We start from the raw sequence: 288,358 nt of genomic DNA, 5'->3' as shown, positions 1-288,358 counted from the left end.
TGGGATCTTTTTAAATTCGCGCTTACTTGTAAGTGCCTCTGATGATCTATTACACCGTATTGCAAAGTTTTTATCTCCTTTGTAGGGAGTATTTTTTGTTTGCCTTTTTTGAGGTCATAACTGATAGCTGTAAATGTGTTGGCTGTTGGATATTTAGGTTCTGGATTTGGTTTACAATATCATTCCCAGCAGTATCTGTCAATCAGGTTATTTCATCCTCTTAAAAAAAAACTCCAGTATACATATTTCACTTATATTTAATTTCTTAACATTTTTCCTCATCTTATTATCTTGAAGTTAATGTAATTTTATTTATTCTCCCCCTCTCCTCTTTTATATGAGAAATTAATTTTGAGCATATGAAAAATACTGCAAACCCCTAACTCACTGGACAAAAAGCAGTGACTTAAATTCTTCATATAGATTTGATATTATTATTATTATTGCCCATCACTAATTAATTGTTTATTAAATCATCTCATCATATCAATTTTACAATTAAAAAGTTGAAAGTTGAATTAGTGTTTAGTAGTTTTGTTATTAACTAATCCTCAGATACGATTAAGAATTGTGAAAGTTGTTTTGAATTAATTGTTTTGTAGTTAATATTAAATTTAAAAAAAATATAATTGGTTGAGTGAATATAAAAGTATTGGTTAATTTATAAATTTGGAAAATATTATGTTACATTTTTGTATTTTAATCTTTTATATTGTAACAAAAAAAAAACTGGTGTGTAATAATTGTAATATATTGGGGTAGGCACAATTTTGTTGCTTTTATAAGTATAATGACCATTGGGTGTGGCCCATCTGTAGTAGGCCATAACTTCTATATAGAATCAAATTATTCTGTTATTGTTAATGCCTTTTTTCTCTTTTTTTTTCCTGTTTAGCCTCCAGTAACTACCAATTAGATAATTCTTCAGAGGATGAATGAGGATGATATGTATGAGTGTAAATGAAGTGTAGTTTTGTACATTCTCAGTTCGACCATTCCTGAGATGTGTGGTTAATTGAAACCCAAGCACCAAAGAACACCGGTATCCACGATCTAGTATTCAAATCCATGTAAAAATAACTGGCTTTACTAGGACTTGAACGCTGTAACTCTTGACTTCCAAATCAACTGATTTGGGAAGACGCGTTAACCACTACACCAACCCGGTGGGTTTATTGTAATGCCTATTTCTCCTTTCCCTCACTTTCTATCAGAAAAAAATTGTCAAACATTGGTAACATAAATTTGAAGGGAATTGTATATACTTTTTGAAATAGTGATATTTAGCTTTATTAGGTTTGCAAATACTGTACATTAATGCAGGATTCTTCTGTAGAGATAATTTGCAATGAGGCAATTAAACAATTGGATATTATTTATGCAGTTTTTTAGATCAGTCTTGTTCATCCTTTATTAAATTAATTCCACTTTTGAAACAATTTATTCATTTTACATAATTTTTTTGTGGATGCATATTCATGAAATCACAACTACTTTACTATTTTTACCATAATTATAATTTTCCTGAATTATATGTAACTTTTTATGTTTACAGGTTGGACTGGCAGATCGTTCATTAATGCCTGGTGATGTTGTCCGACGAATGGTTAAAGGTAAAGATACACAACGAGGTTATTGCAGGAAAATTAAAGTTACCGCTTGTGTCCAAGTACTAGGAACTAAACATGTTATAATGAATATAAAGAGTGAAGATCTAATACCTTTAGAGGTATGTGGTGTAAATTATATGAATTTTTCTTATATCTATGTAATTTGATGAATAAGTATAAACTATCTTTCGAGTATTTTATTAATTTAACAGTGAAATTTCATAATGAATAAGCAAGGCAAAGCAGTTTAATGTTGGGAACTGGGTTTTTCATAGAAAAAATCTTTTCTAATATCGTCTTTTTGCATGTGTTTTTAACAACTCATGCTTTCATCTTGTATATGAGTGGTGATGAAAATTACTGGTTTGCTGTTAGCAGTTTCCTCAACCTCTGTGTACATTGGTGTTACTATTACTCTGACTCTAGCTCTATTTATCCTTTTTAATTTTTAAAAATCCTTTTTGGTATGTTATATTTACAAAAAATCTTTTACAAATAACCTAGTGTGTCTCACACTTTTGAGTATAATAAAAAGTATGAGTGTAACATTTTTAGTGAAGGAAACACTTAATGCAGGCAATTGAAACTTTTGTATGTGTTAATAGACAACCTTGCAAAGGGCGTTAGTCAGCCGTCATAGTTACAATGGCGTGTCTGCTTGAAGGAAGTACTTTTGAAGAACAACATTCTGTGATCTAATTTGTACTTTTGGAAAGTGTACAACTGTGAGAAATACTTTTTTGGATGAACAAACAATATGGCAATACAGTAATAGTTGCATAAACAGTTTGAGTTCTTGCACAAGGGTGGAAAAGTTTAAAAGTGGCCACAAAAGCATGACCGGTAAGCACCACTCCAGGCATCTGGTAACGGTGTCGACCTTGGTGTTAGTTTCTCGTATTGATTCACTTATTCAAGAAGACAGACGAATTATAGTCAAACAAATTGCTGAAAAATGTTGAGTAAGTGTTGGCACAATTCATTCTATCATTAAAAACAAACTGAACTAACGTTAAAGACTTGTGCAAGGTGGGTTCCCAAAGAGCTTACTGTTCATCACAAAGCCGAGAGATTTTGCATTTGCACTGAACTTGAAAATCATTTCAATAACAGGATTTTACCCTGTGATGAAACTTGGATACATCATTTTGAACCAGAGTCCAAGCGTCAATGCATGCAGTGTGGAAACATTCTGAATCACCTGTCTGTAAGAAATTCAAAACGCAACTATTGGCTGGTAAGGTCATGTTAACCATCTTTTGGAATGCCCATGGTCTGATTTTGTATGATTATTTGAAGGAGCAATGTACTATCAACAGCTTATACTACTCATCCATGATTGAGAACAGTCCAGCCCATGTTGAAGAGGAATGTTGTCCGGTATGGCAGAGGAAAGGTGTGCTTCTTCAAGACAATGCTTGACCTCATACGCCACAATTGACGCTGGAAACTATTGGCAAAGTGGGTTGGGAGCTCCTACTTCATCCTTCTTATAGCCCTGACCTTGCCCCTTCGGATTTTTATCTGTTTGATCTGATGAAAGAAGCTTTGCACAGCATCAAGTTCAATGACAACAAAGAGGTAAAGAAAAAAGTGTAAAACTGGCTTCGAGAACAAGGTAAAGAATTCTTTGCTGAAGGGATAAGAAGACTTAAAAAGGTGGGACAAGTGCAGAGAAGTTGGTGGGGATTATGTGTAAAAGTAGATAAAGAAATTGTATTTATTTAATAAACCATTTTTGTTGTGCAGCTATTTGTCTCTAATATTGAATGAGTCGTAAAAGTATAATAAAAAAGTTATTGATATCAAACTGTGTATTCAAACTCATGCAGTTTGAAATTTACGTGGAACTTATTTCAAGGTTATTATATTTAACAATTTTTAGGCTTTGGCAAACTGTGTAGGTAATTGAAAATACTGTTGTGGGAAGGCTTTATTGTGATTTAGTGTCTCCTTTTTTATAATATGGATTTTATGTACTTTTTGTGCAGGAATTTGGACCAGACATTGCAGTCTGTATGGATTCATGGGTTGGTGGCATTAAAATGGCTCATTCCAAACTTGTACTACAATTCTCAGATGGATCACGTTGTGTTGTCAATGATCCCGACACATTTGGATTAGATGTCTTCGATGAAAAGCGGGATATTGTATGTACACTCTCCAGAAATATTTTAAAAGTAATTAATTTATAATAATATTCATTTAATTAAGGTGATGAAAATTATTTTGTCTTTTCTTATTGTTACAATTACAGTACATTGTAGTGTGCAATGTACTTGTCAGCAACGTTTTTAGGGAACAATGTAATTAGGTATAATGAATTCAGATCGCTCTGATGAAAACTGATAAAATTTCCATTTAATATTTTGACAGCCTGGTGTTATTCCTCATCAGATTTTTCCACATGTCACTTCAAACGCACATTGCTTTCATGATTTGTCATAGAAGACAGATGACTGTTATAACAAACAGTAATTCAGTTAATCACAGAAATTCTTGTGTCTCTTAAAAGAGACACAAACTGAACTTGTGGTTTTTTTTGTTACTTTTCCATTTTGCGTAAGCTTTTTCAAAGAGTATTAATGGTAATACATTTTTGAAGCAAAACAAAACTTGTTATCGATTCATATTTGATGATTGACATTTTGAACTTAGATGTTTTGATGTTTCGCACACATTATACAAATACAGATGTTGTTATTGGAAACTAAGCAAGTTATCGATTCATATTTGATGATGGACATTTTGAACTTAGATGTTTTGATGTCTTGCACACATTATATAAATACAGATGTTGTTATTGGAAACTAAGCAAAAATACTTTTCCAGTAATATTGTGACATTATAACCTATGAAACCATAAATTTACTTCATTGCCTCAGTTACTATTTCAGATAGAAACCATCGATTCTAAGAACTTTCTGAAACTAAGTTGTATTAAAAAAAAAGGTATTTCATAAAGTCTCATTTCTTTATTGATTTTGCCTAAAATACTTATTTTTTTAATAAAAAAATTAAGTTTTAATTTTTTTTCATTACTAATTTTTGCTGCTTTTTGTTACAATTTTTAGGGTTGTGAGTTTCCACATAGAGGAGATTACTATCCAGGTCAGACACTATGGGGTCCATTACACCCTCTAGAAGAAGCACAGTGGCTTGTTTGTTCCAAAGAACTACGTGCTCAACTCAAGTCTCATAAGACTGTAAAGGTTAGTAAATTGTGGTGATTTTTATATTTTAATATTATTATTTTTTCATACTTATTTTTTGCGTGCGTGCCACTATTGGTTATGTATGTTACTATTTGTTGTAAACTGTTCAAAATTCAGTGCAGTATAGTTTCATTCTTTACAGTTGTGCTTTACAAAATGCTTAATTCGATCAAGAAAAGTTGCTATATGGAAACTTATGTGCGCTCTGAGTCCTTTGAAGATATTTAAGGAAAAATTTCTGAATGACAATCCCAGCAAAGAGTGATGTACATGATTTGGTAAAAATTGCTTTCTGCGGCGTTGATTTCAAACATAAAATGAAATATGCTAATTGCCATTAGGAATCCACAGGCCATAGCCCATATTCAAATAATTTATGCCACTGAAAAAATGTACCTGTAAATTATCACAACAATGAGATGTTCAATAACATTTTTCTGTAAGATTCCTCATAATTTAAATTTGAAATAATATTGTGTAATAGCTGTGCTACAAATTAAGGGAACAGACAAACCAAATTATCTTAATTGTTACAACTAACTTCTCAGAAACATCAATGGACATATAAACCTAATGCTGTGTTTCACGTCAAATAAAGCTTGGTTTAATTTATCTGGATGCATTAATTCTTATAACACCAAGCATCAGATGACTGAAAATCTTTACCAGATATTTTATGTCTACTTAACAATGAGAAAATTTGTGTACGGTGTACTGTTTCTGTTAATCATGGAGCAGGGACAATATCTTTTTAACAAGACTGTCAATATAGATGTGTATTGTATAATTTTTTGAAGAATTCCCTGTTACACTCATTTTTAAGAACGCTGTTAAATATTGTAAAAGAGTAAAGTTTTTTCCAACAAGCAAAACAACATGTTGCACATCAAACAATTCACTAGCACACATTCATTCGGCTTTTACAGAAAATGTCAGCAGAGAATCGTGTGGCCTCTTTGTTGCTGAAATTTTTCTAGGATATTTGAAGAATAGTTTTAAATATATATATTTTGCTTTTATGATTGTTGAAACAACCCTTACTCATTACTAAGTGGACTATTTCAGTGGTTCTCTTTTGTAAATTTTTTAGGAAATTTCTTTGATGGAATTTTAGTTTTCTAAATAAAAAAGTAGATAATTTGAAAAAAATATATATTTTGTAAAGATTTTTTCCTTTTTTATACACTTTTATTTTAATTTGTTTTGTCCACTGTGTCGCACAGCAGGATGGTCACAATGTTTTCAGCAACCTACTTCCAGATGAGATAGAAGGCTAAAATTTTGCACACATGTTTGTCGATGACAATGCATTTTGATAAAAAAACTCCATAAAAATTCAAATTTCATAGAAAATTTGTTGTCTGCAAATAAAGGAAATTCAAACCAACTGTGTATGTGTTCAAAAGACGACACAGATTGCCGGTCATCTGTGCTTTCTGCTATGCAAGAAAATGAAAGCCTTAATGTGAAGATGGGTTATTGTGGACAGCTAGCTATCAACTAGTGTCAATGAATCACTGCTCTTAGATTTATGCACAAACGTGTGGAGTCAGTTATTCATTTTGCTACATCATTATATTTTGGAAGAAGTTCATCTACGATTTTATACAATTGTGTAGAGTTATATAATCATTTATACATTATGTTTAAAAGTGATAAACAAATTTCCCTGAGATCGTGTCCAATAAGTGTCATTAATCAATAAATGTCCAATAATCATTCACTGTCAAATAAAATCGTGTCTGTAATTTTGTTTTGCCTTAACCTTTTCAGATCATGTAGCCTTGGAACTGGTTATGTACGACGTCAGTTTTAAAACGCTGTTACAAAATCATTTTATATGACATCTAAGTCGGTTATTTTTTTTATATTCACAAAGGAATCAATTGCCAAAGGAGGCAATCGGATACCAACATATTTTCGCGGAGCGCTAATCAACCGCAGATCATTTTGATGAGAAAAGGTTAATTGAAACAAAAAAGTATATGATAAAAAAAATGTAAAAATACACTTCCATTTAACTAATGAAAAAAGTATAGAACACTAATATTCAAAATAATATAATATAACAATATATAATGTATTACAATATAACATTAAGTATTCTATTTACTTAATGTTCAAATTATATTGATAATGATAATCTATAAATCTGTTTCCTTCTATTCATGGTAGAGTGAATCTACTTTTATTACATCTGTCTGCTACATTTAATTTTAATAATGCATATTGAATGAAATTTTTATTAATAAAATTCCTTTACATTTTATATCACGAATAATAAAAGTGTAGGATGTCCTTCATTGTATTATATTTCATAAAAATGTCTTTGACAGTTTGTTATGTATTAAATAGGATTGTATAGATAAAGATTATAGTATTCTTTTTGTTTTATTAACACTATCGTTTTTGTTTTTATTGAGATACAAAACATTAACCAAGTCTAGTTTATTTTCACACATTCTGGACAGCCCTTTAGTCACACTGGGTAGAAATCTCGTTATAGTTTTCTTTTATTCCTTGTAAATTTTTTATTTAGACGAAAGGTTTTTTGTTTTTTTTCTGCAAGCATAAATTTTTCATTCATCCAGCTGTTTTCGTGACAGCTATGAGAATAGAACAAGAAAGCAAAAGAAAAAGTTAACTTTTAAACTATAGACTTTTTTGAAGTCTATGGTAAATTTAAGTAAAGCATGTTATTGTTTTTGATTGATTTCTAAAAGTTGTAATTCAAAGAATTGATACAGTTTTTTCAGCTTTTCCTGGAGTTTTTTTTTTAATAGCCCGGTGTATTTTTTTTAAGTTTTTGTTATTTAGTTAAATTTCCGAAAGTTATTCTAAAAGAAGCAGCGTACTTTTGTAACCTCACGAAGGTTTTTACAGATTGAAAATCTACTGAGCGTCAGACATAATTCCTGAACCACATTAGTACAAATGTATAAATACTCAATGCATTAAAAAAAATTAAATTATATATAAATTCACTTGTCAACAGTCTAAAGCCTTAAATGAAAATTTGAATGAATAATTTTCTTGTTTTATTTTTAATATATTGAACAGCTGTTGTGCAGAAGTAAGTAAATGAGTTATAAAGATACAAGAAAAAGATAACAAATATTATAACTTTTTTTTTTTTTTTGCAAAAACTAAACTGTTTTCAGATAGTCAATTACACCAGTACTTAATTAAGAATTTTTTGTTTGGAATAGTATCAAACACATTTGTAATATAGGTCAATTTGAAACTTACCTTGTAGGTAATTTAATTAAAAATTATTTTTTATGTAAACTTAAATTTATAATAAATAATTACAGAAGTTAAGTATTTGTATTTCTTAGAAAAACCTCCTAAGTGATGTCCGAGTTAACCTCAGCATTGATAAAAATCATGCACTGTTGGAATCTTTGTCTATATGACATATTTCAGCAGATTATGTCACATCATCAAAGACAAGTTAAATTATTTTGTGTTACTATTATCTTTTTCATTCCATGATGATGACAAAATTTAAAAGCACCCTACTACAAAGCCTGTTAATAAACTAGAACGTTGATAATGTTCAATATCAATTAATAGTGAAATAGACAAGGGGACAGTAGTAGAAAAGTAAAAATATTTCTTAATAAACATGAATTTTTAGTTTCAAGTCCTGATGTGAGAGATCACTGAAATGATAGTATATTTACTTTTGCCTGAAGAATGATTGGTAAAACATGTTGACAATAATTTATTATTGATGATTGGTTAGTACAGTGATCCGTGTTTTAAACCATAATTCAGCTATAGCCATTGGTTTCGTTGACCCAATATTTTATTACATTATCATATCTTCCACAAAAAAGTGATGCTAGAAATGGTTTTCACTATTCTTACAATATCTATTAAGTTAAAATAAATTGATTTTAGTGTTTTTTTTTTTGTTGTTCCTAACATTTGTTGTTGACATATTTCGGAATAACTCCATTTTCAAAACTACTTTTAGCATTGTTACAAATAACAATGAAAGAAAATAATATTCAATTAAGATTACCCTAGCGAAAATAAAAAAAAAATTGTGAAAATTTTAAACTAAATTATTTTATCTGATTTCTGTAAGTAATGTCCATTCTATATTAAAAAAATTCATTTTCATATCCCTAATAAAGAAATTTGTAACTCATTTGCATATGTGCCAAAAAATTGTCTATATTTTTATTTAAAAAAAAAAAAATGGTTATTCTCATTTATTATTTGGTTAATCATGACAAGTTTTTAAAATTTCAACAAGAGGTATCAAAGTCACTGAAAAATTTTTGTTTTACAATTATTTTATAATAGTATTTTATCCATTATTAGTTTTACAAAAACATTTTTTTTATGTAAATATTTTGAGTAAGACTAAAATTTTAAAGATCAGATGCTTTTGTTTTTCTTATACATTTTTTGTTTTTATTTTAATGTTTTAGGTTGCTGTTGAATCTGTTGAAACAGAATCTGTGGCTGTTCGTTGGCAATGTAGAGCGTATTCTAAAGAAGGAGCTGGAAATGATAAAGAACAACCAAAACCATTGATACGTGGTGAAGACTTAAACAAACTTAAATTATTAAATGTTTTTGAACCGTGTACCCTGCAAGTTGGTGATAGAAATTTTTACATATTTAAAGAAGGTGATGTAGTTACTACAAAAGAACAGTGGAGAAAATCTCAGAAAGACATCATACTTAGTAATGCATCAGCTAATGGTTTCCAGCCACCACTCATTCCATATAATCCACCAAAGCGAAGGAACAAACGTCACTCATTTCGTGTTCCTTCATCTAATCTTATTATTACAGGTACATTAATTTAGTAAGACTAGTTTGTTTTTATTTTACATAATATTTAAAAAAAATTATTTGCTTTTAATTTTAGTTGAATTGTTAAAAAAAATTATTTAAATTGGAAAATGTGTTATTATAAAAACCCCTTGAATTAAAAATTTCATCAACGTTACTGGGAGAAAGGATTATCTTCTTGAGTTTTTGTGTTTAATCTTTCAGAAGAGAAAGAACTATTTTTCTAAGAAAACTGCCCATGTATTTTCACAAAGTAAGTTTTTTGTCATAAAATGTTTGTGCTGTGAAAATACTTAATTTGATACTATATTTCAGGTAAATGACTTTTGTAATTAATACTCAAATACTTTTATTGGCTGAGGACATGAGAAATGTTAAAAAAAATTATGCATTTAAATTAATTACTAACATGGTGAAATGAGGATCATTCAAATATGAACCAGAATTTTGCTACACAGATTGAGGAAGAGCACTGAATGTGATAATGTGTTGTGGATAGTTAGTTAATAGGGTGTGTGTGGAGAGGAACAACTGACCAGCCATTGCCCGTAGGTCATGATCCCATGTCAGTAGCAGACTGAGAGGGAGGTACTATCTTCTGTTGCACAATGAATTACAATAAATTTCTCGCCAACAAAAGTGTCAAATTTCTGAAATTTTGATTTGACTACAGGCATAGTTCAGAGATCCTGTCCTGTCAAAAACTTGTGTTGGATTAGGCCAAAAAATTCAAAGCGGCTGTGATTCAGAGAAGAATGAAAATCATGTCATTTGCAGACCAGCATAAATGATGACTATATTCAGGCCTTTTGCGTGAGCTTGTGGAAGGTGACTGCTGCATAACCATCATTGAAATTACATCAGCGGTGGGCATAAGCGATGGGAGTGTGCATAAGCGATGGGAGTGTGCATACAATGTTACCACACACTCTTGGATACAGCAAAGTGTCAACAAACTGGGGTTCCATGTCTTCTCACTGAGGCACAGAGAATTGCTGGAAAGACATCTATCATTGGCTTCTGAATTGCTTTGAGATAGAAGGAGAGGCATTTTTGTATTGTATTGTGATCTGTGATGAAACATGGGTCCACCACTACACCCAAAAAAAGCAAGTATGGTGTGGTGGAAAAATGAGGAGGGAGCACTGATCAATACCAAGAAATGCTTGTCAGCTTGAAAAGTTCCAGGTGTTATAGAACTCAGAAGGTGTGTGCTGATTGATTTTCTGCATGAATGAAGGAATATAAATATGGCATACTACTGCCAGTTGTTGGATGATGTCAGGGCTGCTTATCACAACAAATGACTTCGGCAACGGATTCTAAACACAACGCATGGCTGCACACACCAATTTCAGACTCGTGATAAACTTGCTAAAATTCATTGACACTTTTTGGACATCCACTGTACAGTCCAGCCTTTCCACTGTGATTTCCACATTTTGTTTTGCTGAAAGAAGCTTTAGCAGGAGAACGATATGAAGATGTTGCTGCAATCTAGCATTATATGCACGATTGGTCTTTGGGGCAGCCGTCTTGTTTTTTTTTTTTTATGAAGATGTAATTGAAAATGTATTTCTGTTAAAGGAAATTATGTACAAAAATAAGGTAATTTATTTTAATTTTATCCAATATAATAAAGATATGTAAAAAAATTCCAGTTTATTTTTTAATAACCCTCGTAATAGGGTTCCACAATTTATAATATTAATATGTATCCTGTGACAGAACCTATTATAAGAAATCTTTTGATAAGCAATGCAAAACTGTGGGGGTGTAGAGGATTAATATCAATAATATGATTTAGTCTGTAGTATTTCATGCATACAAATTATCATTATGCATATCTTTTATAAAAAAATTGTAAAATCTTTCATTACAAACAATTACATCTTACAATTACAATTAGTAAGTGTTTTCCTTGCTTCTCCTTTAACATTTTTTTAATATTTAGTGCAGTAATCTCAGTGCTGAAGCTAGTGTTGATTGTTGACTAGTGCAGTGTTTTGCTTAGTCTAAAAAGTCTGTGATTGCTTCCCAGACTTTTTTTAAAAACTATCCTGCACAACTTACTTACTAGTTGAAGATTTGAGTTAAAGATTTTTAGTCATTACTGACAAAAAGGGTAAGGCAAAGTGGGTTAAACGTATCAAGGTTAGGTCAGTTGACATTTATGTTATCTGCTACAATTTACATTTCCTTTACAAAGATGAATAAGTACGTGATCATAATTGCTGTTGTCTTTAACCATTGTTTCTCTTCTGTGCCTCTCAAAATATTGCAGTAGAACTTAGAATTCACTATCGTATAAACATCTTAATGTTCACAAAATAACATATTACTGTATTTATTCTTCATGAAAGAAAGTGCGACATTCCAAAGGTTAAATCTTATGAACCACCGTATGAAAAAATTAATTTTAAACCATATTAAATCTGGTTCTTTACTGCATTGTTCTTGAGTTTCAATTTATTTGATGAAATATGTGATGACTATAAGGGTATTTATATCTGAAATACATGACTATAATTGTTTATAATATATGAAATAGAATACTGTTATGGTACATTATCAGTTAACATAGGGTATAAAAACTGTTATGAAAGCAATAAGAATTTTAAAAGTACTGCTGGAAAGATTTGCTTTCTGTTAGATCAGAATACAATTACTTCATTCTGTGGCTCTTAATGAAACATCTATACAGACAAGTATAATGCTTGCCTTCTGCAGATGTGCTTGGTAAAAGCAACAATATCCTTTTCTTTTGTGGCAGAGGTAAATGCTCATTATTTTTGGTTTTATATTCCATCTGGCCTATATAATAACTATTTATCCAAACTGTTGATAATTGAAATTGTATATGTACTATATATAATATTGTTTTATAACAAACAATCTTTTACACAGAACTATTTTTATTGATGGCCAAAATTGTAATTTATTTTAAATATCTGTCACATTGCAACAACATTGAACATTTTTTTTTTAATACCTAAATTTGATACTAGATAACTGTTCTTCTATACATTTAAACATTAATTATTCTGTAATATGTTAGCATTGAAGTTCAGTTATTAGGATTGCCTAGCAGATTCTATCAAATCAGTAGTTGGATATTGTAAGAGGTGGTTTGTATAAACTTTTAAACGAGATTTTTTTTTCAACATTCAATTAGTTTGTGATGCTGGTATGTGTTGTCTGAATTCCTTGTATTCAGTTATCATTTGTCCTTCCTTGTACATATAAAATCCACATAAAATGTTTTGTTCAGTATATAAAAGTGCAGTAGACAAAGCAGGCTCAATGTTAAGTTTAAACAATTTTGAATTTTTTGGTAGGGTATTCCATTTTAATTCATCAAATGATCAGTGCATCACTATTTATGATTTTGATTATATGTGGTGTATGATAACTAGCCCACCTTGTAGTGGCCAAAAAATAAATTGTTTTCTTGAGTAATAGACTATTTTCTAAATTGCCAACAGGTAAAAAATGCCATTTTCGTCACTTTTCCCATGAGCTGTAGCATTCTTATTTTACATCATACAGAGGGTCAAAAATGGCTTTTTGGAAAGAGTAAAGATGGAACTTCATCTAAGTATATACAATATTCTTTTTGTTCATAACCAAATCTTGTAATGTTTACTGAAATTAGGTTTACAAATTGTTTTTTCAAATTTTGGGCCCAAAATAAATAATGAAGGGTTTAGGTAACAGGCCTGTTTTTCACCTTTTATTTCTTAGGTACTAGTCGTATTTACAAAAAAAATTGGATTGTTGCAGATTGTCCTTTATTAAAAAAAATGGCCACCAAATCGTAAGATTTTGAAAAATGTCTCATTTTTGGGGTCCAAAAACTACATGTGGGACAGGTGGCAAAAGTCTAAAATGTTTACAGCAGTAAAGTACTTTTTATGTACTTTAAAACCATATAAAATTTATTTTGTTACTCAAAGGGGTTGAGTAATGAAGCCAACAAAACTGCTTAAAACACTGTTCCTTCTAATCGTAAACAATGTATTAAAAAATACTGATGTTAATCTATTTTTTCTGATTACAAAAATAACTAAACTCATTAGGATGAATAAATTGATAAATAATAAGTAGTCTATTATAAAATGATAAATAGTCAATTACAGAATGATTAATAATAATAATAATTACAAAATGATAAACAAATGAAGTTATGAATAAATCTTGCACTTTTTGATAACAAACTTAACATAACACTTAACTTAACTTAGGAGCACTTAACTTAAGTGCTTCTGCCATTTTTTTTTGTTGAGTAGAAGTGATAAGTTCTCATTCATCTTTGGTGTAATGCTGTGTCCCCTTCGATTAGCTGATAGAAAAAGCTCTGAAGGCGTGAAAATCTAAAATATTTTTCAGTTGAACACACGTTTGATTATCTCAGTGATTTCTTGAATGAAGTACTAGGACCCGGCAGATGAAAAAGTGTATTCAATATTCCTCTTCATTTTTATGTATTTTGACTTCAGTGACTTCGCCTAACCACCACTTGCCATTGTATATGCAGCATACATAATTTTTACATTTTAGCTTTGGTAAAATTATAAAGCACTCAGAAACACTAATGTCCTTGCGTACCGATGCTAATGCAAATGTTTCTTTGTCAGAGGTCGCCCGGACTTTCAGAATACATTTCTGACTTGTTGGAACATAACTGTGAAAGGTTCTTGTTTCTGGGACTGTTGTGATTACCTGATAACGAGAACTGAGATATTCAGTCTCCATGAACATCTTTATTAGTGCAGAAAATAAATGTCCTTTTTACAGTTCCACCAATACCATCATATCCTATGATATGATATAAGGTCCTTTTCTATAGTATGAGTCAAAAAAATGTCATTCATCTGTGATTTCAAAATCTTGTTGATAGTAAAAATTTATAATTTTTTTGTTTTTATACTGGGCCATCAGAAGAATAAAAAAATTGTTTAACTTGTAATAACAGTGTTTTTACCTAATTATAACTTGCTTTTGGAAGCAGAAGAACGATGTTGTTGTATTGTGCTTCAAGTACTTACTAATCACACAGTAGCTTTAGCTTTGTAATTTTTCTTCTTTTTTAAAATATATGAGAAATGGATGTACTGTGGCATATGTTTTGGACCAGTGATATGACTGGACTTCATCCTATATTACAAAGGAAATTTTGAGAGAAGTCTCCCATTACAATATGTTTACCCTCCAACAAGTTTTCCTTTTTAATGTTGAGAAAATTGATTGTTTCTTTGCAACAAAATGATGCCTTTTTAGATTATTTAAATTTTCAATAAGTTTATCTGGAAATGGAAGAATTTAAATAGTTAGTTCATAATGGTCAACAGAAACCCACTGTTTGAAGATAATTTCAGAATTAAAATCATCCCAGCTCTCTTGCAGTAATCTGAGCACGTGATTAGTGCCTGGACATTTTACACTCTGTGACAGCATGCATGTTTCAGTTTCTATATCACTTACCATGGATGAAAGGAGAATTTTCTAATCAAATTTCAATTTTAGAACAGATAATATGAGTTTTACATTTTTGCGGGCGACACACACGCATGCACACACACATACACACACACAAACAAACAAACCAACCAACCAACCAACCAACATGACTCACCAGCCAGAACACAAAATTTAGGTTTAAAATTAACAAATTTTTAAAAAACAATTTTTAAATTAGGTTTTTTTTTGAAGGCTGTGTAAAATTCTTTTAAGTTACATAAGATAAGCCTTTTTTGAATATTAATTTTCTTCCTGTCAGCTTGTCTTACAGAGACACAATCCTTTTTGCCTGGCACCATTCGGCTGTGCTCATCATTGTGGTAAAAAGTTTTGACACATTTAATAACATATTTTCATCAATTATGTAACTGGGTATCTTTTTGCTGATTTGTGGTAAAATTCCACTTATAACTAATTGTTTGGATTGACAGGCTAAATACTGACTAACACTAAACTCAATTTGGCTTTTTTTTTAGTGCTCCAGCTGCTTGTTAATAAATTTAAAATATTAATTTTTTGCTGGGTTGATGTAACTGTTTTCATTTTATCCTTTATTTTAATGATTAATTCTTTATATTCCCTACCTTAATTAGCATAATTTTATGGTTCTAAACTAGTTTCTTCTGTAGAAATATTTAAATCAAAGGAATTGTTTAATTTACTGGCAACTGACAGCTATTTTTGTAACTATTTTTTAAAATTGCTTTCTTTGTGCTGCTTGATAATTTTTTAACCTTTAAGGAAAATGCTAAGTGCTGAACAAGCTCTATTCACAGACTCTATAACACATTTAGGCTCAAATATATGTTAATATTCCAGTTCGCTTTCTGTATCATCTTGTGGTTTTTGTATTTTGTTTAAGCATTTTGTACACAATGCTCAGCCTGGAAGTGCCAAATATATTTCTAGAAGAGATTTCTTAACCGGTTTAGTGTGACAGCTAAATGGGTCAGAGCAACTTTTCCCATTAATATGAAAATATTTATCTAAATATTCAGTTGAATGAAAAGTACAGATTTTTTTTTTAGTATATCCACTTAAATATATCAATGTTACTTGCAGTTCAGAAAACTGAACTGCAATACTGAAGATCTATTGTAAATCAATTTGTGACATACTCTTTCAGTGTAAATGTCAATTGAACACTTCACAATCCATTTTTATAAAATGCTAGGATTCTTATAATAACAATACAATAACAATCATACTTCAAGTAACAAACTATGTAGAATACAAGCTATCTCATTATAGACATACAAAATATTTTGTTTAGTAGGCCTACATTATTATTCAAAAAAATACATGCTGTGAACTTTTTGAATACATTATTTATGGTTAGAAGGAACAGTGTTTTTAGCAGTTTTGATGGCTTCTCTACTCATCAATCCCTTTGAGTAACAAAATAAATTTTATGTAGTTTTATACAAGTACATAAAAATTACTTACTGCTGTAAAAATTTCAGACTTTTGCCACCTGTCCCACATGTGGTTTTTGGGCCCCAAAAATAAGACATTTTCAAAATCTTATGATTTGGCAGCCACTTTTTTTTTAATAAAGGATACTGTAACAATTTTTTTTATAAGTACTACTAGTACTTAGAGTAAGAATGTAAAAAACAGGCCTGTTATTTATTTTTCATTAAGCTCTTCCTTTATTTTTGGCCCAAAATTTAAAAAAAAAAAAATTGTTAACATAACTTCAGTAAACAAGATTTGGTTATATAACAAAATGAATTTTGAATACACGTTAAAGTTCCATCTTTACTCTTTCCAGAAAGCCCTTTTTGATCTCTGTATGATGTAAAATAAGAATGCTACAGCTCATGGAAAAAGTAATGAAAACGGCTGTTTTTACTTTTAGCATGTTAGAAAATAGTCTGTTACTCAAGAAAACAATTTTTTTTTAAATATAAAAAAATATTTTTTGGCCACTACAAGGTTATCGTATACCAAATATCATCAAAATCAAAAACAGTGATGCAATAAAAACTTTTGAAAATTTGTGGAATTAAAATGGACTACTCCTGGTTTTTTGAGCTTCAAACCAAATTTGTTGTTTACATTTTTTTTCGTTTATAATAACTATAACTGGTTCACTCGATAGTTTGTTCTAGTAACAAAAATGCATATGCAGTAACAGTTAATTGTACACAGCATGCCTTACATTGTAATGTCTCTCACATTGTTATCCAAGGATATGCCTATTGTACTACAGGATATTTTTTATGGCATCATTTCTGGGTTAGTGATTTTATATCCTTTCAAATTTATAAAAGTCTGATTTGTTAGTGGATCTAAAAAATGATAAACAAACTCTTTTATTATTTCTGTATTATACTTCAGTAAAAATAACATTTTTTTCAGTAATTCCGCTTATATGACAAAATAATATTAATGAAATTGTCATAAATCTAAATGATTAGTACCTTGAAGTTTTAATGTAAATTATTGAATTTAGTTTTTTCTAATTTTGTTGTAGTTAAATCATCTATTGATGAGCATTCAGTCGAAAGTGCAACACAAACTAATATGCATTCAGTCGAAAGTGCAACACAAACTAATACTACTGAACTCACTGCCAATGTAAATAAAAAAGATAATAGACTGACAATTGATGGTGTATGTAATAATACATCATCCTCTACAGAATCTTTTGGTGGAGGTGCTGGTGCAGGTGCTGTTGGTGGGGGTCAATTAACTGTTAATTGTCAAGATACTAATGCAGTTGAACCACCTAAATTATCACCCAATGAGTCAGTAAAAGGTGTGTATGTTATTTTCCCTAATTATTTATTTATTGAGTTGTGACTTCAAGTTACATAAAGATTCTAATCGACTTAAAATAACACACTTTGAATATTATCCTGAAAACTATACATATTACTACCTACACTTTGCCATTTGCTTAACCACCAATCCATTTGACTATTTTGAATTGTAGTGCTACCAGTATAATGACATTACATATTTCTAACTTTCTGAAAGCTTTGATTTCCATCTTGATGTTATGGCTATGCTACCTTATGTGTATTTATTATGTCAGTTAAATCGTTTTTTTTAGGATGTTTTAATTTATTATATTCAGATAACTTAAACTATTTTCACATAATAGGTTTCATTATCAAATGCATGTGTTGTTTTAATATATGATTGTTTTAAGATTTTTTGTTTATCTGCATGCTATGTTAAGTTATAATAAAAAATTAACCATTGGAGACATTTGAAAATTATCTTCATTTTCTCTATTGATGATTCTGATGTAAAGGTAACCAACCTAATTGTGCGATAAAGCTGCTTGTACAATAAACCATTTTTGTGAAGTCAGTTTCTGTAAATTTGATCTGAAAAATGCATTGCCAGTTTTATATTGTAGTTCATTTTTGTTCAGAATATGGGGATGTATATGAAAGTGTTATTTATTTGTGATACTGTCATAGTAAACAGTAGTCATTTAACTCAATTGTTGAAAAAGAAAAGTATTTAGATTAATACAATATTACAGAATGAATTTACAAGTAGACTTTGATTTGAAGGTATTACAGATCTTTAAATTAAGAGTTTTAATATTTTGTAAGAGATTGATTTTGTCATACTTTGAATTATCCTATTTTTCTTTTCTCCTTCTCTTGGATCTTCTAAGAGATTTTCTTAAAGTTTTATTTCCATAGGGTTTTGTTTATGTAGTGGTTAGTTATTTCCAAATAAACTATATAATCTGTACATTTTAATGCACACATATTTATTCTTTTACCAAATAAAAAAAATAATTATACTGCTATGAACTAATTAACCTCAGTGGATGAAATTGTGTGTACAAGGAGTGTTTTTCAAGTAAGGTCGTTCTTGAATTTTCTGCATTTATACATGATGTAAACAGATAGAACTTGTTTAGCTCGGTTATTTCAATCAATTGTTACCTGTTAGCAACAATAGTTTTAGTCATACTGTAGTTAGTTGTTTATATTTATCCATTTATATTGGTTGTTACAATTTGTGATGCTGTAAAATATGAAGTAAGCGAAATAATCTGATTTATGATAGCAAAAAACAATTCTGCTGCTGAAATTAACAGGCAGATTTTTGACATTTACGAGCTGAATATTATGATTGAATACTGAGTGGCACTAAAGTTAGACAGTGGTGGTACTGTTCATTTCAAGAAGGGCAAATAAAAATTGATAATGAAGTACGTAGTGAAACTAGCAATTCACAGTTATCTGTGATCTATGAAGTTTTGATTAAAAAAATGGGCTAAAAAAAATTGTGTGCCAGATAAGTGCTGAAGATATTAACCAACACACAAGGAAAACGTCTTGCTGCAGCACATAAATTTTTGCAGTGTTATGAAAATAAAGGTGATGGATTGTTTAATTTCAATGTTACTGGAGGTAAACCTCGATTTCTTATTTGATTTGTATATTGAGGTAAAGGTGCAGTTGATGCAGTGGGCATTCATCATCTACTATACCGAAGAAGTTTAAAAAAGAACATTCAGCAAAAAAATTATTGCTACTGGTTTTTTAGAACAGAAAGAGCATCTTTCTTGCAGAATTTAGTGATTGTGGAACTACTGCTAATGATGATACATATTGTGAAACCTTAAAAAAATCTTAGAAGAGCTGTAAAAAACAAAAGTATGTGGGATGCTATGCTGCAGGATTTTGTTCTAGCTTGATATTGTCCAGCTACACATAACAAATTAGGCAGTGAGGTAATAGGAAAATTTTTGTAAATCTTCAAGAATCATCTACCCTACAAGCCTAACAAACAAAAGTTTGACAATGATGATGAATTGAAAAATGGCGTCACTGCACGGTCACTGGAGGCAGAATTTCTTGAAGAGGGAGTGAAGAAGCTAGTGAAACGGTATGAAAAATGTATTGGAAGTAGAAGGCAGCTATGTAGGAAAGTAGTAAATGTAATTTTTTTACCCATACATTATAAAGTTTGTGCATATTTTTCAGTTTGGTTTTTATCTCAAAAAACCAAATGTGTTATCTAATTCTTACAGTATTTACTCTAAAATATAAACAAATTTTCCATTTATTTTATTGCTTTTAACAGGTGATGAGTGGGATACTGATTCAGGATCAGAAGCTGATTATGGTTCTGATACTGGTAGCAATGCTAGTAGTACGGCTAGTTCAACTGGTTCTACAAGACGCAAAGGTCCTCTTGCCCTCATGACTAAAATGCTGAAAAAGAAGAAATTACGACGAGCACGCAAGAAGCCACCACCTCTTGTTCTTAAACCTGGTTCTAAGATAGTCGTAGAAGCTTTGTCTACTGCATCAAGTGCTGATGTTGTGTGGCAGGTGGGTAATACTAGATTTAATACATTTTACACTATTTATAAAATTGTTATTAGTAATCTTTAGGACTTATGGATCTTTAGGACTTTCTGGCTGTCAGTATGTCATTCTGTAATTATATGTTTAATGCATAAGTTCTATGACTCATCTAGAGAACTAAAGTTGAACTTGTGCTGTGGGTTTGTTGTAACTTTCTTTTGTGTCAACACTAGTAGAATAAACAAAGGTATAAATTTTTTTTTTCTTTATAACTTGCAAATGTTGTCATGCATAATTTTATTTTTAAAGATTTAGAGAACTAATCTTGTTTTCCTGAATTTTTAGTTTTTTCTGAAATTTAATATTATTTGTTTAATTTTTTATCAGTACATGCAATCTCACAAACACAGCCAAATAATAAAAGGTGTTAACTAATTTATTAGTGAGCTTTTACATTTAATTAATCATAATTTAATTAGTTAGTTTAATTTAATTAATTAGTCTGTTTATGAAAGTTGTTGATTGGAAATGAATTAGATCATAAACTAAATTCTGCCAAAATCTCTGTTCAATAATTTATTATCAATCAATGGTGAACCATTCAAGTTATTCAATGCTTATGAACATTTAAAAAAAAATTGCTTTAGTTAAATAAAATATTGTGTTTTAATAAACACAAAAATGTAATAATAGACATAAAAGAACCTTCTTTAAGCAACATCAGTTGCTCTTCAGTTTATTCTCAGACAAAACTGCAAGTTTTGTTAATATTACATACTGGTACATCAAATATCCTTTTTGGCTATCCTTTTGTCCAGTTTGTAATTTTGTGTAAATAAAGATTTACTTAATATTTTATTTTAAGCTTTATTAAGCTTTATTTTAAGTATAAATATTAATTTATTATTATTGTTGAATTTTGTTTTTATTCATTTGGGCCTAATTTTGTATCTTTTTCATTTATTATTGCTTGTAGATTCTATTGAAGATTCAAGAGAGCATTAAATACATTACTTTTCTTTTTTCTTGACTATTCAGAACTATTTGATATATTTTAAAAAGTTTTAATTTAATATAATTAAATTAAACTTGACGTTTATTTCTTAATTACTTCATTTTGTATTAAAACATACATTTGCCCTGATTGATATCAAATTTATCATTAAAGGCAAAAATATAAAAAACTTACTGCAGTTAAAAGGAAAAAACTAAGAATTTTTTTATGTTCTCATTTTATATTGCAATGGTAAATAATTTTTATTATGAAGTATAAATATGTAAAAATAAAATCCTCTGTGTTATGTGTTTGTCTTTCAACATATAAGGACTTCACTCTTCTAAAGATCATTTCTCAGTTCTTTTAAATTTGTAGATTTACTAATATCTGTCATTGAATCATTATGAATTTAATTGCTTTATTTCAGTGAATGTTAGAAAACATAATCTTGATAATTTAAACGTTTTAATTATGGTTTTAAAATAGAATGCTTTTGTTAGTGTGTTCAGTGCTGTGTAAATTAATTATAGAATTATATTTTTATTTTATAACAGGAAATATAATAATCTGAGTAATTATTTAACATTTATAAAGTATAAAACTTCACATAAATAATTAGTAATAAATAATAGAAATGGGTAAGCTCAGTCATTCATAATAATTTGAATGAAATTTGAAGAAGTTGCTGCAATTTAATGCACCTGTGTAGCTTTTTTGTGGAATTATTGCTGCCATTTAAATTTTGTTACCAACAGAGAAATATTGTGATCTTTTAAGAACAATTGGTTGCACATTTTCTATTATAAATTTTTCATTTGACTTTACTTATCTTACTTTTAAACAGGATGGTTCTGTGGAAAAAGATATTCCGTCAACCCAGTTGTATCCCATACACCATTTAGATGATCAAGAGTTTTTTCCTGGTGATTTTGTTATTGAAAATAGAGAGGATGGTTGCATGAGAGTGTATGGGGTTGTTCAGAGTGTTGATCATGCCGGTCGAACTGCTGATATAAAATGGTTCCGAACATATACATCAACTGATAATCCTCAGTGAGTTATTTTTATTATCTTCTCTTACTAAAATATTAGTAATTATTTATTTTTATTATTATGTGATTTTACTGTGTAATAAAATTGTTGAACACTCTTAGTTATAGATGCATTGATAAGAAAAAACTAACATTTCTAAATGTTACAATTTCAACTATGTAGAAGAGATGTTTGAATTTTGTCATTTTGATGAAGTAGTGGGTCAAGAGACTCCTGCCTGTTACCAAAATTTGTTTCACTGTCCTTGAATTAAACACTGTGTAGGCATAGATTGTTTACCAGGCTCCGGCTGAATAATTTCTATAATCTCTTAGTAACAAATGATGTCTTAAAGTCCATGTTTTACTTTTATACTCGTCTTTAAAATAACCAGAAGAAAGTTGCTTTATTGCAATCTTCTTTTGCAAGGAAAATTCAATACAATAAAGTACCCCTTGCTCCATTGCACTTTGAACCCTGACTCTCTACATAATATTACTATTACTTGCAGTGCATTATGCTTTTACTGCTAGTTTTATCGGCCTACTACTGAAGCATTGCTAAGAGGTGGCATATGTGGAATATTTTATATACTACGTTTACTTGGATAAAGTGTTAAGCTGTCGGTCCTACTATAATTACGAGGTCTGTTCAGAAAATAACCGAACATTTTTAATTATGCGCCAATAGAGATATTTATTGATGTGCAGTTGGCAGAGATATAAGTGGTTATCAGTCAACTAAAGTTTACCCTTGACCAGGTATGCCTTTTGACTTGATGACACCCACATTCAGAAAATCAACGATCTGGTGCGTGCAAATTGCCAATTGATTGTCAGAGAACTTGCAGAAGAGGTTAGAATCCCAATCGGATCATGATGGCATCGAATTGCAGCAAAGTTTGTTCCTGTTTTGATGACCGAACAGCAGAAAGAACATAGAGTTGATGTTTGTTGGCACCTTCTTGAACAAGCCAGTGACGATGAAACACTCATGCAAAGGATCATAATTGGAGATGAAAGCTGGGTTTACGCCTATGACATTGAGACAAAAATTCAATCATCAAAAAATTGCACATTACAAAATCACTGTTAACACTTAACATGTTGCACTCAAATAACAATAACACAAAAACTAAATGAGATATTAACAATCCTAGAACATGTGGTTACAGAGGAGATTATGCAGAACACAATGCTGCCAACTGCAAGTCACTAAATATCTCCATTGGCACGTAATTAAAAATGTTGGGTTATTTTCTGAGCAGACCTATTATATGCTAGAACTGAAAGACCATTATATTGTTTAAGACTATTATATGATAATTCTGTACCTATTAAAAATAAAGATAAAAATTATTGAAGTTAACCACACTTTAATTTTAGTAATACTTTTAAAATTGCATTATTAATCAAGTGATCAATCATTTTAACTCATGAATAAAGCTGACTTTAGAGTTACCTACATTGTGAAAATTTAAATTATTGCTCTTGTTAATCTACAAATCTTATATAGCATGTGGTTTTGGGTAGAACATAGGCCTATTATGTTATAACATTCAGTGTATTTTTATTGTACTTATTTTGGAGACAGTAAAAATAAATAATTATTACAGAATTGTTCAATATTAGAGATTATCAAACATGATACATTTCCACTTTTTTCAGGCCTTGTTTTCTACAAGAGAATGAAGTTAGTGTGTATGATTTAAAAGATCATCCAGATTTTCAATATCGTCCTGGAACAGTTGTAATAAGGGTCGCAAACTTTGAAGGTGAAGATGCTAATTGTACAGCTGGACAGGTTTTAGATAATTATCCTGAGGGAAAGGTCAGTCTAAAGTTATTAAATATATATATATATATATATATAATTGTATATTTAGACATGTTGAGATGACAGTCTAATCTTTACAAGTACACATTTCTTAATTTTATAATTTATTCTTGTAATACCTTTCCTACTAATTGCTATGTAAATGTGTCTGTATTTGGATAATGTATGCTTCCATGAATATCATGTTTGTGGGTTTTTTGTAATATAATTTTAATTGCTTTAATTACTTATATTTTACAATATTTTAAAGCATACTTGTCTTGATAGCTACAGTATTTTTCAGGCTTGTTTGTTAGATAAGGAACTATGATTTGGACCTTATACAATACTTATCATGACTGTAGTGTTAAATTTTTATCATGAGTTACTGTGCAAATAAGAAAAAGGAGCAATGTTTGAAAATTTTACAGCTACATAGGTGTAAGTCTGTTTTTTGTGAAGATGTTACGTTTATTAAAAGAAAACTATCCAAACAAAACTGCATTAGTAAAAGTAATAATTGTTTCAATTGCCATTTAAGAATAATTCATTAAAATACTTTTTTTATACCAGTATTGTGTGAGGTAATATTTTATAAAATAATATTTGTTCCAAAATTTTAATTATTGTCTTAAGTCCAAAAAAAAAACTTCTTAGTCTGATTCTTTACATTAGTTGTATTAGATCTTTGTATGTGCACTAATATCCCTGTCATGGCCAATTTTTTTTATTTTATGTTTTTTAGTCAAGTAACCTGAGGCAAGTGCAGCCAGTCACATTATAAATACAGTATCAGTGGCAGTGGCTGTGTTGTTGAGCCGCTGTGCTCACTGTACATCATTGTACCCATTAAAAAATCTAAATTCAAAAACCTGAAAATGATTTTTTATTTTGAAGAGTATTTGCAAGTCTAAATCAGAACATTTACAAATTGGTTGTTAGATATTCACATGAAGATTACATACACCTAAATCAAATAGATATCTTCATTTGTAACTAAAAAATTCACAAATTCATTTTAATCCTTTAATCTTGGAATTTCAAAAAATCTTTTCTTATTGTTCATCATCATAAGAATTTGTGAATACAAATTTTCATAGATTTGTCTAAAGTAGTTTTTGCTGGGAATTCACTACAAAAGACTCGTAACGTGTTAGCCTGACATCAGAAGTTTACATAGCTATTCTTAGAATGACAAATACCAGATACAGATTTCCTTCGGAAATGAGTAGTTAATTGGTTTCTTATTAACCTTTGTTACTACTGAGCTGAACATATTGTTTCATATAAATGCACCAAGTCTATCAGAATTTAGAAAATAGTTCAAATGATTGTTTACTTGGACAGTTCACAAGAACTGGTTGTATAGTAAATATTGCTCTCAGAGAAAGTTATAGCGATTTATTTCTCTTAAGGATGCTCAACATGTACCACAGCTATAAAGCAGCAAATTAATATATCCCTTTTTATCGAGAAACTTTCTATATTATATACATGTGCCTCTACTTACCAGAGAAATAGATGTGTATATGTATCTTTATATGTAACACTTTAAAGCACTTTTTTTAAAACTGCTGGAGAGAAATGTGTTTTGCAGTCATATTTAAATCTAATGAATTGCTTATGAAAATATACAGTGTAGTGGGGGAATGCTTTGTTAACCAATGGTAAGGGTTACTAGTGAATTTTATCAATTATGCTTTCTCTTAATTTTTTAAAAATACATTAAGTTATTTCTGAACTTAAGATATTATTTAGAGACTGTATAAACTATTAGGCATAAATGTATATTTTTTTCTTTTCTTTTAGTACTTTGTGTTTTTTTATTTTCAATTTTGGGAAAGTGTGTAGTCATGTCATTGAATTAATGTATGGTTGTTTTTGCTCGTGAGTATATTTAATTACCTAATTTTTGTACAGTGTTACTAACAATTATTAGCCTGATTATAATCATTAAAATGCTTTATTCTACTCACAGATAAATATTACCTATGCCAAACATTGTGATACATTGACAAAATTTGAAATATTTTCTCAGAACCTGAAATATATATATATATATATATTTCAGATCATGAAAAGATTTCAAATTTTCTCATATGTATAAAACTTATGAACTGTATGTTAACTATTTATTTTTTATACATACATCTATTTTTCTTTTAGCTAACCTTTTTTATTGGTGAATGAGTCAGGCTTAAAATGGCGTTGCATTTATTGGGTTGGTGAACTGTATAACATTTGTGTGAACCTATGCATTGTTTCTCTCTATAATATGAAAAGCTGATTTATTGTTTATAATTTAATAGAAGCAGTTTTGAGAAAGAGTAGTAGAAATGTTAAAAAAATTTCATATCATATGAATAATTATTTCAAATAAAAATCTGAATTTTACTACATTACTTCCAGGTATGCTGTTAAAAACGCATTAATAAAGACTCTTGAGAAAACTGAATCAAATCATTTATCAAAATTATCTTAGTTTTTTAATATTAATTATTAAAAATTTCTTTTTAGTAACAATTTTTTTAATCAATAGTATTAATATTATTTTATTTATTAATTTACTGTGTGGCAATGAATATCAGATGACAGTTTGTGATAGAAAAATCATTGCAGGTATTTGTCGTTCCATCATTCTCAAAACTAATTAATGGTACACTAGGTTAAACTTAAATGACAAAAAAACAATCTAATTTAATAAAAATCAGCCTTCATCAGTAGTAATGTAGGATTGAATATAATTTATTATTTTTTATTACTCCAGTGATAAAATGTATTTATTTATTTCAAGTACAATTTAATATTTCCTGTAGAGGTAAACGTGTTTCCTACACTTAGGACTTGAAACTACATTTAATAAAAAACAAAACAAAAAACAAAATGTAAAAAATTCTTACAAAACTAAATCTTAGTAACTGGAACTTATAAGCTATTTGTGTTGAAAAAAGAATAATTCATATAGCAGATCTGTAGTTTTAATCCATTTACTAATTTTGCATCCATTGGCATTTTTACAGTATCTAAATTTTTAGGTTATTTGACAATTTAAGTTAATTTTATTACTTTTTCAATATGCCGTTCTGTTTACTGTTGGAAGAACAGTATTCTTATTTCTAGTGCCATTGAACATATGATTTTTCAATTAATCATAGTGAAATTTAAGTGATTCTAATGGAAAGGTTTGCATAATATTTAATGGTAGTGGGAAATCATTCTTTTTTCCATAATGGTTTTCAATAATCTGTTTTGACTTTGTATGATATTTTTTATGCAATTATAAAAGCCCTATTCCATGTAACAAAACAATGTGTCGCTAGTGAATTGTTAATATCAGTTGCCAAGACAATATTCCATACAACTTTGGAAATATGTAAAGTAAATATTTTGTTTTCATAATTATGTATTCAGTATGGATGTCCCATTTCATGATAATCTAAAATCTATATCTACTTTAAGGAACTTATATGCTTCTGCTCTCTATTAGCAGCTTGTTAATATAAATGTTCAGTTCTGGCAGGTACACTACCTTTGTATACTTCCAAAAATCATAAAAATAGGACATATTTATTGGTAATCATTTTTAATTGTTCTGCTCTGGTTGCCATGAATGACTTTCAAATTACAGTTGAATATTGTTTTTAGTTGTAATCATGTAGTGATTACTACTAAAAACTACAGATAGGTTTTAGTAGTCTAACTACGGATCTAGTTTTTTAATTTCAGCTGTGTTAAATATATATATATATATAAATGTGTTTTATTATAAACGACTTGAGTGTGTCTTAAAAGATTAAGTAAGAAGATACATTTCATTATTTCTTTTTACAAATCATTAAAAAATTTAAAAAAATAATTATTGGTTGATGTTAAATTTTATTTGTAATTAAACTTAGTTATATTGTCATAGGTACTTGTATGGTGGGTTGATGGTCATATCTCTATGTGCTGGCCACAAGACCTATATAAGGTCGGAGAATATGACAGTGATGAAGGTGAACTGTGGGATGATGGAAGTAGTGAAGCATCATGGGAAACCGAAAGTGAGGACTACTGTATTGCAGAAGAAGAGTAAGAATAACTATGATAAATTTGTAATAAAATATGTAGTCGGATTGTTGACTTTTATAAATAATAATCAGATTGTGTAACTTTATTGGGAACTTTTTATGTAAACTGGTATAATAAACTTGGCATATGTGGTAAATCCTGATGTTACTCCTTGAGAAGTTGATAAACCATTAGGTGTTAAGGGATGTAAATAGTGGTAGGTGCAGTTTTGCTACATATATTGTGGTTTTAATATTTTTTCTTGTTGCTGATGATGCAGATATCGAAAGAGAATTTCAATGATTTTTATGAAGAGTATATCTGGTGGCTCAGGTGAGGATAAAACTTTAAAAATAACTGGTCTGAAACATTAATTTTTGGATGTAAGTTTCAAACTGAAGTTGAAGCAATTTTTAAAATTGTGACTTAATTTGTATGGAATTAGAATTTTATTAGTTTAGCAGTTGGTTTCTTCCAGAATCCCAGAATCAGTGCGGTTCATAGAACAGAGAAATAGTTTTACTGGACCAATTAACAGATAGCTGTATAGTGATGCAATTCAAGTACCACTTATATATATTATTTTTTTTTTATTATCAATTTTAAGTCGCATATACAATTTTATTCAACATATTCATCCTATAAAAAAGAAGCCTTGAGTTCTAGCTGTGAGTTTATATCATAATAACAGGATGATTATTAAAAATAAATAATTAAAAATACAAAATTTAACTGAGTATAAGTAGATGATTTTTGTAACATGATACATCAAAATAAAAATTTTAATTGAAAAATTAGGATAATTAAAATAGACTTAAAAGAAAAAATACATAGAACCAGAATGTAAAGTCATTTAAATCTATAAAATAAAATACAATAAAGTCATTATCTAAAAAATTATAGAAAAAATTTCATAATTAAGAAATAAAAACAAATACATCGTAACATATGATAAGACAACAAGAAATATTCATAAGATAAGACAACTGAATACTATTATGAATTTATACATCCTTAGCATTCATTAAAACATGTTTATATATATGTCGATTTTTTAATGTTAAGTAGTGTATTAATTTATTTTGTTAATGCTATTCATTATAATGTGTTAAATTTATTTTTATTGGTATGGATTATTTTTGTATTCTAAAAATTTGTTATTTCACAGAATCCTGCATACTCAGTCATGTTTGAAATAATTCCATTGTTGCATAATAAAAAAAGAAATAAAAAATAAAATAATGAAAATTACTTATTAATTAAATAAGTGCTGCTATCTCGTGCATTGTTATAAGGCAATCTCCCTAAACACTTTCTGATGGTTAATCAAATTGAAATTTTGTTTGTATTTATGTAAGTAATATTTTTCTAATATATTTAAATTTATATCATTTTTATTAATTTCTATATTTTAAATTTGTGTTAATATCAGTAATAGAATGTTTTTTGTTTATTGGTCTATTATATTAGATAAACCTCATTTATTATATTTAAATTTCTGTAATGCTCAAGAAATCTAATTTTAAAGGATTTAGTTTTCCTATATAAATACAATCACATTCATTACATTTAATTTTATAAATTCCACACAGATTGTTTATTTTATTATTAGTTTTGTTTTTAAATATTTTATTATGTGGTTACTGTGTCAGAATATATTTACAGTATTTTGAAAGTAGATTAGTGTATAGCATATGCATAAGGTTTTAATATGGACATGGTATATTGATGATATTCTCATTTAATAATATTAAAAAAAACTGAATTCTAGTAATGAAAATTTAAAATTCACATTTAAAATAGATGTTAAATTATTAGATGTCAATATAGAAATAAACAAGGGCAATCAAATTGAAACATCAGTATATAGAAAACATACATCTAACAATATAACAATTGATAAAAATTCAAATCTCCCTTGGTCTTATACAATTAACACCTATTTAAATATGATTAATAGAGTATTCAGGTATACACATTACTAAGAAAAGTTAAAAGAAATAAACATAAAAAAACATATCAGTTGAAGATCATAAGTAATGATTGTGATATATTTGTATAGAAAAAATAAATAGTTCCTTTGAAACTAGATTTCTTGAATTAGGTTTATCTATGTGGTAGAGCATCTAATCAACATTAAACACTCTGTTTGTGATATTATCCAAAATTTAGAAATTAATAAAGATGACAAAATTAAATATATTAGAGTAATATTATATATGTATATATATATATACAAATACAAATAAAAATTCAATTTTATAAACCATGAGACAGTGTTTGAGGGAGACTGTTTCATTAAAACTGCTACGAGTGTGATAGAGAAAAGAGATGACACGTGGACGTGTGAAATTAAATTTTTTTATTAATGTTTTAAAATTAATGTTCAAGAAAATGTAATTTTCAAAATTAATGTAATCAATCATTGAATCACATTTATGACTTTGTTTACATATTTAATTGTAATAAAAGCTATATTTAATTGAATAATAAAAACAAATTTTTGTAGAGTGTGATGCAAACTACAGTAGGTTTGAAAAGGAAATGATTTGAGTTTTGAGTTTGAAGGAAAAACAAAGAAGTGGTGCGAGAAGTACTGTACTATGTATGAACATTAATCTGAATTGCTATTCAACAAATCAAATCATAATGTTTAAATTCCTGATAACACATCGCTTATATCATCACTGCTAATGTTTAAATCACAGTCATCACTTAAATTTCTATCATCGTTATCATCATTTACGTTAACAACATTGTAAATGGCATTATCAATTAAAGGTTCCTGAGACATGCCTGCACCTTGATTCCCATTCAGCATTCATAATTGAATTTGCTTGTTCTACTATTATTGAATAGCCATCTAATTCAAAATTAACATTTTTTTTCATGACAATTGTTTAAAACTGCCCAAAATTTTCAGTTTGATTTAATTTTGGAGAATACTGACCTTTCTTAGCTAAAAAAATCGATTTTAAATATTGTAACATTATTAAATCTGCATAGTCCTGATTTCAACGTTGTACTCATAAATTACATTATTTTGTATAAGCCAATCAATCTTGTCTGCTTTCTGCATGTTGAAATTCAGAATGCAATTAAAATGCACATTATGGTAAAGCTTCTATGATGACTAATTTAGAATGAGATTTGAAATTAATTGTTGTGTTTTATCCTTCGCTCATAAGTGACAGAATTCATAATGTCATGACAATCTCTTGTTTGGTACCAGATTTAAATATAAAAAGTGCGCTTGTGATAAAATTATTTTTGGAATCAGTTAGCTACAAAGTTACAGTCAGAGCCATCACTTCAAAATATTGGTTTTTTATAACTGGCATGTACAAAGGATTTGTCCATTAAAATCATAGGTCTGTTTTGGTTTATGGTATTCTTCAATAAATCTTAAGTAATGTAGTCTCAGTTCCCAATTTTCTAATTTTTCTACAAAAATTTATTTTTTATCATTAGCTTTTCCATTTGAATCTCAGTCTTTAATGAGAGACTTTAAATCGATTTTCTCTTTTTTGACTGGTAGTAGTGGTGGAAGAGTAACGCGTTAACCTTTCAGTGTGAAAATTAAAAATCATATGAATAACACTCTTCTCAAAGTTTTCCACAGATGTTTTAGTTTTTTAATATAAAAATTGTTTTAGGATTGCTAAAGTCTTTATCAGGATTAGTTTTCATTTTGTTTAAAATTTTTGGAATACTTCTGAGTGAAATTCCTGTAGCTTGGTCAACACGTTTCTGAACTTGTTGAAGAGGGATCAGTCCACCTTGCCTTCTTTGTCATAAAGTTAAAATAATTACGACTTCTTTTGCCTGGGTATGGTTAAGTTTATCCCCCTCCCAATTTTTTTCTTGTATATCCAGCTAATTTCACCTTCTCATAAGTGGAATTGTAATACTGTCGTGTGTTAAACCTATTGTAATGTAAAGAAACAGAATTCGTTAACAACAGAAAATGTAAAACTTAAAAAATTTATAATAATGCTCATAATTTTAGTAAACAAAACACAATAAAATGTTTTCACAAAACTTGTGTAATATACAGACACAGTAACAAACACAATATGACAGCAAAGTAGTAACTTAACAGTTGCATTCCCCCACTGTTAAAGATGTGTTGTCTATGGAAAGGCTTCAAGGACAAACCTTTTGGTTTGCAACCAACTCTAAATGTAAAATATTTTTAAGATCTTTGTTGATGATGTCACAAATTTTTTCAACATCTTTGTCAATTTAAACATTTGTAGGATGCCCAGATTGCTGATGAACTTCAATCAATATTTCTCCTTGTTTGACGGTGAAAACCGCTTGTAAACTCATGTTTTGATTGCTGAAGATTAGTCTTTCTGAATCATTTCTGCTGCATTTTCCTAAAAGTGTTTCTGCTGCATTTTTTCCTAAAAGGAAACAAGCTTGATGGCTGCACGTTGCTCATGATTTTCAGCAATTATGTTTTTCACTAAAATTGGAAAATAACTGTTAAAAATGTTTGTGCTTCTGTAGTACTTTTCGGGATGGTGTTGCCTCACATACTGACTCGGAAGGGTTTCACCTACATTCTTTCAGCAGCAGAAGTGTGAATTAAGTCTTCTCACCTCCCTATCATAATACACTTTCCATTAGTTTTGGGTTCCCCTCATACAGTTTAAGTGAAACTATAAAGTTTGAGCTGTCAGTACAGCGGAAATTATATAAATTGTGCCAACTCAACTCAATTACAAAAATACTAAACTAAATATACAGTAACAAAATAGATTGTTACAATGAAAGAGAAAAAAAATAATAGAACTGCAAAAGTAATTATAAGAGAAAAATTAAATAGTGGTTTTAAATTTAATATAGTTATTTAAATATTTTAGAATGATTCATAGCAGTAATTTTGACTGTATTAACAGTTACTGTATGAAAACTTTTTGAATGTTATCAGCTACAGAAAATGAAGTTAACAATAGAATTAATACAATGTTAAAAAAATGAAAATGTAATTGATACATTTAATAAATTTTCAAAGCTTTGTCTTTCTACTTTAGTAATTTGGTTGCACCTTTCGAATTTCTAACATTGCTCTCTGCAATCTTGCACGGCTTTGCTTAATTTATGAGGCATCTATTATCAGCAACCAATTCTTCAAGCATATGAACTTTTCGCTTGTACATAATACTTTTCATCTAACTCCATATGCAAAAATTTGTTAGGTCAGGTGATCTTAGTGGCCATTCATTTCTTGAATTGTCTTTTATTAGGCTATTTTATGTCAGTTTTCTCAAAAATTAAATTATCAGCAAGTTTTGTTAATAAATTTTATGCATTTATGTAATCATTTAAGAAAGTTTTTGTATTACAGATGTAAAAAATGAGATTTTAGAAAAAAACATTTTTCTGTTTGGTGTCTGATATTATAAAAACTATGGGAGATAAGGGTCTGGAACCTGTTTTATTTAATTAGTCTGGTCAAAAACCATAAGAAACCATCATGTTTACCACGTAATTTGGATTCCTAGAATATCACTAAGGCTTTATTTATTTCACTCTGCCCAGGAATCAAGGTGAAATCTTTTGTTAGCTGTAATTTACAAACTGATCATTTCCAGATCCATGTTTGTATGTACTTTTTTCATTATTTTCACTAGTAGAATGAACTCATAAACTGATCATAACATTACGTGAATCAGTCTGTAGTAAGTTAAACATTATATCATTTTTAATGTCAGGTTGGAGAGAAAAAAAAGTATTTATGATGTGCTATTTATAAATTAATAAACTAAATTTAAATTTATTTGGTCAATTGGATTTGTTACAGAAATACTGTAGAAGGAACTGAAAGTTTGAAGCCTAAACTGGCTGCAAATATAGAAAAGGCTCGTGTTGCAATGTCCCGACTTGAAGAAATATTTACTCAGAATCCAGCTCTACAAACTACAGATGTAATGCGAAAACTTTTAGATGTATATAAAGATTGTAGGTAAGTTGTTAATTTTCAGTAAACAGCTTTAAAAAAAAGGTTAAGTTTAGTGCTATTGCTGTTTCTGTTTCTTATTTCTGAATAATGGTTCTTAACTGGACTTTGAGGATGAATTTGGTAATGAGTCTTCATATTTTTTTGGTGATAATTTTAATTTATAAAATGCAATTAAATGACTTTTGTCATAATTAATTTTTTTTTTTACTTTTCTCTATTAAATAAAAAGATAAAGAGGTTTTTTTGCATATGTTTGTTTAATTTTTGGATCATCACTTATTTTACAGTAGAGTACTTGAAATAAACGGAAATGTAGAAAAATGTAATTATCGCTATTACTTAATTTAGACCCAATTAATGAATTAAACTTAATGATTAGATATTGCCAAAAATTGTTTTATAGTAGAACTGGTCATGTTCCTGAGTAATTCACTTTCTATGGTAAAACAAAATTAAATCGTTCTTTCAAATTCTGTTAATGATATTGCATATGTTTTTTTTTTTTTTGATTTTATCAGTGAAACATCTGTCAGGAATAATTTTTGTTAGTGATGTTGACTATGGTTTCCTCCTGCCTGGCTGTCTTCTCCTGTCTTGTGTTTATTTGTAATTTTTGGAGCAGTCCCAATAACTCCTGGGTAGTTAGTTTCTTTAAACCAGTTCCATATGATTAAAATGTATAGTCCTATTAAGATGTGAAAAAAATTAAATTAATTTACTGTTCAAAATATTATACATTTCCATTCTGTTTTGATGTGTTTCTTATAATACTTTTGTTTTTTTATTGTTACTTTATAAATATATAAAACCTGTTTTTAAAGGTTGTCCTCTTAATCTGGACTAGTACTATATACAACTTGTATCTAGATTATTAAAGTTTTGCTGTGTTTAAGAAACTTATCTTTTTTCATTTTCTGCTTGGTTCTATTTTATCTAGAAGTTATTATAATTCTAAAAAAAAAGTGTGTGTATATATATTAAATTTCTGAATTCTTAGATTGATTCTTTGATTGAGTTGTCTGTCATCTTGTTTGTAATTCTCTGAATTCACAAGAAATTTCTGTTTCATTATGTAAGTGAACATAGCATTTATTTTTGAGGCGCTATATGACAAGTAAATAAACAAATACAAAAGTTAAAAAATGAAAATAATATTTGTATGATGATAATATTTTTAAGAAAAAAGGAAACTGTTCCAAGATAATAATTTTACATTTCTTATTTGTTAAGTAAAATATACAGATAATTTTATGTTATATGGAATTAAATTTGTATTTCCTGTTAGGAGGTGTTTCGTTTGTGTCTCTTATGCATGTGGCTTGATGTCATTTAAGAATTCTTCATTTTATGTTAGATTAACATTTTAAAAAAAATTAAAATTTTTATTGTGTGCTTTGAGTTGCATATTCTGTTTTTGATAATTTTTATTTAATGTCTTATTTGCATTCAAAATTCAAACTGTTTTGTTTAAAAAAATATTTTAACTTCTTTATTTAAAGAAGATTGAATTTTTGCATCTCTTTCTAAAGCCTAAAGTCATCAACTTTTATAGATTTAAGTTTTAAAAACTTATCCAGGATTGAAATTTATATTGTTGAATTTATTAGAGTTTTGGTCTGTTTAATGTTCATCAAACAAAAAAAAAAATTTACTGCACTTTTTTAGGTTAACTGAAATATATCTGTTAAATTTTAGATTATTTTACCAGATAATTTTTCTGTTAGCTCGATCACCTTTCATGTTTCAGTCAAGGAAGAATATAAGGAAAATTATCTTACTAAATCCAGAATTTAATGTAAATCTGTTATCTTAAAATTCATTCCATCGCTTCCTATCTTGACATATGATAAAATTTTGTCTCAGTTTCAGAACCTTTATATGTAACTTCCACAACTGCTAATCTGTTTAATCCACAATATTCATTTACTAACAACTTCATGTCAGCATTTCAGAATTGACTGCTAGGATATTCACCTTCACTATCCTGAATAAATTTCATCTTAGTTGCTCATATCTTATATTACAACCTGGTCATTGGATAATATATTAATAAAGAATTATTAAATAATTTCTGGTGATTGAATGTATTTGTTTGTTCATAACATTTGTATACATATTGTTTCACTATATAAGATTTAGCTTTGTTACTTTTTGTGAGGTGTATTGTTGAATTAGCTGACAAAATTTAATATAATTTTTTTCAAATAATATTAATTTATTAATTATTTGCAAATTATCATATTTCCAATTCAATCTGCCATTCAATTCAAAAGAATTATGTTTACAGTGAAATCAAATTATTTAATAAATGCTGTAATGTGATTGGTTATTTCAGAATAACATCAAAATACTTACATTGGTAGAGGAGCAGTTCAGTTGTACACAGATTGTTTTTTTTGGCTACAGGTATATAGTGTATTATTTCATTTTCACAAGATTTGGTTTTCAGCCTATTTTTACACAACAGTGCTAGCTCTTTCTGTTAATATTTATATGATTTCACTGCTGGTTATGTGTTTTGGAAAAGACTGCATCTTGTCATAGCTTAATTGTTTGATTACACGTATTATAACAGAATGTACCAATAACAATTGGGAATGTAGTAGAATTTTAAGCGAGTATAAAATGCTAGTGGAACAACAAATTTCTGAGTTGAAAAATGAATTTAGATCACTGAAATTAAACTTTTTGGATTGCTCTTAATATTTTATCTATATTGTGTTTCAAAGTGACCAAGAAAATAAAACCTTGAGCTTTATTATATTTGTGGTGGATTTTCATTATATTTTGATTTCTGAAGACCAGTTATATTTGGTTTTTTTTTATTAACTCCTGCTGGTTATAAAAATATATCAGATTTTTTGTACTTGTTTCATCGTATTTAATGAAAGTGATTCCCTTTTGCCTGTATGTTTTTCTAATGTTGTATAGTTTGAAGTTTGTCGTAATTTAGTAATGTATGTATGGATCCTTCTGCACTAATTTATTCAACATATTTTTGACAATACCGATTTGTTACTGCAAATGCTTTACATAACTAAGTGAACAATTATTGTTGTTGTATTTTCACTATTCTAGCAGTTATAGTTTAGCAAAAAGAAAGTTTTTGGGCCCTCATCATTATATTCAATTTTTAAATACATTTAAAAAGTTATTGAACATTTTGTTTTGATTAGTAGAAATGGGTGAATTTAAAATGATAATTTGTTAATGAAGAGGTTTTTTGTAAGTTAAGTCAATGAATGAATAAAAGGGTTTTATTAGATGAGAATGCTACTACTAATTTCATAAAGATTTGTTGGAGTCTGATTGATATTTAAATTGGATTATTATCGACTGGGAAAGTATTGTGGTTTATAAGCTATTAAAACAAATTGCAGCCTTGTAATAAACGTTAATCTGTTACCAATAAACTGCCAATTTTATTTTTGTGTTGTATTGTTTGAAGGCATTCTTGAATGAATGAGGGCTAAAGCTTGTTATGCTTTACTTTTCCCATGATTTATTTTTTTTCTTTATTTTTTTTTTTAATATGCCTCTGGCTATAGAATTTTTTTTAAACTAAAGTATCTAGCCACTTATAAATGTTGTGCAGTTGCATTTCATCATGTGCAGTGTTGTGCATTGGCCAGGTATCTCGATAAACTTATGGGCACAACATTCTTCCATGAAAGTCACTTCCAAGGCCTGTTGGAACGAGTGAGGGAACGTGGCCGAGCAAATGTGGCTCAACGTGTTGCGGACCAGGTCAGCCGTTTGTTCAACCAGCCGGAGCCTGGCTCAGATCTACATTTACAGAACAGTTTACATGTTACAGGTAGGTAACTCAACAGTTAAATACATTCATTTATTGCTGGCTTTTTATTTTATTTAGATGTTCTTTTGTATGATATTCCTTTACTATTTAAGTACAATTTTAATCAGTGATAAATCAAAAATGTCATTTTCTATATGATTTCTGATTTCTGTTAATTTTATTTTAAGTGCCTTTTCTAACAAGTCAACTCATAAGAAGATATTTGCAAGTGGTGTACAAAACGGAATGTCATTTTTGGATTTACATTTATTAATTTCAGATCAAAAATAAACATAGAAAATTAAAGGAACATATTTTTTTCACTTTTATACTTATCACTAGAATCATGCAAGCAAATTTTCCCAGCAGTAAACAGATATCAAATTTGTTTTAAGTTTCTGTTTAATTGCTATAAAACTGTTTGTTTCTTTCACTTCTTAATTGGCAAAAATATTCTTAAGAGATGTTTCTTTTACTTTCCAAATAAATGAAGTTGAAAGGGGTGGGGTCAGGGAAGATACGGTAAATGAATCGTAGTTTCCCACTGGTTTGATTTCAAGAGGCAATATTTTCTGAGCTATACAGAGATGCACCTCTCATGTTGAAGAATGTTTCCTCTTTAAAGTCTTTTTGAATGCTTGTTTGAGTGCTCGATAATGGTTCTTTTCAGAACCATTAAATTTCCTTAAAGTGATCAACATTGATAGTTGTTTCTTGTTAAAAAATAGTCAAGATAACTAATATCTGCACTAAACATTTTAGAATATGTAACTAGTTATCAGATTCCTGTTTCATCAAATATGGCTGATTGGCTGTATTACTGATGCTGATAATTTCTATTATATATCTTTGTAGAATAATTTTCAAAAATTTCCCAAGTTTTTTTTATGTTATGTACTAATGAATTTTAGAATGCCACCTGGTTTTTTTTATGTTTTAACAAGTCTGCTAAAGTGTTGTTTTAGTTTTCTGAGGCCAGTGCAAATGCCATTTTAGAAGGCTTAAGCAATATCTATTGTAGCAGATTTGAAATACATTTTTTTTTTTAACATTCATAATTAAATAGTAGTACAAGCAATCTGTTTAGAGTATAAAAACCCCTGCTACTAATTTAAAAATAATTTTACAAAATGTGGAACATATTATTTTACATATAAAAACATAAAGAAAACAAAAACACAGTGACTAACATGGTGTTAAAGTGTAAAAATGCTAGAATGTGTGGTTCTGAGTTAACAATGTTTGTCAACACCCTTTTGAAATATTCTGCAATAATCTCTTTTATTAAGTTTTATTATTTAAATATTTTTGTGTGTTCTCTTTGAAAATATGAGGGCTGTTTTTTAATACAAACAAAATTAATAAAGATATTGTCAAAAACTTTTTTTTATTTCATCCTTTACACTTTATGCTACTTTTCTATATAATTAACTTGTTTAAACATTTGTCATAGCAGTTTACTAAATTGTTTATGCTCACATCATAGAAATCATCTGCCTTTGAAGATAACCAGTCTTCAACCATTGTTTTTTCACTTTTTATTGGTATCAAACTACTGACCACTGAGAAACCTTTGGGTAGTGGAACCCATTTGGCACAAGGTCAGGGCTGTACAGTGGGTTGTCCATTTGCTCCATCCAAAAGATCCAATTAACTCCTGAATTTGAGCAGCAGAATGAGGTTGGCATTGTTATATAGCAACAAAATTCCAGATGACACTAGGCCACATCGCTTATTCTGTGTAGCACGCCAAAGCTTTGTCAAGGTTTCACAGTGTGTAGTTGAGTTTATTCTTGTCCCTTTGGGCATAAAATTAACTAACAGAACACCATGCTATCCCAAAACACAGTTGCCATAATCTTGCGTGTTGAAATTGTCTGTTTGATTTTTACTTTTGACTAGATATGTGTCGCCATTCCATTGACTGCCGCTTTGATGCTGGAGTGATGAGATACCCTTGTCTTGTCCCCTTTGACAGTGTGGTCCAAAAGTTCATCTTTTTTCTTACAGTATCAGGTCAAAAATTTTAAAGCACCAGCTATTCTCCTTTTTTAGTATTCTTCAGAAAGCAGTCTGGGAACCCATCCTGAGCACAGTTTTTTGAATTTCAAGCTTTCAAAAACGATTTTGTACAGCAGTGACCTTGAAACTTGTGGGAATATCAGTGACAAAGTGGAAATTAAGAATTGCTGGTCTTCACAAATTTTTGTGTTAACTTTGTCCACCAAATCATTTTTTTTTCTCTTATTACAGAAGCTTGCTTGGCTTGTTCATCATGGACATTGTCCTGCCTATCCTTGAACAGCCTTACCCATTTACATACTTTGCTGTCCCTCATTGAATTAGGCCTGCAAATCTCACATATCTGACGATGATGTCTGCTGCTGATATGTTCCTTGTGGTCAAAAATTGAATTGCAGATCTTATTTCACAATTGGCTGGCTGCTCAATTATTTGAAACATTTCAACTTAACAATATAAACTGTACAGTGACACTACAACTGTAAATGGTGTCTGGATTTGTGCAAGGCATGTCAGGAACCAGGGCGCACTTGGCTTGTTCATCATGGACATTGTCCTGCCTATCCTTGAACAGCCTTACCCATTTACATACTTTGCTGTCCCTCATTGAATTAGGCCTGCAAATCTCACATATCTGACGATGATGTCTGCTGCTGATATGTTCCTTGTGGTCAAAAATTGAATTGCAGATCTTATTTCACAATTGGCTGGCTGCTCAATTATTTGAAACATTTCAACTTAACAATATAAACTGTACAGTGACACTACAACTGTAAATGGTGTCTGGATGTGTGCAAGGCATGTCAGGAACCAGGGCGCACTTGCGTTTTGACAGCCATGCAAAATTTACATAGCTACAGCCGATTGGATCGTATTTAAAAAATAGCCCTTGTATATTCAAAAAACATTAAAAATTAATCAGAAACTCACAAAACTATTGGAATTGCAAAAAGAATCTTAAAAAACATATAAATTTTTAAATTACAGATGTAGACATCAAATTTTTTCTACTTTTAAATGTTGCAAGGTTTGTACCTTTTGGTATATATGAAGGAGTCAACTGATGACCATCTATTTCTCTCAAATTATCTTATTTGATTTGCAACAAATATTTGTTTTACTATTTTGTATCATTACATCATCTAAATTTGTATTAGGTTATTTGCCTCACTCCTTTACAAACATATTTTTTGATTAAAATATTAATTTTATCATTTCCTTAAAGTTTTCTTTTAGGAAAAGATCTTTCCATCTTTAACAGATGGAAATTTCTTTTTATAATATCTTTTATCTCAGGTGACATCTATAGACTTACGTTATTCTTTATTTAGTTATTGTAGTCTGATAGCGATTAAAATTGCTTAATTTTATGACATTGAAGATAGATTTTTTAGTGTTTATTTCCTACAGTTCAAATCCAGAATTTGATATCTTGGAGGTTGCTGGAGTGGCTTAGGTTATCATCAACATTACCTTTATTTAGAATCTGTTTTATTATCATAATCATCTGTGCTAAAATCATCCGATGACTATAGAGTTGTTTCAGATTTTTGTCTAATTAATATTATATTGATTTAAATAGTATACTTTTTAAGTATATGACATGCAGCTTGAAAAAATTATATCACTTAACAGTAAAATAATTTCTGTTTCGTCAGTATTTTTTGATTGTGTTAGAGTTTAACATCTTGTATGTATGTGTCATACACAGAGTTTAACATCTGTAAGTATGTGTCATACACAGAGTAGGTGTTGTAATAGATACATTTTACAATTTCAAATCAGGGGAAAAAATTACATATCTGGATAGAATGAAGTGAATCCGTGTTATGTTACTTGCCAAAGTTTGTACAACATTACATGACATATCAGAAATAATCGCATATTATTATCAAGTTGTTCTCTGTAGTTAAATGAATTAAGAGTAGGTAGGTCAAGGAGCACAGTAATATTAAGATTAAAACATTAAATAATTCTGTTAATGATTGGATTTATGTATGCAACAAGCTGGAATCCAAGTTCTGCAAGAATTGGACATGCGTTATGTTATTTAAACTAAAAACATAGAAATCACTATGTAGTACCAAAAGTGGTTGATGCCCTCCTCAGCCATGAAATGGCTGAGGAGGACCCACCTCAAGACCACTTGGTCTTGAGTGGGTCTGGACCTTAGGCTTGAATAATTGCTTTGTCCACTGGCAGTTTTTCAAAATGGTTGTATTTGAATGGTTTGGATTTTTAATCGGTATCATGTTAATAAATTGTGTAAATTACCTACCCTTTTCTTGTCACATTAAAAATATAAGGACCTTAAGAAATATTTATAAAAGTAGATTAGTTTTTTTTACATAAATGCATAAACTTTTATAAAAAAGAAATAATATTTAAATAAGAAAAAATATTTTCTATACCTTCTTATGTAGTTCTTCTATGCAGAATGCATACCCAAACTTCTGTTCTACCTTTAATTTTCATTGTCTTCTATGGAATTCGTGTCATTCACTCTGTGTAATGAATGATAAAAGCATAAAAATATCAGAAATGATGCTGTGAATTTTCCCTCAAGGTTACATTATGGCATTACATAAATTTGTGTCCACAGAAGATTTGTTGATTGAACTTAGTTTGTAATAAACTATTAATGTGTTAGTATATACATATCTTACTTATGTTTTATTGTAATAGCTGATGGAGAACTTGAGTCTCAACAAATATCTGAAAGTTCTAACTCTAACTCGGATTCTGGAGTAATGAGCGGTTCTCCTCCTAGCAGCAAAGAAGCATTAGTGTCCAGTGAATTTCTTAATGAAAATTTGGCCAGTCTTGAATTGCGCATTGTGACAGCAGCTAATAACTCTAAAAATGCTGAGTCTAATAAACAGCATCGAACTAGCAATTCACCTCGTGTTATTAATGATGCAGGTAAATTGTTTGACAGTAACAGTTTTTTGTTCAATAATTCAAAAACTAAATAATTCATATATTGCATTGACTCTTATTTTATTGATTTTAATATTATTATTATTAGTGCACCTCTTAATAAATAACTATTAAAGCAAAACTAATGATTGGAAAGATGCCTTGTGGTTCTTAGACAATCATCAGTCTTGATTCTCAGTTATAACTTGTGTTTAAAAATAAGAATTTGTTAATTATCTATGAAGCAGTAAAATTTAATGCAAAGAAACATCTTTGGTTTTGACTCTAAAAACAAAAATTGCTAATTTAATAGAACTGAATGAAAAAAATCTAATTATGAAAATGTACTTATTAAGTAACTTATATAAGTTACTTATTCCATTTTTAAAAAAAAGTATTACAGTATTACTATCATTTTTATATAAAAATACAGCATTTTTATTATACGCTGGTGTATAAAATGACCCTTATATTTTATATATTTTGCATTCCAAAATCTTGACTATGTGGATATTATAGTAGTAATATTTCTTTTTTTCAAATTTAATTGAATTTCCTCAAAAAATGGCTTTTTAGGATGTTTTATTACTTAAATGATTCCAGATCTCAAAGTACTGATTTTTTCACACATTTTTCACTGATCATTCACATTATTTTATTAGTATTTTCTTTTAAAAGTACATCTTTACACACATGTAATCAATTGCAACTTTATTATTTTTTTTTTGGTGGCGCGGGGGGGGGGGTTGGGTATTTAAAAGGTTTTCTTTCATTATCTGATTTATCTGATTATCTGGTTTTCTCTCATTATTGTCTTCTCATTATGACTTCATTTTTAATCTCCTGTTAATCTTGTAAACTATTTTAAAGATATGATTTAAGTCTAGTACATTACACAGATAAGCTTTAATCATCACTTCTTCAAGTTCTTTTGTGACTGAATGGTCGGTACAGTCTGATGAAAATTTGCAGATAATACTGCTCAGAATGTCTCATTCTCATATTACATATCCCATAAAATATGGTCAAGAGCTGTTAGGGACTTATTGTTGGTCATTGTACATTCATTCCATGCTATTTATTAGTGAACATTTTAAAATGATTTCTCACCAGAAAAGTTTTTATTATTGTACATTGTGAGTATAGATTTGGGAAATGTTAATGCCAATTTAAACATTGAGTGGGGTATCCTTCCTTCTTGAAATAAGGTAGCGGCTACTTCAGTTGAAGCCATTTCTGCTTGAATTTTTTTTAGGAATTTTTATGAGGGGTTTGTTAATTAAAAATTTTTTTTGCATTTAAAAAAGAAAGATGAATCATTTTGGTTAACAGTTGAAAGTATAGAGTCATGTGTTAAATGTGTCCCCCAGTTTTAACTGGCTCATGAGTTTTAACACAACCATTAAGTTTCATTTCTCCATGAATCAATATTATACTGATTGATGGAGAAATTCTGTATTTTTGTATGTTGATATAATTACTTACTGATTGCAGATCAAAAAGTGACCGTGATTCATTTAATAAAGTTTTAACTTGAATGAAAAAAATAGTCTTAATAGGGCAGGGGTTTACGAACTGCTGATTCACTGAGGCAGTCATCCCAGTACTGTCATTTTATAGCTAGCCCAGGGCATTGTTAGCTGCTTGAAATATTTTGTGTAACACTATTAAATTTTTAAATGTCTGAAAGACATGGGTTCTGAACATTCAGAGTTGTTAGGACGATCTGTAAAAGCTCATCCTGTGATAGTATCCTTTTTTTGTTTGGAAAATCCTTCCCAAGAAAATTTGTTTATGTATAATATTAGGAAAATTCAAAGCAGCAAAGCCTTCTCATAAAAGAATTTTCACTAGACAAATAAATCTTGTAAATTATTTTAGAAGATTTATTAACTTTTTCTCTGTTATTTTCTGAATTTAAATGAACTTCTTCATTTTCATGGTGTACAGATAAATGTATCATTGCTGAATATCTTTCATATATGTCAGAAGAAAGTATTTTCTAGTCAGCTTTTTTTGTGTTTAGGTATCTACTGGTTTGAAAAGTTAAGATTAATTCTTTTTTTAAAGAAACAGACATTAGCATATTTGTAGTTTTAATAGATGTAAATGATGAACAGTATTCAACATTAATGTGAGCCTTGAAGCATCAGGGCAAAAGAGAACAGAATGAGACAATGTTATTGGTTGTCTATGAATTCTTGTTTTTTAATTTTTTCTGATTTTATTGAAAGACCATCTCTTCATACATTTTGTGATAAAGCGGATAACTATTTTTGTCAGTAATGATTTCCTTTAAAAAGTATTTTGTATAATTTTTTGAACTGTTTCCGTGTAACAAACAAGGGAGATTAGAGTTCAGAGGTCCATACAGACCATCAACCATATGGTTGATGACAGTTTCATAGAGCAAAGGCTCTGATTGTTGATAGTAATTCTGTATTAATAATCAATCTATTTTATATCGTATTCTGTTAGCTTATACAGTTTTAAATAAACAGACTGCATATACGAGTGGTAGGCGGTCGATTCACAAGCATCTCTGTAAATCCTGATGCATGTAAAAGAGACTACACGACGTTAATATTCAGTAACCACATTCTATTATATTTTACAAAAAAAAAAATATATATATTTTTAATATGTCTTAATTTGAAGAAATTAAGACATTTGAGTGTTTAAGCGTTAGGAAATTGCCATTTGTCCACAAACAGTATTAATTCACCAATATTAGATTAAATTTCTGTGGTAATAAATAATTAATTCAATTCAATTTTTTCATCTGATTGCGAGAAATTCATAGTGCTGTCAATATTAAGAGATATCATGGGAGGCACAATTTTCTTTTCTATTATATTATCCAATTCCCAATAATTTAGTTTAATAGTATCCATTACATGTTTTGTACAGCTTTCCATTCCTGCTGGCTTGTTTTATGGATGGCTTTTAAGCATAAATTTTTAACTTCAGATATTTTAAAAGCAGTATTTTCTGATGCTACGTAACTTTTGATTTGTCCCCAAATTAACTCAGTTGGGTTGAATACACAATGATGGGTGACAATCAAAGCATAGTTTTGCCCCTCGTTTTTGCAAACTCTTTTTATACACAATAAAATTACTTTTAATACACTAAACCCTTTGCAGTAATTGGACCTAAGTTCATCCTCAAAAATCACTCCTTTTGACCTAAGCCAGATTTTGATATTATTCTTTTTCCAAGATTCAGCTGGAATTCTTTACTTTTTACATGAATGATAAGGGGCATTGTCTAAGACAATAACTGAATTATCCTCTAGAGGAGGTAACACATCGCTAAACCATTTCTCAATTCTTTTACATTTTTACAAATCACATTTTTATCGAAATCGTCAAAGTTTTCTTCATTTGACCTGTGGGGGTTTTGTTTATTTAGAAAACCAAATCGCGTGGTACATTGAAGCAGGCCAAGTTCCACTTATGTTAGTCGTTTTAATGACATCTGAAATCAACACCATTGGATTACTCTTTAATTAAATTTTGAAAGTATTTAAAATAATGTATTTTTCTGCACGACTAAGGGCTTTTTTCGCAGCCTTTTTTCAGAGGGGATTTTAATAATCATGCACTATTATCAGCTGAGTTGGTATTAGACACAATGTCAAAGTAATGGTATAATAAAGTTGTATAGACATAAATTTAGGAAAACACTGCTTTCACATTACAGTTAACTTAAAAAAGTGCATTATATTAACTTTAAATAACATTGGAATAAATAAATAACAGAAACACAAAAATTGAACGTGAAAACAACAGATTTATCAAATGATAAAGAATCAAGGCTTTTAATAGAAGAACTGAGAAGACATAACATTATATAAATTTTTGTTTACATTGATATGTGGTAAATTAATTATACTGTAATTAATATATGATTAATGATTGTAGTGTTGTATATAGTTATGGCTGCGTTGTGAATTGTCACTGATACACAGGATGTGACTCAATCACACAAACGCAATGTTTGTTTATTCTTTACTCTAAAAGCAAAGTGAATGCAGTTTAGCTGAATTCTTGTGTGTAACCACACTAAAGATGAGATATGGCAATCCTCTTTTCTGCTTTATATAGTGTGTGTGGAGCATTTAATAATGTCAGAATCTTATCTTTAATTAAAAAATCTCATTAAGTGATAAACACAAGCTACTTCTATACTATGTGTATCTTGGGAAGTTTGATTTTTAAAATAAATCTTTTGTTATCTCTGTCCAATTAGGATTGCAGATTAATGTAATAAAAAAGGTCTGGGCATCTATATTTCTGAACATAACATATAACACCTTGAGTTTTTTTTTCATGCATATATCTTCCATAATTGTAATGAGCAAATAACCTTCCGCTCTGTATCTTATGGGTTTTGTTAGCAACTGTTACATTTATTAAATGGATGTAACTATCTGTTCTTAGTATCTGATTAAGATTAGTTATCTGATTAAGTAGAGTCTTTCAAACATTATTTATTAGAATAACTAATATGATGAATATTTATTGGATAAACATTTTCAAATGGATATATTAAAGAATACTGTTAACAGATCATTATGAACAATACTATTCATTTATCTATTTAACACTGCCATTGTGACTATGTAAGATAATGACTATGTGACTATAACAGTACCTCATTTATCAGTGAGGTGTTGAAACAAGCTTTGGGGTCTTCTGCCTGATTACGTTCTGCTCTAATTCTAATTTTAAAATCTTCAGTTAGTTGACCATTTCCATTACAAATTTTTAATTTTTTGTATAAGAATTGTTTGGATGTGATTAGCCTTTGTATGTGTAAAACCAAATTTCAGCCAATTAATTGAAAAATTGAACATTTTTTATCTGACTAGTTCGTCTCCCAATAAGTAAATCTGTTAAAATTCAACCTTGTTTTCTGTTTCAGGCAATAAGTTTATAAATTATCAATTAAATGGTATACTTGTCTCTGGCTTTTAAAATTGGACTTGCATTTATAATCATTAATTACTTTATTACAACCAGAAGTTATTTATAATGCTGAATTACACAATCTGAGATTTAAAAGAAAATTGTTTGATTTCAAATGAGTCTGTAAAAGATAATGTAATGGATCTGGAATCTTAGGATTTCAGGCAATTTAATGTTTTCATTGTAACAACAAAAACTGGAATTTTTTTTTCCATACTACTTGGCTTTGCAATAAACGAGCACATTACATCAAACTGGCCTAAATTTAATAATTGCTGTTTTTAATATATAATATCTGGGTAACTATATGTGAATGTGTTCTTTGTGGCCCAATCTAGATGTATGATTTTATTATGTTTGGGCTTAAGTTTGTGATAATTATTTGAATCCTGTTGAAAATTATGATGCTGTGAAATTCATTTTTGTTGGTCGCATTTTTACTGATTAATGATTTTCATTTTTTATTATGTTTTCAGCATTACTTAGATTTTATAAGCAGGCCTATAAAAGTTTTTTTGTGATGCTGGAACAATTGTTAATGCAATCATTGTTCGGCTGTTGGAAATGCTGTAAGAGAGTTAGTTTCTAAAATTCGAGTCAAATGAACCTTATAACTGCTGTTAAAAAATTCAATCAGTGTGATAATTTCTTTGAATGGATCATTCAAAACCAAAAATGCAGCAACAGCAGTTGTGAAAATGCCCATGACTATAAATCTGGCTGTTGTAGTACTATTGCTACAATTTGTTGTACTACAATTGCTTTGTAGTACTTAACTATTCAGGTCTTTGAAGTAGAAGAACATTTTGAGTGGAAAATGTAATTTATGATTCAATAACATTTAAAAATGAACATAAAATAAATTCAATGTTGTAATTATTTTTACGTAGATCATAAAAGAAATTGGATTCATGAGTATAGTTAACCATTAGTTAAAAATATAACAAATAAGTAATAACCAAAAACAATATTACAAGATGAAAACAAACAGTTACATGCAGAAGTTTCAAGTACAGGATTACTTGTGACTAAAATGAATAATAAAATAAAAAAAGAAAAGAAATTATGAAAATTAAAAAAAAAAAAAACAGTAACAAAGAAGAAGAAATAAAAATAAAAAAGAAATTTCTGTAGTTAGAATTTATTTAAAAATAGAATATTAACACAAAAACAGAATTGCAAGAAGGAAATGAAAAATAAGTATTCCAATTACAGTAGAGAATAAGGAACAAAAAGAGAAAAAAATTAATTCTGGTTTACATTACAAGTTCAAAATGATTAAAAAAGCTGAACAATTCAGCTGTTTTTACTAGCAAGGAATTTTAATGTGTTTTTACTGTTATTCAAAAAATAATAAAGCAAATTGAGAATAGATAAACACTTTTTAATACACAATATTTAAAAATACACAGAAACAAATCACAAATAATGAGTCTGAAAGACTGACCCAGCACTGGTCTCATCTGTGATCAACCAACAATCCAGTTGGCTGCAGTTTATGCTACATTACACTGGTTGAATATATCATAAACTGAAAATCACGATGTATGGACTCTATAGTGGAATAGAACAGTGTAAGATGGCTTCAATACTGTAAGTTAACCAGCCTGCGTGGATAAGGAATAAGTATCAAACTAAACATTAAAAGTATCCTCTAATTTAAATTATTTAAAAAAATATAAAAATTTAGGATCTTGAAAGACCTATAAAATTATGTAATACACTTATCCACGGTTATAAAAAAAAAGTGGTTATCGGTGTACTTTGGTGGTTGGGGGTTTAATTAATCACACAGAAATCTTTCAAATTTATATGATAGAAAAAAATATATATGTATAGCTGATTAGAAAATTGCATAGAAATAGGGAGCTGATTTTAAGACACTTTGTTCCTCTAAACATATATCCGGAAAAGCTTTGTTTCTTATGTTAACAGCTTGATTTCTTGATGTCTGCTCAAAGGATAAAATGAAGCCATATTGAAATTGTTGTAAAGCCAGATTATTCCTGTAATGTAGGAGCAGCAATATGTTAAGGATGTCTGAGGAATCACTTTATCCAAGATAAAAAGAGTCGAAGGAAGAAGTACAAAATTGGCTATGTACTAGATTAAAAAGGTTTCTTTCAGGAAAGAATTCAAAAGTTTATATTAATTACAAAATGTAAAAAATTGCGTGTTTTTTATTATGTCAGATTATATTATGATAGAATTCATTATTTCTAGACATTTTTTAAATTTAAAACCATTGTATTTACTGGCTTTATATGCTTTTAATACTTGTTAAATCTGATTTAAGATGAATATTTTTGTATCTCAGTTTTTTTTTTTATAGGAAATACATTATAAAATGTGTAATATTGATATATCCTATTTAATTCCCCTATCATCTCTTAATATTACTTTTGAATTACGTAGAACATTATTTGATTGTTCTTATAGGCCAAAACCTAATTTTAAAGTTTAACAGAACTAATTTTTGGCCAAAGAGTAGTTCTGTATTTATGGTATTTGATAACCATTTTTGGTATTTGTTTGTAATTGATATGCTTGTAATTTTCAAAGGAAAAAACGAATTATTAAAGCAAAATTTCTCATCACTTTTTTAAATTTATATTTAATAATGGCATGAAGATTAATTTTCGTATTTTGAATAATTTGTTTTTTTTATCTGTTTTCCTTTGTGCAGAAGTTATGACTGATAGTAAACATAAAGGTATTGGAAAGACACAACGTCAAGAAAGTGATCGCACTGTTGTTGGAAAATCATCTCGAATAATTAGTGATGGTCCACCAGAAGCTTGTTGTGATCATAAATTAATTGTATCATCAGAGATGAAACAGCATAGTAATAAAAGTCTTAATTCCACTGATAATCCATCAAATAATGGTTGTTGTGATTCTGATCATCCTTATGCTGCCAAAGAATCTTCGTCATCTGCTGTCTGTAATTCACATGTATGTGTTAAGCTTTGCTCTCTAATTCTTGCTCAACTTGTTAAGGCGCATACTGAAGTTGTTAGAAGGTAAGAGTATTACATTAGAATTTTTATTGATTGTAATTTAGTTTAAACTAGTCAAAATTGTGTCAAAAACTAGTCACAGTTTAATGAGTTCCTATTGGGTGAGGAACGGTTAGCGTTTCAGAATATGTTCTTAATAATTAATCAGTGAGTGTTAGACCGAAAATAGATGGAAGAAGGAACTTGTGTTTAGTTTTGGTACTTTTAAATATACGACAAGACACTTAATGAGGTTAAAATGATAGTTAAAAATCATTTAAATTAAAAAAAAAATCGTAAGTTAGAAAGTCAATAATAATTATTTACAAATTTTTTCTCAAAATTTTGTAAATAATTATTATTATTGTAGTTTAACAAGTTTATTTTTTGTGCAGTCACAATAATATTCTTTTTATTTTTCTTATTTAAAGGTAATTTTTTCATATGTATAAAAGAATGATTATTTAGGTGTTCAGATAACTATAAAAATGATTATGAGCCCCCAAAAATATATTCACGGTAACTGTCTAATTATAATTACAGCCCTAAAAGGGATAAAGCTGAATGCGGTTGTAATTTTTCATTAGCAATTCCACTAGGCCAATAACTAAGATACAGTATAAGCAATTAGTAAAAAAATCTTTTCCTATAAAATCTTATGTAATACTCTCTAAAAAGAAGATTGAACAGTAAACAATGCCTACAGCTCAAAGGAAAATAGAGCTCTGGTGGGTTGCCATTGATATATTGGCTTTGCATAACTACCACACAAAATTCGCCCAGCAATTAATTTAGTTAAAAGTGTTATTACAGGTTTTTATGTCCAAATGAAATGCCATGAGAAATCTTAAAACTTTATTTGAAGGTAACATTAATTTTGTTATCTGTTGTTGATTTTGTTTTGGATGATATATTTTAAGATTGTAATCCTTCTCAGATCTTAAGCATGTGAAACTTTGATCTAGTGTGTAGTTTTGACATGTTCCCCTAAGGGAGGCCTTTATATGAGGTTTTATGGAAAATACTTGTTCATGCATCCTCGGTGTACAGGTGTTTATTTCTATTTAATCGATCTTGGTCATGTTTCTACTCTTGCTTATTATTCAAGTTCTCATTGCATTTATTATACTTGAACCTTTTCTGTGTATGATTAAAATGAAAAGAAAATAGAGATTCGCTGTACATTAAGTGTGATTTTAATTCATTAAATGTAATAAATATATGATTGATATTCACTGCTGTATCAAGGAACTTTATGGAGGTGTGATGAATAAATCATTATGTTGATATATAAAAACTTTAATGCAGGGAGAGATTGCTCAGGTCATCCATCTAAAATTGTAGATGATTTGCTAAAGTCATTTAATTCATCAACAGGATCAGTGTGTTAAACTTGATGAAATAGTGAACATTTTACATTTGTTTCTTGTATGATTTTATATACATATATATATATATATATATATATATATATGAAATTGTCACTATTCATCTTGAATACAGAAAAATTTGCGCGGGGTGGTTTCTCTGTGAAATAAAAAACCTTTTTATATGTGAGAATATAAAAACTTATCAGATGATATAAGTTCTTAAGTATACCTGATGTCTGTAAGAATAGTAATTTAAGATTACTTAAATAAAAAGTTTTGTTTAGAAATATTTTGTCTTGTGCTTTTTTTTTACCATAAGATGAGTACTTTGCAGGAACATGACTGCAGGATATATAGTATAGAGGGGCAAGTTTGCAAGGGTAGAACCATTAAGTACAGTCTAACTGTAAGTTTATGTTACCAGATGGTTTTGTTGTGTGATATGTTTGTTTATAAATTTGAATGTATGGAGGAGGGTTTAAAAGAAAATCTATTAGAAAGTGCGTATTCATGTCTAAAATAATATTTCATCCGGTTGGTAACTACAGGTTGGTAAGTACTTTGATAACTGTATGCTATTATAATCATATAATTCATCTCTAAGTTTAATTTTCAGAAATGTATTCTGTCAAAAGTTTCTTAATTTTTTTTTGTTACATTTTGAATCTTGCAGGTTTGGGGGTAATTCTCAAGGTGGTATGACGCTTAGTGATGCTGCAAATACTGTTTCACCTTCGGGGAGCAATGAGCCTGATATTGATGATACAACGAAGCAGTTGGTGACCTTAGAAGATCCTGCATCTCCTACTTCTCCTGTGTCGCCTACAACCTCACTGGAAAGTAATATAGCTGTTTCATCAGCTGCTGCTACACTTGTTGCAAAAGCCAGTGCTCAGTCAGTTGATAGTAACTCTATACCAATTGAATGTGATAATGAGTTGCCTATTAGTAATATCCAGAAAGAAGGCGAGGGTAAAGTATTATAACTATCACAATTTTCTTCTTTGATATTAATTATAGGTTTTTTTTTAGTAGTGACTACTAATTGATAAGAATGCGTTCTGTTTTATGCATAATTATTTTTCGTTCACTTAACAATTTATACATAATTCTTTTTTTTTTAATTTTTCACCCTTTACACAACCTTTTTATAACCTTTCTTTTACCTGTTTTAGCTTCCGGTAATTACCTTTCAGATAATACATAGGATCAATGAGGATGATAGGTATGAGTGTAAATGAAGTGTAGTCTTGTACAGTCTCAATTAGACCATTCTTGAGATGTGTGGTTAATTGAAACTCAACCACCAAAGAACACTGGTATATTCATGATCTAGTATTCAGTTCTGTATAAAAATAACTGCCTGTACTAGAACTTGAACGCTGGAACTCTTGACTTCCAAATCAGCTGATTTGGGAAGACGTGTTCACCACTAGACTAACCCGGTGGGTTAACCAGTTACACAACTGAAATTTTATAAAGCACTAATTTCATCTTAATAAAAAATAGAAATATGTTTTGAAAAATTTCAGTAGTACTTCAGTTTTCCAAACATACTGCCCTGGTTTTTTTAAAATGTATTTTCTCTATCTTCTTTTATTAGTGAACATCATTTTTCCCCCTAATAATGATTCCTCCCACTTTATTAACTTTTCCATGTAATTAGTTCAGAAGTTGTATCCAATTTAACTACTTTCCCCCAAATAATGTGCCTTCATACTTTTATCCTGTTTCTCTCCATTCATTATAAAAATGTACATTAAAACTTCCAAATAATTTTACTCATTTCTATGATATAAACTTCTTATCTATACAATATAATAAAGCTTTTGGTAAATCCTTATCCATTGGTTTACACTTATTTTGTTTGCAGCAACTTGTCTTTTATGTTATTATCTTCACATGTACAAAACTTCTTATCTACTTTAAGTGTAATTAAAAGGTTATTAAAATTACGTGCAATTAATACAATGCGTCTGTAAAGTTGTGCATTGGAATTACAGAACTGTCATGGCAAAACTTTCGTAATAATTACTTTGTATTTTTATTTCATTATTTTATAGAAACGGGGATATTACAGTAACTGGAATAGTTTATAAAAGATGTTGAAAATGACCACCACCATCAGTACATCACTGCACACATTTCAATTTGTTTTCAAACACAACTGATGTACTGGAATGTCTCATACATATGTCGTTATTTTGGTTTTTAGTTTGTCAATCGTGCGTGGTCTCTTGCAATACATTGCTTGTTTCCCTGCCCCCCCCCATTGAAAGTAAAGAGCCTGTGGCCTAAAATTTTTTGATAAAGAGTTCAAACTGCATTATTATATATGTAATTAAATTCTAGGTAAACTACTTAGCACAGAATATTGAGAAAACCTATCTTACTTTCTTTTTTTTTTATGAATTAATTTTGCAGGATTCTGCATCCTCAGTCATGATTGAGATAATTCCATTGTTGCACAATAAAAATTTAAAAATAGAAATACTAAAATATTTCATGTATATTTTTCACTCTTTTGTTTCTTCAATATGTGGAGGTTGTAAGTTAGTTATTTTGTGTTTGGTAGTTGTTTTTTTATAAATATTATTAATTAAACTAGTATCATGTCCATTTTTAACTACTGTGTGTTTTATGTTTATTTCATTTAACTTTTCTTTATTACTATGTGTGTATTTGAACACTCTATTAATTGTGTTTGTATGTGTTAATTTTATGAGACAAGGATGATTTGATTTTTTATGATTTGTTTTATTGTTAGATGTATGTTTTCTATATACTGATGTTTCAATTTGGTTATTCTTGTTTATTTTGATATTAACATTTAAATCTAACATCTATTATTATCCATGTGAATTTTAAATTGTTTTAACAAGAATTTAATTTGTTTAATATTATTAGATGTTTCATTGTTTATTACCTACTGAGTTATGTATATGAGTGATACCATGTACTAATTACTCCTAAAATCCTTTAACTATATGAAATAAACATCTGAAAACATGTAGCAGTTGAAAATGGATATGATACTACTTTAATAATATTTATAAAAAAAACATAAAAAATACAATGACAATAACTAACTTACAACCAATAATATTAGCTACGAAATAGTAATATGGTATTACAGACCATATGATAAACAATAAAGATGAAATAAAATTAAATATTTAAAAAAATATTACATATATAATATAAACAAACATTTAGTTTGATAAACCATCAGTGTTTGAGAGAGACTAAAAAAATTGCAAAGATAATTCATGAAAATTTTATAACATTTTATGAAAAATTATGGTAAGACGATATATCTTATCTCAATATTCTATACTATATGGTTTATTAATTAAAATTTAAATATATATGAACTCTTTTGTTGCACTTTTTTATTATTATTATATTAAAAATAATGTTATAGTTCAGAAATTAAAATTTTTTTTTTTTGCTTTAAGAGCTATATATGAATGTTTATTTCAGTGCCCTTATGTTTCATGCTAGTAATAATTACATTTCATGCTAGAGTGATTCTAATTCATACAGTCTAAAACACATTCAAAGTTCGCACAGATCAGAATATTTTTAAGATAGTTTTGTCACTTGTAATTATGTAAATAAATTCTGTTCATTACAACAGGAAAATTCACTGAATTTTGTTTTGTGTATGTAAATATGTGCATATACTGGTAATCTCTGTTGATATATACTTAGTTTAGATTTGCCTAAACTGTATATGCATTTTATTTACGTATCAAACTCTTTATAGAGCACACACACACCCATGAAACCATACCAGATTCACAAAACAAACTTGAGATATGTCTTTTAGATATGCTTCAAAACTATGCATATATTTTTTAAATACTGAATTCTACTATTACATTTAATTATCACAAAAATAAATTATCTTTATTTTCCCCCCCCAGTCTTTTAAGACTGCATAGAATTACTTTAGTCAAACCATTACTGAACTTTCTTTGAAGGGACAGTTTGGGCCTTGCGGTCCTCCTGGTACTTCTTCAGACAATCTGATCCCCTTGCCTTTTAGGTATTGTTAGTGTGAAGGGAGTGTTTTTGTCCTTGATTTTTTTGTCTCACTTTATCTTGTTTGTGGTGTAAGGCCAATTTCTTCTGATCCTTCTGCTTCCTGTCTTGGAGTTTATTTGAGTTGAGATTGTACTGTACCAGCTGTTTTCAGAAGTCTCGAATCTTACATCTTCACAGTGTGTCCAAAGAATGCTAGTCTCCTCTTACGCATGGTTTCAGTGATGGTTTCTAACTCTTGGTACACGACTTGGTTGGGTTTGATCCACTACTGCCTATCTTTCTGGAACTTTTTGTGAGGTAGATTCTTCCAATTCTTTTGATTTTCTGTAGTTTGTTGGTATTTTTCAAGACCAACAAAGATTGAAAAGATTTCTGCTAACATTGAAAAGTGTTTCTGCTGCACATGTGACTGGTTTTATAATTGTGTTATAGTATGTTAATTTTGTGTTTATAGATAGAGATTTTTACTGTAGGTGTACCAGGTTAACTTTTGTGCTTTAGCTAATTTTGTTCTTGTTTGGATTGAAGTTTTTTTCATTTAGGTTGTTTATTATTTTTCTGAGGTATTTAAATTGGGTTACTATTTTATTTTACTTTTATTTTGGGTTATATTTACTTTTTTAATTGTTTTTTTAATTGGGACATAATTTTTGTCTTTTCAAATTATATTTTTAGGCCAGTTTTTATTTGCAATGTTTTAAGTTCTAATATCTGTGTTTTGACTTCGTCAACATTGTTTGCTAGCAGTGCCAAGTCGTCAGTGAAATCAATGCAGCTTGTTTTGATTTTTCAGCCTGTTTTTATTTTTGGGGACATTTTCTGAGCCATTCCTTCACTGCCATTTCCAGAGCACAGTTGAATAGTTGCGGTGAGAGTCCATAGCCTTGGTACAGTCCTGTTCTGATGAATTACAAATGGTTCTGAGAATTTGCCTCTGTATTTCACTTTTGACTTGATATTTATGAGGGTGATCAGTTTTATCATAATATTTATTAATTTGGGTTGTAGTGCAACGTGACTTAGAATTTTTAGTAGGGATTGTCTTTATTTTATGGGCCAGATTACAGTTTTTATCCTTCATTACGGTTGGGAATTTGTATTTTTTGAAGGTTTTGTGGTAGTCTGATCAAAACTATGTTTTGTTAAATTCTTCTTTTGTTGATTTCAGTGTGTCTTTACGGTTTTTTATTTTTTATGTATTATCTTTGTTTATGCATTCTCTCTCTATATATATATAAAAAATTATTTTTAAATATGATATATTATATCATAAATATTTTAAATATATGATAATGGATGAGAATAATTAATGTATGGTATGAAAATATTAATATTCATAGCATACAAGTACATGCTTGTTATAGTAAACATTTTTTAATTGATTTAAATTTTATTGCTCTTTTCAATATAACAAATTATGTAGATTTTGGTACTTACGTATTAACGCCACTGCAGCTACAGCTTTATTTAAAATCAAAGTAGTCAATCGGATTTCGGTGGAAAATGAACAGTCTCTTTATTAATTTTAATAAACGGTTATTTACATTTATTTATTTTATAAAAATAATTTAGCCAAACATAACCTACGCTCGCTTCGCTCGCAAACCTTGACTAATTAACACCCTAATTTTTTGAGTATTTATTTAATAAATTCAGTAATTATTGCAATTATTTATTATTTAAATAATCAAAACACTCCTGTTAATTAGTCAAGGTTAGTGAGTGAAGTGAGCGTAGGTTAAGTTTGGTTAAATTATATTTATAAAATAACCATTTCTTAAAACTAATAAAGAGACTGTTTTGAATCTATGTTAAACTCTATATCGGGCCATTTTCCACCGAAATCTGATTGACTACTATGTTTTTAAAAGCTGTAGCTGCGGTGGCGTTAATACGTAAGTACCTAGATTTTTTTTAACATTACTGACAATTATTATTCAAATAATTTACAGCAAATTTTGTTTTGTTGAATAACATTAATGAAATACATAGTTTTTTATTTATTTATTTATTTTTTGTGCTAACTTAAGAGGAACTTACGTTAATGAATCATTTCATTTTACCAGATGATTTCTTCTGGCATAAATCACTAGGTATACTTGTACTTAAGATCATGTATGAGTGATTTGTAATATTTTCTTGCCTGTTTGAGATTGTCCAGAAAAGGATACATAACTGCTGTGTGATAAATTATTTAAATTGGATTTTTCTAATATGAGTATTGTGTTTAAAGTATCATCTGTTAGTATATCTGTTAGTATTTCTTACTATATCTGTTAGTCCTTCTCAGCCAGGTGGTTGGGGTAAAAAAAAAAAAAATATATATATATATATATATATAATAAGCAAGGTATTAGGTAAGATTTTAAACTGCATCTTCTTATAATCTGCTTTTCTTATAATCTGCTTCTGCAGATTATAAGATGCAGAATATCTTATGGTGTAGCATCCTGGAAATAGTAAAGTGTGAAGTAAGGATAAAAGCTAAGAGCCAAAACAATGTTTAATAAAGTAATTTCTGTAAATTACTAAAGTTAGCTAAAATATATGTTTTAAAAACAATTGTTTTAAAGTAATTGCCTTAATTTAAAGAAAAATCTGTGCAAGATTAAGTTGACAAGAATGTTTATCTCGGTACCTAAGAAAAAAAAAAATTATGGAAATGTTATTCTGGTTTGCAAGTGGATCTTTCTCTGACAAATAAAATATTTTCTCCAAAAATGTTTTGTAAAGTAATAAATTAACATGGACATTTAAGGTAATTTTTTTAATTAGGATAATTACTAATATGTAGATGTTTCAAGGATTGATTTATCTTTTGTTTTTAGGCTTTTCTATATTGGACACTGCTCCCAATAGCCATAGGTTTAAGTTAACCATGTTTCAACCAACAGACCAAAAGACATTTTTTAAGACTGTACGCAATGAAATAAAACTTCTTAGAACATCACTTCCCCAAGGAATTTGGGTTAAAGGTTTTGAGGATAGAATGGTTAGTATCAATGTGATTTTGTATAATTTATTTTTGTGATCAGTGTTTTTTTCTGTAATTTTGCAACCAGATGTACAGTTGATATTTTGATCACTGTTATAAGATAGAAAATTAAAAATTTTGTATATGTTATAGAGTTATATATAATTTAATTTATATATATAGGTGTTTCATTTTAAATCGCTCCAGGCGATTTTCTTGTAAACTACGAACAATACAAATAAATTACCTAAACAAAAGTTACTCAGATTGGAGGGAGACACCTAATGGTAACCTTGGGTTTAACCTTCAACTTGATCTTGACTATTATTTCAAGGTTAACACTTTTTTTTTAAATGGAATGACCTATTTTTGGCCCCACCAATGAAGAGAACAGAAAATTTTGACCACATATTGAACTGTGTGGTCACAAAACCTTATGATTCAAGGGCATTTTGTTGGAAACCGCACATTATTATGATAAATGAATACAAGAAGCAAAAAATCCATAGATATATAAAAGGAGCAAAAAATTCTCAAATAATCTGAAGGAGAAATAGGAGTTCATCCTCTTCAGAGTTTTTAAGAATCTATTTAGATTATAATATGCAATAATAAAGTGATTAAACAGAATTATAAAGTGATTGCAATAAATTAATAAAAAATATCTAAAATGTTACAGTCCATTTACTAAAGTACGGTTTCTGTAGATTGTACTAATTACCGAATAGAACACTGAACAGAACTTTGTTTTCTCTTGATTTTTTAAAAAAATTCATCGTTCTCTAAATGTAAACAAAAAATGTACTGAGCAAAAAGCGCTAAATAAAATAATTATTTAAAAAACCTGACTATTAATTGTACCTATGTGCATACAATAATTATAAAAAACGAACAAAAAATAGTTAAAAAGTTTTTTTCTTTTCTTACAGGTATTTTTTCAGGATGCAGCAAGTTAGTCAGCAATGTGAAATTTAATATTACTTCTTCATTTTATATTGTAGTCTGGTGCCTGTGTAGGATGTATAAGATAGTGAATTTAATGGCCACCACTTTAAGACCAACAGGCACCTGAATACAACATAAAATTTAGTAGTAGTAATGCTAGATTTCACATTGCTGATTAACATGTATCCTGAAAAAGGCCTGTAAGAAAAAAAAGAAATTAACTATTTTTTGTTCGTTTTTCATTCTAAGTAAATGTTTATAATTAGTACAATCAGGTTTTCTGTTTTTTAATAATTATTGTATTTAGGATAGATTATTTTTTAAATATTCACTTTACTGCTACAGCAAATTGAAAATAATGTGTTAAGCATGCTGTATTGTTGTTGAACACTGATGTTTATTTTTTTATTTTTATAAGTAACTTTCTTGATATTTGCTAATGAAAAAAATATTATGAATATTTGAAATACTTATGTTTTAAATACTTTAAAATATATTTATCCTTCAAATTTATTTTTTATTTTCAGATAAACTGATAGTGAACATTTAAAATAATTGGTAATTATTTAGAAAGGTGATGCTCACTCAAAGTCAACAATCTTGGCAGTAATGTTGTGTTACTGTGCTGATTGTAAATATATTAAAAAAAGTGTCAATATTGTAGTTTTCTAGTTTTGAAAGTTGTAGTAGTTTTAGTTTTTAAAAATTAAAAAATTATATATTCCGCAACCAGGTAATGTTTTGAATTAGCATCAATACTTTTGTGTTTACATTCTTTTTTTTTCATATTATCTATATTGAATTATTCTTCTTAAATATACTTCATTGAAATTTTTGTAGACTGTTTTCAGTTGATAGATCCTAACGAAACATTAATGTGAGGATTAAACATTAACTCTATACAATATCAGCAAACACAACCTAACGCTCACTTTGCTCCCTAACCTCGTCTAATTAACCTTAAATATTAAATTGGACAATAATTATATTCAGTAAGGAATTATTTAAACTGAAAATAATATATATTACACTTGTGCAGTACTGAATTACAAAACATTTGGTGAGGGTACTGTGTAACTTATGAGGTATATGTAACTTAGTTGAAGGACATCATATTAATACTTTCTTTGATACTATATATGAGTCGTTTCCATTATAAAAGTGTATACTTATATATTTAATAGTATTAAAATATATAGTTATTTTAACACTAAAATTACTATATAATTAAATATGCTATACTTTTATAGTTATTTTTATATACTATATAGTTATTTTAATGCTATTGTTTGTGTCATAATTGACTATGATTCTGTTCTCCTATATTAAGAAAAAGTAAAGAAATTCATCATTATTACAACAAAAAGATTGTAAAATTTAAAAACAGCAGTAGAGCGACAATTTTTTCTCTACTGAAAAAAGATTATTAATAACATGATCACCATGCTCCAAAATTGCATACTTCATACTCCAAGATACATCAACTGCAACCAAGGTACTTCAAACTTCAAGATACGCTCCAAGGTTGCACGCATGTTTCTTTCATGAAATATTCCAAAATTATTGACTTTTGAATGCACCAAAATATATTGACTTTTGACTTTCGAAATAATTACCATAACTGTTTTTCAGTAAAATTAAATCAACAAGATTTAAGAAATTTAAAAATATTAAAATTCACTTAATATAAAATAACTTGCTTATGAGTAAAATTAAATAAGTAAAATTAATGATTGTGTACATGTTCTCTCATGTACTGATTTAATAGATAATGAAATATGGAATATCTTTCATGATTCAAATAAGATTACTTCAAAAAATCATCTTTTTTTATGATATTTTAAGGTTTAATTTTACGTAAATATTAAGATAAAATTCTGGTTTAAAAATTCTAGGCCCAAACCAGTAATTGAACTGAGACATTAATTTACAATTTTAAATAATTCACGATTATGTATTTTAATGTAAGCAGTTTAATTGTGTTAGTTAATTTTAAACAGTGATGCATTGTCACCTTATTGTATACTCACTTTATTGTAAATTACTAATTGTAGGTCATTTTGTTACAGGATCTATATTCTGTGATGATTCGTGGTCCAGAAAAGACGCCATATGAAGATGGTTTATTTTTCTTTGATTTTCAGTTATCTGCAGATTATCCTAAGGCACCACCATTGTGTCATTATATATCTTATTGTAGTGACCGTCTTAATCCAAATCTGTATGAGGATGGGAAAGTTTGTGTTTCTTTATTAGGTACTTGGAGCGGTAAAGGTACTGAAGTATGGACTCTAACTTCTAATCTTATGCAGGTTATTGTATCCATTCAAGGTAATATGTTTTTAATTTTATTATTTATTTCACCTTGAGTTAAATTTAATAACAATTATTAGTGGTATTGTTGTTTTCCTAATGTTTTGGTAAAATACTCTTTAAAGCTGCAAAATTTATACTCCTATTTACACTATTGTAAAATTTTGTCTTCAGGCATATGAAATTCTTTTTTGATACTATGAAAAAAAAAAATTACAGCTAATTAAAATTTGTATTAGCTCTGAAGTTTATTTTCTTTGGAAATTAAGAATTCCTCCTTTTTATACTATTTTGTTAAGAAATTTATTTTTCATGATGTTAATAAAGTATTTAATATTTGTTAAATCTTTTGAAACTAAAAGTAGATTACATTCTTGTAACATATCAGTTGTTTTCAATAGGTATTTAAAATAACTATGGTCATTATCCACTAATAAAATGAATGCCAGTGTTTATAAAATCTGCTGCAAACAGTGTTAAATTTCAGTGATCTTTTGAAGCTGGTTTTTAAGTATGATTGAAACATTCCAGAGTGTACTTTGATAGATATGGAACCAAGAGAATTAAATGTATATTTTAACCCTGGAATCTCTGGAAGTTTTTGTTATTATGAAGTTTTTTTTTTCAGTAGTTATACTTTATATATTCTAAGTTGTTTGCTGTAAATAACTATTATATTTAAAAAATTATTCAACAAGATTTTATGAAGACCTCATTGCTCTCATATAGAGTTATCAGTTTCTTTAGATATATATAAGTTTGTAAAATGTTATCAACATTTGCCAAGGACAAGATTGTACTACATCCAACACATCACTGAGAAGTATTAGCAGCCAAACAGGGATGATCATAATTGGTAAAGTGAATTGGCATTACAAGCAGCTGGAGATGCCAAAAAATCATAGTTTGATTTAGTTATTTGTTAATGTTAATAAGTTGTATTATAAAGTGTAAATACTTTTAACAAGTTATTCAACACATTTCTGTTTTATGTTTTATCTGTTACAATCATAGAAATGGTTCACTAAGCATTCTCACCTAAAACCTATGTTACAAATCCTGTAATGGTTTTCTTTTGTCTGTCTTTTTTAGTGCGGAATCTGAAAATCAACTTCATTTTTTCCATCATGTCAGGATTGTTCGCAAATTTAAAAATTTGTAAAAAGTTTTTCTTTATAATAAAATAATATATTTACTTTTTTGGCGTATACTCTGCATTCTTATACCTAAACAGTTGAGTGATCTGAAGAGGTGGGTGGAAGGGGGGGTCATTGACTCCTTAATTTCTAATAAAAATTGGCACAAAATAAGCCTAATTTCTATTACAGTGCATTTTTAAATTAATTTATTTAATTTTTATGAGGTATGTCATGCCTTTGGAAACACTTTCCCTCCCTCTTCATCAACCCTTAATGACAAATAATGTATTAAAGTACCTACAATTTTATTCCATATGTCAAAGTTTCTTTTGACGGCTCTGCTTCGCGCTTTTCCTTCCATGTTCTCTATAGGGTTCATCTCTGTGTAACATCCTGCAATAATCGTCCACCATCATAGTAGTCCATTTTTGTTGATACCTCCTTTCCATTTCTTTCATGTCCTGATGAAATCTCTCACCCATCTCTTCACGGCATACAGATATTCAGGAAAATAGTCCACAATAGTGAATTTAGGAAGTGAACTTTCAAGCTCCTGGAACAGCCTAAATTTTTGTATTTCTGCAGCATGTTCTTAATGATTGATTTGAAGTTCAGATCCTTCTTATTCCCCAGAAACTTGGTTACTATGTCTTTAAAGGCTCCTCAGGCTTCTTTTTCTTCACTTCCATTTGTTTCTCAACATTATTACCATCTTTGAGAAGTTTTTCCTAATGTCAGGACTAGTAAAGACACCCACTTTTAGTTTGGCGATTGATAAGAATGAAAATTTGTCACAAATGTAAAAAACATTTACTTCTTTTGATAAGGCTTTGATTAATTGCTTAATCAAGCCTTACTTGATATGCAGAGGTGGAAGGAGAACTTTATTAGGATCTATGATAGCTTTTTGAAGCGTATTTTTGTTGCAGGTTCTAATAAAGCTCTTTTTGACCATTTTTCCTTATCCAATGATTTTCTCCATCACTGCTATCCCATTCACACAAAAAACAAGGAAAGTTTCTGTATCCTCCTTGCTGTCCTAGGAGCATCCATATTATTTTGAGATCGCTGCACGTAATCCACTTGTGATTGTCTGTCATATTTAATTTTATTGAAAACGAATTCCAAATTATCATAACTTTTAAATGGATGGAATCTCCGATGAGTATTGACGGTTACATATTCCCATTGTGAAGGACAACTTTTGGGCAAATCTATGAACAGTCTCCAATCAGTACTTTCGTATAGAATCTTAAATTGAATCAAAAATCCATATACATCAGTACAGAAAACTAATTCTCCTTCTTCTGAAAAATAGGAAGAAAATCCTTTCCTCTGTACCTGAATCAGGAAAATGAGATGTCAACTGCTAGAAGGTTCTTCTCTTTAAGCCTACTAAGCAGTTCTGAATTTTCTTTGGTCAGATGTAAGTCTCGAACCAAGTTATTTAGTTCGGACTGTGAATAAAGCTCTGGTGCACAGCTCTCCCCGGATTTGTACGCCTTGATATTATCTTCATTTAAATCACTTGTGGAACCATCTACTTCAGGTAAACTTTCTGTTGGAATTGGCATTGGTACGTTTGGACCACGAGCAACTGGTTATAAAGCAGATGGCGTATTTGGATAAAAACCGTGAACACCAGTCAAACTCATTGGTATGTTTTCATGGCTCTCGCCACATCATTGGAACTCTAAATCTCTAAATGCTTCTTGTTCACCCTTTGATTCTATCTTAAGTCCTTTCAACTCATGTGCAGCAAACGTAGTGGGGGTGCCCAAGTTTTGTATTGATCTCCTATTTTCACTTTGAAATATGTGAGGTACACTTGTCAAATGAAAGTTGTTATATTTCTTTTTTGCCTTTCCACCATTAATGTAACAAAAAGAATCTTCAGAATTTTTGCAGCCTCTTGAAACCACTTTGAAAATGAAAAGTTTGTTTTATGGCCTGAAAATATATTTTCCACATACAAAAATGCATATGGTCATGGAAGATGGAAAAAACTTGATTTACGCACACTGATGGTTGAAACAGTAGTTGGACGGTGCATGAGTGGTGTAGATAGCTGCCAATAAACATGTTACATCTTGTTAAGTCTTGACACAACCTGCCGGCCAAGCTCTCCCACCTTCTCATCATCTTCCATCTCCCTCCCTCCTCTTCTGACTACTCAACTGTTAGATATAAGAATGCATAGTATAAGCCAAAAAAAGTGAATATATTACATTAATTTTTTATAAAAAAAAATGTAAAAAAATTTTTCGCAATTTTTCAAAATCTCATATTTTTAAATTTGTGATTTACAAAAATGGTTATTTTGGAATTCAGCACTAAAATATACATAGTAATCAATTATCAAAAGTTAAAAAATATTCCACAACCCAAATTTTTTGCAGGCTTGTGTAATTGATAAATATTATAAGGAAACTTGCTTTATTTTCTTCTCTTGTTTTACTTCTGACTTTGAATAATCTAATTAATTACTTATCATTTTTTTATTTTTATTAAAGGTCTAATTTTGGTAAGTGAACCATACTTTAATGAAGCTGGGTATGAAAAACAGAAAGGTAGTCAGCAGGGACGTGAAAATTCTAGAATGTACAATGAGATGGTCATCCTTAAACTTGTTCAGTCGATGACAAAACTCATCTTGAACCCTCCACTTATATTTAAAGAGCACATAACAGAACACTTTTCAAAGAATGCTCAAAAGTAAGTGATATATATTATTAATGCTTTATTCCCTAGTTTTTTTTTTTTTTTTTTAATAAAAATTAAGTTTTTAAATAATTTTGGATTTACTAAATAATTAGTATGTAAGTGTATGTTAAAGTAAATCCACAGTTGTAATTTTGAAAATTTTGTGCATATTTCATAAAACATTTACTAAAAACAAAAAAAAAATATTTTTTTGTATTAATTACTTTTTATTCTCTAAGATATGTTCTGTTTGGCTTAAACACTCTTAATGTTTTTAAATGCTCTACTATTTTTCATTTTAAAATGTATTTGTATGATGTAGCAGTTGTTTATCTGCTCATCATCAGACAGTTCGTGGTTTGCTGTTCAGAATGTTACTGGCCAGCAGTATGGAAAAGTGAGATGAATTATCAACTACATCTGGTAATAACCATAAGTTTCTACTTAGCAGTAGTGTCTACTGATTGATTTTTTTTAGCTTATTAGCCAAAGAAGCTCAGTTTTTCCTGTGGCCCTGATTAAATAAAACTTACTTAGATGTTTCTGTAGGGTTACATAATATTATGGAGATGTTCAGAGATGGCTTGTTCTTATGTTTTAAGAAATGCAATAGAAATAGTAGGAAATAGGATTACTAATTGGCAGTTGATATATTTGATGTGTCATACTCATTGGCTCAATATTGCGTACCTTGGAAATGCTGTTTGCTTTTATCTTGTAGTGAATTCTAGCCTGTCTACACGGTTCTGACAAGTTTAGACTGTTACTGTATCAGGGTCGTTCTCTGGACTGCCCACTATTGATACCACTATTACTTTGGAATACAGTTGAAGCAAAGGTGTAAGCAATATTTTATTTTTTGGTAGCAAACATGAAATGAAGAATATGGAGTTATGGGAATAACAGATACTCAATCATAAGTTTGTAAGTTTTTTTTTTACAAAATAAAGTCATTAGAACCGAATCCATAAGTTCTTTATATTATTTTTGTAACAAAAAATTATATAAGAATCTGCACAAGTTAAGTTTTTCTGTTGGAGGAGGGGAAATCAGTTATCAGATATTAATTATCCGCACAACAGGAAGTGTTTGGCTCTTACGCTGATTAAAACCCCTCTTCCACCATCAAGGAATACTGGAATCTATATGTATTTTAATAAGACCCACCATCCCTTTTGTGTCTTGAATCCAGCATTACTTCCTACTAATTACTGCTATTTGTCCATGTTCAATTTGTCCTCTTCCTGGCTAGTAGCTCTAAAGACGGAATACCAACGAACATCCCCTGATATGATGTACTCGCTCAGGAGTAGTAGCTATTGTTGCAGTTCCATGATCTTGCTTGCATTTATTATTTTTGTGAGAACTCTCTCCCATACAGGCACCCTGTACAGGACAATTGACCAAGGTAAGCTTGTGGCTTCAACACTCATGGCCCTTCCACAATCATTATATTATCATTTGCCATCATTACATTAGTTACATCTGGCCACATCTAACTTGAACAATTGTCAGCAACAAGAATTTTAATTCTATTTATCATTAGTTTGATTTCCTGGAAATTTTTACCATTTTTTTGGTGACATCTTTATTATGAAATAATCTATTTAATTAGGCATGTTCAGTGTGTAACTACTAGTAAATAAAAGTTGTGTAAGTTTATTATGCAATCTATGTTTTGTATTATTAATGTGGATATATTTGTTGTCATGATATATTATCACGACAAAACAGCAGAGGACATGACCTGTATACTGTTTGTTTTAACCAGGGGCCTTCCTTCAGAATTATCAAAAAAATAATGTGCTGTTGTGGGTTTTCGTATAATTTTAATATTGTAATGAAGTACTTTTGATTATTTATTCAACTAATTTCTTTTAATTTCATTTAGATTTTGTGCTCGTCTTACTTCATGGCTGGAAGTTTCAGAGAGGTACAATGCTTCACATCCATTATCACCTACAACCCCCAACACATTTAAAGAGATTCATGTTGATGGTAATTTGCTTATCAGTAATGGTTTAATTGTTTTATGATATTTGTTGTCTTAAAAATATTTACTCTTATGCAGATATATGCATTTAAAAATACAACATTGAAGTTAAGCATAAATATTTCTTTAACACTAGATTTGGTAAAGATGTCACAGAAAATACAATTTTTTTACTATTTTGAGAATATTTGATTATTCCCATGCTCAGTACCAAATTCTCAAATTAGGTAGAAAATTCTGTTTCATACTTATAAAAACAAATATTTTAAATGAAGGTATCCCAATTTTGATATGACATAATTTTATGTAAAGTTTTACTTTTTTACTTAAATATTATTAATTACTTAATACTTAAATATATTACTTATTTATAATTAAATACTAAGTTAACATTTTTTTTTTTTCATTTATCATCAATAAGATTGAAAGAGCTGTGTAAGTTTACACATTTTTTATGTGTAAATCAAGGCCATAATTACCCTCTCAAAAAAAAATTTCAGAAAACTTTATGAGAGGAGGATAGAATAGATAAATAGAAGAAGTGGAGAGTATTATATCAATGTTTAAAATAAATTGTTAATCAATTTTTTGCCAGATAAAAGAGTTAGGTAGACCAGTTAAGCTGCTGAATTAGCAGTTCACTCATTTTATACAATTTTGGTTTAAAAGATTTGAATATTAGGTAAAACTAAGTTTAAAAGAATTCTTACCAGAAACCCATTAATTCAGAACATTACTGTTCACTATTTGTAGTCATTATTTCACATGAATGCTGGTACAAAACAAACTGGACTTGAGTATTGATTGTAAAAACTTTTTAACTGTAACTAAATGATCCAGTTGTCATCAGATGTGTAAAATATCACAATTATGGAGTAGGCTTAAAGTTGGTTTTGATAACTACGGGAAGAGTTTATTTTTATTTGTTTAATACACATTAGAAGAAGCTTTTAAAGGTCCTTCTGCACTTAATTATTTGTGATTGTATTTAAACTCTGAATTTCACATTTTCCCCAAAAAATGTTTGTTCCATTTTATAAAATTTAATGATTATCAATTGACAAATTGAGGTGGTTCAGGTGGGTTGGATTTAAAGAAAAATTGTAAGGCAACAAATCATATAAAATTAATTTTGCAGAATTAGGAAATCTCCAAGGGGACAGCAGTAATCATACTGTTTTTCTATCTACTCCATACTATAAAATCTCTTTCTTGTTATATGAAGTTATTTGCCATCAGTATCAGTACAGGTATAAAAATGAGCAACAACAATTGAATAATAGCTATATCAGTAGAGTACTACCAGCTGGAATAACAAAATTTAATTTTTTTTTAAACTAGTTATATTTTAACGTACATTCAGAGTTATTATTTGATGGAGTAAACAGATTTTATTAAGTGCTTAATAGTTTAATTGTAATGAATGTAAATAAATTTATTTTAAATTTAATAACCCTAATAATTTAAAAAGTGACAAACTTCAAGAGAAAATAGCAGAAGTTATTGTTCATTAGAAAATATAAATAAATACTTATATCTTTGAATTCATTTATGTGTTCCTGTTTTCCAGTTTGGCTTCCCTGAGCTGGGTCATCTACCTTGCACCTTCGGTTATCCTTTTTATCTAGTTTTCTTCATCACATTGTCATTTCTCCTGTCTGTCTGTGTGTTTACTGCCTTTCTCTTTGTTCTCAAATTTTATCAAAGGTTGCTTCCCATCTTGCATTCTTCTTTCATGCCCCCATCATTTCAGTCTGTCTTAACAAAGTCTGAAGCATTCTTTTCATACCCATACAAAATCCCTTATATATTCATTTTTTATATTGTCTTTGTTTCCTCAGTATGCTTCTCAAAGAGTTTATTTTCTATTGTGTGCATTTTTTTGTCCCTTGAGGATCTAGTTTCTTAATGTACATGTGATGCTTGCTGAAATTAATTATGGAAAAATTAAATAAAGCAGTTTTAATGTAATTCCAAACGTGAATGTATTGAAGAAAGAACTGCAAAAGTCATAATTTTTTAATAAAATTTTATAATTGTTAACATGGCTGCTGCAAATTATTCTGTATCAGAAATCTAAAATGCTATCATTCAGTTTCAGCATTTAGAAGTGAATATTGCAGTTTATATCAACATTTGACACCACTAGTATTTAGCAGCATTACTGATTGCTTAGCCAGCAAAAACTATTAGAAATTGTTTTTAATCTATTTATACAGTATCCATGCTGATTTTATGTAGTTTTATAAAAATTTTTATACATTTATTTAGTATATTCCTAAATTATAAGATATATCTTCTTTCTTAGCATAATGTTAAGTTATATTATTTGTTTTCTCAGAAGTTGAAAACGTACCACTACCAGAGTTTTCACTGATACCAGCTTCAAAAGGATTCTGTCTTACACTTAGAAAATCCTTGGCTACATTTAAAGAAGTTCTTGCTTCAATGGAGTCAAACATATCTGGTACATCATCTATTGATGCACTTGTCAGTGAATCGGCTACTCCAAGTTAGTTAGTATTAACATATTATAGAATTATCAGCAGTACAATATATTGTTATCATTATTATATATTATTATTCATTTATTATCTTAAGATAAATAGTAAGCATTTTATGAACTTATTATACATATAATATTCATTGACATTCATCTCTCATTAAATAATTATAAAATTATAATTTTATAGTAATAATAAAACTTATTAATAAGAAGATTCATGATTATTGTTAAATACTATATTTTGCGGAAGAATACTTGTTTGTAATACGTAATGGTCAATTCGAAATGCATAGACTGATTGGTTATAAAGCGAAATATTTACTAATATATTTTTTCTTATTTATTTAATTTTTGCTGTTGTGTAGTTATTGTTCTTATTGTCTACGTTATAAGATAAAAATGTAAAATATGTAGACAATGTATATTTATATATATACATGTTCTGTATACATTATATAAAAATATAGAATATATATATTCTGTATATATTAAATTCCATAGTTATCAGTTACTTGCTAAAATATGCATAACTTATGGTAAATTTTGTTGTAGGTTATTTATTTTATATATAATACAAATTATGTTAAGATTATCTATATATAAATCTGTAAGCTGTGTTAGAACATAACAATTGGGATATTTAATCTTGTATTGCTACGTTATATAGTTTTTATTTATGTAGTTCATATAGTACAGCATGGACAGTTTTTTAACTTATCAGTAAAAAAAATTTCAATTTTACTTCTATCTGCAAATTCAATTCTAAGGTATTTTTTTTCTTCATTTATTTTCTCAAATGGTGTTGGAGTGTAAATTTAAGTATTGTAAGTATAAATTTTATTTAGTTTTTTTTTTTTTTCATTGAGGGAAAAACATTAATTTTTACACAAAATATTAAATTGGGGGGTTATGATGTGAAGCAGATATGTGATACTAGATTTGTATGTATATTAATATGTATATGGTAATTATAAGTTTAATTTATTGTGTATTAGAGTCTATAGGAAAAATAATTTATTTATCTCTTTATTTATAAATAAATATATTATTCATAATATAATTAATTAATATGTTATGTATGGGGTAACTGTTTTTCTTGATTATTTTTGAGCTAGTTTCTGGTATGAAGTATTTCATATTACTTTTATTGACTTGAATTAAATTAATCAGATTATCGTTTATTTTAATGTTTATAATTATTACCATTGTCTCTTTGTACAAGATAATTCAGTTTAATGTAAGTCAGGAAATAATATTCTGGATCTGTGATTTGACTGGCTCTTAATAATTAACAACAGACTTTTGAAAACAGTTTATCAGTATCAAATGAAAGTACTTAAAAAAAAGCATCTTATTTTCTTTGCTGAAAATTACATGTCACACGACCTCCATCTCACTGCATGTACTCTGTAAGCTTTGTGTGGAATCTATTATGTGTGCACTTTGAAGCACGTCCATTAGAATTTTAACAATGTCTCAAATTTGTTCTTTTAGAGCATGAGTACCGTGAGTTTTATACACATGGTAGTGAATATGTTAGTGTAAAATTAGATTCACTAGAGAGAGTGAAATCCCAAGTGCATTGCCTTCAAGCTAAGTTGAGAACTTCTTATTTATTTTCTCACTCTCCCAGCGTTTATCAAAACATTGTCCACTGTTGTTCCTCTCTCACCCCTTTTCTTATACATGAAGCTTGTTTCTTCATAATTGGTGATCTAATTCTTCTTCCAGGCAGATGGAACAGAGTGAGTTATGATGGATACTAGTAACGATAAGGTTGCAGACAAGAAACCCATTTTTTATGTTTTTATAAAATATATACTGCTCACCATTCCACCATACATAGTAACTGAATGTTAGAGTGGGAAATTTTTAATGGTGGTTGCTATTTCACCCATTCTCCTATGCAAGTGGCTCAGTTCACTCTCTGAAATCATCCATATCATTGTATAACTTATTTATATGTCATAAGGATAATTACTGTATGCAGTGGATACCTGCATTCTTGTTGTTTATAGACAAAATAATAAAAACAAAATGAGTTTAATAAACCGGTTACATAGCTAATTCTAAATATGAACTTTAATATAATAGTATTTTTAGGCAACATTTATAAAATTTTATACCCAGTTTGTCACTGGATGTAGTGGTCATGTTTTGCCCATATGTTGTCGGCCTAACAGGATAATATATTATAAACGGTATCATATTATGAATTTTTATACTATTGGAGAAAAATAAATGTTTGAAAAGTATCTACTTTTCTTTGTTATTATAACTGCTTTTTTAAATTAATCTGTTGCATGTGTAGGATGTTAAATACTTAGTTGAAATGAATTGTGAAACAGTTTTTGTACTTGGATTCACTATACATTATTAATCATGAACTTTAAGTAGAAAAAGACAGAAAAAAATTTTTTTCTCAAATTTTAAAGATTTCTATTGCATGATTTCAAAAAAATAATTATATACAGAACAAATAACATTATTCATCATACAGCTGTATGATGAATTATTATCATTTTTGAATAGTAAGTGTGCTAATGATTCCAGAAATTTCAAGAAATGATATTAATCAAAACATTTGTCTCGCTTGAAAGAGATAAAGTTTTTACAAAAAAGCAATGTGTTGATTAGTGTAGGTTTAATATTTTTAATGAAGTCATAAATATTATTTGGAAACTTAATATTTCTACCAATAATCAACAAATTCTTGATCATATATCTTTAATGATATGTTTTAATAAGTATGGATAAATTTTTCTTCTCAAGTTATTTTTATGAGAAAATATAGACAAATAATAATTTTTTTATTCATGTAATAGAATTTTTTTTTGTTAAAAACTTTCCTGTTTAGAAGTTTTTGATAAAAATAGATTTGGTCTGTAATTTGCATTGTTGGTATTATTTGTTGTATACTGCAGTTACAGGGTTTTATTAAATTAATTAATTTTTACATATTATTGGAAATATCTATATAAAATTATCTGGTGTAAAAGTTGACCTGTCAAATTTTAAATGGATAAAACTAAAGTTAAATAACATTTCATTATTCATGTGTTTAAAAAGTAATAAATTTGGTAATAATATATAAATGTATTGGAATAATTCATTGTCTAAATAGTATTAAGATTTTTACACCCATCTCCTTCTTATCTACAACAAGTGTCAAAAAAAATAAAAAAAGAGCAAAAAAACTATATATCTGTTTAAATATTTATTTGGATATATTTTTTGAAAATGTGGTTTAGCAGTTGAATGTTTTGAACTGGATGGGACAGTTTTAATAAAATTAATTATTAATCTTTGACAAGCTTATTATTTGTTTCGGTAGGATTTGATTTAACAATTCTACTCAAATAAAAAAAAATGTTTTTTGTGATTTTTCAGGTCATCTAATATATTCTGATTAATAAAAATTTATGAAGAGGATTATAAAAAAAAAGTATAGTTTTTTTTTGTTATAAATTCCATTATGAAAACAAAAATTAATTTTGTTTAATCAACTTTTTTCTTTGATTAAACCAATTCAATTCAGTTTATATAAAATTGGTTTAATGTACATATATCTTTTGTTCAAATTAATTTTAAACAGCCGTATAATTTTTAAAAGTTTGCAAAAACCTACTTCGTAGATCTTAGTATTTGGAAAATTTTTAAAAGTGAAAATTATATACTCAATTTTTTTTAAGGAAAATCTTTATAATACTGTCAACCATTCTTTTATTATCTTATAATTAAATAATAAAAAGTGAATTGTTTACATTTAAAAACTATTGCTTGTTAAGTAACAGATTTCCTGTAATATAATATCCAATTTCTTTTTACTTATATAGCTTCTGAATCAATAAACTAATAAAAAAATGTTTAACAAATGAGATTAAATCAGATTTCCAGAATTAAGAGTTCTGACAGATTCGGCCATATTCTACAGCATTTTACATGATTCCATTTACAGTTTTTTTTAGAATGGCTATTTTATTTTGAATATGTCATATTTGACCATTTAGTCTATCTCAATCTCATTGTTTAGAAATTATGGCAATTTGGAAAATTATAACTGTTGTCTGTTTAGCTATGCAAGCTGGTTTATGGTACTATGTTGAAACCTTTTCTTCACGGGTAGTCATCGCATTCAGGAACCAAAACGTCTAGCACCAATACTGTTTGATTGCCCTTATGAATTATGACTGTACTTCCTAGCTCGTCTGTGAAAAAAATATAGTCCTTTGACATGTTGAAATGTCACCCCATCCTGCTCAAATGTTACCGTATGCAGGTGCAGTGGCATTTATTATCTTTGGCAAATCCAGCCAATTTATTTTTTCTTTCAGTTCAGATTGAATTTTGATATCATTATTTTTGTAGCAGACTTAATGATCTGGCAATGATTAGTTATTTTATTTTTTCATGAATAACTAAGAAAATTTTTTATGCCTGCAGTCACCAATGGTATTCTAGTCTGCTAAAATCAGTTCACTAATTACAAATGTTTTGAGCAGTTTGTGGTGTTTTCAGGCATTTTACCTTTGAAATTTTCATTCTGTTATTACAATTGTTATTTTAATTCTGTTATTACATGTATTAAGTAAAAATAAATTATTATCCACTCTTTGCTTAAGTATACAGCTCAGTAAAACTTTGGCTTTTATAAACTTAAAAACACATTACTGTAGTGTTCATCAAAATTGTAGAAATAACTTTTGATTAGCCTAGGCAAGTACAGAGTAATGGGTTTCTACTGCAGTATTTTTGTTTAAATATTCTGCTAATTTGTAAATTTATTTTCAAGTTTTTTTTGTTGTTGTTTATTAATATAATTTTGTGTAATATGATATATAAATGAAATGTTTAAAAACTCTTATAAATAAGAAAGTGGAATCGTTAATGTATGTAAATAACAATGTATTTATTCTTTTTTCTTTCTCTTTCTCTCCCTCTGCGCGTGCGCGTGCGCGCGCGCGCGGTCATCAATATATACATACATGATGTCAATATTTATACATGTTTTTAGTTAATAGAAATTGAATTTAATTAACTGCAGGAGTGTTTGAAAGTCTGTCCAAAAATAAAGAAAGAAGACATCATTTTTCCAGAAGAACCTTTTTTATTTCTGAACATAATCTCCTTTTGAATCTAATGCTAAGTCCAACAATGCTCAAGTTTATCTATCCCATCCTTGTGTATGATTTTTATTAATTATCGTTTAGTTAATTTCAAACAAAGCATCTTTTATTAGTTAATCGTGTCTTCAGAATAGGCAAAAATATCAGTTTTGTGTAAATAATTCCAGCAAGCCACTTCTTCTATGAAACATAACAGTACAAAGGTGCTAAGTCTGGCAGTTGGGGATGCAGAAGAATTTTGAAGCATGATTTCTTAGTTTCAGTTGGAAAGTGATTTACCAAGTTTTATTTGCACTACGTATCTTGAAGTTTTTGTCACAGCCCCAAACAGTAATTAGCTATATTTACTTATTCATGCTTTTGATAAATTGTGAGCAAATGCAACATCCATCTTGTCAGACATTTTCACATGTATAAATATTTTGTAAAATATTATGTGTCATCATTTGACAATCGTATTATCTTAGCAATCTAATGCACTTAACAATCATACATCCACCTTCACCGTACTGTGGTGATGGTCAATGATGGTCATCTGCTGTTACCATATCATGGATTTTTTCATTTTTCTTCGCAGTTGTAATCCTAGCATGCCATCAAAAATGTTCATTAATATTTATGCTTATATAGCCACTCCAAAAAGAGCCTAATCACTTGTAAATTAATTTAGTCGATAAAGTGGACTCACTGTAATATTTATCCAGCTTGGCTTAGTTTCTAATGTGGTCTACCTTTCAGAAAGTAATATTTGATCACCACACAAAATTCTTTTTTGTCCACTTTTCGTAAATCATAATAGTTACAATAACTAAAAAGAACAAAATTATTATTAATGTTTCTGTATTAAACTTTTTGTATACACCTATTGAAGATGTGGAAAACTAAACAAGGTTAACCTCAACAGTGTACTACGAGCACCACCATCATTTGACTGCATGGACTTATCAAATACTTCTTGTTTTGAATAAAATAAAAATGCTTGTCATTTTTGCATGAAATTTGTTTTAAGAATATTTTATATGATGAACAACTTGTATTTGTAATATATTAAAAACTTATTTTATAATACCAATACAGTATGCTTTGCTGCATTGCAGCATTGGGAAGTTCACTGGATTTTTTTAAATAGATAATCTCAAATAATGTAAAAGGTGCGAATGTATGATTTGGAAAGAGAATTTGGAAGTAAGATTTTGTTTTTTAGCTTATGTGCCCAGTTCTAATTATGAGACTGTCATTGTATTTGTAAAGTAGTTCTGTAGATAAAATTTTATTTTCCTCCAACAATTTGCTATCATTGTAACTTAACTCTTTTTTCTTTACAATTTTCACTCTGTTTTCTTTATAATTTTCAGTATCTTCCATGTACTGTTTCAGTCTTAGTAGTATCTTCCGTCTGTCGTTTCAGTCCTTAGTATGTTATGATATCATTGCATTTATGGTTAAAAAAAAATGTGTTTGAAAAATAATTAACTTTAATTAGCTGAGTTTATTTACTTCAGTAATATTGTAGTATTTAAGATCATCAAAATCTTTAAAATATTTGGATATTTTTAACTATAAACTTTTTTTTAGTGTAAATTAAATTAGCTTTTTTCCAGGTCGGTATGCATTCTGTTGTGATATTGTAGGTTTAATCAGTAATATTATAGAATCTCAATAATAAACATAACAGTAATATTAAGATTGATTCTGCAAAAGCAATAAATATACAAACAAGTTGTTACTTAAGCAATTTTATTGTTAATAATGTTTAATTTGCAATTTTAGCATTATTCTTTGAGAATGTATAAAAAGAAAGTTTAAAAATACATTACAGTCAGCTGAACTGCTTAATGGTTAGTAAAAATATCAAAATTTTTTTTAGCAGAACTAGCTGATGTTAGAAGTGAGATTTGTTTGATACTTATATAAAGCTAATGACGTATCTGTCATAGTGAAATCTTCACTTTAGGGAATTAGGTCCATTGTTATATCTACCTCACTGCTGTCTTCACTAGAACCATTCCCACAAGCACAAGTTTCGGTTAGATTTTTTTTGTATAACTTAATCATTAAAAGTATAAACTCAATATATCAGTCACTTCAATCGCATCAATATATCTTCTAACCACATTCATCTCTATCTTTTCATAATTGTCAAACCCAGGAATCGAATGATAAGAGATTAGTCATGTCATCTAATATTATCACTTCATTTTCATAATTTGTTAGTGTTTCCCCTGCATAAACTACAATTTTTTAGAACTTAGTGTAGTTTCACTTGTAATCCTGAAATGTGTAACTCACACACACACACACATATATATATATATATATATATATATATGTATATATATATATATATATGTATATGTATATATGTATATATGTATCTACTGAAAATGTTCAACATGTAGGTTTAAACTGAATGTTGACTTATTGAAAATTTGAATACTTGACTAGTGCAATTTCATATTTATTCATTGTACCATAACTCTTTGATGCATGTATTTTTTCTTTAGCAAAATTCATTTATCATTAATACTTATCCTTATCAGTGGTGGTACCACCATGCCTTCATGGAAAGTATCTTGTTAACATTTTTTCAATACTGATTGAAATTATCAACCTTATTCATATGCTTATTATAGGCCTGAATAGCTAAAGGATATAGCACTTCGGTCATTCTTCCATCTCTAGATTTTATTCTTACAAGTATACAGTCAGCATTATGAAAACTTGACAACATTTGGACACTTCTGTTATCCTTCCATTTCATAAACTTCACTCCAATATTACTGATCCTATAATTGGATTTTTCAAAATTGGTATGAACATCCTGTTTGACTGAACAGAATATCACATGAATAAATTTGTTTCTCAACTAGATCAATTTGAATTAAACCCCATAACTATTAAATTATCAAAATATACGTGATTTTTTTTGCCTTGAAGACCTTCATAATTTTTTTCACTAACACTGGCCCCTAGTTTCTTTGTAACATTATCTTTCCAGTGTATACATCAAATTTATAGTTACAACGGTCATCTGAATAAAGCATTCATACTTTATAACGTCTTTAGTACTGTTCTGTTTTAGTGAGCTCTGCCTTTAAATTTTGTTACTGATTTTTCTACAGACAAGCATTTACTGGGATTATAACAGGCTATAAATGTTAGTGATAAGTATTTAGAAGATTTATGTAGTTTGTCATAATTTTCAGTTCCTGATCTGATTGCGTAGCATTGTTGTTTAAGTGCATGTAATTAAATAACCAGACAAAACAATTCATTGACATCGTACTAGCTATATGTGAGTCGTGCAAATCAGGGAAACTTGAATCACGATATGTTGATGCTTTCTTGATCCCCCTAATTATATTCATACCAATGAATAGTTTAATTTCAGTTGAGTATGTAGGCTTATATTGTTTAAAAATCTGGGTAGCATAGATTTGTTTGAAAAACAATATGATCAACTAGATCATTTTTTAATAATCTCAGTAGGGGTTAGATTTTCAATGTCTGTGATAATTGTTGTTAGCCCACTATTGCCTACAAAGTCTTCAATTTGAATCTCAAGCACAAAATCATCAATCCAAACTGGTTCATCTAGTTCACCAACCGGATAACTTTTGGAGCATTTTGAGCTTCAATTATAAATACCATTATAATTAATATTTTCATTAATATTTTTCTATATCAAGAGGATTCTAAAAATTAAAATCAATTATATTCTCACCATTATTAAATACTGATATTATTTCTTAATGATTTTCCTCACTATTCTCTCTGATTCTAATTCAAGACCATCTTCTGAAGTCAGACAGTATTTCTTCTAGCAAGATTCTAATCTCTTCAGGCTGCAAGAAACTCATTTTTCAGATCTGTAATATAATTAAATAATGCTTTAGGTATTTATAAAACACAATGTAAGATAAATATTGCACAAAGTTAGGAGAAATTATAAAACATTTCTTATGACTTAAGTATACTTAAGGTTTAGGTATACTTTATAAGGTTCCACTTTGGCACACCGGTGTTAATAAGAGCAGTACCACCATATTTAAATCTAATTATTTCAAAATATAAATAAAAGTAATTCCATACGTATATGTGCATTTATTGAAGTCTTTTAAAAAACTGCAACAAAAACACTCATAAAAAAATAAATAAACCTTGTTCAAATATTCCACATTATAACCTCAACAAGCTAGATTTTAAGAATCGTGTCTTAGGCTCATATCAGCTGATAGGATGGTCAATTCAGCTTTGAATAAAGCTGTGCAAGCCAATACATGGTTGTAGAATAATACCTTCATACAGCAGAGAAAAGAATTTGTTAGTAAGGGGTATGAAATGAGTAGTTTATTTGTAATTGTTTAAAAATGGTGAGGTATTACATTAGTACTATCATGCATCACAGTTGAAAGGAAATTTTGAGGAAAAATTATTCATTTTTATTTTAATTTTCATCTAAAAATAATGTAGACTATAAATTGAGTATGGATCATAATTTTTAAAATTAACATTATTTTAGAAGTGGAAATAAACATTGAAATAAAATAAAAGCACTGAAGTAGATGATTCAGTAAGCTATTTAGCAGGTTGCATGGCCTTTGGATATAATAAACAGTCAATTAGATTTACTCTTTATAAATATTTGTCTTATCTTAAATTGAATAATTTGGTTTTAACATTACAAATAATTCCAAGTATGGCTTTTTTTATTATAATTTTAAATGTTTGGTTTGTTTAAGTCAAAGGTGTTTCTAGATTATAGAGAATTTCTTTGGGCCTACATTTTTTAAATTGGTGTTAGTTTTATAAATTAGTTTATTGAGATTGGGAAATCATTTTTTTATTCTGAAGTTGTCTGTTTATTTGAAGTTTTAATAAATTAGTAGATGGCGTTAACAATCAAGCTAAACTTCATGGCGTTAAAGCTAAACTTCATAACTTTAACAAACTATGAAGTAAATTAATTTTTTTTTTAATATGTTTATATTCTTTAATAATATAATATTAATTTATTAATATTATTTATTTAACATTTAAGTATTTTATATTCCGTTTAATTTTATCAATCAGTAATTTTTATGTTTATTGATACTGAGTAATTCTGAGGAATTATATTCCAACTATGCTTAATTTAGTAATCGGTTTATTATAACTATGCTATTTTTTGATAACCTTATATTTTACAACTTGGTTCCCCCCCCCCAAAAAAAAATGAAATTATGTTTTAAACTGATTGTTCTGTAATTTAACTAATTTACTTATACAAATTGGGGTTTTCATAAGCTTTTCACTAGCCTGCTCTCTTAGGGGTGTTAAAATAAATTATATATTTTACTTTAGGTGAATCAATCTTTCCTTATACATTGATAAAAAACTTTTGTAACTATTCTTTTTTTTTTTTTTTTAATTTTGAATTTGAGTCTATTTTGAAAGTAAAAGATTCATGTGAAAATTTTCACTGCTCATAATTCATTTGTAACAAAAAAACTTATATTGCACTGAAATTGATTAAAAAATACAAATTAATTTGAATCATACATATTATATAATTTCATTATTATAAGAATAAACAAACTGTTATTATTGCAATGAATGATGTTAGAACAAAAAAGAACTATTTACATAATTTGATTGCTGATTATAGTATTGAAATTTAATTATTTACCTTCCTGTTACTCATTCTAAATTCAGTCTTTGGTTTTATAAATAATTGTCATATCTCCTTAGCTCAGTACATTTGATTTATCTTTCTGTTAAAAGATGATATTCATGACTAAACATTAGAGATTAATCAGTTATAACTGGAATTGCATCTGATGATGTCATAATTAATAAATTTCACTTTTTCATTCAAAGTTTCTACTTTGGCTAAGTGTTCTAGACATGTTAAATCTACCTTGAAAATAATCATATAATAAACTAAATTTAATTTATATAACTGTCTTGTGTTTTGTATTATTAATAAACTTTTGAAATATTTTAACAATCTTTTTTCCTTTTTTGTAATTTTGTAAAACTTAACATAATTCTGTTAACTTAGGTGATATGATTGCATATATATATATGTTGCCTAACATTTGATTATTATTTACCTTCATTCTAATTTCATTTGAACTAGTGAGATCAAATTGCATTGTTGAAAACTGATTGTTCAAATACGTACGCAATGTTTGATTAAATATCTGACTTAATGTAGTAAAAAAATATGTTACTTAAAAAACTGAGAATTTAAGTTAGAAGGTAAATAATACTGTAGGACCAGACGTTAAGCAATCAAAATTGTGTTAATAGTTAGCTGTAAAAAAAATTTATAATAAGTTATTTCAGTCATTTCCATTTAATAATTTACATAAATTTATTTATTAAATACTTTTTCATGTAATTTGGATGCTTATTAATGTAATTCCAAGCCAGACATCTCTGTTGAAGTCCTAATGCGGTATTATAATTTATTGCTATGTAGTAGAAGTAATAATTAAAATATAATTTTACACACTATTTGATTGAAAAAATATACATTGAGCACTTAAAACCAGTTTGAAAGGTTGTTGTGATTGGTACTGAGTATGTTAGCTGTAACATAATACTTAGGGATACACTTACAAAATATAAAAAAAAATAACCGGTTTAGTCGTTAACCAAAAGATTGCTTACTAATGTAATACACTTACTTACCAAATGATTTCATTAGTGTTTAATTTTGAAATCATCAAATTTCTAATCTGGGAAAAGACTTTATAATTTTTTCCCTAGAATTTTATATTTACTTGATATAATTCTACATTAAATAACTGTTTAGGTTAAATTTAATATTAATATTAAGATAAATTATTTGAACCCACCTATTTGCTTTAATTAGAGTTACTAGTTTAAAAAAGAGTTTCTGTTTTATAATACATAGTTGAACTGTATGAAAAATTGTATATTTTCTCAAGAACATAAAAAGAAGTAAAATTTTGCCTTTATTTTTCTGAATAAAATTATTCATATTCTAGATTGCATTGTAAGTAACTTGTTTAGGCTTAAATTAAGTAGGAAATGACATTTCTTAAATTAAAATAAAATGTTCTGTTTTGATATTTAAGTTAATTTAGCAATTATAATTGCATTCTCTGCATTTTATAATTTCGATGTAAGATGTTTTTTACATGTGTTGTACAATATTAATATTTAAATGCAGAAAATAATTAAAAAAAAAAATATGTATAAGAATTGTCACTCTAATTGGTTAGTATAAGTAGACATATTTTTTATTACAACTTTCCTGTTAGAGATCTTAAGATTTTAAGTTGAGCTACGTAGTATCAATGGATAAGTTGATGAGAAATGGTAGTTCTTTTTTAGAATTTTAAGGTACTGAGGATCAATAAGATTTTTTTCTCTTAACTGAAAACAATCAGTTTTATGGCAGGTAACAAATAAAAGTTTGCTTATTCATTGTGGAGTTGTGAACTTAGGTGGAATATATTCAGGGTGACTTATGGGAAATAACAGTTTTCAATGAGCAATACAAAGTTAATTTACAAAATAATACTATTTTATTGTTACACAAATAAAGGTCAAAACATACTATTTAGTCTTGTTTTGAAAGTTATGTCATTCATGTGGTGACCATCCATTTGAATGCAGGTTTCCAGCCTCTTTAGAAAATAATCCTCAACTCAGGTCAACATGTTTTGTTAATTCAAATGCACCTCTTCTGTAATTGCATCTTTCAAGTATTAAATTACAGGGTTTGTGAGAATAAACACATTCTTTCAAATATCCCACAGGAAATAGTCACAGGAGGACAAATCCAGTGACCTTGGCGGCCACGGTACATTACCAAAACGTGAAATCAGCTGGCCAGGAAACATGTTTCTCACAACTGCCTTATATGTGCAGGCAATGGCACTGTGGCACCATCCTGTTGGAAATAAACGTTTCTCATGTTTAATCCTCGCCTCTAAAGTTCTGGTCCGAGTAATGTATTCAACATGTGAACATAGCATTGTGAGTCCCTGTCACCGGATGCCATTTTCCTCAAAAAAATATGGCCTGTTACTCTAAAATGGGCAACTGCACACCAAACAGTAACTTTCAGAGATTGGAGAGGTTTTACATGAACGTTACAGGGATTTTGAGGGGCCCAGTAACAAAATGTTTGTTTGTTTACCGAGCCGTTAGGTGAAATTGAGCTTCATCGCTCATTAACAGTATTGCATTAGAGTTAAACAACTCTTAAATACGCACTGCAAAATCCCCCATGTTGGCGTCCCATCTTTTAGTGTTTTAACATTACTGCCCCAACACATAAGTAACTCAGCCGTTACAGGATTTGGTTTCTTTTTACAGTTCACTAAAAACTGACAGGGCCGCCATTCATATTTCCTGAACCTGATGGCAAACGCCCGGTCGTCAGGAAACACAGTTCTATTGCTTAAAACAATGAGCGGTGTCTTTTCCAATATTTTGGGCGGGTGGTTTTTCACTTGGACCTCTAACTGGTCACCGGCCATAATCTGTTTTATGTCTTTGACCAGTCGAGCCTCATTCCATATATTTATATGACAGGCGAGTCCGCCCATAAAAGGGAACCTTTCGTGCTGGCTGATTATGTAGCCTGTGTTTAAGATAAACGATGATACACAATCAAAAAAATAGTTTTTACCGGAATTTGGCGGCCCATATATATACATTGTGTTGCATTTGTTGTAGTCTTTGTCACATATTTTATAGAGAGTGTTAAGAAACACTTTCATTTCTATAACATTCATATTAAATTGGAACAATAAGAGTCCGACAAGTGCATAAACACTGTCTACAGCGTCGTAATAACACTTATCAAACTCTCGTTTGGAGGGACAGTTAAACAAAGGAGAGTTGTTACTAAAATGCATAAAATCGAGTATTTCAAACTCGTTATATATATGTTTTACTTTACGGAGGGCCAGTTTAACAATTTTATCCGAATCATCAAGGTCCTCTGTCAATGTGGAATCGAGCCAATAAGAGCTTGTCAGCGGTCGTTCGGGTGGGGACATGCTATAATTAACAATAAAACTCACCAGCTTGTCGAGGGTTATTTTTTTTCGTTTTTTTCTTTCTATTAGTTCTATTCCGTCCATCACGGTGTTCAAAGTGGGACATTATCTGGGAGTACTCTTTCACTATTATCTTCCCTCTCGCGGTGGCAGTCCGCCACCATTTCCGCGATGGTATCGACTGTATCCTGTCCATCGGATAAAAGTCGAATTTTAGGAGGTGCGATCCAGTGATCTTCTCTGACAACCAGGAGTAAGATTGTCCGGCCCTCTAAGATAGATACTGGACGATATTGATCCAGTTCTTTGCTTCAAGCTGGCTGCACCAAACAGTGTGTCGATGTCTAACCGTCTGTTCATAGTACTTACGGATGGAACATCGGCAGCTGATCGCTGAAAACTACAGGTGTGAAGCACGTGGAGGTGGTCCCAGTCAAGAACATCTGCTTGCTTGCTGACGAGCACGAAGATATCGTCGCCGGGCCTGTACTTCCGGATACGGGCGAGCTGATTTCGAATTCCCGAAAGAATTCGATCGCACTCAGCATCGCTTCGTACTGGTATAACTTCTGAGAGCAGAAATGGCCTGGATGATCCTGAGGCAAGTCGTTCAATAACGCTGTACCAAGGGATACTGGCCTGATCGACTGACAGGAGGTTACAATCTGGTAAATTATCTGGCCTGTCTCGAATGATATCTTCTTCATTCTGGCCACATAAACGTTCTTGATCTTTGAGATCAGTGTGAACGGTATTTGGGGCAATAATGTTGTTATATTAGCAGGTCTAGAACTTGCTCTGCCGGTTCCGCCGTCTTCCTTTTCTTGGATTGGTCTCCCGTCGACTGTCCTGTTGTATGTCTCTTCAAAGACTTTTTTGAGGCTGATGTGGTCTTCTTCTTGCCGCTCGATTTTAATTGTGGCTGCAATTCCGTCATCTCCATCATACATTGTACGGCTTCCTGCGGCGGTTTCAGACATTGTAATTTAGCTAGATCGGCCGCCTCGGTGTCTTCGTCTGGTTCTGAATCCGTTTGATTTTCTATTATGTGTTGTGTAGCAATGATCGGTTGAGAATCAGTTAGCTGTGTGCACTCGTCGTCGTCTGAGATCGGAGCCGTGATCGATTCCCGATCGGTGAAGTCTGCCAGGCAATATTGTATGTCTTGCGTTCCTGACGATTTAAAATGTACTGATTTTTTAACGCTCTTATTATCGTCTTTACGTTGTTTAAAAATGTTGTCAACTGTCCTCATGTTAATATAAGTATCTGTTGTCAAATCGAATTTGTTGCTGCCAGGAACTACGGTCAAATGCAGTTGTTTCATATGAAAATTATAACAGTAAGTATAGCGTGTCGTCTCGCGGCTCGGTCATTTATAGTGAGAGATTGACGTCAAAGAGCGAAGATAAGAGATAAAAGAGAGCACGAATAAATTTTATAGAAATACTGGGTGGTATCGCGAATACCGACACTCTTTTCCTACACCGCTATAATTTCCCGCTTTCGCCGTTACCACCACCTCACCGCTACAAGATCAGGAACTGGTCACTTGTTCGGATCTTTCCGAGAGAAAGATCCAGCCTCGTGCTGAACGACCGAGCCGAATAGCCGTCGATGTATCGGAAGTTCGAAGCGCCCACCTGCATCTTATATGATGGAATTTCAAATGAAGTCGTAAAACCTTCCTCGCACAATCACGGCTCATGTTTAGTTCTCGTGTATGTCTGCAGACAGATTGACTTGGACTCCTTATTAATGCCGATGTTTTTGGGCATCCTTCGGTTCTTGCAGGGCTTGGTGGCTTTTTCTTTGTTATTGTTCCTGTTGTTCTGAATGCCTCAACCCATCTTAACAGTGTGTTTCGGCTTGGAACCGTGCCATTCTGACCGTTGTTGAAGTGGTAACAAAAGATCCTCAATGTGTTGTGACAATAGCCTCGTTATTTCGAATAAAAGTATCGTATGCGAAAACATTATGCTGTATCGTCCACTGCTCCATTGTGACTAAAATGGTAGGTCACAATCGAGTGAATTACCCAACCTCAATCTCTCCACCACCCATAACAAAAATGCACTGGCTGTTCAAAAACAGCCTGCGTTTCCTATAAGTCATCCTGTATGAGTATACTTCAGTATGAGAAATCTTATAATTCTTACTGTTTTGTTTGGATGTAAAGTTTTGTAACTTGATGGTTGTTAAAGTGTTGTATTTATTTTCATCAAAAGTCAACCTCTACAGTCAGTCCTGTTGGTTATAAAATGCTTCTAAAGTCTTGTTAATTTTATTATGTTGAAATGTTAATTTTATCCAAATATTTTCTTATTTAAGTTGTGAATATATTAACTTCATTTCTTACTTATAAATATTAACTGTTTAATTAAAACATTTTACAAAATTAGGTAATTTTTTCTTGCTGAATGAATTAATTGAGCCCATGAGGTAATTAAATTACCCAATTTTTTAGTACTAAAAAAGAACAACTGGTAGGATAACTGCTGAAACTTGGTTTAGTTGTGACAATGTAGGTTTGCATAACATTTCAGTTTCCTCTCTGGTGGTTGCTCAAGTGCCTATTTGGTAAAGCTAGGCCTCCTAAATCTACTAATTTTATTAAACATAAATGGATCATTGCTGTTTATTGGTATTTTTTTTCATTATCCATAATACTTTCTTATACTTAAAATAAGCCCTAGCTAGGCTATTATGTTCTACTATCTGTTGTAAAATGATTTTACAATTTTCTATAGTTGTGGAATTTCATTTGATAAATTGTTCAATAAAATTTTTATCTTTTGATATCATTTGCGTAGTTAGTGGTATGTTATTTTGTAATACCATTTATTATTTCTTACACGTTATATCTTGCGTCTTGATTTGTTCAGTAGTATTAATTTGTTGCTAGAAAACATGATATTAATGACTTGCTTTAATCTATTGGCATAATTATATTTTGTAATTAGCTGGTTAAGTATAATTTAATTTAGCTTTTAGTTATAGCATTAACTTTATTATGCGGAATATTTGTATTGTTTCATTAGATTTTTTTTATGTCCTTATAAATTTATAATATTTAAAATTAACATGAAAATTTCAAATAAATTTTGATAACCAAGTTAAATGTTAACCATTCTGTTAATTGTAAAACAGCTAGACAATACTCTTACTACTAATAGTTTTACTTTATCAAGCAGTTATGAGTAAAATTTTATAATTTTCCTTAACTGAAAAGTCAACATATGAATTATTGTTACTTATATTGTCAGAACTGGTTATAATTGGAAAAAACTTTATTTCTCATCTCATTAACATTATATAATTTAATATCATTTAATTTGTGGTCATTAATAGGTAGATATTTATTCCTTACTGAATAAGAAAATTACACATAAGTAATGTAAACACACAAAAACTCAGTGTCAGTCTACGTGGTAAGGTAAATAAGAATGATGGGAATAAGTGAAAATAATGATGCAAACATCTTAAAGCATGTATTTTTATAAATTTACTGCATATGGTTTGTTTATAAACCGTTTATTTCTAAAGAAAAAAAAAATGATTTATAACTGTTAGACATAATGACAGTTTGTGTATGATTCAAAGTAATCCTATAGTCATCCTTGAGGTATGGTTAATAAGGATATAGTAATAAAACAGCAAATGATTTCATAATTCCAATATTGAGTTTTTCTGCTTTGGAATGTTTTCTTGAAGCTAATTATATGAATTTATATATTGCTAATAATTTAACTTTATTTAGTAATTATTATCATAATTATTAATGATAAAATATTTAGTAAAAAAAAATAAATAATAATAAACTATTAGTAAGTTTTTTACTAATTTCATTGAAGTGAAATAAAAAAGAAATACCATTACTGAAGAAATTAGAATGTGTTAGAAACTACATATTATATAGTTTCTATTTTTAATACATATGGGCTAAGCAGTATTATAGCTTTCTATTGTACAAAGGAGGTATTCCTTAAAGTTTTGTAAACCACAAAATATAAAAATAGTAAAATATTTTTGTATGATTAAAATGAATAATAGAATCTTATTAAAGTTACAGATAAAAACAAAATATGGTAAGTGTAAGATTGTTAAGGGTTAATAGAAACTGTTCTGGTATTTTTCTGTCAAGCTAAGGAAAAGTTTAATTTAGAATAGCTTAATTATTTATGTACATTAATACTAGTAAAAAAAAACCTAAATAAAAATTTGCTGTGTAAAAATGTAGAGCCAAAATTATTTCTTAGGATAAATGATGTACTCTGAAATGTTCTGATAGAAGGATACTCTGGCTCCGATATCCCATCGTATGCTGCAGTAATGAGTTGGCCATTATTAGGATAAATGAGATTTATTTAATTATACATATAGTTTATTTTATATATTTGTTTTAGTTTTATTTAGAACTATCTGCTTTGGTGATTGCAGGATAATGTAGTAGGTTGTATTTACTCCATTTGCTATCATTAACATGTTGAATAATACTTTCTAACATTTCACAGCTGTATTGTCGTGCGATATTCCATTTATAATATTAAAGCACAACAATCATTCTGTCAGCTCCTTTCATAAAACATTTCAGATTCATAATCAAACATCTTCCGTTCTAAATCTATGTTACAATAATTAATAAAGGAGAAAATAACTCTTTTTATTTTACTGTTATACATTGTTTATTTGATATTATTACTTACCATTTGTGATGGGTTATACTAAATACTTTTAGTTGTATTACAGAATAAAAATGATTATTACCTATGAATAATTTATGTATATATGTGTATACACCTGATCTGTTATATTTCTAAACTGGTTTTAATGTACAAATTAGTTTATTTTTTACATAAGGAATAAGTTACAACTAACCAAATATTACTCACAACACCAAAAAAATAAAATTATTTTGTTATTTTATCTTTTATAGATTTACTAAGTTTATTTACTTTTTATGTGTTTATTTTAATATATTTATTTATTTTTTGTACTTTTAGTAAATGCTATGATTGTGTATATTGTATGATTATTGTTATTACTATTCCTTTTTATTTATTAGTGTATTTATTTTAGAAATTAGTATACTTAATCCTACAAATATTATTAAATTTATACATTTAAACTTCATACGTTAAAGAGTTATTAAAAACGGTGTATTGTTTGAATTATGAAAATAGTATATCAATATTAGGCTACGTTTATTATTGATTTATAAAATAAGTTAAGTTGATAATATAAAATATGGAAAAAGTTTTTTTGATTTGTTTTCTATTTAAGAAATCTATATTCTTTCACTGCATTTACGGGTATCAATTAGTAAAAATACAATATGTTCTTTATATTGTCAGAATATTTTTCATAATAAGAAAATTACTACAAGAGGCATCCAAAAAGTAAGAAAGAGTAAAAAAGAACCTGGCAATGAAAAACAAGGTCTTTAGTTTCTACCATTATGTTTTTAGCTTGACTATTTTATCAGTTTTTTCATTCACTTATGAAACAAGCACATGAATTGTATTAATATTATCACGTATAAGAACAATTATTAACATGTATCAAATATTTAAAAATAACATGATCAAGCAACTCCAGTTATTAGAATAAATTCTCCTTCCAACAAATAAAACATACTGAACAAACTGGCAAAAACAATGCTAAATTTCCCAGAGAATGATTCAAAGTAGGAAGAGATAATCAGATCTCTTCCCGTAAGGAAAAATAAATTTAAGATTTTATTATCTGCAATTATTCTAAACTAATTTTGTCTTAGTAAAAAGTAAGTCTTGTTTAATTTTGTTTTCCGTAAAAATTAGTTTTTTTTTTGTGATAAAATTGCTTGAAAATATCTCTAAAAAATAAGTGGATTATTTACTATACAAAAATTACAGCTGTTTTAGTGTAGCAGGAATACAGATGGGACATAACTTTTATGTATTTACTAGGCTTCTCTAAACATTTTTGTTATCAATTATTGGTTAAAATTTAAAACTCAAGTTACGTATATTTATGAAATTCAGTGACTAGTTTCTTATACTGCTCTTTAAAAGTCTAGTAGTGCATAAAAATCAATGAAAAAAGTCACAAGCTTGATATCAGCTTAAAAGTAGCTTTGTCTTTTTATCTGATAGAGGAATTTTATTATCAGTTTTGAAACTCTGTATCAGTTTATACCTTGGTTTTTCTTAGATTAGTTTAGTTTACTTTCAATAAGGAATTTAAAAGATTATGAAGAAAAACAAGACCAGGTTATGTAATAATAGTTTGCTCAGCTGTCAGGCAGACCAAATTTTAGTAATCAAATGCGTAAGAAAACTCTATATTTAGTCCTGCTTTATATAATTATCTTGTGTTCATTCAATTTACATAAATGTCTTGGGTGAACAGTGAACAGAGTTTTTTCACATTTATATTTGATCATAACTTACCAGGAGTTTCTACTTCAATACAGCCTTGCTGTTTTTTTTTTTGATGAAGTAATTTTATTCTTACTTTTCAGATGCCTAGAATATATTTATAATTTATGTATATTAGCAGGCATATTTTACCTTCATATGTAAAGTATATTAAAGAGTAAACTTAGTTTATTTGTTAATTGACTATGACCAAAGTTAATTTTTAAAAATGAAATTTTGATTTGACCAGTCATATTATGAATTGATAACTTACAAATCTTCCCCACCAGTATTAGTAAATTCATAAATATGTATTATATTATTGTATAATTGATTAGTATTAAAATAAATTGTGTTAAAAATAAAATATAAAGATACAATGATAAAGGTGCTGTACGTTATAATATTGATAATGTGTATACATTTTTGTTGCCAGTTTATGTAAGAAGATAATTCTACTTCTTTTTGCAATAAGTATTTTTTTATGTCATAACTATAATATACATTAATAACTATTTTCATTATATTTTTATTATTTAAGTACGAAATTTATTTTTTATGAATATGAAAAGGAATTATTATTACGTACTACTAATTATTCTGTGATTATAATTAAGAAGTTATTTATTATGTAATTAGATTATTGGTAATGTATTGTTGAAGAAGAGTTGAAAAAGGTTTGTATAATACCTTATTTGATTATTTATTATTATATTTATTTCAAATGAAAATCTTTTGTGTTTAATGTTATAAATATATCTACGTAACAAGGTTATTGGATATAAAAATAAATAAACTCCTGATATTTAAAATTTAGAATTTTTATGTAATATGGATTAAACTGGTTTTATTAAGAGTTCATGTCTGTCAACTTTTTTATTGTGATTTAAGGTTTCAATAGTTATATGAGCTAAGTTTTCAAGGTGAGACCCTCAAAATATTTTACCAATAAGGAGTGATTTATCTAAGACACTAAATTAGCATTTTTTCTTTATATTTTTCTTAATTTAAATTTATTTTGCAACATTTCTTAAAAAATCATATTATACATTAAACATATGTTATTTAAGAAACTGAAAATTTTTTAAATTGTTTTTAGAAATCCCATTTTTGAAAATTGTGTAGATATACAAATGGGTTACTTTTATATGTAATGTCTGCTATTCTCTCCCCCCTTACTTTAGTGGTTAACAAATCTTAATGTAACCTGCTTTTTGAATTGAAAATCCAAATTCAATTTTAGTTTCCTTTAGAACGTAAAACATGATAAAGATAGTTTTTTTTGTGAAAATTAGCTCGAAAATTTTTCTTTCTGTCCTATACATCATTATTGATGAATTATTTTATTTATTATCATATTAGTATCATTCAACTATCTGATTCTAGATTTAATAAAGTCCAGTTAAGGAGCTGAGTGGAAGAAGGGCAATTTTGCAAAACAGTAGTTCTGATAAATACGCTTGAAAGTTTTAAATTAGTGAAGTTTATATTCATAATTTATTAATTTGAATGAAAACACTAATTACCATTCTTTATCTTTGAATGAATATTTTAAGTAAAGCGTACATTTTATTTTGTATGTAAAATTATTATTATTTATAAGGAAATAATTAAAATGTAAAATTGCTCGTATTCCCTACATCATGATAAAAAAATCCTTGTAAACATTATGGTTTAAATATTTATTTAACACACGCTCTTGAAAAGGGTATTATATAGACATCAAAGTACAAATATATGTTATTCTTTTGAAAATAACCACATACAACCTAAAAGTAGCGAACCTAATTAAAGTTTATCAAAAAAAACAAGAAATACATTTTTTTCAAACCATGCTTTCCCATTGCATCTTAAAATAGGATTATTGACTAAGTCATTTTAATTTTATTTTCTTTTACCAATACATCCACATATTTGCCATCCATTTCAGTTGGAAAGAGAGAGGAATGTTTTTTTATCACACATAATGGTACTGGAACTCCCGAAAACCAAGATGTGCAATAATAACCCCATTAAGTATTTTATTACACAATATTGTTGAATTTTCCATTCAGCCTTGTTAATAGTAGGTTTCTTGAACATAAACAGTTTATGCATGCTGGGCCACTTTTTTAAAATGTCTCTTGCGTGTTAAACTTCAAATGAAGTGGGGTTCTTGCAACATTCTTCTAGTATTTTTATATATCCTTCACTAGCTTTGAATGACTTCCTTTTTCTTCATACATGCCAAAGTTTTGATTGCATGCGCAATAAGAGTGTTCCCTTACTGGGTATACATGCTTTATTTTGACAGATTTAGTTCCATCTTCTTAGCTGCTATTACAGTACCTTTTGCATTTTGATATGATTCATCTTTGTCTTTTCATATCTTCATACTATTCTTCTTCCAAGAAGATCTCTTGTTTTAACTTCCAATAACTTTTGTTTCTTTCTACTTGAGGTGAATCATATAATTCACTGCTATTCATATTATCACTTGTTGAACTACTGTCACTATCACAACTAACAATTTTGTCCACAGAACTCATTTTATTATTAGTTTAAACCACAAACAATACACTGGCATAAAGTGTTGATGTGATGCACCATCAACATAATCTCAATCCTTGCTCTCTGGATGAAGGGCAATATTGCACAATCACAAAAAACATATAGCTCAGCTAACTTTGAATGTATTGAAATAGTTCTGGCAGTGTTTGCTAGAATGTATTACAAGGTATAAAATAAAACGATCTCCCGAAAAAAGGCAATTTTGCCAAATTGCTCTTATTCCATCTACCTTTTCAATTTTTACTTCAAAAAACATTTGTATATACATAAACAAATAAAAATAAAACTGAAACACTTTGCTAGTCTAGTATTATTATGTTGATAAACCTTTGTTGATACTAATTAAAGATTCTCATAAGATGATTTGTATTGTTAATCAAATTAGTTCATTTTAAGGTCATTAAAGTATGGCATTAAAAATTATTTCGGTCAAGATGTAAAACTAATATGTATGCAACTGCCAAAATTGGTAAATAGTTGTACTTGATGGTAGACTTCTACTGGCACAAGTTGTAAAAGTCCATAGAAGATTAATAAAAGCAACAACATTGAAAGATAAAATGTTAGTAAAATCTTTCTATGATTCAATACGAGTTAAATTCCTAGGAAAACGAGTAATTGCTAATGTTTTATTAAAATCTTATTGTTCTTATAATGTAAGATTAAACAAATCAGTTAGGATGATTGAATTAAGAAAGTGTGCATAATTAATTGTTCTACATTTTATCTCACATTGTTAGGCGCAGTTATTCTGGTATTATGAACTTTTTTGAATAAATAAATAAACTATTCTGAATTTTAGGATTATCTTTTTATTAATTACCTGTAAGAAATTACCTTATCTCTTAAAATATTATCTTTTATAACATTCTTACCCTGGTAGAAATTATAAGCTTTTGCTGTTTTACATCAGATTCAGTTTTATATGAAGTTGATCAGACCAGACCCACATGGTATTTATACCATTTTGCTCCTCAGTTAGTTAAAAAATAATTAGCTATTTTGTGAAATCCATGAAATTGTGATTTTAAACTTAAATAAATATTTTTTTTATTTTTGTAATTAAATTTTGAGCCTTTGTTTAAAATGCTTTCTCTAACGGTTGAAAATTACATTTTTGATTGATTTTATTCTTCAGGTGTTAGTAATTTAATGAAAAATATTTAAACAGTAATGATTATATTATGGTATACTTCAGTAATAATAATAATACTTCAATAATAATTAAATAATAATACTTCAGTAATAATTAAAGATGCAAAATAGATCTTTCCTCTTTAAACTTAGTATTTTGGCCTAAGTTGAAAAGTTGGCTGGCATGAATATATTCTTCAGTAAAATTCAAGACTATCTTAAAATTATCATTTTCATGATATAAGGAAATAAGTTACAGAAAAAAAAAGAATTTAACTGATGCTACTGTTAATATGCTTAAATTTTTTTGAAAGTTGAAATGTATGAGCTTAACCTAAAAATAGTGTTTTTAATAAACTAAAGAAGCTGTATAAAAATTTTGTTGCATAAAATGGTGAAAATTTTCATACTTATATTGCGAGTGAATGTAGGTAGGTAGGTGTTTACATTTCTCATTGATTCAAGAAAACTTTTCACACTATATTTTTCTATTTATATCCTGTGACACAAAATAAGTTTGTGGGTAAAATATTTTGCTTTTAATATACTGAAAGAGATTTTTCCAGTAAAACATCAGTTTAAACAATTTTCTTATTAATAGTTTCTGTTTTTCCCCTTAATCAATTGCTCTTTGTAATGTGTGATACCTTTGTAATTTTTTTTTATTAATATTGCGTTGTTAGTTGTCTCAGATTACTGTATATTTGTTGTGTTAATATGTATGTGTAATCATTATATATAATTTAAATTTTATCTAAGCCTCTGCACAAAATTAATGCCTTTGCTGAGATTTGGTAGAAAGTTACTTTTTTTCAGCTTTAGACCAATTGCAATAGGTACTTACTTGTAAAATGTGATAATCAGAATTGCTGTAAGTAATAAATTTTTGTCTCTTTTGTGTAATATTGTAAAATTCCAGTCATTAAGCCAGCCTATAAACTTTATCAAACATTGGTGTGAAAGTGTGTTAAATTTAGGATAATATATTATATCTTGGGATTTTTTCATTTTTTTAACAAATTCATTTCAAACATTACAAAAAAAAATTATTTATTGCTTTAATGGTCTTGTATCATAATTATTAAAGAATATACATATTATTTTAATGGTAAGTTCTTTATGCCAGAAGGTAACTTGAAATTATACTTTTATTCTTTACAGTTTTATCAATGAGATTCCAGTGTTATGTTCTCATTATATTCTGATTACTTAAGACTTATGCTTTCATTTATATATTTTTTAAAATTTTCATTTATCACACTTTATAGCATTTAAATTATTAAATTTATCTGTTACAATTAGATGATTAGCAGGTTAGATGATAATTTTTCCAAACAGAAAATTAATAACCTGTAATCTTTATTTTCTTCTATTTCTAAACTTGTAATAAGTGTGAGATTATGAAACACCATTTTTACCTATTTTGTGTATGGTTCTTCTATCATTTGATGATTGTTTTAATCTTAAGTGATTTATTTCTTGAATTATGTAACAAGCCATTTGGCCATATAAAGAGATAACAATAGTAGTAAATAAAAGGAAAACACCAAAGACAGTGGATTTTTTAAAATTCTTGTATACAGAAAAAAATAACTGTCAAATTTGTCATGAAAAAAATGGTTTGTCTTGAAGAATTAATTCTTAAGAACCAATAGAAAAAAACCGAGTTTTATATTTTTATAATACACTAGCTGACTTGGCAATGCTTTGCCATTTCTAAATTTGAGTATATAGATTAAACGAACACAAGTGAAAGTTTGATAAAACATTAAAAACTGAACACTACAGAACTTCACTAAATTTAACCTTTCCCTTTTTCCTCTGTCTTGCAAAAATATTTCTTTTCATGTAACTAATATATATTCTGAATATGAGCAGATTAGACCATAAATGCAATTTTTCCTAATATATTGACCCCAGTGCCATACAGTGGGTCCAATTTTTTTACAGAGGTATTTCTTTCCGTGTAACATATGAGCCAAATTGGACCATAAATACAATATTTCAAAACATCTTGACTTCAGCACCACCTAGTGGGTTCAAATTAATTCAGAAAACTTCGCGGGCGTGTCCATAGCAACTCACCAAAGTTTCATCACAATCAGATGAATGGTATATAAATGCATGCAGGACAAACAAACGTTCATTTATATATATAATATTAAACTTATGTTTTTTCTGGTTTATTTTTGAGAGCATGAGTTTATTTGAAGGAAGGAAATGTGCAGGAATTATGTTACATTACAAAATAAAACCTATTTCAAGTTAGTGTAGTTTAATATCCTGTAACTTTGCTTTTTTGTCTTCAGTCATTTGACTGGTTTGATTTTGATGCAGCTCTCCAAGATTCCCTATCTAATGCTAGTCATTCCATTTCAGTATACCCCCTGCATCCTACATCTTTAACAATTTGTTTGCCTGCCTGTCCCTCCAATATTAAAGCGACTATTCCAGGATGCCTTAATATGCGGCCTACAAGTCTGTCTCATCCAAATTTTCCAAATTGTCTTTTCCAAATGCTTCTTTCTTCATCAGTTTGCCACAACACATCTTCATTTGTCACTTTATCCACCCATCTGATTTTTAACATCCTCCTATAGCACCACATTTCAAAAGCTTCTAATTTTTCTTCTAAGGTACTCCGATCGTCCAAGTTTCACTTCTATATAAAGCTAGTTCCAAACATATACTTTCAAAAATTTTTTCTGTCATTTAAATTAATATTTGATGTAAACAAATTATATTTCTGACTGAAAGCTCGTTTCGCCTGTGCTGTTCGGCATTTTATGTCGCTCCTGCTTCATCCATCTTTAATTCTACTTCCCAAATAACAAAATTCTTCTACCTCCATAATCTTTTCTCTTCTCATTTTTACATTCAGTGGTCCATCTTCATTATTTCTACTACTTTTCATTACTTTTGTTTTGTACTTGTTTCTTTTCATGTGGTAGTTCTTGCATAGGACTTCATCCATGCCATTCATTGTTTCTTCTAAATCTTTTTTACTCTTAGCTAGAATTATGATCAGCAAATCATAGCATCTTTATCTTTTACCTTGTCCTGTTATTCCAAATTTTCTTAACTTTGTTAATAAGTAACATAAAAAACTAATTGCATCATATTTCAGAAGATGAACAGTGGTTTTATTAATTTCTTTTCAGAAAATTGCTTTCAATATATATGTGGCCATTTAAAATAAATGGTTCTTTTTAAAGATATAGTTCACTAAAAAGGTTGATTGTACTTCAATTGAGATCTGAAAGAGCAATTTTTCTTAAATGGCCACCATATTGAAACCACCATTAAAATAATGATGTGCTTAAATTTGAATTATAAAATCTATAATTAGGACATTGAAATTGTACTATTGTAAAATCTGGATACTTTATTAATATGCAGTTCATTTAGATTTTCTTAAATAAATTGAAACTGCTGTGTATAATGGAGTATACAGTATACTTAAAAAATTATTTTATTTAATATAAAATTCAGTTTTTTCCAGTAAGTGGTTAAGGTATAACTTTCAAAAAGTGTTTTATTTTGTTAAACATACTACAGTGGGAATTTTCTGAAGTGAATTCATTTTTAAAAAAATCTTTTTGAGTAAAAGTTCGTAATATACTGTTATTAAGCAGTGGGAGTGCTGCTTTGTAAGTCCAAAGTTTGATTGGTTTGACTTGCAGTAGGCAAACCAAGAATTTTTATTTTCATTAGCTAAAATTGAAATTTTAAAAGAACTTAAACTAATAAAATTTTCTTTGCATCACAAACATAAGAAAAAAGCTTTCTTGTGACATAAGTTCGTGTTTTTCACAGATTTAAGTGTAACCAGAGTTGTCTTCAACCCCTTACCGGTTTCTTTTTTTACAGAAATGAATGTTATCTTGCTCTAACTAATAATAATTTTTTTTGCAGGCACAACTTTTTTATTAGACAGAAATAAATGCAGTATTTGCAAAATTTCAGTCACATATATACAAAATATTTAGTTTTATTATTTTACCTAGACACAAAATATTTACATAATTATATACTTACATTTGTATATATTTATAGAATTTTACTTTATAATAAGAAATACAGTGCTCATAATTGAACTACTCACCTTTATGTTATCAGGTCAGCTGATTACGTTCAAATACACATGAAAATCCCTCGTTTTACACTGTAGTAAAACTATCAACTAGCATTACAGAATACTACTAAAAAAGCTACATAAAACAAGATAATGTTATGACAGAAAACTTATTAAAACCAGACAAAAAGTCGATTTGGAAATATTTTGACAAAGGCCCTAATTGTGCACATCGGCTTTGTTGTAATATTCCATCAAAAACTGGTAAGGGGTTAAATATTATTGGCTGTTAAGTTCAAAGAAAATATTCAAACAGAAGTATTCATGAAGGATGGACAACCTACATCTGAATATTTTTATTCTGTTATAAAAATAATTAGGCTTCTAACAATTGTGGGTATGTAAAGATTGTCTTAAATTATATCCGTCAAGATATTACAAAGAATTTTATTATACACATCAAGATTAATTTCATGATTTATTTAACTAAGAAATGATTTCTTCATGAAATCATAATGCATCCGTAGTCTGAGTTCAATCATATTTTATGAGTAAATTACAGCTAAAAACTAAGTACAATAGGACTGATTGCATTTTGTCTTAGATTTATCTTATTCAAAAGTTTGTCACTGAAGTAAAGTATTATATTCAGACAATTTTTAAAATTCTCTTTATAAGAAGCATACAGACTGATGATCTAGACCGATTTTCTTTAATGATCAAAAATATTATTTTTGCAAGTGTCCATAAGGGAAAAACATTCTAACAGAGAATTCTATCTTATGTTACCTGAAATACAAAAGCTCTTTATACATATATAAAAATCACCATACGCTTCATTGACTTCAAATCTTATTAAAAATGTATTTATAAAAATATGTAATATTTATTGAATTAGATGTGTGTGTGCATGTGTGCGTGTATGCAAATTTATGCAGAATTATATGTATTACTTGTAATCATTTTAGATAGGTTTAAATTTAGTTCATACATATTTAAAAAAATACATAAATAAGTAGCATTTAAATAAAATTGTAAATTTGTTGAATTATTATCTTTATTAATAAATATTAAAAATATGTATTACCTTGATAAAATGCACAATAAAAAGATCTTGTTGGTTGCTAATGTAATTCATGATTTTGAAAATTTGTGCGGATTCCTCATGTCTCATGTGATCTTCCAGTATAGTATGTTTTTTTAGAATTTTTTCACAGATTTAAGCTAGCACTCTATTCTTATTATCTCTGGTAATAATTAGACAAAATCGATTACTATTTAAATTTTTGAAATGTGTTAAATGTCTACATTTTTCCAGTGGGAACTCTACACTCCTAACTCAATTATATGGAGTCTGTGTGTGTAGTTATTAAATTGAAATTATAAAAAATTTACTATTTGTTATTTTTCAATTCTGAGTAATAAAAGTTTTCTCCAGGTTAATATTTTTAGATCCAAATTAAAACAAAATTCATTATTGCATTTGCTGTTTATAACAACATCTGGAGTAACAAGTTTTATCAACACATTTAAAGATTAGGTAGCATGCTGTAAACTGAAGGGTATAAAATAACTTTATGAAAGGATCCAATAACCTGTTTCCTTTTAACATAGATAACAGTGGATGCAATTGGCATTTGTTAGTGATTAATGACTATAGCTATTTTATACTATATATTTTATGCTATAGCAATAGGTATTTTATACCTAAACTCACTCTTAGTTATATTTTCTGACCTAGGGGATGAATCCCTTACAGGTTGTTACATGCATGGTATATTTTCTATAGTGTCTGATTTAGGTGCGATTGGATGGGTCTCCCCCAATTGGTATATCACACAGTTTCTCTTTGGGCATGGTGCCTTTCGGGTGAGTTTGGCTAGGTTTCATTTGGTGGATTCGAGTCAATGCTTGGATTGTGGGACTGAAGATACAGTGGACCATGTCTTCTATGTCTGACCTTGATACGAGGTCGAATGTTCATGAGCTGTTAGGGAACTTGAGAGAATACATTCCTTTTTGGATCTCCGTATTAACTTGATCCGCAAGGAGTAGTCAATGTCCTGATTGTGACTTTGTAATGCCATGCGAGACACCAGGTGGGGGTTTGGGGTTTGTCCCCGGTTCCTGCGTGGACTGGAATGAGGTTGTGTTCTCTTTGTTAAATGACCTAAATTGGTTGACTTATTTGGGTCTAGGTCTGAATTTCTCTGTTGTGTAAGACATAATTTTGATTAATATAAGTGTAGCACTGATTTAACTTTAAACATTTTTTCATTTTCTGAGGCATTCACAGTCACGAACGGTGCTGTCAAATCTGGTCTAGGCATGGGATACACGCTTCAGCGGTTTCGGTCAGTTAGATTGAGGGAATCATGCTAGGTTGGATGTGAAGATGTCTGTTTGAGGCCTATGTGAAGGCAAAATTTGATATGTATTTTACTGATATAAATGTCTGTCAAGGCATTTACATCGGTGGCATCCCAACCGAGGCCTGACTGATGACTGAGATGTAATCAGTTAGACGGTCTAAAGATGACCTCCGGTACTTGAACAGAGGGGGTGGTGTGGCAATTGGTAATATCACAAGGTGGGTATCTTCCCCCTATGGGGTTGGGATGACCTCTTAATACAGGCCAGTACTTTATTAATGTTCATGTAATTATACTGTAAAAGTCCAAAAATAAAATTATTGTACACATTTTAAGATAAATTTTATAATGCCTTAGCAGCAAGAAACAAAACATTAATGTAAAATGTCTTAATTCTTACAGAAATAATAATTTTTTTACTGTTCATTGATAAATGATTACATAAATGGGAAATGGTAGACCTAAGATGAAAGAGTTAATACTGACAGTTTTTAGTTTTTGATTGATAACTGCTTCTCCCGTTTAGCCCAATTTCCCTTCACTTATTCAAGCAGATATCAACTGGTGTCCCTTCCTTTTGCTTACTGATGTACTGTAGTCGCAATCTCCTCAATTGTCTTACACCCTTCTGAATGTGGTATGAGATTTTCCTGTTATCTAAGGATGCCTCCTCTTCATCATCACCATTTCCAGAATATTGTTGTATGCCTACCCATTTATGGTAACCTGGCAAATACTGATGTTTTTTCTACCAATATAACCATCCATCATTGGCATTAAATTCTGAATTTTCTTTATTTTTTTGCTTAAACTGTCTTGCAAATCAATCCAGTAACAGGCGAGCCTTTTCCTCTTAAGTGTTCATCCTCAACTTATTTATACTTACCTTTCTGCATCATTTTTCTTCCAGTCTCCAATCACCTCCCCAACTCTGAAGCAGTAGTTTTTGTTGTTAATTCAAATCCAGAGACAATCACGTTATAGCATGTAGTTTCTCCTACATAGTCACTACAAACTTGTTTATCACCAATTTTTTGGGGTGTAAAACAATGAAGTACATCAAACGACTATTTACTAATGTAACCAAGAAAAGTGGCAAAGATATTCTGGCATTGTTGATATCCGATACACAACTGACGAAGTAAAGAGCAGGTTAGAGGGTGGGGGATTGCATGTCTCAACTAGTGTTATGCATGTTACACATGAAAGGACTGTAGCAGACGCCCACTTGCAATGCCTTGGCAAAGTAAACTACTCCTAATTTTATTACAGAGAATTATTCATTTTTTGGCTAGGGCCAGATAGTCGAAAGTATATACTGTATTTAGCTTATTAATTGTCTTAAAAATATTGTTTAAATTGTTTTACCAAAACTTACTTTTGTTTTTTTTTTAGCTTAAATAATTTTAAACTCATTTTTATTTATTAATACACAAGTTATTAATTACATTAATGGTGTTGTCTGGTAGAAGATAGAAATCAATTTAAATTGATTTCACACACTTATAAATAAAATTAACTTAAAATTTCACTAGAATTTTTTAGTGAAATTGAGGAAAAAATCTAAAAGTTGTCTAAAATGTGATGAAAAAGCAGAAGTTAAATGTTGCATAAAAATTTCAAGTTTAAGATAATGTATAAGACCTCCCTATCTTTACTCAACAGCACCTTAAATGTATGCATTATTAGAAATACACAATTCAGGAGTTTTTAATTCAAAACAGTTTCTAAATTGCCATTAGAGAAAAAAATTTATGATTATAATACATTTGTAAAGTCTGAGGTTATAATATTTTGTAATCGGTTTAATATTTTTCTAAGTATATTATCAAGTGGAAATGTAACTGAATAATATCACATTAATGTTATTAAAGAAATGAAATAAAATTGCCAAAGATTAACATATTAACATAATAATAACATATTAAACAATTTATTTATAAAAATCTGTTAATAAAATTACACATACCTAGATTTCTTTTATTCTTAATTTGAAAATGAATAAAAGTACTTTTGGGCTGTCATTAATGTTTGATAGTTGATTTTATAAAAGGTGAAAGTGTTTTTAGCTAGAATCATTTTCTTTCAATCTGCCAGTATTGTTTATTATATCTTAATATTTACATAATAAACATAGATTGAATGAAATAAAAATGATTGAAAATCATGATGTGACCAGTCTGTGAATTTTGAAACGTAATTGCAAATATGAAGTACAGGATAATTAGGTATGTAATAAATAGTTACTTCATATCAAAATTGATGTTTTTATGAAAACTATGTTATGATTACTATGACTTGTTAGAAAAAAGCAGTGTAGAAAATTCCCCAATTATGCTCAAACATATGTAATGCTTTTACGTAAGTAATTTAGATAAATTTCTCAAGGATTGTAAAAGATAAATTGGCTTCCCAACTTGTGTCCAATATATTCTAACTTATAAAAACATCCTCCTGTTTTCAGAATTTTAACTTATTTGTATTTTATTTTTTTATAAATTGTTGAACCAACTACTCACCCTTAAAAAAGAAGTCATCAAAATAACTTTACTTTGTAATTTTTAAAAAGTTACACACCTAAGAAGTAGTTAAGTTATGTATAATAATAATAATAATAATAATAATAATAATACAAAATAAAATAAGATTATAATTTATATTTTTTTAATTTTTCTAATTTGTACAGCAACATTATCAGATACTTGAATTTGTGGGGGATAATTGAAGGCTGCATAAATCTGAAAAGAAGCTTTTTTCAGAAAACTAATAAGCTGTAGCTATATGATGTTATATAAATGATCTGGAAATAATAATCTAAAGAAGAGTAATTATTATATCTATTTGAAGCACTAGTTCACGTCTTAAAAGTTCAACAACCATGTTCGTCAGTTAAATTACATAAACAGCACAACAAACTGAAATGATAACATGATACAGTTCACAATGACTTTAGTAACTATTAGTTGTCCATATTTAAAATGTTTAATTGTGATGAATATTTTTATTTTAATGTGTATATAGTAGATGTGCCATAAAAACAAATTTTCTATTACATTTTTTTTTAATAACAATTTGTACAAATGTTGAATAATTAAACAAGTTATACAGTAATTACAAATAGAATCTCTTTTATTTTTAATTTGAAACTGAGAAAATATACTTAGGCTGAAAAGAAGAAAACTTCTTACTTTACCTATTAATAGGCAATATATATACATTTGTACTACACCCATAATATTATACTAGTCCTACTTTGTTGATGTGATGCAATACTATTATACTGTATGACCCACTGAAATTACTAGATCTGAATGTAATCAGACGATAAGCACACCTTAAAAAAATACAAAAAAAAAAGTTTGTGGCTAACTACTTAGCCACAAAACAGTGGCTACATAACATAAATAGAAAGCTTTTTTACAAAAGTTGTATTAGGTATTGCACACATCCATAATAATTCCATTATAATGAAGATCTACACAGTATCATGTATACAATTTACTAATAACTATGCATTCAAACTTTAAAAATACACCTAGCGACTAATAATACACGAGTAATAACACATTACTTGTAAATAAATTACAACCAATATTTATACAAAAACAGCCAGCATTTTCAGAAAAGATTAAAGTTATCAAAGTAAATTTTTCTGAAAATGCTTTGATATTTTTAATTTTCTGAAAATTAAAGTTATCAAAGCAAATATGTTGATAACTTATGACTACACTATTTAGTGTAGTAGTAATGAACAGACTGCATCCACCGATATAAAAACAAAAACATCAGTAGCTGTGATATTACTGTAAGAAAGAAAACATATTGCTGATGACGAAACACACGTAAAAAATCAAATTTATATAAATTTGAAATGTAAATATCAATTAGCAGGCCTATGTAGCATGAGTGGTAGCGTCTCGGCCTTTCATCTGGAGGTCCCAGGTTCAAATCCCGGTCAGGCACAGTGTTTTCAAGCATGCTACAAATCATTCATCTCATCCTCTGAAGCAATACTTAATGGTCCTGAGGTTAAAAAAAAATTGTATTTAATATCAATTAAAATATGCTAATTTTACACAGAATACGCAAATACACAAACTCAACAAAAATTAAATATTTAATTTAATTTTTGGTAATACAGTGAACAATTTCCAATCGTTTTCAAGGCATCATTAATTAAAGCATCATTTAGGCAACTCCATTGCATCATGGTTCTAATAAATTTGAAAAAATATTTTTGTGTTCAAGGTGAGACGCCTACTATACTTGGTCACTTTCTCAGTTGTATATTACATTAATAAACTATTAAACTTACAAATTTGAATAACTTGTTAACGGTTTTTCTGTGTTCTGTTTACAACAGAAAATACAGGGCCTAAAAAATTGATTGCCTTAAATTATCAATAAAATAAGATAATAATATTTTACGATCTGATTATTTGGTCTAGACCAGTAAGTAAGAATTATAAATCTGGCAAATAAAAAAGATAATTTTGAAAGGTTCTTCAAATCTTGTCTTATTACAGAAAAAAATTTGTACCTTGAGAAAATTCTAAAGATGTTTTTAACTACATTTATTTCTCAGTTTATAATAACCAGAAATTACAATTTAAATTTATTTTCTTTGATTATTTTAATTGAGACACACTTACTTAACAAATTGAAAGCCTGTTGTAAATTTATTTCAGAAATTCTTGAATTTCTAAATTTTTACCATCATCCTAGGCTTGCTGTTTCAAGAAATATAGTTTTTAACCTAGATACATTTAGATTTACTGTAATTATACCTAATGTTACTCTTATAGTTGAGATTGCTTCGATAACTATTTATGAAAATCATGGAATATAACACATGCATTCATTAACTGTGAAAAATAAATAATGCAAATATAAATTAATTTACTATTAATACATCACAATGAATTATGATTGATAAATCCATGTAATCATTCATTTATAGAGATAAGTTATCAATGAATAACTTATTCATTTAATGCACAACTCATCACTAACTAACATTAGCAGTTGAAAAAAACATGGCAGCACCAGTTACCTGATGATAGTCACAAGAAGTTAAATTTAAAAGAAATAAATCTGGTTCAGACTCAAAAAAGTCTTATCAGTAGCATAATGGATATTTGCTATAATGAATGCAATATCTAAAGGCAAGTCTGTAGTATGTTACAGCATCCCCTCCATACTCTTATCAATCGACAATTTCTCCTCATACCAAAAGCCAAAGTAGTATACTGCAAAAGTCAGATCAATTAATTTGCAATGTATCTAATTACAATATCATCACTATTATGGTAATGAAATATGTTCTGATAAATTGTTATAACAAATAAAATTATTTTGTTCAAGATAAGTATGCTAAACTAAGGTTTTGCCATAAATAAACAATAACAATGACATAATACAAAAGTAGTACATGAAATGAGTTATTTATAAGCTATAATGTTATATATTTGGGTATAAATTTAGATATTAATAAATGACAATAGTATGGATATGGTAAATAAATAAAAAAAATTACGCACTAAGAAATACAATTTATTATATAATATAGTTAATTATTACATTAAATACATTTTTGATATTAAATTTTCAATCTTAAATACAAGAAAGATTTCAAAATAAGTAAAAATCTATTCAAACTAACAACTGAAAATGTATATGAAACAAAAAACTTGCTTTTACAATGACCTATTTACAATGAATTATACTAAAAAAAAATTAAATAGGAATTGGAAGTTCTTTAGCCACAAGAACTAATATATGCTCTGTATTTAACCTCCAGTTGCGAATATTCTTTGAAACTTTACACCACTGCTCTCCATGATGAGGTTCTGCTGCAATGCAGCGCTTTTTAACATCATCTTGAGTTTCTTCTGTACCATTTAACAATTCAAATTTGTAAAAATATGCCCAAGCATCACCTAAATCAGGTTCTATTTTCACTGTACGATTGAACCATTCACGACATTTCTGTAGTTTACGTTCACACCAAAATAATTTGGAAACTGCCAATAAGACATGAGGGTCATGCTCACAACGTTTTAATGCATCAACACTCTTTGTTTTCCTTTGAGGTCTTGGTTCTAAAAATATAGCTTCTGCCCAAAGTATTCCAGAATTTGGACATTCTTGTAGAGCTTTAGCCATTAAAGTATTAGCAATATCCCTTAACCCAGCACGGAACTCAACACGAATTGCTTCAAGCCATAAACGAGGGCCACATGGATTTCTTAGACGACCTTTTTCTAGCACAGATCGGGCTTTTGTTAACAATTTCTGATTTTCTTCAAGATTGCAAAGCATTACCCAAACTGGTACTGATGTAGGGCATTTTTTAATAGCTGTGTTGTAAGTCTCTCGCGCTTTATTTAATTCCCCTTGTTGTTCTTCAATTTGACCTTTCATCATCCATAATTTTGCAAAATCAGGAAAAACTTTAATGGCTTCATCAAGTAAATGTAATGCCAAATCAAGGTTATTTAAACACCATTCAAGTTTTGCAGATTTCATCATTACTCGTGGTGTTGGAGCTGATGCCCGAGCTTTAGCCAATAAACGTCTTGCTCTTTCATATTCAGAATTTTCAGATTCTAATTTTACAGCTGCTAACCATATTTCTTCTGAATTTGGATTTGCTTGAAAAGCAAGTGACAAAATTCCTCGAGCTGCAGGAACATCACCAGCCATCCACTTAGATTTTGCACCCATTAACCAAAGAACTTCTGATTTAGGACAATGTGCAACAGCTCGTTGAAGGAGGGATTCTAATGACTCCCTTGTACCATGATTTTTTTCAAAATAGGCAGCACGAAGCCAGATAGACTTTTTACTTGGGAAAGTAGCTAGTGCATGAGCATATATTGCTCTGGCACATTCAAAAGCATTCTGTGCTGCACAGGTTTCAGCATCCTCCATCCAAGTGTGTTTTCTATCCTCTTCTTCAACACCTTGCCCAATAATTGATTTTATTAAAGCTTGGCAGCAATGTACGGATCCAGACTTTTCAGCTTCAATAGCTTCTTTAAACCAATGTTCACGATTTATTTCAACACCGTTTGCACTTAAGGATGTTATTGCTCTTTCAATAATCTTTTCAACCATATGATGATTTCCATTTGCTTCTTCCAATTTAGCAGCTGTAGTCCATATCTGACGATCTGTAGGGATATTTTCTCTTGCTTTGTTTAATACTTTCCTGGCATTTTCATAAGTTTCTAAGCGTGCTAAGGCTAACCACAAATCAACACTTGTCGGGCAACATTCCACAGCACGACTTAATAAAATTCTTGCATCTTCAGGATCTTCCAATTCAACAGCTGCTTTCCAAAGCCTCACAGAATTTGGAATATTTTCCAATGCCTTCCGGTACACACGTCGTTTAGCTTTGCTTTCAGATTCTAAATCAGCTGCTTTAATCCATATACGTACAGATGTTGGAATATGCCTCACAGCTTGTGCAATTACACCACGTGCAGTATCAGGAGGTTGTAATCGAGCAGCTTCTAGCCACAAATCTTCAGATTTTGGATTGACTTCACATCCTTTCATGATCAAATTTCTAGCAGCTTGGACTTTTCCAGTGACTTCTTCTAAACGAGCTGATGCTATCCAAGCAGGTGGATGATTTGGATTAGTTTCACGAACAGATTTAAGTAACAACCTAGCTTTTTTAATATCATTTATATCTCCACCATATGTTGGTATCATACTTTGTAAATCGGTTAAATAACCCTTTGGATCAACAACGGTCTGACCTTCAACAGAATCTGAAACTTGATTTAATTTTACATTCATTAATGTGTTTCTAGCTTGGCCCATTTTTCTTAAATCTAAGTCTCCTGTTGGTGTAAGCATCCCTGGTGTAGCATTACCATGTGGTATTGCACTCATTAACCCACTGCTTGGATCTATAGATGTGGTTGTTTCTCCGCCTAAATTTCTAGATAAAACAGAATCTGGGAGAGGTGTAAATTTTTCTGCACGTGGATTCCTTATTTTACGATTTCGTGCATCACCTACTTCAGGGACATTACGCCACTCATCTTCAGTAACTGAAACTAATCCTCTTTTTAGATCACTGAACTGTTGTTGAATTTTTGGTCTTTCTTGACGATATCGTTCCAATTCTTCCTTTAATCGTTTTTCACGGTATTCTTTTCTCTTTTCGTCCATTCTTTTATCTATTTCTTCATAAATCATATCAGCTTCTTCATCGTCTTTATCATAAGGATCTTTACTAAACAATGATCCACCATATCCAGAAAATTCATCATAATTGCTATCATTCAAATCTTCATCATCATCTTCCTCCTCTTCTTTCTTTTTACGTTTACTTGGCGGAGCATGTCTGTCGTCAGATACATCATTTGCATCTCTAGCTGGACCAATATCAGAACGAGTTGTAAAGCCAGTAGCTCCACGACCTACACCAGCAACATAACCTAAAGGTGCTGGTACTCCCATAAAATGTTTTTTATTTCGATTAACTAACGCAGCTGGTGGTGCTGTCATGATCAACTTCTTTATTCAATAACGCCAATAAATGTAATGTTCACAAATAAAATCATAAAAAAGTAATAAAAGAAATAAAAAAAATTACCTTAGATAATTGCAACCTACCATTACAATAACAAATATCTTAAACCCCTTAACGAAAAAAAGACCACCATTTGAATATAAACACTAAATCCCCTCACACTATATTACACATTTCTATAAAACAACTGTATTTAAATCAAATACAAGCAGTAAACAATTAAGTTCCGCCAACAAACACTAACGTTTTAGCATGTTCTTAGGTTATGTTCAGTTACGCTAATGGAAATAATTGTTATAGCCAGCTGGTAAAGAACTTCAAATAAGAAACTCATGTTTCGTTACACTTTTCATTTAGTACAAAATTAATCTCAGAAATATTATTTAAATGTTTTAAATTTTTTTAAAATATCGATGATTAGTAAATGTGAAAAAAATGACAATGACATATTTACTTCTTTGAACACATAATGAGGTTACATTAAAATTTTACGCTCTCAAAGTACTTTGAGAGCATATTACTTAATGTTGTACGTTCTACACCATATTTAATAATTAGTGATTATTAACTTTAATGATACTTTAAACGTATCGCGTTCCTATACTGTAATCAAACCAGAATTTTCTGGCGGGACGGTTGCTGTCGCTTAGTGGCTACGGTCGTTGTGTTGTGAAGTTCGTTGCTTTATTTGTGTGGCCCGATTATTGTTATAAAAATTTCTTTGTTTATAGTTGAAAAGAATACAAATTTAATTGGAAGAACTGCATAACAGGTAATTTTTCTGATTTATTTACTTCTTTTCTTATGTAACATTAATTTATAATTAAACTCGTGCATTAGAATACTTCTTGCCAGCACTCAGTTGTCATGAAATCGCCTGCTGTATCAGAATGATTAGTCTTGAAGATGTCGAATCTTCTTTTCATATTAATATAATGTTGAGCATGTCTTTAAATGCTTTACACCGTTGTTCGGAGTATGATTATTTATATTTGTAACATAACCTCTAAATGGTTCCTTACGGCATTTAACGATTTTACATGAAAATGCATTTGTTCGATTTAAAATACCATTTACATAGGATAAAGAATTGAAAATTATAAGTACATGTTCTATTTACTGTCGAAAACTCAATTATTCCTGTAAGGGATTTTATTTAATGATCTTACATGCAAGACATTTTGAAGAAAAATGTCAGTTTCAAAGTAGTAAAACCTGAAATACTGACAGTAAAGGTAAATTATTTGAAGATAACCTTTATTTATTTTTTGTAGAAAAAAGATTGAATTTTTTATTAGTTAAGTAATTTTCAACGACAATCTGTTTCATTTTAGGAATAACAGAAGCTAAGTTAAGGTTCTAAATTTTGACTAACTAAAAATTGTAATAAGAAACAAATTTGTGAATCATTATTGGAGTGAAAAATAGTTGAATTTTGATATGTAGCACCTGTATTTAGGAATAATTAGTTAATTTATAACATATTTTATCTTAATTCTAGTGCTTTTCTGTTATGCTTTTGACAGTTTTAAAATTATTATCTATCAAATGTTAATTAATCTACTAATATTTTTCGTACAAGACATAATAAGCTAATTCTGAGCAACTACCTAATCAACTCAAATTTATTTCATATTTTAACTTACAATGGCAAATATTCTTATAATCAGGAAAACGTGAAATTTAAATGTCAGAAGAAAAAGGTTTAGGTGGCAGGTGACCCATGCAAGATCAAAGTCTGCACTGTTATTGGTAATCTTGACAATTAGCCATCAGTTTGTGAGTTATTGAGACCTGTTCAAAACGTAATCTGTTCTGTAGGTAGAGGTTAGAGTAAGATTAAGGTTACATTTGTGGAGAGAGGTTTGGGATAAATTACCAAGGTATGGGAATACCTTAACATTTAGTAGTACACTTGAACAAATTTTTATTTAAATGGAAGTCTAGTCACTACACAGAGAAATAGAGACTACACCACATATTCCGTGCTATTAGTCACATTACGAAGAGGACCATCAGTCATCTTCATTGACTGGCCTTGAGTTCGACTCTGATGACTTAACTGATTAATAGCCAATGGTTTGTAAACATTTTTTAAAAATTTCTCTAAGATTTTTTGCACTTTGTACAGTTACCATTATTTTCTTAGTTCTAATCGCCCAAAAAAATTACATGGTAATAGGTTTTTAATTAGCGAGCTTATTTTCATATCAACTTAGTAGTGACTCATTGCAAAAATTAGTGGGGCTGCTCCAGAAAATTTTTTTTGGGCCTTTTCAAGGCCATGGTAAAGTTTTCTGTAAAATAAAAGAGCTAAAAACATGAATCAAATAGAATAGCTGGAAGCAGGATAATAATCTCATTCTACACTTCTATCACATTCAAGAATATAGTATATATAACTGAAATATAGATAACTTGTATAGTATTTTTTTTTTTTTTTGTCTTCAGTCATTTGACTGGTTTGATGCAGCTCTCCAAGATTCCCTTTCTAGTGCTAGTCATTTCATTTCAGTATACCCTCTACATCCTACATCCCTAACAATTTGTTTTACATATTCCAAACGTGGCCTGCCTACACAATTTTTTTCTTCTACCTGTCCTTCCAATATTAAAGCGACTATTCCAGGATGCCTTAGTATGTGGCCTATAAGTCTGTCTCTTCTTTTAACTATATTTTTCCAAATGCTTCTTTCTTCATCTATTTGCCGCAATACCTCTTCATTTGTCACTTTATCCACCCATCTGATTTTTAACATTCTCCTATAGCACCACATTTCAAAAGCTTCTAATCTTTTCTTCTCAGATACTCTGATCGTCCAAGTTTCACTTCCATATAAAGCGACACGCCAAACATATACTTCCACCAGCATGCCAGGGTCGGCACTGTGGAAGTGATAGTGCTAACTCTCCCTCATAGCTTCATGTGCAGCTTCCTATGTGTGCAGACACATAACAATCAAACACCATGCCGCTGGAACTGAAGCGCACGGTTTCATACAAAGATTTTTGTATCTTTTTTATAAACTGGGGTATGGTTATTGACATTTAAGCTTAAGGATTATATGTTGTAGGAGTATAGAGAAAGAATTAAAGAAAAAAGGACTCATTTTATTAAATGTTATAGATAATGTCAAGGGGATGCTGTAATTTCACAGTGCTTATACGCAAGCTGCCACTGAACTTACTGTATTTTACAAGATTGTGTAACCCCTTCCCTGTAAGGTATAAAATTGTGATGATATGCTTGTTAAAAATAATATTTGTATTTTATTTGCTTAGTTAAGTGTTGCTTTTATTCATCCATTCATGAAAATTATACTTATTTTTGAAAACTTGTTAAAAATAATTCGTTGATATATCTTTGGCTTATTGAGTGAGGAATCACATACTAGGCACACAATATGTTATTCTTGCATTACAGATAATAACTTCATAAGCCGGTGTTGTACTATTTTTATGTTTGAATCTTTAAATTTTTATTTTGTCTATCATTTTATCGCATTGATACATTGTTTTCTTTAGTCATTATTTTTGATTTTACTATTTTTACAGACGTCGTTCTTTTATGAAATGTTTGTGTTTCTATGACTATGTGTTCAGTCAGTTTCATATGTTAGTGAAGTAGTGTTTACTTTGTGATACCTATGCAGTATATTTAAAAATATTAATTTTGTTTTATTGAAGTGTAAGAATTTGTTAAAATGTGGAATTATGAAAAACTATTGATACTTGAAGAATTACATTGCATTTTAAAAGAAAATGAATATAATATTTCACAAACAACTGCCATGTTGATGAACTTACCGACGAAGAAGATATTGATGAAAATTTGCTAACCGAGACCCCTTCAACAGGTACAACTGATACAGCAGGTATGTTTGAGATTTATTTGCATACTGAAAAAGACATTGACGTTCAAAAATCCAGTTGCAGGGAAAAACCAGAAATTTGTAAATCTAAAAGAAACATTCCAAATGGGTGAAAATTTAACTCTTTTAAAAAAAATTTAACTCTTAGAAGAAAATAAATGAATAGAGGTTATAGAGAATAAACTGGCAGGAAAATCACCCCTTGAATTTTTTCCTTTATTTTGATAATGATTTATTGAATATGATTTTAGAATTTAGTACCAAATATGCATTTAAAAATAGTTGCCAGGATTTTTCCTTAAATAGTGCTTTACTAAAAAGATCTATTGCAATTTTCAAACTGATTGGTTATCATACCACCTTACTTCAAACAGATATGCATTGTAGTAAGATTGAATATGAGGGTGTTGAAATATTGCAAAATTAAATGATCTGTTGTCATTTTTAGGGTCATAATACAAAACCTACATCTTTCAGATAATAGATTAATTGTCAAACAAGATATATTTGAAAAATACAGCCATTTTTGATGTAGTAAACAAACACAGTTTATAGTTGATGTTTATCAAAAAGCAGCAAAAATGTTTAGCAAGGGAAAATCAGTTAGATTTGATTTTAAGCTTTGGTATTTGTGTAGTTTTAGGTCTTCTCTTGTATTATCTCTGATAAAGATTGAAGAAATAAACATATCATGAAGCATTGCTGAGAATTTTTAAAAAAGTAAAGATAATTTTTCTTTAGCACCAATGGCAACCAAGTGTCATCCATCAAAAAACACTTTGCCAGAAGATGTTCATTATGATCAAATCATTTTATTTCACAACATTTTGAAAAAGCTGAATGAAGTTGTATGCTATGTAAAAAGCATACAGTTTTTTTGAGTATAAAATGTAAAGTGCACCTACATTCAAAATGTTTTCAAGAATTTCACACAGCAAAGAAAATAAATAATTTTTTATAAAAAAAAAGAAAAAAAATTAAAATAATTTATTTGTAATTGTATTTCTTTCAGTTTAATAAATTGTAATATAAATTGTACATATGTCTTTTTATTACATTCCTCAGAAAATGTTTTGTGGAATTTTTTGCCAAAGGTGCTTAAACGAACCATTTTATTTCTGAGCGATAATTGATTTTTTTTGATATGAAAATATTTGTAGCTTTATATATTTAGTAATAGATAAAATAAAGGGTTTATTTAGAAATAAAAATGTGTATGTTTATGTCTGGCAGTTAATGGGTTAAGGTTAGTTTATGGTTTATTACTGTCTCCACAAAACATCGATTCTTCTTCTTAGTGACCAAGTTTCACATCTTTACAGAAGTATACCCAACATCATGTCACAGGCATTTCCTCTACTGTAATTCTGTCTTAATATATTGTTGTATCTTTTCATTAAGTGCTTCATTAGCTATTACTATTCTAATTTTTATTTAATTCTCACTTTGACAATCTTCTTGCTACATGTTAACATCTGTGTAAGTGTAGTAAGTTTAAATTTTGTAATTTCATAGTTGGTTGGTTGCTGTATTTGGTAGCTCATTTGCTTTCTTTGCTATCTATACTATTATTTAAAGAGCAAAAGGGGTTTTGTTCGGGGAAAAAACTACTTGATCAATTGCAACCAAATTTTTACCCATGTTTCTTGGCATAATTAAGAAGGTTTTTAGATACATTTCATCGCAGAAAAAGAAAAATGTGTATATTATATGTAGTAGTGGAGATTTGCCTTCCGGTTGAAGCACAAAGTTTAATTAATTGAATTAATAAGTGTGAACTGTGAGTGTCTGAGGTGGTTGGAACTGAATGATTCAAATCAGTTGAATGAAATATATTACAAAAATAAATGAATTAAATTTACATTAAACAAAATAAAATTAAATAAATTTTAAAAATTTCTGTTAAACAATAATGGGCTTTCATTGGGAACTGCATGTGAGAGGCTAGAGAGGCTAGGTGAGGTATGCAAGCACCTCGTGGGAGGCTAAACCCATCATCACCATCAACTGGTAACAAACAAGGTGCTGATTTGGGAGATCCAATGGGGTGCTGTTATGATATCTCTGCAAACAATCGTCTGATTTTCAAAATTCTAACAGGGTATTTGTTAGTAGGTTGAAGGCTAACCTTTACATGCATCAGGTACAGTCGATCTAACAGATCACGATTATTCGTGTCAATCAACCAGATTTCTGGTGAGTGTAACCTTCATGTGAATAAAACAATTTCTGGATTTTTGAAATTCACTTGGAAAGGGGGTGAAGAAAAGTAAAAAATAATTTGAACAATGATTTTCCAATCCCGACAATGCTAAACAAAATATTCAGTAGATTTGGGCTTGGAAATACTCTTCAGATAAATATTTAGAAACCATTTTTGGGTATTTTGAATTCCGATTTTTTTTAAGGGGTATGAAGGGACACGGCGCTGAGGCTCAACCTACACAGCCACTTCAACCATTATTGTATATGTGACTGGCTGCACCTGCCTTCAGTTATTTAATTAAAAAACAAAATAAAAAGATTGATCGCTATGGGAAATGCAAGTAACCATATAGCACAGTTGAAGCTGTGACAGGGAGCTAGTATATATATATATAAAATTACATTTATTTCTTTACTTCTTTTTATAAATTTCTCACTAATGAGTATTATCAGCCTAATTGCATCCCTTCTGCTTCTTATGGTCTCCAAATCTAAATCTTTTTTATCCAACACCATATACAGACACTGTTAGTTGAAAAAAACGTAGGATTAATGTAATTGTTTCAATTTGGGCGAATGTTTGTTCAAGGAACTTTAAAAAAAATTCTCTTTGTAGTACTATTTTGCATAGTACATTTGTAGTTAACATTATCGCTAAATGTGGATGTGGGATTCAAAACAAGAGATAATTATAATTGTAACAAAAATTTGGGAATTATTGATTGTATTGTTTAATAACAATTGCCTTATTGTTCTAATTACAGAAATGTTAAGTGGTACGAGAAGTTAAACATCTACGTAATGAAATTAATGTTGCAAAATCTTTTTGTTGTTGTTTTTTTTTTGTATGTGAGGTTTGGAAATCATAAAGTGCGTTGTTTTTCTTCTTTATCATCCAAGTTACAATACTTGGAGAGGTTTTTAATCAGTATGTTTTTGTTATTTATTTACTTTGTTTCATAACAGTATGTAACTCTGCTTCACATCCCAGTGGCAAATAACAGGAAAAATAGCATTAAATAAACTAATTTTGCAAGTTTATAAAAAAAAAAAAAGTAGTTTTTTGTAACTATATAACCACTTAGTAAATTAAATTATAAAAGGTCACACAGCATATGTACATTACTCAAAACAAATGCACAAAATTGTTTCAGTAAGCAGTGAAATATGTTATCTAAATTAGATGTTATAACATAAATGTAATGATTATAGGTTATCTTGACATGTATCAGAAATTGCTTAAAACAAAATGACGTTGCCATTTAAAATAATGCATCCCAATCCAGGCTTAATAACAAAAGAGAGGGGTAAAAGGTTTTCCCATAATTCTTTCACTGAGCTAAACACTGTCAGCTATAAGCTTGTAAGCAATATTCATTATTACTAGTAACATCTTCAATCTGTTTACCAAATGTGGTAATTAACATCATTACCCTTATGGAATGAAAATGCAATTGGTATAACTTCTATCTCAGGTACTTTACATGCACCACTGCCTTATTGATTGAATCTAGAATTATTATTTACATTGTTGACCAAGACATAGTTAGAACTATTATCTAGCTAGTCTGTAGCAAGTAGAGCTTCTTTAATAAAAACCAAGCCTAGTTTCTGTGTCATGGTACTGCGGGTGGGTAATCATTTCGCACATCACAGAATAAGATCAGCCAAAGAACCAGATGATGCCAGTAAATAAGTAGGATAGGATTGTTATCCACATAAAACTACCATTTTTGGGCCAAATATCAGTCAAAAATCATTGTTAATAGATGTGGTGCTATTTAATCTGCCCTGGTAAGATGATCATTTTCGTTCCATGTTGCCCAGAAACAGGAATGGATCATTAGAGTTTTGTTGTTTATTTATTTTTGTTGATATATTTATTATTATTTGTTTATTTATTATAAAAATATTTTCTAATTTATTTTTTTCATGAACTATATATTTAAATTTGTTTGTTCATGTAGTATCGTGCAAAAGTAATAGCTTCCAATTTTCATTTCTTGTTTGGTGCTTGCAACCAAATCGTTTTACTCATATTTGGCTGTTTATTCTGTTAGGTTACAAGTAAAATTTTAACGCATAGCTTTTTCCATATGCGATGCACTTATTCTTTTCTTATTTAGGGAAATAGTAATTTGTTTTTCTACGGAAGCAAGATCATTACACTGTGAGAATTATCAGTACATATTTCGTTTTTCAGAGAGGGTGGATATTGATTATAGATTGATAATATCAGAGTAAAGAACAATCATGGATGAAACCTAATTAGTAATAGAATCCCAATTGCTCACCAAGTGTAAGAGAGTTTCTGCATCATAGTTTGAAGAATTAGAATATCCATGTTATCACTAAAAGAGAATACATCATTCTCTGGTTCTTTATATTTTACGATTTATGGTTAAATTTTGCAAACTTAAAATTTTCTGAATTAAATGCTTTCTCTTACCAGCTTTTATTTTTCCATATTGGCTATAACATTTTTGTCTTTGCAGTGTTAGATCTAAAGAGAAAATCTCCATACCTATTTGGATTTGTACTGATTACAATATACCAAAAACAGAGTTGACAATTATGATGTACAAATACGTATTGCTCTTACATTTGTTATGTAACTTCTCTAAAAAAAAAAAAATTAATTTTTTTCACTGAAAGATTGAAAGTGCATGTCACTTAAAATTTGGTATGAATGGCCAGATTTTATTAGTTGTAGTGGGTGTATTGTTAAATATCTTTTAAAAACAGTTTCAAATAGGAATTTTTTTGGGAAGAGGTGTTTTTTGCAACCGTTTGATATACAGTTATTAAAACTGTTGATAGATTAACACTAATTGGTAATCAATAGCTTTATTTAACTTTGATATTTATTTATTTTGGCAGTTTAAAATCTTTAACAGTTGTTATTATATAATAGTGAGTTACAGGAAATATAAATAAATTTCTCGTACATGAAGAAAAATCATATTTTAATTATTTAAAAGCATTACAATTGTAACAGTCTTTGATATAAACTTAATTCAGCTTTAATTAACTTAAGTAAATAAAATTTGTATAAAGATACAAGGTACTTATATTAGCTTTCTTCTATATTTAAAGAAAGAATGAAAGTAATAAGTTGGTTTTTATTATGCGAGCAGGGATGTTGATATCGGATTGTATCGCATTATTTTAGATAGAAGTATCCATAGTACACTTGCTAATACACATAGAGTTACCCCACCCCATCCTAAATCTAATGACCATCCTATTGTGTATACTCTTGCAGGATAATAATCGGCCCATACTGGTCTGTATAGATGCTCAAGAGCTATTTTATTAGCTGGTGAAACTCCATCCCCAAGTATTTGTTGATATCGGCTTGCTGATACTCCTAATGGTAATTCCACACAGTCGATCAAATTTCTTGATGAACTTCCTCGACTTTTATTTCCTTGTCTTTTGAAATGGATTATTGTCAGTGTGAAGAGTGCAAAGGTTGCTGTAACAAAAGTTATTATTTAGCAAAATTTGTGGAATTAATTTTTAGTTTAATTCATATAATAAATTATAATTCATGTAATAATATTATGTATAATAAATTTAAATTAAAAATTTAGGTAGAGTCATCAAAAGCACTAATTTTAAACTGAAACTGTGATTTCAGTTTAAGTATTTTAATTTGTAATATTACTGTATTGAACTGTCAATATTGACAGATTTATTATATTCATTACAGTGACCTGTGCACCATAAGGATTCAAATTAATCATTCCATCTCGTGCCATTTCAGTTGGTGCAATGATAACTATCCATCCAAAAGCACAATTTATATTATTTCTTATCCTGTGTTAAATTAGTTGTTACAGTACTGTGGCAACATCAAAATATGTACATTGAAATTACTCCTTGTATGAATTAGACCAAATTTGGTGATTTAATCAATTAAAAGAAAAAAAAGTGTGAATATTAAGAAATTTTCCACATTATTAGAAAGAATAGAGTAAGCATTATTTGCTTGTTGAATCAACTTTTCATATAAATGAAAGTGTTAACCACTGTAGAGTAGAAATTGAGAGGGGCTTGACACCCAGATGAAATTGTTTATTCTGTTCGTGACTTCCCCAAGATAAATATATAATGTGTGAAATAATATATTATTTTTGATAGATCCATTTATGTTCAACAAAAAAAAAACAGTTCTTAGATATGCTGAGATAACTTTGTCTTTCCTTAGATTACCAATATTGGGGGTAAGGGAATTTATATATATATTTCAAAAAGATGGTGTACCATTCCATTATAGTTACCATGATCAAGATGCTTTCAATCTATTGGTTTCTTGATAGTTAGATTGAAAGCGTGATTTTGTTTCCTCTCCTGCAAGAAGCCCTGATCTGAGTCCTCTATATATTTTTTCTTGAGTTGTGTTAAAAACATATAAAAAAAATTCATGACTGATAATACTTGTGAGAAAGAATCATTGCACCCCAAAAAAAAAAAAAGAGCTAATCCATTTGTTTTTTGACATGATCGATCATATCTGGATGGAGATTAAGCATTGTTTTTGGAGCAAAAAGGGGTTCTACCTTTGAAATATAAAATGTGTAATAAATTCCAATTTTTCTAACATTTTAATACATTATTAAATGTTGTATCATTTGATCATGACATCATAGTCGGCTCTTTCAGTGATCCTATACTTATAAATTTATTTTTCGTGTATATATATATATATATATATATATATATATTCATTAGTTAGAAGTGACATCACATCTGTATTATAGCAGAACCAGCTTCAAGTAAATTTAAAAATATGGTGACAAATTGATTGTCAATGTTACTACTAGTGTTTAGATATGTGATCAGTTTGTTTAATTAAATTGCACTGTTTAAAGAATGTTAATTCTGAAGCTGCATTCAGTCAGCTTGAATGGTGACTGGGCCTATAGCTTGTAAGAGACCTAAAATTCATACTACAAAATTGGTCTTTTCTCCCTCTTATATTCTTAGTTGTTTATAATTCCTGATAAATCTAAATTTTCAAGTTTTAGATTATGAAAATTATTTTCAGGTTTTACATATGATTAATACAATACCTTATTAAATAAATCATGAATTTAATCCTACATACATTTTTTAAAATAATGTTCAATTTTAAATATTTAACCTAAAGTATTGTTTTTGTTATACTTTTTTCTATCCAAAAATATTTGGAAATATAATGTTATGAATTTTATTATTGGATTAACTTATTCATTTTTACTTTGTATGTGGGTAACATATCTGGCTTTTATCTGAAGGTTCCAGATTCGACTTTTGGTATTTTTAAGCATCATGAAAAACTACAGGTAACACTTCATAAAATTTCCTTTTATACAAATCATAATAAGGAGAACTTCCTGAAAGATATAAATTATTATTGTCATTAATGATCCTACAAAGCATTCCATCCATGTGTGATATTGGAATAAGTTGTAGCCTGCTACAACCAGCTACAGATTTCCATTTTTCATCCTTCTCTTAGGTTGGTGTCAGGGCATCTGCTTATTAAATCTGACCAAATCCTAGAAAACTGGGATCTAAAAAAAATAGAAAGTGCTTGTTACTTACTTTGATTGCATGGCTTATTGCTTGTGGTCCATATTGAATTTCCTTATGTGAACTTTGTTTAATTATAACCAACATGTATCTGCTGTGTTTAATTAATACTTCTTCAAAGTTTTAGATTTAGAAGGATTAGAAATTGGATTTTTTCTATAATTCCAAACAGGTTTGCCAGGAAATCTGAATCCTCAGGTAACCTACAGATATTATTATACTGTCTCGTGCTTTCCTGTTGGGCCAAGTAAAGAAGTAGCTAGCTGCCTGGTCAACTGCCAGGAGATTTTGCTTGATGCCACATATGGATGCTGAGTGATGATTGATACAATTCCTTTGAAAATGTTGAATGAAGAAGAATGAAAAGGAAGGATAGGTAGAAGATTCATTTAGGAAATTAATAATGGATCCTGATGATGACAAGATATATAATGATTTCTGATGTTTATTCATGTTAACATGTTAAACAATACGCCTACATATGCCTTACTGGGATTTGAAACTGGAACCTTTCAGATTTAAGGCAAAGCTGGTCTTGCACTTTGTTATGGAGGTAAGCAAATTACTGCAGCACAGAGTTGAATTTATTTACAAAAATGACCAGATCTCTTCTGAGATTGGATGAGTGGCCAGCTCCCTTGAGAAGCCCTTGAATACTTATTCTAGTAGGAAGGTTATAGTCTCCGTTTTGGATTAGATTCTTTGGTCCTCCAAACTGAGAATTGTGGATCATGTAGAGCCAATACATCCTTAGGGTTATCTAGTAGGGTGTGATCTCTGATTGACTCAGGGTCTCTATTTCCTATCCAATGACTGCATGATTAATGTAATCGGTAAAGTGTGAGTGAAGTGAAACCAAGCCTCTTAGTCTTTCCTAAAATATAGCCATAACAGACAGTAAACTGTATCTCTATACAAACAGATAATTTTGCAACATTTGGAATATTTCAAGTAGTAGGGTCTTGGAAATCTACGGCATGAAGTTTGGGGAAAGCAGTTAATAAACTAGAAAAATCAGTTCAGTAAACTATTTTTTTTGTTGATGATGAAAGGTAAACATTTTGTTTGTATTCATTATTGGCTAAATGACCAAATTGTTCTTACTACCTAATTTTTTTTTTTTTTAATATGGTCTTACACTTTGAAATGATTGCTCATCAATGAGATGGCTATTGAAACTAGAAGATAATTAAAATGTTTTGGGTCAGGTGTTATCAGAGAGTTGTGTGATGTTTCTTGAGAGAAATTTATTTTGTTTTTACCAAAAAATAAACATTAGGTTTAGTTTTACTAAGTAGTTATATGAAAATTTATTACAGAAGCTTGTAAAAACTTGAACTGTTATCACTTGTTAACTTAAAAGAAATCTTGAATTTATTGTAGTTTATGGAAAAATAAAGTTTTTAATAAAAAAAAATAAATAAAAAAAACAACAAAAGATTGAAAAAACAAGCTTGTTATAATCTCTCTGCTTTAAAATAATTATGTGTTTTTGCTATTACATATTTTTTTTATAGTGAATATAATTAATTCAGAAATAAGGAATGTTGATTTATATAAATATATTCCCTTTTAAAATTAAAAGTCTCATTGACCTAAAATATTTCTATGTGTAACTGGAAAGAACTTGCTTAATTGGAACATGCTGTTATACTGGCACTACAGCAATATTTGTGTAGTGTTTTGTAATAAAAAAAAGTCTGTTTGATGTGTTTCGTGTAATCGTTTATACATGAGTTAAAGGTTAAAAATAAAATTTAATTTTGTACTGTAGTTATGAGCATTATATGATTTTGTTTTTATAATTTTATAAAACTTGTTAATCTGTGATGTTTGCCATTGGGCAGGATGCACTGGTAGTGTGTAAATGGTGTTGCATTTTTAATTAAGAATTTAAAATAAAATGTACATATAATAAATTACAAATTTTAATAACCACTGGTTGTTAAAGTATGTTTTATGGGAATTATTTAAAAAACAAAGAATTTCACGTTACTATAAATAATTATGAATCTAGTGAATTGTGTTTGTGTATAATAGAAATATAATTTTCATCTTTCATACCAAAAGAAAATAAAAAGAATTTACGTTTGCAGTTTTACAGAGGTTAGCAGAAACTATTGCTGTTAAATCCTAAATATTTCTGAGAAAGTAAAACTGGAAACACTATCACAGCCAAAAAAAAAAAAAATCTTCAGTCGTCCAGATTGAATAAAGGTTCTTTCTGAATATTTTTGAAGAAAAAATTTTGGTGGTATATCGGTGAGTAAAATCCTTAAAAAGAGTTTTTGCTTAATGATTTTTTTTTTAAATTTGCTATTTGCTGTATGCATTGTTGCATTATCTTGAAGCAGCTACTAATATATTGTATTAGCTTCTAACAGGAAGTAAATTGTATTATATCTAGAAAAACTGCAGTAAAGGCTGTAAGAGTAATTGCAGTTTAAAATAAAAATTAATGGTTATAAAGTAAAATTTTAGGTTTACAGCAAAAAAACGTAAATATCATCGATATTACATTTTTTAATTAAACGTTGCATATCTTTCATATCACTCTGTATTTTCAGCCATCTATATATTTATCATTCTTCAAAATAATGACATGAGGAAAATATTCGTTTCTACTTTTTTTTAAAACTATTTACTGAATTGTTTGATTTTGTTGATCTATTAGTAAAAAATAATAGAAATTATGAAGATTTATAAACGATTTTTTACTATATAAAAACAGATTTGGTATTTGATTAAGAGGAGAAAAAACAGACAAATGTTTAATCAGTCTCTTATCTATATTTTGTTAAACAAAAGGTATGATTACAATTTAGAGTAAAAAAGAAAGAAATCTAATGAATAGCACTTGATTATTTGTTCATGAGGAAAATTGTAAAAGAAATAAATACAGTGGAATCGTGGGTTCAGTTGAATTTAGATTAAAGTGACCTGATGTGTGTGAATGGTAGGATTACAAATAAAGCAGATGAACAAATTGTAGTCAGTCTATCAGTGAGATTGATGCTGATCGGTGTTAAAGGATCCTTACAGTGATCTTATTAATTCTCTACATCTATTTTATGTTCTGATCACGTCCATTGGCTAAACAAATATTGGCAGAATGTAAAGTGCAAGCTGTAACATGACATTCCAGTCAGTCAATTTCTTCTCTTTCTTTAACAAAAAAAAATCTTAGTTTCTTTTTTTCTAAAATATAAATCTTTCCTGTCTGTTATTGTTTTCTTTATTGGTGAGAAATATCAGATGTTTTTCTTTGTCTAATTCTCTTGTTTTAAGATATCTTAAATTTTGGCTACAGTATTTTATTTAGAGATCTGTTTATTATTGATTTTTCCATAAAAAAGAATTTTTGAAAATTGCTTTCACCTATGGGCACAGACAGTATGCCTTAACAAACATTCATAAAATATACCATTAACAACATCCTGAAAATTGCTTGATCACTATTTTCTATAAATGAAGAAGTAATTTTACTTTCATTTGAATAATGCTATACAGTTTTTAATTATTATTACTATTAAAAATACTAAAATAAAAATTTTTAACATACTGGTAGAAACTGTGGAGTATATACACCACAATAATTTTAATACACTGTCGGCTTATACCTACCTACCGTATTCCATGTAATATGAAATTATGCTTTTGTTACCTGCTAGTAGATACATAACTCCTGTTACAAGGACAGCACTTATCTGGTGTTTTAAAACGCCAAATGCACCAACTAAAGCTGATGATCCCAATATTATTAGACATACTAGTGCGCAAGATATTGATAAATTTTGCATTCCTGTAACAGAAATATTTTATTTGTTTACATATTTGTAATTATTATTTATATATTTTATATACCACAACTATAATGGTTGTAACTGACTTTCATAAGTTTCAAGTTACTGAAACTTGTTACTGAAAATCGTATTTTCAGCAGGTATCTGCTGAATAACATGGCATGTATCTGTTTCCAGAATATGATCCCATACCAGACTGACTAGGAAAAGTGAGAAGTGACATGGTTTCCCTGCCTTTTCCACTGAGCTTGTACTAGCTCAGTGGAAAAGGAGTTTTATTTTCATTGTAGTGTGTACAATGAAAATAAAAGCTTATGTTGTAGAAGGTCGATACTTTATAACTGAACCTGGAAACATTTACACCCATCAAATAGGACAACAGTAATGATATTTGTAGTTTTACATATGCACATCTAATTTATTATTATTTTCATGTTTTATTAATTCATTATTACATAATTGGTATTAATAATTCAATAAACAAAGATTGCAAAAATAAGAATTTTAATTTAGATTATTTTTAAATCAAAAAATTCTTCACTAATGCTTGAATATATACTGTATCTGTAATTACACTAAATTAAATGTTCAATTATTATTGCTTATTACTGTTGTATATTAGCACATCAAGTCCCAAACTGCGTTTTATATTCAAAGCTACAATTTGCTCTGTTCATCATGAGGGTAAATAATGAACATCATTATTTTCAGAGAAAACAATTCTTACAGGGAACAAATTGTATAAAACAAGAATTTAATTTTCTTTTTATGCATTATAATACACCAGTACAAAATATATTGTATATATCGTCTATGAAGTAGGAGAAAAAAAAATTGTTTTACTTTAGTTTTATTCTTTTTATTTGATCGAATACGTTTTGAAAAAATAATTTGTCTAAATATAAGATAGAGAATGTGAAAACATAGATTTCAAAATCTGATGTCTTGCTAATTTTTTACTGTTAAAGATTTTGTTTATGTAACAATTTGTGTCTGATGAAAAACAGTATAAATGCTGTTAGGTTCAATTCTAGAATCAAACCTAGAACTTCAGGTTGATATTCACTATACCATGTGAATTATATCATGTAACTATTATATCATGTATTTTAAGCATGACCCAGAAACCATCTATTTTTAATTGTATCTTGTAAAAACAACAGAATTTAATGAAAAAAATGTCCACTTTCTTACATGTTATGTAATTTTCTATATCAAAAACTAAACTCAGGATTTCTGAAATGTCTATAATTGTATTTGGCAATTTTTGTTATATTTGTTATTCAAATTATGTTAACATTTTCTTTCAAACATTAACACTTTTGAACTCTGTCTTTATAATAGTAAAACATTTCTATTACATTCTTTGATAATTTATTATCTTCTATTAATGTTATTGTTAACTTGATTAGAAGAAGTTTTCAGATTGTTTATATTTTCTACAAATCTCTTTATCTCAACTTTTCAGGATTATATGTTAATAATCTAATATACTTTTAGGATATTTTTTTATTAAGATTTCTTTTTTCTCATCTTCAGTTAATATATTTTGTGACAAATCCTTCATTATTTTTTGTGGTGTACTGAGTAGCATTTTTAATTTCATTGAAACGGCTTCTTTCCTTGAAATCTTCAATTATTCCAGACTTAGTTACTCTTTCTCATTTTCCTTTGCACATTTGCTGCTATTGAATATGACCCAACTAAAGTGTACATCATGTTATAATCATTTTCATCAGGTTCCTCTTCTCTTGTACCTCTCTCACTACCCACTCCATCTATCTGTAACTACATTACAAAACATCCCAGTGTCTTTTTTTTTATTGATTGTTGTTTCAGATTTATAGAAAAGTGTACTTCACATTAGACATTAAAGATCAGTAATGATACAGTGGTCTTAAGTGTTTCTCCTCCCATTAGAATGCCTCTTGCATTTTCCAAAACCATTATCAAGTAAATTCAGAATAACTTTAGATTCTGTAACTCTACCCAGCATTTTCTGGTAACAAAAGGAGGCAACGCTCTCCTCTGTGTTTAAAGCTACACTCCAAACATATACTTTCAAAAATGTTTTCCTGATGTTTAAATTAACTTTTCATGTAAACAAATTATATTTCTGAATGAAGGCTCATTTCGCCTGTGCTATTTGGCATTTTATATTGTTCCTGCTTAGTCCATCTTTAGTAATTCTACTTCCCGAATAACAAAATTCTTTTACCTCTGTAATCTTTTTTCTTCCTATTTTTATATTCACTGGTTCATCTACATTTACTTCATTACTTTCGTTTGGTTCTTGTTTATTTTCATGCAGTAGTTCTAGGGTTGAACTTCATCCATGCCGTTCATTGTTTCTTCTAAATCTTTTTTACTGTCAGCTAGAATTACTATATCATCAGCAAATCGTAGCATCTTTATCTTTTCACCTTGTACTGTTATTCTGGATCTAAATTGTTTTTTAATTTTGCAATTAAATCACTGTTTTGCAATTTTTTTAAAAATATTGTATAAATTTATACGAATGATTCAAAAAGATGTTGATAAAAACATTTAAAAATGTACACGCATTGAGAATATTTAAATAATAAAAATCTATTCATTCTATGACGGGACAGTAAAAGTGACATTCATATTTTTCTTAGGAGACTTTCCTGGTAATTTTCTTGAAAGTTTTACGTACATTTTTTTTCTGCATACATCCATAAAAAGTATTAAATAATTATATTCTTTAAAATATTTTGTAAGTTGTTTAATAATAGAAACATTTGACTGATTATTTATTAACATTAAACTTTTAATTAAATCAACATCAAGTCACATTTTATTTGTTGAATAATTTTTTGTTTATATTTGCTACATTTAATGATTGAAAAGGCTGAAAAGTCTTTTTAGACCATTAAGAGTGATGAGACTGTACAGCCGAAGAATTTCATAAAAAGATTTTAAGATACGATCATTCATTACTGAGTTAAGTAGAATGTAGTTACTTTTTGGACTGATTATTTTTCTAAATTTTAGTTCGGGAACAGGAAAAGGTTGCAGGGACTCAAGTCAGGTGAATAAGGTGGTTGAGGAACTACAGGAATGTTTTTCTTTGGCAAAAACTCATTAATTGAGGGTGCAGTGTCATGATGCAGCATCCAGTTGTCTATGATGGTTGGTCTCACGGACAACTCTTTTCTGCAGTTTGTTAAGAATTTCTCAGTAAACATATTGATTTACAGTCTGTCCTGTAGGCAAAACCTCCTTATGGACAATACCATTACTATCAAAGAAACAAATTAGCATGGTTTTGATTTACTCATTTTTGCCTTTTTAGGACGTGGTGATTTTGAAGTGTGTCACTCCTTGCTCTGGCTTTTTGTTTTTGGATCGCATTGAAATATCCAAGATTCATCATCAGTAATAACATTGTCTAGAAAATCAGGATCAGTTTCAATTCGCCCTAGAAGATCGCGGCACACTTCCACACTTGTTTTTCTGTTCACCAGTGAGGTTTTTTAAGACCAATTTTGCACAAACCTTTTTCAAGTTAGAGTTCGTTTGTCAAAATTTCATGGACTGTTTTATGGTTTAAATTCAATTGTTCTGCAATAATTCTGACAGTTAATCGCCGGTCGTACCGTATCAAGTCTGATTCGCTCAACATTGTCGTCACTTTTTAACGTAAACGGTCTTCCAGAGCGTGGATCGTCTTCCCGGCCGTCTGAAAATGCTTCAAACCACCTAAAAACTTGGGCTTGTGACAGAGCGTCATTTCCATACGCCCTTTTCAATTTTGAGAAGGTTTCAGTAGCTTTCTTACCTAGTTTAACACAAAAATTGATTCACAACGTTGCTCATAATTAGTATCACTCATTTTTGAAACGCACAACAAAAACTCGGTTCGCTAAAATTTTGTTTACGTCTCACGTGGCAACAAAAGAATAAAAATATTAATACTAATATAAATCAGCTGTTCATATAACCATATGTTTACTAGTAACTTTACAGTGTTGCCACTTTGGCTGCCAAAAAAAAAAAAACTAGTCTCATTACTATATTTACAGACCTTGTATGTATGAATGTAAATGAAGTGTAGTCTTGTGCACTTTCAGGTCGACTATTCTTGAGATGTGTGGTTAATTGAAACCCAACCACCAAAGAACACCGGTATCCACGATGCAGTATTCGAATCCTCATTAAAGTAACTGTCCTTACTAGGATTTGAACCTTAGAACTCTCGACTTCGAAATCAGTTGATTTGCGATGACGAATTCACCACAAGACCAACCCGGTTGTTATATTTAACTACATAGTTTTCATTTAGGGTTATTTCTTTTTCACAGTTTTTTTTAAAGAAACTCTCATTTTTCGTTTTCAAGCAGTACATTATTTCTATTTTAGTTTTAGTATATTCAGAATTAATTATATTTTACACCCAGGTAGAGACCGAAAGACTGATATGTGTTAAATTTAAAAAAATAAAAAAATATTTGGATGGATTGTGTTACTGTCAGAATTTTTTAAACAAATTAGAATGATTGAATATATTTTTATGATGGCACTTTCTTGTTAAGTTTTATTTGTCTAATATACTTTCCTTTTTGGTCTTTCCTGCGAATTTGTTTATAAATTTATTCTTTTCAAATTATAATAATGTTTTATTGCGTTGTAAAAAATTTCTTCCGAGTAATTTTTAATTAGTATAATATTTAGTTTCAAAAACCCAATATGAAATATTTTCCTAGAATCCTTCTTTACAGAATTTAAAAAAAAAATAAAAAATGAGTAGGTAATTTTTACAATTTGTGTATTGTATTTTAAAGTAAACATTACGTTTATTTACTATGTTTGTAAAGAGCATCGTAATTTACATTCATAATGTTGCTACGGTATGTCATTTTCTATGAACGATAAGCTCTCGTCGACGTATAAACACTAAAATGTGTATAAGCTAAAACAAATATTTGTTTAAGAATATGTAATGTTTACTAGTGATGGATTACTTGTTCCGTTACATAAATACATATTCAAAAGGTAATATGTATTTTGTCACTATTGTTTATTTAGTGCAGCTTTAATTTATTTTTCTATTTACAAAATATGTTTTTTTTTTTTTTTTTTTTTTTTTTACCTTAAAAACGTTATAAAAATGTAGAATATCTTTATTTTTATTAAAATTTAAAAGAAACTAATAAAATAAAAACTAACTACAGTCAAATTCCTGTAACTCGAATACCTATAGCTCGAAATCTATTCTAATTCCCGGCCGTATTGTATTACGTTATTTGGAAATATAATTCCTTTAACTCGAATAAAAATTCCATAAATCGAAGTAAAAAATTTGATTAGTTTATTACAAAAAATAAAAAAAAACGAAGTTAAACATTAGGCTTATAATACTAATCTTATTTTAGTTCAGAAATATGAAAAAAGTACGATTCACGTCCGTTATTATGCGATAACAAAAAAGAAAAAATCAACATGTAGTAAAGAGGGAAGCAAAATCTTATATATCAGGCGTCAGTAGTTTGTCGTAAGAAGTGTCGGTCTACGTGTCTTTATAACCGTCTCAGCTCGTATGCTTAGTTTTCGTTTGTCTGTTTGGGTTTGTTTGCTACTGTAAACAAGGGTGTTTTTTCTGTTTTAGAGAGGTTTAAAAACAGTCACGAACAAAATTTATTTATCAGTAGACCAAATTTACGTAAAAAGCCGAGTACTTTGCGAGACGGTTCAATTGTACGGATTTCAAAGCTAGTGTGGGTCGGTTTAATAAGTTAAGATAGGCGTGGAATGATTTTTAAAAATTTCGTGGTGAAAGTGCCAGTGTAAGTTTGTAATAAGTGGGTAAACAGTAAGGTAAAAGAAATTACGAGCACGTACAGTGAATCTGACATTTTAACGGTGACGAAACTGGACTGCTTTTACAGATGTTTACCTGACAAAATGTTAACTTTTAAAGGTGATAAATGTCGGAGGGAAATAAACACCTCGTCACAGTTCTTTTAGCTGTGAAAATGTCGGGAACAGAAAAGTTGAAACCTCTCTTAGTTGGTAAATCAAAAAATCCACGTTGTTTCGCTAACGTTAAATCTTTACCTATTCAGTTCGAAGCCAATAGAGAAGCGTGGGTTATTAGTGAAATCTTCGAAAAATGGTTATTCAAATTGGTTCATTATTATCATTCGAAAAGTAGAATTTATTGACAACTGCCCGGCACATCCAAAATCGTTTCCTCAGGAATTGTTAGCGATAAAATGCGATTTCTCTCCATCAAATATTACCTCTAAACTCCAACCAATGGATAAGAGCATTATACAAAGTTTTAAGCAAATGTACAGGAAAAGGATTATAATGAAAATGTTATCATAAGTTAATTCTCTTCATCGTTTATGGGAAGTTAAAAAATCTTGGAATGATGTGACTGAGCTAACAATTTTTAACTGTTTTATAAAAGCTGGATTTAAAAACCCACAACAACCCCTTATTTTGTCGGAATGTGAACAAACTAGCAGTGGAAAACTTTTGTTCTAGCAACAATAATGGTGATGATGACGATGATAATGAATGGCAGTCAGTCTGTTACCGATGTTTTGCAAGTACCCAGCGACGTAACTTTTCGGGATTATGTTTCTATAGAAGAAGATTTGGTAGTAGCCAAATACCCTACTGACGAAGATATTGTAATCAATACGATTAACGCAAAGCCAAATGAGAATGACACCATAGATACTGATTGGATAACCACAATGATGAAGAACTACCCTGCGTACCGCGCCTAACTTTAATGGGAGTTACGGATAATGTTGATTCTGTTTGACGATTCGTTGAGTCAAAAGTCCGTGTACCGGAATCGATTTTTTCCACTGTGGCAGATATAGAAAAATGGTTGACAATACTGCATCTGAATAAACGTCGGACAATTATTGACAATTTTTTTAATAGATTTTAATTAAATTCAGTTTTTTTTTACGAAAGAGCCAATTATTCCTCACTTTTTATTTTATTTTCTATAATTTTAATATGATTTTTATTTTATCTGAAAAACTTTTAATAACACAATCCTTGAATTTCAAACTGAACCGTGTTTTATATACAACAACGATATGTTTTACTATTCATGTTAAGTTATAGCCTTTTTTATTTTTCATTCATTAACGATTTTTATGCAATAAATTGATTATCAGTGAGAAAAAATGTGATTAATTTACGGTATTTTCGTGTGTATTTATTAGCCTTCATTTTGGTTAGTGTCTTCCGCGGTAATGAATACTCTTCAGGTAAGTAAAGTTTAACTTAACTATATACATACTACATATACGTACTAGCAAGTATTACGTGTACTATATACTGTATTTTTCCTTAACTTTAACATAAATTTAACCTAAGTCTGAGGTTTGGACTAAAGTTGAGTTCATTAAGGGAACTAGGACTAAATCGTTGTTGCGATCAACATGTTTGGTGGTATGTTATGTTTACTTGCCCCGAATTACAAGAAATTCACGGAATTGGCTCATAACAAGTAGAACTAGGCGCGGTGTTCGCGCTTCTGCGAGCTCGGTTAGCTAGTTCAGAGGGATACGATGTAGGACATTCAAGATGTCCGGACGAGGCCTACTGCGAAGGCAAAAGCTGAATTAATAAATCACCGATGCAAATGTCTATCTAGGCATTTGCATCGGTGGCATCCCAACGAGGCCAGGCTTATTACTATGAGATGTAAAAAGTCAGAGGACGATAGACGACTCCCGTGTGTTAGGAGGGGGGGGGGGTGTAGTGCGGCCACCGGAACGTCACTAGGCGGGTGTCTTCCCCTATGAGGTTGGGATGTATACTGTTTTTATAATGCTGAATCATATGATGTAATAATATTGCTGTGATGTAATAAGACTATATATGGAAAAAATGCAATATTTTTCGTCAATAGTGTTGTACATTTGACTTGAATGAATTTACATTGGGTAGTAGTTTTGCAACATGTATGTTTCCCTAACTCGAGTTTTTCGTAAGTCGAATTTTTTTATTCCCTTGAATATTCGAGTTATAGGAATTCCACTGTATCTTAAAATACTTCCAGGAATCCTTCTCTTTTTGTGTGAACATTTTTTTCTGTATAGTTATATGTAAAATTTTGAAATGGATTTTAATTTCTCTTCAATTAATAATATGCATTTTTTGTACATTTTGTTCAATCTATTGGAAAAATTACCCTTTAAAACAAAAATAAAGTTATAAAATTTTGTTGGAACCTTTACAGGTGTCGTAACTTTTGTCAATATCTAGAAAGATGGTCGCATTTCTGACTTCCAAATAAAAGATTCTGGATTAAATCCCAGTCAGGCTTGGAATTTTTTTATGCGTAACAGAATTCATCTGTAATTATGAAATTTTAATTGGACTCAGTCTGTTGTTTATAAATAAAACAATTAATGATTTAATAATACTAAAGGAAATCTGTTTAGGGACTTTAAAAAGTTGACAGTCATTTGTCAAAATAACATGATGTCAGGCTTACGCAAGGAAGGGAGGATGAAGTGATTTCCCATCACATTCTATTGTGTTGAATATACTGTTACATATTCACATAATAAACCCCGAAATACAGCAAACATTTATCTGTAGGAATGATACCTTTGTGAATACTTAGAATACGTTTTGAATAAGCGATCATTGGATTTTTTACACGACCACCCAAAAACGGGTATAATCTATTTAGGATGTATGTATGTATGTATGTTAGTTCCATTGTAACAGCTCAACAGCTGAACCGATTTAGTTGTATGAATCCACATTGGAAACCTTACATTACCGGGAGTGTCATAGACTATATAAATATGTAAATATATATATATATATATGTTTAAGTAAAGTTAAAAAATTTGAAAAATCTATCAGATGAATGAGTCGTTTTTGAATAACTCTCATCTCAACGCTTCATTCTGAACGATCCGAAACCTTGTATCTCATTTTTTTTTTTTAGTAAAAGTGAAACGAAAATTTGTTTAGATGAAATCTCTTTGCTATCATTATTGAATTTCAGTCGTTTTGTTGACTGTTATTATTTACATTTATAAATTAAATAGCTTTTCAAGTATATAAGGTATGGTTTACATTATACATTTTTTAAATTGTCATATCTTTTACTTATGAAACGGTGTCATTTATTAATGTGATCTGCATATTTTCATTTATGTTAATGACATTAATAAAGCTGCATGTGTTCTTGAAATATCTTTTGCCCAAAAAGAAGTGTAATTGTATGTAGGGTGTGTATATTTGTTCCATCGTAACAGCTCAATGACTGAACCGATTTAGATGTATGACCCCGCGTTGGAATTATTTTTAATAACGTTAAGTTTAAATATTAATAATATTTTAATAACGTTACCGGCAGTGTCATAGGCTTTATAAATATGTATACAGATTAAAATGGTGGGCTGGCTATACTTTTTCGAATTCTACTTGTAAAACTAATCAAAAAATATCCTTAGGAAAAATGGCAATTTCTCCTTCGTTCTACCCCTGTCTGCTATTTTGTTATTTTTATATAAAAATTTATATCTCATGTTAGGCTAGAGGAATCACCTTAATATTTGGTAAGTGTCGGTAAAAATATTATCAAAATAGCAGGATTTAAATACCTTCCCAAATTACAAAATGGCGCCCATGTTTATTTTCAATCCGTTATATATCCATAAATATAAGTTTTATCAAAATATATATTTTACTAAAATATTAAGCCTTTTATTTTGAACAAAATGACATTTTATTTTTTTAAATCGGGTAACGGATAGCCGAGTTACGGCAGAAAATTGATGTAATTTTGTGTATGTTTTCGTTTCCTCCACTTTATATTCAATTCCGTTAAATATTAGTTGCATTTATTTATTGTTAATTCTAGTATTGTAAATTAATATGAAATTAAGAATAATTTTCTAACAAAATCGCGCGAAAAATCGGACCATGTGGGTGGAAATGGGGGGGGGGGTCTTTTTTCAAAAACCTAAATATCGCTATAACTTTCATATTAAGTAACATATCGTTTAAAGTTCCTACTATTCTTTGGATAAGGGCCTAAAACTTATCTAAGTAAAGTTTTTTGATATTACCAACCATTGGATCAGGGGGTGAAAAAAATGAGGTTTCGAAGAAAAAAAGAATCCTTAATAGGTACAGTATCGAATCGGTTTAAAGTGGTCGTTAGTCCTCTAAACGTTACTTAAAATGTTTGTCAGAAACAAATTTTTTGATATGACCAACCCTTACGGTAAGGGATGACTAAAATGTTTCTGGAATTGTAAGAAGATTGGGCTTGTATGCTAAACATTGAAACTTTATTTCACGTGCAACCATTGTCGTATTGAGTAAATTTGAAGTTTTTCTTAACTTTAAGGTGGAAATTTTTTTTATCCCCTACTTAGCTCCGGTTTAATCTACCTCCGCCTTTTGGCATGCAGAAAGGGATTTTTAAAATTTTTTTGCTCGATGAAATATTAGTTTTCAGATATTCATTTCATAATTAGCTTAAAACTTAAGCATGTAATTAAAAAATAACTAAAAGTATATCTAAAATAAATGTTTTGGAGCTATTACTTTTCTATAATAGGTTTTATTTTGTATTTTTATACTTTCGAAATTGATCAAGTGACTGACGATCTTCCAGAAATCAGGAATCCTTTTTTTTAGGAATGATTTGGTTATAGTTAATTAAATAAAACAAAGCCGACCTCGGTGGCCGAGTAGGTAGCGTCTTGGCATTTCTTGCGGAAGTCCCGAATTCGAATCCCGGCAAAACACGGCATCTTTTCATATGTTAGCAATTTGTACCGGGCTAATAACCATAGCTGTTGATGCCATAACAAATAACCATTAGCTCCAATAACCATAGCTCTTTCATAACAAAAAAAAAAAAAATGAATTTATTTTTTTTTTAAATAAAGAAAAAGGTGGTGCACTTTTTTTTAACCATGTTCCAAAAAAACTTTTAGTAAAAATCAGTTTCGTTAAATTTTATAAAACTTTTAATATTTCTAAACATTTACGTTAAATGTTCCAAAATTTATGCGCTATTTTGATTTTTTAAATATTTCTTACATATTTAGTATCGTTTGGGTAAATGAGACAAAATAATTTGGTTATTTATGAAATCAGTTTTGCCATTTCTGGAGATGCAAGAGTGCAGATGTTTGTACTACTTATTCATTGTATTTCTTCCAAGTCGAGTAAAAATGAATAAAAAATCATTTTAGAATTGATTTCTACGTAACAGTATATTTTTCTTAGGAATAATTTCATTGATAAAACAGGAGTGCATACTTTTCTAGCTAATTGAGATTAATTTAAATAAAATAAAATTGTAAAAATTTTGAAATAACTGAAATAAGATACATCGTGCAGGTTTCTGAATCATAATTGTACTGATTTATAATTGTTGTAGATATCCTATAATTTATTATTCAAGACGTTTCGTGATGTACTAATATTACTGTATCAGATTATAAATTTACAATTTTTCATTGGAGCTGATATGTTATTTCTTTTCATTTGTACTAGGCAAAATGCTTAACGTAATTTCATGTATTATAAATAGATTTCGAAAAGCACATTGAGATTTCGTCTGGTGGGGAAATTTCCTTTGGGGGTTGTTTATCCTATAAAGTTCCTCACCCTTCTAAACACATTTGGTTTTGAATGTTTTAAAACATTTTCCGTTTGCCAACAACAAAATCTTAATTGTCTTATTTCTTTTTATCGCTGTTACTTTATACTTTACCTCACCTTTTTTACTTTTTTCTTTTCTATTTTTGGTTAATAAAATTCAGTAATCTGCTTTGTTATGTATTAATAAACACAGACTAAACATGCTTACCTCATCATCATCATTATTATTAAACTAAACCTATTCCAGTTCCTTTGTGGTTAACCACTACAGATTTAGTTGTGTATAAATAGATACACATGTAACAATCACATATTTATGCCAAAGTTAGGTACAGTATTTTGTGAAAAGTATTTCTGTCAAAGATCATTTTAACTGTAATTCATGTATACCAATGTAAATTTTTTATAACATAGTTATTCTAGATTATCTTGTGATAAACTGTTGATTGTGGTCTCTCTTAGTTTTTTATTAAAAAAAGACTATCGTGCTAAACACCCTTTTCTCCTGCTTAGAACAGTTGGGTTTCTCCATTCTCTAACAGATTGGTTTTGAACACTTTCATTAATTGAATCCTAACTGCCAAAGCACCGTTCAGATTCAATTAAAAATAATTTCACTCTTATTTGAACCTGGATTATATTGCCTTACCGTAGACTATAACCTCAAATAATCTTTTACTGTTTTGTTCAGTCTTAGGGTAATTGCTTTTAATTGAACCCAAATAATTATATATTTCAAAAAGCAAGGTAGTAAAATTGAAATAAAACCTAATGTTTAACCTAAAAAAATTCAATGAAAATTCAAATAGCTTTTCAATAAATTTATTATCAGTTATGCAAAATTAATTCTTGAACAATTTTTATATAACAACCAAGAACTAAAAACCTTTAAAAATATATTAATATAGAAAATGGTAAATAAATAAATACAGGGTGTCCCATATAAAACGCAACCCAACCTTATATTGGTAGGTGTTGAAATAATAAAAAGGCATGTGTAAATGTAAATGTAATTTTTATTATTACCATCCATTACCTTACATTTAGAGTAAATGTTGGAAGTGGCCGCCATTTTCATGAATACAGGCTTCAATTCTTTTTACAGCGTTTCTTGCAAATTTTTTCAAAGTTTGTGGCTGGATATTTAATACAGCTTGTTCAATATTGACTTTCAATCGTTCAAGTGTTCGTGGTTTGTTGCTGTAGGCTTTTTCTTTGAGGTAACCCCGTAGAAAAAAATCCGCCGCAGTCAAATCTGGAGATCTTGGTGGCCACAAGCCTCGACCGATAACACGATTACCAAAGAATTCCTCAACGAAATCAGAAGTTTAACCTGCGTAGTGCGATGTCGCACCGTCATGTTGTAGCCAGCAGTGTCTGTCTTCCTCTTCCAATAGTGCGATGAACTGAAATAAAATATCCTGATATCGTTCTGCATTAATGGTGTACTCGAAAAAAATAGGACCGATTATTTTCTTCCGCGATATCGCGCACCACACGCCCAACTTCTGCGGGTGTAATTGTTTTTCGTGATAAACGTGGGGATTTTCAGCGCTCCAAATTCTACTGTTATGGCTGTTTACGTAGCCATCCAAATGAAACCGTGTTTCATCTGTGAAAAATAACGAATCCATAACGTTAATTCCCTCACGCAGAAATCGACGGAACCGTTGACAATATTGTAGCCGTTTTTCTTTGTCGGGCTCAAGAAGTTGATGAACCGTTTGAATGCGATAAGGTCGTAATTGTAATTGTTTGGTCGCCCGATGAACAGTTGATTTAGACAAATTATTTTCAGCAGACAAACGTCTGATCGATTTATTTGGCGAGGCGAGTAATCGGTCTTTGATTTCAGCGACTGTATCTGTATTCAACACTGGGGCAGATCTTTTGTGTTCCTTGTTATTAACAGAACCGGTCTATAAATTTTGCAACTAACCTTAATACTAATGTTTTGTTAGGAGCTGGTTTATCTGGGTACTTATGGCGAAACAAATCTTGCACTGCAATCACTGACTTCGTACTGAAGTACGACTCAACAATGAAAACACGTTCATCTAGCGAAAACACCATCTTGTCTCTAGCAATACACTGAACGTTATGATTGCATTGTTGTTACTATCGGTAGTGTTCTACTGCGTCGCCACGATGTTCAGTTGTTGGACGATTCCATTTCAGTAACGAGTAGGGGAGTAAGCTTGACTTTTGAAATTTCATGAATGAGTGATTGATGGGTGGGTTGCGTTTTATATGGGACACCTGTATATTATCACTATTTGCAAACTACTGTAAAAATATATATTTATCGTTATTTATTAAATAAAACAGAAATTAATATACTCATATATAATTAAAGGCTATAACCATAGCCTTATATGAGTAGACATTCCCAGAAAGGGTAACATAGGAACCCTTAAAATAGCAAATACCCCATTCCAGGCTTGATTAGGAAAAATCAGGAGTGAAGTTATTTTCCATTGTCTTTCTTACCGATTAATTAACAATATCGTCAGGAAGCCAAGCCCACTGAAATGCCGGTGATATTTATCCCTACTAGTGACACCTTCACTGTATTTACTTCAGGGACTGGTTTTATACTGAATGTGATTACTTTCAGAAAAAAGCAACAGTGACTAGTAACTTATATGACACGGTCTTTACGAGTGTTATAGTCACGAGAACGACTGGGATAGTTAATATAAAGCAACATATTTATGTATTTTGCTGTGAAGAAGCATTGTATTATATACAGATTAAATTCGGTAAGGAAAATCTGTATTTGTTTTAAATTACTAAACAGATTTTGTCCCATTTTCTTTTTAGTTTTTGTTCTATTTTATAAATACTGTTAAACCTTTTTTGTATTGTTTGTGTGTGTGTGTGTGCGCGCGCGCACTATTACATAGTGAATATAGTATATACAATATATTATAGTATATACGATTATATACTGAAATTTATACAGAGTGTCTCGAGAGGTATTAGCAAAATTTAAGAGATTGATTCAGTACATCAAAATGAAAAAAAAAGTTCACATGGACAAATACCTTGTCTCGCTTAATTTCCCCTCTGTTTTTGATTCTGTGTATTTTCAATAAAAATTTATATCTTAGAAAAGAATGAGTTGTTTTAATGAAATTTGATATATATACCACCTAACATTTACAAAATAAAGAAGTGTGAAAATTTCAAAACGGCACCATTAAACTTTTTTAATCATTAGTAGCTAAATATTAATTTTATTGAATTATGTTTTAATAGGTAAAATGTTAAACCGCTTATCTCCTGATTAGCCGATGAACTATACGGTTATTTAAAATTATTGTACGTAGTTAATGTGGGATCTGACAGAATAGTTATTTGAATGCCACTTTTTAATTGTCTGTATTACTCATTTAAGTGCAATTAAATTTACAACTTTGCTTATCTCTGGTTTAACGAGGTTTTTTCATCACAACCTGTACTTTTATTCATCTGTATTTTTAGTATCTGGAAGAAAATATATTTTTGTAGTATATTTTAAGTTTGATCTAGATTTATGAGTAATAGTATGTTCTCATCTGGTTAAAAATTATCTTTGAAGCTTTCCTCTGAATAGGGTTGTTTTATGCGCGCTTTTTCTGTGGGTTCTCTATAGGTGAGTTTTTCCATTCTCCATTCGTTTTCATTATTCTTGACATCTTCATTTTGGTTTCTGTGGATGTAGGTCGGATTATGCTACATTTATTTTGAGGTTGTTGGAATTTACATTCTTGGTCTTATTCAGCGGAGAAGATGACAACTGTCGAATTGCGCTAAATTAAATTAGAATAATCATACTGCTATCTTTTGGTCTGCTGCACGCTTTCGTGAGACAAATTGTAGCTGCATTTTCATCCTCCTCGCCAGCTCGGATTATTACGGCATTTTTATCGTTTCAAGAGTGAAAAGATCCAATTAATTTTTATCTAATAGCTATTATAGTCCAGGTGGTATCTGTTTTGGGTTTGACGTATTGTATATGATCGCTAATTTTTGTTTTAATGCCTCCGGAATCATCAGAAATGATTATTCCGTTATTCGCCAGCTGAAAAAGGAGTGCTTAAATTTTATTAAACAGAATGTAAAAAAATCGCAAAAATGGCCATTTATTTACTCCTGTTTCCCTAGATAACACGATAACTGTTCATTTTAGAGAAAAGATCGAGAGAGAAAAAAGTTTTGTTATTAAATTTTACACACGATATCATCGGTTGAATTCGAAAAATACGTTATTATCGTTGCAAAAATAGCAGTAACTGTTAAAAAATGAAAAAAAATGGCATTTTATTTTAAAACTCTGGAGTACAATATTATTGTGCAAAAACTGTCTGACCGATATTTTTGAAATTTGGCGTGTTGCTCTGTTACATTAAAAAGATGTTTGAGGCAAACGTTCTTTTTTTCATATTTTTGACAGTTATTTTTTTTTGCATCAATAATAACGTATTTTTTGATTTGCAACCGATGACATTTTGTGTAAAATTTAATAACAAAACTTTTTCATCTCTCTCGATCTTTTCTCTAAAATGAACAGTTAATGAATGAGTTATTTTGGGAAATAGGAGAGAAAAAATGGATTTTTTTTTATTCCGTTTAATAAAAATTTAAGCATACCTTTTTCAACCGGTGCATAACGATATAATCATTTCTAATGATATTACGTAGGCGTTAAAGCAAAAATTAGCTAATCGTATGGAAAAAGTCCAATTATGCCTGTTTTAAAACAGATACCGCCGGGACTATTAGCTTCTATCTAATGTCTAACTTTTATTGTCTGTAGAATAGTATTTCAAAGTGTAATAAATTTTTATTATATTTTTTTCTATATAATTAAAACAAATAATAAATATGAACCAAGTTTTCAATCTCATCAGTAAAATTATGGTATCATTGTTTTTTTGGCTATTAAACAATGACAAAGTTACCTACCAAAATATATTTTCGTTCAAGTACACAGTAGTTTTGAAAAGTTCCCGAACTAAATTTCTATAGTCTATACAAGTAGCGCCATCTCTCGGACAACCAAGAAAATATGTAGTACGATGTCTGACGAGTGTGTGTACAAAATTTCATCACGTTTCGTCAGTCCAGTCTCGAGTTATATTTGACCGCGTACGTTGTGTTCATGTGATCGTGTGCGAGCTCGTGACATGGAACAGAGAAGCGCGATAAAATTTTGTGTACGACTTCAAATATCTTTCGTTGAAACTTATTCGGTGATGAAGCCGCAACTCGTACTACAACATACGCGTGGTGGATGCAGTTGAAAGACAGTAGAGAGTCGTTGGATGACGACGAACGAAGCGGGAGGCCGTCAACAACTGTTCACCACGAAAACGTTGCGAAAGTGAACGCGCTTCTGCTCGAACAACCTCATCTTACTCTTCGGGCCATAGCAGAAGAGCAAAATATCGTTAAGGACGCGGTACGTACAATTCTAACAGAAAAAATGAACCACCGAAAGGTGTGCTCTCGTTTCCTTCCACACTTCTTGACCGAAGAACAGAAACAGGTGCGTCTTTCTTGAGCTCAAGACTTTGTTGAAACTGTCGATAGCGACCCGAATTTTTTGCAATCATTTGTTTTTTGGGGATGAAAGCTGGTGCTTCGTGTATGATCCGTAAACGAAGCGTCAATCCGCTGCTTCGTTGAGTCCTGGAGCATAAAAACCGGGAAAAGGTCAGGCAGCAAAAATCAAGAGTGAAAACGATGTTGATTGCATTCTTCGACTCAAAGGGTGTGATGTATCATGAATTTGTCCAAACTGTTCAAACCGTGGATTATAAATTTTATTTGGAAGAAATGAAACGTCTGATGCGTCGCATTCTACAAATCGGGCCAAGTACCGGGATCGGGTAGTTTGACTCTCTTGACAATGCCCCGGCACATATGGCAACAGTTTTCCACGTTATTACGCCGCAAATCAAATCACCGTCTTATCCCACCCGACTTGGTTCCAGCAGACTATTTTCTGTTCCCGAAACTAAAGTTGAAGATGAAAGGCCGCTTTATCGACATTCCGGCCATCCCAAGGGCTTGTACCGAGCAGTTGAAGGCGAACCCACAAAGTGATTCTCCGAGCGTTTAACGGGCTCTACCGGCGATGCAACGAGTGTATAACTAGAGAAGGGTTCTATGTAGAGGGTTGGTGTGAGTAAATTCGTTTATCTTTAACTCTGTATTTTTATTTAATTTAGTTCGGGAACTCTTCAGTTATATTGTTTATCTCTTAAGGTCTATTAAGCTGCTGACTCAAACATTTTATCTTATTTTCTAGTTTTTCACATTTTCACAATAATTTCCAGTATATCAATATTAAAAAGACCATTAAAAAAAAAAAAAAAATCATGTTGGATACATTGTGTCAAATAATTGACGTATTAAAACAAAATTTTATTTATTTTTGCTGATGCAATACTTTTTTGAATTTTTTCCAATAAAAGAGATAAAGATTTTTCTTGGTTGTACGTTGTGGTGTTTTCGATCGACATGAAGAAATACGTGACTGGAATTTTGTTATCTTCATCTAAAATGAGATGTTAGATGTGATGTAAAGCTCTTTCTATATTTTGTTAAAAAAAGGAATAAAAAGGGAAAATATGTCGGTCGGGAATTTCATGACAGTCATTTCTCTTCTTCAGCTATTTCTTAAAAAGTTGAGCTTTTGCTTCTTTTTTATATTACTTGTTAAATTAACATTTATTTAATGGTAAAACTGGATAAACAGATTATATAAATAATATATAGTGTTTTTTAAATAATAATGAATTTTGTATACCGTAATAAATGTTCTTTTTCTTCGTACAAAAGTAATTGGTATTTTGTTTTTAATAATACATATTGATTCATAAATAAATGAGTTAGTGCCCACTTGCGCAGATTCTTCAAAGTTTTCTCTTGCTTTTTTTTCAACGTGATTGATTATTCAATTTGTGGGTTAACATATTTAAATATCTTGTGTATTTCATTAAAGACATGTTATAATTTACATTTTAAGAATATTAAATGAAAGATATTGTGCATTTAGTTTTACATTCTTAAATAAATAAATGTTGTCCTGTTAAACTGTTAGAGATTACCTAAGGAATAAGCATAAAAAGATTTATTTTTAAAATACATATTTTAATGGAATTAATTTTTGTTATGTGTTATTATATTCGTCTAGCCAGGGGACTCCAACCCACGGGGTTGGTCTAATGATGAACGGGTCTTCCCAAATCAGCTGATTTGGAAGTCGAGAGTTCCAATGTTCAAATCCTAGTAAAGTCAGTTATTTTTACAGGGATTTGAATTCTAGATCGTGAATACCGGTGTTCTTTCGTGGTTGGATTTTTCAATTAACCACACATCTCAGGAATGGTCGAACTGAGACTGTACAAGACTACATACACTTCATTTACACTCATACATATCATCCTCATTCATCCTCTGAAGTATTATCTGAACGGTAATTACCGAAGGTTATAACGGGAAAAAAAGAAGCCAGGGGATTCCGCTTCCTGGATCCTCGACGCGTTCGTATCCTCATGTTTGTGAGAATATTAATTACACAAGTATTCATTCATTAAAGAAAAAAAAGGTTAGTAATTTTACTTAATTATATTTCTATTGCCATGGTGACAAAAATATAATGAAGTAAAAGGATTAATATAGATTAATATATATATATATATATATATATATATATATATATATACATCGTTAATATTAAGAAGCATGGTGCTTCTATACTTATATATTTGTATTAAATTTCAAAAAACGTAGGTTTACAATAATTCCTTTTTTTTTTTTTAACAAAATATAAAAAAATGATAAGTATAATAAATGTTAATGTAAACAAGGTACTATTTACAGTGCACAATTCAATTTATTATACAGTTGTTAATTAATTTTTTTCCCGCTAGATGGTTGCGCTTCATTCAAAATAAAAATATGAGCACGTAACAGCAAACAAACCAACGCACCGTACTTTTTAAGAGAAGGGATTTTTACACCAAACTTTTTGTGTAAACTTATAGTATAAATAAAACTTAAGTATATTTAAGTAAAGTTCCACCGGTAGTTGTAATTAGTTTTCTAACAGTTTAGATTTTATATTGTTTACGGTTGTTTTTTTCTAAATCTTAGTTTTACTGAAACTTTTCGTTATAGGTATCACCTGTGCGTTTTAATAATCAAATATTTAAAGATAAATATAGTCTTAAGTTAATTTTTTATTTCAATTAGAAAAATTTAGTCGACCCAGAAAGTTTCAAGAAAAAGCATTACAGAGTGTATGATCTCAAATTGATCTTATCGTTAGAAAATTTCTTACAAATTATATAATATATCTTGAACATCTGATTGAATTATTTTATTAATTTAATTCAGTTATTTATACATCAGTTTACTTATTTATTTCAGGCCATGTTTTGTTTTAAATGAAATCACTATGGTTTTTTTTTCTTGAAATGTTCAAAACGGTCTATTTTAATCTAAAAAAATGATTATTTATTGACTATAAAGGTGTTTCGTTTTTAATTTTCTGCAGTTTTATATTATTTTAATGTAATGTAGAATTTTAAATAAGATGACAAAATATTGTAGTTCGATATCTTGTTAGATGTTTTTCTGATATTGGTAGCAGTAAAACGTAGTTTTAGGGTTGTAAATGTCTCATTCAATTGATAAGTGGGTTTCTCGTTTCTACTAAAAAAGAAAAAAAGATAAGATACCACCGTCTTATGAATATTTGAATATATAAAATAAAATATTTTTTTCTGAATGATGCTTTTTTATTGTATTCATATCACGTATTTTTTTTTTTAGTAATTTATTATGTAATACGAAATTTAGTAATATATATAAGTATCCATACTTATATAAGTTTCATAACCGGTAATGGTTGTAATCAACCTGACTTAGACGCTCCCAAAAGTTGCATAGTTATCTTTAGTAGTAGCAAACGTCCCATGCTATGTTATCAGGGAAATTCATGATTGATGAGTGCTTAACCAACGTCTTAGAGTGACTGGGTCACGTACAGTACGGGCGAAAAGCCTCTTTCAAAGTTAATAGCATAGTACAGTTAGACATGTAGATAAACATTGTTATGAATACAAAACGATACAAAAAACCGTACTTTTTTTTAATTGTTCAGGTTGGCTATAGATATTCACAGTTTAAAAAAATAACTGTTACACCCGATATTAATAAAAAATGTATTTATTACTGTTATGTGATACATCTTACTACTAATTAATACTTAAATAATAATAACGAAAAGGTTCATGTCTGTATCAATTTCTTGTGTGTTTAACATAACCGCACCTATTCACTTTCTTTCATCGACTGACCAGACACACACCAATACAGTTCGTTCCCCACTACTGTCACTCCCACTCCATCACCTTGTAGGAATGTAAATGAATTTAGATTCTCAACATTAATATTGTTGAGCAGATTGATTCTTTTATTATTATTTCCCGCCATAAGCTGAATCCTGCGTATGTCGCTTCGGTTAATGTGGGAAGGACGTGACAGTCTCGAGTTAAACCGTGGCGGATAGAAGTGCTTTCACTGTTTAGGAGCGTTTGGGGGTTTCTGTCTGGGTTCACAAACGTCAGAACGCAAAGAAGACAATGACAGACATTTTGAGGGACTTTGCTGTGCGGTTTGGAAAATCGCCGCCATCACTACCAACGTTATTCGCATGGAAGAAGAAAACTTTTGCGACGGGAAGTGTTCTCGATATACTACATAGCGGAAGGCCTACGACTCGCACCGAAACTTGTGTTGCCGTGACGGAATCAATTGAACGATCGCCGATGAAGTCAACCCGTAAGAGTCTGCTGAATTAGACATCCGCGATCGAGTATGCGAGACCATACGCCGAAAGACTTGAATGTTTCATGTTTTCGGCCATTCTCAGTGAATGAGTTAAGTGATCTTGACTTGGAACAACGTGTGCGTTCATGTGAAATGCTTCTCGCACGCTTCCCACATGCAAATAATAAAAAAAAAGTTATGTTCTCTGACGAGTGTGCGATTTATCGTAGTTAACGAAATCGTAACGTCTTTTTTTTGGGGCAAAAGACTATCAGCACTTTTATGAGGAAATCGAGCGCAATCCGCCGCATGTTATGATTTGGGCAGGGATAACGGCAGACTGGTTGGACTATATTTCTTTGATGGTTCTGTAAACCAGTTTCGCTATCTTCACATGATTAATACGTGGTTGCTTCCAGAATTAACGGCAAGAGGAGTAGCTCACAACGTCACACTTCAACAAGACGGCGGTCCACCATATTTTGCTATGACTGTCCGCACACGGCTAAATGAACTGTTTCCAAACAAAAATTAACCTTAAACCTTTATAACAATAATATTCACAATAAATGTTAATGTTAACCAGACATAAATGTTGCAATATGTTGTAATGTTTTTTGTTGTATATTCATAACAGTGTTTATCTTCATATCTTACTGTACTGTGCTATTAACATCTAAAGGGACTTTTCGTTCACACTGTAGTTTAAAGCGACAAATTAATGTAACCCTTTCTATTATTGAAAAATGCGTTACGTACACTACTTCAATTCAGTAGCAAAGTCACGTGTTAATTTTTTCATTTTTATAATCGATACGGCTGACATATGTATTGAAGTGAAAGGAAGTAATTTTCCCATGTATTTATGTAATTAATTTTATTTTTAATATTAGATTATCGTTTATGAAGTGTTAAACTATCAGTTTTATATTTCCCATTTTATTAATTAGAAAAACTAAAATTATATCTTTGTAGTTTCAGCACGTCCGTACTTTCTGACATTTTTCTTGGTTTACGTTTAAATCAGTTACTTGTAAAGCTAATTAGTAGATCTCGGTAGCGGAGTGGTAGCGTCTCGGCTTACAATCAATCCGGAGGTCCCGGATTCAAATCTCGGTCAGTCATGGCATTATTCACACGCTACAAAATTACTTTTTCATATCCCTTATTTAAGCTTATGTGACGAAATCATAAAGCAAAAAAAAAAAAAATTGATAAATTGATCAAAGGTTAATTTTTAGAAGAAAGGAAAGAAAAGGTTTTACTCCTGAAATACCACAAACGCCTTGATCAAAAAAGCTTCTGTATTATAAAAAAAGCGTAACGAGATAAATAATGAGAACTATTCGTTTTATTCGCATTATAAAATAGGAGTAAAAGCAGTTGCTTGTAAAAGTGCATTATCCTAATGAGTTGAATAAACGATGCCAACCATTCTTAAATTAAATTAGAAAAGAAATAAAAACAAGGCTGTACTTATATACTACTCGTATAATAAAATTACACTAATGTAATTTTAAGGTAGTAGATAAGTTAATAATTTTAGTTGACTTAAAGTATGATAATTATTAGATTAAAGTAAACCCTGTAAATTATTTTTATCTAAAAAAAAAAAAAAATGCTTTAACTAATACATAGATTTCATTTTTTACTTGCAATTTGTCACTTATACGAGGTATATAGTCCGCTAGTTTATTCTAGGCGCGTTACAATTGTGTCAATAAATATGTAGTTTCATAATAAGGGTAAAAATTTGCATTACGAGATCTCAATTTATTACCCGATCACTTTTCTATTCTATGCGGTTGCAGTTCATTACTGAAATTTTTCGTTAAGAGAGTGAATAAAAAAGCTGATGTGGACACCCTTCCTTGTTTGCCTATTAAATTAGATACCTTTTTTTTTTTTAAATGAAAAGTACATGCAATTTTATTTCATTAATAACTTCTGAATTTTTTCATATATTTTTTTTATTGTTTTTATTGAATATTATTTATTGTAAAAGTTTTTTTTTTTTACAATCGGAGGTTAATTATTAATAAATCAATATATTTTAATAATAAAAAAAAAGTTAAAAAAAGAGTAAAGTGGGATTTGAACTGATGTGCCTTCTCCGTATAAGATCCAAATATTACATTAATTAAAATTTTATTTGGTTATAATACTGGAACCAATGAAAATATGTACCACTTATCCTTGAAAAGTTCTCAATGAGGGCTTATTACTGCAGTTAAGAAAAAGTCCAAAATCCAAATTTTTGGGCTTTTTTGAACACTTTTGGTCCAATTGCAAACAAAAGGGGAAGTGTACAACTAGATGTTGACAGTCCTAAATCTAAAATTTCAGCATTTTGCGGTAATCTTTTTTGAGTTATGCGAGATATACGTACGTACGAAACTACAGACGTCACGCCGAAATTAGTCAAAATGGATTCAGGATTGGTCAGAATGGATATTTCCGTTGAAATCTGAAAACCTAAATTTTTCGCGATGCAATCGTTTACTTCGTACAAGGAACTAAAAATGTAAACCAGTTTTTATTACTCTGTTACATAACGTAATTTGATACTAATTAATAAATAATATTTTATATACTTTTTTCACGTATTTATGCCGTAAATAATTCTAATCTCTTGCTCATGTTAATCCTTTTTTCTTCTTTTTTTTATACAAGACATGATACAGATTTTTAGTGGATTCGTTGTCTTTAAATCTAAAAACACGATATTAGAAATGTTTTTCTTTTTTATGTAGTTATTTTTTCAAGAAGAACGAGTTGCTTTAATTCGAACTTTGGCATTTCGTTTGTTTATTTTGCATGTAACGCGGTTTCCGATTTTTATGAAAATGTATAGTAACGTCCATTGTTATTAAGTGAAATTATGTATGTGTAACGTGATTTTTCATGAAAATTTCCCCTTTCAAAATGCTTCCGTTTTATATAGTGTTGATGATGGAAAGGTGGTGTTTAAGTGTACAGGATAGTATTGTCAAACAGTCGCTGTTGTGATTGATCGGTGTTCCCTCCATTCAACACACGACCTACTAGTGACGTCACACACCTTTCCTGCCTATCTCATAGCGGTTATACTATAGTTACTTCACGGATTACATGCTGTTTATTGTTCATTTGTCGTTTACTATTAATTTCTTAATTTTACTTTAGTTTCATTCTCGTAAATGTTACGTATAGAGTAGGTGTATTAGATTCAAAACATGAAAATAGGGGCAAGGTTTTTCCTGTCGATCAAACCTGGTGGAAAAGGTCTCTAGGAATGCCTCAATTAACGTACTAAAAATCGAGAGCCACTGCTTCAAAAAAAAAGGTTTGAAATATCCGGCTGAATCTAGTAAAATGACTTACTGTATATCGATGTAAATGTATCGTAGACCCGTTTATTGGTTGTAACTAGTTAAATATTGAATTTATCGAAACATGTTTCAAACAGAAGTGGTAGAATGGAAAACTTTACACAGAAAAACTTCTAGTAACATTTTCATAAGATCATAAATAAACGCGAGAATGATCTGTTACATCAAAAACAAAAACAAACTTTTTTTATCTTTAACAATTAAATTTTGATTAAATAATGAAATAGAAGATTAACACTCAAAAGTATATATTTCTAGATAAGTTTACCAAGTTTAACATAAAAATATGTTTTGTTAACTTTTTACAAACATTCATTGCTATTTCATTGTTAAGTGCGCATTGACGCATTTTATAAACATTACGCTCACAAAACTCATTCAAAAATCAAAATTTTACATAAAACTGATATTACCATCTAAAAGTAAATATTTTCCCCTAACTATTGCTATTGTTAATATTTAATTTCGTAAAATTTTAGTAGTTATTGGTTTTTTGTATTTAGTGAAAGTCCTAAAATACGTTTTTTGAATTATAATGATTTAAAATTACTAATAATTTCCATATTACAAATTTCGTTATCCGTATCTAAAATTATTTAGAGAAGAGTAGATCCTTGATCAGGTACTGAGAAATCTTATAAGGAGTTTTACCTAAGTAACGGGAAAGTGATTGAAAATACGCCAAGCCTAAAACTGAATATACGTTCCAATAATCGAATCCAGGACTTATCGTGTGACACGTTTTTATATCTACCGACTGAGCTACGGAGACCGTTATGTTATGTATCTGATTTTACGTAATTTAGTAACTTTGAATACACTTTTTTACCCAAAAAGTACGTGTATGTGTTAACCTAATGTATCAATAAGTAAAAACGCGTGCTTCAACCACGTACACCAATTTTTTCCACTACTTTTTGGGGAATTCTGTATTGCAGAGGAATAGTGGAAAATTTAGCAGTATCAGAACGCATTGTTTAGATCGTTTCCATGAATAATAGTAAAGGGTTTTTTTTGAACAGATGGAATATTAGCAACCCGTAATGTTAAATGTCTAATTGATGAACTCCTTTGAATCATAAGCATTTTTTATAATTGATTTCATTATTTGTTTCAATTTTCTCTATAATTATAAAGTTTTTTATTATCTTGGGCAACGTTTCTATAAAGCACAATCAAAATCCCCTTCAAGTTTATTCAATTGTAACGGGTCGAGCTAGTTGACAGTTTCTTATTTTCTCATAACATTCTTGTATATATCTTAATACTAGTATTATATTAAATACTTATATTTTCTGTAGTAAAGTAAATTTACTTCAGAAAATAGCTTACGTCTGGTATAAAAATAAGAACAGCTGTCGGAAAAATATTTATTACGTACAATTTGAAAATACATTCTTAGACTACTTTTCTGTGTATTTACCAAATAAATTGAGACACTTATCATATCTTTGAATGAGTTTTTGTATAACTTCATCAACATTTTTACCGCATGATTTTTCAGCCACTCAATGACACCTTCCTGGAGGAGCTCCTTGTCATCATCAAAGCGCTTAGTTGCCTACCACTTTTTCATGTTCGGGAACAAATGGTAATCGTTCGATGCCAGATATAGGCTGTAAGCAGGATGATAGAAAATTGCCCATCCAAACTTTCCCAAAGTTCTTGTGTACGGTTAGCTGATGCGGGCATGTATTCTCGTGGATGAAGAAATTCCTGATAATGAGCCGCGTCGCTTGTTTTAGATTGCTCTCCGTAACTTTTTTAGGATCTCACAATACACTTCTGCATCTATCGTAGCGCCACGCTTCACGAAGTGAATAAAAATTACACCCTCTTCTGTTCTAAAAAACTGTTGTGTTGAAAGAAGTTTCGGAACCTATCGAACGCAAAATTTATGATAAATTTTGCACATAAAATTTACCATAAATTTCGTCACATCATGCAAAAGGCTGCGTGAAATTTTTGGAGAACTGAAATGAAAGCTCTGTAATGGTTAAACGCGATTCTTTTCATCAACTTTCGCTACCAGTCTGTTAGACAGAACACCAGGCAGGCCGCTTCGTTTTACATTGTGAATATTTGAGCGGCCATTTTTTAATATAATACACCACTTCATTTATTACACCTTTCCCTTAAGTACCACGTAGTTCTCGATAAATCTGAATGGGTTAGCAATTTTTTGCCAAAAGAAATGTAATCTCAATTCACAACTGGCGGGATTTTGTATGACGGCACACATTTTAAACACGTATAAAAAATCAATAAGATGCGTCTTCACATAGCGCAACCAGATGCGTATTAAATCAGCCTAGCAATGACCACAAGTTGACGACGCTATCCCAACACTCCTTCGCGAACAATAGCGAAACGTAAGTTACATTCTGGATAGTCCATGGATCTTACATGCTATTTATTTATTAATAGATAGATTTATTTATTACTTTTTATCTCCAAAAAGAGGACCTTTTTTATCTGAGGAGGATCCACTTTTAAAAAGCCGGTACTTCGATTAGAAAACAGAACTGGAGTGGTGCTCTGATACGTTTAATTTCCGCCACACCTCTGTTTATTGGAAATTGCATTCACATGTGTAAACGCATTGTATTTTTTACGCGTCTCATGTGTCTGGCTGAACAGTTTATAATTCGGTTGTATATTTTCACATCGCCACACAATTTCGGCGGTAAATAAGATTATTCTTTGAGAAACCTTGTTATTGGTGGCTGTATAATTTCTGGAAGGAAAACAACCTCATTTAATAGGTCCAAGATTAGTTATTGATCAGTAATATCTTGTTTCCATTTAAGTGAAAATTCCTCGATTAGTTGAAGGAATTAAACTCAAAATTTCAACAGTTATAGGAGGTTTCATCTCACTTTGTTTCTTTTGTCTTTGAATTTTTTTCTTCAAATTTGATTCTTTCCATTTACTTCCGTGCTGAGATTGTCTGGACGTGTAGTCTTTCTTAATATCTCCCAAAATATAATGTTTGTAAACTTGAATGAGTTTTTTTTTAGGATACACAACTAAAAATGTTTTTTTACCATTAATTTTTGAACGAGTTTTTATTTTACTATTATTGGTATATTTAATAAATTACATTACCAGCGTATTTATTTATTTTTTATGTGTAGGCTGTTTTTAGTATACTAGCCTATCTGTATAGGCTAGTATATTCATATTAATCCTATTGTCATTGAATTTGCATTTGTATTAGCGTTTTAAAACATTGTATAACGTTGGAGGTATCAATTATTGAAATCTTTTTTCATTAATAATTAAGTGCATCGAAGCTTTCTAATTAATTATTCTTTCTCTGTCTCCTTCCACGGTCTACCCTCTCATCTATCGTATTGTGGATTTCCGTGGCATTTGGATCAACAAATTTATTATTGATTAGGCAATGTAGTCAAATAACGAAAATTTGAACCTTTCTTTACAATACGATTTCTCATGTTACCATTTTCTTTGTTCTAGTACGCACTGTTTCAACTAAACAATACTATAAAGTCGTAACAAATTCCAGCTACAGAAAACATTCCAACCAGACTACTTGAAAATACATTTTACACAGAAAAGATCGACGATTCTAATTTATATAAGTACATTTTTTCTACATCTTTCTTTGACGACACGGCAAAATCACCGGCAAATTTATACACCTATTTTTCCAACGTATCTATTTGTATTTTTTATTTTCCCGTCTAGATTAGCGCTATAGCAAAGCTGTAGTTCTGCTATAAAGTAAAGTAATCGGTAGGAAAGTATTGTAATCGGTTCAATTTGGGCATATGCGGTTTTCACTGGATCTTGACACGTTTTGATACCTAAGGAACCCAAAAAATAGGATGGAAACTTTCCGGATGTTAATGTTCGTATGTACGTGTGTTCTCGGTGTAGGCTTCTAAATCACCTTTTATCTCCTGAACTACTGGACCGATTTTGACCAAACTTTGTCAGATTACTTCTATACATATAGAGCATTGATGCAATTAAATTTCAATATAAAAGGTCATGAAGGTGAAGCTGTAGGGCAAGGTCACCCTCAGTATCTCGAGATTTCGCCTAATTAAGATCAAATTCTTTTTTGAGGGAAACTTTGTTAAGAATTAAAAAATAAAATTTCTACCTGCAAAATAAATATATTTCTCTTTAAAAGAATCCTCTTATGCCTATATTTTAATCTAAAGTTTCTTGTTGTCAAAAAAATAATAATTTTTTATTACGATTAAGGTTTCCTGGGTATTTCCAAAAAACATTTTGCAAAATCTCACCCCTACCTCCCAAAAATGCTGTTGTAGTCGTCTGCTGTGTTGTGACATCACAGGTGAGCGGTAGAATTGAATGAATAATATTTAAAGTGTACAAAAGTAATTCGGTCTGGCTGAGTCTCGAAATTGATCGCTCGGTTGATTCAGTACCTGGTGCGTTAAGCCTCGCGTCTACACCAGTCTGCCGACAGTACATGCGAAATTTGTGCTATGTAAGTTGTGAAATTAGATTAGTTAGTGCGGTGCCGGCTGTTGCCGCTAGTACCACCACACGCGAATTAAATACGGTACGCGCGCGCGCTTTAGAGAATCATTGAATTAAATAAACCAAAAAAATATATTTAAAAAAAATGGTAAATATTTTAAATTACGTTGTGTGTGTAAGCTGTGCGTCAGAAACAACTCACAGTTGTCAGCTTCAATTTTTTTTTTTTTATAAAAAAAGGAATATTTTAATATTTTTAATCCTAATATCTTACACATTTTAAATTAAAATATTTTTACGTAATTTTTAGTATTTTTTTTTTTTTTTTCTGTTAGGAAAGAAGTGTAATAATTATTCTTTTATAAAAAAAAAAGTAAAAACCAAATAAAAATAAGTCAATTAATCATACAAAAGAGGTATTTAATTTTTTATAGTGCAAGTATCGTTTCTGTTCATTTCTTTATCCATGGTAATCTCAATTATTGAAAAACGTGTTCGAGGTGTTTTCCACGACTGTTTACTCAAAATTGAAAAAAAAACACCCGAATTATTACGGAGATGATTATTGTACGGGTATACCAATTATTATTATTACGGAGCAAATAATACAACAATGGTTTTTAGCGGAATTTATCATTTTTAATAATCCAAAATCAGTTAATCTGAATTACCGCTGATTTCGAAATAATTTCTTATTAAAAATTAATGGTTTATCTTGGTTAAGAAAATCAGATAAAGAGGTATTATAAGGTCCTCATTTTTATGAATAAAATTGTGATAATTTGATTGAATGCTGCTGATTAAATTGATTGAATACTAATTCAGTTATTATGAAAATTCTTGATTAATTAGTGTATTGTATTTGTAATTGGAAAGGAGGAAAGGTAAATATCAGATTTTGCCAGCTGTCTAATTATGGCGTCATAACGATAAGGACAATTGATCATCAATAAAACGAAGGATGATGGATGGAATGAATGGCAAATAAAACAGGATGGGATGATTAGGTTTTCGGATAAGAAAAACAATTTTTTTTTTTTTTAGTCAAATTGAAAATGAATTGTTTTGAATGTTTCTGAACGAGTAGCATTATATATATCGTAGCAAAACGTTTAAAGTAAAGTAAAGTAAATAGCTTCATAACGATTAAACATTGAATATAATCTCCAGTCTTATATAACTTAATGCATTTTTCTTGAAAAAGTCTTCTTTTTGCCTATATTTTAATCTCAACTTCCGTGTTATCAAAATAATAAAATGCAGTTGAAAATATTTTATAATAATCATCTGATTTATAAATAAAATAACATTAAAATTCATTCTTTTACTTTTAACTGAAGGCGTATTTTTCAAACCAGTATTTGTTTTTTTATCTGCAATGTTCTCAGAAATAAACTCGGTGTTTAATTTGTTACCAGGTTTTATTTGTTTATTGGTTATTTAACAAAGTTATATCAAATTTAAAAAAAAAATCGTATATTTTGATTTCTAGTTGACTTTTCTAAAAAATAAATAAGAAATTTTAAATATTCCGGTAACTACGCGGGTAGTTCACTAATTAAAGACAAATGGCAACAAGTGAAAACCTGTTAAATAGAAAGGATTGAAACTGTTTTGAGGTTCAAATTGGCACTTCTGACATAGAAAATATCAACTATTTTAAAAGAATTTCCATTATTATAACTATTTATTTCTAAATATTGGCCCCGCTTGAAACGTGCAATGTGATAATGCAGCGTGCTGTGATAAATAATTACATACTTTGTATTTTACTTTTATTGCGCTTAATTTTTCTGTCAGTGTAGCCATTATACTGTTTTTTCTTATTATTTTTATACATATTGTAAATAATTTTGAAGTTTTTTATGTTTAATGTTAGGGACCATTAAGAAATTACATCATGGTTTCCATTGAGGGATAGGAATCATCTTCATGACAACAATTTATGATTTGAATCGCTGACATAAATGTTGTGCTTTTTGTAATACAGTACTCATAAATGATTTAAGTTTAACATTGTCATAAGATAATATCTATTTTTAGTTATAAAATTGTAATTATTTTTAATTAAATATTATTACCTAGAAGTCTAAATTAAAATAACATATCCTTTTTTAGTGGTAGAAATCGATTTTTTGTGAACTATACTTATATTTTTTCTATGTAAAATTCAACAAAATTTACTTTTGCCCAGTTCAAATGATTTTTTGAACTAAAAAAAAATAAATATATATTTATATAATATGTATTTATATAAGTTTTCATTTAGCATAAGAAACTTAAAATTAAAAAATTTCTAGTTTATATGTTTGTAAATTACCTCAGTAAGATTTTTCAAACAATGAACACTTCAAAATTAATAAAAGACATTTAAAGAATTGCTTTAGAAAAGAAATTTACTAAGTAAAATCAATTTTTTAAAACAGAAAAAAATGGTCAAAAAAATAACTCATACTTAGTTTATTTTTCTAATGTAATTATTTCCTTCTTTTTTCCTGTTTAGCCTCCGGTAACTACCGTTTAGATAATTCTTCAGAGGATGAATGAGGATGATATGTATGAGTGTAAATGAAGTGTAGTCTTGTACATTCTCAGTTCGACCATTCCTGAGATGTGTGGTTAATTGAAACCCAACCACCAAAGAACACCGGGGTATCCACGATCTAGTATTCAAATCCGTGTAAAAATAACTGGCTTTACTAGGACGCTGTAACTCTCGACTTCCAAATCAGGTGATTTGGGAAGACGCGTTAACCACTAGACCAACCCGGTGGGTTACCAACCATGAATCCTAAAGTTTTAAAACTTCAGTCTAATATAAAACTAAATTTCAGCAATAAAAGTAGATAAAAATATTTTTTTATTCAAAATATTAATAAAATTTCTCCTACTTATAATATGATATTTAAACATGGTAAATCAACAAAATACAGAAAAACTGTGAAACCTAAAAAGAGGGAGGGAGTGAGTGAGTGAGGGCTGGGAAGGAAGGATGGTGAGGGGGAGAGAGAGAGGCTCTAAATTACAGCAAAGAAGTATGAGATATGCTTAGAAAATAACCACACATTTTTAATTATGCTTAATGGAGCTATTCAGTGACAAGTGGTTGGCAGCATTATGTTCCGCATAACTTCCTCTGTAACCACATGTTCTTGGACTGTTGACATCTTGTTTAGTTTTCATGTTATTGTTATTTGAGTGCAGGGTGTTTAAGTGTTAGTAGCAATTTTTGTACTGTTCAATTTTCAGGAACAACGATACAACGTAAAATTTTGCGTGAAACTAGGGAAAACCTTTATAGAAACATTTCAATCAAAACAAGCTTATGGAGATGATGCCCTGGGTTGTACGTAATGTTATGAATAGTTTTCATGATTTAAAAGTGGTCGTCAGTCAATTGAAGATTACCCTCGACCAGGAAGGCCTTTGTCTTCAACCGATGATACCTGCATTCAGAAAATCAAGATCTGATACCTGCAAATCATCAATTGACTGCCAGAGAATTTGGAGAAGAGGTTAGCATCTTGATTGGATGATACCATGACATTTTGACAGAAACATTGAACAGGCATACAGTTGTAGCAAAGTGTGTTCCTCGTTTCATGAGCGAACAGCAGAAAGAACATCGAGTGAACATTTGCTGGCAACTTCTTGAACAAGCCAATAACGATGAAACATTCATGCAAAGGATCATAATGAGAGACAAAATCTAGGTTTACGACTACAACATTGTGACAAAAAAAATCTATCATGAAAAAATCACATATTACAAAAATCGCTACTTACACTTAAACACGTTGATTCAAATAATATTAATAAAGATGCAAAAACTAAACAAGAGGTCAACAATCCAAGAACATGTGGTTACAGTGGAGGTTATGAGGAACACAATGCTGCCAACCGCATGTCGCTAAATATCTCTGATATTTAGCGTATTCCTCCTTATTCGTAAGGATGAAGCATAAAAATTTGGGAAATTTGTTGTGCGAGTATCGATATTACCCATTCCATTATCCATAATAAGCTGAATTACCGCAAAATGTGATCGAGGTGGTAAACACGACGGTTGAATCAGAATCACAATAACCATCCGAATTCACATTTGTACGGAACTTAAACAACAGTTTTTTTTGTTTTTTTTTTTTTAGCGAAATGTAATGTTTATTTTTTAAATCTGTAATAACTTGTAATGAAATTTCTTTCCAAAATATTTTGTATCAATTTCTCAAACATGGTTACCGCTGATATAATAATAAATTATTAAATATTATTAAAAAGAATAAATCCATCTTATCAGCAATTAATTTTTTTATAAGTGCAAAACAACACATTTTTTATTTATTTTTATTTTTTGTTACGTGGAAAAGAACACTTGAATAGTATAAAAAACAGTAAACCAGAAAATTCTAACTTTGCTCAACTTATATTAGATAATACTCGTACATACAACGCAAATCCTTATATGAATTGTAGACATATTTTTTAATTATTATAATACATCTAATTTAGAAAAATGTCACATTTACAGTTTTGTCTTCAGTCATTTGATTGGTTTGATGCAGCTCTCCAAGATTCCCTATCTACTGCTAGTTGTTTTAATTTCGGTATACCCGCTACATCCTACATCTCTAACAATTTGTTTTACATATTCCAAACGTTGCCTGCATACACAATAAACAATGATACAATAAATGACATTTACAGTAAACATAAAAATCTAATTAATGAGAAAAATTTTCTTAAAAGTGATAAATTGTTTTTAAACACGTCCTAAATATAGATATAACAGATAATAATTCAAATAAAATATCGTTCTTGAAGCATGGTTCCTGTTGATTTGATTTTATTCCACCAAATTACACTACATATCAATCAGTATACCGATAACTGCTTAAGTCATGACTGCTTAATATTTTAATTCTTTAACTTTATTTTATAATGATATTTTAATCTCCTGACGATGGTTCGAGGACTGAAAGATCTCGGGAAGTCAAAATTAATTGCTGGTAAGGTGGATTTGAACTTATTAATCATTTTTAATAAATATTTTATATTTTAGCTATCATAATTGATTTGAATGTTATTTTCTGCCTTACCCGGTATTATCACTCTAACATTCGTAGTAGAGTTGGGATCAACTATGAAAAGCGATATTAAGCTCCTCTCTCTCGCCTACCCTACTGCGATGGCCTCTTCTGCTTTAACGGTTCTACAATGTCTTGAAACATCATTGTGGTTTATTGCATCGGATTAAGTGTTATTTGTTCATTAATTATGTCCTGTCCTAGTTAAAAATTAAAAGGATAGGACATGATTAATGAACTAATGAACACTCAATCCGATGTAATGTTTAAAAACCTAAAATTCTTAAAATAAAAAAAAAATCATAAGAATTAGTTTTAAGAAATATTATAACCTTTAGAGCGGATGGGACAAAGCAGAAAAGACCATGACAGTAGGTTGAGAAGTGGTAGGAGCTTATCGCGTTTATTCGACGATCCCAACTCAGGAAGACTCAGTGCTAATAGTTTTGGGAATGTACTACGAATGTTAGTGGCAATACCAGGAAAGGCAGAAAATAACACTCAAATCACGTGTGATGAAACTTGGATTATTCAACGTTTTGAAACGGAAGCTAAATATTAGAATAAGGATTGGAAACATTCGTATTCGCTCGCCAGGAGAAATTCATAATGTACTCGTACTGGTAAACTTATGCTGATGGTGTTTTGGGACTAAATACCCAATTTATTGCGATTTTTCTGAAGAATAACACATAATCAACAGCGAATATTATTGTGAAGTGCTAGAAAATTAAGTGATACAGGCAACAAGAAGGAAACACCCTGGTCTCTCATAAGGCTTCAATTTATCTACATGATAACGTCTTTTTCTTTGTTTTTCCTCTTTAGCCTCCGGGAATTACCGTTCAGGTATTACTTCAGAGGATGATATGTATGAGTGTAAATGAAGTGTAGTCTTGTACAGTCTCAGTTCGACCATTCCTGAGATGTGTGACTAATTGAAATCCAACCACCAAAGGGAACCGCTATCCACGATCTAGTATTCAAATCCGTATAAAAGTAAACATGATACGTCTGCTCCTACAAAAACACACGGAAAGCTGTTCAAAAGTCAGGTCGGGAGGTGTTGCTAAATCCACCTCTCTGTCCCGATCTAGCACCATCACAGTTTTTCTTCTTTTTTTTTGTCTCAAAGGACAAACAGCAGGGAAAGATTGTGGGTACAAGTATAGCACGGTGGCACGGACTTCGAGGTGAACAATTCTTCATTACTGGAATGCGAAAGCTCATCGAAAGATGGGACAAATGCCTAAGTATAGAAAGAAATATGTTGAAAAGTAACGTTTGTTCTGTTTTAATGAATAAAATTTTTTTCCTACAATAATTTTCTTTTTAACTGTTATTGTTTTTTTTGTATTATTACTTTCGAGTCAAATATAAAAAATTACACCTTTTTATTATAGACTCTGTTCAAATAGTTTCAGTACTGCATTGTATTGTCTACAGAGCCAAAATCAGGGCAAACGTTTGACAGCCGAAACTTGAATACATTTCCACACCTATTTAATATGACTTTATTATTTTCAGCGCTAGGATCATCTCCTGAAGAAGTAATATTCGTTCCTCATGGAACATAAATACATATATACGTGTGTGCGCGCGCACGCGTATCCCTTAAATAAACCAATTCGAACGTGTCGCAGTATGTCCATACTTCTACGCGTACGAATTATGTATTAATTACCAAGCAGAATGATTTAATATCTTTTACATACTGTGCTGCCAGTCAGGTCTCTGTTCAGGTTCCTCTGTTCTTTGGAATAGTGGTGGTAAATAGTTGACACAAGGTTCTGTTTGATTGTATCCGACTCTATTCAGCAACTGTACTTGTTCCTCTGTAAACAGAAAAAAAGAAAAATTATTATTTTTGGTTGACAGCATTATTTATTTTCTTGTTGTTCGATGATATCGCCAGATAAGCTTGAAGCTTGTGCGTGGCATATAAAAATGGAATATTTTAGGGTATGAAAAAATCTAATGTGGACACCACATGACTTCCTTGTACGCCTGTAAAATTACATATAAACATATTTAAAAGTTCATAAAATGTTATTTTACTAATTACTTCTGATATTTTTTTTTGTTGTTATAATTGAATATTTAATGAAATTTTTTTTACAGTTATTGGTTAATAATTATAATAATCAATATATTTAAATTAAAAAAAAAGGAAAACGACAAAAGGGGAAAAAGGAAGAAAGTGTTGCAAACAAAGAAAGAATAAAAACATTAAGAGAAGATGATAAATATAAAGAGGAAGAAAACGTTAAGACCAAGGAAAGAATAATAAGATTATAAGAGGAGGATGATGAATACAAAGAGAGAGAAAATTTGAATACTAGAGAACGCGTGCACAAATTAAAATCAGAAGAATTATATCAAACGAAATGTGATCAACTCCGACTTAGGGAGAATAAGTAATGAACTAAAAGATAAGAATTTTTTGCAATTTATTAAAAATCGGAAATGTGTTTGTCAGTGTGTATGTTATTCTTGTGAGGGTCTACTTTTCAGTCACTGTAGTTAACTTTAATGTAGATAAAATTAACAAAAATTCCATAATAATTAAATAAAATTAAACAGAAATTAAACTAGAAAATCAAAAAAATACTATTCTAACTTTAATTTTCAGTTAATAGTAAATAATAAGATGTCTCACCAAATTTATTGCATATACACATATGTAATAATGCCAATTAAATTACATATACACATTTTTAAAAGTACATAAAATTTTATTTCACTAATAACTTCTGATTTTTTTCCCTTGTAAGATCCAAATATTTCATTAATCAAAATTTTATTTGGTTACAACTTTGGAACCAGTGAAAATAAGTACAAAAAAAAGCTCTCAATGAGAGCTTATTACTGCAGTCAAGAAAAAGTCCAAAATCAAAAAAAAAAAGTATTTGGACACTTTGGTTCAGTCGAGTGCAATAAAAAGGGAAGGTGCACAACTAAATGTTACAACAGTCCTAAATCCAAAATTTCAACATCCTACGGCTAATTGTTGTTGAGTTACGCGAGATACGTACGTACAGACGTCACGCCGAAATTAGTCAAAATGTCCATTAGTCCATCTTTGTTATTTCTACTACATTTCATTACTTTTGTTTTGTTCTTGTTTATTTTCATGCGATAGTTCTTGCGTAGGACTTCATCTATGCCGTTCATTGTTTCTTCTAAATCCTTTTTACTCTCGGCTAGAATTACTATATCATCAGCAAATCTTAGCATCTTTATCTTTTCACCTTGTACTGTTACTCCGAATCTAAATTGTTCTTTAACATCATTTACTGCTAGTTCTATGTAAAGATTAAAAAGTAACGGAGATAGGGAACATCCTTGTCGGACTCCCTTTCTTATTACGGCTTCTTTTTTATGTTCTTCAATTGTTACTGTTGCTGTTTGGTTCCTGTACATGTTAGCAATTGTTCTTCTACCTCTGTATTTGAACCCTAATTTTTTTAAAATGCTGAACATTTTATTCCAGTCTACGTTATCGAATGCCTTTTCTAGGTCTATAAACGCCAAGTATGTTGGTTTGTTTTTCTGACCTTCTACTATTAATCTGAGGCCTAAAATTGCTTCCCTTGTCCCTATACTTTTCCTGAAACCAAATTGGTCTTCTCCTAACACTTCTTCCACTCTCCTCTCAATTCTTCTGTATAGAATTCTAGTTCTAATTCATTACCAGTATATATAACTGTTATTATACGGTATCTGTAACTTATCTATTATCATTAGGATAATGAATGAAAGATGGATTGTACCACAAAACTATAAAAATATCTCGTACGTGTAAAACAAATTATTCCAGGATGTCATAAGGTAATTCAAGATTTCAATGTCTTAAATAATTTTCGGATAAAAGTGAAACCTCCTAAAGCCTCCTAAAATGCAATGTGAAGATGTGTTTTGCTTGTTAAATATTTTAATTTTTATTATATAGTTTTGAAAATTATTATTAATGATTCCTTCTAAAAAAAATCTATTTTTCAAATAATACTACATTGTGTAAGTATAATATTTCTTACAAGAAGATGTAATCCCAAATTTCATTAGTTTAGTGCCTATAGCACAGTTAAATAAAATATTGGCATATTGAACAGAACTGGATAAAACTTTTGGAGCAACCTTTATAAACTATTTTTTACGAGCAGATCAGAATAAGTGACTTATGGGATAGTTCATTAAAGTTTTAGTTACCTTCAGATTTTAAGATGGGTTTTTTGTGCTTTTTCTTGTTTTTATTCAGTTTTATTTCTTATTGGAAAAAAAAAACAAAATAATATAACATCGATATAAATATTTAAAGAATTTCAGGTTGAATAAGAAAAAAAATTAAAAAAAGAAGAATGGAGAAAAACATTTTATTTTATTTTTCTTTAGCAACATTAATTTACAGTTGGATGCCAGCAAGAAAAAATGAAAGTATAAAGTAGAATCGTTGATTAGATGCAGCAAACTTCTTATTGAAGTAAATCTCTAAGCAACAGTACAGTCGTAAAAAGAAAGTTAAAATTTGTTATCTAGTACATTTTTTCTAAGTATTCAATCAGACCTTAGTATGCTTCAAAGTTTTACCTTATTATAGATGTATTCTGTTTTCTTTTATTTTATTTTTATTACTTGCTGGGAAAAAATATACATACAATTTAAAATAACAATGGATCCATTGTTATATTGTTGATAAATAAGTAAACGGAGGTTGGAAAAAAGATCTTAAGTCTATTGATCGAAGTAAGTTAATTGATAAGAGGTGATTAAAAGATATTTAAAAAAAAATTGATGTCGATACCACATAACTTCCTTGCAGCTTATTAAATTACATATACAAATTTTAAAATGAAAAGTGCATAAAGTTTTATGTCATTAATTTCTGATATTTTTCATGTTTTTTTTAAATTTTTTTTATTGAATTATTATTTATTGTAAAAGTTTTTTTTACAACCACAGGTTAATAATTATTAATAAATCAATATATTTAAATTAAAAAAAAAGGGAGATTAAGTCCGATTCGAACCGATCGCGATGCGCCTTCCCCTTGTAAGATCCAAATATTTCATTAATTAAAATTTTATCTGCCTATAACTTTGGAACTAATGAAAATAAGTACCACTAACATGTAGCGTTGAAAAGCTCTGAATGAGGGCTTATTACTGCAGTTAAGAAAAAGTCCAAAATCCAAATGTTTTGGAATTTAGGCTTTTTTTTTTGGACACTTTTGGTCCAGTCGATTGCGGGGTGGTGCACAACTAGATGTTTCAACAGCCCTAAATCCAAAATTTCAACATCTTACGGCTAATCATTTTTGAGTTATGCAAGATACGTACGTACAGATGTTACGCCGAAACTAGTTAAAAATGGATATTTCCGTTGAAATCTGAAAACCGAAGTTATTCGCGATCACAATACTTACTTTACTTCTATAACGAAGTAAAAAAGAAAAGTTAAAAGAAATTCAAATGACATTTATCCTTTACTATAGTTTAAAAACAACATTTACCTTAAACTGAAAAAGTATAAGAGAATTCTATTTATGGTTGGTATAATTTATTAGAAATTTAAAAATATAGTGAGTGTTGACTAAACTTAGAAGAAACTAGTTCAGATCATTAAAATTAAAAAAAATAAACTCTGTGAACAATTGCAAATGCTCTGACTCGTTTCATTTTCCATCGTTCGCCATTTTGTTTTTTAAATAAAAATTGTTTTTTGGGGACAGAAATAATAGACATTATTAAGAATTAATTTTAATTCGATTATTGAAGGAAGTGAAAACAGGTACAAAATTGTGAGACTGCATAACTTTTGCGATCCATTTTTACAATTTCAGCAAAAACTCAAGAGCTTTTTACCAACCGATTTGAATAAATAAAAGTCATTTTGTTTACAATAAAAGGCGCTTATTATTTTATCTAAAAAACATAATTCGATAAAACAAATATTTATGCGATTGTTAATGATTAAAAAATTGTAATGGGTACCATTTTGAAAAATTTTCAAAGTTATTTATTTTGTAGATGTTGTTGGGTTTCATGTAATCAAAATTGTATTCAAATATGTCAATGGGTTCTTAAATATACATTTTTATTGAAAACGAAAAAACATAAAATGTTGAATAGAGGGAAAATGAATAGGTATATTTTATAAATTCATGAGGATTTTCGCTATCCCATATTCGGCAGATATGGTGTACACCAGATTTGGTGGACAGATGTACACCAAATTGCCACTGATTTGAAATGTTGACTCATCACTAAAATTACATTGTCTTCAATTCTATCCATCATTTCCGCATAAAACTGCGGCCGAGAAACTTTGTCGTCATCTGTAATGTGTTGAACCACGGGTTAATTAATTCGTATGGCTTCAAGTGCAGTCGTTTACTTAATGCACTCCAAACAATCGTTTCTGAAATTCCAGTCTCACGTGACGCACGTCGAGTTGATTTCTTCAAACTACGTGTAAAGCTTTCTCTGAGTTACGCACAGAAGCTTCAGGGACGCGTGAGCATCCTGGTGATTTTGTAAGTTTAAGAGAAAAACCGGTCGCAACGAAGGTTTGGTGCCAATTGTATGCCTAATAGGAGGCTCCTTACCGTAGTCTAAACGAAAATTACGTCGAACTACAGTTTCTGACTGCAAATCTTGAAACCATTAATCTCAGCGAGCACGTTCCGTACTAGTAAATGTATCCATTTTAATAACATTGGTGGATGAATTCGGTACTAATAAACTATGTGATTCAAAACTTTGTGTATTTCTATGAAATGAAACCTCAGTCAAATATGTAAGTTATCTAATTCGATTTTTATTTGCTTTTAAATATGTGAAGTCGTTTTTTAAATCACCCGGTATATTTCTTTTAAAAATTCTGATTTCTCTGATTTTTTTTTTTTTTAATATATTTTTCTTCGTTTTGTCACTGAATTTACTACAGCTCTTTTTATATTTGAAAAAAAAAAAAAAGTACGCTAAAATTTAAATATTCAGTGATCGCTATCCGTAATTACAGTAATTGCAATATTTTTTATATTTTCAAGCTGTTAAAACTATTATTTTTTAAAAAGATTGTTACGTTACTGTTGTTTTGCAATAATATTATAACACCAGATTGATTTTGTAAAAATACCTAAATGGAATTTTAAAGGTACTTATCCGAGTGTATTTTATTTTTTTCTTCATTGAGGTACAGCTGATCATATTGAAAATGATCCAATTCCCATCAACACGTAATAGGTGACTATGTGTTCAAGTTGATTAGCATTACATCATTTTTACAATGAGGCACTAGTTCTAGTCCCGAAGGTATGAGTAATGTACTGCACAATTGCACATCCTTTTATTCATCTACTATTGATTGATGAGCCAATTAAAACTTTCCATGACGTTACCTGTTTACATCTGGACAGGTTAAAAATAAGTAAGGTTTAGTTGAGAGCGAAGAACAATAGGCAGATAGAAATAAGACGAAGTATGACGTTTTACTTTTACCCATTGAAGTGCTGCAAAGAGAAGTGCGTAAGAAATTGTTCTTTTCTTCACGCATTATTACTGAACAAGCATCTTTATTGCATTGATCTTAGCAACATATACCCTGAATGAATTAAATTTATTAATATATAGCTGTCATTCTGTTTATTTATTTTTTATGGACGAGTTATTTTTTTTATATTTCAACAGCTGGCGTAAAGTTTTAATTGCATTTATACTGTGCGTTCGGAAAGTTGCTGTGTACTGGAATTATGAAAGTGTAATGAAACTTAATTATTACTTTGTATTTTTATTTTATTGAAACGATATTACAATAACTGGATTTTTTTATAAAAGTTGTTGAAAATGACCTCCTCCAACATCAATAACATTGCCCGCGATTTCAATTTGTTTTCTAACATTAACCAGCTGATATACTGGAATGTCTCGTACGTATGCTGTTATTGCAGTTTTTACTTCGTCAAGTGCGTGGTCTGTTGGGATACATTGACTGTTTCGCTGCTCCCCATTGAAAGTAATATGGAGAAATTAGATCGGGCGATCGTGCAGGTCCGAAACCCTTCGAAATGATTCGTCCACCAAAGACGTTACGTAAAAAAATCATTGACCTGTTAGCTATGGCGCCATCTTATTGGAACCAACCGTAACTGATTTCCAGTTCTGATAACTGACTAATGAAATTTGTTAAAACAGCACAATAACGATCGCTGTTAAATGTATTTTCAAAAAAAATATAGTACCTGACTCATTTTCGCTTCGTATAAAGAATGTTCGTTAATTCAGGGGGGTTATTTGTCGACCACAGTCGTGTATTTTGTGAATTAATATACCCTCCCAGATGAAATCACATTTCATCAGTAGAAAACGTAATATTGATGATACTTACGAAGTTTTGGTTGGTAAAACCTTTAAACCATTGACAATAAATTAGTTTTTTTGGCATGATCTGTAGGTTTTTAATTCTTGAACACACATTACTTTGTAAGGAAAAGTTTCAGTTCTTTTTTTACAGCATTATGTGCGGTAGCAAATCCGATATCTTGCTGCTGAGCTATCTTAGGCACTGACTTTCGGCCATAGCATACGAAATATTAAGCAACTGTTCGTTTAGTTTAGGTGGTCTTCCGGTACGATCAGCATCTTCAACACATTCCGTTATCGGAAATTTTTCGATAACAGTTCGAACTTCATTGCGATGAGGAATAAGAGTATTTGGAAACTTTACAGAACTTTACTTGGGGGTCACTAAATCAGTTTACTTGTCACCCCCCCCCCCCACACAAAAGACGTGTTCAACGAGAAAAATGTGTTCCTGTACCGAAAGAACATCACGTTTCTCGCAGCTATTGATTCGGGTAAACGAAACAATACGGAACGAAACGAAACACGTACAATCACAACCAACAGCTGACGTCTTGGTTTATTACTGAGCAACGCCCAATGAAGCCACAGGGCAGCCAACTTAACGCTGAAAAAAATGCACCTCATAATTCCAAAGCATACTGAACAGCGACTTTCCGAATGCTCTGTATATATTATATATATTTTTTAAGTTGTAATATTTTTCATAAGCTTATTTTTGTATTACTGAACGTAATATAATAGTTATAATTGTTTAATTTTTTCTGTTGTAGATTTTCACCAAAAAAGTGCGTTAGCTGAACATAATTAAGTAAGTTTATATTCTAATATATAACTCAATAATATTTTATGACTTTAAATAAAAAGTATATATACGAGGTCTGTTCAAAAAATAAACCAACGGAGATATTTAGTGATGTGCGGTTTGCAGCATTGTGTTCCGCAAACCTCCTCTGTAACCGCTTGTTCTTGGATTGTTGATATCTCGTTTAGTTTTCGTGTTATTGTTATTTGAGTGTAACATGTTTAAATGTTAGTAGCGATTTTTATAACGTGCGATTTATTGATGTTTGAACTTTTTTCTCAATGTCGTAGCCGTAAATCCAGCTTTCGTCTCCCGTTACGATCCTTTGATCCCGTTACGATCCATGAATGTTTTATCGTCATCGGCTTGTTCAAGGATTTGCCGGCAATTGTCCACTCGATGTTCTTTCTGCTGTTCGGTCATCAAACTAGGAACAAACTTTGCTACTGCAATCGATGCATATTCAATTTTTCATCTTCAATTGACTGACGACCACTTTTAAATCGTGAAAACCATTCGCAGGATTTCGTACGACCCATAGTATCATCTCCGTAAGCTTGTTTCAAAACCTGAAAAGTTTCTGGGAAAGTTTCCCACAGTTTCACGAAAAATTTTACGTTTTATCGTTGCTTCCGAAAAACGCACATTACAAACAGTAAAACACGTTGCACTCAAGTAATAATAACACGAAAACTAAACGAGATATCAACAATCCAAGAACATGTAGTTACGGAAGAGGTTTATGTGGAACACATTGCTGCCAACCGCACGTCACTAAATATCTCTGTTGGCGCGTAATTAAAAACGTTCGGTAATTTTTTGAACAGAACTTTGTGTGTGTGTGTGTGTGTGTGTGTGTGTGTGTGTGTGTGTGTGTGTGTGTGTGTGTGTGTATGTGTATATATATATATATTGTTACCAGATATATACCTAATTTAATATCGGCGGGCGATAACGGTAGCAACGGTGTGAGCAAGCGCACAGTATACGGACGCGCTCATACAAGCATCACTCCCACTACGCACTTCTCCCGTCATAGCGCGCTGCAGCCCCACCACTCTCAGGCTCCTATAAAAGAGCGTGCATGAGAGTGAATTGGCAATTCATCGTCGATCACCACCTGAAGAAGATGAAGTTCCCTGGCCGGCTCAACGTGGGATCTCCCGGCGGATGCCAACATCCCGCCGGAGCAGCAGGCCTGGCCGGCCCGCCGAGGGAGCCGCTGGACGCGGGTGCTACATTACGCTCCAGCTCCAGCTTGCCGGGCTCAGCAGCAAGAGCCGGCCCAGCGTGGGATCGCTCGGGGAGAACCGCGTCGGTGAAAGACGACCGACGCCGACCCGACAGTGCGGGGCTGTGGGAGCCACCACTGCCACGCTGTAGTGGGGACCCAACTGCCGCTGACGGAAAGCCCGGTCGGACTTTAACGGACGAGCCGCAATTCCCCGACTTCGCCGGAGACCAGCTTCCGGAAACTACAGCTCTTCTCAGAACTAACGCTAAAAAACGGCCCTTTTCAGGACCATCTCAAGGTATGAATTACGTGCCGTCGAAGCCGTTCGGCGACAATATATACACGCGCGCGCGCACACACACACACACACGATTGCGATGTTCTTTCACGAACTGTCTCTCTAAACTATGTACCATAATGACCGTCCAAGAAGAATAGTAAGGAAAGCCTCGGGCTAATTTTAGAAAACAGTAATAACCGTAGAAGCGAATTTCGTCTCCGGTGGCATGAATTTAATTACTATTTTTTCTATACATAGTTCATTTAATTTGATTAATAATACAAGTTTTATTGAACGTAATGGTTATTGAATATTAATAAACCGAATACAAATTTAATTGATAAGTAGTGTTAAGATGCATATGAACTAGAATGACGGTTTGGTGGAAGTTTTTTCGTCTCTGTTCCGCTTCTTTCTAAAAACGTGTAATGTTTATAAACAGTGTGGTGGTGCTAAGTGAATTTTTTTTATACCTTTAATGTTTTTTATTACCTTTCAATGTTTTTTCATTAGATTTTGGGTACATAATATTAATTTTATTACATAATTATTAGTTTTGATATTTTTCCTTTCACTCTGATTTTAAATTTAAAAAATACATAATCATTAATTTATTTATCTCACTTTAGATTTTTTGATAGAACTAATTAACACAAAATAGTTATACTAACTAGGCTTAGTGTTATAGAAATCGGTGCGAAATATAACGCAACGCTTTGTAGTTGTAACTACTACCTAGATTTGTGCATATAACGTATTTTACGTAACGCTCCGTAATAGATCATAATCAATTTTTACAGTCTTCCGTTTGTGTTATATAATGACATATTTTAACTTTAATTTTTATTATAATTTGACATTACTCATAAATATAACAAAAAGTCATTGAAACAAAATTAAGTTACTCTTTTTAGGGGGGAAAAATCTGATGTGGACAACTCATGACTTCCTTGATCACCTATTAAATTACATATATCAATTTTTTTTTAAATGAAAAGTACATAAAATTTTATTTCTTTAATAAATTTTGATATTTTCTCATATTACTTTTTTATATTGTTATTATTAAATTATTTATCGAAAAACTTTTTACCAACTAGAGGTTTATAATTATTAATAAATTAATATATTTAAATTAAAAAAAGGAGATGAAGTCAAATTCGAACTGATGCGCCTTCCCCTTGTAAGATCCAAATATTTCATTAATTGAACTTTCATTTGGCTATAACTCTGGAGCCAAAGAAAATAAGTTTCTCTTATGATATATCGTTCTAAAGCTCTCAATGAGGGCTTATTACTGCTATTAAGAAAAAGTTGATAATCAAATTTTTTTGGATTTTGGGCTTTTTTTGGACACTTTTGGTTCAGTCGATTGCAACCAAAAGGGAACAGTTAGATCTTACAACAGTCTTAAATCCAGAATTTTAACATGTTACGGCTGATCGTTTTTGAGTTATGCGATATACGTATGTACGTACAGACGTCACGCCGAAGCTAATCAAAATGGATTCAGGGTTGGTCAAAATGGTTATTCCCGTTGAAATCTGAAAACCGAAATTTTTCGCTATCATAATACTTCCTTTACTTTGTAGAAGGAAGTAAAAATAAAGATTTTTTTTTTTTTTTTTTTTTGAGAAAGAAACCTATTTTTCATTAGCAACAATTAACACATCTATAATTATGATAGGTTCCAAGGCGTTCTATTATTATGTTGGTATATTTACTAATATATATTTTAATTTTTTGTAAAGTTACATCCTGTGTAATTTTTTTTTAACAAATAAATTAATTTAGGATTTTGAATCGATGATAAAAGGAGTGCTTAATTTGAAATGAAACTTATCTCTAGTACGGCAGACGATTTCTTAAAAATAAAAAAACTTGCTAATGGTTTTCTCTTCAGTGTTGAAGGAAACTATGGGCTCAACTGAACGCATTCTAACCGGTCTGAAGTTTATCTCTTATTTGTCATCATCAATATTATCTATCTACTGCTTTGACAATAGCCCACGCGTTAATTATTTTTAAAAAAATTCTTTATCTTTTATTTTTAAGAGAACTTTTATTTAGGATTTTTATTTTTGGTTGTATTCTACATTATGAAAATTCAGCATAATTTTTGAATATGTAAATCCTCTTCGTAAAATCTATAGTAATGTATAATTTATTTAATACAGCACATGATGAAATTTCGTTTTTTTGCGCTGCTTACGAATTTAAGAATCTTTGTGTGTGTGTGTGTTTGTTGGGTGGGGGGTATGTAAATGTTTTAACATTTATTTCCTCTCTATTTGCGTGATTTTAAGCTTGTTTATTGTAAAGTTGTCATAGCGTATGCCGTAACTCCATATATATTTATAGAATTGCTACATGGATTTTCGATTCGGAATTAATGACATTGCCAATCAGTTGTTAAATTTTTTGTTTTCATTTTACTCCTATTCTCTTTTCCAATCTATATTATAAATCCATCTTTTCCCCTTGTTCTATGCTATCTGATATGTTTTAATAGTTGTTATCGCTGTTGTTGTTATTACTCTGTTTTCATTTTTTTTTAATGTTTTAGCTATCGATTGTATTCCCACTTCATTCGTTACTTTTAATGTATACTTAATGTTTGATATAACTAGTGGGTAAATGAGAAAAACTGGCTTAACTTTTTGCCTATTACTGTTATTTTTTGCTTTGTCATTACATATTTATTCATATTTTATATATATATATGTGCATCATTTAACTTCAATAAACGTCTTTACGATTAAAACATTTCATGCATGCTTATATCATATTTTCCTTTGTTACATTTATTTGTTTACTTTTGTTTTCTCTATCTCTCTCGCGAGCGCGCGTGTGTGTGTGTGTCAAGCTGAAATTGTTATGTTATATTAACAGCGTTATTGTTTGTAACATTTATTATTATTACACATATTGGTTGAAATGTTAAGTAATATCCTATGGACAATATATTAGTGATTAGTGATCGAAGAAGAAAGTGGGGGTGAGTGAGCTTGTTTTATAAAAGTTGTTAGAACCGTCTATAAAAAATATCAGTGAGATAACTGTAGTTGTTCACTGTTTAAAGAACCAGTGGTATGATTAATTGTTTGAAATGAATGTCATTAAATTGTTAATGTGTAGGTTGACATCCTAATAGCATGGAGGGGTTAACTATATAAATTTGTTTTAATTCAGATGAGTGACGAGTACGAGGAAATCAGAGCAATGTGTTAAAAGTAAAGTTCAAGGAGTTGAATTAGAAGGGAGAAAAGAAACGTAAAACTGGTGTCAATGGTTACCGTTCATCCTGCATAGACTGTGAAAAGAAAAACTGTAGATTAGTAACACATTTTGTCTAGCTTATGACATTCTCTACCGAGCGTCGTGTACAATACTTTCCAATACGATAGTAATCGAATGTACTGAAGGCTCACAAAGATCGAATACACCGCCACTCGATTCTTTTATTAACGGGCGCTGATATATGAAGAAAAGACAGTGCAGTCTGATTACTGTTCGCATTTTACAGGCTTTCTGTGTCGTTCAGTAGTGGTCCAGTTGATTGTTAGGAGTTGTGATGTTTTATTTTGCAGCGTAATACCATATTTACTCGCGTAATTCACGCACTTTTTTGACAAATATTTGGTATCTAAAAGTAGGTGTGATTTATGGAAGGAAAAGATTTTTGATAGGTTTATCTCCAATAAAAAAATCAGGGTACGTTGGTTTGATTGTTTCCTGTATGTGCTTATATTTTTATTTTGAATTAACAGTTCGAACATTTCATTCATTTGAACGGTTTTTACTTCTCGCACGACTTATGTATAATTGGATTTGTGTTATGGGGATAAAAAAAAAACATTACAGCTGTGTTAAAAAAGCACAACTTAAAAATCTTATATATATATATATATATATATATATATATATATATATATATATATATATATATATATAAATGCGAAAGTTTTTCTGTTTCCAACAGCATCACACGAGAACCAGCCTACCGATTACTTTCAAATTTTCAGGATACATTTAAGTTATCCCAGGTAAGCCACAGATTGAGGCCCTAACCCCCTGGGAAGTGAATTTGTGAATTAAAGATATTCATTAAAGAAAAAAAATATCATGTGGACACCACATGACTTCGTACGCCTATTAAATTACATGTACACATTTTTTGCTGCACTTTATTTGAAAGTAAGATACGATCCTCCAATTCATTAATAAAGTGGGCAGTTACATAGTTGCATTGTGGTGGACACTACAATTGCATTACATTCTTTTGTGGTGTCCGTGTCAGCATTTTATATTAATTTAGTTTCATGTTGCTCAAGCAGATATGTGAAATAAGTGAGAACGTGTCGGATCCGTAACATGCACACATCAGTTCGAATCCGAATTCATATACGAGTAAATATATTACTCAATCAAATATATTTTGTTAATAATTATTAATCTCTTATTGTAAAAACTTTTGAATTAAAATGAAAAGTACATAAAATTTTATTTCACTAATAACTTCTGATATTTTTTTTCTAATTTTCTTTGTTTTGTTATTATTGAACTATTTATTGTTAAAATTTTTTTGCAGTCTGAGGTTAATAATTATTAAACCAATATATATATATATATATATATATATATATATATATATGCGCCTCATGGCCGTGGGGCGCAACAGGAGAATCCTAGAGTGGATACAGCGCCGCATGGCCCTCAAGGTGGCATCAGCATATTCCTCGGTCTCGACACGCGGTGCTGGTGATTACGGGGCAGCCACCTCTTCAACAGCTGGCAAAGCTCAAGTGTTGGGACACCGGAGAGTTCCCAAGCAGGACATAGATGCGGCCTTGTTCCAAGATTGGCAAGCTAGATGGGATGCGTCCACCATGGGCAGGTGGACGCACCGTCTTATCGCGAATATAAAGCCGGGGTCCAGTCGGAGGTTTGGTGAGCTGAACTACTGGCTCACGCAATTCTTGACAGGTCATGGAGTCTTCCGCGCCTACCTATGTGGTTGGCGAAGGGCGGATGACTCCTACTGCCTTTACTGCGGCGACCCGGATACCCCAGAACACGTGGTGTTCTGGTGGTTTCCCGCAGTGGGATGATTACCGCCTAGCTTGCTCGGCGATTACCGGACCGCTCAGCGTGGAGAACATCATCGCAACCATGTTGCGAAGCCCCAAGAGTTTTGACACCATTGCAGGGTTCGTGGCGAGGGTTCTTCAGGAGAAGGATCGGGGGGTTCGGGGATGAGCCCCCCGATCTGAAAACCGAAATTTTTCTGCGATTACAATATTTCCTTTACTTCGTAGAAGGAGGTAAAAAAGTATCCTTTTATTTCAATACTATATTCTGTCACCACGGCAACATAAATATAATGAAGTAAAATGTATAATTTTTTTTTCTTTAATGAATATCTGTAAAATATTTAATATTCTAACAACCACGAGAATAACGAATGCATCAAGATCCAGGGAGCGAACCTCCCGTGTAGACGGTCGGGTGAGCGAAGCGGTCCCTGACCGGCTAGTAATGAAAATAAAATGTGATAATAATAGCTGAGAAAATTTTATTTATTTGACTGAATATATTAAAAAAATATTGTTTAATAAGTCAGGTGCATGAATTTTGCGAGTAAAAGTACGGTGTCATTAAAAATGAAAAGCTAGAACGTATCAAACATTTTAAGGAGGCTTGAGCAGTTAAGCGGTATAAACTTAACTTGACTGTTGTAATGATATTTCAAGATCTCATTCTTTCTTGTTCAAAATATATAATTCACCGTACAATAATGTATTATAATTTTAACTTAATAGTGAGTAAATTAAAATTTTGATGGTGTAATTGGTAAGTATAACTAACGTAGCTTTTAGTATTAAATATCCGTCATCGGGTCAGTATATAATGCAAATGGTATGCAGTACTCTATTATAAAAGTTTGTAAGTTAAGTAAGAGAAAGTACGGTTAAGTCCAAAATTCTCTACGTAAAACTCCTAAAGTTATACTTTCCCTTCTCCATCCCTCTCACTCACGCATACACTTTCATAGAAAGAGAGAAAAAATTCTGTTGTTTTTATTGGTCTAGCTTGTTTATGAAGCGTTATAAAAATCGTAATAAAGTTTCGCGGTTGTCTTAGGTTTACCGTGCTTACTGTTCACGCGATATGGTAATCAACGTCAGCAGTTTTTGTTTTATTTTATGTTGTTTCGTTTTAGTGGTAACAGCTGAATTGGAAGGGGAGACTGGAAAAAAGATGAAATAGGAAGTGTATTAATTATAAACTCTTGTTTTGAGGTTGTCAGCACTTTTTTTTAACCCTCAATTATCCTTTTTTGTGTTAAATAAATATTTATATGTATGTATTTCTATATCTTATTTAAATAAATAATTTTTATTGTTATAAATAATGTTATGTTGTTTAAATAATTTATTTTGTTCTAAAATATAATTTTGGGCAACACAGCTTAGATCTCTCTGTATAAATCCCGATTTTTTAAAATTCATCTGTTATTGCAAATAAACATATAGGATAGTCCGGGATGGTTATATATCGATGGAGAATTAAGTTTTTCGAAAACTTTAATGAACACAAAGGTTGCAGTTTTATTTACTTATACTTACTATAATGAAAAATTAGGTTTTGGATTAGAACCGGATGATTAATTTATCAAAATTCATAATATCAACGTAACTTATGTTTAAAGTTTATTTTTTTCTTAATTTATTCATGAAAAGTATGATTTTTTGTATTTACAACTGGTTTTCTAAATGTAACATATATTTGGACCTTTACACTGTTAATGAAGCAGAAATGTATGAGTCTGATAAGTCCGTTATTTAAAAAGGTTGATTTGGAAAATTTCGCGCAATATAAAAAATGGCTTTTGGTAAAATATTTTCTCATATTTTTAAGTGATGTGCGGGCTGATCATACAAGCTCGCCGTACATGGCGGCTACGTACGTAACATACGATTAAATAACTCCTTTTGAGTAAAAAACTCTCCAGGGGGCATTGATATCTATAATAATTAGGTACTGAGAACGGTAACAGATCACTCTTCATATGATCATGTTCGTGGGTTTTCCAAAATAATTTTTTTAGGAAGTCAATTTTTAATTTAAATAGCAAAATTCTAACATAAGATTGATTTTCGTTTTTCTGCAACTGTAACCAACCCTTACATTTCCTTATATTCGACATATTTGCCTATCCATTGTAGTCTTGAATCAAGTTGATTAAATCGGGAACCTATTTATTACTTGTATAAATACCTATAATTAAAAAAAAAATAATTTTTTTTTTTATTACACTGTTTAAAAGACTAAAAGAAATTGTTTGCTTTTACGAGTATCCGATATCAGGTTTTTTTGGTCGTTTCCTTGCTCATCCCATTCGTGAGATATAAAATTTGTATCAAATCCGTTATTATTCGACAGAAGGATGAATAAAGACCTTATAAAATTAAATTTATGTATAATCCCTATTAAAGTCAATGTAATTAACAATCTTTGTCTCTATTTCCTTTAGTGTTTAGAAAATAAAAATAGGCTTTTTCTTTATTAACTTAAACTCATAACTCCTTGCTGAAACGATAAGGCCAAAATTTTATGTTGTGTTTTTGGAGAAATTAAAAGGCCTACTTCACCGGATAGACACTTGAGGCATTACGGTTATCGTACAAGCTTTGAACAGGAAACAAATCCTGGACCGCCCGTAGGTAACCTACCCAACCTTTACTGGGATAGGGGTCTCTCCCCATCTTTCCTCGTAGATCTATAGGATTCGTGTAAATCAACAAACCATCTAGTAAAGGCCTCAATTCTGCTAAACTCTTGACGGAAGATCGTAAATGGAAGAAATAAGTCAACGACTTTGCGTTTACCATTTTAAGTATACACTAAACAAACATTCTTTTCCTCCACAAATTAACGAGCCATCCGAAAATAAGCGAGGAGTTTCTTAAATACAATAGGAGGTACTTAGATTCAGTTGTAAAAAACTTGTCTGTTTCCGGAATGTGTTGGCTTGTAGAAATAGAGAATTGAATTATTAACCGTTCAGCTAGAATCCTTATTACAGGTAAAAATGTATTAATGTATTAGACATAAATACCCTCGAAAGGTAAACTAATGGTTGTATTGAAAGGCTTCACGTGTTACTTACTTCAAAGTATGTAGACAAATTTTGCTTATTTTTGTAGGGATAATAAATGCGCTAGTTTACTTTTTTGAAGTAAATGAAATGTCTTCGAAATGCTTTTGTTATTGTATTCGTAATTCATTTTACATCTTGAAAAATGAATTAAATTTTTTTTCGTTTATTAATATTTGTAAAGTTTCGCATAATTTTTATGTAGCATATTTTATTTGAATACATTTATAAAACAATGTCATTTATCAATTTTGCTGAATGTCTATCGACGTAGGTCATTGATTCTAAATCCAGACCACCTTTTTCGATTCAGTGTAGTCATTCTTTTTCTTCTACATTACGTATGTGTTTGTTTTTATTAGTCATTGATTAGTTTCAATCATATACTAATGGTTTTTTACACGCAATTTCTGTGAGTGCATGCGTGCTGGTTGTTGGTTTTTTTATTTGTTTACATTTTGTCTCAATAAAAAGTCAATAAATCAATTTAACTTGGAAGTGTATTTTCCTTTTTTCTTTATGTTTTTCTTTAATTTCATTTCTTCCACAAAACATAAATTCTTGTTTTAATGAGAAAATAATTTTTATAGGCTGTATGTTTGTTTTTTGTGTTGTTCTTTTATTTATTATTTATTTCCTTTTTCAGTGTTCTTTTATTAGTTTTAACGTCAATAAATAATGCATATTTATCTTTTAATCCATTAATTATCACCGTTTAATTAAATTACGTTTTGTAATAGAGAAATAATCGTTACATAAAATAAAAAAGGTGAAAATTGTTAAACTTTGAATTAATTAATGAATTTAGTCTCAGTTAATTTTGTAGTAAAAGTAATATATAATAAAAAAAAAAATTAACTATAAATAAAAACAGATTAGTCTTCGCGAAAGAATGAGCTTTCGTAAGAGTTATATCTTACTACTTAATTGATGGAAATATTGAGTCTTATTTAATCTTATTATAGTCTCTACGTTTTTCCTTCAGAATTTTAATTTATTTAAACAAATCTGTATAAATTACTGCAAATTATTCATGAAAAGATCCCATTTTTTGCTTGTTTGTGTGGGATTGAAATTTCGGTGCTCAATAACTTCATTAAAACACACAAACACACACACACTGTATTTAAAGTTTATTTAAGAATACAGAGTTATCTTGTTTAAGATTTTTTTTTTCATTTTTCCAATGGTTGGTTTCGGTATGGTGATTTAAAAAAAAAAAAATTACTCTTAGCTCTCTGTAGATGGGAATTTTCTTTTGGACTAAGGTATGAATTTTAACAACACTATTAAGTACGTATATAATTTCAGCTAACAATGGAATGGGAAAGTGGCCGTGAGGGAAATAGAGATTTCCATTAAAACCGACGGGAACATCTAGAAAAGAGTGCAGCAGTTGGACTATGTCTGTTATCGGCTGAAAAAAGCTAGTCTTTTAAAATAGTCTTGTAGTGATGCAATTAGAATACTGCTTAAAAAAAAAAAAATTTCTGTCATTTTCCTAGCATATATTTATATTTATACTAAATGTATACAAGCATCCATCAGGATAAATGTACATTAATATTATTGTGTTGCTTTAAAAAACGGATTTTTTTTTATTTACATTTGTTAGTTATTCGAAGTACATGAATTATACTGTGAAAGATATATATATATACACACACACACACACACAAACACTCCTCGTTATATAATTTGTAAACATTTTTGAAATAGATTGTCTGAATATTTTTTTTTGGTTTTGTATGTATATTAAAAATCATTTTTGCTAAATGCAGAATAAACAGTTAAAATACAAACAATTAAATTTAAGATAATAATTTCTTAATTAAAACATAGTAAGTAATATTATTTTTGGTTAGGAATTCACTCAAAGAAGTTTTTTTTGTTATTGTCATGTTCATACAGTTAAAACTTATTAAGTTTTTGCTATATCATACGTGCTATATACGTTACATTACATTAATATAGGCGAGTTGCGCGCAACCCATCGGGTTGGTGTAGTGGTGAACGCGTCTTTCCAAATCAACTGATTTGGAAATCGAGAGTTCCAGTGTTCAAGTCCTAGTAAAGTCAGTTATTTTTATACGGATTTGAATACTATGTAGATCGTGGATACCGGTGTTCTATGGTGGTTGGGTTTCAGTTAACCTTATATCTCAGGAATGGTCGAACTGAGACTAGAAGACTACACTTCATTTACACTCATACATATCCTCATTCTTCCTCTGAAGTAATACCTGAACGGTAATTCCCGGAGGCTAAATAGGAAAAAGGAAGAAAGAAGGCAGATTGCGCGCGCAGCATATAATCCCCGCCATAGGATATCAGTTCATACACACGTATGCTCTCTCACACTGGCTGTTGAAAACTGTAAGCAATGTTTTTCTCGCTGTTTAATTTCTTTCTTTTTCCTGTTTAGTCTCCGATATTTATCTTTCAGAGGATGAATGAGGATGATATGTAGGAGTGTAAATGAAGTACAGTCTCAGTTTGACCATTCCTGAGATGTATGGTTAATTGAAACCCAACCACCACCAAAGAACACCGGTAACCACGATCTAGTATTTAAATCCGTGTAAAAATAACTGACTTCACTAGAACTTGAACGCTGGAACTTTCGACTGTTGATTTGGGAATACGCGTTCACCACTACACCAACCCGGTGGGTTACTGTTTAATTTCTGTGCAGTTTATAGCGGGCGACGTATTGCTGTGCACGTAGACTGACGGCTGGTTTACGGTATTATCTATCGTGAACAACTCTGACAATGTACTGTATTCTGTGTTAGTATACGTAGCCGTACGAGATGTTTTCGTCAAGGAATGACTATCGAACTGCTCCATCCGTCCTATCAACCTATCTCCCTCGCACGCAGTGTGTACACGTACATGCTGTCCGCTACACTGCACAGCGAAAGCACGGTATTGTTTTTGCGGTAACTTGTACACGGTCACTCGGAGTAGGAGACATAATGGTGTCATAGTGGTGATAACGAGGCAAGTAGATGCTACGGATAGGCGGCGGGGAAATCGCCAATATAAATGGTAGTGAGTGTAGTTACACACATGTGTATGGCATAATGTTTGCCTTATGTTTTTATAATGATTTTTTAATAAAAAGTCTGATGTGGACACCACATGACTTCCTTGTACGCCTGTTAAATTATATGTACACATTTTTTTAAATGAAAAGTACCTAACATTTTATTTCACTAATAACTTGATTTTTTCGAATTTGTTTCCTCTTTATTGTAATTAATGAATTATTAATTTTAATATTTTTTACAATCTGAGGTTAATAATTATTAATGAATCAGTATATTTAAACTAAAAAAAGGAGGTGAATTCGGATTCAAACCGATGTGCCCCCCCTTGTAAGATCCAAATAATAATTCATTTATTAAAATTTTATTTGGCTATAACTCTGGAACCAGTGAAAATAAGTACCATTTATAACATATCGTTGAAAAGCTCTCAACGTGATGGCTTATTGCTGCAGTTAAGGAAGTCCAAAATCCAATTTTATTTTGGATTTTGGGCTTTTTTGGACGTGGTCAAGCCGATTGCAATCAAAAGGAGGGAGGTACACAACTAGATGTTATAACAGCCCTAAATTCAAAATTTCAGCATTGTACGGCTAATAATTTTTAAGTTACGCGAGATACATATGTACTAGGTACGTATAAATGTCACGCCGAAACTAGTCAAAATGGATTCAGAGATGGTCAAAATGGATATTTCCGTTGTGAAATCTGAAAACCGAAGTTTTTCGCGATTACAATACTTCCTTATACTTTAAATGTGGTAAATTTACTACAGATTGTGCGCGAGGAGAGATATGCGAATGTTGAGAAACAAGTGCGCATGCTTAAATTAGTACTCCTAGTAATTCATAGGTTCTGTAAGCAAGAAATTCAGTTCACACAGTTGTAGAGCAATGTGAACCAACTGTATTCTTCGTAATTGAATAGAATTTATTTTTTCCTTATAATAATAAAATAATTGCTGCAATTTGCTTTGCTCAGAAGAAATGTAGAAGGTGAACTCTCTAAATTACCAGTGACAAAAATATAAACTAATGTTTATACGTAACGTTTATGTTGTGCACAATATACACTTCTCGTTGCTAAGTTAAAAGTTTCAATTTTTGATATTATATAGCTTGCGATGCATTCAGTTTTGTTTGTGTGCTTTCTGTAGATTTAAAAAGAATTAAAATTGCAGTAGATAAAACCATTATGTTGAAAAATAAATTAAAAAAAGTAAAACATGTATTTCAATGAAATTTTATTTAAAACTAGCTCTACCCGCCACACTTCGCTGTGGCACATTGTGGTTGCATGGATGAGAAATGAGAAACAAAACAAAGCATACGTTTCATAGAAGTTTAATTTTGTAATACTTGTGGATATACAATATTTTTTGTTTTTCCACTGTTTGCGTAGATATAAAGGCTATCTGGTTTGCCGACTCGGGAGCACGCAACATATAGTTGCCCATGTGAGAAGCAATCCGCATCTAAATCTAAACCACACAATTCTAAAGATTGACCTTGAGCTTTATTGATTGTGATTGCAAATGTCAATCGAATTGGGAATTGCAATCTTTTAAATTAAAATGGTGTATCGGTCGGGATTATGGGTATTCGAGGAATGAGGACATCTTCACCTTTGAAAGGCCCCGTTAAAATCGTTGCTTCCACTACGTTATTCATCAATTTCTTAACTGCAAGTCGCGTGCCGTTGCAGAGTTTTGGCTGATTAATATTCCGCAACAGGATAATTGTCATTTTTTGATCGAACCGTTGTTAGAATCAATCTAATGAGGAATGTTTTCCCAGTTCCTCCTGGCGCATCCAAGAAGAAGGTCCCCCCAACTCCGTCATTTATCATTTGCATTATGCAATCATAAATGCCTTTCTGTTCACGCGTTAATTTGGGAATGTTTGATTGGACATATGACTGAAGATCACCAATGTTGTAACTCTGTTCACGGCGTAAATCCACATCTAATGAAGCAATCGCAGCTCTGGTGGGTGCTGGCATTCCCAATTGACTAAGAACTTTATTTGCAATAGCTAAGCACTTGTCGTCAGTATTTATCAATGCTTCGTTGTAAATGCCTTCTGTAAATTCCATGGTCATATTGGTATTTTCTAGGCGTACTCTATGAAAAATATCCTTAGCCATATGCGATCGATATCTTTCCCATAACTCTGTGGGAGATGAAGGGAAGCAAGCGGTCAATATGCACCGCTTGCTTGCCAAACCAAATGCGCAAATTTGGTTTGGATGTGCAGTGTTGCACGCATCATTAATACATATATCCCACTGTTGGTCGTTTTCTAATAAATTCAGAGCTTGGTGAAAGGCCGCAGCTCAATCACGACACGATCACACAAAAGTAGCTCGATTAAAGTGAATATTTAATCAGATTGTATAATAATTTGAATCAGATGCAAGTGGATAGGTTTTTTTTTGTCAACAAACAATGTAATTGGGAACAGGTATTATTGTTTCACATGTGACTACGGTTGTCGTTAGCTAGTATGGCGAGTGTTCCCCTCGCTTCCGGCAGATGGCGCGGTCACTGGTACACAGCTGACCGTTAAAAAAACTGTTTTCTCGCGGTCGCGGGTATGTTACTGATGCGAAAAATAGATAAAAACAATCTTTGATGCGGGTTTTGTATCGTGCTAAAATTTGAGCTCAATCGGTTCAGAACATTTTGAGTTTTTGAAGCGTACACAAACGAACTTAACATTTTTATATATAAAGATTTGTGGGCTGCGAAAAAAACCCCTTAAGTCGTGCGAAAAAACACATCATTTTAAATGCTTACAAAAGCAGAGTAATGCTTACAAATTACAGAATAATCAAACGGCGTTGATTTCAGATGTTAATAAACTGCTAACGTAAGTAGACCTTGTGCTGCTTCACTGTACAACGTGATTCTCGAGTATGAATCTACCAATGAATTACGGTCTCCAAAGAAAACAAAAACCCGCAGTTCAATTGAGAAAAAGGTGAGATTTTGATAAAAACGCGATTCGTAAAAAAATTACACGAATTTGAATTATTTAGAAATAGTTTAGCGGTGTATTATGTCCTTTGGAAGAGAATTCGGTTATTGTCTTCGACAACGATTCTTATCATTAAACGAAAAGATTGCGACGTTAAAATATAGTTTTTATTTATATACGTATGTTTTTTATTTTAATTTATCCATATGATAGTACAGTTAATCGATAGATTAACCAACCAGTCCAATGAAAGTGTTGTTCACTGTGCCATGAAAGAATGTTATGAAGATTCGCCTACGTCACATTGCACACCAAACACCCACTTTTTTCCGTGCAGAGGAGATTCGTGCATTAGATGTAAATTTTTCGTACATCAAATACGTGATTTCTGTGCATTCACGTATCCATCAAGGTGGAACCATTCTTCGTCAGATCAAAACCAATTAAGTTTTTTCCCATCTGGCGTTACAGATGACATGAACCAATGACAGAACGTTATGCGTTTTCCAGTGCTTGCGGGTAACAACTCTTGAACAACACAAACCCTGCACAAGGGTTTGTGCAGGGTTTGCACTTGCGCAATGCCATGTGGGCACGGAGAGTCCAGACTGGCTAGACAGGCGTCGTACGACTTCTTGGCACTAACAGAACGTACAGCTTATACGTCGATCAACTTTGCTGGTGTTAGCACTTTCGGTCGGCCACACCGTAAGCCAAAAGTGGCAGATGCTCTTTTGGCTTCATCTTCCACATTCCCGATCTGTTTGAACTTGTCGTACAGCCGCTTGATGGATTGTTGTTTGGTTCATCCACACCATACTTTTCTGAGAAGACATTCTGGTTATGGGCATAACTGGTACAACTAATGTATTGGGAGACAATGAATTTTCTCTGCAACATTGTGTAACCCATTTTTCCTCAATTAAACATGCAACAAAAGAAGGAAACATCCTTCTATAAGGTTGCGTCACTTTTTGAACGGTGTATATATTTAATAAATGTATATATATACTCGTATTTTTAATGGCGAGGCCAGTAATACCCCTTTTTGCCAAAAAAGAAATCAGTTTTCGAACCAAAATTCTTTTATTGGATAAATGTTATTTTTCATGATATTTCAAATTGTTGCTAAAGAAATACATTGTTCATGCAATGTATTTATTTTTTTTCATATCAAATGTATGAATGCAAAATATTATATATATTTCTTTGAAAGGATTATAAAATTTGTTTTAATTTAGAATTTTTATTGTTGCTTTTAACAAGAAATTGCTTTGTAGGAAACAATTCATTTACTTCTTTTTTCTCCTCGGAGAGACCTTCAAGGACCACACAAATATCATTTCTTGTATTTTTTTCTTCCAGATGTTCATTATTTCGGACTGTTCAGCTTTTCTTTCTTCAGCCTATTCTCTTCTGTTGAGTTTTTTATTTTCACCTACAGGATTTTTTTGTATTCTTTTCGTTGCAGACGGTCACTTTCAGTAATGTTGAACTTTTTGATCTCTTCTTTCATCTATTTAACATAGCCAGTTTGACCTTTATAATTCCAGAGTTTATTGAAAATCTTTTTGTTTAACCTTGATTGGTTCATTCGGACCTCGAGCCCGCAGAATTTTAGTTGTTTTCTTATTGTTACTTCCAGGTCTTCAGTTTTATTTTACATCTTATTTGATTTCTAGTCTGTGGACTTATTGAACCATAAATCTTTCTTAAAATTCTTTCTATCTTGAGTATAATTTTTATTCCAGTTATAATTGTAGTTTCCATGCCGTACAAGATTACTAGTCTTACAACTGTTCTGTAATGCCTTAATTTTACATTTATAAAAAGGTTTTTTTATTGTAAATTTTTTTTGTATAAAAGTTTATTTCTAATTTTTGTTTTTTGGTCTCGATCACTAGTTTATCTGTTCCGTTTCTACTGATTATTTCTCCAAGATAAAAAGGTCTTTGATCTTAATTTTTCCATACTTTGTTACTATTGTATATGTGGGATATTTACTTACGCTTGTCAACATTTCTGTGTTTGAAAAAATTTGCAAGCCTGTTTATTTAATACTTCTTTTCAGTTGGTCTTGTTCTGATTCTGTAAAGAGTGTTAAGTCGTCGGCAAAACTTAGACATTCAATCTTGACGTTCTGATTCTTTGTTCCTATTTTTGCACTGGAGTCATTATTTTCCCAAAAGGTTTTCATGACTTTATCTTAAAAACCAAGCTGAAAAACACTGATGAAAGACCATCTCCTTTTCTTTTTCTGATTTTACTTGGAATTCATTTGCTGATAGAAAAAATACAAAAAAACTTCACTTTTAAAGCACAGATTTTACAGAGATATTTGCGTCCCAAATCTTATTAAATATTTCGGAAAAACTTCATACTAGTTTAATGTAAAGTTTTTTAACATAACAATCCATTTAAAAAAAACATACGCGCGCGCGTGTGTATCAGTGAGCTTAAAAAAAATGCATGAATACGCACGTTCGGTTAAGTACCAAAGGTAGATTCTAAATCACCCACAGGCGTTTTAGGGTTTTTTTAATTGATCTTAAAAAAGGTTCAATTATGATTATCCCAAGTTTCTTGAGCTCTTCACAGTTCATAATTAGATTGGATACGTCCATACTCTGTACAATTTTGCTTTTTCTAGGAAAGTTAGTTTCTCAGAGGGTTTTTTAGTAATTGGAAGAACAGAATCTCTATGTATTTTATATGTGCTCAGATAGTAAGTAGCTTTGACTAAACCAATGTATATCAATTGACTTAAATTAAATATAAAAATGATTGAAATGTTTTGACAATTTAATTAATTGTTTCTGAAATAATAACAAAAAAAAAATTAACTATGTGGACTTAACGATGACTTATCGTTTATAACGAAGAAAAATAAACTAAAGAATCTAATGACAAAACAATCAAAATTTACTACATACTACTTGAAGTTGATTGGAGTAAACTGTGATTATTATAATTATAAAATAAAATTAGTAAAGTTTATTATTTATTTTTATTTAAATAATTTTTTTTTAAATTTCAGTTATATAATTTTTTTCTGTTTAACAAAACGAATTTAATAAACTTTTCAGCGTTTTTCTTTATAGATAGAAATTTATTTTTATTTTCTTTAGATGCATTGTTTTTCTTCTGCCTGGGCGTATCGTTTTACATGATTGGTTGTAACTTTTCTCTCTTCCTCTTTTTATTGGATAAAAACACAGTAAAGGTTAAATTACCTTTTTGTTTGTCAAACAAATATTTCCGTGACCCTGTTTTTAAATCTGCTTACTAGGGGGGTATCCATCCTTTCTCTAATAATAAAAAAAGCAATATAAACAAATCGAATAGTCATTTAATATAGCGTATTTGTTATATATAGAGATTTAATATCGTTTAGTTGATAATAAATATACTTTTTCAGGATATTGCTATCAATTTACTTTGGATACCTATTAGAGTTTGTAATTTGCTGAAATACCTCTGCCTTGATTTTGACCTGTCAAATTTCCTATGCGCTCATTAATACTCTGTAAGTTTATGTTGAAAAAAAATGTAGTCATATGTACCTCACACACACACACACACACACACTCTTACTCTCTCGCTCTCTCTCTCTCTCTGTGTGTGTTTTTTAATTAAATAATTTAAATATGTTCTTTGACTAACGTAATTAAATTAATTAATTATCAAAGACTTCAAAGTACTTTACTGAAATCAAAAACCTGTCTGTCATTTACACTAACAAATTGACTAAACGTTTGGAATTATATAATTAATCAGATTATAAAGATAAAGATTTTGTGTTCGATTATGATTTAAACGTAACACAGAGTTATATTGTACATAAATAATTAAATAACTATTAATAAAACTATTAAATCTGTAGCATTTACATAATAGATTTTGAATTAAATAAAACCTGCTTATTTCTCTTATAACTGGTTTAATGAAACTTTAAACCAAATAAACTTATTACTCGTAAGGCGGGTCTATGTTTGAATCTCAAATCGCACCCTGAAAGCTTTATCTCATAAGCGATTGTATTTGGTTGTTAACCTGTAACCTAGTAATTAAAATAATATGAAAAAATGTAATAGTGTTTGGGAATCCTTAAATAACTGTTCAACAGTGAAACACAAAAGAAAAATTACAATTTATGAGGTAGTTATCCTACCTCATAACTATCAATTTTTTTTTTTTACACACCACTACGTTGGGTGCAAGTAGACTATCATTGTTTACTAGGTATATAAAATAACAACTGACTCTGATCTTGGTTATGGTTGTCTTAGCTTTAATTTATTTGCATCAAAATGTTTATTTTTCAATGCACTTAAAATGATGTATCACAATCGTATGCTTTTTATTAAAACCTTTTGAGTGCTTCCAATGGGGGCTTGGAATGTAGTGATCTCGTATCGAAAGATAGGTCGTTTCGAAGTAGGAGCATATATTAAATTTACTTTTTTTTTTTTTTTTTTTTTAGCATTTCACTGTTGAGCTGTTATGTAAGGATTACCTTGACATTTTAAAGTACTGTTTTTGTAATTCTTATAAAAGTTTATCGTAGATTTTACTTTACCGGTAGGCATTGGGATATAAAAATTCTGTTTGCATTTGCATTATATTTTAGGAAAGATTAGGAATTTTTATTAATTTACCACACAAGCGCGTGCGTGGAAGATAAATATAAATTTTGAAAGGTATGAAAAACGCCGTGCTTGACCTGGTTTGGGGGTCGAACCTGAAACTTTCTAGTTGGGAGGCTAAGAGGCTATCGAATTATTTATTCAGTTATTAGGCTTTTTTTCTTTTTCCCCGGGCCGGATCCTGAAGTTAAGTATTACACAGCCCAGGGGAATGTCCTTTACTCTAACGGGCCTCCACGTCTCGGTCCGCCGGTCGGATCTCACTTTGCACCCGCCTCAGACCCCAGAGTAGGATCCACCAGGCTCTGCTATGCCGTCCCTTTGTCCCCACTTCAGGAGCCGGGACTCGGTCTTTATGCCAATGCCTCTAACGGGGACACCCCGAGTGGGGCATTCCCGCCGGGACTCGGGTCTTTTTCGCTCGGGGTGCGAGAGTTATTAGGTTTAGAGCTATTATACGTTACCAAAGTTTAAAATCGTTCGTTTTCCACCAGATCATACTGAGAAGCCATCCTTATATACACAACCAGGTCCTTAACGGAGACCTGACCTATATTCACATACCCAAAGTAAGAAAAACAGAACGAAGAGGTACAGTAAAGGTAAAATTATGGGAATAAACGATAACTCCACGAATGATCTTTGACAAGAGACAAACTACATCCAGATCTAGTTCAAGGTCCTTTTATGGTAAGTTTCCTACAATTTTTGTGGAAAATGGGAAACATTTAAATCTTAAATGGAGATTGCACATTAATGCGCATCATTTACGTTTATCAGACTAAATAGAGGTAAGATCGATTTTTTCCCTTTGAATACAGACTCACCCCTTTATACAAGTATATTAACCCCTTAATAATAGAATTGTGCTACGTGTGGAAAAACGATTTTACACTGCAGAGTAAAATATTTGAATATTGAAGTTTATTTTAATAGTCGACTGTTGTTTTTACGAACCTAAATTTTTACTATACGTAGAATTTCTTCAGTTTAGCCCTTTATAACATTAAAAAATTTTTATATAAAGAAACTAAACTTCTGTCGTTCCACATATCTTCGTAAAATTTATACGTTCTAGTTAAAAGTATTTTGATAATCAAATAATTTTTCTTCGTTGTAGTTAAGTTATAATCATTCACTTATGAAAAATAAGCTCTTAGTTTTCTTACCTGAACTCTGAGAACAAATAGGCAATGATCAGTTATATATCTTTGTCTAAATCATCATCAGATTTAATTCTATTCTAGTTTGTTGAATTTCACATTGTTAGTTGTTTGATACGGATTAAATGGCACGCATATGTTCATTTTTGACAGATGTATGCATTTTCATTTCTTGAAGAAATGTTACATTACAAAATCTCAATTAGATGGTCAATTCAGGTGTTGAAACAATTTTTCTCGTAGATATCAAAAATTTAATGTACGAAATAGTCCAGCATTGAATAATAACAAATTTCAACGTATTAAAGATGGAATTTTTGGAAATTTAAAATAACAATATTTATAAAATCTCACAAAAATAATATTTCTACCTAAGCATATTCTCTGTATCAGGACAGAGAATGTAATGAATAAACAACTGAAAAACGTCATGGTTCATTTCTCTGTATTAAATCAGGTATATTTTAGATTTCTTGTAATGGGTACCATGATTCGACTTCAGGAAAATTTCGACATATCCTCGCGTTTCACATCCCCCAGACCCCAAAATCAGCGTCAGCTCAAAGTTTATATATATATATATATATATATATATATTTCACTTTTTTGTAGACACGATAACCGCCGTAATTTTGCGTCAATCACTTACATAAAATATAACGACTCAAAATCTCGGTCACGTTCGTTAACGGTCAAAATCGGACCGTGGGGGACTTTTTCGATAAAGCAAAATATCGCTGTAACTGTCTTATTAAGTAAAATATCGAATTCGTTTAAAGTTACTACTATTCTTTGGATAAAGGCCTAAAATGTATATAAGTAAAGTTTTTTGATATCACTAACCATTCCCCAGGGGGTGGGAAAAAATGGGATTTCGAAGACAAAAAAAAATCATACCTCCCTTAATAGGCACATTATCGAATCGGTTTAAAGTGGTTATTAGTCCTCTAAACATTACCTAAAACGTTTGTCTGAAACAATTTTTTATATGACCAACTTTTACGGCAAGGGATGACCAAAATGTTGCTGGAATTGTAAGAATATGGGGCTTGTATGCTAAACATGTGAAACTTTTTTCACATGCAATCATTGTCGTATTGAATAAATTTGAAATTTTTCTTAACTTAAAGGTGGAAATCTTTTTCATCCCCTACTTAGGACCGGCAAAATCTACCTCTGCCTTCCGCCTCTAGTCCTCTAAACATTACCTAAAACATTTGTCTGAAACAATTTTTTATATGACCAACCTTTACGGCAAGGGATGACCAAAATGTTGCTGGAATTGTAAGAATATGGGGCTTGTATGCTAAACATGTGAAACTTTTTTCACATGCAATCATTTTCGTATTGAATAAATTTGAAATTTTTCTTAACTTTAAGGTGGAAATCTTTTTCATCCACTACTTAGGACCGGCAAAATCTACCTCTGCCTTCCGCCTCTAGTCCTCTAAACATTACCTAAAACATTTGTCTGAAACAATTTTTTATATGACCAACCCTTACGGCAAGGGATGACCAAAATGTTGCTGGAATTGTAAGAATATGGGGCTTGTATGCTAAACATGTGAAACTTTTTTCACATGCAATCATTGTCGTATTGAATAAATTTGAAATTTTTCTTAACTTTAAGGTGGAAATCTTTTTCATCCCCTACTTAGGACCGGCAAAATCTACCTCTGCCTTCCGCCTCTAGTCCTCTAAACATTACCTAAAACATTTGTCTGAAACAATTTTTTATATGACCAACCTTTACGGCAAGGGATGACCAAAATGTTGCTGGAATTGTAAGAAGATGGCGCTTGTATGCTAATCATGAGAAACTTTTTTCACATGCAATCATTGTCGTATTGAATAAATTTGAAATTTTTCTTAACTTTAAGGTGGAAATCTTTTTCATCCCCTACTTAGGACCGGCAAAATCTACCTCCGCCTTCCGCCTCTAGTCCTCTAAACATTACCTAAAACATTTGTCTGAAACAATTTTTTATATGACCAACTTTTACGGCAAGGGATGACCAAAATGTTGCTGGAATTGTAAGAATATGGGGCTTGTATGCTAAACATGTGAAACTTTTTTCACATGCAATCATTGTCGTATTGAATAAATTTGAAATTTTTCTTAACTTTAAGGTGGAAATCTTTTTCATCCCCTACTTAGGACCGGCAAAATCTCCCTCTGCCTTCCGCCTCTAGTCCTCTAAACATTACCTAAAACATTTGTCTGAAACAATTTTTTATATGACCAACCCTTACGGCAAGGGATGACCAAAATGTTGCTGGAATTGTAAGAATATGGGGCTTGTATGCTAAACATGTGACACTTTTTTCACATGCAATCATTGTCGTATTGAGTAAATTTGAAATTTTTCTTAACTTTAAGGTGGAAATCTTTTTCATCCACTACTTAGGACCGGCAAAATCTACCTCCGCCTTCTGGCGTGCCTAAAGGGATTTTTTTTATATACATTTGTTTCTGTTTTAGTAATTTTTTTAAACAAAGTACTACATTTTTGTGTCCACATTTGTTTAATTATTTAATATTGATTTTTTTTGGTTATATATCAGGTTATCAATTCCTATCGTTAATTTATTTCTACTTTTTTTACGTTTAACATTTAAGGTACATTGACCGATGGTTTAGCGTTGTGCGTGTCGATAATAGTCATGCTATTCGTTCAATAAAAAAAAACGTTGAAGATTGACCTGGAATTTACTATTTTATTGTATAATTATGTGGAATATTTTTCTTATTTAAATATTTATTTTACAGCTAGGATGTTAAACATTAAAAGCCTGTCTATTATAAAACCTAACATTTCAGATTGATATTTACCGTAATCAACGCATCTACGCAAATAGTTACAAGATTATTTTTATTATGATTGATATGCAATCAGATTTAAAGGGTCCATAAGACTTCCTCCGGTAAAGTCTATCAGGGCTACGAACGGAGGGGTTGATGGGGCTACCGGTATTGTCACAAGGTGCTTGTCTTCCTTTACGTGTTTAGGATGAACAGAAAGAAAGAACATGTCGTTTATAATGACTATATTTTTTTTATCGGAAATGGGTCTTTTTAACATAAAATGTTTTAAAATCCGTTTTTATTTTTTCGAGGGAAAGATCCTGCCGGTCGAAGTTTAAAATGATTTTCAAACATTTCATTAAATTAATTATCAATTTTATATTAGCTTGGCATCCACCGTACGCCATTTTGTTTTCTTTGATTGGTCACAAATGTCGCTGTCGCAGTCCAGACGAAGTGTTTGATGTCCGTTTAATGAGTATTTTCGCAATACTTCTAATATATAAAAAGTTTACTGTTCAAATCAGTTGGCCTACCTTTCCTTGATTACTCTGATAAAAAGAATTAATTCATTATTTACATTACGTAATAGTAATTATTATTATTATTACCGTTTTTTCTTTTCATCCGGAGGTCCCGGGTTCGAGTCACGGTCAGGCACGGTATTTTTCAGCACCTTTTGTAGGAAATCAGCCTGTTGTAAAAGTAAATAAATTATTTTGCCACAGATTCTTTCTGTAAGAGTTATCAGTCTTCATATTTTTTGTTTTTGTTCTGAATAAAGCATTTTTTTAGGCTTGACGAGTGAAAGTGTCTAGATTTACGGCATTTTATTAAAATACGGTAGGTTTTTGTTTGTTTGTAAAAGATAATTATTATAAATGTTATCTGGGATTTATTGCTTTTGTAGTTCATAGCGGTGTTTTGCTGTGTTTCATAATTTGAGGGGAGAATGTAAATTATGAAGTGTCCCGTGTGTCCTGTTATTTCGCCATTGTTTTCTCTTAACCAGGCCGAATCAATGCGTTTAGTGTTATTACTTTATTAACATTTATTATGCTTCTACGTAGAAATAAATATTTCGTATCCTGTAATTTGGTATGTAAATATTTAATACAAATTTCTTTAAAATTTCTAAAACATAATTTCACGTAAAATTATTAATATTAATTTTTAAGTAATTAGAAAATATTTTCAGCAGTTAGTTAGTTGCCCTGAAGAAGAATCTCAAAATAGTTGTATATGTTTGAGGAATCTTTCTTTAAATAAAAAGAAATTATCTTAAAGATTAAGTTTTGATATGAGAAACCAATTCTTAAAAATAAATGTAATATAATAAAACATCGCCATCTTTCAATGCGAAATTTAAGCGAGTTGAAAAATCAATCTATTTTTAAGATGACAAACGGAAAACTTATGTAAAAATTTCCACGGTTTGAAAATTATGTGAATTAAATGTTTAAAAAAATTATTCACGTTTTAGTAAAAATATTAATGATAGGCTAACAATATAATATTTTTAGTCGATTATTGAATGTGTACTAAAGTTAATATAAAATGGAAGTGAAATGTACAAAACCGATCAACTGACTGCCAAATTTCAAAGTTTCTTAGACGACTTCAATGAAGTTGAAATTTAAAATTTATAAATTTTTTTAATGTTTTTTTTTAATCTGTTTTATTTTTATAACTTTATTTAAAGTAGGAGTAAAAAAGAAAAAAAACTATTCGCAAAAAAAAAATAAAACGTAACATATATTTACAAAAATAAGAAAGAAATGAACAGAAAAGACACAAGAATCTGCTACTGTCGAGCGTGAGTTAAGGCTGTTTGGAACAACGCAATTTTTATATACCGATTTCTACATTAATATTATTAGATTAATGTTCGCATTTAATTGTACCAAATGAGGTTGTATTGTCTTAATTTAATACTTAACATCGTCCATATCGATTGACCACTGCAAATAGATAGTTTCTGGAAATTTAAAATTAAACAGCTGATGAAGGAAAAATTACGCATCAAGTGAATGGTAAACAAAAGAAGTTTATCTATGAAGAAACGTTTTCAGTTCGACAATTGATGCACGTAATCACTAATCAGTTATGATAAAGAATGATATTTAAGTCGTTTATTGATTGAATAGTTGTTTTGCACGTAAAAAAACTAAGCTTGACAGCTATTTGAACCCGAAACATTTTGATTGAAAGGCACTGATACTATCCGTTGAGAGGAGCCATATCGGTTGACGGCTGAATTATTTATTTATCCGTGTAATTTTAGGTTTTAAAATTATTTACAGTGTCGATTTCATCTGAAGGAACTTATTACGAGGTTTCCAGAGGAACTTTCTATAGAAAATAAAAAAGAATAGTCAAAATCGATATTTTCATTAAATAAGAAAGGAAAATATACGTTACGAATTCAGGCTTCTCTTATTTCTAAATTGTTTACAAAAGTGTCGGGATACCCTTTTTTTCTTAGACGTTTTTTATATTTAATATTTCGCGCGCAGACTGCAAAAAAGTATTGGAAAATATTTTTCATTACACGTGCTGTTTAATATGTTACTAAGATTTTTATTTTAGGTTTTTTTATCAAACTAAAGTTTGATAATTCCTTCCTTCAATTTCTTACAAATAACTTAAACTTAACATTACAGTGACTAACTAGGAACCGAGAAAGTTCGTTATCGTTAAAAGTTTGTTTGCTCGCTGTGATTTCTTACTTCATTTTAGGCAAATTGCAGACGTTTATTTCGAAGTTACTCGTACGTATATGGCGTATAAATTAAACATTTTGTAAAAAAATCGTGTGGGGCTGTGTCGGGGCGCACGGCCGTTGGTAATAGAACATGAGGATTCTTGTTCAAGCTATTATTGCGATCGATTCTGAAAGTAATTAATTATTAACCAAAGGTTTATCAGCGTTTAAAATAAATATTTTAATAATCGTAATTATTATTTGTATTGTGTAGCCTTCAGAGTATGTTTACACGAATGGTTGTTTATTGCGTAGATCTTTTTGTGATTTGGAATTATTAAGTTAAAATATTAAAATTATACATGTATATATTACTCTTTAATTGCATTAGAAATATTATCTTAATTGTGAATTAAAACTATTAGAAATCCCTAGAACACATTCGTTTCTAATACAGGGTCTTCATAAAAGAGTGGTGTGGTTTCTGTTCAAGGCAGTAGGGAATTTTTGAGAAATTATTTTGGTAGCACTGATAGGCTCCAACCCAAACGTTTGTGTAACAGCTGTTCAAACCATCACAGTTTTTTTATTACTGTGTTGTGCTTAGTTCGTTACTCTGTTCACTGTTCAAGAAAAAGCAAAGTGTGTTTTTTGGCGGGCTGAATTAAAGTCCGTGATTTTAGCTCAACGTGCATTTCGACGTGAATATGAATAAAAATCGTCGCATGAAAATAATATATGACGACGTTGGTTCAAATAGTTTGAAGAAACTGGGTCTTTTCTGAAGGAAAAATCAGGTGGAATACTACCAGTATCAGACGAAACTGTTGAACGAATTAGACAATCTGCAATCACAAGTCCTTACAGATCTATCTGTCGTCAAAGCCTCGAATTAGATATTCCGAAAACAACTATTCACAAAGTTTTACATAAAAAATTGAGATTACAGTATACACAAATAAATACTGCAGGACTTGAAACCTAATGATGGAGAAAAGCGTTTCATTTTCGCTGTTGAAATTTCCACAAAATTAATGGAAACGAATCATTTTTAGACGATACAATTTTTATGAACGAAGCTACATCCATATTAATGGGTGAGTTAACAGACAATGACGTGACACGTTTATAGTTAATGTTTGTTGTGATGTGAAGAAAAATCGTATAATCTGGCCTTTTTTCTTCGTCGAAAAGATTATTAATGGAAATGTTTATCTCTCTGTATATGTTAATTACTGCTTTTCTCAACTGGATGAACTCGAAAATATACAATGAATTCATTTCCAACAAAATTATGTACTCCCGCAATTTAACGCATTCATCAGCCAGGCTTTGAACGAAAAATATGGATATCGATTTATAGGCCGGCAAGTATCTATCCTCCCCTGGTCACCAAGGAGTTCAGACCTGACTCCTTACGATTTTTCTTGTGGAGGCATATAAAAAAAATTGTTTATTAGCAAAATATTCGCTACCTACGTGGCTTAAAGAAAAGCATTAATGAAACAATTGTAACCATAACAGAAGATACGTTAATTCGGGTATGGGCAGAAACTGTGTATCGCTTGGACATTTGCCGAGCGACTAATGGTGCCCATATTGAAATTTATTAGTTATGTAAAAAGCTGCTTGAGATGACGAATTCGATAAATAAACATCAACTCTAAGTAGTTTATTTTTTTCATGTAATCCATTTAAAAAACCCTACCATTCTTTTATGAAGACATTTCCTTATAGTTTCTAGCTTAATACATTCTACAACATGATATCGTACTAGTATTTTAGTATAACAACAGTACTATGAAAAATATTATTTATAATGGAAAGCTAATAAAGAATTGTTAGTGAGGATCTACTCTAAATACTCTTTTATACAGCGATTCTAGAATCCAGAAGAAAATGGATTATGTGCAGTAATTTATAAATCATATTATTTTATCAAGGAAAAAGAAATTCTTTTTCAACTAGATTTGTTTTTGTCTGTATGTTTGTGACGTAGTTACGTCCGAACGCGTATTTCTATTTTTTTTAAATTAAATTTTGCTGTTATGTGAAATTATTAAATTAGGTTCTTAACTATTAGGTGAAACGCTGGCATCCATGGTGCGAATGGTAGCGTCTCCGCCTTTCATCCGGAGGTCCTGGGTTCGTATCCCTGTCAGGTATGGCATTTTCACATATGTTACAAATAGTTCATCTCAAACTCTGAAGCGATATCTAACGGTGGTTCCAGAGGTTAAAAAAAAAACTTAAGTAACCCACTGGGTTGATCTAGTGGTTAAACTCATCATCGCAAATCAGATGATTTCGAAGTCAAGAATTCAAACCTAGTAAAGACAGTTACTTATATGGATTTAAATACCGGTGTTCTTTGGTGGTTGGGTTTCAATTAACCACACATCTCAGGAATGGTCGACCTGAGACCGTACAAGACTACACTTCATTTACTTTCACGCATGTCATCCTCACTCATCCTCTTAAGTAATACCTTACGGTGATTCCGAAGGCTAAACAGAAAAAGAGAGAGAGAAAGAGAGTGAAACGAAGTGTTACCATTATCCTTAAATTCGTGACGATCAACTGGACATCCAAAATTTCTTTTTGTGGTTCTTAGTATCGTTATCATTTTTCAGAACTTGCTATTCAAAACCTTTATCTTTCCCTTTTCATGTAGTCATCTGCTCTCGACAATTTTCGATGTGGTTGTGTCAATTAAACTACTTTCTTCATCCATTATTCCTCAATTTTTTATTTCTAATATTCTCAATGCTTTCTCGTCTTTATTTTGTCAATTTCAGTTTCTTATTCTTCACAACCACACCCCAAAAATAAACTCTCAGTTTCTTTTATTCCATCTTTATGATTTCTTTGTTTTTTTTTCTTACATCCGTTCAATTACACTATAACTAACACTTGACAAACTGTTTATTTGTTCACCTGGATGTTTGTCTGTCGAACATCCTATTAACTGGCAGTTAACCTTCTCATGGACGTTTTATTTATTTATTTCTCCATTCCAGGGATATAATCCTCTAATGAATTAGCTACTTTCCTTTTGCCAACTTATTAACAAAAATTACCTTTTATTGTTTCTTTATTGGTACGATGCTAATACTTTGAATGCAGATTTTATTATATTTTTTTTTTATTACGGTAACATTAATTAGCAATTTTGTAACTTGTTTACCTGTTAGTAATATTAGTAAATATTTATTAATTGCTAAATCCTTTTTGTAAGAATTCTGTTTTAAATAATATTGAAAAATAGGCTTATATTATTAAAAATTTTTAGGAGGTGAATGAAAAAAATTGCATATTTAGAAAGATGTCTAAGACTATGCGTTAACGTAGTTTTTCCTGCCTATCTTCGTGTGGAGAAAAAGAGGAGTATAGTTGAAATTATTTTAATTGCCCATTATCAGCTGTCCTTCTGAGGATTGCAGAAGTTTAACCTTGCTGCCGATTCAATGATTTGATAATAATATGAAAATTGTTATTACTGCTAACTCAGGAGTATTAATACTAGTTTGTTAAAAATATTAATCATGTCCAGCTAGAAGTATTAAACATAGTTCTTAATTTAATTAATTTTTTTGTGGGGGTTGTATTCAAGCATGTTTTGAGGAATGTGCTACATAAGTTATACGATATCTTCTTCTTAACTATAACTCACCTATAAATTTATACATAGAGGTAGATTTTTTTTTTACTTCCATTAGGTTTTTATGTACTTCCAGTAATAATATGTCTGTATTTAGACTAAACAGATAGTTTAATTCTGACTTTAGCTTTCTTTTACGTTTGCATTCTGTTTTATTTATAAATTACATTACTGTTTAAACCAATCTGAGTATCTGTCCAATTACAAATTACTCAGTTGTAATATGGAATGATGTTTTTCTTACATCATTGTTCATATATTTTTAAAATCTATTAGTTTTTTAAATGAATGTTTATTTTTAAGTTTTTTTTTTAAATTAATTTAATTTTGATGTTTTTTTTTGGTTACATATTCATTATCTATTTAAGGATATTGGTTTTATAAAATACATAATTTATTAAATAAAATTTAGAAAAGAATTATGTTGTAATATTAAAATCCTTTATAGCAGAAAATTTCATTCAATGATTATTCCACAAGGATGTTTTTCAAATAATATTGCAAGGAAGGAAGCTATTATAATTCTCTTTGATGTATGTAAGTCGTCTAACTTAGATGAGGATTGTTAACGATGAAATGTATTCCCCGTATTGATTTTCATTCTGTCTGTGTTTTATGTGTTCTTTTGCTAGAATTATTTTTTATTCTTATAATCCATATATATATATTTAAATTGCGTATAAAAAAACATGTATCCCTTTTAGTTCTGATGGATTGCAGTCGGTTTACCATTTTTAAGACTAAACGCTGTTACAATGTGTTTTTGTTAATGTAAAATTAATAAAGATATTACTTATTAGCAATATTTGTGTTATTAGCATAGAACTTCTTTAGACTCTAATATTACGTATTTATTATTACTTCGCTGTTGTATTTTTGTAAAATAGAATTCTTGATTGTTATCAGTAAATTGTAATTATTCTTGTTCAAAAATCCAACAAAACTTCTTGACATATTTATAGCCTTCTCGCGTGAATCTACTTTAGCTAACCTATCTTATGTTATGCAGTATACTTAAAATGAAATTTAGGAGAATACGTTTACTTGTGTTCCTGTTATATGTGTGCGTGTTTGTTTCAGGAACTAGTTAACTAATATCATTTTTACGATCTGTAACGTAGGTGTCTGTCGTAATCTTTCCTCTTTTTTAATTATATAAAAACTTATTGGTGTGGTACATATTTTATGAATAAATAAAATCATAATGTTTTTCTTTATGTAATTAGAAATTGTAATTTATTTATACATTCAATTTACGTATAGCAAGTTAAGATATTAACAATCTCTATTTTACTATTATTTTTTACATTTAATTAATATCTATTAGTTAAAGTAAAGCGATTATTGGTGACTCGACATGAAGTTTGTCCAAAAAGTTATAATAGCTACGCACAAGAATAACAAAACTTCCAATGTCAGGCTGTTAAGAAAAGTGAAGAGAAATATAATTGCTTATCTTTGCTTTCAATGATTCAATACATCATTGATCATCGGGACGTCCACCTCACTGAAATGCAAGTGGCATTTAATCCCATATCATACTGTCATCTTCACAGGGATTAACTATGTAGTATTCTCAGAAAAAGAAAACAAACAAGTGTTTTTGAACGTCAATCGATCTATTTTTCATGTATAATTATAGGAATTAGGAGACACGACTTTGTCTGGAAGTACCTTAGCTCGTTTGAACAACTACCAGGTAGAAAATACAATTCTCAGATTATAGTGAAACGGCTCTGCTGTTCTGTAAGTAGAAACTTTCTTTCTTTCTTTTTCTTGTTTAGCCTCCGGGAATTACCGTTCAGGTATTAGTTCAGAGGATGAATGAGGATCATATGTATGATTGTAAATAAAGTGTAGTCTTGTAACAGTAGGAATGATCGACCATTCCTGAGATGTTTGGTTAATTAAAACCTAACCACCAAAGAACACCGGTATCCACGATCTAGTGTTCAAATCGGTATGAAAGTAACTGCCTTTACTAGGATTTGAACGCTGGAACTCTCGACTTCCAAATTCAGCTGATTTGGGAAGACGCGTTCACTACTAGACAACCTGGAGGGTTCTATAGGTAGAAACTGCCTTCATTAAATCGTACGATTACTAATGACGAATATAGGTTGTCTCCAACCTACCGGGTTAGTCTAGTGAGGTACTCATCATCGCAAATCAGCTGATTTCGAAGTCGATAGTTTTAAGTTTCAAATCCTAATAAAGAAACTTTTATACTGATTTGAATTCTAGATCGTGGACACCGGTGTTCTTTGTTGGTTGGGTTTCAATTAATGAAACATATCAGGATTGGTCGACCTGAGACCGTACAAGATTATACTTCATTTACATTCATACATATCGTCCATAAGGACGTAATACCTTATGATGGTTTCGGAAGCTAAATAGAAAAAAGAGAAGGTCGTCCTCACATCCGTAACACCATTGGATCCATTGGATGTCTAAAATAAACTCGCAGAACTTCTCGGATACCTATTCAAATGAATTCTCCAAAGACTCTTCAGGTAGTAGATTCTCATCCTTTCAGCTGTTTCTGGGATAATAAGTAGCTTTATTTCTGCGGGTGAAAACACGCACACAATTGTCAAAACTATATAACGTTTGTAATCCATTTTAATAATTTCAGTCGTATCGCAACTGTTAATAGATTTGATTAAATTAGATGTCATTTTGTTAATAAAAAAGGCTTAAAATTTTATCTAATAAAACATTAATTGATAAAATTATTATTTATCAAGCTATTAATAATTAAAAGATTTAAATGGCTGCCATTTTGTAATTTTGTAACGTTAAATTTTAAAACCTATTAATTTTGTGAAAGATGTTGACCAACTTTCATTAAAATTCTAAGCTAGATAGGGTATTTGCTCATATAAATGATTTTGTTTATGTTGTTATCCTGAATCATTTCCTTAAGTTTTTCCAGAACATTGTGTACTTGCTACAGTAGCGCTATAGATTTAAGTAAATGTATGATCAAAATTTTGTGTGTTTTTACGTAAATCTCGACGTTTCATAGCCCTATCTAATCGAAAAACAAAAAACCTGTGAGATTCGAAAAGCATGTATCAATGTATTGCATGTACATACATGTGTGTGTTGGCCTGTATTTTGATAAATATCGGGTAATTTTGATAATTTCCAGGCTGTATGGACAGAACCCACCGGGTTGGTCTAGTTGTTAACGTGTCTTCCCAAATCAGCTGATTTGGAAGTCGAGAGTTACAGCGTTCAAGTCCTAGTAAAACCAGTTATTTTTACACGGATTTGAATACTAGATCGGTGTTCTTTGGTGGTTGGGTTTCAATTAACCACACATCTCAGGAATGGTCGAACTGAGAATGTACAAGACTACACTTCATTTACACTCATACATATCATCCTCATTCATCCTCCGAAGAATTATCTAAATGGTAGTTACCGGAGGCTAAACAGGAAAAAAGAAGAAGGCTATATGGACATTAAAACTTCGAAATTTGTCTCAGATATTTTTATAAATGGACATGATGTCGTTAAAGATTGAATTTAATCGGACAAGGGAGTCTGATTATTACCGCCATATTAAAATTTCAACTTTTTCTGGGGGCATCGTAGGGATTTGAAATTTGCTACAGGAGACTCATAGACTCTATGAGTTGTTTACGTACCGAAATTTTAAGTCGATCTGATCTAAAGGTGAGGATATAATTAGTTTAATTGTTTTAGAGGTTTTGTTTTTCGAAACCGATTCGGAAAACGGTTTCCGAAAAACTTATGAAATTCGGAAAAAACTTTCGTCAACATAAGTTGTAACTAAATTTAGAATTTAACTGTGATCCGACAAGGGCATATCCAAAATAATTGTCATTTAGATTTAGCTTAATATTTCTAAACCGGCTTAACGATTAGACACCGAATTAAGCGAAAGTATTTTTATGGATCAGATCTTAATTGTTTTAAGTTTTAGGTCCTCACAGAAAAGGAGATAAGACGGTAGCCGATATCACATTTTTATTAGTTGTCTTTTAATATTATTAAACAGTTTTTTTATTAAAGTGCAAGAATTAATTAAAATGTCTCTCTAAAAGGGAATCGTGCAATATGTTATTAATTTTTATATGTGGTAAGTATTGCTATATTCAGTCCCCTCTTTTATTATTTAGTGAATGGTTCACCAGAACTCTAGAAACCGATTTCTAAATTTATTAATCTAGATAATTTCACTGAGGAACAAAATTAAACTTCGATTTGACAGAAAAACAAAAAAATTGGTCGTAATAGATCTTCTCACGCCGAATTCTCTCACTGTGTCGCGATAATTGGGTAATTATGATTTCTTGAAAAATTTAGATGAACTCGTTAAATTCTTCGAATTGCCATCTTTAATCACAATTCTTATTTTGCAAACCACAAAAATTCTTTATTACCATAAAATTATTAACGGTAACGGGAGGTTACCGAACTATTTCACGGGAGGCAGTCTTGAGATTGTAGGTGTGAAACCGATATATTTAATTGCGTCAGAAAAGCAACAGCGTTATGTTGCTAAGAAGTCAGGTGACTTGAGTTCAGAAAAAATGTGCAAGATAGAACGGCATGGCAATGATCTATAGCAGGCCAGATGGGATGAGGCAAATGGTTGAGGTTATACGCATGATCTCTTCCTACACGTAGTTGTTTAACCCACCGGGTTGGTCTAATGGTAACGCGTCTTCCCAAATCAGCTGATTTAGAAGTCGAGAGTTCCAGCGTTCAAATCCTAGTAAAGTCAGTTATTTTTACACGCATTTGAATACTAGATTGTGGATACCGGTCTTCTTTGCTGGTTGGGTTTCAATTAACCACATATCTCAGGAATGGTCGAACTGAGACTATATATGACTACACTTCATTTACACTCATACATATCATCCTCTGAAATATTATCTAAAAGGTAATTACCGGAGGCTAAACAGGAAAAAGGAAAAAGAAAGACGTAGTTGGTTTGCGGGGCGCCTCTTGGGTTCACTCTAACAAGTGTGTGACGCAGTTTCTTTCTGGTCATGGCGCCTTCCGAGACAGACTCCAGCGATTTGGCCTGGTGGATTCAGGTTGTGTCCAGATTGTGGACAATTAGATGATGCATATCATGTAATTTACGAATGCGCAAATTACAAACGTATGCGCACGGAGACTATTTGTCGGCTCGACATTAGATCTCCGTGAGAATTGGAAAAACCTGGCCGAATGGATAATCGTTGAAATTTCATTGGATAACTGGCGAGGGAATTTAGGGTTCCGCCTGGTCTTTCCTGTGTTTTGGTTTTGTTGTTCTTATGTTATAAGGTTTGATGTTTTTGTAGCGATTTGTTTATTTAGTTTTTTTTTTATGGTTGCGTGTTGAACCAACATGCAACCATAACATAACGCAATTTCTAACCTATCGAGTAGGTATTTGCGTTTTCAATTTCGGTTCCTTCATGTCATTCAGTCTTTTTAAATACTTGACGTGGATGTGTTTTGTTTTAAAGTGTTCATTTCCTACACCGATGAAAATACCGCATGTGATATTCGCATCGGTAGCATCCTGACTGAGGCAAGAACAAGGTTGAGAGATGCCGAGGTTTTGAAGATGATCTCCGGTAAAGCCCGTAAGGGCTAGGTATGGAGGAGGGAGGCTTGCCACGTGGAGGGTATATTCCCCTCCGCAATCAGGATGACCCATTCGCACAAAAAGCAACAAAATTTACTATAGCCAAGCTGCAAACCCATTAATAATGCAATAACTGTGCAACTTATAGTTAGTCCATCGCACTGGTACTTGGATTTTTTTATATCAGGATTTTCATTTATGTTTCTTTCATGTTATTTGCATTAGCTAACGGCACACAAAGAAATTGTTTGTGCAAGAGGACAGGCATTTAAACTAGTTTTCGAAGATCAGTGAACATTCTTCATTCTCGAAAATTATGATGAAGTGCACCCATACAGCTCAAATTGTTAAAGTATCCCAAACCATTTTCTTTAGAATATAAATACTAAAACTCTTCCTGACGATTACGAAAGAAAGACACTTTAGTGTCTGTATGGAGAAGAATCCAGGCTTTCAACTAATTCCCAAAAGTTAACTTGTTTCTTCAAGTTGCAAATCTGGAACAAGGTTGTTTAATTCAACTTGAATTATCAGATTAGGTTCACGGAAAGAAAAATGTGCTTCAAAAGTAAGATCGTCTTGCTACACATGTAGATCTTCAGTAGTTACCTCATATTCCGATTCATCTTCTACGATACTGGAGGATGCGATGCAAGTAAATCCTCACCATGAGGCATTGGCCTAATAGCAGACTGTAAATTCGGGTATACTGCACTGTTGTCTGGATTTACAACTAATTCCTTTTTATCTGTGTAATATAGAAAAAAATATAGTCCTACGAATGGTCTTGTGGTTCACGCCACACCATACGCTTAGCAAAGCCCGTTAGACCTTTGACACAGGTCGAACAGCAGATGCGGGAAGGCTCAGTTCTTGTCTTGATTCTCAATATTATAAAAAAATGTAGGTCATAACATTTCATAACTAGTGGAGTCAAACTTCGTCGTTATTCTTTAAACGTCAAACCACACTCAAAACAGAATATCCGAATTATTTACGGTCTTTCTTCTCATATTTATTTATTTACTAACACAACACAACCGACAAGGTAACAGTAAAACACAAAACCGAGTTAAACCACAGTACGTGCGTACTCAGCAAATATTTAAACTACCTTAACTTACTTTCGGGGGGTTAATTGTATAACCCCCCGAAACCCCGAATAAAAAATACGTTCTAATAAATCGAAAACTGTTCTAATAAATCTTTGGTGATGAAAAAGTTATTAAATTTGTCAAAATTACATTAAAATCACAAAATAACATTCATCGGCAAAAAACTGTGTTTATTAATGTCTTAAAATCCCAGTGATATATTTGAAATTAAGATATGTCAACGGCAATGTTATGGAACTCTACCGTCTTTTTGTTCAGTTACAGTCCAAATATGTAAAAGAAAAAAAATGACTAGAAATCATTATAATACAGTATTTCAGTCGATTGAAGTACCGAAACAGTGGTTAATCGTATTTAGGTTGTAATGTATATATTTCAGCAATTTTAGTTTTACTGAAACATCGTTATTGAATTGATTATTCGTAAATACTCCTTTAGAATTAACATTTTTATTATTTGATATAAAATAAAAAGTGTTAAATTCTATTTCATATTTGTTTGTAAATTGATTAAATAAGTTTTTATAATATAATACTGTATTAGTGATTTTGAGTAAGGTCGTTTCCTGTTTATGAAAGATGTGAAATTCCCGCACCCTCACCACCACTTTATCAGCAGCACCATCTCTATCCTGTTACTATATGCGACTGTATGGCGCCTTACACAGGGCGGTCACCCTATATTGTCTTTTCTCTCTTATTAGTTGTAGTCTGAGTCCTCATGACGGAAAATGATACTATTTTTATCAGGATATATATATATATATATATATATATATATATATACAAACAAAGAAGAAAGTTAATAACTGATGATTAAGAATCCGAAAAAAAGTAGTATGAATATTATTGTATGTTAGAGACTTTGTAGTAAGAGCATCTTTTTATAGCAGTATTGCTTAGACGCATTGTAAACTCTAAACCATCTTATTTTAAAATTTTGCATTGATTTAAGAAAGAAAAAAAGTGTTACTTAGAAAATACAGCGCTAAAATTCTGTTTTTATTTTTTATTAATCTTATATTTTCATTTCATAATTAAATTCGTATTTTCTCAGCTAATAATTCGGTTTGAACTGAAATTTATGTACAAATTATTGTGTTTATTACAGTCTTTAATATAATTTTGTTAGGAAAAAAAATGATTAATTTCTTTATCTATCGTGATATATTAATCTGATTTTAGAACGTAGAAAACTATATTTGTAACGTAAAAGTCATTTAACGGCTGAATTCAGATACTGTTTTTATAAATAGCTTTTTGGATGCTGTTATAAACAGTATCTGTTAATATGATAGTTTCGATTAAAATAGTAATATTCTTTATATTTTGTAAATTACTTAAAGGTGTTATATATATATGTAATATATGTGCTAAAATAAAATTATTATTCTTGCATTGTAAAACTATTATGTAAAATTATATCAAAATCTTACAAGTCGTTTAGATATATTATTTAAACCATAAAAGAGAAGCAGAAAGTTATTTAAACACGGGTTTTTATACTGCTTTAAGAAGTTATCTGCAATCTTTGTATCGCAAAAAGTACAACTTTTAAAAATATTTTTACTATATTTAAAAAAAAATATATAATATTATATAATATAAATATAATGTTAAATAACTTTTAAAAAATATAGTAAGTTTTCAATTAAACTTTCCACTAATCAGAACTTCCCTAAAATAGTATGTATTATTTCAGGATCGAACTGACTCATAAAGAAATTCCTTTAACCCCATTTCGATTTTCTTTTTTGTATATACTCCTTCCATAAATTTAAAAAAAAAATGATAACCGATAATGCCAAGCGTCTTCAAATTTATCAAAATGTGTATTTTTATTATTTTATGGAAATTGCCTTGAGGTGGAAAAATGTATGCATAAGTATTAATCGTCCCTTTATTATAATATGGTAAGAAACTGCTGAAAACACGTAAACTGCAATAACTAGACGTAATTGATCTGCTGGAACGGATAATGGCTCAAATCATTCGGAGAATCAAGTCTTACAGTTTGTGGACACATGTAAAAGTTGTTTTCTTCGACTAACAATTTTGACGCCATAATAAACATACCGATTCGAATTTTGGTACTGTTGGGTAACCTTTTATGTTATATCCAAATATGTTAGTCACAATTTTCTTTTGAAACCTGGTTTTGAGATGTAGCAGCTGAAATTCAGCCAAAAATTTTTCGCAACATTTTGGAAGTCAAACTTTGAGCTTATATATTTCTTTATCTAATTCTTTAATCGGAATGAGACTTTGTAATTGAAAAAGGGAATAATTATGTGTAGGATCCTTGTAGTTTCAAAGCAATTGGAATCTTGTGTCAGGAGAAATCCATCACAAAATTTGGTCAAAAAGTTTTTATCATGATTTTTGGCCCACCGAAGGCTTTCGAAGGCTTATATCTCAGGTATACTTCTCAGATTTTGTTAGTTTTCTGATAGATGGAATGGGCAGCTTTTAAACAATATAATCTATGCATTTTATTTTTTGACCCGTTTATTATAGTTGGTAAGAAAGCTTTTCCAAGATAATTAATATTTTTAATGTAACGTATTTTAATCTGTAGATATTTCTAGTTAATAAAAATAGCTTAAAGTGAAAAAAACATTCAGTGCATCAGAATATTATTAGAGTTTTAAGAATGTTCTAAAACTGACAATATCTTGAAAAAAATTTGCAGTGTTCCAGAAAATGTTGGACTATTGTAGAACTTTTTAGGCTGATCTGAAAAAATCCATTTTCTAAAATGTTCCAGAAATTGATGAAGATCAAAGTCTCGTTCCAGTTAAAGTACTAGATAAGGAATTATATATAAGCTCAAACTTTGACTTCCAAAATGTCGCAACAACTTTGTATCTGAATTACAGCTGCTATGTCTGAAAACCAGACGATAAAAGAAACTTTTGAATAACATATTTGAATTCAACATAAAATGGTAACCGAAATTATTAAAACTCAAGCCTGTAGCTTTATTATTGCCTTCAAAATTATAAGTCAAAGTTATAATTTTCTGTCTGTATGCGCTGACTACCAGTAAGTGCCCTTTCTTCAAGAAAAAGAAACAGTAACAGACATATAGAGCTACAATTCGGTAAAATGTAATACCACAGCGAATGTCCACACAAAATTTGATGAAGTTTGGAGATTGTGGACTGGGCCTAGTCCACTTGGCATGGAATGACAAGTATTAATCTTGGTAGAACAAATGGGCAGGCTTTTTAAATAATATAGATAATTTAAGCGTAGCCTGCAATGCATTATTTTAGTTGTACTATTTATTAAAAAGGATTAGAAGATTTATATTACATTCACCTCCACTTCAGGATGGATTTTTTGTACAGCTACCGATGTTCCCAGCAGGATCACTGGTATAACCCTTTATTAAATTATTAGATAGCATGATTCAGCACCTCTACAGGTCTCTCTTCCTTGTACAGATTCATTAGGTGTATAACGAAAAGCCCATCGATGACCAGAAAAAATAGATTTAAGTCAACCCACGAAACGAGACAAATAAACCACTTGAAAGAAATTCTTCGAAGGCCTTTCAGTTAATGGATCTCCGTCATGCCCAAAATTCAATGGAAGGTCAGGTATTTTTATCCGGGTTCAGACTTTTACATTAGTGAACGGAAGTTTATATTAAACGGCCTAAATATTTGCTGAAACAAATCGCTTTTTCCCAAGATGATACGGATCTAAATCTGAACGTGTAAAGGATTCCCTTAAGAAAAACCTAGCATATCCATAGCACTCAGTGGCTGAACGAGGTATCTTACTACCCTGTTACAATCTCAGATATTCCTTACGGATGTATTTTAATAAGATCATTTGATCAATGATTTAATGATTGATCATCGTTGAATATCAGAATCCGGACGTTATGACAGATGATGCAAACCGTTCCTTCAACCATCAAGTTTTATCTAATTTTTATTATATTTTAACTAGTTTTATGAATGTCAGTATTTTAGTGGTATTTTATAATAATAATAAATTCGGTTCAATGTCCAAACTTTAATTTCTTATTTTGATCGACCATAAAAAAAAAGAAAAATAAATTTTTGTAGCAGTTATATTAATATCCTATATTAAAGTGAAAAGAAAGATAAGACTGAATGAGATATTTAGTAAACTTTAAAGTTAAAAAAGGAATTAGAAATCTTGTGAAAAGTTTGAAGAGTTGAACGTAAGCAACATCTTGAGTGTTTTGATGCGTTATAATCTTTAGGATTTAAATGTATTCTTCTTCGGACTTTTAAAGGATATAAAACTTTATACCAACTTGGTTAAGAAAGAGAAATAAATAAAAATAAAATAGAAAACTTTTTTTTATATAAGGAAAATTTAAAGAGTGAGAGAGAAAAATAAATAGAAAGATCGATTTATAAAAAAAAAAACCAAGAACGTTAGTGTAAATTTAAGTTCATTGATATGAAAGACAAATTTTCACGAACTGAACATTTCTTTTTGTCCTGTGGGAGACTGCTTTGCATATTGTAGTGATCGCTTAGTGTGCTACGCATTGTGTTACAAGCTTTTGTATATTCACCGTTGAATATTTGCACGAATATTATCGTGTATGCTTGTAGAAGCATATTGTACGTCCCTTAAAAGACATTCCAAGAACGTTAACAAAGTTGAAAAAAATGGGATGACATAATACAACGTTGCTTAAGTTTCTGATGTTTTCAAAAAGCTTAAAATTTAACTCTTCCTTCAATGATTAAAGTTGTAAATAATTTTACACGTCTTATTTCTTTATTTAATTTTTTTATCCTAATAAAAATATTTTGGATTAATCCGTTGAGCCAATAAAAAGATAGAAAGATGCGTATAAAGTTAACTCAGGACGAATTAATATGATCTTAAAGAGTATTTACGTAGCTAAAGTTATCCCAAGTGAAATTATTTTACGTTTGATTAAAAAAATTGTTTTAAAATATAAATCTTCACCCTCTATGATAAAACTAATTCTGATGAAAATTATTCTTACCTGATAAGGTCTTAATAAGAAATATTTCAGGTTGTAACAGTCAAAATTCATAAGTTAAATAAAAAACAAAAACACGCACGAGAATATAATTTTCATAAGATGTAACTCAGTATAATTGAATCCCTCAAATATTTTTAAGATTAAATAGAATCAGTACAAAAAAATACATAAATATATTATCACGAAAACATAAATATATTATCAAATATTATTACTTCTGGACTTATTGAGTCACTAATATTAGCTGAGTCGGTAGAGATTTTAACCTCGAAAAAATTTATTATTTTTTATTAAATATTTATTATTTTTTTTTAAAAGGAGAAAAAAAATTATTAGAATGGGTTAAGAAAAATATGTAAAATAAAAGTGTGCCCTAGCGGACGTGGCTAATAACTATTTAATTTGTTTATTAACAAATTAAAGAAAAGTTTTAGTTTTCGTCAATAGAGACTATACTTTTAATCGCATGTAAAAATAAAAAGTACCAATAGATAGCTGACGAAATTTCACATAAAAAAATCTCCCGGGATTTTTTTTTTACGAGCAAAATAAAGGCGCTAGCTAATTTTACATTGAGTACCAAAATCGCGCTGTTGCTATCATACATTGGTAGCGTAACTCGAGGGCGCGCAAAAAACAAAGTTCCATAACTCTGTTCTTATTAGAGATTAAATTAAACTCAAAAAGGTAAGGATTCGTAAGACCCAAGGTTGTAAATTAGTTAAATTTTCGATGTATTTTTAATTTCTGATTGCCCGTTAATCCGGATCTCCTGTGAAAATTTGCAAGTTGTTGATAATACGCCTGTAATAATCAACAAATTGCAAAAAATAAAAAAATCTGGTATTAACGCCACATGACTTCTTTGTACGCCTATTAAATTACATATACACATTTTTTTTAAATAAAAAGTACATAAAATTTTATTTCATTAATAACTTCTAATATTTTTCATATTTTTTTATATTGTTATTATTGAATTATTATAATCGTAAATTATTTTTTACAATCAGAGGGTAATAATTATTAATAATAATAAAAAAATATTATATTTAAATTAAAAAAAAGGAGATTCGAACCTATGTGCCTTTTTAAGACCCAAATATTTCATCAATTAAAATTTTATTTGGCTGTAACTCTGGAACCAATGCAAATAAGTACCACTTATGATATATCGTTGAAAAGCTCTCAATGAGAGCTTATTACTGCAGTTAAGAAAAAGTCCATAAACCAGGTTTGTTTTGGATTTTGGCTTTTTTTTGGAAACTTTTGGTTCAGTCGATCGCAATCAAAAGGGGTGGTGTACAACTACATGTTACAAGTATTAAATCCAATATTTCAACATACTACGGCTAATCGTTTTGTGCTATACGAGATACGTTCAGACGTCACGCCGAAACTAGTCAAAATGGATTCAGAGATGGTCAAAATGGATATTTCCGTTGAAATCTGAAAACCGAAATTTTTCGCGATCACAATATTCTTTAACTTCGTACAAGGAAGTAAAAAGTCAATATAGCATTCTGTTCTTGAGCTTACTACCTGCTCATTCCATGAGAAATATTTCTGTATCTTATGTAATCGTTTATCAATTAATTTTTTTATTCGAAAAAGCGTGTTTCGGGGTACCTTTGCTAAGGCTCAAAACTATCATTATTTATTTTTTATTTTTTTCAAATACAGTATAAAAATATTTTAATTGTTGTTTAACGGTAAAACGTGTATTTGTAAGATGGCGGAGATGGTTTTTTAAGAACATTAATTTTTCAGTGAGTTTTAGGAAGTAAATGTTAGTATATTTCGTAAACACATAAAAATGACGCTATACACAAATTCTTATACAAAAAATTAATGAAAACAGATTTTTTTATGCTACTTCGTAGATTTATGTAAAAATACGTCGTTTAGCAATATTTAGCCTTAAATTTGATTGATATCCATTTTTTGCTGTTTGTGGAAAACAGGTGTTTTTTTGAAAAATAATTCTAATTTTTCGTCAATATTTTGTGCATTTTTAATTTTAAGAAAAAAATAATACCACCAGTAGAAAACTTTATCGAATAGTTTTTTCAAAAAATCAGATATTTTGCATAAATTATTCATTTATACTTACCGTGTTCAAGAAGGTACCCAGTTCCCAAGCTACTCTACCATAGCGCGATTTAGGCGCTTATTGTAAAATTCGCTAGCGTTCTTAATTTTGCTCGTAGAAAAAAGTACCCGGGAGGGTTTTTATACAAAATTTCATCAGATATCTATTGGTGCTTTTTATTTTTACCTTTTTATTAAAGGCGATTAAAAATACAGCCGCTATAGACGAAAAACTAAACATCTTTCCTTAATTTGTAATAAATTAAATTTTTTTTCACGATGTCCGCTAGGACACACTTTTATTCTACATACTTTTCCAAACCCATTCGAATATTTTATTTTCTGTAGTGAATATTTTCGAGTTTAAGGGCTTTTTTGACTCGACTATATCACAAAACGTCAAAAAAACAGATGGAACGTAATTTTTTAATCAGTTTTCCAAAATCTTTTATTTTTTTAAGGGGGGCAAAACCTTTTATTTACAGCGAACAACCTTTGAGTTTAAATATTAATTATAACTCCTGGGAAAGTAAAAATGAATGAAGATTTTTTTTTTTTTATAAAGCCAAGTAAGGTCTTATTTTAATTCTGTTTTTAGTTTCGTTTCTTGTGACACTTTTAGACTACTCCGTTTTCCAATTTTTATGGATTTATTTTTTTTAATGCTTGTTGGGCCGAACGATTTATATGTAATAATTTTCCATTTCTAAGCCGAGTTCTGGGCTGGTTCTTAGCTCACATTGCTAAATCACCGCCTGACGTTTCCTTATTATTTATTTTACTTACTTTAATTTTCCCTTTTGTAATTCAGTTACATTATAATATCTAATTAGTTTAATTCATTTCAAAATAAGCTACATCTGCTGTTCACACTACTATTAGAAATTTATGTTGACAGTAAATTTCAAATAATTAATTTATCGAATTACTAATATTTCACCGTACGGTTAAAGGATTACAAACCCTTATACCCCTGACCCACCGGGTTGGTCTAGTGGTGAACGCGTCTTCCCAAATCAGCTGATTTGGAAGTCGAGAGTTACAGCGTTCAAGTCCTAGTAAAGCCAGTTATTTTTACTCGGATTTGAATACTAGATCGTGGATACCGGTGTTTTTTGGTGGTTGGGTTTCAATTAACCACACATCTCAGGAATGGTCGCACTGAGACTGTACAAGACTACACTTCATTTACACTCATACATATCATCCTCATTCATCCTCTGAAGTATTATCTGAACGGTAGTTACCGGAGGCTAAACAGGAAAAGAAGAAAGAAAACCCTTATAGCTCGTCTCGGTTTTTTTAAAAAAACCTTATCCCTCGCGGCCTCCGTGACGCTAGTGGTACCGTCTCGGCCTTTCATTCGAAGGTCCTGGGTTCAAATCCCGGTCAGGCTTGGCATTTTCACAAGCTACATTGTCATCCATCTCATCCTCTGAAATACCTAACCGTGGTCCCAGAGGTAAAAAAACCTTATACTTTAAAAAAAAGTCGCTCGAGTTCTCTTAAATTTATATTAAAATTATAACTTTGCAGATTTCAGAGTGTAAGATCTTTCTGAAGGTCATCATATATATTTTTATCATTGTAGTAGAATTTAATTCTATATATTCTGGTAAAATTTATATGAAATATTTAGATAGATTCAGCACTTTATACTAATTTTACTTATGTTCGTCTGACTAATTATACTTGCAAATTAATTTTAATATTTTGTGAACTGCGAGTAATATAATAACCTTAAATCTGTTGGTTAGGTGTGCTGTTAGATTTAATATGTTTAATTTAAAGTGTTAATAGCCTAACGCATCAAGTAAAATGTAAGTTTCATTATTTCTTTTTTATCAGAAATGGTATAGAATTATCGATATTGATAAATAATTTACCGATTAAATATAGATCCTTGATATTGTATGGGTTTGAAGGTATTTCTTTTAGTATGTTCGGAGTTATTTACGTTGAATAGTTCGATATTCCTGATAAGCGTTTGATATTTTTTCATCTGTCATTTAATCCGACCGATCATCTTCTTAAATATAAGTTTAACATATACAACCTCAAAACATTATATCTTTTGCTTATTTTTTAACTTTTGAAAGGAGATAAATACATTCGTGAAGAAAACAATGATTTCTTCCCTCGGAAATTGACTCTTGCTTGTTTGATTGATTTTTATTTAATTAGTCCGCTGATGTACAAATGTACTGAATTTATTCGTTATCTTAGGAACCCTTAAATTATTCATTCGGCTATTTTTATTTTTATTTTTTAAATAATAAATAAATATTCACCATAAACTGTACCTAATTATCTTCCCGTATCATTGTAAAATAAAATAATTATAAAATCTGAAATTTATTTTTTCCTCTCTATTATTCTATTGGTTGTAGATAAATTTAGTTTCTTGTTTTAATTACTTTGTTTATAAAACAATATAATATTCGTTATTGCAGTTTGAATTTAAATGAAATTATACCTGCTCTTTATGTCGTTTGAAATTTTCCGATTACTACATTTTTTGCGGTATACTCTTGTTTTGTTGTGTAATTTTATGAGGATTAAATTATGTGAGGATTTTTGGCTAACTTTAATGCAAATATATCACATCTCAGCCTTTTTTCTATAAAAATTGTAAAATCTATTACCAGAAAACCACGAATTACTTTCCCGACGAATATAGTTAGAGTAGCTATATTAAAGGAAAAAATGGAAAGTAATGGCGATGCGAAAAATATGGTGTAGGGTTTTACAGCAAATCTTTACATTTTGTGTGTATGTGTGACGCACTGCTTGTTTTTTTGCTTGGTGATATCACCACATAAGCTTGTAGCTGGTGCGGAAAATGGAGTTTTGTAGCGTGTGAAAAATGCTATGTTTAACCGGGATTCGAACCCGGGACTTCCGGATGAAAGGCCGAGAAGCTAATTTCGATTTTAGAGAAAACTTTATTTAAGCAAATTTGTTACAATGCATATATAAATAATCCTAAAAACGTATTTTCAAAAAATCAATCCCAACTTCTTAAAACTAAAATTAGGTTTTTTGTTCTTTTACTACATGTCCCTTAGGTGAAAATTTTTTTTTCAAGAATTTTTTTAAGTTTATATTTCAAATATAGAGCTAACAAGAATTGTCTATAATTTAAAAAAAAAATTATTGACTCGGACCTAAAATGCAGGAAAGTTTTTTTTGAAAATTGTTTTTCTTATTTTAGAATTTCTTGAAAGGAGGATTTGATTTAAAGAAAACGTTACTTGAGCAGATTTATTACGTTTTTAAGCTATAAAATTTGTTCCCCATCTCTAAAATATTTAGAGATATATTTTTTTGCTCTTAACTTTTTTGTAAGATGTATTATTTTAGTATCTGTATTTCATTCATGTAACACAATTCTGACTGATATATTGAAGGTAGAAACTATTCATATGAATAGTTTTATAGTATTCATTAATTTAACGTATCTTTTATTTTGAGTATTATTTTTGGTTAATTTAAAAAATGAATGTTTATTTATATATTTTTTTCATTATGTAAATTAACGCTTTTGTTGGAGGTTTCCTCATTTTCTTTTATTATTATTTTATTTATTTTTGTTTACATAGCAATGCAATATGTTTTTTTTTCCTTTGCTGTATCGTCACATAAGTTTAAACCGGTATATGGAAATTTGTAACTTATAGAAAATGCCATGCCCGACAAGCATTCTAATCCGGGATCTCTGGATGAAAGACCGATATGCAACGGTGATCAGCGGAGATTTTTAATGTCTACAACAGTAAATTTCTAAATATTATTAATTTTACATTTTTACTTTTAAGAAAAATCTGCTTCCTGGAGAACATTATATTTTACGAAATTTTCAATAAACTTTATAAATTGATTTTGGTAAAGTGTACAAAAGAATATATATAAGATAATTATGTTTAAATTTTTATTTAGTTCGTTTTTACTAGTTATTAATTGGATTATATTTTTTTCCAATAAATTATTTTCTAGCCATTGTTTTCAGTTATTTGCTGGAAAAGAACTGAATTTCGTATTTAATTTGTTATCGAATGCTTGATTAATTACTTTCAAGTTTTTAGATAGGAGGTGAGACTATTAATGGAAAGTTGTTAGTGGAAACTTTTCTTCCAGTACTTTTAATGATATTTCCCTACTCTCTTCAATGAACTTTTTGGAATGTTCTCTTATTTTTTTTCTTTCTCTCTTTCTCTCCCTATCAAGAAATAAACTTTTTTCTTAATTATATTGTAGAATTATATATATTAGTTTTTTCTCTTAAAATACTCATACATACTTTGTTACAATACTCGTAACTTTGATTTGCGAACCAAAATGTTAAGTTTTAGGATTTTATTCTTTATTTATCTGAATTAGATTATGTCTCCTATGTATTTTTACTGTATTATGAATAAATAGTAAGTATTCCACTTGTATCTCATGCCCAGTCTTCACTACAAGTGCATCGCTTGTTACATTTTTATTCAATAGTATTAGTCATGTTATATCATGAATAATGACGAGTTTCGTTTTGGATAACTCTTTCTTAATAATGTAAAAAAATTGAGGGTAGCCTTTTTTTATTCCCCGGACAATTATCTTTTAAAATTATGAAATATGTTTTCATTATTGAAATTTGTTTTCAAAATTTTTAATTTGTACTATTTAACTCGATTTTACTTGTATAGGGACGCAAAAATCCCATATTGACCTAAATTATGATAGACCTAAAAAGCATAAAATTTTATTTCACTAATAACTTCTAATTTTTTTTTTTACAATTAAAGGTTTATAATCATTAATAAATCAATATATTTGAATTAAAAAAAAAAAGGTAAAAAAATATATGTATATGAAGTCGGATTCGAACCGATCTGCCTTCCCCTTGTAAGATCTAAATATTTTATTAATTAAATTTTTATTTACCTATAACTCTGGAACTTATGATATAACCACTTATGATATATCGTTGTAAAGCTCTCAATAAGGGTTTATTATTACAGTTAAGAAAAAGTCCAAAGTTTTTGGATTTTGGGTTTTTTTTAGACACTTGTCGTCTAGTTTATTGCAATCAAAAGGGGAGGTGTACAACTAAATCTTACAACAGTCCCAAATTCAAAATTTCAACATCTACTTCTAACCGTTTTTGAGTTATGAGAGATACATTCGTACGTACAGACGTCACGCCGAAATTACTCAAAATGGATTCAGGGATGACATTAAAAATGGATATTTCCGTTGAAATCTGAAAACCAAAATTTTTCGCGATGGCAATACTTCCTTTACTTCGTACAAGGAAGTAAAAACCGAGTACTAAAAGTTGTAATACTTTCCTGGCATTGGTTATTTATTTATACGTGAAAAATTTTACCTAAGATTTCTTTTTTGGAATGGGGGTAATTTACTGTTAAGTTTTATTGTAAAATTATTATTATATGTTTAAATCAACGCAAAAAAAAAATAATTCAAAAATCGGTATTTTTTTTCTTTCTTTGTCCCCCACCAAGTCCAAAATCACCTTCCAAGAATTTTTTTACGTCGATGTGTTAAACAGAAGGAAGTAAAAAAAAATTCCGCTAAAAAATGTAAAACCAATCAAAGTTTAACTAAGATTTCCTTTTTGGGGCGGTTGGGTATGAATTTTTTTGAAATTTTATTGTAATATTCTTACCAAACGTCTGTTATTTAAACTTTAATATTTAAACATTTAAATAATATTAAAAAGTTTAAATAAACAAAAAAATAAATTCAAAAAATCGATATTTTAAACTTTGATCAGCTCCCCCACCCCAATATTGCTCCTCATCGTATTTTTTTTGGTTCCTTGTACTACTGCTATGCTTAGGAAGATATGAAAAAGAATTCGGTTAAAGAATATGCAAAAAAAAATGAAGGACTTTTTCAAATTTTTGGGGAAGGAGAAATTTTGGGGCAAACTTAAAAAAAAATGGTAAGATATGCAAGCAGGAATGTACTGAGTTTTATAAAATGGGGTTAGGTTTGAAAGATTTTGAGAAAATTGATCCCCAAACCCCTCCCCCACCCTCTATAGATATTGACCCCAAAATTTTAACAACAAATTGCCCCATATACACAGATCTGTACAAAATTTGATCGAAATCGATATCCACTCAAAAATTTGCGAGTTTCAAACACGCCAACACACGTACGTACGAACGTTATTCCCTTTTTTTTTTGGGGGGGGGGGGTTTCTAAGTCATAAAACTTCGAGAAATAAAAAAAAAAAACATACTCCACTTTTTGATTGATTATCATACTTTATTTTTTGCAACATACCTTTAGACCTATTATGTTACGAAAGTAAAATGTTTATCTCAAAATCTTATTGAGGAATAAGATTTTAGGTTTACACCTACTTTTTGTACTAAATAAAAAATTACATTGTATAAACATTTAAACAAGTTTCAAAAAGGTTGCCGCCTATATTTTTTTGTCTTTTATTTCTTTGTAATAATTTTATCAAAATATGTCTTATTAAGTAAAATGTTAAACGTTTAATTAATTTTAAACAAAATTACACCTTATTTTTAAATAGATCAAGCTGAAATCTGGCTGAAAATTGTGTCAATAATTAAAGTAAACTTGTTTTACTGAAGTTTTTTTAAACTTGTTTACTAAATATTTTAGTAATTCCTCAATCCGTTCTTGAAATGTGACTTCTTTGTTTCAAAAAAACACAAAATGACTGAAGTAGGAAAGCGATTTTTCATTACAACATACAACATTGCCATTTTTTCATATAATATTTTTGGTTATTTGATACATAGAATCCTAAAATGAGTAGCCAGTTATATATTTATTTTTATATATATATATATATATATATATATATATATATATTCTACACCAGTGATTCCCAAACTGTGGGCCACGGCGCTCCGGGAAGCTGCGGCCTCTTCACAGGGGCGCCGCGAAATATTGTAAAAGCTTCATAATTAATTGAACCATGACGTTTATAATTATTAATTTAATGTTTATAATAAAGTAAAAAAATGATGAAGATACACGAGTTTTTTGTATTTTTATCTCTTACTTACGAGTAGTCTACTTTTAGTTGGGGTATGACGCCATGGAAAAAGTTTAATTGAAAAAGGGCGCCGCGACTCGGAAAAATTTGGGAACCACTTTTCTACATACATTTATATTTATGTTTATACAAATTCAGTTTTGAATTTAGGATTTTTAACAGATATATTTAAATGTTTATTTTTCCAAAATTTTGTAAAAATTGTTTTCGTATATTAAAAATGCATAAAAGGATGAATTTTACTTATTAACACACATATTACAATTATTCAAAGTATTTTGAATGGTTTTAATTTTAACGATTCAATATCACTCTTGTTTATAATTATGTACACCCTTTTAACTTATAATTTATAGTTACAATATTATGTTAACCTTATTGATTTTGATTTATGGTTTTAATCTGGACGTTTCTGATGTCTAATTCAGGCTTATTGATTCGGCACTCATTGGCAGTTGCGTACCTTGTTCGTCAAATTAATGGAGAGCATTAAATTACTGTGGTTTCTCAAACCTGAGTCTGTTGTTAATTAAACCCCAACAAAAAAATGGAGGCTCGGGACAGTATTGGAAGCAATCGGTGTTAATTCCTACTTCAGCCGAGCCTTGAGCTATTAACTTCTCGTACGAGAAGATTAGCCATCTGCATCACTCCGACATAATTCATTGTTTTTTATGGAACTTTTTAAATTAAATTTCAAGTAAAACTGATAATAACGTTGTTTATTTTTATTTTTGTTGCAACAATAGCGGTACGTAACAGGTAATTTAAAAAAATTGCCTTCATGTTACAGTAATAAATTATAAATCCAATTAATGCACTGGATTTTAATAACAATTAAATTGGGGTACAGTACTCTTAAGAAGATAATTTTTAAAAAGTGTATGTTCCTTTATATTTCCAGAACATTATTGCGAATTGCATTCAGGCAAATTTGATCTGTCCCAAATTAACAAGTTCTTTTATAATCACACATTATTCCTATACCTTTATTTCAGTCGGTGTTTGTATTACTAAATTTTTTGTTAATTTTTAAATGGAAATAAAATAGAATTCAAACTACGGTTAAAGTTTATTGTAATAATTAACAAAGTACGGTTTTACTCATATATAGGAATGTGCGGCAGTTTGGTAGATAATTTATAGAGGAAAGGGGAACTGTTTCGAAATAGCCGTTGTGTATAGGAGTAATAACGGGCTGTATATTTTGATGTGAAACGTATACCTACGTTAACAGAAATGCGGACCGTTAATAACTCCCGTTAACGTAAATATAGATCCCCACTTAAACCCTCTACTAAATTGGAATATGTTGCGATACAACTTACTACGTATATCATAAACAAACATACATATCCTTTGCTCGTCTCCTGTTATATTAGTTTTCCTGCTGTACGGGTGGTATAGGTTATATTGGACCAATCCTCTTACATCTACTTATGCACCGGGAATTACACTTAACATATTGTGCCGCATGCTTGTGTGTTTATGATATATAAAACTTAACGACTGTTATTTTAATTCATCTGTGTGTAATCCTGTTGTTTAAAAGTTGCTATTCCAAACTTAATTGTGTATAAAATCAAAACGGCAGTTTTTAATTACATATAACCTGGATGTTTGTTATTCTTACTGTTTTGTAGAAATTTAACATTTTTATGGAACTTAGATTTTATTTCTGGATGTAATTTCGTGATTTTTTTTTGTTATACGTATGTGCTCTCTTTTTTAAGCTCGTAGTTATTTCTTTAATCGATGACTAGAAACTGCTTCACTTATATTAATAAATGATTATTTTATTATCACGTTGATACGAAAAGCAGTCAAAATGTTAGTTGCAGTAGTATAAAAAACCAACCCGTGGAATATTTTATAAAAATTCATTAATTTTTTTTAAAGTACAACTGAAAAATCTACTTTTTTCAGTATCATCAAGTTTATTTAAATTTTTATCGTAGCGTACGAATTTTGTTTGTATTTGTTGAAATCCCACATGCGATAACCGTATGCGCGTCGAACTTAAGATGTGAAGTTCCACACGAAAACGGTCACAGTTTTGTTTAAAACGTCACGTTAACAGTTAATGATGGATTAACCGTTCCTATCGTAGGAAATAAGTTACAGTAACTTAGAAAACGGAATGATGCAAACAATTTTCATCAAAATATTTCTTTTAGAAAAATATTTGGGCAATCAAACTACCTTTTTATTGACTCGTAAACAAATAAACTTATTTTTTCTGTTTAGCCTCCGGGAATTACAGTTTAGGTATTACTTCAGAGGATGGTATGTATGAATGTACAGTCTCAGTTCGACCATTCCTGAGATGTGTGGTTAATTGAAACCCAACCACCAAAAAACACCGGTATCCACGATCTAGTATTCAAATCCGTATAAAAAGTAACTGCCTTTACTGGGACTTGAACACTGGAATTCTCGATTTCCAAATCAGCTGATTTTGGAAATCAGCTGATTCACCACTAGATCAACCCGGTGGGTAAACAAATAAGCTTAATCCCTTTCTTACTTCTTCTTTTTCCTGTTTAGCCTCCGGTAACTACCGTTTAGATAATTCTTCAGAGGATGAATGAGGATGATATGTATGACTGTAAATGAAGTGGTAGTCTTGTACATTCTTAGTTCGACCATTCCTGAGATGTGTGGTTAATTGAAACCCAACCACCGAAGAACACCGGTATCCACGATCTAGTATTCAAATCCATGTAAAAATATCTGGCTTTACTAGGACTTGAACGCTGTAACTTTCGACAATCCCTTTCTTACTAGCTGCAGAAGCGTGCCTACGGCATGCCCTCCGGGCGGGTTGCCCTGGTGGGCGGCGTTCGGAATGGGATTATTAAGTGTCCAAAATTGATTACCTCTTGCGTAAAAATATTCTTTCTTTAATGATGAAAATTGATATAACGAAAATTAAATAAGAAATTTAACTCTAGAAATTGATACTAACGAATCGGGATTTTCCGCTGGTGATCGCTATATTCCGATGCTTAAGTTTTGGTTATAGTTCATTATTTTATAAAGAAAAACAATCACATAAATAAAACAATATATTATTAATATATATATCGATATATAATAATATTACAAATATACACCTGAACACCACGAGACATGTACTAACGAATCTGGATTTTTCCGCAGTGTTAAGCTAAGGAAGACGAAATCACAAATCCATACAGAAATGCCCTTTAGTAGGGTAGGATTGTGGTACGTTACCGTCTGTGGTGGAAAGTGCTGGTATAAGCCAATGACACAAGAATAGGTTTGGAGATGGGCTTTCACGAGACAATTTTGATGGTATTTAAAAGCGAAATATACGTTAATCGATCATCACGGAACGCTAGGTGACGGTAATTGATCTGGTTGAAATCCCGATAATTAAAAATATTTAACGGATGAATGAGAGGAATTGGCCAATGGAATTTTTCCTAATCAATCTGATCCTAGAAAAAAAGAACGGTTGTGACTGATGTTGACAAGTTATATTGAAATACTATGCGTACTATACTGTTCCAGAAAGTAAAGTAGATTGATAAGCGAAGGTATTGACTGGTATGCGGGAAATGGCAGTTGATGTTGGAAGCCCGCCAGAGTAAAAAGGTTATTAAAGGATCTCATCAGCTATCTAATATACGCGTATTGGGAGTTGATGTCGAAGTTAGTCCAGTTTAACTCTGCAACTTAGATAACTTCTAACGCAACGTAGCTATTATAATGAATGCACCACAATTCTTCGATTGAAAATTGAAAGTAGTCAGGTGTAATAATAAATATCTTTACTACCTTTGCATTCATGCCTGTTTTATTACGGTGGAGAATTTTCATCTTCAGACGCTAAATTAATGAGATCGACATTAATATACTAATCAGCATATTGACTTCACATTTTACTGGTCCTGGGTTCGATTCCCGGCAGGTTCTGGAATATATTTATCATTTCATCCTCTTCGATAAAAAAAAAATCCTATTGAGAATAAAGATTGCATTAAATGTAAATTACTATCTGTTAATGTGATACTCGAGGTAAAGAATGGTATAAAACATTTATTTTACTGTTAGCAGATGAAAAAAAAACATAGTACAGCGTGAGTTGATATGGCTGTGGAAATCTTTATTTGTCGTAAGTCATTTGACTGGTGTGATGCAGCTCTCCAAGATTCCCTATCTAGTGCTAGTCGTTTCATTTCAGTATACCCCTACATCTTACATCCCTAACAATTTGTTTTACATATTCCAAATGTTACCTGCCTGCATAATTTTTCCTGTCCTTCCAATATCAAAGCGATTATTCCAGGATGCCTTAATATGTGGTCTATAAGTCCGTCTCTTCTTTTAACTATATTTTTCCAAATACTTCTTTCTTCATCAATTTGCCGCAGCACCTCTTCATTTGTCACTTTATCTACCCATCTGATTTTTAGCATTCTCTTATAGCACCAAATTTGAAAAGCTTCTAAATCTTTTCTTCTGAGGTACTTCGATCGTCCAAGTTACACTTCCATATAAAGTTGCGATCCAAATATATATGCTCAAAAATGTTTTCCTGACATTTAAATTTATTTTTGATGTAAACAAACTATATTTCTGACTGAAAGCTCGTCTCCTCTATGCTATTCGGAATTTTATATCATTCCTGCTTCGTCCATCTTTAGAAATTTTACTCCCAAATAACAAAAATTCTTCTACCTCCGTAATCTTTTCCCTTCCTATTTTACAATAAGTGGTCCATCTTCGTTATTTCTACTACATTTCAGTACTTTTATTTTGTTTATTTTCATACGGTAGTTCTTGCGTAGGACTTCATCCATGCCGTTTATTTTTTCTTATAAATTTTTTTTTACTCTCAGCTAGAATTTACTCGTATCATCAGCAAATCATAGCACTTTTATATTTTCACCTTGCAATGTTACTCCGGATCTAAATTGTTCTTTGACACCATTAACTGCTAGTTTTATGTAAAGATTAGAAAGTTACAGGGATAGGGAACATCCTTGACGGACTTCCTTTTTTTACGGTTTCTTTTTTGTGTTCTTCGATTATTACTATTGCATTTTGGTTCCTGTAAATGTTAGCAATTGTTCTTCTATCTCTGTACTTGAATTTTTTAAAATGCAGAACATTCTATTCCAGTCTACATTATCAAATACCTTTTCTAAGTCTATAAATGCAATGTATCTTGTTTTGTTTTTCTTAAATCTTCCCTGTACTATTAATCTGAGCACTAAAATTGCTTCCCTAGTCCCTATAGTTTTCAGGAAACCAAATTGGCCTTCTTCCTAACACTCTTCCAATCTCCTCTCAATTCTTCTGTACAGAAATTTAGATAAGATTTTGAAATCATCTTAGTCCCCTCTATTGTCTCGGAAAATTACATTCGTAAGAAAAAGAAAAGTTAATTGGCTTTAGTTCATTGACATCAAAACATCGTTCGCCTATAGCGACACGTTTTTCAAACCGATTTGTTAATGCCGTTCATCATATTCCTTTCAGCAGCGAACCAGAATAGAAAACATTTAGATAACGGTATTCCTAAAACATATGTTGAGGATTTATTTAGCGTCTTAGAGTCTATAGAATCTGAATTTGTTTGTTAGTTAAATTTGTTTCCTGAAGGGTCAAGATGGATTAGATGTTACAGTAAAGAGGAAGCGAGGATTAAAGACTATTTAAATTAATCAAAAACTAAAATAAGTTAATTTACACATTAATAAACACTTGTCACTATATTAAAAGGATGTCTTTGGACTGGTTAGGAATCTTAAAAAGAATAATAAACTAGATTTTGTACGGGTGCGTGATGACAAAATTCTAATCAGACGGCTCCAGTGGGAACTTTTGAATAGATGATAGATATGTGCGCCAGTTAGTTTTTATGTGTTCACGGTTTTATTTTTATGCTCCTCTCTTTAAAATTTATACTTTATAAATAGATACTACTAACAAAGAAAAATGTAATATTGGATTTATTTTCCCTTTTTTTATTACATTTAATATACTGTAATATTTTATTTCAAAAATATCAATTTTAAATTCAATTAGATAAATAAAAATGTTGATGTTATTTATTTAGATAAGCATTTGTCTTTATTGTTTTATTATTTTATTAAAGCAATTATTGTTATCTACTCGTATAATTTATTTTTAATAACTTAACCTTTCAATAATTTCGTGTATGTTATATAGGTTAGTGCTGTTGTTACAAACAAATGGCTACTGAATTGTAAAGCAGCAGCTGTATACATCTCTGATTGAATAATATATTTTTCTGTATACTAATGAAAAGTCTTAAAAATGGGACACGTGTTTTATTATTTTGATTACTTCATTTTTTAAAAATATTTTAACGGTTTGATAATAGGATTTTTTTCTACTTTTTAAATTTTTCCCTTTTTTCTTTTTATGATTCTTTTGAATAATTTTGAGGTAAAAAGTTCTTTAGAATAATATAATACCATTGAAATAAATGATATTAAATTTCAACCAGATTATTTTTTACTATCAAGGTCTGTAATTACTCCTTCAATATACCCAAAATGAACATATGAAGGTTAAATAAAATAATTTCATGTAATAACTAATTGAAATCTGGATGGTTAACACCAATCCTTTTAATCATATTTAAATGGTTATTCGGTGTTTAACCAGCCAGAAATTTAACGAATGTAATAGTATACCATTATATGTACCAAGTATACCAAACATATGTAAAAATAAATAAAAAGATAAAATTGATAAAATTATGAAACCTCTGAAATTAATTCAATAATTTTAATTATAGAAATTTAGGGAAAAAAATTAATCTTATTTTCGTGTATCGATCTCCATTAGCATCTGTTAATATTTTCTTTGAGTGCTTAAATGAATGTTTACAGTATCTTAAAAAAAAAAAAAAAAAAAAACACTGTTCCATTTAACAATCCATTTAACTTGAATATCTCTTTAAATAGTAATACTGAAGCTGTAAACGAATATTTTAGTATAATTTTAGCCGATGGTCTCAGGTCATAGATTAATCCATTAGGATTCAAGAAGAAAACCTACATTGCCTCATATTTAAAAAAAATATATTTCTCTTGTTCCCAGTTCAATCATTAAACCTTCTTTCTTTTTCCTGTTTAGCCTTCGGTAATTACCGTTTAGATAATACTTCAGAGGATGATATGTATGAATGTAAATAAAGTGTAGTCTTGTACAGTCTCAGTTCGACCATTCCTGAGATGTTTGGTTAATTGAAATCTAACCACCAAAGAATACCGGAATCCAAGATTTAGTACTGAAATCCGTGTAAAAATAATTGACTTTACTAGGATTTGAACGCTGGAACTCTCGACTTCCAAATCAGCTGATTTGGGAAGAAGCGTACATCACTAGACCAACCCTGTGGGTTTCTATCATTAAAACTAGCATCGCTGGTCATTTCTGTACTTGTTTTCACTCAGGACTTGGTTGGATTGCAAGAAGTTACTCGACCACAACGTTTTACTGTAAAAACAAATTTTAGTAATCTAACTTTGAAAATGAAAACTGGGAAGGTATAATCGATTCCGATATGAATGCAGATGATTTGATACGTTATTTTAAAAATAAACTAAGTAATAATATAAACGTTGTAACTGGTAAAAAAGGAATATAACGGAATTTAAAACTTGAAAAACAGAATAACTGAACATGACAAAATGTACAAAACCCTCATTAGTAGTATGATGAAACTTTACTTCGTTTCTTTATTTTTCATAATCAAGTGATTCATACCTGCATGTAGTACGGGTATTATTGCTTACGATTTTTAATTTTACTATTGTATGTACTTAAAAAGGGAGAAATATGTTTAGTTTCAATTCAGTAAATATTTATATTTAATGTAATTATAAACAATAAGTTTCATACGTATTTTTCGAGAGTGTAAAACTTAATAAGCAGTTGTAAAGTATGCAGCTATTTGGGTTTATTACTATCACAAAAGAAGCGGGGAACAAAAACTTTTAGTTGTATGTTTTTATATTTATATCAGCAGTAATATACGCTTATTGAATATAATTCAGGTTTCATGGAGCATTTTGATATACTTTAATATAAAATAGTACGCCCCGAACCCGTGTAGTTGAAGCACAAGTACTACTCGTATACAATAATTTATTTTAAATTTTTTTAGCAGTATACTCATTTTAGTGTATTCACATGGTCGATTAGTAAACTTACTCTGTCTGGTTAGTAGTGATTACCTTTACAAATGTAGTAAAAATACCACTTAAAAAACGCCCCTCCGCCTACACTATAATGACTAGTTGTGTTGCTTTCAGCTATTATACAAAAAAAAATATATAAAGAAAATTTGCTTAATGTTTATTAAGCATAATTTTTTAAAATAACTCCAACTCTCTCTCTCTCTCTTTCTCTCTCTCTCCCCCTCCCCCTCTTCTTCTCTCTCTCTCACTCTCTCTCTCTCTCTCTCTCTCTCTCTCTCTCTCTCTCTCTCTCTCTCTCTCTCTCTCTCTGTGTGTGTGTGTGTGTGTATATATATATATATATATATAGCTGTATTTAGTTATGACCATGTCGATTCTTTACGTTGTAATTTATTAGTTTTAATATCAAATATTTTTGTTATTATAATTAATAAATATAGTTAATTGCTTTATAAAAACTAAACATTGTACAATGTTTCTTACGGCTTAACATATCTTGTGTTTTATAACCAACACTTATTATATTTTGTATTATTTCTCTTTCGTCTTGCAATCTCGATTATTTTATATATTTTTTTTTTATAGTTTGGATAAAAAAAGATGTTACAAAAAAGTGGGAAACTAGGGAAAAGTTAAATTTGATATCAGCTTTATCCTGTTTTAAGATGGTCCCATTTTTGGGTATTATTTTCTCTGATAATCCTTATCATTTTTTTCAGCTATAATATATTTCGTTTTTATTTTACTTAATATTTATAAAACATGAGTAAGTGAATTTCATGAAAAATATATTTTAAGTTAAATGTCTAAATAGATGTTTTAGTATTTTTTAAATATGTTTCATGTTAGCTGTAAAATAGTATTCTTAATGGCTTTGTTGTGTAGTTTTTTTATGTTGTGTTAATATTTTTCATAAATATTACATCGGTTTTCTTCTATAGTCTTTTTACTCCTCTCCGCCAAATATGCTTGGATTTTTTGTTATTTTAATTCGTGTTTAATTTTAGATCCATGTGTTTTGTTTACTTATTTGTTCTCGGAAAATAGTATTTTCCTTTTACAATATTTAATCTGTTATGAAAAGTAAAGACGTAACTTTAAACTTTTGTAAATGTTAAGGGCTGCTGATTTAGTGCGTATCAGATGAATTTCTTTCTTATTAACCGTTAGTAAAATGATATCTCATATCTAACACTTCAAAGTTTTCGCGGTTGTTTGATGAAGCCAAATATTGTTTTCTGTTTACTTTTTATTTTCTCTCTCCTTCTCTGTGCACTTAAAACAAAATTTAAGTGCACTTTCAAACATGAGAATTTTTTCCCGTTAACTTATTTTTTTTTTTACGAAATTCCTTCCTTGTTTTGAAGAGTAAAGTCCATGTTTTTCCTTATTAATTTTAAAACAGGATTTCTGTACAGACTAAATTCGTTACACATTGATTTCATTAGACCTTAGCCTATTACTTTTGTTATTAATATAACAGATAATGAAAAAATAATAATAATAAATAAAAATTATTAATAGATAATGAAAAGACGATTCATCGATTGTCATGTGTTGGAAGTAATAACAATTTATTTGTTGAATAGCCATTTTATTTGTTGATGTGGTGTTAATTATTAGTTAACACCGTAAAAACATCATGCTAGCTGTAAAATGCTAGCATGATTAACCCCAAAAAACTATCAGATTTTAAATATTATTATCACAATAAAATATATTTTTATTTATTTCCTTGAACAAAGTAAAGTATTGTGATCACGAAAAATTTCGTTTCTCAGATTTCAACGGAAATATCCATCTTGACCATCCCTGAACCCATTTTGACTAGTTTCGACGTGACGTTTGTACATACGTACGAATGTATATTGGATAACTCAAAAATTATTAGCCGTAGAATGTTGAAATTTTAGATTTAGGACTGTTGTAACATCTAGTTCTGCACCACTAGATCGCAGCACCGGACGGCTCGACTTGGAACGGAAAAGAGGAATTAGAAAATTTTTAAGTCTGGCCAGATAAACGATACCATTTACGGTTGCCTCCTGGAAGAAGAGTGGGCCGTACAGTCTTTGTTTGCTTAGGGTACAAAAAACATCGACCTTAGGGCTATCACGAACGTGCAGCAAAGTTTCATGAGAGTTTTCACTACCCCATGTTCAGCAGTTATGGGTGTTCACCTTATCACTGATGTAAAACGTTGACTTATCACTAAAAATTACATTGTCTAAAAATGTATCGTAATCTGCAATTATATCCATCATTTCGACACAAAACTGCAGCCGAACAACTTTGTCGTCATCTGTAATGTGTTAAACCACAATTATTTTGTACTGCTTCAAGTGCAAATAATATGCGCCAGACATTCGTTTCTGGAATACTAGTCTCACGTGACTCACGTCGAGTTGATTTCTTCGGATTGTACAAAGCTTTCTCTGAATTGTTCCACAGCAGCTTCAGGGACGCTTGGGCGTCCTGGTTATATTTTATGTTTATAGAACAACTTGTCTCAACGAAGGTTTGCTGCCAAGAGTAAATTGTATGCCTAGTAGGAGGCTCCCTACCGTACTTTACGAAAATTGCGTTGAACTGCATTTGCTGGCTTCAAATCTGAAACCAAAACACACAGCGAGCACGTTGCGCACCAGTAAATGTACCCATTTTTAACAGCACTGGTAACAGCGCCGAATTTTGTACTAATGAACTAAACGAGTAAAAACTTGATTTGATGTGTTTTTCTATGAAATGAGACGTCAACCGAATCTGTAAATTATCTAAGTAAAGTTTTTTACGCTTTAATTTTGTGAAGTCCTTTCTGAATTACCCGTATACAGGTCGCCATGACAAATCTTAAAGATTTTAAGTCCACCCAGTTCCGAGTTATTAACATAAGTAAATGCCATTAAATAAACGTAACAGACAAACAGAATTCCTTATTTTTTCTGATATTTGCTTTTCTCGATGTTTCACGATCGATTGTACCCAAATAAAAAGTGAATAGGTGATTTTTGGCACGATTATCAGAGTAAAATATATTCAGTGCTTGTGATTCCAAGGAAAGTAATATAAGGTAATTACTTAATTTTTTAAACTGTTTAATGTGTTTATTATGCAGTACAATATTTTATAATTTATCAAACGAAAGTGATACATCGATTTATATATATATATATATATATATATATATATATATGAAGGATCAAAAGACAATCATTCGTTATTTCTAACAGTAGTAATTTATTTTGTTGGGAAAGTTTATTTTGTACTAGTAAATCAATAAACTTGCTATTTATTTATTTCTTTACTAAAAATAACTTTTACAAAAGATTCCAAAGAAAAAATACAATGTTCAGTTTATCACTGTCCATTTGTGAACAAGTACTGTCCATTTTATTTTTTTCAAAAAGGCAGAAGATAAAAGTTCGTTATTGAGACAAATATAAAAAGTTGGAAAAACTTGGTATAAAAATAACTATAAAAAAACGAGTTAGATTTATTGGTATGATTTCATCTACTATAAAGAGACATAACATATAAAAATAACGAAATTCTAATTCATTATTCAATATTATTTTTACAAAATAAGTTTTATAAAAAATTGAAACGATTTAAGAATGAAAAAATTATGTTAAATGAAGTCTTTGTTGAATGACTATTTATAGAAGGCAGCGTCAAACTAAAAACAAATAACTTTCAATAATATACTTACCTAATTTGAACGCCGACTTCTTAAAGTTTAGAGAATAATCTAATTCCACTATTTTAGTCCGTTTCTGAAATTTGTTTTTAATTTAATATTGATAGTAATTTTAATAAAAATAAATGCTCGTATGAAAAAAAAACTTATACTTTGATTAAAATAATGTAAAGAATTGACATTAAGTTACTAAAGTTACTTGAATGATACTTGAACAGATTAATTAAAATATAAAATATTTATTTTTTCTCTAATTTTTCCAACCAACATTTATTTTATTTTATCTTTCTTTATCAAGAAAATAATTAAAATATGAGAATGATTTTAGATCACATATAATTCTTCAATAACAATTAAATAATGATAACAAACTGACTCGTCGGGGAGAGTCGTGCAGTTGATGCTCTCGTCCGGTGAGGGTCGGATTATGTGTGCTCAGTGGTTTAGAAGAGTGCTCCACCAAAAGCTACTGAAGGAAGAACATAGGAGAACAGCGTGGATGTCGGTTGAGAGCGGTGCTGGGCGCCGCAGCCTTCGCGGGCGGGTAGCAGGGGTGCCTCGGCATTGTCGTCACCAATGGCTCCCGCGGGACGCGTTCCTGCCGTTCAATATATACACAATTGAGTTGTAAATTGTATATATTGAGTTGTAAATATGGTATGAATGTGAGGTGTGCCTGTGACGCACGTGGTGCTGAGGTGTCTTTACGTCAGTTCCAGCACCATGTTGCGTGAGGGAGTGGTTTTTTAGTGGGTCCCACTGCAGTAGGAGGTGAACCCCACACACCCAGTACGTACGAACTACTGGGCGTTTGATTTAGGCTAATGTTCCCATTTCCGACATAAAACAAAAAAAAAAAACGTTTAATTTTTCGTTTAAAAGATTACACTAATGTTATCTGAAAAAAAGCTAAAAACGGGACTGCCAGAAGATTTTTGAATAATTAACAAAAAACACAGACCTAAATTAATTCCACTTAAAACTAAAATGAACAAATACCACAATTTACTAATACCTAAATGGCGGTGAGTTCAAAGAGTCGAAATTTAAAGAAGAAAAAGTGTTTTTTTTTTAGTGGATTTTAACAAAGAAAATTTTAATTTACATATTTTCGTTTTATGTTCATTTATATTTGTAAAGACATACCCAAAAATAAACGCTGCCTATATGAAATAACCGATTCAGTAAGGTAAATGCGAGAATTCTGTATCTTATTAAAAATAAGAAAAATTGCGCTAAAGAGATTTACAGGATGGCTCGTGAGCTAAAACTTTCTGAAGTACGGGTATTAATTTTTTTACTTTTACGTTTCCAACTAATTTTCTTGAATTTTTGCATAAAAATACTTCAGTAATGTTATAACGGGATCATCAGAAGATTGTCCTTTCAAATTAAAAATGTTTTAAAAGAAATCATCGAAATCGGTTTGTTTTGTTAAGATTGAGGCTTGAATTTAGATTAAGAAGAAGAAGGAATGAAAAAAGGTGAAAAAGAGATTCGTTCTTTTCCTGAAACCAGTAGAAAAAAAAAGAATATATTACAGGGAAAGGATCTAGGTTAATGTAGAAATTAGCATTTTATTTTTAAATGTGGCTAAAACGAACGCTTATCAAAAAATTGTTTGGTTTCTTTCTGGCAGGAAGAAAAGTTTACAATCTGCGCTGCTTTTTTAAACTTATGTAAAAATTACTTTATTATGCAGATGCTACGTTCAAATATATTACCATTATTTTTCATTGTTAATGTACTAAATTTCACTTTTTTAACTAATATTTCTCATTTTTCCTTTGCATAATTCACAGTTATACTCCCAAAATTTTTTTTATTATTTCTATTTTGATTTCACATTACATTTTACGTTTTTAATTGCTTGTCTATCTTATACCTTGTATTAATATAAGGGCTATTAAAATTCTTGATCATATTGAAAAGGGTTTCTTCCAATTAAGAAAATAGAGAAAGAAAAATCGAGGAGGAACTAATACAGGTCTTTTAGTTGGTATAAACGGGTCAGTTTTTTTATAATTTGTTCTTGTGATACACAGACAGTGGCACCTACGAAAGCTTCTATTGGATTAGGATACCGAACCGGAAAAAGTCTTCTAAAAAAGCGTTGAAGAAGCGAACAATTTTAAGGACAGATTGGGTACTGGTTCTGTATGCCAGGAGATATGAATACGGCGGCGCACCAGCGGACAGTCAGTAGTTTTGCAAAGCCGAGTTCGGCGCAGTGTGAGATAACAGTAAGAGTGCGTCACGAGTATTCCGTTGGTTGAAAACAAAAAGCTGTTCAATGACTTATTCGTTATAAGGAATGAAAGTGATAGTATTCTAATCGTTCATGAAGTGTTGGGTAGGTCTTTCGTAAACAATGAAAGTAATAATACTTGCAGAAAATGAATTGTATGAATTTTAAATTTTTCTGTTTTTATTTTATTCATACAATATTTCTATCAGCCATAATGTTTTTAGAAAATTGGACTGTGTTTTGGTATTTATAATTTAATTGTCATTAAATCAGTTCGTCTTTCTATTTAATTATTATTTCATATATGTTTATTATTGTTATTATTATTTATCTTTTTTTTTATATTTTTAAAGTAATAAGTTGTATTTATATGAAATCTTTATTTTTGTTAGGCTTTCAATATCCTTGTCGAGCCGTGAACACCCGACAATATCCTATTATTTATTAATAATAATAATTTCTTAATTGATTTTAATTAATCACTTTCTTTACCAGTGTTCATCCATACAGTATTTCAAAATACTTGTTTTTCTTCACTTATGACTTTCTCATATAAAAATAAAAGAGAAATTACATAAACCATAACTATTGTTTGTATCAGTTTTTTTTTTTGGAGGGGGGCATTAAAATTAACGATCTTTTCGCTTTGTATCAAAAACTATTAATCTTGAAAATGGAATATCTTTGCTAATAAAAAAAAAATCCTTCTCGGCACGCCGGAAGCCGGAGGTAGATTTCACCGGTATTAAGTAGGGGATAAAAAAGATTTCCACCTTAAATTTAAGAAAAACTTCAAATTTACTCAATACCACAATGGTTGCGTATTAAAAAAAGTTTCACATGTTTATCATACGACAAGCCCCATCTTCTTACAATTCCAGCAACATTTTGGCCATCCCTTGCCGTAAGGATTGGTCATATAAAAAATTATTACAGACAAAAGTTTTAGGTTATGTTTAGAAGACTAACGACTACTTAAAACCGATTTGATACTGTGTCTATTAAGGGAGATATGATTTTTTTGTCTTCCAAAAATTTTTCCACTCCCATTTTTTTTCTCATTTTTCGACTCTCTGGGCCAATAATGGTTGGTGGTATCAAAAAACCCTTATTTAGTTAAATTTTATGACCTTATCCAAAGAATAGTAAGATTAAACGAATTCGATATTTTACTTAATAGGAAAGTTATAGCGATATTCTGTTTTTTCGAAAAATCCCCCCTCCCATTTTCATCCCCGTGGGTCGATTTTGTCCATTAACGAACTCGACCGAAATTTTGGGTCGTTATATTTTATGTATCAATTTGAAAAGTAGCGGGCGCAAAATTACGGCAGTTAATTGTGTCCAAAAGAAACTGAATATATATATATATAATATACAATTTTGAACTGACGGTTATTTTGGGGCCTGGGGAATATGAAACGCGAAGATATGTCGAAATTTTCTCGAAGACGAATTATGAATGGTACCCATTACAATATGTAGCTTTCTTATGAAATCTACGTAATACTGCCAATCTCCGTAGCGGTGTGGTAACGTATTGGCCTTTCATTGGGTGATCCTGAGTTCGAATCCCAGTAAGGAACGGCAATTTTCATACGCTACAAATTGGCATTTGTATCATAGCAATTGATGCCCGTGATCTTATAAAAAAACAAAAATAACTGTTCTCTGTATTACGATTTTATACTAATGGTTGTAAATAAAAAAAAAGATAAATTTGATTTTAAGTAATGAAAATAGTTCTTACTTTAACTTAAATTAAAAAGAAAGTAGCCGACCTCCGTGGATTAGCAGGTAGCGTTTCGGCATTTCGTACTGAGAATCCCGGGTTCGAATACCGGTCAGATATGGCATATTTCCATACGCTAACAATTTCCACCTGACTAGTGATCATAGTTGTTGATGCCTGTTCTTTCATTAAAAAAATGCGTAAAAAATTAAATATGTAATCATGAAATTTTAGCAGTTAAAAGGAATTAAAAAATTTTAAAACAAATGTCACTGTTCACTTATGATGTACCAGATAATTATTCATTTAATGTGTCAGTTTTTTATAAATTTATTTTTCATAAATTTTTAAGTTATTTCTATAAATAACACGAATTTTAAATATGAAAATGTAATTATTCAGAATTAATAAATAAATAAAAAAAGAACAAGATTGATTTAAATATTCACTTAAAAAAAAACGCTCTTGTGAGGCTTGAGATGTATGACTTTTTGAATGGGTTACACAGAAAATGAATTTATCTTTAACGTTTATTCGTAATTTTTAATTTTTTTTGTTATTTCGATTTTATATACATGCTTAATGATCCGTTCAAGTCAACTTACGTATTTTTATAATATATATCGAATAATATTAATTACAAAAAGAAAAATTATTTAATCAATATTCGAATCGGATTACTGAATAACAGTACAGCTACTTTTTTGATACTTTTTTTTTTACTCTTCTCTCCTAGTTTGAATTCTATCCTTATTTAAAAAGCCTCTCTGTATGTTTCGTAATAATATTAAGTTAGAATACTAAATCTACTAAAAGAGAGTATTTAAGATAATTTAGTTAGTTTATGATTTAATTAAATACTGTTATATTTAACGAAATATTATGAATTCTATTACTATTATTGCAGTCTATTAGATTTTTACGGATTAAACATTAATTTTTGTAAAGGAAAACACTACTTTCATAATTAATAATTAATCTGTATCTTTGATTTTTGAAGTTAAGTAATTTTTCATTTTCAAATACCTATTTAAAATTCATATAATTTATGTTAAAACTTTATTTGCATATTGTGTTTGTATTATTCCATTTTTTCTTTTTTTAATTTATAACTGCTAATTTTCGTGCCTGTCTGAATTTGTACGTGACTCACATCATAATTTTCAATTTTAATTGAGATAAAATTTTCTGTCTGTGTATGACACTTAAAATTACATGTTACTTAATTTTTATTCTTAACTATGTGTATTTTTTATCAAATGATTATACTTGCCAGCTTTACGTTGAATGAATTAAAAAAAAGAAACTTTTGTATATAGACGATTCAGTTAGGACTTTTGCAATTAATAGATACAAATGTAATAATTGCTGATTTAGAAATAATATTTAAAATTTATGACCTTAAAGGTAACAATAATTTTCTAGTTTATTAATTGAATGTATAAATACTAACAAAATACACAGTAGGGTTAAGAAGGCTCGACTTTACCCTTTGACTAGTTCAGCCGTTACACGCTTGTTATACAATGACCGGAGAGGAAAAAAATCCTAAGATTGATCCACAAATGGGCTTCATCTCGAGAAAACAGTGGTTCTACAGTTTCCGGCATACTCAGAATAAATAAGTGGCTTAAACCTACATCCACCCTACTGGAAGCAGGTAGAAGTAAGTAAAAATAAGGGAATTTTTAGCGGCTGGTAAGAAACGAATGATATAACCTCGGTAAAATTCATACGTCACAAATATTCCCTTCCAGAATAAGGTTAGGCATACCCACATTTTCTCTGGCTACCGGTGTATATTTCACCTATAAGGGACAAATACGGTTTATGTTGATTTTATGTTGATCGGCTTCAATATTTGGTACAACAAAATCTTTTTTCCCCCACACCACTTTACCCTTTTCTTTCTTTTTACTGTTTAGCCTCCGGGAATTACCGTTAAGATATTACTTCAGAGGATGATATGTATGAATGTAAATGAACTGTAGTCTTGCACAGTCTCAGTTCGACCGTTTCTGAGATGTGTGGTTAATCGAAACCCAACCACCAAAGAACACCGGCATCCTAATTTTTCAAAAGTGTCTTATCTGTATTCATGTCTTTAACCCCGACGTGGAAGGCGCTCGTCTTACTGAATAGTTTTTTCTTACAGAGTTAAGGCATATGATGATTATAGGTAAACCCCACACTGTGTAACAATATGTACACCGGAAACTCATTATGATGTAGCAGAAAAAATACTTCGAAAGATGATCCAGCGAATCAGATGAATTTTTACTCCCCTACCTGTAAATATAGAAATAAAACAGCCGATCCAACTTTTTCCTGATATTTGCATAATATTCAGCTTCTTGCTAATTAGATATTCCTCGTAACCTTACATCTAAAAAATTTCGCAACAAACATCATTTAAAGTAATGCAACTATATTCATAGCTATACCCTTCGCTACGATACTTGATGAAATTTCGGCAAAATTTGTGTGTTTCTATACTACCGAACATTATCTTTAGCCACATCCGGTCTGCAATGATCATATTCAGACCCCTTCTTCTCCAAAGTTTCTCGTAATTTCGAAGAAAACATCACGCTCAAGATCTACATGTAATATACATGAAGTATAACTAACGCCTCTCATCTTCCCTAAGCAGTGAATGAATTCCAAACGACCTGTCAATACCAATGGAATGGTTCGTCCATGGAACATTAAGTAATCTCTAAAATACGAGGGATATCTCTAAACTAAAGACCGCTAGGAAATTTCTCTCCTTAAGGTTGGCGAACTTGTGTCGTTCATAGTAATGTACACACTGCATTGTTGTCTGCAACATGTCGCGTTGTAGTATCTTTGATTACGTATGAGTTATTACGTTATAAAATGAATGGGAAAATCTATGTTGCCGTCGACTGTGAAATACGTGGAGTCATAACGTTTTTTAAACCATTAAAACGTTAAGCCGTCTGAAATTCATAGGCAGTTGGTTGCTGTGTGCGGTGATAATATAATGAATAAAAGAAACTTCCGAAAATGGTATGAAAGGTTTAGAAATAACAGAATTAATGTGCACGATGATGAACGTTTCGGGGAGGCTCTCGATAATCACCGAGGACTTGTTGAAACGCGTCGATGATGAGATCAGAAAATATCGTGGCTCAACGATTTCCGACTTGGCCCTTCTTTTTCCTGATTTTTCAAGAGGTATTACCGGTCGCATTGTTCACGACCATTTAAGTTTCAGAAAGTTTTGTGCACGTCGGATGCCGCACGTCTTAACGGAACGTCACAAAAAAATCCGAATGGGATCTGCTTTGGAATTTTTGATGAGCTACACAGAAAAAGGTAATAAGTTCCTTAATTAAATTGTTACCGGCGATGAAACATGGATTTCGTATTACATGCCAGAGAGAAAACGGCACTCAAGTGAATGGCGTCTTTCTCAGCACCAACCACACCGACAAAGGTCAAGCGACAATTATTTGGACGCAAACTGATTGCCACAGTCTTTTGGGATCGGTTTGGCATACTGCTGATCGATTTCATACCACGTGGAACGACTATAAAAGCAGAAGCCTACTAATGGCGCACCTTTCAAAATCGGTGACGTGGGCGTCTGACCGACGGCGTCGTCCTGCTGCACGATAATGCACGTTCACATATTGCGGGTCCGAGACGTGATTTACTGAGAACATTTGGATGGGAAATTTACGGTTACCCACTCTATAGTCCTGGCTTAGCTCCTTCTGAATACCATTTGTTTGGGAAATGAAAGAACTTTTGAGCGGTAAGCAATTCCGGGTGACGATGAACTTAAAAATGCTATTAATCGGTGGCTAAATGGATTGGTGGCAGAAGAATACGACAAAGGTTTTTGAAGCTGGTGTATCGCTACGATAAATGTTTCATGTAGCGATTATATAGAGAAGTAGTATAAGGTATGTAATATAAGAGAAATAAATAAAAAAATTAATAAAGTTTTCAGAATAGTTTTTTTTTTTTTACAATGAAACTGTCTTTACTTTAGATATAACCTCTCGTACATTTGGAATGAGGCACCGCATAAATTTATTTGCAAGTGCAGTGTCTCATCTACTACTGTTTTTTTTCGTCCTGTATAAACTTTTTAATTCAGTGTACTCTGATAAAATACTTAGAGAAACATTTAGACATTTACTGTAACGTCATTGTTCTCTTGTCTGTTATAATCAGAGGATTTGTATGTTCGGAAGATACGAACTCAATTGCAAAACGTATATACGAGAGAAAGAGAGAGAACGCGCTTGGCCAAATATACATAATTTATAACGTTTTCCCTTTTTTTTATGTAAATCAAAAACAAAGAAAAAGCTAATTCCAGATGTTATTTTCTTTCCCTAAAGTATTACTATATCTTTTATTGGTTACTATAACAACTATGCTGGTAAGGGATGCACCATAATACAAGTTTTTACTGTCAATAATAATTAAAAATCAATAACCAATAAATGATAAATTAATGGGAATGAGATTAACAATGCAAATCTACGAATATAATTTCTAATTACATCATCATTTACGTAAATTTATCTTCATATTGTAAGAAAGGAAGTCCGACAATGATGTTCCCTATCCCAGTTACTGTTTAATCTTTATATAGAATTAGCAGTTAATTATGTTAAAGAAAAATTTAGATCCGGAGTAACAGTACAAGGTGAAAAGATAAAGATGATACGATTTGCTGATTATATAGTAATTCTAGCTTAGAGTAAAATGGATTTTGAAGGAATAATAAACGACATGGATGAAGTCCTACGCAAGAACTACCGCATGAAAATAAACAAAAACAAAAGGAAAGTAATGGAATTTAGTAGAAATAACGAAGAAGGAAGAAATTTGTTATTTGGGAAGTAGAATTACTAAAGATGGACGAAGCAGGAGCGATATAAAATTCCGAATAGCACAGACGAAACGAGCCTTCAGTCTGAAATATAATTTTTTTACATCAAAAATTAATTTAAACTTCAGGAAAAGATTTTTGAAAGTATATGTTTGGAGCGTCGCTTTATATGGAAGTGAAACTTGGACGATCGGAGTACTTGAGAAGAAACGATTAGAAGCTTTTGAAATGTAGTGCTGTAGAAGAATGTTGAAAATCAGATGGGTGGATAAAGTGACAAATGAAGAGGTGTTGCGGCAAATCGATGAAGAAAGAAGCATTTTGAAAAATTTAGTTAAAAGAAGAGACAGACTTATACGCCACATATTAAGGCATCCTGGAAGAGTCGCTTTAATATTAGAGGGACAGAAGGAAAAAATTGTGCAGGCAGGCAACGTTTGGAATATGTAAAACAAATTGTTAGGGATGTAGGATGTACGAGGTATACTGAAATGAAACGACTAGCACTAGATAGGGAATCTTGGAGAGCTGCATCAAACCAGTCAAATGACTGAAGACAAAAAAAATATTGTTACATGAGCGCTGTTCAGAAAAATAAAATCGCTTACTTATTTATAATGCTATGCAGTATATTCAAGCCACCGTGTTACATGTTTAAATTTATTTCATAATGATCGATGTAATTTTACTTAATCCATTTTTTACGAGTATCATTCCGTACGGTAGGATTTTCTCAGATGAATTTTCATCCCGCGAATAAAAAATTTGGTTATTCTCGTTCAACATTTTGTAAGTAAGCGAATGATTGTAACTTAATTGTTATTGATGTTAACGTATTTTCACTGACTGATTACAATTTTTCAAAATTATTTAATGAAAATCTAGTTATTTTATATTGTTTGAAATTTTATTTTTCATGTTTTTATATCAACATTAATTCAATTAAACATTGTGATTGATCATATTTTTCCCCGGTTATTTCATTAAAAATCTTCCAAGAGTAATTGTTTTCTTTAAATAAATAAATAAAAAGCAAATTAGGGATAATCCATTTTAAATGTAAGCGATTTTTTTTTGTAACTTACTTTAATGAAATTAGAAAATACAAAAACAGAAAAACAAATTTTCTTGATTGATTTAGTTGAGGGATCGTTTTTTAAATTTTTTTAAGCTTACTGTCCTTTGCGCGAATGGTAACGTCTCTCGGCCTTTCATTCGGAGGCCTCTGGTTCACACGCTACAAACGTTTCATTTTATCCTCTGAAATAATGGTCCCTGAGTTAATAATATGTATATAACATCTGTCAAAGAATATATTTCCACATATAATTGTTTGCTTTACATCAGTAAGTAACCACAACGAAACAAGAAAACAGTAAATGTAAAAATTACTCGTTACATTTTGAAACGTATGAAATATAAAGAAAGAAAAAAACAGGTTTGGTGGGTGTGAAACACTAAAATCAAAGTCATTAAATAAAATATTTAATTTTTTAATAAACATGAATGTCTTCTACTAATTTTATTTGAAATTAATAAATTCACAATTCGTAAGAATAAACGAAAATTTTCTTCATATGCATTATATTCGTAATAAAACTTTCATGTTTGCTGACATCGCTTTTATTACAGCTACTCTAAAAGTCATGACAGAATTGTTATATGTAAAGGGAAAAGATTTTTTCATCCGTAGGTATACTTTTAACCTTAGCTATTACGAATATAATCGTCAACACTCGTGTCAGTTGTTGATTTTTGAAACTGGGTCAGCCTAAGGTACCTGGTACAACAGTAGCTTACAACCTGTCGCGTTTACCTCCTGATCTTATAATACATTCTTTTTTATTTCAAATAAAACTAAAATACTTAAAAGGAGTACTATTTTTAACAGTTGAATTTTCTCTCTTATTAACCTTTTCCGTTTGTTGAATAACTTAATCATATGTAATTCTCTTTTTATTGTAATTGAACTTAAAAAAAAAAATAATTTTTTTTTGTACATAGCGATTTGGATTAATTTCGTTTAGTATAATTTGCTAATAATTAAAACGTATATCTGTGTTGTTGAAGGTTAATTAGTTTTGTTAAGAATATTGCCATTTTAATTACCTTTGCATATTGTTTTCATAGCTTTATTAATATTTATTAAAAGGGATGAAAATTTGCATAAATTTCTCGACTTCGAACGGGAATCTTCCAAAAATAACTTTTAAAAAAGTTATTTTTAAATTAAAAATTTATTAGTATCATTTTCATGTATGTAATTCGTGTTACCTAAGCTTTTGTATTTACAAACTTCGGAGATATATCTATAACTGAAATTCATTGCCTTAACTGTTACTTTTTTTTGGTAGTTGGGCATTAACCGACACGCGTATTATTTTATATAATTTTTTTTATTATTATGTATTTTTTATTTATTTAACACTAGTCTTAAAAGTAATTTGAAGTAATTTAAATTAAATAAATAATCATTTCATACTTGGGGCCAGAAAAGAGATATTCAATTCAATATTTCTCCAAACAGTGCATCTTTTTTGGAAATTTTTGCCGAAAGATGAATTCAGCCAGGTAGAATTCAAAATGGTGTCGAGCGGTACCCCGGTGGTTTTTGTTCCTCCATCTAACTAATCTCCAGATTTTTTTCGATATGCTGAGTGTATGATCTCGTCTCCGCGTCGATGAAATTGTAACGATGGTTAACTTGTAGATGTGTGTAACCAGCCGCCTCCAATACATCACACTGATAACCCCGTTAAACGATTCCGCTTCAACTTATTCTTTAATTCTCAACACAGTTTTTGCAGAACAATCAGGAATTTTGAAAACGTATATTTGGTTTACTTCTTTGCAAATTCCCTCAAAAGTCCACTGTTGTGGATTTTTCCCGTATTATTTTTGCGTCTTCTAAATAGATTTTCATCAATCTCCTCGGAAACTGATGAACGGTAAAAGAATATATTTTTCTTATATACATATTACACTGAACCGCAGTGCGTTGACGTATGTTCAATTATCGATCGCAAGCATCTGCGGAAGTCAGTTCCTCGGACCAACAATAAATGCAACAATTACAATCGGAAGCTTATTACCCTCCAGTCAATTTCACACACGAAATCGCTTGAGTTTCGTTACAAGTGCTTTTCTTACATTTCTACTTCACACCATTACTGAAATATAATTTCATGTATATGTATTTCATACTGTCTGAATTTTCGGGAACGTAACACCTACTCCATATTCCTTTAACTGTACCGCTGCCTCTTTAGTGTTTGGTAGCTGCCACAAATTCATTACTATTACTTCTTGTTACAATGGAAGGAAACTGAATGACGAAAACGCGACAGCTTGATAAATGAATAAAATTATTGCGATAACAAGCAGATAACGAAAAATTAAGTAACTTCGGCTTTGTATGTTTGTATAATAGTTTTATATGTAAAAAAAATATGCGTGCCGGTTAATACACAAGTATTTCTTTCTTCTTTTTTTTAAATATTTATCAAGTTAACTAAGACCTTATAATCTATAAATTATATTTTACCCCAATAATTAACAATTAAAACACTAATTAATGAAAACCAAATCTGGATGAAATTCGTATATTTGAAATATTTGCGGAGAGAGTAGTACTGAAATTTTTTTTTCCGATATTTATTAATATCAAAATTGTAATAAATAAGTGTGGAAAAAGTTGACCCTTCTGACATTTTTTATCGGGTTATGTTATCTAAACCTTTTTTATCTTCCCACCCTGTAACGAATTTAAAAAAAAATTTGAATGGCATAAATGTCACATATATAGAAGTACAATAAATTTTCATTAAATGTTTCTTGTTAACTCTGTTCGGTGATATGATATATAACTGGAATTTTTTTCCTCCCTATCCCTTTTGAAAAATTCGTCAAAATGACTTTAACTTACGGGTATATTTTGTATGGATGATGAATTATTAAATTACAGTATAATTAATAAAAATCACATTCCTTTGATTCGTACATATGAAATAAGTGAGTGAAGGATGGGCCCTTGTTACAAAGAAATAACTTTTCAGTCTCAAAAAGGCAACAAAATGTTTTTTTTTTTTTTTAATTTACCATTCAGATCTTTTTCGAGATATGATACTATCAACCTCCGTATCTTTCCATTCTCTGATCGGATTTTATTTTCAAATTCGTAAAACTTGTTAAAAAAAATCATTTTTCTATGTCAGCCTCATAAGATATTAAGCTAAGTATAAGCTAACACGTATAAACACACACACATATATATATATATATAATTATGCTTGTTAGCGGTTTTTTTTTACATCTCGAAATTTTATGCTTTCCTGAATCAGAAAATATAATATTTTGATGGGTAATTTTTGATACGATTATAATATGTTCATTCTATATTCATATTATATAACTATAGGAAAAGTAAAACATGTTAAAATTAAGTAAAATCCCAGTTGCAGAAAAACTCTTAGAGTGTTTGTTATTACATATAGCGAACATTTAAAATTCTGACGAAGGGATTTTTTTTTTAACAATCTTTTTGCTTTAGCAAACTCGATTAGAAAATACGCTGAATTAACATAATTAAAATTTTTACTTTAACTATACATCCGGGGAAGTCCTTGCCGTCCCCCCCCCCCACCCCATAACATGCCGAATACTCTGGATTTGGGCTTACTGAGTTGCTTCTCTTATCGGACAAGATTTCCAAAGAGAGAATCGGTATATCTCATATAAATAAAAAAATTAAAGGGGAGCATAAACCCCAGTTCTAGCCATCTGAAACAAACACATTATTGGACGCCATTTTAGATTGGGCGATTAGAATTTTGACCAAATGTATAAAATTTCATGTATTTTAAACGATATGAAATTATTGGTTTGCATTTTTTTCTTTATTTTTATATAAATAAAAGGGGTAGGTATGCATTATTATATATTTTATATTGTCGTTTTAATGAACATAATTGCCGGGTTATAATGGTAATACAATTGAAGGGTATAATTCTTTCGAGTAAAAATAAATATTGCATTAACAGCGGCATGAGTTTAGTACCACCTGGTACGAATTACGTCACCAAAACAAGAAACTATCGTTTGGCAACCACTTGTCGACGCCGGGTTACTTTTGATTCCTCCTAGGTCTTATTCTTATATAAATAACCTTATATATATATATATTATTATTATTATTATTATATGTGCATGTAACATGCAAACGTTTTATGTGCATATTATAATTCTATTTTATTTATGGTGCATTACCGGTAATTATATTTTCTTGGTAATAAAATTTTTTATTATGCATCAATTTTATTTTTGATTAGATAAATCTTTATGCTTTAGTCCAGTTTATTTGAAGAAATATTTGTTTATTATTTTTCTTTTGCATTTATTTTATGATCAGTTTTCATGCAACTAAACCTTCTATGCAGTTATTGTTGCTGAATTAAAATTTAAAAAGATGTAAACGGATTAGAAAAAAATATTAATATTTTACTTATAGGATTCAGGTTTTGAATGTTTTGAACCTTAATATATTTTTATTAATGTAGTAATAAATTAATAAAAATGTAGTTATTTATAAAATAAATTTCATTTATTTATTCCTAATATTATTACGTTTTCCCTCGTATTTCATGTTGACCACTTTAATATAAATTTCTCCATCAGAACGCTTAAATATATCAATTTTAAAGTAAAAACTTAGTTGTTACGATTTTAAGCAATTTGATATGTTTATGTGACACTGTTTTACTTTCCTAATATCATAGCTCAAGAGGTATGCCTTCTTGCATAGCTTTCTAAAGTTAAAGAAATTTAATTTAATTTTTAGTGGTCCACATTTTTTAGTGGAATTTTGTAGTTTCTTCCATTTAACGTAGTATCTCTTTTTTCTGTTTAGCCTCCGGAACCACCATAAGGAATTACTTCAGAGGATGTATGAATGTTAATGAAGTGTAAATCTTATACAGTCTCACGTCGACCATTTCTGAGATTTATGGTTACTTGAAAAACCCAACTGCTAAAGAACGCCGGTATTCACAATCTAGTATTCAAATCCCTACAAAAGTAACTGCCTTTACTAGCATTTGAACTTTAGAACTCTCGACTTCGAAATCAGCGAATTTGCGATGACGAGTTCACAACCAGACCAGCCCGGGGGGTTGCAGTTAACATAATAATCACTCAGAAAAGGGGTATGGGTTTTTCTCGACGTTTCATGACCCAGGAACCTCAACAAAAAAAGGGGGGAATGTTCTTATCTACGTATGTACTGTGTTGGTGTGTTAAAAGCTAACTTTTGACTACATGAACGGATTTTAATAAAATATTGTTAACTTTTACACCCGTATATATGGGGCAAATTGCTGGTAAACGTTTGGGGGTCAGTATCTCCAGCGGATACGGGGGGTATTGGGGGTTCATTTTTTTTAATTTTGCAAACATAACCCCTCTTTATTAAACGCAATACATGCGTGCGTGATTTTCTAACCGTTTATAAAAAAATCCTGCTCCAAAATTCTCCCTTTCCCAAAAATCGAAAAAGGTTTTTATTTATTCCATATTTTTTAACCGATTATTTTTATTGTATTCATAGGCGTAATAGTAGTGCAAGCGATTAAAAAAGTACTTTAGGGTTGGGGGAGTCGATCAAAGTTTAAAATTATCGATTTTTTTGTTGTAAATATCAGATTTTTTCCATGTCAGTCGTTGATCTAAATGTACACCCTAACAATAAAATACTGAATGATAAAAATCCGAAGTTTTGAATTTTTCAAAACTTTTTTGGCGTTTATTTAAACTTATAACAGTTTAAATTATAAACTTTTAATAATAATATTACAATAAAATTTCATCAAAAATCACTCCCTTCTACAAAAAAGAAATCTCAAGTACCTTTTTATTTTGGTATACATATTTTATATTTTAGTGGAATTTTTTTTTAGTTTCTTCCTCTTAACATAGTAAACGTAGGAAAATCAAAATAAATTTCTTTGAAGGTGATTTTGGAAATGGGAGAGTGAAAAAAGGAAAGAAAAAACTTTTTTTTTGTATTTTTAAAACTTTTTTTTGCTTTATTTTAACATATAATGATAATTTTACAGTAAAACTTCATCATAAATTACCACCACCCGAAAAAATAAATCTTAGGGGATTTTTTTCGTGTATAATTATTTTTCCACTATTTAAGAATAAATAGTCTTAAGAGGTTGCACCGAATATAATTCATTTATTATATATAAATATGTATAAATTATTACCAAGTAAAACTATAATAATTGCGTTTATTCATTCTAATAGCTTTTGCGATTAAAACATCCTGAACTACTGATTTCCACAAAATTACAGAGCTTTTTTAAAACCTATAAATTATCAACCACCGGTTCTTAAAAAATTATTTTTGGAAGATATTTCTATAAAACAAATCGGTGTAAAATTGTTAACAAAATTATAATTTTAATATCGTTTTCAGTCGAGAAATTTATAATTACTTTCAGCTTTATTCTTTTGGTCCTTGATCTGTCGTGTATTTTAACCTCAAGCGGGATTGTGATTGAACAGTTTATTACAGTTTTGTTTGATAATACGCAGCAGAATTTTCCGAACGAGTAAAGGTATTTCTTCAGTCCGAAAACACACTAAGAATATCTTAGCTCCTTTTCTGTTACTTCTAGTAACTGGAAGAAAATTAATTTTTTGCCGCACATATTTGAGGTAGGTAAACGTGAAATTGTATTGTGATACTCGGATGATGTTTAAAGACATCCTCCTCAGGAATTGCGGGTAAGATCGACATTCAATACTTGGAGGACTTTTACAACCTCCTTCAAGTGAGCATGTTTAGCTTATTTTGCGATCTCATTATGGATAGATCTTCCCGTTCTCACTACATAATCTTTTCTTTTACCCTTCACATTTACGGTTGATCATTGCCTGGGTTTTGGCTGAACGCTCCTCGGATTAGTTCTTTGGTTATTACGTAACTACTATGGGTGTAAAACATGATTTACATATAGATACAGGCATAAAACGCACTGACTTCGACAGCAATCTGTACTAAACAAACTATAGATATATTTATGATTTTTTCAGGGTTCTGCGTTCGTAAATGTGTCCAGAAATTTCCTCAATTGGATTAACTAACATTTTAAATATAATATTTTGTTGTAAAAAAAAATTACTGAATTTCTTTCTCAGGAGGTCAAGATAATTTATTTAATATGTTCTATACTTTTTTCCAAGTCAGTCGTTGACCTTAATGCACTTCCGAATGATATAAAAATCCCAAAATGTGAATGATTACGTTATTTTGAGTCAAGATTTATAGAATAATGTGTTTACGTTCGTGTATGTTGTTTGTGTCGCATTAAGTTCATTGGGTCAATTATATTACATCTGAAGTTTTAAAAAAAGAGTTTATTAATAAGAAATTAAGTTTTTGTTCGAGTGTATTTTGTTCAGTAAGCCTTTATTTTGATAAGTTTTGTATTATCTTGTCATCTTTAATACTCGCATGATTAATGATGGAGCTGTCATAACAACCGTTTGAAAAACTAAATTTGTATATATATATATATATATATATATATATATATATATATATATATATATATAATTTTATAGGGCGAGTTTCAGAAACTGAATTTTAAAGGTGGGATGATAGAAATAAGGTATATCAACGCTAATATTCTTGGTGTGGTAGCAACAGATATGCCTCTTTGTAAAAAAAAAACCATCACTCATTTTTATTCCCATAGAATTTTGATGACGTGTAGGAGAATAGATAAATAGATAGATTTTATTATTTTACTATTATTATAGTGGTTATCATCTGAACACTGCTGTTGATTTCCCCAGTGTAATCGCTAAATCTTGAATGTTTTTTCTGACGTTATTTCTCCATCTTTTTTTATTTTCTTCTCTCTCATTCTCGTTTAAATGAGTTTATAACAAATTTGAAAAGCGGTCTGTTGACACATTATGTTTATCATATCATATATAATCTTACTTTTTTGTCGTTGAAATATCTATGACATACGAGTATAAATCAACAAAAAATTAAAGTAATTTTTTTAATTTATTATTTTTTTTATTAATTATCCGTCGCCCCTATTAAAAGCAATCGTAATTTGTTGTTTATTCATTAGAATGCATTTTAAAAAAAGGAAAAAAAAAGAATAAAATTTTCTATTTATATATTTTTTCTTTCATTACATGAAAATTATCGTCAATAATGATCTGAAATCAACAAGCGTTGTAATTTAATTGCAAGAAATTCTCAACTTTTTTATTAAAGTATACTTTACCATTGAATTTTATTGATGTGTACGAATCGATTATTTTTCTTTTGTGTAAAAATATCATGCTTGGCTGTATCCATCTGATGTAAATAACCACATTTTATAAAGTAAATTAATACAGAGTGTCCCACGAAGAAACGGACAAACTTTCAGAACATATCCTATTGGTGAACATTTTATGTAAACATAAATGTGGAAAGGTTTTGCTGTTTAGTTAAGGCTAGCGAAAAATTTTGCCCGGATTTCAGCTCTTCTAATAAAAAGAAGCCTTACCGTAATTTTTGGGACTCAAATTAAGGAGTAAAGTTGGTGGTTTCTTATGTTGTTTGAGCTTGGAAATAGAATAAAACATGTCTCAGAACTGTACCTCCAGTAGTTTTTTTTAGATATCCGACGTAAAACACAAATTCGGTGTAGAAAATTTTTTTTAGGTTTTTTTGTACAAGAGCTTTGTTAAATGACTAATAAATGTGGAAGATTTAATAACAAAATTTGTAGAGAACTTAATTCTGAGAAAATTAATGTAAATACAGCCAATAAAAACTTTTAAAAATCGATTTTTTATTGAAGCAAAACAAATGAAAAATTGACAGAAAATCATATTATTCGTTTTGTACCTAATAAACATTATTCTTAATATAAAAAAAACAAAACTTAAATTACATGGTATTATAAAATTGTAGAAATTTGGAATGTTCAAAAATAAAAAAGTGTACTGTATGTCTCTCCGCTGTTGTGTTATTTCAATTTTTAAAAATATTTTTTAAAACCTTACGGTAGTTTTTGTTTTATTATCCTAAATTTTTACCCTTTAGTTAAGGAGCAATTAGCAATGACGTTTTTTAAACATGTATTTTCTATTTACGTTTAAATACTTTTCAGCACTTAATTAAAAAAAAAAAAAAAATGTGTTATAGGAATTAAACGATCGTCCGACTATCTAAGCAAGTGTATTTGTAAAAACGAAACAATTATTCGATAAAATCTGTAGAAAATAATTGTAGTTGCGATGGAATTCAGCAAATCAATATGATTTAAAAAAAAGATTTACAGAATATTTTGACGTAGTATTAAATTATGTGTCCCAGCCAACTGACGTTAGCAATTATATGTCTAGACCCAGATATTCCTCCATAAAATGTGCATAAAAGTTTAATACTTGTAATATGCGCATGTAAATATAAATATATGTAAAATTTCAAAAATATATACCGGTATAAAAATATAATATTTTGTTTTAAAAATTATATAATTTAACAAATTAGAAAATTCAGCAAAGCAGTACTGTTATAAAAAATTGTATTCAACATTGATATACAGCGTTATATTGCGTTTAACGGCTGATGATTAAGAGATTTATTTTTCCTCCATTATTTTTTATTCCTATACAAAATGGCCTACGCTTAAAACATTATTTAGAAATAAAATATAATAAATAATTGCATAATGATAATAATGATAAAGTGTGTAGGTAACCATAAGGAAATATGATTTATCATTTATACTTAGTACTAGACTAAGATTTTGGTCATTTGTTGAGGTAAAGAAGCTGATTATCTGAAATTAGAAGAAACAATGAACGGCATGGGTGAAGTCCTACGCAAGAACTACCGCATTAAAATAAACAACAACAAAACGAAAGTAATGAAATGTAGTAGAAATAACGAAGATGGACCACTTAATGTAAAATAGGAAGAGAAAAGATAATGGAGATAGAAGAACTTTGTTGTTTGGGAAGTAGAATTACTAAAGATGGACGAAGCAGGAGCGATATAAAATGCCGAATAGCACAGGTGAAACGAGCCTTCAGTCAGAAATATAATTTGTTTACAACAAAAATTAATTTAAAGGTCAGAAAAAGATTTTTGAGAGTATATGTTTGGAGCGTAGCTTTATATGGAAGTTAAACTTGGACGATCGTAGTACCTGAGAAGAAAAGATTAGAAGCTTTTGAAATGTGGTGCTACAGGAGAATGTTAAAAATCAGATGCGTGGATAAAGTGACAAATGAAGAGGTGTTGCGGCAAATCGATGAAGAAAGAAGCATTTGGAAAAATATAGTTAAAAGAAGAGATGGACTTGTAGACCACATATTAAGGCATCCTGAAATAGTCACTTTAATATTGGTGGGACAGGTGGAAGGAAAAAATTGTGCAGGCAGGCAACGTTTGGAATATGTAAAACAAATTGTTAGGGATGTAGGGGGTATTTTGAAATCAAACTATTAGAACTAGATAGGGAATCTTGGAGAGCTGTATCAAATCAGTCAAATGACTGAAGACAAAAAAAAAATCTGAAATTAGATTTCTCACTTTTATTTTTCTTCTTATGTAAAATTAGAATAAAAATATTATTTTAGTAATTTTGATGATGGAAAACTACAAATTACAAAAATATAAAAGCTCATGAGATTCTACGTTTGATTTACATTTTTCTCTTATATTTATTATATTCTGTTACACCGAGTATGTCAAAAAGAACATCATTAAATTAAAAGCATATAAACATTTATTTAGATAAGATACAAATTCGGTTAAGATCTCGCATCAAATTTTACCTAGCATAGTTCATTAGTACCGCTGCGGTTTTGTGTGGAAATGAAGGATAAAATTAGATACATTTTTAGACATTCTTTTTTTGTGATGAGTCAACGTTTTACATTAGTGGCAAGGTGAACAGCCGTAACTGCCGAATATGGAGTATCGAAAACCCTCATAAAACTTTGCAGCACATTCGCGATAGCCCTAAGGTTTTTTGTGTCCTAAGCAAACAATGAACAACTAGGCGTCAACCGTAAATTGTATATTTTATCTAGACATGCTTCAAAATTTTATAAATCCTCAGACAATGATGACGCGATGAACGCCATTACTATCAGCAAAACGGAGCACCACCTTACTGCCGCTTAGAAATCTGAGATTTTCGTGGGTTTATTCTCAGGTCAGTGGGTTGATCGTGAATGCCCAATTGCATGGCCACCTCGCTCTCCAGATTTGACCCTGCTAGATTTTTTCTTGTGGGGTTTCATTAAAGATGGGGTTTATGTACCACCTTTGCCTGCTGATCTTGTTGAGCTAAAAATTCGAATAAACACCGCACCTGCAGAGATAACGCCCGATTTACTGACTACAATGTAGAGTGAAATCGACTTCAGGTGAATGTATGTCGCATTACGAATGGAAGCCATATCGAAACAAAGTGAATATAGGTTGACAAACTAGATGTATTTTTCTATGAAATGATACCTCAACCGAATCTGTAAGTTATCTCGATAAACTTTTATATTCTTTTAAAGTTGTGAAGTCCTTTTTGAATCATCCGGTAAGTGTTGCATGAAAACATTAAGTATGGATAGTAATAAAATGCAAAAGAAGAAAATTTTTGAATCGTTTAAACTAATTAAATATGCAAATTGTGATCGCCCACCTGTCGAGGAGGCGTTATATCCTAACTCAATAGTAAACGCTTACATATATATTTTTAAATCTATAAGAAATGATAGTCTATGATAAAATTTACTTGAAAAATAAGACCTTTAAGAAATAATTGTTAATCTTTTTTGACCTTTTATTAAATTAACCGTTTCAGCCAATCTCTTGGTCGCGACTAATGAACCTTCTGAATTTCGATTTGGTTTCTCATCTTTCTTTTCATTTAGTGTAAAGTGTGCATGAAACCTTTATATCGGTGTGGAAGGTATAAGGTTATAACAAATTACTTTTTTCTCTTCATTAACTAAATTAAAAATGTCATTAATTTACCAATTTTACAAGAAATGACCGCAACATTTCCAGTTTCTTTTAAAAATCGACTTATACTTGAAAAGTAGCTACTGTCTTATCTATTACGATTATTAAATACGAAAACTAAAAAAAATTGATTACATATATATGTGTGTGTGTGTATTGTTACGTTGTTTTACGTTTTTTCCTTCCTTGTACGAAGTAAAGCAAAATATTGTGATCGCGAAGAATTTCGGTTTTCAGATTTCAACGGAAATATCCATTTTGGCGTGACCTATGTACGTATCTATCTCGCGTAACTAAAAAACGATTAGCCATAGGATGTTGAAATTTTGGATTGTTGTAACATCTAGTTGTGTACCTCCCCTTTTTATTGCAATCGACTGAACCAAAAGTGTCCAAAAAATGTCCCAAAATCCAAAAACTTTTGATTTTGGGCGTTTTCTTAACTTCAGTAAATAAGCCCTCATTGAAAGCTTTTCAACGATATATTATAACTGGTACTTATTTTCGTTGGTTCCAGAGTTATAACCAAATAAAATTTTAGTTAATGAAATATTTGGATGTTAGAAGTGAAGAAGGCACATCGGTTTGAATCGGACTACATCTCTTTTTTTTTAATTTTTTTTTTAACTTTTTTTATGTAAATATATAATAATCATATATTTTTAATAATTATTAACTTCTGATTATAAAAACATTTTACGATAAATAATAATTCATTAATAACAATAAAAAAAGAATACGAAAAAATATCTGAAGTTATTAATGAAATAAAATTTTATGTACTTTTCATTTTAAAAAATGTGTATATGTAATTTAAAAGACTTACAAGGAACTCATATGGTTTCGACATCTGATTTTTTTGATTTCTAGTTCATATAATAAATTCAATTAATAATCGATTACCAAATGATCAGAAAAAAAAGTTGTATTTATTTAATTTGATATGTATGAATTCGGTTTACTTACCCGTAAGTGATGCGCATAAAGTCCAAATCCCTCCATGCATTGGTAACAAAAATACAGCTGTAAATGGATCCTTTTCATATACCTTCTTCACTGCTATCCTTATTACGTATTCATCCAAGTAATCTTCCACTTCTATCTGTAACAATATGTACTTTTATCTGTAATATGATTTATTTATTCTTTCGGTTTTTCATATATTTGTTATATTAAAACATTATGAGGGGATAAATGCTTTTTTTAGACCTTGAGCGTGCATTATCTGACTTATTTTTATGAGAATAATATGATGAATAAAATGATTGATTAAAAAATATTCAGTCTGTAATTAAATTGGAGATCGGTTTTGTTACAGATTTTTTATAGCAACACATTATTTTAGAATTGATATTTTATATTTAAAAATTTTGAAAAATTAAACATTTTCTATTCTTAGACTGATTAAACAATCTACAAATGCGTTTTCTTCGATAAAAAATATACTAATTAGATGTTATATTAATTCTGGTTGCTTTACTTTTATTCTAGTTTTTCTTATTTCTATTACTGATGTAAAACCCGTGTGATACATGAAGTATAATTCATCCCGTTACTGTTTTTTGAGAGCAATATGTTTTCTTTGCAGTCCCTCGGGCTTTTGTGTGAAACAGTATGCTTGGCTTATTGAAGAAGCCAACAGAAAATTACTTATTTCTTCATCATTTTCTTTAACAAACTTGGGTCTTTTTTAGAATGACTACTGTTTTCTAATTTCAATCCCAACGAGTGCTGTTTCAGGTCGCCTGCAATCATTTGGTTACGCAACCTTATAGACATTGTTCATACTATATTATTTTCAACTTAATCTACTTTTTCCTTCGCTCTGTTGTTAGAAATCTTTGTGCTTATTTAAATTGTATTTAATTTCTTCTACTTGTACCGGTGTATTTCGTCTATATTTCTCACGGTTGTGTATTCCTGTTGAAAGTTAAAAAAAATATATAGGTCATGTAACAAATCTTTAATCAATACCTCGGAAATTCTTGTAGTACATTAATAAAATTATCTTTTTTATCTAAAAACCGTAAGAATTTTTATTTATGTAAAATGAGTTAAACTCATATTCAAAATTGGAAAAAAGTTACTGTTTGGTAGGGAGTGTTGGTTTTGATAAGTTAGAAAAAGATATCTTAACATAAGTTAAGATAAGAAAAGGTTAGATAAGTATTGTATTTTTTAATGATTAACTTCAAATATTTTTGTTATGCATTAAAAATTCCAAACCTGATCGAAACCTTCCATATAAAAGACAGATGCTAAGGAGGAGGGCTTCAGAAATGAGTTTTTTAAGGGCGACAACGTATGCACATAAAACCGGTTTTCTAGGATATATGATTTTATGTATTTTAAAGATTTCAGATTATATTCAAGCCCCCAAGTGCTCTACATAACCGTTTAATAATTTATAAATTAAAAAAATTATTTACCATTAGATCCTTGGAGAGATTTCTCCTCATCGAGTTAGGAATTATCTCTTGAATTTTTGTATAATTCCACGATACATGTTCCCAGTGGTCTGTCATAATAGCTGCACATAACATAGCTGTCGCACAACTTGTTAAACCCAATGTCCCTAATAAAAATAATACATTGGGTTGTAACCCTCCACAACCTCCTTGATTGCCATTGTTACTACTGCTTTCCATTGTCAATTCATCTTAGTCGTCACTTTTCTCGTCGTTTGATTTATGTTTCATTTTGTTTTACGTGTTTATTTTTAAAGTAATTGAACGTTCCTTTGAATTCCCTGTAAACAAAATAAGAAACATTTTAATAAATAATGTTTATTGTATTTGCACAGTATATATATATTTCATCAGTAGGTCTTACTTATTTTACTTTATTTTAAAGAGTACATTTAAAAATTTAATTAATTCATTTGTCTACTTAAAAACCTTGAAAAATGTTTAAAATCGACTTATATATTACAACAGCGATTTTAATACAAAAATATTACTTGGAAGATAAGAAAGTCATTTGTAGAATTTGTTTTTTCTTCAAAATTATTTATTTATATGGTTGTATTAAGGCTTTTTTAACGATCGGCTTACTTCAACATCACGAAACATTTAAATATTAATTATATATATTAATACTAACATTTAAACAGGTGTGCCTTAACGACCAACATCAATCATACCACCACTTACGCAACACGTAACAGTTATTTTACGTCAGGTACCATTACATTACATCTTATTATTACTTACATTTATCGACTAATATAAATAAATAAATTAGTTTATTGATTAATTGACCTAATATAAATTCATTAACGATACATTAAATATATTTCATTTTTGTTGTATGTGATGTTATTATAGGCTACTAAGCATTTTATGTTTTAGCTATTCTAATTATACGAAAATAATAATAATAACCTATGTCCTCATGTATACGCGCATCATTTTAACCGAAATGATTGAAAAAATAGGCTTCGCGTCGTACATGGATTTTCAGGATGATGATGTAATCATTCAGTATTTATAAATCAAGCCATGTAGAATTGTGATACGTTTGTATCAGAATTCTACGTTGCTTTGTTTTGGCGAAAAATCTAAATATAGTGAAATAAAATAATTTAGATAAAACAAAAAACTTAGCTATACCGTTATTAAAAAATTAAACTCTTATCAATGACGTGGTGCCAGACGTTTAACGGAAGCTGTCCTTTGCTTTGTTTCGCACATAGTCTGTTTTTATTTCATGCGAAGACTTTTTTCGATATTTTGTTGATTTTATGATCAGTTTTTATTCTGACAACGACCGTTCAGTACGATAACGTTTCGTGTACAGTACTACAAAATGAGTGAAAAAAAAACTTCATTCACAGTTGCAGAGAAGTTACACGTTATTGCTTTTGCAAAGGAGCATGGAAATCGTGTTACAAATAGAACATTCGATACAGCAGAGTTCTGCATTCGTGAGTAACGAAAGAACGAAAACAAATTTCTCGTGCCCAATAAAATCAAGAGAGCATTTCGGCAGAAAAATGTGAAATATGTAGAAATAGAAGAAAAACTTGCACGAATATGGAGTTTACGTTAATTTTGTTACGCGATTTTTACAGAAATGGGAAAGTCCTTGAAATCGCCAGTGAATTAAACATCGGTAGGGATGAATAAAAAGCTAATCTTAACCGGGTACGCTGATTTCTGTACTTTTTGTCATTCGAAGAAGGTCGGCAATACCACAGCGTCTACCAGGAACATACGAAGATAAACTGATAACGTTTCAAAATTATGTCAAATTTACGGAAAAGGAAAAAAATATTCCCTAAACTAAATCGGGAATGCGGACCAGACAACCGGTGGACTTTCGAAATGTCCCATCGACAACAACAATTTGAAGTGTAGATGCAAAGAATATTCGGTTACGAAAAATTAAACTTGTTCTGTCATCCGGACAATACTTTGAAACGGGAAAGATGTCCAACCAATATTATGGTACAAGCACAAGAAAGGAGTAGATGCATTATGGACTGGATTAAATGTGTCTGGAACCGTCGACCAGGTGCTTCATGAAGAAACTTTTCCGTACTTATAGTGAACAGTTTTAGGAGTTATGCAACCGATGTTGTAAAGAAGACAGATAGCTGAAAAGCGGCGGGCCAACACGACACGCCACTACATCATCTGCTAAAATTAAGAAACTGTCTTTGATACATCTGTATTTTACCTTTCTTACTAATCTTAGTGGATTATTGCGGCTTGGTCATAAATACCTGATGAGTTGATTAAAAGGTCGTTCACGGAATTTTTTATTTTGAACGCTCGCAGTGGGAGTGTGTGTATTTGTAAGTAAACATAATTGTTGAACTCCTCAGATTCTTAGCTCTGAGGAGGTCTGATGTTGTTATAGATGTATAGATAGAATAGCAACCCGATGGTTAGAGGCCCGCCTGGGTGGTGCTTACTTCGCCAAAATAAGTTTTGGCATCGAGCCCTGTTAACTTAGATATTCGCTGTTAGGATGAGGTAGATGTTTGGAGAATTCTTTGTTGGGGCTGCGGTATAGAAGGGTGTAGACATTGACTTCGCTCCTGAAAGCGGATCAGAGCAAAGAGAGCTAGGGTTTGTTTTAGTAGAGGCTTATTAAATTTCTGAATCTATTTCTTGATTTTTAAGTAAATCAAGAGGACTTGAGTAAATTGAATTGTAAAACAAAATTGTCGTTGCGATCAACACTTGTTTTGTTGGTATGAGAAGAGTATTTTTGGTGTTTAAAGACTAAATCAAATAATAATTTGAATGCATAGTCTAATTGAAGTTAATTATAGGAAGAGTTTTTGTGTGAAACTCTCAGTTTTAGAGGAAAGCGCAGGGATCGTGCTTCCGCGAATCGGTTAATTTGATAGTTGAGGGTTGTAAGTTAAGGTAGGTGGTATGGTTGGAAGAGGCCATACGAAGGCTGTGTCAATACACTGATGGAAGTTTGCCGAGGCATTTGCATCGGTGACATCTAACCGAGGCCAGAGTGATGACTGTGTTGCGTTATCAAATTTAGAGAGTCTAAAAGAAGATCTCCGGTCAGGCCATCAGGGCTAGGAACGGAGGGGGATGGCAACTGGAGTCGTTATAAAGCGGGTGTCTTCCCCTACGACGGTCAGTATGCCTGTAAGTGATTACGAAGATAATTGCAAATCTACGGATGACGGAAACTCTAGCACTGATGGGAGTAATCAAGGTAAATGCCTAATGAATTTATATGCTCATATAGTATAGACCAGTAGCTCCCAAACTTTTCCGAGTCGCGGCGCCCTTTTTCAATTAAAATTTTCCCACGGCGCTCTACCCTAAGTAAAACTATGACTACTCGTAAGTAAGATATAAAAATAAATAAAACTCTTCTATCTTCATTTTTATTTTACTTTATTAACATTATATTAATAATTATAAATGTCTTGGATCAATTAATTATGAAGCTGTTAACAATATTTCGCGGCGCCCCTGTGAAGAGGCAGCGCCTCGAGGCGCTGCGGCGCACAGTTTGGGAATTACTGGTATAGACTGCTTTAGTGACATTATGCAAATAAATAATATTACTGTACATTCAGTTTTCTTTGGTGATTTTGCTAAAATGAAAAAAAAAAAAATTTTTTTACTTTTTTTTCCAAACCAGTGCACTTGGTACATTGGTATATAGAAAAATATTTTGATTAACTCCTGAAAAATCTGTAAGTTGTCGCTAATAATTTATGCATTGTTGGCTACTAACAAATAAGAAATACGTAATAAAAATACTAGTAGCGTATGAAAAATGCCATGCCTGATCGGGATTCGAACCCGGGATCTCCTGATGAAATCGAGACGCTACCACTCCGCCACTGAGTTTAGCTTTTGTTTGAATAAAGAATTACTCTTATACGCTAGGGAATAACAAGTGATTATGAGAACGGAGCATCAGTGTACACTAAAAAAGAATACGTCCGGACCTTGCGTAAAATAAATGTTGAAACGATTTTCCGATGAGTGAAATTAACTGGAAGTAATAAAGATGGTGGTTTATAGACATAATTGCTGTGCTTAGTAAACCCTGTTATTGGCGCCCGAGGTCGGTCATTTCATGTTTACAAATAATTTAAAAGTGTTTTTTTTTTTTTTTTTTTTTTTAATAAAATCGACCGAATTGTTTGAATAGTCATTACTTTCAAATAAAATTAAATAGAATAAAAAAGTAATTTTCTATCTGAGACGCAGTCGGTTAATAATTGAACGAAATTAAAAATAAATTAAATAGTTTTAATAACTGCAGTATTTTATATATATATATACTGTACTAGCTGTTCAGCCAGGCTCTCCGGGCGGGTTGTCCAAGAGGGCGGCGTCTCGGAATCGGATTATTAGGTGTCCAAAATTGATTACCTCTTATGTAAAAATATTTTTTTTTTTTAATTATAAAAATTGATGTAACGAAAGTTAAATTAGAAATTGATACTAACGAATCCATATTTTCCCCTAGTGATCGGTACATTCCGGTGCTAAGCTAAGAGGACGCACACTAACCACCGACATACATACACACACACACACACACAAATCCTACATATATATATATATAATATTCAATTCTTGAATTGATTGTTATTAACAGGGTTTGGAAAGTCACGGTATCGTCCTCAACAGCTTCAAGAAAATAAAATTTTAATCGAGCAGGTAATCGTCAAGAACAGTGCGCTTATAAAATAACTATGTTAGAATTATGAGGACTTGTTTTGTTCTGTTCACCGCTTTAACTCCCCGAAGGGATCATTAATTATTAAATTAGTATTCCTAGTTTTGATTGTATGCGGACAAAAATTGTATAAGAAACATACATTTCTTGTAAAATATAAGAAATAATTGAATACACTTAATAGAATATTTTATTATATCACTATTGCATTATGCAAGTAAAATAATTACTGTTTTTATTTTACCTCTTGTTTTTTTTTTTCTTTTCTCCTACATTATTTACGACTATATCAAGATTAAGCATAGTATTATAAATATTGCCAACGTTCTATAATTTATTTCCTCTAACCGATTTAAACTGGTGATAAAAATGCTTTCTACTAATTAAAATCTCTAATATCGTTGTCTGGTAATTGACTGGAACTTAAAATAAACTTAGTCCTACTTTTCCGTGTAATAATAAATTTAGATTAGACATAGGAGGGAATCTCTTATTAATACCTCAGCCTATAACGTTTTATTTTTTTGTATTTTAAATACTATGGTTTTTCTCAATCATTTATCCATAAATATGTGTAAAATGTGGCTTACAAAATTATATATTGTAAAATTTACAGAAGGAAAACCAACAAAAAAAAATATTTATATTATTTTAAAACAGCTTGCCTTAAATCCTTTATTAGATTTTTTTTGTACAAAATATATTTCTATTAATTATAAATATATAATTTTAAGGATCTTCTCGAAAAATTCTCTCTAAACATTTCATCGTGCATTAGTGATCGTATTTGTGGACCCACAAATATTCCTTCTTTAATTTTTGCATCGCTAATTTTAGACTTCTGTTTTAAGTACATGAAACCAGAAGTATTGCCCATGACCTTGACGAAATTCTTCATTAATCCTAGTTTTATATCTAACGAAGGTAGATACACATTTTTAGGATTACATATGTTTCTGTTCAAGTATGAGTGATTCGCGTTTAGACCATTCTTTTCTAATGAAATGTTTTTTTTTGTCCCTACTATTCCATTCGCACAAAAAAAACAACAGTACTTCGTGTACCCAAGAGTAAGCGCAGTTACTTTCAAATCACCACAAATATTCCATTCATACACTTCAAATTGAAGCTTTTCCAATATAAATTTAAAGTTTTCATATGTTTCTTTCATATGTTTGAACCACAGGTACTGTGGAAATTTATTGCCATTATGTAGAAGCACAGCTTTTAAGCTAACTTTAGAGGAATCGATGAACAAGCGCTATTCTGTTGGGTTACGTTGATTATAAAGTGTCTCCAAAAGAGAAGAAATTGGATATCACGTCAATTGACAGGCAGCCAGCCACATAGAGAATCGTTTGAAAAATTTTCAGAACCTTTTGAAACGTTATCAAAATGTAGGTGAATTATATTGAAAATAAGCATATTTCTATAAGTATAAATACGGATTTGAATACTGGATAGTTGATACCGGCGTACGCGTACTTTAGTGATCGGGGTTCAGTTAACTACGTCTCAGGAATGGTCGGTCTGAGTACAAGATTACAACTTATTTACATACATATTATCCTCATCTCATTGGGATGTGGAGGGGGGGTTGCTTATTGTTCACTAGTTTTTGATCTGATTTCGAAGACAGTAGTTCTAAGATTCAAATCCTAGTAAAGGCAGATACTTTTATATGGATTTGAATATTAGATCGTGGATACCAGTGTTCTTTGGTGGTTGGGTTTCAATAAACCACACATCTCAGGAATAGTCGACATAAGACTACGACTCACACTCATACATATCATCCTCATTCATCCTTTGACTTTGAAGTTAATACCACCATAATACCTTATGGTGGTTCCGGAGCCAAAACAGGAAAATAGAAAGAAAGAAAAAGTTGGACAGATTGCAACGCACACGTTAGGAAAAAATGTGTAATATAAAAAAACATTTATGTTACATAAAAAAAAACGATTTATTAGATTTCATTACTTTTATACTTATCCTAGTATAATTTATTTTAAGTAAAATCAAAATATATAATATGATTTTGCTGAAATAAAATTATCAAGCACTGCTAAAATATTTACAGTCGCAGTCTTTTGTAATGGTTATTTACTTTTTGATATGGAATTTTATCTCAAATAGAGTCAACTGGATTAATATTCTTAGTCATTAGTGTTTTCGTTCTTTGAGGTAAAATTAACGGCATTGTATAATAAATTATTAGCTTTACCAGAATTTTTCTAAGTATTATAAATTTATATGCGAAAAAAAACGGAGGAATTCTTGTTACTTATTGTCAATTTGTTTGATCATAATTTTTTGAATTAGAGTTTTTTTTACTTCATAACAGCCTGTAAGAAAGAAAGTCCCCTATTCATAAACACATCCATCATAGTTTACCGTTAATATCTTCATTATAAACTTCCATGTTTTTATTGTTTACATATTAAACAATCAATTTTGTAAAATCATTATTTCTTTATTGATAAAATTACTGTTATTACAAGAGTTATTGTTCTCTGAATATTTTATAAGCTTTAGCCCTTCAAGTTGTAACATGGGTATCGATCAACCTGGTTTGTTTTTCTGGCGTTATTAAAAACTTTTTTTTTTTTACGTATCGTCGGATAAGGTTATGAACCTTTAAAAATGAAATTTATCTTGATAAATTCATTACAATTTAAAAAAAGAAAATTGATCTATTCTCGTTTATTTACATTACTGTAAATATGTTTATACATATACATATATACTTCATTTTATTTAAATCATTTTTATCGTTGGACTGCCCGGTGAGATTTAGTTTACGAATTTTTGTAACCCTCTTGTTGTGGAATCCCTGCATTTACCCCTTTTCTCCCTTAAAAGTCATGTCATGGTTATCTGTTGCTTTTTTTAATTATTAAATAGTACGGGGGAATCCTTCACGATTATACTTTGTAAATATATGTGTTATGATTCGATATTTATATATTAATACGTAATTTGTGTAATCTATTAACCTTGGTTTTTCTGTTGACACTAATAGCTTTTATATTTATTAGTACGTAAACTTGTTGGAATTTTTATACGAACACAAGACTGCGATTAAAAAGGGAATCGTTTCTTCATCTTAATTATGAAATTAATTAGTACTTCATATTTATATTGTTGTAAAACTGGTGCTATTTAATAATATACACATGTTTGCTTGATAGCATGTAAAATTCATTTAAATTGATTGTGAATACGATAAAAATCTTACATAATTTTGATTACAATTGATGACTCCAAGAAAAAAAAAACGTGTTAACAAGGTGCTGCAAAAATTCCCACCGTATACAAACTCGTCGGTTCCTCCCCCTACCTGATTCTGTTAGAGTTAAGTTCTGAAAGTTTGTAATTTAGCCCCATTTTACTAAGTTGAATGTGGCTTTTATAATTTATAAAAATTTTTATTAACAAGTAAACACGCAACTTAATTTCGGTATTTTAGATCACATTACTTTTTAAATTAGTGAACAAATTTTTGATCTTCTAACTTTATATAAACTGATTAAAAAATAAGCGGTATTCATTTAATTTGATGTGTTTTTGAAATCATATTGTAAATTTGATTTATTTGTTTGTAATCTTTTAAACTCTTGTAGACTTTTCCTATATAATAGTGATATTAATATTGTGCAAAAGTATGCGTAACATGGTTAAATTTTCATTAATAAAGGAATTTTTCATCCAAATCTATTAGGAATATTTTGATGTAACGAGGAGTTTTGGCAATAGTACTCTGAAACTGTCGAATAGTACCCTGAAACTGTGCAATTGACTATGGAAATGGAGGAAGTCTACGCAGCCATGACGAATTGTGCAAAGTCATAAGTAAATGTTATATTGCACTTTTTATATGTCTCACTACTAAGGCAATTAATTTAGAATTTCTCTCAGATTTGAGAGTTTTATCAATGATAGATTAATTTTTTCTGTCAGGAGAGGATGGGTTAAATGTGTCGTACTGCCCCTTAGGCGGATCTACCGCTGCTAACTAAAAGAGTACTACGTAAGATTCTCATAAAATATACTATTATTCAAGACTAAAAGTAGTTCTAATTACAACAAAATATCTACACAAAAACAAAAACAGCAACCAATATTGCCTATTCTCTCTCACGAGGCAATCGTTTTTTTAGGTGTTAAGCCGATTGATATCTTTGCCATTAAGCGGTAATTGCAATATAATACCAAAAATATGGATGGAATGAATCTTCTGATGATCATTACACGTATGGTATTTCCCGATTGTGAAAGGTTTTTGAGTTTCTAGGTGGGTTCCCCCAATCGGCACATCTCAGTTTCTTTCTGGACATGTTCTTTTAGAAATAAATTGGCTTGGTTGGCGTAGGTTTATGCCCGAAATCTAGAGTCGATGATAATGCGCGCTATGTCATGTGTATTTGCCCATAGTACGAAGCTGAACGTACTAGAATAGTTAGAGAACTTGTGAGAATTAATCCTCACTTAGATTTGCAAGTCAGTTGGAGAATTCAAAGAGAATGATGATAGCTTCCTAAGATTTCTGATCCTCCAAAGGGTGGCTGAAGGGGTTTGACGCTCTAATTATTATAATAGTAACCCGGGTTGCTGGGGCGCTTACTTCGTCAATTGGCTCGAGCCCCGGTTAGTTAAGCAGCTCGTTTAATTCTTCTGTGATAAAGCTGTATGTAGAAGGGGAGAAGGCGTTAAACTTGCTTCTGGGAGCAGACCAGACTGGAAGTGTGATGTATTGGGGGCTCAATGATGGAGCTGATGTGGAGGGATGAAGACTTCCGAAAGCGGACCGGATTGGAGCTAGAATGTGTTAGGAACTTTGTGATAGAACTGCGATCTGGGAGATGAAGGGTGATGAAGATTGACCTCACCCCAAAAGCGGGCCAGATTGGAGTTAGTGTTTGTATCCTTGTAAAAATTTCTTAATTGTCTTCGATGAAATGTATCTGAAGTATTAATAGAATAAAATTGTCGTTGCGGTCAAAAATTATTTAAGAGGGATGAAGATGGAATTTTAGATTTTTATAGTAGACTCCAATAAACGTATGTATTTAATAGAGCAGTCTTTCTTTCTTTTTCCTATTTAGCCTCCGGTAATTACCGTTCAGATAATACTTCAGAGGATGAATGAGGATTATATGTATGAGTGTAAATGAAGTGTAGTCTTGTATAGTCTCAGTTCGACCATTCCTGAGATGTATGGTTAATTGAAACCCAACCACAAAGAACAAACACCGGTATCCACGATCCAGCATTCAAATCCATGTAAAAATAACTGACTTTACTAGGATTTGAACGCTGGAACTCTCGACTTCCAAATCAGCTGTAAGACGCGTTCACCACTAGACCAACCCGGGTTGGTCTAGTGCAGTCTAGTTTGAATTTTATTTTATAAATAAATAATTTGTTCCTTTGGTGTTACAGTAGGCGCAGGGATCGCGCTTCCGTTAAACGGTTAATTAGTTGAGAGGATGACAAATTAGAGTAGTTGAGCAAATTTTTCTTGGAAGAGGTCTCATAAAGGGGTTAGCAAAATAAAGTTAAAATCGATGGAAATTTCAACCGAAGAATTTGCATAGATGACATTCTGAGGAGGCCAAACTGATGACGGTGATATGTAATCAGATTTAGAGGGTCTATAAGATGACCTCCGGTGAAGCCATCAGAGCTAGTAAGGAGGGGGTGGTGTGACGACCGGATTCGTCACAAGGCGGATGTCTTCTTCTTCGGGGTCAGGATCCTCCTGTTCCTTATGATTTTAATTTATTCTGTTTCGTGTTTTCCTCTTAATAACGGTTATAATTTTAATTTAAAGAATTTATTGTAATAAATATAACGGTAAAGCGAACCCCAATTTTTGATGAGCATAATGCAAAAAAAAATTATGCATCATATATTCGAAAAAGTATAAAGTTGAAATGCCTCAAATATTATTATAAACGACCGATCAGACAGAATAAAAATTCGGAGTAGATACAAACCCATCTTCTATTTAAACTGAAAGTGATTTTATAACTTTTTATTTTTAGGGAAAAACCATTTCAGCTTATACGTATCTGAATGATATTATCCCCATGATCAAAATATAAAATTTTTATGTTAGAAAGAGAAATTATTAATGTTAATATTATTCACTACATGGGAATTCTTTAGGCGGTGGATATTTTCAACAGGGAGGAGGAGGTGGATCAATATTAGGAAACTACTTAATAAAAGGAATATTTCAAATTTCGCGGTAATTTATCAAGAGTTCACTTAAACCTATTCATAAATAATGTTTTTATATTGAAATTAATATTAATTTTAAAAATAGATTTCATTTTTTTTTGTTTGGATCTATAACGGTGAGATTCGTTTTAATATTTAATAATTTATGCGATAGAAAAATTTGTGTATATTTCGTATTTTCTCGTAGTTTCCGATCCTTAGAAAAATAAAAGAAAAAAATAATTTTTAATAAACGTAACAAAATGATAGTAATTAAAAGCTGAAAAGTACCAACCAATTTTTGTTTTTTTTTTCTTCTCTTCTACATTTATTAGATTTTTTCACAAGTTTATCTGTTTTATTTTTTCCTTCCAAAGAGTTTAATCGTAAATTATTATCATGGTTTTCCCCTGAAATAGCCGAAAAGTTTTTTAGAATTTCTAACTAGATTTTTGTGTTACCGCATTAGAAGTTAAGTGAAAGCGACATTGAAATCAGAGTACGCTGATACTCTATAACTTGATAATACATTAATCGATTACGTAGAGACTGATAGTGTAGCATATACAGGGGACGTTATAGTATTATATCAACAATAATCCTATAATTTAATTATGCTCTTTGTTGGGCCTATCAAGTTATTTTTATTTTTAGATTAATTATCGTATATTGTTGGTTGGCTATGTACCTTTGATAATTTTTCTTTCCATTTTTTAATTGTTTGACACGCATATTAATGATTAAGCCGATATATAGTAAATTAAAGTTGTTAAAATATCCATATTTTTGAATGTACACCTTACCTAAATAAAAAAAAAAGTAGATACTTGTTCAGATAAAAACAACTACATCTACTACAATAAAACCAAGTAACCGAAATGTTTTCATATAACTTAACTCATTTTTTCAGGTTACAATAAAGGGTTTTATATTATGCTTCCGTTACCATTTTTAGTTAAATACTGAATCGTTTAAACGATCTTTCCCCAATTTATTGAAAATAAGTTAAAAAGATTTTCTTCAACAGAAACAATATACCCTGTCGATTAATTCTAGCTAAAAAATTTGTTTAAATAATTTTAATTAAACTTACTGAATGTGATTTATTTTGTAATTATCCGTCTTATATTTTCGTGTATTTACTTTCATTAATTTCTACTTCCTTGTACTAAGTAAAAGGTAGTATTGTGATTGCGAAAAATTTCGGTTTTCAGATTTCAACGGAAATATCCATTTTTAACTAGTTTCGGCGTAACGTCTGTACGTAAGTATCTTGCATAACTCAAAAACGATTAGCCGGAGGCGTTGAAATTTTAGATTTAGGGCTGTTGTAACATCTAGTTGTGCACCTCCCCTTTTGAATATTGAGATTAAATGAACATAATTGAAAGTTTGATAAAATATTAACAAAATGAGCATTACGGAACTTCACAAACTTTACTCTTTCACCCTTTTCCATTTCCACCGTTTGCTTTTCCCCATTTTCATTTTACCGTATTCACTTTCCTCTATTTCCCATTTCCCTTTTTACTTCCCTTTCCCTGGTTTCACCATACCTCTTTCCCTTTTCTCCGTTTCTTTTTTCTCCTTTCCCCTTTCCATTTCCTTTTCCCCATTTTTTCTTTTTCCATTTTCCCATTCTTCCCTTTTACCTTTTTCCATTTTTTCCCTTTATCCGTTATTCCCCGCGCGTAAATCGGTCCAGTAATTGTTTAGTCTATAGCGGACATACGTCGGAAACATTGAAATGGAATCGTAAAATATTTATTTTAGCGTGTGTTGCTTTTACGTCTTACAAATAGCGCTTTTTTATAAAAAAATATGTTTTTATCTGTCACAGTTGTGACAACTTAGGTATATAAAAACGCGCGTATTCGAATGCACCGTTGTGTCAAAATTTCAAAGCAATCTGTGAACAACTTTCGGAGATTTAAGATTTTAAACAAACATTTACATTTTTATTTATATAGATTAGATGATTGATTGTAACATATGAGTTTCAAACTGTTTCACGGGAATATGGTACGGAAATTTGGTAGCGTGTAACAAATTCCAAATTTGATCAGTATTCGGACCCAGGATAATACAGATGTTTGATTGAGAAACTAGCATTATTTCTGTCTATAGACGTATTACAATAATTTAATTAACAGACTAATTTATCTGTTTTTTCGTACTTTGTTACTTTTAGTATTGTTCACGTAAATCTGATAAATTAAATACAGTAAGGATTATTTAACAATTAGCATTATGGAAATAAAAAATACTTTTTCATTATATTTAAAATTAAAAATAAATTAACGTCTTGCGTTTAGGTTAATTGAAGAGAATGCTATCAATAAAAATGTTATATTTAAATTATAGATATTTAAAAAAAAAAAATTTACAAATTATAATTTTATGTTGAAAATAAAACCGATAGCGTTTCTGGTACCAAGAAACTTTCAATAACTATTAAATCTTATCAGAACGCAAAAATTGAAAATTTGATAGCTTTTACAAATTTTTCTATAGTGGATTTTTTATGGTTGTTTACTATACAGAATTTATATACTTAGAAGACTGTATTATTATGTAAATTAGACCTAGTTTGGAAGTATTTTATTACTCTTCACACTAAGAGCAGATTCTAGGACTTCGTATATGCTGACCACTTCACTGACCGCTTTTTTTACGTACATCCAAAGTAATATTTTTGTTTGATCTTAAATTATTGTTACAGTTTTAATTACTTTAAGTACGATATAGTTCCCTCTTCGGTCAGATAATATCTTTACATACGTCTAATGTAGTATATAGATCCTTGGCAACGGTACTTGGTTCCGTGTTGAACCGTTTCCAGTAATTCCAAGCATGTAGTACCCTATTTATGTTACATATTCTTGTAAATAGGTCGAACGTTTTACTTTTTTAACAAGTCGGTTTTGTATGCGTTTGCGTGTATATGTATGTTACTTCTTACGTGCGATTGATGTTCTTAAAAAAGGTTAATTTCAGGATAGCATTGCTTTTAAATCAAATTTAATTCATTCATATTATAATATCTGTCACTACATTTTAAATTAGTTAATTTTAGCATTATAATTATCACGCATAATAATATGAATTATAAAGATTGCATTGTTGTGTAAGCTTTATAACCTTTACAGGAAATATTTGTTAGCAAGTGTATTCGGATGGCGCCGAGATTAAGCATGTTTTGTTTTTTTCATGCTTAAAGTTTAACAGAGCGAGGCCTAGTTGTATCAATTAAATTTTAACAGTTTGTCGATTTTGCCTTCCGGATTTAAGAAATTTTGTAGCTATATATAGTGTAACGTTTTAAGAATTAAAGAAATGCAGCTTTTTTGATGGTTCGGTTCCAATTAACCACACATCTCAGAAATTGTCGGCTTGAGACCGTACAAGAGTACAGTTCACGTACACACATACATATCATCCTCATTCATCCTCTGAAGGAATACCTAAACGGTAATTCCCGAAGGCTAAAGAGGAAAAGGAAGAGTTACTATTATTCTGTCATTTGTAATTTAGTTTCTTTTTTCAGTACTTGTAAAGCCTGAATGCTTTATTTATGTATTATTCTCACAACCATGAGGATAACGAACAGTGCGGGAGTCTAGGGGTCGGAGTCTTCTCAGTAGGCGGGAATAGTGATCGAGGCGAGCTCTGCGGCCCTGGGAGAAGCCCTTGAGTTGTCTCTGGAGAGAGGGGGTTCATCTTGGTGGCCCCGAGGGTTCAGGTTCTGGCTAGATGGGTCGGCTAGTTATAGATAAACGAAGAGAAATAGTTCATGGTAATGGAACACTTTACATAATGAATGTATCGTCATATTTATTGTATGATAAATATACAAGACTACCCTTCATTGACATTCATACATATCCTCATTCGTTCTCTGAAGTAATGCCTTACGGTGGTTCCGGAGGCTAAACATAAAAAAAAAATAGAGCCAAAGTCTGGACGTACTTGTATTCCGTTATTAATTAATTATTCCTTTTTTGTTATAAAATTTGTATGTTTTTTCTTTTGTTAGTATTTGGATGAGAAAAATAATATTGTACATCATATTTTTGAAATATGAATATGTTAAAATATTTTAAATATTTGTTTATGTTATCAATTAGAAATCTTTTTTTTAATTTAATTTTATTTTAAAATATCTGTTTAAAATAGTTATATTAGAATAATTTTGTTTGGAATATGATATTCTTTTCATGTTAATAGTTTAAAGCCTTCAATAAAAGGAGGAGGAACTCAATTCAACCTGTTGTACAGTCTTATTCTTTTGTAAATGGCTTAATCTCTATGATTCTTCTCTTTTTTTTATTATTTTTTTTTTTTACTTTGTTGAGAAAGTTTCTGTGATGATTTCATGATTTTTTTTCCTCCACATAAGTAGATAATTTTATAAACGAAATATTAAATTGTCTTAAGTTGACGATTAGAATTTATTTTTTTTATTATATTTTCGTAATATTGAAATATTTTAGAGTACTGATAGCCAATATGATTATCTTACGTTATGTTTAAATTACGTTTTAGAAAAATAAAATACTTTTTGAAAAATATCCTCATTCCTAAGAGCCTTAACCTATGATGGGTACATGATTACAGAGAATGTTTTATAAACAGTCTGTTTATATAATTTCTCGCCATTTTATTTTGGAAAGCATTTTTTTTTTATCGTAGGCCTTAAAAGAAATAAAATTCCACAGTTAAGTTATTAAAGGCGGCCAGTAAACTTTTAATTCGCTGGTGATTTGAAAAATGTTTAATTTTTAAAGAATTGAAAAAAATTATTTCTTTCTCGGGCGTTTTTTGTCTGAAGTCATGTTTTTTATTATTTTTAATTTATTTTAAAGTCGTTTATATTGTTTTAATTAATTTATTTACATGATGATAGGTTATACGTATTTAAAATATTAATATATCTCTTAAGAATTTACCTCTTAAAACATTTATTTTTTAAAAGTAAAAGAATCGTTAAACTCGGACCTGTCCGATTTTAACAATTCTAGAAACAATATAAACGTTAGATTTTTTTTTATTGTAATTATTAACAAAATATAATGTCGTTTTCACAGAAAAATAATTATTTCATTAATAATGTTGACTGTATGGTTATCATATTTAAATATCACATTTGATGTGATATTAATTTTCTGTGCTCTCAAATGCAATTATGCTCTGATAGAAAAAGTAGAATATTTTTTATTATAAACAATTAAAATATTAAATCTAATATATCTCTACTTATTATATTCAATTAGTGAATCACATCTTGACTGCTAGAAAATTGGTGGATCTTTTCAATATCCAAAAAGAATTCTATCTAGTTGAAGTTAAGGTGCGTATTCATTAATCTTAATTAAAGAAACGTTTTGTATAAGTTTTATTTTAATGATTATAACAAGTTTTAAAAATGAAATAATGCCATACTTAATAAAAATTGTAACCAGAAGTAATTAAATACAAAACGAATTGCTGTATTATAAGTTTATTTAAAAAAAAAAAATATTACAGTTTTATCAAAAATAAAATAATCTTGATAGCATGTAATTCAATTTATATACATATATATATATATATATATACATACACACATACAAGATTTAGATTTATAAAGATTAGATTTATGTATTAACTGTTATTGATTATTGTACTTTATAAATCTAAACGCTTTAGACCTGACAAGTTTTGTTTTCAGACTTTTAGAATACATTATTATTATATATTACGTATTACATTAATACTTACTGTACATATTAATAACAGTAAGATTCATAACAAAGTAAATTATTTTAAAATCTGGAATTTTTTAATTAATATCTCAGATTCTTTAGCTATTAAAAAATGTACTTAAAAAGGATTGCTTATTATTTAAATTTGATATATCAAATTCAATTGTAAGACTTTTGATTGGTACAAGTTTAAATATTTTGTTGTTTTTTTCTTTTTAATTTACCAAAATCTGAGTTATATTGGATATTATTTTAAATTTTTAAATTCTGCGTACGTATAATTTTTTTTAATATGAATAAAGTGAAGAAAGATATAAAAAATTTGAGTCATAGTTTATTATTTATAAGATAACTTATTTTAATTGTAATATTTATAATTAGGCTACTAGTTAAAATAACACATACATATTTGTTAGCAAATGTTGAACTTAACTTCAATATAATATAAAAAATAATAACTTCTTCTGTTTTTGTTTAGTTTATTTGAGGGAAAAAATTGAATTTAATATGTTGTAATTTTCTTTTTTTAATTAATGCTATTTCAGCTAATTAATTATTGGTTATTTTTATTTTTTAATTGTTTGTTTATTATGAATTTAATTAGTTTATGAATTCATGGTGTAAATAGTAAAATTTTAATTTGATTTGAAATTAAAATTATTTCCTTACTAAGTAAAATTCATTTTTTTATTGTTTTTTGTTTTGTCATTTTTTTCATCTAATTTACAAATAATTTCTTTTTATTTAAGCGATTTAAACAATTGAATAACTTTGTAATGAGCAGTAAGTAATGATATTATTTACTTAAAGTAACATTTATAAGTAAATGGATTACTATTTCTTTCTGTTATATACGTTTCTTAATTATTAAAACAAGATCCAGTAATTATTTTAAAAAGTAATAAATATATAAATTCTATTTTTTTATCTCTTTTATTTGATGATAGTTTTTCATTATCTGGTATTTATTACTATTTATTTAAATAATAGATAAGTGTTTTTTATAACTTATTAAATATAAAATAATCACCTGTTTTTGTAATGAAGCGTTATCTTCTTCCGTATATTTTGTTTATTAAATCTTTTTTTAAAAAATTTTCGTATCTATGAAATTTTGTGTATTCAGTTGTTGAATTAATTGTAATTAGCCGATAATTTTATTTATTTATATTATTATAAAAAGTAAAAAAGAAGTTAGTAGCAGACAGTTAAAAACGAAGATCTTTTCGCTTATACAATTCCGAGTGTACTGGCGTCGATTTCTTTCAGTTAACCCGGAGTCCTGCCGACGGCGTCGTGTTTTTGGGGGTAAAACATTGACGCTTGCGCACATAACGTTACGTCGTTGACCGGAATATCTTTACTGTAGGGTAGTTTGATGCCTTTCGTCCCTTGTTTACTAACAGTTCTCTTTTAAAAGTATTGTCTGTTCTCAAAATTTCGTTTTGTGAATTTACGATTTAGAATCGAGTGAGTGTTTTTTTTTTTTTTTTTTTTTTTTTAATAATTTAATCTATGTTTCTATTTGAACGTTTGTTTTAATGTAAAATATTCTCCTGGTCGTTTATTGGAGGTAACAACATCGATTAAAAGACGTAACTTGGATGTTGTATACAGCATCATTTCTTCTCTTGTTTTCATCAAAAATAGGTCGATTATATTTTTTATTATTTACTTTTTAATTGTTTATATTATATGAATTAGTATATATTTTTTTTTAATTCTTCGTATATGTTAGTTTATTCGACGAAATTACTCCATAACCTATAATTATTATATAACTAATTCATTTTAACCTAATTACTGATTAGTTTTATTGGACTCAGAAAATCATTAGTTAAAAACATATTTTGTGCCTTCATATTTTTTGTTGATTTCTTTTTTTTGCATTTTTTCTTTGTATTATAGTACTATTTTTCTGTGTATTTTGTTATTTTTTTATTAAATTACTTCAGGATAATTAGTAGTTACTTTATCTGTTGTAACATCATTTACACTTGCTTTTTTTCATCCCGTTTTCAAATTTATTTTTATTATTTCTTTTTTAAGATAGTTTACTATCTCTTTTCTGTTCTTGGTTTCTTCCCCAAAATTTTTTTGTATCAATTTTATTAAGTAATTATCTTTTTCATATTTTCTAGTGTTTGCCTTCTGTAACTGTTTATTAGCTTCTACTTTTTTTTCTGAAATATAATCCACGAACCCTGGTTGTCTTAATTAAAGGCTCACCTATATTAACCTTCTTTTATTAAATTCTGCAAAATGCAAAATTGGTAAAAGAATTTTTCATTTTTCTAATTTATTTTATAAATATTTCCCTTTATTCTTTACCAGACCATCTCGTTTTTAATATTCTTCCTACAATATCATATTTCAAAGCTTTAATTGTTAGTTTTTCTATTTTCCGTATTGAAAATGCTTAACTGAGACAATGTCTGATTTACTTCATACATATAATATATATATATTTTTTATTTTACTAAGTTTAAAACATGTATTTAATGCCAATTTGATTTCCACCATAATCCATTGTTTGAATTTGACTACCTAAAGAAAACATTTTGTAATATCTGGTTTATTGTTTTGTAACATGTTGTAACATTTCATTATATGTATTAATTTTTCCCCAGTAATGAATCTGTACCATTCATTACTAATGTTAGCTTGTTTGTGTATATTTTTATTTTACACCTTGACTGGTTTTTTTTTAAGTTTGCTTATTACTTCTTATCTTAAAGCAGTTCTTTCCATGTTTTCTGTTCTGATTATAGATTATAGATTGTTCTGATTATAGATTCTTTACAATTTAAATAATAGATAAATATATATATTTTTTAATCTAATTTTGTTTTGAATTTTAAACATTCTGAACACTTTTTGTAAACTATGGAAATAATTTTGTTAAAAAATTATGTATCCAAATTTGATTATCATATCAATTTCAAGAAAATAATTTTTTACTTAACAGCCTGCATAACACCATTGGTAAACCCCATAACTTATTTTAAAATTGTATTTACTTATAGCGCAGACTGCCCCTCATTATTATTTACTTTTTTTTTTCATTACTTATTATTTTTTATTTTGGGTTATATGCCGTTGCAAATCTCAATATTATACATAAATTTCAAGAATTTTCCATTGTGAGTCAGAAAGGATTAGAAAAGTTTTAATTTGTTTTTTTTTTATGCATAACTATCTTTAAGTAAGATTAGTAACCATCTTGTGATAATAAAAAAAATTGAAATCTTGAAAGTTATTAATTTCAATTATTTTCTGATGTAATATGTATGTATATTGGAGCCAAAACAATCTTTGTGTACCTTATTGAGATTGCTAATGTAATCTACACTGAATGTATCCATACAAATTGTTCTTGAAGGTGGATTATGATAATTTTATTTTAATGAATTTTGCAGTAAAAATTTAGAATGAATACACCTAAAATGGTAGCTAATTGAAATAAGTAAAACAAAAAAATTGATTATATTAAAATAGTTTTCTTTTTTTTAACTTCTTGAGATGCTAAAAATATAGTGTTTTATTTTAGAATATTAATATTACAAGTTTATAAAAACCATATAAAATATTTTTTTGAGAATTTCTACTTTGAAACTGTAAAACAATGATTAACTTATAAGGCCTAATAATGATTTAACTTATAAAAGGGATAATAATATATTTTTAACTAATTTTATTTATGTAACTCTCTTTGTCAAATATTTCTGTTTATTTTATAACTATTAATGTCATACCCATAATGGTTGTAGATGACCACAAAAAATAACAATTCCTGAGAATATCAAGCATCTTATGCCAGATTTACTCCTGAAAGTTAGAAGTAAAGAGTCCCATTGCCGATACGTTGTACAATTGCACTGCCTAAATTGTATACAAAAATATAGTCATTTAGGTTGCTGTATTTCTTTTAATGAAAATACAATATTTTTGTCTACATGTTTATCGGAGTGTTTACATGATGTTGTAATAAAGTATATATTATAAATGTAATGACTTATGTTAATATTGATTTAATAATTCCAGAACATTCAAAAAATAATTGTTACTAACAAATAGATTCCAAGTGAAGTAAGTATGAATGGGCCTTATTTTTCTTGTTGTTAAAATCTTTTCGCATTTTAATTTCATAAATTTGACATAATTATACATTATCCATATTCCATACTGTTTTCTAAAACATTTAGTGAAAGCTTAGCAGAATAAATAGCTTTATACTGTTCTGACAGTATTTTACATCACATTAAAACTAATGTATTGGCATGGAAGTCATCGGTGCAAAACAATTTCCATGAAGAAGTGGTCATTTACATTTTGGAGACGCCAGGTTTACAACATGAATTCATTGTTATCTGGTGATGTTCTTGTTTAATTACTATGTAAATTTACTAGCATTTTCCTTGATTGTGTTTAAGTATATTTTATGGCATTACATCATAGATTTACATTATCACCCAGAATCTGCAGTATTTTAGGTAATAATATGTCCAAAAATTGACAAACCTTTTTACAAGTACATAAATCTCTAGGCTTTTGTCTGAATTTTTAATTGTTAACTAATTTTTAGTTCAAATACCACTTTCATCTCATTGGTTGTTATATTAATTGGTATATATTTATACGTATGTAATTTTCCCACATGCATTATTGCTTGTATGTTTTTTAATATATTCTTTTAAAGATTTTTTTACTATTTTTCTGATTCATGGATTTATAAGTCCATTTTGGTTTCTTTGTTTGTGACGTCCCCTTACAACTGGTTTTAATTCTACTGATTCATTGAGGGTTTTAAACTATTTTAGAAAAGCCAGCCTTTTTCTTCCCTCAAATTCTATGCTGCAACTATCACTTGGACCCCTCAGAAAAATTACTGATACAAAATTAAGAATTAATCTAGTTTGTTACATAATGAATAATTTTTAATCTGTATTTATGAAAATAAATAAGGTATTATTTCATATATGTTTTCATTTAATAAATTGTATGTTTATATTTAAAAGATATTTAGTATGTTTGTAATGATGTATTTTTTCTTATGTTTCAGATTAGCTGCAAATATGCCATCAACCAAGGAAAATGCATCATCTGAATCGACTGAACAAGTTGAAGAGACAAAAAAAAATAGTGATAAGACAGAAGAAACAGAGTCGTCGTCATCATCAAAAAATGGTACAGAAGAACACAATACTGAAGAGAAAAAGGATTCAGATGAAGCAGATAAAGATAAGTTGATAAGCGAAGCGAATACATTGTTGGCACAAGGTAAACGTCATTTATTTGTTAAAGATTATCCATCGGCTGTTACAGCTTTAGGTGATGCGTGTAGTAAAATCAGTGAAATATATGGTGAAGTATCAGATGAATGTGCTGATGCTTATTTTAATTATGGTTGTGCATTACTGGAGTTAGCTAGAGAAGAAAGTGGTGTTTTGGAAGTTGAAAACAAAGATAAGGAATCAGAGGAGAGCGAAGAAGGTGAGGAAGAAACTGAAGCGGCTGAAGAAGGGAAAAAAGAAGATGATAATAATGAAAAAGATGCCAAAGATGCTGAACAGAAAAATGATGATAAGACTGAAAACAAAGTGAAAGATAAAACTGCTGATGAAAAAGTTGAAGGAGATGAAGAAAATAAAGAAGAAGAAGAAGAAGAAGAAGAGGAAGAAGAAGATGTAAATAATCTTCAGTTGGCTTGGGAAATGTTTGAACTCGCTAAAGTGATCTTCCAACGCCAGAAAGATGAAATGAAATTGGCAGAAACATTCTTAAGATTAGGCGAAGTAGCATTAGAATCTGAAAACTACGGTAGTGCTATAACTGATATACAAAATTGTCTTGAGTTACAGAAGAAAGTTTTACCTCCAGTTAGTCGAGAAATAGCAGAAACTCTTTTTCAGTTAGGTATAGCGTGCTCTTTATGCAATCAGTTCGATGAAGCTATTAAACATTTTACTTCAGCCGGTGTTCTTCTTGAAAGGAGAATCCAGAACCTTACTAAAATGACTGAACCGGAACCAGAAAAGGCAAAAAATCCTTTCTATAGCATTAGTAATGAAATAGAAGAAATAAAGGCCCTACTTCCTGAAATTAAAGATAAAATTGCTGATATGGAAGAATTTAAGAATGAAACTATGAAGGCTGTTCTTCAAGCAACAATTAATAATACCGGTAAAGTTCCAGCAGATGGTGCTGGACCATCAACAAATGGCACCTCTACAGCTTCATCATCGACATCCTCCAAAGCACCAGCTAATGATATATCTCATTTAGTTAGAAAAAAACGAAAACCACTAGATGAAACCAGTAATGACCCTAAAAAGCCACGTACTGAGACAAAATCTACGTAATTTAAGTAAATATTAAACAGAAATGAAAAAATAATTTGTTTATTTATTGAATGAAGTGTTACTGTGAATACTATTCAGTTATTTATTTACTTACATACAGTTAATGAAGAAAACTTTGATTTGATACGTACAATATACTTCTGTATTAAGAAGCATTTTAATAGAAATGTTTTTATTTGTCAAGTTTATTATATTCTTATATAGATATAGTCTGAGGAGTAAAAATAATCATTAAAATGAATTATTGAGTACAAAGGAAAAAAAATAGTTCTTTTTTTACAGTAGTAGTAAGACATTTTGAACATTTACAATCAACATCACTTCTTTCTCATTAATAATATATTATCATAACTTTGTGTTTTCTGTTTTATTACATAAAACTTACTTTTTTTTAACGTTTTGTATCTTAATTGTCAGGAAATATAATATTTGATTAAAACAAATATGTTTGCTTGTTATTTCTACATTAAACATTTTTGTAGAATTTTTAAATATATACAGTAGCATGCAGTTTATTCCAAAGGAAATTTTTTTTACTATTTCTAAGTTGTGGCTGCACTGCTTGACCACACCCATCATGTAAGTTATGTGTGTAATGAGGAACTAATGAACAATTAACTGTTGGAGATGAACCGGTGATGTATGTGATGCTTTTGTAATGTATAGAACCCTTTGCCTCTGAACATAAAAATGGGACTCATCGAAAAACATAGCATTTTACTAGGCTTCTTTGGTCCAGTTAGCCTCTGGTTTGCCCCACAAGAGCCTTTTATTGCACTCTATTGGTGTTAAAAGCAGCATTTTAGTTGGCTAATGAGCTTTCCTTCCAGCTGCAAGAAATCAGCAGCAAAGAACAATAAAGCAAATCGAGAAAATAATCTCGTAATAGATTATTGTTCTTTGGTTATTTAATAATTTTCATGTTACAATGTTTTGTGAAAGTATTTAATTTTGTTATTACAAAATCATACTTTTGTCTTTTTTGTTCTGCATGTCTTGAATATATAATAATAGACATAACTCCAAGAAAGCGTTCAAAAATTGTTTCTCTTTCTGAGTATACCTTTACAAGAACAACAAATAGCTTCTGCTTGCGGTGTTTGGACTACAGTCAGTGAATGCTATTTTAAAACAATTTAAAGAAACTTGATCCTTTTCATCTCAAAGGAAAGGCTAATGTGACTATGAAAGACAAGCTAGTCCAACACAGGATCGGTTATTGTTGAGAAAAAGTAAACTTGATCCAAAATTATCTACTATGGACTTAAATCAAGAATTAGCAGTCAGTGCAACAGATTTACTCACGACAGCTGTAGACACCGGTTTCTTGCATCTGGACAGAAAGTTCATCGGCCAACTAAAATGCAGCTTTTAACACCAGCAGTGTGCAAACACAATCTCTTGTAGGCTAAAGCACATGCTAACTAGACCAAAGAAGACTGAAAAAATATTATGTTTTCTGACAAGTCATATTTTACATTCAGGGGTAAAGAGATCCATACGTTAGAAAAGCATCAGATAAAAATACATCACCAGTTCATTTCCAATAATCAGTTAAACATCCTCAGAAAAAAACATTTTGACTTGATTCACATGTGAAGGCTCTTGTTCATTACTTCCAGTCTATGGAACAGTATATTGAAAAGTCATAGATATATCAAGATTCTGAAAGAAAGGGTTGTGACAACTTAAACTAAAAAATTCCCACTAGGCAACAGAGTGTTCCAACAAGACTTGTCACCATACCATAAGCCAAAAAAGTAAAAAAAAAACCATTATTTGAAGAACAAAACATAAAGTATTCCTGTGGCCAAGCAACTCACCAGATTTAATATTGAAAATTTTTGCAGTAGTCAAAAATTAATTGTAGCACTCAAATTTACTTTATTAAAGCAATAATATCTGTATGGTTTCATGATGAAAAAATTAAAAAAATATGTAGTACACTTGTTGAATCTATACAAATCATGTACCTGATGTGATTAAGAATAAAGCAGGGATTACTAGATATTCATGAATTGTATAGGTATGATTTTTTTATAAATAGATTTACCTTTTATTAAATAACATTGTGTTCGGATTAATTTGCACGTTAATTTGCATCAACAAATTTAATGTCCACATCAGTTATAAACATTGGTCTACTAGACAGACTAAACAATTGCAGTCTTGAAATGATGCAACTACTCTACTATTTTTAAATAAGAAACTAATTTTTCACTTTTCATATTTTATCAAAAGTTTTATTATTGAGACCAAACACATATAAGCATATCAAATGTGTATTGTGGTAAAACTTATGTTAACTTTATTGCATTGGTTATAAAAATGGATCTCTATATGTTTTGGTATATTATACCAAATTTATTAGTTATATGTGTTAGTAATATATCATGATGTGTTAAGTCATAACTTCTGTAAAATTAGTTAACACCAGTACATAGAGAATAGCTTGGACTATTTATGTGTATAGAATGTTAAGTTAGGTTCCTTTTTTTGCAAGATATTCAGTTGCATGTCATTGGTTATCTTGGAAAAGTTATAATATGCAAATGTAAAGTGTGCTTTAACATTTCAATAATATTTAACACACTGTGCGCTAATACTTTTTTCTGAATATCTTTTATAATGAGGGTTTTAAAAAGCTATCTGAATAAGAAAATGTCACTGTGAAGAATGGAATCATTTTCGATAAATTTCTGTGAATTATCATGTTAAGATAAGTGGGATAAGAACAATAAGAACAGCATTTTGTAAAACAGATTTTCTGATACAACTACTGTTCAATCAGATGCAAGCGGATCTCATGAACTTGAAAATAAGTAGTTAGAAATTGACATAAATGTAGTTAAATCAAGAAAATATTCTCAAGAATACTTCAATTTTGGGTTTATCAATACTGAAGTAAATGAAGAAGAAAGGCAAGGCTCCTGTGTGAATTTGCTCAAAAATTTTGGCAGCAGACAGCAAGAAACCTTATAAACTTAAATGGCATTTGGAAGTGAATATGTTAATAAACTTCAAGAATTCTTCAAATAAAAATTAAAATCATATGAAAAGCAAACATCATTTTTAAGAAAAACTTTGTAAATGAAAAAGCTTTACTCGCACAACATTGGTGAAGAGTTTATTTTGCAGCTACAATTGAGATTGTAAAAACTATGTTTGGAGATAATTTTGCCAAACAATTACTATCCATACCTCTATCAAATGATATTATTGTTGCCCGTCTAATTGGTGATATAGCTGAAGATGTATAGCATTAGCTTTTCAGGAAGTTGTGTGATAAATTGTTTTCAGTTCAGGTTGATGAGGCAACAGATAGCAATAAAGATGCTCATTTCATTGCCTTTGTTTGATTTTGTGATGTATGTCAGCCGTAGAAGAACAACTTTTCTGCAAACCAGTAGAACTCAAAGCAACAGACTTCGCATTATTTGCTAACTTAAATGATTTTATAAACGAGGCAGGCGTAGAGTGGAAAAATTGCATCAGAATGCGCATCGATGGTGCTCGTTTAATGTTTGGAAGATTCCAAAGTATATAGCACTTGTGAACAAAAATCTCCGTAGTACGTCTGGACACATTCCATTCTTTGGCTTCCAAAGAAATGAGTCCTGAACTGAATATTATATTAATGATAGTTGTAACCGTAGTAAATTATTTTTTGCTGACGACAACTTTGTAGCATGTTACTTGTGGGCTAGGTATCCATTTCAAAATACTCCCAAAGGACTCTCAAGTGCTGAAGAAGAAATCTTCATAGACTTCTTGGTAAGTGGCAAAATCAAAAGACAATTTAGTAACAAATCACTATTTGAATTTTGGACAGGGATTGATGAGTTTTCTGCACTGAAAACAGCAACATTTTGTATACTATTACCATTTTCAACAACCTACTTTGCAAAACTAGATTTTCTGGAGTGGCTGCTTTGAAGCCAAAATATAGATCTTGGCTAAATATAGAAAAATAACTTTCTAATATTAAACCTTCCTTCGCAAAACTTTGCTCTGCAAGACAGGCCCAAGGGAGTCAGTAATAATTATTAAACTTGTTTTTAATTTAGTATTGCTAAGTTAATTATTATTAAATACATTGTGTAGTACTGATACAACTCTATTTGTAAGTGTATTATATAAGTGCAAATGTGTATTTTATTATTTATTATGTCAGAGTGTATTTTGTTTTGCTTTACTTTCAGTAAATTAATAAACTTTTTTAATAATATTTTCTTTTCGATATGCTGGCGCCCCCATTTAGTGTTTCATGTTCTCTAGGGGGGGGGGGGGGTGCAACCCACAATTTGAGAAACACTGTGTTAACCCGCTAACAGAACTACAGTTGTCTGGCATGGTCAACAAGCTGGAGGTGTTGAACTTTCTGAACATGATAAGGACACAGTCTATGAGCATGTAATGTCCTCCATACTGTACTTGTGGAATGTTAACTCATATAGAAATTCTTTACATCCTTGTTGTAGTACTAAGCTGTACCAGCTGAAGAATGTTTTCCCTTTTATAACCTTGTAGGTTGACATTCAGATGAATCATGAACGTTGGGAAGTGTACTACTCTCACGAAGATTAAAAATGTACAAAATATTTCTGGCTTAGAATGTCTTGTAGGATACCTACATCGTTTAAATTTGTAACATGTATGCTTACTCCACACTTTATTCATCTTAAACATGACTTACGATGATGCCCTGACTGAAAGGAAAAACTTAGAAACATCAAACATTCCATATGGGCCCAACTTATTTTTCAAGACAGTAAAAAAGAAACGTTTTATTCTGACAAGGAATTGATTAAAGATAACTTTTTTGATTAAAGCAGATTACATAAAACAAGATTTTCAGTTAAGAAAAACTAATGAAAATGGAAACCTTTCAATTGGAGACATATTAAATGATTACGTAGCAAGAAACATCAGCCAGGATTGATTTACTTTAAAAGGGAATAGAAAACAAAAGTTTTGACATAATTTGAGAAGAAGGGGAAGAGCAGATTTAAAGTTAGAACCAAAACGCAAGTACAGCGAACCACATAAAATAACAAATGAAAAGAAAAGAGAAAGACATGATGAATTCCCTACTTTATAAGTACAGTTTTCCAACAATTCTGTAATGACTTGAAATTTCAAATTGAGCCAAGAATGTCACCACAGAAGATTATAATTCTAAAAATTGAAATCGTATTTGGTATTAAAATGATCATCAATAATATTGAATTGATTATTTATGAAAAAAATATTTTTTGAAAATGCTTTATAAAATAATTTTTATAATTTTAATTTACTTAAATTTATGTTCAGGAACTAAAGTTAAGTACCCAATTCCTACATACCTGTATGGGCAAGTAACACTTCATGTGCCACAAAATAATTGTTATTTCGTGATGGTTCTTACCCATCTCGTGTTTTTGGACTAATTTTTTTACAATTATCAGCTACTTTTCAAGCAAATCTATTTCCATTAAAAGGGTAAAAAACTTTCTCCAAAGAAATTATTTTAAAAGATTTTTTTTCAAATAGCATTTTCTTCCTGTCTTAATAATTGTATACAATACATATTTTCTTACTCAACTTATCAAAATGAACATAAATATCCATTCTTTCCTGAAACTATTATTAATTTCAAAAAATTTGGTCCAATAAGTATCTTTGGCAAGATCGATGAAATAAAATGGTTATTTGTTAGTCCAAAAATGTAGCGTACTGAATTTTTTCAGAATTATTTACCAGCTAAGTTAAATTATGTTAAAATGTAGTTAATGGGTTACTTTTATAGTGTAACTGAAAAGTGATTGATAAATAAAATAGGTCACTCAAATTTTTTATTATTACAGGATATTTTTATTATTAAGCTTCAAACACGTTACCAAAAAATACTATGTTAAATTTTCCTGAAATAGATGGTAGCAGTTGTTTTAATTATGTGAGTTATTAAATTCTTATTAGTGTTTGCATGCTTCATATTAAGGTAATTACTTATTTGTTGATAGTGGTTTTTAATAACTGTACCTCCCTCTTGATGTTACCTAGAGCACATAGTTACTAGATTACCTGCAAGTTTAATTTAATAAAAATTTGGAATTTTTTCTTTGAGTTCAATAGACAACCCTTTGTTTGAAATAATAGTAACTCTTTTCATCTGAAGTAACCATAAATATCTACTTTTTTAAATTTAGTTGCAAATTTTGAAAATCATTTACATTTTTTTTTTCATTTGTGATCTTTGTATTAATTAAGTATAAAAATGTATTTCAAAACTAAAAAAGTTTTATATTACCAAGAGAGAGAAATTTAATAACTGTATTTAGCGATCAAACTAGAATTTAAGTAATTTGTCACTTCGCTGCAATTATCACTACTCTCTCTGTGGTAGAGTGAAAGCATCTTGGCCTTTTATCTGTAGGTTCCAGGTTCGAATCACAGTCAGACATGGCATTTTTAGTATGCTACAAATTCTATATTCATGGGCTAATGACAAAAGCAGTCAGTGCCTGCAAATTAAAAAAAATATTATACGTTGCACATTTTTTAGGCTGAGTGTTCATAAGTGAGAAAACTAGAGCAGCCAGGTATAACTTTTCTCAATACAAGTAGCCCGGGTCTCAGTACCAGTAGTATACCGGGTGATTCACAAATTTAAAAACATTTAAAATTTATTTAGATAACTTACAGATTTGGTTGAAGTCTCATTTCATAGCAAAACCAAAAAGTTTTGACTCGCGTAGTTCATTAGTAACAAATTTGGTTACTGGTATTGTTAAAATTGGATACATTTACTTGTGCGGAACATACTCATTGTGGGTTTTGGTTTCATGATTTGCAGTTAGCAACTGCAGTTCTACGTAGTTTTCGTGGAGAGTATGGTAGGGAGCCGCCTAGTAGGCACACAATTTACTCTTGGCCCCTTCATTGAGACAGGTTGTTCTGTTAAACATACAAAGTCAACAGGATGCCCATGCATCCCTGAAGCTGCTGGAACAACTCAGAGAAAACCTTGCACGTAGTCTGAAGAAATCAACTCAACATCACGTGACTGGCACACAAATAACTGTTTGGTGCGTATTACATAAATGATGCACTTGAAGCCATACAAACAACTTAGATGATGGCAAAATTGGTTGACTGCAGTTTTATATGGAATTGATGGATAGAATTGCAGACAATGTAATTTTTAGTGATGAGTCAACATTTCACGTCAGTGGCAAGGTGAACACCCATAACTGCTGAATATGGGGGTAGCAAAAATCCTCATAAAACTTTGCAGCACATTTATGATAGACCTAAGGTCATGTTTTTTGTGTCCTAAGCAAACAAGGACTACAGCCTATTCTTCTTCCTGGAGGCAATAGTAAATGGTATTGTTTATCTGGACATGCTTCAAAATTGTCTAATTCCTCAGAGAGACGAACACCACCTCACTACTGCCTAGAAGTCCAAGAGTTTCTTGTTACTCAATTTCCAGGATCTCGCTCCCAAATTTGGACCCCACTAGATTTTTTTCTTGTGGAGTTTAATTAAAGATCGGGTTTGTGTACCACCTTTGCCTGCTGATCTTGTTGAGCTAAGACTTCGAGATAACACCACAGCTGCAGAGGTAATGCCCGACTTGCAGGCTACAGTCTGGAATGAAATTGACTTCAGGTAGGATGTATGTCGCATTACAATGGAAGCCATATCAAACCAAAATGAATGTCGGGTGACAAACTTTTGAGTGTTTTTCTATGAAGTGAGACCTCAACCAAACTTGTAAATAATTTCAACAAATTTTTATATGTTTTTAAGGTTGTGAAGTCCTTTTTGATTGCCCAGTATTTTGCATTTTTTTCTCACTAGGTTTTATTATGTCACTTGTTTAACATGGTCAGCGTATTTATTAATTCTTATTAATACATAGAAAATAGTGTTAAATGTGTTATGTAGCTCTTCAAAGCTCCTTTCCTGTCACTTATGTAAATACTTCATAATTTTACAAAGCAGAATTTAAGAGTTCATAAATTTGTAAATATTTTGTACAGCTTTTCATGATTTTAATTCATGGATTTTTTAACATTTTCATTGCTTTCTTTTGAGGCTGAAGGATTTGCTAGAGATTTTTTGCTGTTCCTTAACTGACCGCAAAATAATATTTAGCAGTTTTCAGCTTCTTAAATAAATGGTTCTTGTTATAACAAC

General features: G+C 30.0%; 4 protein-coding genes across 16 annotated transcripts in view; 2 read left to right on the top strand and 2 right to left on the bottom strand.

Moving 5' to 3' along the window:
• Nucleotides 1–104,725, top strand: part of LOC142329899 ((E3-independent) E2 ubiquitin-conjugating enzyme UBE2O) — a 123,913-nt gene extending 19,188 nt beyond the window's left edge. Inside the window, exons 2-21 of one of the 7 annotated variants that reach the window (XM_075374818.1) lie at nucleotides 1,556–1,729; nucleotides 3,602–3,790; nucleotides 4,685–4,822; nucleotides 9,271–9,640; nucleotides 17,640–17,924; nucleotides 20,225–20,475; nucleotides 22,293–22,501; nucleotides 24,148–24,310; nucleotides 28,206–28,366; nucleotides 34,158–34,319; nucleotides 37,949–38,133; nucleotides 42,820–43,056; nucleotides 50,713–51,049; nucleotides 53,069–53,367; nucleotides 59,274–59,437; nucleotides 62,434–62,695; nucleotides 66,330–66,531; nucleotides 68,411–68,517; nucleotides 70,854–71,024; nucleotides 104,386–104,725. In XM_075374818.1, the coding sequence (XP_075230933.1) occupies nucleotides 1,556–1,729; nucleotides 3,602–3,790; nucleotides 4,685–4,822; nucleotides 9,271–9,640; nucleotides 17,640–17,924; nucleotides 20,225–20,475; nucleotides 22,293–22,501; nucleotides 24,148–24,310; nucleotides 28,206–28,366; nucleotides 34,158–34,319; nucleotides 37,949–38,133; nucleotides 42,820–43,056; nucleotides 50,713–51,049; nucleotides 53,069–53,367; nucleotides 59,274–59,437; nucleotides 62,434–62,695; nucleotides 66,330–66,531; nucleotides 68,411–68,517; nucleotides 70,854–71,024; nucleotides 104,386–104,405 (4,086 nt within the window). In that variant the 3' untranslated portion in view covers nucleotides 104,406–104,725. Of the gene's footprint in view, nucleotides 1–1,555; nucleotides 1,730–3,601; nucleotides 3,791–4,684; nucleotides 4,823–9,270; nucleotides 9,641–17,639; nucleotides 17,925–20,224; nucleotides 20,476–22,292; nucleotides 22,502–24,147; nucleotides 24,311–28,205; nucleotides 28,367–34,157; nucleotides 34,320–37,948; nucleotides 38,134–42,819; nucleotides 43,057–50,712; nucleotides 51,050–53,068; nucleotides 53,368–59,273; nucleotides 59,438–62,433; nucleotides 62,696–66,329; nucleotides 66,532–68,410; nucleotides 68,518–70,853; nucleotides 71,025–74,408; nucleotides 74,447–99,371; nucleotides 100,461–104,385 lie in introns of those variants that run through there. The other 6 variants (XM_075374819.1, XM_075374816.1, XM_075374817.1 and 3 more) reach the window with 6 other exon arrangements.
• Nucleotides 104,726–107,231: 2,506 nt separating this feature from the next.
• Nucleotides 107,232–110,519, bottom strand: Prp6 (pre-mRNA processing factor 6). The gene has a single exon (XM_075374340.1). The coding sequence runs from the start codon at nucleotides 110,226–110,228 to the stop codon at nucleotides 107,436–107,438; it is 2,793 nt and encodes a 930-aa protein (XP_075230455.1). The 5' UTR covers nucleotides 110,229–110,519; the 3' UTR covers nucleotides 107,232–107,435.
• A 339-nt stretch (nucleotides 110,520–110,858) lies between these two features.
• On the top strand, nucleotides 110,859–280,601 carry LOC142329798 (protein HGV2-like). 7 transcript variants are annotated; one of them, XM_075374606.1, is made up of 5 exons: nucleotides 110,859–111,025; nucleotides 124,007–124,172; nucleotides 169,249–169,286; nucleotides 198,386–198,464; nucleotides 278,875–280,601. In XM_075374606.1, exons 4-5 carry the CDS (start codon nucleotides 198,403–198,405, stop codon nucleotides 280,172–280,174), a joined length of 1,362 nt encoding a protein of 453 aa, XP_075230721.1. In that variant the 5' UTR covers nucleotides 110,859–111,025; nucleotides 124,007–124,172; nucleotides 169,249–169,286; nucleotides 198,386–198,402; the 3' UTR covers nucleotides 280,175–280,601. The 7 variants fall into 7 exon arrangements, with proteins under 7 accessions (XP_075230721.1, XP_075230723.1, XP_075230720.1 ...); XM_075374608.1 differs by lacking the exon at nucleotides 124,007–124,172 and having other exon boundaries at nucleotides 169,249–169,263; XM_075374605.1 differs by lacking the exon at nucleotides 124,007–124,172.
• LOC142329799 (uncharacterized) lies at nucleotides 119,280–275,313 on the bottom strand. Its single transcript, XM_075374613.1, has 6 exons — nucleotides 274,843–275,313; nucleotides 257,094–257,413; nucleotides 255,631–255,766; nucleotides 161,831–161,950; nucleotides 125,575–125,712; nucleotides 119,280–119,808 (listed from the first exon to the last, which is right to left on the bottom strand). Exons 2-6 carry the CDS (start codon nucleotides 257,310–257,312, stop codon nucleotides 119,456–119,458), a joined length of 966 nt encoding a protein of 321 aa, XP_075230728.1. The 5' UTR covers nucleotides 257,313–257,413; nucleotides 274,843–275,313; the 3' UTR covers nucleotides 119,280–119,455.
• Nucleotides 280,602–288,358: the final 7,757 nt, after the last annotated feature.

The sequence above is a fragment of the Lycorma delicatula genome, chromosome 9 (genome assembly GCF_047948215.1).
Source record: "Lycorma delicatula isolate Av1 chromosome 9, ASM4794821v1, whole genome shotgun sequence".
Taxonomy (NCBI): domain Eukaryota; kingdom Metazoa; phylum Arthropoda; class Insecta; order Hemiptera; family Fulgoridae; genus Lycorma; species Lycorma delicatula.
Note: the sequence above shows the minus strand (reverse complement) of the source record. Positions and strands in the feature narration are given on the sequence as shown.

Coding starts and splice junctions, on each gene's coding strand:
- LOC142329798 (XM_075374608.1), top strand. CDS start 198,403: ATGGTGCGAATGGTAGCGTCTCCGCCTTTCATCCGGAGGTCCTGGGTT. Junction 198,465..278,874: donor TGGGTTCGTATCCCTGTCAG/GTATGGCATTTT, acceptor CTTATGTTTCAG/ATTAGCTGCAAATATGCCAT.
- LOC142329799 (XM_075374613.1), bottom strand. CDS start 257,312: ATGGAAAGCAGTAGTAACAATGGCAATCAAGGAGGTTGTGGAGGGTTA. Junction 255,767..257,093: donor ATCTCTCCAAGGATCTAATG/GTAAATAATTTT, acceptor ATATTGTTACAG/ATAGAAGTGGAAGATTACTT. Junction 119,809..125,574: donor AGTTATGTATCTACTAGCAG/GTAACAAAAGCA, acceptor CTTTTGTTACAG/CAACCTTTGCACTCTTCACA.
- Prp6 (XM_075374340.1), bottom strand. CDS start 110,228: ATGACAGCACCACCAGCTGCGTTAGTTAATCGAAATAAAAAACATTTT.